The 288,358-nt window shown below is 41.1% G+C and overlaps 1 long non-coding RNA gene and 1 pseudogene across 3 annotated transcripts; one reads left to right on the top strand and one right to left on the bottom strand.

The window, feature by feature from the left end:
• Positions 1-9,491: 9,491 nt before the first annotated feature.
• LOC123840129 (U2 spliceosomal RNA) lies at positions 9,492-9,626 on the bottom strand (annotated as a pseudogene).
• Positions 9,627-69,896: 60,270 nt separating this feature from the next.
• On the top strand, positions 69,897-272,835 carry LOC123838872 (uncharacterized). Of its 3 annotated transcripts, none has more exons than XR_010409848.1 (4): positions 69,897-70,030; positions 123,559-123,821; positions 163,688-163,802; positions 272,397-272,835. It is a non-coding gene; the product is annotated as an uncharacterized LOC123838872 (long non-coding RNA). The 3 variants fall into 3 exon arrangements; XR_010409849.1 differs by lacking the exon at positions 272,397-272,835 and adding an exon at positions 216,830-217,672; XR_010409850.1 differs by lacking the exon at positions 272,397-272,835 and adding an exon at positions 202,072-202,335.
• The last annotated feature ends 15,523 nt before the right edge of the window (positions 272,836-288,358 follow it).

Raw genomic sequence — 288,358 nt, 5'->3', positions numbered from 1 at the left:
ACCGCCCTTTGGAAGAATCAGAAGATAGACGCCAGAAAGAAAGAAAGAACATACACATATTTAGTTATTAATCAAACCTATTTTGACAGCACAATGCATATTAACTGGGGAGAGGAAGTTGAGTGAAGCCCAGAGAAGCAAGCTTGGCCAAGGATCCACTTTCATGTATAAATGAGTAACATGGATCATTGACTGAACCCAAGTGCTTCTGACTGCTAGATGGGAAGATAGGGCTGTCTGGGTTGAGAATTCTCTCCATCACCACTATCATCCCCAAAATTTAAGTACTAATTTTGTACCTGCTAAGGTGGGTGAGGGGCAAAAAATCTACTTAGATACTATATGTGGTGGCCACTTGTCTGCTTCTTCAACATCAATTCTCCCTTCTATGACACCATGGTGAATTTCCTCTAGGGTACCACTCCTCCAGAAGTGCACGCAGTCTTGGTGGGCCTGTCAGTCAACTGGCAAAATGATAAATGGTTGGATCTAAATAGCAAAATCAGATTTGCTTTGAGGAATTTGAATAAATGGAGTGACAAAAAAGAAGTCCAGAATTCATCCTGACAGAGCATCCTGAAGAGACAGTTGATTTGTTCCCTAATGCTATTCTGAGCCCTGTCCTTTTCTGAGGTCTGGTAGTTCATTTTTTCCAGTGACTCACAGAACTATCCCATAGCCTTAAGAAAAATCTTACTTTATATTTAAGTTAGCCAATCATTTCTGTTGCTTGCAATCCAGGAAACTTAACAAGTATGTCAAACATCTTCCTTGTGATCTCACCAGCTGAGAGCTGATGGTGAAGAAAAAAGATAATCTATTGATAAATCATTAGAATTAGTAAGGGATTTGATGAGGTTACTATATCCAAATTCAATATACAAAAATCAATTGTATTTCTATATACTAGCAAAAAATCATTAAGAAATAAAATCAAGAAACATATACCATTTATAATAGCATAAAATATCAAATACTTGGAAATAAACCAAAGTTGCTGGAGGGGAGGTTGGTGGGAGGGAGGGATAACTGAGTAATGGGCATTAAGGAGGGCCCTTGGTGTAATGAGCACTGGGTGTTATATGCAACTGATGAATTACTAAATTCTACCTCTGAAACTAATAAAAAAAATATCAAATATTTAAAGTAAATGTAATGAGTCTATATGTATACAATCCCTATATAGACATTTATAGAATATTATTGAAACTAAAAAGGCTAAATACATAGATTTTCTTTTTAAGCTGCTAGTTTGAGAGATTTTTGAAACAGAATCTCGGAGTTGACACAATCAAGTTCATTTTTTTTTGCAGATAAGGAAAACAAAACTAGAAGGATAAAACAGCCTATTCAAGTTAGGCCAGAAAGGCCTCAAGTAGCCCAGTACTACCACTGGCTTGCTGCTCTGGGCTGCCAACTGGGCATCCCTGCAACTGGGGCTAGACCATACTCCTTGTCTCCAAGGGCCAATGCTTAATACTGGCTTTGAGTTGGCTCTACCACTTTTCTCAGGGCATTCTAGCAATGAGGTGTCTGTCTTCTTTCTTTCCATCTTTCTTGGATATTCTAGTACCCATGAAAAATCGACAGGATGGACTCACTATGAGATTGTCTGCCTGAATTAGGCGTGTAAATCCACGTTGATTTCCGGGGTTGGCAATCTGCAGTTCTTCTGACTCTTTGAAAGTAGCAGGTTGTCGCTGGGATACTCATTCATTTCATGTAGCTCAAGGGACCACAACCCAATAAGAGGCATCTTTTCATTACATTTTTCCAGTTTCTGGTCACCGACATTGTATAAACTCCCATTTCTTCTCTTCCATGTGGAATAACCAGACTTCAGTAACCAAACTCAGACCAAGAACTGCAGTTTCCTCCCAACCCCCATGCTTGACTTTCCCTCTGCTGTTTTTTCCTCTCTATTCCATGGGTTATTTTTTCCAACTTGGGAGACAAGGAGAATGTGTATCCCAGGTAAAACGAGGAGGGAAGGGAGGAGCCATGGCACAGACACATCAAAAGAGCCCTTTGTACTCAGGGCACATTATTCCTGGAATCCAATCAAGTGCCCAAAAACCCAACCAAGCTTTTCAGACAGCACAGAAACCAGTCATGCAGGCCTCTTGGGCTTTGCTTTTTAAAAGCTTTATAGGGTACACTGAATTATTTGGTTGGGTCTTTTCAACCGTGTGACATTTGGGTTTTCAATGGCACAAATGGAGTTGATCATTAATTATTTGGACGCTTTAATTAAAAAAAAAACCAACTTCAGTGTGGATTTATGAGGGTCTGCTGGGGGGCAAGGACAAGGAGGCCTTTAGTGATTCCCTCATTTGAATGAGAGTGAGGGTTGGGAAGGTCTAGAAAGGAACACTATAGAATCATCTTCCGAGAAGGTCTTAAACCTGAGTGAGGGTTTATTTGAGGGAGGAGAGGCCTACAATGAAGAAAATGGAAAGGACACAAGGGAACAGAATCCTGGGACCTGCCAAATGCATTGGGGCAGGGTGTTTAATAAAAATCAATGGTGTAGCAGGGAGCCATCGGGGGGTCCTGAATCAATACCTTTCACATAAAAACTAGAAAGTCCAATGGATTGGGGTGGGGGAAGGGCTGGTTTCTGGAACATTTGATTAACTTAACCAGAGAGGGGAATTTGTCAGTGGAATGTTGAATGTCCAGAGGGACATGGTCAGTCTCTTCTGGTTTCAGAACAGTGAGGTAATGAGGGCATCACGTTTGCTCTCTTCCTTTTGGCGGGATGTTCTGCAACCTTGCTTTCTTCTTTAAAATGGATGTGTGTCCTGCTTGAGTCTCACACACTCTCCATTTCCTGAAATCCTGAAAAGGCTCTCATATTCCCAGAGGATTCCACTCCTCGGTGCCTCTCCATGAAGGAACCTCATCTCAGTGACAATCTCGGGTGGGTTTGGAGAACAAGGGAAAGGAAATAAGCTCTTCTCCAGAGATACCAGGAACTCCCATTTCTTCAATCTCTTGTATCCAGGAGCCTCAGGAAAAAGAGACTCAGCACATTTTAAAAATGCTGATGAAAAGTGCTTATCCTTGACATCGCAGTGCACAGCCATACCATATGTGGAAAAGAAACACAATGATTTGTGTGCATCTCTTTGCTGAGTTCCCCACTTGAATTTTTAAAGCCCCTGCCTCTAGTCAAAGTAATTCTATATAAAGAAAAAAAAAATCACAAAAAACTTGGATGTCCCTGATGTCTTTCCTTCTAAAATGCACAAAATTATTTTAGGAATTGTTCCTATGGTGTCAGTATTATTTATCCCATTTTGCAAAGGAAAGAAACTGAGTCTGAAGGAACTCAAGCAACATGCCAAAAGTTATAAAATATTAGTAGGCTGGAATTTTGGCCTTTTGGAAACAAGCATTTCTCACAAAAGACGTCACAATCTTATCCACGGGATTATAGAACTAGGCTATCCAGATGGTGTTTCAGGAAGAAATCCAGAGCATTTACAAATGGGTTATTTGTTTTTCTTTACAGCTACTTCCATGCAAAGTATGCATCCATTTTAGAGAAGAGAGAAATGAAATTGATCCAAATGTTTTGTAGTAAGTCTGTCTGAGGTGTAGTGGTGGTGGTGTTTGTTCTGTCCCAAGTTAAGGTCTGGAGGGGTCATGAAAGGCTGAAGGTAAACCTGGCTGAAGTTGATATTTGAAAGTAAAATGAGAGAATGACTGACTGAGAAGTATGATATGATGGACCTGCTCAACATGAAAGCAAAGGTGAGATTTAATGCCTCCTCCCAACCTCAGAAGATCAAGTTGGAGGGGAAAGTGTCTGGGGGGAGGAGCCCAAGAGGAAAGGTTGGGCCACAGCTTTCACCCCTGCAGGTAGAGAGAGGAGTGGGCCATTGTTCCAGGAACTTGTGGGCTCCCCAGGAGTGTTATCTACCTCAATCAGTCAGGGAAAACAAAGGGACGTCACCGGTGGGTTTCAGCAAGTAAAAGTACAAAGACATGGTCTGGAGAATGTGTTTTACCTCGGTTTTCCTTACAGAGAGAGCTCTGCAGGGGCTTCACTTGGGTGTGGGGTGGTGGGGTATAGTGATTGAGAGAGGTTAAGCATTCCAGGTGACACTGCCCAGGCTCAAGACACCCACCAGTTTTCATTCCACAGTATATGGGTAAAAGCCAGTCATACTATTGTATTTGCACCTAAATTTAAGATACTATATTATGATAAAGTTTTATATTATTTCTAACTCAGGACTTATAGGTTTCAACACATTTTGGGGCTGTCTGGCGATGAAAGATAAGACCTGCTACATAAGTGGTATTTATCTGGGGACTCAAATCCTGAAACAGAACCACTGCATGTAATGTAGCTCTACCTGGAAACTTCTTTCCCCTGGTCTTTACCTAATAGACTCATCTTCTTCATTCTTGTCTCAGCTCAGTGTCACCTCCTCAGAGATGCCTTCCTTTACCCCTAGGTCTACATAAAGTCTTCATGTAAGGTCTCTCCAAGTGTTCTGTAATTTCCTTCAGAGACCTTATCACCTGAAAAAGTAGTTACAAACTGATAAGCTATTTAATCCCTTTTTCTGGTACTGGGTAGTAAGGTCCTTGAAGGCAAGGACCATGTCTGCAATGCTTGCTTGTAATGCTTCCACTGTCGAGCAATATTTGCTGAATGAAGGAATGAATGGTCGTGTCAGGAAATCTGAGATTTAGTCTGGATTCTGCCACTGTCTGCCTGAGTGGCTGTGGCCTTTCTTGGCTCAAGTGTCCTTATCTGTTAAATGATGCTGTCGGAATTGATACACTGAGGACCCTTGTAACAACACCTCTCTATGATCCATTGTAACACTCCCTGTGGTTGGGTCCTTCTTGGGCAGCTCCTTCAGCTCTTTCATTCGCCCCCAAATAATCTCAACTCCCCAACATATTACTGACAAGGAGTATTTTCCTGTTGATTCCACAGCTCTCTTGGAAGATACTACAGCTCACAACTCTTACCGCTGTACTCCCCAAGTATTTGACATTTCTTCTTGATTCGATTTTCAACTCTCCTGCTGTTTCTCCATTCCTGGGATTCTCTCCACTCTCTGAAGTCTCCCAAAGTTCTCTCTTTTACTTAGAGCAGTTGCACACTTGGTTACGCACCCTTCTCACTCAGCTGCCTCAGGGCACATGGTTGTTGCTCCTCAGATGTCTAGCAAACTGGCTGCATCTCAACTTCACTGTGTGTTTCCTTTTTTTTTTTAAATTTTATTTATTAGAGAGACAGTGAGAGAGAGAGAGAGAGCAAGCATGAGTGAAGGGAGGGAGAGGGAGAAGAAGAATGAATCCCTGCTGAGCAGGGAGCAGGACCCTGGGATCATGGCCTGAGCTGAAGGTAGACGCTTAACTGACTGAGCCACCCAGGCGCCCCATCACTGTGTGTCTGTGTGTTTCTTTCCAACTCCACATTCAGTGACGTTGTGTTGGTAGCTTAAGTTAGCCACGGTGGGAGGGCTTACTACAGAAATTGGCAAATGCTATAAATCAGGGATTTTCTCTCTTGGAGAACTCGTTACGTGGTACTGGCACGCACTCTCTGAGCTCCTCCAGCCAGGTTATCACCTAGTTCAGGAAGTTGGTTGAACCCAAAGACCCTTCGTCATTACACTTATATATAGTTTTTAATTCCTCATGGTCTAGGCAGAGTAGTAGGAGCTGAGAAAGGTTCATATAAAATGTTAACTGTATTAGTCAGGGTCCCTCCAGAAAAACATAACCTATGCCAGATAGGTTAAAAGAGGAACCTTAATATGGGAAACTAGCTACATATTAGGGTTAATAGAACTAAAAGGGCACATGGGTGAAGCAAGCCCTAGATTAGCAGGATGCCACTATTACCTCTAGGGCTGGAGTGATGGGGAGGGGAGGTGGTGTTACCAGAGTTTAGAAGCTAGAACTGTAGAGGGAGAGCGTTACTGGTGGAAGTGGGACCCCAAAGGAGACTAAGCTGCTGTTGGGATGTCTCCTAAAATATGGAATGAGGGGAGTACCTGGACTTTTTCCTTCCCCCAGGAAGGAAATTGGTCAACCTTAATCAGAAGCCAGTTGGAATGAAGTTTGGGAAATGTAGCAAGCAGGGGTCAGCCCCCTATAATGCAGAACAGGACAGAGCAGACATGGCAATGAATCTGATGATAAACAGGAAAATCATCATCCTAATAACTCATCATACTCTGGATAATAATATCCCTAAAGGGACATCTAGTACCTTCAAGGTTACAGCCAGTCACATGGCTTTCCTAGAGTCCCAAAGTCAAGACTCACTCTATGAACCCAAATAATTCCCTTGAGTCTGTCTCCCAAAACCATTCTACAGTGAAGATAGATTAAGATCCAAAAACTCATTGTAAGATACTGACAATCCTAATATAGCTTCATGATTGCAAGAACCAGGGACAATCACATTTGTGGAAAGACAGAAGTTTTCCCATCTTTTATTAGTGGAGCTGAAATAGTAATGACTAGAGACATTCTTCTACCCCCATCTTCCTTTTCTTTATTTGTTTCTTATTTTCTAAGAATCCAGGCGCTGTACCAGATACTGAGGTTACAAAGGTGTTTTAGAACTTGTCTTCAGAGAACTTACAGCATGGGTGGGAAGCAGATAATCACAGGCAGTGGCCAAAGGGCCTGGGCAACGCTGGATTCGTGGACTAATCCTAAAGAAATAAAAACTTCTGCTTCTTGGTCTGCTTTCACCTGGGCTGACAATAGGGGCAGATCATGGGTCGCTGGGGTTCTTCTTAGCAGCTTCAGTGGCTCCCTGGTGCTTGGACACTTTGGGGTTAATCCCTTTCTTCCTCATGTGAGGCTCATTTCCCCCTGAGGATATTTCTACATTTGCCTTTTAGTAAATACTCATGCTTTTCCACTTGGCTCTCTGCTCATCTTCCCATAGGGGGATAGTGTCAGCATCTTGTCTCTTGTATTGCCAGTGACTATAACTCTAGTGTGCTATCAGCTCAGTAAATGGCAGATTTCTTCCCTGCCTGCACGATGAGTTTTACTTTTGCGCCTAGATGGGGCTGGGCCCAGTGATGTGTTGAACTGTGTCTGTGTTGTGGCGTGTTCCTGCCAACACGCTCCCAGAATTGGGGCCCCTTGTCATCTCTGTCATTCCAGCTTATCAAGGGATGCCAGAGTTAGTCAGTGCTTCCCACTCAGCTTGGACCTCTAGTCTGTGCCCTCCTACAAGGTCAGACACAGAGAACAAGAAATGCAGAGGGTAAATGTGAGACTGTGAAAATGAGAGAATAGGGATAGAAAGAGAGAGAGAGAGAGAGAGGCTCTTTTCTGCTGCCATGGTGGCAGTGGCACATACTGGAGAGAGGAGGGATATGTAAAGAGGATTCAGAGGAAGTTCTCTGTGTGTTCTGAATTTCCAGCGGGAAAACACCTGTGCAGTTTCTTTAGAGAAACTCAAAGAACAGGGTGCCTGGGTGGCTCTGTCAGTTAAGTGTCTGCTTTCAACTCAGGTCATGATCTCAGGGTCCTGGGATTGAGCCCTGTGTCGGTTGTCCTTCTGCCCCTCCCCCTGCTCATGCTCGCTCTCTCTTTCAAATAAATAAATAAAATCTTAAAAAAAACAAAACAAAACAAACCCAAAGAACAACATGTATAATTCAGTTTTGTGATTTGGGGTACTTTCACTTTTGGAGATGGGATTCCAAGAAACTTAGCTATATTCAGGATACATTCCAAGGTTGTTGAATTACCTGATGTTCAAATTATGAGCAGCTCTGAGCCCCTGCAGAAGCAAAGTGCATGTGGTGATGGACAGAGGCCTGGATGCAGTGCAGGAAGATGTGTTGGCTGCTTCCTTCCCACGTGTTTGTGCTCAAGCAAGACACTCATCATCTTCTCATCAGTGTCCTCATCTGCATGAGGCTATGATGAGTATCCTGGCCAATTTACTCAGGTCTGTTGGGAGGCTTGGCCAAGTGGAAGCACTTTATAAATTGGAATGTATTATAGCCATGCAAGGGGATATTATTTAAATGACATTTCCTGGCAGGGTGCAGCTGCCTTCCACAAAGTGAGGATCAGCTTACTAAAGCCATCCTAGTAGATGAAATGGTCCCTACTCCGGTCATCTTCTATTTTTTTTTTTACTACATTAGAAACACAACCCTCAGGGCTCATAGGTGATAATTGCTAAACAGTGCATCTAACTTAGAAATGCCTACAAAAATTCCACTCAACTTGGTTTAAATTTTCTGCATTGTGGAGGAGGAAGCCATAAATGTTTCTCCAGAAAGAAGTGTGTGACCCAGGCCTGGTAGGTTAGAGCTTTGAAGGGTTGGAGGCTCTAGCAGCCGAAGTGCATCACAAGTGAGTTTCTCAAGTTTTCAAGGGCATATTCTGTAGTCCACTCACTGAGCATTTGTGTGTACGTGTGTCTTTGTGCGTGCTAGTGCATTTATTAGAGGATGTGGTGGTGGCTTAGAGCAGGTAGGTTTTCAGTGCCAACAAACTGCTTGCTTTTCACAAAGAGTAGAGTTTTCCTTGGCTCCACTGCCAGCTGCTTTATCTGTTTTCATTTTAAAGATGTGTTTCCAAAGCACCATTTCCTGAAATCTTTTGGCTGCAGGCAGGTATGAGATTCCCAGTTGCAAACCCAGGGAGAAGGTGAGCTGCCAGGGAGAAGTTTACAATAGGGTGGGTCGTCCAGAGGAGCGCCAACTGAGGTCTTGCCAGGAAGTGGAGAGGGAGCCAGAAACAAGGACCCTCCATGGGAAAAGTTCTCCCTCCAGTTCTGACTGGAAAGTCTTGTCTAAGTATTTTAGTTTGAATAATCAGACTGAGTTCTTGTAATTGAGGAGGGGATATCAAGCTTCAAGTTTAACAGAGTAAGATGAGTTGAAGTGAGTCATTTCCCATGAAGCCTTTCTGCTAACCCCCTTTATAACATCTCCCTATGTTTAGCATCCACCCTGTCTAATCTTGATCACATCTTTATGTGCTTACTGCCTCTTGGGTAAATATCTCACCTACCCAACCAGGATTTGAGCTCTGAGCTCATGTCACATTTACTTATAAACTCTTCAGTGTCTGACACAGTGCCTAGAATGCTGTTGGTGCTTAAAAAATGTCGGTCATGTAAATGGTAAATGATGCAAACCTAGAGCTTTTAATGGGTTTTGATGAAAGATTCATTTATTTCACATACATTTATGGAGCACCTAAATACACCAGTCCCTGTTGCTGGCAGTGGGAAGAGGCTGGGAACAAAGTACCCAGGAAGATAAAAGGAATGACCTGAAAGATAACTTCCTTTTTCCCTACTTTTGTATATTCCTGATTGTTGAGAAAATTTGGCTATGCTCCGGTCCTCATCTTGTTATTCCCATATTCCTGGCCCCTTGTCCCTGTCCAGGGCCTGTCTTAGGCTCTGGGACTTACTTTGTTGGTCCTCAATAGGTCTTTAAATAGCCCTAGGCTAGTTAGTAAACAAAGTATCTCTCTCAGCTCTCCTATCTGACTTAAAACACTCAAAAACAGGATTTTTTAAAAAACCAATTCCCTAGCTATTAAGCTGGTAAGAACAGATGCTACACTTGATCTTAGCCAAAAGACCAAGAAGCAATCTCAGTTCCCTAGCTATCAAAGCTCACACGCTTGCATTGTGGCTAGTTCTGGAGACCAAATCTCTATGTTTCTCTCTGACTCAGATGAAAGTTAGATGAAAATGGAAAGCTACCTTAAAGGACAATAGAAGTTGCTGAAGAACCCTAGGTGGACATATGTGGAGAGGGGAGGAGCAGAGGTAGGATCATTCTATATGGAAGAGCATTGGAGAGTCTCATGGTTTCATGGGAGGATCCTCTGCTTCTCCCACAATGGCTGGTATTCTTCAGATTTCATCATGAAAGAGTCCTGAAGAACACGGGCTTGGCAGATGGCAGTTCGAACTTTGTTTTATTTGCAGAAATGGGAGGAACTGGCACAGAGAAGGGAGTTATATTATTTTTCCCCTGTGTGACCCCACAGGACTGAGCTGGGTTCTCTGGGTCCCAGTTACAGAAAGGGAACTTCTTCCTTCGCTCAAAGGAAGCCCTTTTTGTTGTCTAACAATGAAGTACACACAGAATTGATGAGCTCCTTGCTATTGGAAGTTCTCAAGGAGAGGGTAGATGGAATGTTGGTGGGGTTTTGAGATGGCTTTTACCTCAAATGACCTCTTAGAATTTGAAATGAACCATGGTTCATGCATTCCTCTGTCTGACAATGGTTCTGGTCGTTGGGTCCCAGGGTAGCTGTTCATGCTAACGTTCTCAAAATGTCAGAGCTGCTGCACTGCTCCTTTCTGACTTCTGTCTGCTAGGTCTGAAATTGCTAAGCATAGCCTAATGGAGGGCAAGTTGGCTCAACCTCTCCACCAAAGGACCAATGATGGCAGCTCCTGGAGGTTGTATGAGAGGCAATTTGAGACATCAGGAGAACCTGTGGTCACGTAGCCAAGTTTTGCAGGACTGGCAACCTGCTAGATACATACCTGCCATTCCTGGTCATCTCTGTTCTTCCTCTCCCCCTCCACCCTGCCCCCCACATATTCTAAACAGAACCTTTTGGCTCAAATCCTTCCTCTTGCTATAGTTCCCATCAGTCCTTTTCTTATTATTTACCTTCTAATGGTTCTGAACTATGGCTCCTTCCCTCTTCTGTGAAATAGGCTTTTCTAGGACCATGTTATTCATAAAAACAGAGCACTGGGGCATGAGGGTTGAGCTAAAGGTGCCAGAAAGTCTGCTCTTCCCCTTCCCTTCTGCTGTCATCTGGACTGATGCTGAAATCCTGTGGGACCTGGTTAAAATGTAAAGACCATCCCACCCCCACCCAGGAGGCAGTCACCCAAATAACAGCTAGACTCCAACTATGTAATGCAGACTGTTTGTTCTCATTCTTTTCCTCTGAGAGTATGGGGCCCTGGGTGGGGAAGCCAAGAAGAAAGAGAGAGCTATCAGGGTCTTACCGTAGAGTAGGGAAAGGAGTCCTGAGGCCTGGGAGCTTCCAGACCTGTAAACGGTCTCATCTGGAAGGGGTCTAGTCTGACTTCCTCTTTGTGCAGATGGGGAAAACAAGGACCGTGGAGGAAAACAGATTTGACCAATGTCACGGGTGACAAAAGCACACACTCATCTTTGCCCAGTTTGCCTTTAAGAGCCCTTGAAGGTTTATGCCTGAGGGCTTTTCCAGGGTGAAAGTGAGGTTTTTCAAGTTGGAAAGTTTGGGTACATGATGGTTACTGCAGTATATTCCAGAACAACAGAAAACATCATAGGGCTATATCTCGATTTGAAGCTGTGTCAAGGCTAATCAGTTCTCCTTCTCTGGTTCACCTATGTTGGGAAAAAATGAATAGTAATTTCCTCTTTCATAGGAAGTGTAGGAAACACAAAAGAATGCCCTTGGGTTTCGAGCTCTGGATGGCAGATCTTATATTACACATCCTCTGTGGCCCTTATCTTTAACATCTTTGCCTATGGAATTCCTAGCACCAAGTAGGTATTCCCCACATGCTTTCAAAGTAGACCAAAATTCCACCTTTTCCACTTGTGGGAAGCTGTGGGGTGGGGAGAAGAGGTAGACTGAGAACCTAAAGACATTGCCTACTATTCCATTGGTTTACTATGCATCTCATAATAGGACTTCCCAGACAAACCACAGATGTTGGGACCCTTTACTGCTCATCCCAGGGGCTCAGTGGAACGGCAGCAAGATGTCCTTGCTCATCTAGGGCTCAAGCTGTCCTGTATAACCATATCACCACTGAGCAGAACAGAGGCTCAAAATGGCCTTGTAATCCCTTTCTCCTTTGGGCGAGATTGTCAGTGTGTATGTGGTTTTTTTTTTTTTTTTCCCCCAACACTTTCAAAATCGCAATTGTTTATAGTAACTAGAGATGGCAGAACCTGGCTGAAGGGGGAAGGCTGAGTTTTATCTAACCCCTAATTTAGTTCTCTTAAGTTTGTCCAAGTTCCTGAGATGTTTTTCCCCTGTAAGTTAAACCATTGTTTGTCAAGGGAAATATAAATTAAGAGCTCTATTTTCTGAGTTAAATGGAAACGAGGTCCAGGGAAGCAGATTCTTGCTATGCTCCTCAGATCTCCAATATAACATAGGAACTGGAGTCAGTGTGTGACTTAGACTTGATGAATTCTGGAGGAATCCAAAACTCAAGGAATGTGGGAATTATGCAGAGCCAGGAACCCAGCCTAGGTTCGACTCATCAGAGCTTTTAAGAATCAGTTCGGAAATTCCATGGCATTATTGAAAGGAGCAAATCTCTTTTCCGTTACACAAAATGGATTCTGAAACTATCAATATTCTCTAATTGGACCCCTGGATGGATGATATAAATGCTATGCCCAGACCAAGAACAGTGACGCCATGGTCATCCTCATGTTTATTGTAGAAAGGCAGCTAAACTTCTAGTACTACATCAACTGTCCAATTATGGATCTCTGGATTGTATGATTTGGAAGACACACAATTAAGGGGATGGCTCTGGCCAAACTTGAGTTTGTAAAACTGGTATGAAGCCAATAAGAAGTAACACAAACCTCCTTCAATTTCTCTTTGCATGGCTAGAAATCATGCTGTAGGCTCAAAGCCTTTACAGTGAAAGACAGAGATACTGGAAATCATGTGCATTCACGGACACACAGAAAAAACTATAAATCCATCTTCTGCACCTCCCCAGTCTGATGACCAAGCTAACAAGCCAGTATTTCCCATGGTTACCTTCACAGACCTCAGAAAACATTAAGAACAGATGATGAGCAAAACTATTACAAAGTATTAACGGGCTGAAAACAACAGCCTTATTTAGCTAAATTATTAAAAGCCACTGCAGATAATTCAAATAGGTCCCCCTGGGACAGTATTTTTCAAGAGTGGTCAGTAGCTGACCACCATTTAAAAAACACACTTGGGGTTAAAATGCAGATGTCAGGACTCTACTTCCAAGTCCACTGAACTTAAGTTTCTGGGGGGAGGGTGGGTCCAGGGATCTGCATTTTGAACAAAATGTTGCCATAGACTGAATAGATGGTCAGCTTTGCACATCTGTATACTATGATTTTTAAATACAGCTGATTCTATTGGGATGAACAAATACAACTCATATTCAGAGAAATGCTGAATTTACATAGCTTTGGGTCCTGTTGTACCCCTTAATCAATAGATACCAAGCATAAGACAGTGGTTTATGAAATTTCTTGGCTTTAAAAAATGATATTCACACGCTTAAAGCCTTGCTCTGCCCAGAGATACAAAATATCCATTACCTGGCTGCCGCCCTCAGCCCACATTGCCTACGGTGGCGTGCTGTCCTGCATGCTATGGCAGGAGCCCTGGGTTGTGTTGGAATTAAGGAGGTGGGAGGAGGCCTGGGGCTGGCAGAGCACTTTGCCTGAGTGATCCGAGGCCTGGAGAATTATGACTCTGGGATGAGGTGGAAATTGGCACCTCATATCTTTGTGAGGCTACTCTGACTCGTGCATTACCCTTTCAGGGTGCCAAGTTGCAAGATTAGCTCTATTGCTTTGGGACTGGACTTGGTGTTTGGAAAACTGGTGACTCCTTGGTGTCATAGGACCACCACACCCTCTTCTTGCTACTCTCCATGTTGACCACCCAGCCTGAGCACACTACCTCCTACTCCTGGGTTGGTGATGTGGCCTGACCTCCACAGCAGAGGGCTGGGAAGTCCTGTGAGCTGTCCTCCTGAGGTTACCTCTGGACACGTGTCTTTGATGCTGTCCTCTGGGGGCTTGCATGAGGAAGTCAGGGGTCCCTTCCAACTCTATTCTGACTCTAGTTTGCTGAACACATAGATGTGTCATCACTCTGCGGGGGCAATTTCAGAGAAACAAAGCATATATACCACTCGGAAGGATTACGTAATTGTTTCCTAAGAGCTAAAAATGACAATTTTCTAAAATCATTCTGTCAATGCTAGGGGTATTAAAAGTTCATCACCTCTTTTTTGAATATTTATAAACATAGCAGAAGAGTTCCAAGATATTAACTGACTTTTTCCCTCTGATATTTACTCCATCCACCTCCCTGGCACCTATGTGTGTCCATGCATGCATGCATGTGCAGATGTGCAAACATGTGCCACACACACACATACATACATGTACACACACACACATACCCTTTTCGACCTAGTGGAATGTTCTCAGGGCAAGGTAAGGCTAATGTCGTGTCAGAGAATAGAAATAAAGGCTATCTTTGGCTTTAGTTTTTTTAGTATTGAGGTATAATTGACAAATAACATTATATTAGTTTCAGATGTATGACATAATGATTCAATATTTGTACACAGCAAAATGATCACCACAGTGAGTCTACTTACCGTCCATCACCATATAGAGTTACCAAGCCCATGACCTTAAGGAAATGGAGAGGGGAAGACTCAAAGCATAGTACAAAATGCCTAGGAGAACCATCATTGGAAAACATCCCCCAGGCAGAAGTCGAGAAAGGAATGGACAGGAAAGTCATGAGGTTTTGCTTTTGATGGGTGCTGGAAGGAGAGGCCCTGCTTCTGGGGCAGGACCTCAGGTTGGGAGTCTTTGCTGTGAGTCTCAGCAGAAAATGCCATACTGATATTTTCAGGCCTCTGTATTAGCCCACAGGGAGCAGAATGGGATCTATATCTGCAAACGTCAGCACAGGGAGTCCCTGGGCCTGAACTGGAAGCTGGTAGGAGCAAGGGACAGCTCAGCAGCAGTCTGCTTGGACTGATGGCCTTTGGTGATCAGGTACGCAAAGGATATCTCTGCAGACACCCATATGGATAGATGCTCTCAGGTCCAATGGGCCTCAGTCCTCTGTGAGCCCAGAAGTTAGTCCCCGCCTTGGGGAAAGTGAAGGATTCTTGACAGGATTAAGCATAAGCACATCAGAATAGCGCCTGAAACGATAAATGTAGTTGTTAACCCCCAAAAGGGTATGTTTCCTCTATTCCCTGGTGGTGGTCTGAAAGCCATTTACCCATTGTAGAGGAAAGGCTACTGAGACTCAGCAGAGCTGGTAGTCATTCAGTCCCTGTGTCTTTATTAAATACCTATAATGCTAACTGGAGCCCATTCTAGGCTTAAGAGGAAGCTCCATGGTCACTAAGGGCCTTGAGACACCTTTTACTACAGCAAACTTCAGAGTTAGGGCCAAGTAAATGCTATGTTACAGCCTCCTAGTCAGGATATTTTCTCTTGAATCTGCATGATTTGGAAAAATGTGAGTCAGGACAGATGAAAAAGACAGAGAAATATAACATCTGAATAGTTCTAGGTTCACTCCTTCAGGCCCACAAATGAACATCTATTTTAATCCTTTTGTCTTTCATTTGATTCCTCAGATATGTTCCTTCTAAAAAGCAATTTTGAAGGTGGGGAGGGGTAATTGATTTATGCCATTGTTAAGTGGGCATCCTCCCCAGAAGTCTAGGAAATATCTTGCAGATTTCAAAGGCTTCTTAACCTTTTCTGACATTTAAAAGCAAACAGAAACTCTGCCAGATAAAAGTGAACTGAAAACAACGGTCAAGCTGATGTCCAACTGGAAGGAGCCTGGTTCCTCCAAATTCCTTCCCTTTTACACACTGTCCATTATGAAATGGCACCATAAAACATGAATGTTTCGCTCTTAAAACACACACACACATACACACGCACACATGCACACACTAAAGTTGCTTGTCGTGGCTAAAATAAGCCCAGCGCAGACTGTCAACAGAGCATGGTCCAGATAATATTTTATCCCTTTTTCTATCATTAGGGTTTTAATGGTGGGATTTCAAAACTGGGAGGATTAGAACAGAGCAGTTGAGAAATTTACAGCGGAGCATGGACTCTCTCGGACTCTCTCTCTTTCTTTCCTCTCCCTCTCCATCTCTTTAACAAGTTAGCAGCATGTGGCTTGCCCTTGTTCCAGCAGGAATTATTAAAATAAAAAACACCTTTGGCCATAAACACAAGTGAAAATTGAAACTCACTCATGAAAGTTTATTATTTTTCACTTCAATAACTTCATCCTACATGGAGGACTTTATTTGCCTTGGGAGGTCTTTGGGTTAGGTAATGAAGAAACACGGGGGGTTAGGAGATCCCAAGTCATCAGGGTTGGGAAGCAGCTGGGAGTGGCTTGCGTCTTGGCCTTGGGCCTTCAGTGCTGCTCAAGCATGGAGGCTTTCATGCGCTGGAGCCCACTTCCCTTCTCTCTGGTTGGGGCTGCCTTGCCTTGAGGGTCATGTCCAGGGAGCTGGGCACTGAGCTGGTTTGAAGCCAGTCTGTTCCTCTGCTGGCTTGCTGGCCTTGCATTCATGTCATCTGGCTGGTTCTATAGGCTTCCTGCAGATTTGCTTTGACTTAAGGCACTTCTAGCCCCTGACTAGAATCTTCCACACTCCCAAATTCAAAAGGGATCTGGGAAGGGGTGGGAGGGCAGATATTGAGTGGACAATGAAGAGACACAGGAATGAGAAGAGGCCTCCAATTAAAGAGGAGTTGTTGAACTTGGATAATTTACTTCTGAGAAAAGACTTGACTATAATACCTGGGATGATTTTTATTTCTAGAGAAAGAGAAAAAGGATTTGAAATACAAGAAGTGGACCTTGCTTTATGCGAGAGGGAAATCAACTTCTCCATTTACATTAGTTATTTTAGGTTTTTTGTCACTTGCTGCCAAACCTGGTCCTAAATATATAGTCACCTGTTACAGGGAATAGGCTGTCTGGTGTAGAGACTGAACACAAAGTTTGAGGTTAAACTTTCTAGGACCAGAGTGATAATCTTACTCCATAACATTTTTGGGGACCAAGACTCCATAGAACTCATCACTCCACCATCCTTGGAATCTGACCCTTGTCATCATGGCCCAAAGGGTGCCATCCATATTCAAGGTAGCAGATGGAGAAAAGGATGATAAAGAATAGGCCAGTGGGGCAGGCCATCTGTCTTCCAAGGAAGGTTGCAAGCGGCTGCTACGTGACACTTGAATTTATATTTCACCAGCAAGAAGTTAGCCCCTTGGCCACACTTATCACAATGGAGGCTGGAAAATTAATCTTTATTATGGGTAGCAATATGCTCAGCTAAAAATCTTATTATTAAGGAAGAAAGACAAGTTGCTGGAGAAAATGAGCAGCCTCTGCCACCGCAGTTGACAAGAGCTCAGTCCTTGCCTGTCTTTTTTTTTTTAAGATTTTATTTATTTATTTATTTGAGAGAAGGGAAAGAGCACAAGTGGGAAAGGGAGTGGCAGAGGGAGAGAGAGAAGCAGACTCCCTGCTGAGCAGGGAGACTGACGTGGGGCTTGATGCCAGGACCCTGGGATCATGACCTGGGCTGAAGGCAGGTGCTTAAATGACTGAGCCACCCAGGTGCCCCTAGTCCTTGCCTGTCTTAATGGCCTATGTTGGGCTGGTCATTTGTGTTCCTCCCATTGTTCCATGAATCTATGTGCTCATCATTTCCTCATTAATTGCATCTCTGTGACTTTGTCAGTGTTGCTCCTCTGTGCTTTCACACAGATTCCCATTCCCATTCCCAAGGAAAATCAAAATTTGTCTCATACTGTAGACTCAGAACTTAGAGCAAAGAATATGGAGAGAAAGATGTCAAGTCTATTGACCTCTTTTGTGACTTTACACAAAATGTGACTTTACACAACAACAATTTGTTGTTGTTGTTAGGATCTGGGCACAGGAATACGTGCCATTTTACATAGCTTATTTTGCACTCATCAATGTGGTATAAACCCAGCTAGCTTTTCAAAGCCTTCCTGGGAATGGATTGAGACCAGAACCTCCTCTGGATTCTATCTGGCTCAGGAACTGGTGTTTTGTTCCCTGGGGTGCTGCATGGTTTCAGCCCCTCATCCTGAGTAGCATGACTCATATCCCATCACATCTCCCTTTTGCTTGCTCGTTCTCTCCCGGCTGCCTCTCTCTTGTCCATGTGAGGCGTTTCTGGCTGACTCCCTTTCCAGCATAATTAAATCCAGTAGGCCTTCCAGTTGACCTCATGAGTGTGAGTTAAGCCCATTTATGAAATATGAAATGATCCCAAATGCTCATGATCCAACTTTCCCAGGGGGCTGTGGAGGCGGGTCATATGCTAAGAGCTTTCTGCTGGACATGCTGCAGGGAAGGCAGGTGTGGCATCCCTGGAGATAAGCAGTGCCTTCCATGGACTGATCTCTGGTCTCAAGTGGCAGCGATGATTTTCAATGTTCCCTAAGAGCTTCCATTATCTCCCCGTCTCATTTCTCTTTCCACTTGAGGGTACTTGCTCTTATTCTGAGCAAGCGAGAAAAGCCAGATAATGTCATGTCATATTGGGCTAATGCTTTGTGCTGAATTCTTCATTTTTTTTTTAAGATTTTATTTATTTGGGGCGCCTGGGTGGCTCAGTTGTTAAGCGTCTGCCTTCGGCTCAGGTCATGATCCCAGGGTCCTGGGATCAAGCCCCGCATCGGGCTCCCTGCTCTGTGGGAAGCCTGCTTCTCCCTCTCCCACTCCCCCTGCTTGTGCTCTCTCTCTCGCTGTGTCTCTCTCTGTCAAATAAATAAATAAAATCTTTAAAAAAAAAGATTTTATTTATTTATTTGACAGACAGAGACAGCTGGAGAGGGAACACAAGGAGGGGGAGCTGCAGGCAGAGGGAGAAGCAGGCTTCCTGCTGAACAAGGACCCCAATGTGGGACTCGATCCCAGGATCCTGGCATCATGACCTGAGCCAAAGGCAGACGCTTAACCGACTGAGCCACCCAGGCATCCCTAAACTCTTCATTTTAATCAGGGGCAATGGGACAGAATTAAATTAACTGATCTATATGCACTCAAAGGCATTTCTTACATGCCTTGGTGATAGGCCTGGGTATATTCTATCCAAGATTCAAGGTTACCTTGGCCTCAAAAGAGAATGGAAGAAAGTATGAACAACTCAAGGAAAATCAGCTCCACTGGGGAAACGGAGTTCAAAGACCCTTTGCACATATGGGATAGTTGGGACAGAGAAACGGTCATGAAGTATATTAGAGACAAGGCCTGGGAAAAGTAACATTACCCCTTACTTGGCTCTTTGTACTTTTGTAGAGGAAAGGGGACTTCTGCTACATCCTCCATTAGGAAATAGAATTGGAAGAACACTTCTGGCTCTTCCCTCCATAGCCCTCATCTACTGCCTGCGCCCTCTTTCTGATAAGCAAGGAGAGAGACTGACTGATTGATTAGCGAGATCATGTCTAAGGTCATTGCTTTTGGTGGCCTTCCTCTCATGCTAACTAGCTCAGAATTTAGCTCTGCCTTCTCTACCATTCCCAGATAGATCCTTGTATCTGTATTGGGGGTGGGGGTGGGGGTGGGAGAGGGTGGTAAAAAGGAAGTTTCCTATAGAACTTTCTGAACCAGAGAAGGTTTGAGTCACGTCCTCCAACACAGTAAACCAGAACCCCTCTATTTGGGGACAGGAGAATAAAGCTAATGCTTACTTTGATCCTCATCTGAGTCCTGGTTTCAATTTTGTAGGAACCTGGGGGTGGGGGAAAGAGGCATGACAATAATTGGCTGTATGCCTGGCCTACAGGCCCCACTCTGAAAAGGCCCTCCTGGCAACAAGTTCCTGTTGAGTGTTTCTCCTTCACTCCAGGATAATTCTGTCATCCTCTGTTGTACTTACGAGTAGGGGGGCGGGGGAAAGCAGTAAGGGAAGGAGTTAAGGCCAAGAAAGTTAACTTACAGTGGGAAAGTTTTGTGTGACAAAAAGTTCAAGGGTGGAAGTGCACAGAAGTGTATTGAGGAAGCTGACAATTCATCTTCTGTCAGTCCTAGACTTCAATCCTGATCTCACTTCCTTCTGGCTGTGTGGCTTCCCAAAAATTCCCTGCCTCCTCTGTGCCTCAATTCTCCAAGCTGTAAAATGGGTAAATTATAATGCCTACCCCATGGGATGGTTTTGAAGATTAAATAAGCTATATAGTGTCAGGTGCATAGAAGTGTTGGGTAACTATTGGCTGTCACCATAGTCATTCTCTCCACTATCATCACAAGTGTGGCATTCCTAGACATAGGCTTGGGTCTGACTTAACTGGTGAACAGGAGTCAGGTCTTACTTCCTCCTTGAGAGAGTTGCAGGGATAGTTGTCTGCGCAGAGAGTTGTCAAGATTCTGGGCTAAAAGTGACATGCTTGAATTCTAGTCCCTGAATGTGGCCGTTGGCAGTGATTTCCTCTCTGAGTCTCAGTTTACGTAGTTGTAAATAGAAGTTTGGTGTTCAGTGCCTCCCAGGGCTTATCTGGAGACTGGGGTTGGGCTGGCCACCCCCATCTTAGCTGGGAGCTTGTTACCAATGCAGATTTCCTACTCACCCCCATCAGGATTCTGATGAGGTGGGTCTGGGTGGCTTGGGAGCCTGAGTGCTTACCAAGTTTATGCTGTGCTCCCCATGTACTGCCCTTCCATCTGGGCATCACCATGGCCCCAGGGCATCACTGGGGCCTAAGCTCTTAAATGCCTTGGTTGTGTTGCAAGATGCATGTGAAGGGATGGAAAGAGGGGGCGATTTGAAAAACAAGTGACGGCGTAGAAGTTACTTGGCAGAAACTGAGTGAAGGATTATCCTTTACCATTTTGCCCATTCAAAAACCAAGGGTTTCAGTCCAAATGCATAACAGACCTCAATTCTGCATTTCACCAGAGCCAGTCTGACCCATTCTCCTTTGTTCTGAGACACAGAGCCAGGAACTGTTGTCACTGCCAACAGCAGGTCCCCGGAGGAAGAGGAACTGCCCCAGATAAGCATAAGGAATCCTCTTCCCAAGGCCCGTTCCCAACATCTCCCTGTCCTTTGGCCAAATGCTCATTTGATTAACCAGGATCTTTGGCGACCAGGAGCAGCAAAGAGCATCCATCTTGTCACTCCAACACGGGTGAGGCTGTTCTCAAACTATCCCATCTCTGAGATTCTTTCCTTGGCAAACAAGATGGCTTTGCTGTAATCCCACAGTGTTTTTCTCTTTAATCCAAAGAATGAAACAGAAAAACAAAAACAAAACAAAACAAAATGGTTCCTTCCACCATATAAACTGGAACCTCTTTCATCCACTGAATGACATGGTTTCTTGCTTCTTCCCTTCACCATGGGGACAGGGTGGAGCCCACATTCCCTTAAGGAACCCAAGGTCACGACATTCATGGTGAACACACTGCAGCCTCTAGAATGCATTTCCAATTAACACACACAAAGCGTTTCCTACTGTCTCTTAAATTATGGTTCTATATTTATCGCTGCCAGACCCTCCTTCCCTTCCCAGCGCCCCCCACGGTCCCCACTCTCCCTTTAATCATTTGCAGAAAGTGTTTCTTTCTTTCCATTTTCAGAAATAATTTTGTTATCAGAAGAATGTAATTGTTGCTAACATTTTGATTTCCCTGTTCAGGGATATTTACATGACGTTGAGGTTTTGTGATATAATTCCTCATTTGCTTCCAAGTTTTCTGTTGGGCGTTTAATCTGTGCAGAATTTCATTATCGTCTGATTTACTGTGGCCTCAGCATAAGGAAAGCCTTTTCAAATGTCAACTTTTTTCCTCTTTCCCTTCCCTTCTCTCTCTGTCATCCTTGTGTACACACACACACACACACACACACACACTCACGCATGCGTGTTCATGTATACTTCTCTCTCCTTCCTCTCCCTTTTTCTCTCTATCCTCCCACCTCTCTCCCTCTGTCTCTCTGTTTCTTTCTCATGTCTTCTCACCAGTTCCCCTGCCCCCAACACCACCATTTTTGAGTTTCAGGGTTCACATCTGATGGATTGACTTCTTGGCTTTGTCCACCATTCCCAATCATTTTTCAGAGAGCTCCTCTGAGCACAGGGCCTGTAGGGGTCTATTCTCCGGGAGACAAGGGAGACTCTCCTGTTAGGGGGATTACATGGGGGATCCAGACAATGGCCCCAAAAGTCCTATTGAATCCCAAGACTTAAATTATGGTTCTATATTTATCATTGGGGTCTGAACCTGAGTCTATTGGAAGATGATGATGGGCCTCAGCTTTCTAAGGGGACAGAGTCAGGAAAACTTAAAGGACATGTTTTTTGCATGATAGTTACATAATGGTAAACCTATAGTGTGTGTGTGCAGTGTGTGTGTGTGTGTGTTGTGTGTGTGTGTGTTGTGTGTAGAGAGATAGAGAGAGTAGAATTCCCATGAGTCAGCAGGACTCCTCCCCTTCTACTCGTCCCCATCTACCCATCAGGCACTTAGAAGGCAAATGTGCAAACAGGATAGGTCTGTAGATTTTCACAGAGGTAGGAGATTGAGCTCCTCAACTCCACCCAAATTTTTGTCATCCACATTCAGTTTCAGGACCTCTTCTCCTTTTAACTGTTTTCCTAATAATCATTTCCCCCACCTTTTTAGTGGCTTTTCCCCTTCATTTTAACCCACCTGCCCTTGTACTCTTTTCTTTTCTCTTTTCCTCCTCTTAGACCATTTCTATACTGTGACTTGTCTCTGCCTCCTCACTTGTCAAAATTTATCCATTCCATGTGGCTTAACTCTGAGTCCCAAGGCTTCTTTCTTTCTGGTGGTGTGACTGGGGGACTAAGAAGTTGATGTGTCACATTTTCATGTTCTAATAAAGGCAGACAGACCCTGGGAAGCATGCAGGCTGGTGGGAAATCTGGGCCCTTACAAAGCCCACCAAAAGGTATGAATAGACAGAGAGCACTTAGGTCCTCCCTAGCTGCACTTTGCCTAAAAATTCAGAGGGTGCCTTGCCTTATTAAACCAGGGAGACAAAACTCTCCAATGGCTAGCCAGAGAAGGCAAGGACCACCTATAATCTCCCATTGATTATTAAGAGACCATTTTGCTGGAGTTCTCTTTTGCTCTCTTAAGACCTTAGGATTCCTACCCCATCCTTGTTTGTTTATAGTGGGTGGGTGCCTGCTCTGCTCCTCCCTCGTGAAGCTCTCACTAGCTGCTTGATGTATTTTGATGGACTTCACTGATTTCCCAGCTTCAGGAACCTGGAACAGGAGTGAACTCATTCTTTGTTTTTAACTCTTGAGACAACTGTGTCATGAGCAACATAATCTGGGCTGAGCTGAAGCATTCAGGAATGCCAGAAGCCAGGAGAATTAAAAATGATATTCCTCCATTATGGGGTTACTGTTGGCCCAAGGAAGCTCCTACATTTTCATCTTGACTCAGGACCTACCTGGTAATTAGTTGGGAAGAACCCCCACATCAGGTCAATTGAAAACTGACTTACTGTGGTGGTTTTATACTGTGTCTGCAAATTATTTGGCATTCCTCCTATCAAAAGTTGAAGCCCAGTTTCCCTCCCTTTGAGGCTGGGCCAGGCTGTGTGACTGCAGTGAAAAATAGAATATGGCATATGTTATGCTGTGTAACTCTCGGTCCCAGGTTATATAGAGTGATTTGGCTTGTTCCTGGGTCTATCTCAAGACACTCACCTCAGGAGCCTAGACATCATACTCTGAGTAAGCCACATGAAAGGGATACATTTAGAGTTCTGGTCCCAGCCCCACCCAATGTCTAGCTGATGGCCAGCATCAACAGCTAGACATGAGAGTAAACAAGTCTTCATATGATCCCAACCTTCCAGCTGTCAGCTGATGTCCAGTAGAGTAAGAATGAGCTGTCTTCATGGTGACCTAGCCACATTTCAGATACACAAACAAAATATGTATGGTTGTTACTTTAAGCCACTAAGATTTGGGGTAGGGTGTCACACATCAGTAACTGGAAAAGCTACCTCCTCTACCTCTTCCTTCCCAATGCACGTAAGTATTGTCACATTTTCTGAAATCCCTGACTCTGTCCTAAGACACTCCTTTCCTGAGCATTCGAGTCCTAAAATGACAGACTTCCATGAATCGATCCCATGGCATGTGTCGGTATGGAAGTGAGTTCACCTGTTCTCACCAGTAATGAGCCTTGCCATTACACTGCTAGCCCTGGGAATGAGTTTCCTTAAATGTAAAATAAGGGGGTTGAACTAAATAACTGTGAAGCCTCCTTCTACTTCAGTTTTAACTCCTTCTCCATGGATCTGCTCTGTCATCAAGGGTGAACTTGCTTTATAGAAGGTCAGCTGCAACTGACTGAAGATGGCTTAGCTCACGTGACTTCTCTTTGTAAAACTCATGTGATGAGATGAGCACTGGGTGTAATATGCACCTGATAAATTATTGAACACCACATCTGAAACTAATGATGTACTGTAAGTTGGCTAATTGAATTTAAATTAAAAAAAAAACAAACCTCACTGACCATTTAAAGGCAGCCTACAGTGCCTTCCTCCAGTGGAAGGAAGGATGGGGAGCCTCAGGGAATGGCCGCTCTGTACTAGATATGGGACATTAGTTCAGATCTGACTATTGTCAGATATTTGGGACTGCATTGACTAAGCTAGCTTAGTCACTGGCTCCCTTCTTCCTTAGATGGGGCCTGAGATAGGTAATCAAAGGGTTCCCTGTCCAGCACAGAAGGCTGATGCTCCTGGGCCAGGAATGACCTATGAGGACCTGGAGGGTGGATGTTGTATCTCCACTCAGAGACAGTGTGGATCTCTGAAATGCCCCAGCATTCTGGACCTCTTCCTGGTCCCACTGAAAATGAATATTGTTTCTCCCCTTCCTGCAGAAGCAGGAGACAACTTGTCATCAGTGAGGAAACCCCATGAGAAGAATTCACGCCCAGAGAGCAGTTGGTTCTTAGTCAGTGTCTCCTGAGAAATAATGAACTGGCTCAAAGAGACAGGGAGCAGGCCAAAGTATATTGTGAAACCAAAAGCAAAAGGAGAAGAAAAAAATGCTGGAAAAATAATAAAAAGGGTTGGAACTCTATAAAAGTCCAGACCAACAGTGGTAATTCTGAAAAGTGTAGGATTTGATTACATTGCCTCATAAAGGATTTAGTTCTGAGCATGAACTGCTAACCACACCCTTTCCTCCTTGCCTTGGTTTGCCCTGGGCAGGCCATGGGTGCTGCCCGGCTGCTTCTGGTCCCACCTGGAATCTGGGGTCTTGCCTTCATGGCAAAAATGATGCCAAAGGCTCTGAATTTACTAGCCCCCAAATGCCAGATTCTTAGCTTGGGCCTGGAGACTCCCCCCCCCCCCCCCATTGAGGAGCTGGGTCTCCAGGTTTTCTTATCATGGGCACTCTTGCCAAATTCAGGCACCCCTGGCTTCCTCTGTGAAGCCTTTGCTGATACTTCAACCTGTGGAGGTGTATGGAATCCTTGAGTTCTTTGGACACTCCATTGTTCTCTGCATGTTTGCTTACCATAGGTCATTTTTTAATTATCTAGATTTTAATAGAAATAATAACTAAAGAATAAGAAAATAATAGGAAGAATAAATGCATGTCTATGGTTTTAAAAAGGTAAAAATGGATGTGTGTGTGTGTGTGTGTGTGCATGTGTGAATCCTTCCAGGGCTATTCCATAACAATATAAACATGTACACAGACAGAGAGTATGTCCAGGGTAGTGGGAGAAGTGAATGAGAATGAGCCCTCTTGTGTACAAATGGTAACCAATGATATTTATCATTTTGCACCTTAATCTATGGTTTATTCTTTCTTCATATCTCTCCCAAACCTGCAGTCCAGCATTTGTCAAATATGCCGTCCTTTTGAAATTTATTAGTTTATAGCATTACATGCTATTTTGCAACCATAAGTCTTTTCTACTTTGTCAATGGTTATATGAATACTGAAGACCAATAACCAGTATTTGCAAAACATAATTCACTCCATAATTTAGTGTATATGGACCTACAGAAAAATAAGTTGTCTGTTGCTACTTAAAAGAAAATGCTTCAAGGATCAAGATCAAACAGCTGATAAAAAGGGAGGAACATGAGTAAAGAAATTTGCATTTTCTCTAAGGTAGATGACAAGGGGAAAAGGAGTGTATAACATAGAAAAATGGCCATCCCAAAGGCTGCCCTTGTTTGCCATTCAAAGGACTATGGAAAACAGAAATGAAGACAGAGAAAGAGGGGAAGGAAGTTGCTAAGCAGGAGGTGGGATGGTGGGTGGAGATAATGATGTAAACATCTAAAGTATCTGGACATAATGGAGTTTGAGGGCAAGGAAGCATCTCCCTTGCCTCTTGGAGGGGCTTGCTTGAAAAGCACCAGCTTATGGGGTGTGCATATCAAAGTAAAATTGCTGGTGCCCCATGGTTTGGGAAAGAGAAGACTGGATTTAGTTCTCTCAAATTGCCTTGGTGCCTGTATGGTATGAGGAGGATGTGGACATCCCAGCCTACAAGTGGGAATGAAAAGTTGGTGAAAAGTTGGTGAAAGGAGCTCATTAAGGCCATGGGAGTAGATTTCTTGAACAGGGTTAAAGAACCTTGTAGCTCTGGAATAGGTTGCATGGGCCAGCACTAGAAAAGTCCCAGTTAGACCCTTGGCATGACCCATAGAACTGCGGGAGCCCTGAATGAGACAAGCCAAACAGGGAGAGCTCAGGGGCTAAAAGAGAGAGGCTGAAAGAGAGTTTGAACCATGAGTTCTGCTACCCAATGCCAGGAGATTGCTCAGGATGGAACAGTCTTCCTAAAGGGTTCTTTTCAACAGTGATGGTCAACAAGGATCCTGAGGGTGCCATGTGGATTCAAGAACCTCTTCTTTCCCCACTGCTTTGAGTACACAATAAGCTACCTTCATTCATATGCCAAGAAACCATACTGGGAAGGAAGGGGCAGGAGATTTAAGAAGTCAAATTCTGAGAACATGGGCATTTTACCTAAAAGCATTGTTCAAATTATTGCATTTGACTGAAATTACCCAATTGAATTGCATTTACTTTTTTCTTTTCTCAGCACATGTGGGCATCTGGAGAGGATCATATAAGTTATAGAGACATGAAGAAGCCACACTTTCTCTGCACATCTGGGTGTAGTATGAATCTCTGGGCTGTTATTAGATATCCTTTTTTTTTTTTTTTTGTAACCACCCAGAGTAGAAATATCTGGCAAACATCCTCTGGCCTAAGAAGTCTTGTACTGTCCTATAACAAATTTAAGATTATTCACAGTCATGGGGGACAGGGAGAGGCTGGATTACTGAAGCTTCTAACAATAATTCAAAATTCTCATTTTTGCTGAGTATTGACCATTGACCAAATTTTCCAGTTGCTTAGAGGTTGCCAAATGGACTGATTTGAACTGTATCTCTTTATTGCCTCTATCAGAAGAGTAAAGAATCTCTGATATGATTAAGCACGATCTCAACTCCCTCTGGTTGCTGGGAGTGGGTGTAGAGGTGGGGCCTGGGGCTGGGGCTGAGGTGGGTCACTCCAGGACAGCCCTAGGGGTTCTCCTAAGCTAACCATGACCTCCCTCAGACCTCTTCAATGACTTCCCAGTGCACCTAGCATAAAACTTAAGCTCCTGTCCAGGCTGCCTGCCTCTCTGAGCTCATTGTACTACTGCCTTCTGCCTCACTTACTAGGCACCAGGTGCTCTGTTTTATGTCAACATACTTTTTTATTTTTATTTTTTATACAATTAGAAAACCACAAGCTCTTTTCTGTCCCTTAACGTCATTACTCTTTTTCCTTAAAATCCTCTTCACTCATTTCTTTTTTCCTCTTTTTTTAAATTTAAATTCAATTAGCCAATATATAGTACATCATTAGTCTCTGATGCAGTGTTCAATAATTTATCAGTTGCGTATAACACCCACTGCTCATCACATCATGTGCCCTCCTTTAATGCCCATCACCCAATTACCCCATCCTCCCCTCCAGCAACCCTCAGTTTATTTTCCAGAGTCAAGAGTTTGGTCAGACCAATTTATCCCTTATATAACCTGGAAATGGCTCAGCTCCCTTTGGGGTAGACTGGAGCTCTCTTCTGGGGAAGTGAAGCAAGAGCTGGAGAAGTAGAGAGAAGAGCAAAAATGTCATCTTATGATACTATTATTTATGTGTTATTTATTGAACACTTAGTGTGTAGGAGGCATGATACACAGTCACATTTAATTCTCCCAGTCTGTTTGCACTAAGCACAGGTTGTGTGACCTGTCTATGCTGGGGGCAGGCCTGGAAGTTTGACTCTTGCCCTCCTTAATGTCCATCACCCAATTACCCCATCCCCCACCCACTTCCCCTCCAGCAACCTTCAGTTTGTTTTCCAGAGTCAAGAGTCTCTCACAGTTTTTCTCCCTCTTTGATGAATTCCCATTCTGTTTTACCTCCCTTCCCCTATGATCCTCTGTCCTGTTTCTTATATTCCACATATGAGTAAAATCATACTCTGTGCTCACCTACTGAGCTAATATGCTCTAATATTAGCTAATATGCTGCAAGAGACTCATTTTAGACCCAAAGACATGTCCAGAGTGAAAGGGAGGGGCTGGAAAACCATTTACCATGCTAATGGACACCAAAAGAAAGCTGGGGTGGCAATCCTTATATCAGACAAATTAGATTTCAAACTAAAGACTGTAATAAGAGATGAGGAAGGACATTATCTCCTATTTAAAGGGTCTATCCAACAAGAAAATCTAACAATTGTAAATATCTATGCCCCTAACATGGGAGCAGCCAATTATATAAAGCAGTTAATAACAAAAGCAAAGAAACACATCAACAACAATACAATAATCGTGGGGGACTTTAACAGCCCCCTCACTGAAATGGACAGATCTTCTAAGCAAAAGATCAACAAGGAAATAAAGACTTTAAGTGACACACTGGACCAAATGGACTTCACAGACATATTCAGAACATTCCATCCCAAAGCAACGGAATACATGTTCTTCTCTAGTGCCCATGGAACATTCTCCAGAATCGATCACATCCTAGGTCACAAATCAGGTTTCAACCGGTACCAAGAGATTGGGATCATTCCCTGCCTATTTTCAGACCACGATGCTTTGAAACTAGAACTCAATCACAAGAGGAAAGTTGGAAAGAACTCAAATACATGGAGGCTAAAGAACATCCTACTAAAGAACAACTGGGTCAACCAGGAAATTAAAGAAGAATTAAAAAAATTCATGAAAACCAATGAAAATGAAAACACAACTATTCAAAATCTTTGGGTTGCAGCAAAGGCAGTCCTAAGAGGAAAGTATATAGCAATACAAGCCTTTCTCAAGAAACAAGAAAGGTCTCAAGTACACAACCTAACCCCACACCTAAAGGAGCTGGAGAAAGAGCAGCAAATAAAGCCTAAACCCAGCAGGAGAAGAGAAATAATAAAGATCAGAGCAGAAATCAATGAAATAGAAACCAAAAGAACAGTAGAACAGATCAATGAAACCAGGAGTTGGTTCTTTGAAAGAATTAACAAGATTGATAAACCCCTGGCCAGACTTATCAAAAAGAAAAGAGAAATGACCCAAATAAATAAAATCATGAATGAAAGAGGAGAGATCACAACCAACACCAAAGAAATACAAACAATTATAAGAACATATTATGAGCAACTATATGCCAGCAAATTAGATAACCTGGAAGAAATGGATGCATTCCTAGAGATATATCAACTACCAAACTGAACCAGGAAGAAATAGAAAACCTGAACAGACCTATAACCACTAAGGAAATTGAAGCAGTCATCAAAAATCTCCCAACAAACAAAAGCCCAGGGCCAGAAGGCTTCCCAGGGGAATTCTACTAAACATTTCAAGAAGAAGTAATACCTATTCTTCTGAAACTGTTCCAAAAAAATAGAAATGGAAGGAAAACTTCCAAACTTGTTTTATGAGGCCACCATTACCTTGATCCTCAAACCAGACAAAGACCCCATCAAAAAGGAGAATTAAAGACCAATATCCTTGGTGAACATGGATGAAAAAATTCTCACCAAAATACTAGTCAATAGGATCCAACAGTACATTAAAAGGATTATTCACCACGACCAAGTGGGATTTATCCCTGGGCTGCAAGGTAGGTTCAACATCTGCAAATCAATCAACATGATACAATACATTAAAAAGAAAGAACAAGAACCATATGATCCTCTCAATAGATGCAGAAAAAACATTTGACAAAGTATAACATCCTTTCTTGATCAAAACTCTTCAGAATATAGGGATGGAGGGTACATACCTCAATATCATAAAAGCCATCTATGAAAAACCCACAGCAAATATTCTCAATGGGGAAAACTGAGAGCTTTCCCCCTAAGGTCAGGAATGCGGCAGGGATGTCCACCATCACCACTGCTTTCAACATAGTACTAGAAGTCCTAGCCACAGCAATCAGACAACGAAAAGAAATAAAAGGCATCCAAATCAGCAAAGAAGAAGTCAAACTCTCACTCTTTGCAGATGATATGATACTTTAGGTGGAAAACCCAAAAAACTCCACCCCAAAACTGCTAGAACTCATACAGGAATTCAGTAAAGTGTCAGGATATAAAATCAATGCACAGAAATCAGTGGCATTCCTATACACCAACAACAAGACAGAAGAAAGAGAAATTAAGGAGTCGATCCCATTTACAATTGCACCCAAAATCATAAGATACCTAGGAAAAAATCTAACCAAAGAGGCAAAGGATCTGTACTCAGAAAACTATAAAATACTCAGGAAAGAAATTGAGGAAGACACAAAGAAATGGAAAAACGTTCCATGCTCATGGATTGGAAGAACAAATATTGTGAAGATGTCAATGCTGCCTAGAGCAATCTACACATTCAATGCAATCCTTATCAAAATACCATCCACTTTTTTCAAAGAAAGGGAACAAATAATCCTAAAATTTGTATGGAACCAGAAAAGACCCCGAATAGCCAGAGGAATGTTGAAAAAGAAAAGCAAAGCTGGCGGCATCACAATTCCGGACTTCCAGATCTATTACAAAGCTGTCATCATCAAGACAGTATGGTACTGGCACAAAAACAGACACATAGATCAATGGAACAGAATAGAGAGCCCAGAAATGGACCCTCAACTCTATGGTCAAATAATCTTCGACAAAGCAGGAAAGAATATCCAATGGAAAAAAGACAGTCTCTTCAACAAACGGTGTTGGGAAAATTGGATAGCCACTTGCAGAAGAATGAAATTGGACCATTTCCTTACACCACACACAAAAATAGACTCAAAATGTTGAAAGACCTAAATGTGAGACCGGAACCCATCCAAATCCTAAAGGAGAACACAGGCAGCAACCTCTTTGACCTCAGCACAGTCACTTCTTCCTAGCAACATCGCCAAAGGCAAGGACATTGCCAAAGGCAAGGGAAGCAAGGGCAAAAGGAACTATTGGGACTTCATCAAGATAAAAAGCTTTTGCACAGCAAAAGAAACAGTCAACAAAACCAAAAGACAACTGACAGAATGGGAGAAGATATTTGCAAATGACATATCAGATAAAGGGCTAGTATCCAAAATCTATAAAGTACTTCTCAAACTCAACACCCAAAGAACAAATGATCCAATCAAGAAATGGGCAGAAGACATGAACAGACATTTTTCCAAAGACGACATCCAAATGGCCAACAGACACATGAAAAAGTGCTCAATATCGCTCAGCATCAGGGAAATCCAAATCAAAACCTCAATGAGATACCACCTCACACCAGTCAGAATGGCTAAAATTAACAAGTCAGGGAAGGACAGATGTTGGTGGGGATGCGGAGAAAGGGGAACCCTCTTAAACTGTTGGTGGGAATGCAAGCTGGTGCAGCCACTCTGGAAAACAGTATGGAGGTTCCTCACAAAGTTGAAAATAGAGCTACCATATGATCCAGCAATTGCACTACTGGGTATTTACCCCCAAAGTCACAAATGTAGAGATCCAAAGGGGTATGTGCACCCCGATGTTTATAGCTGCAATGTCCACAATAGCCAAACTGTGGAAAGAGCCAAGATGTCCATTGACAGATGAATGGATAAAGAAGAAGTGGTATATATATACAATGGAATATTATGCAGCCATCAAAAAGAATGAGATCTTGCCATTTGCAACGACATGGAATGAACTGGAGGGTGTTATGCTGAGTGAAATAAGTCAATCAGAGAAAGACATGTATCATATGACCTCACTGATATGAGGAATTCTTAATCTCAGGAAACAAACTGAGGGTTGCTGGAGTGGTAGGGGGTGGGTGAGACACTGGGGAGGGTATGTGCTACGGTGAGTTCTGTGAATTGTGCAAGACTGTTGAATCACAGATCTGTACCTCTGAAACAAATAATACATGATATGTTAAAAAAAAAAAAAGAAGATAGTAGAAAGGGAAAAATGAAGGGGGGGAAAATCGGAAGGGAAGATGAACCATGAGAGATGATGGACTCTGAAAAACAAACTGAGGGTTCTAGAGGGGAGGGGGGTGGGAGGATGGGTTAGCCTGGTGATGGGTTTTAAAGAGGGCACGTTCTGCATGGAGCACTGGGTGTTATATGCAAACAATGAATCATGGAACACTACATCAAAAACTAATGATGTAATGTATGGTGATTAACATAACATAATAATAATAATAATAAAAAAGTTTTGTTGACCTTTTTTGTTGCTGTGCAGAATCTTTTTATCTTGATGAAGTCCCAGTAGTTCATTTTTTCTTGTTTCCCTTGCCTTTGGAGACATGTCTAGGAAGCAATTGCTCACTCATTTCTTTCCACAGTAGTCTTCATGTCTTCCACAATATTTCAATTTAAATGTCTTCTCTACAGAATAGACTTGAATGAACTTGACTTTCTATGGCCTCCCTTGACCTTCCATGACTCTGCCCCCATTATAACCTTCCACTACATCCTAATTGTTTCCTTCTTAAGCACTTCTCACAAGTTGCAATGACTTATTTATTTATTGATTTGCTCCTTTGTATGTCCCCTGCCCTGGAATATAAGCTCCCCAAGGACCATATCTGTCCTGCAACATAGGTCTCCAGTAGCTGCATGGTGCTGGGCAGGTACTTTACTCTTGAAAGCAGACAGTTGCTGAACAATAAAGTGGGCAGACATTGTGTAATGCTCTGAGCTCAGTTCAGACTCATGGTAACCAAAGGGGGAGGAGATACAAGTCATCCCAGATAGTCTGTAAATGGGATAATGCCCCTCAAGGAGACTGAGCCTTGGTTGTCCCCAGGCAGACAGGATAAGAGTGGAGGATGGATGCAGCTGGATTCTGAGTGGCAGAGGGAGGGTTAAAACTGAGGAGAAAGGAAAAGACAAACGAAGTCTTCTGAAAGCAGAACAGATGTTTCACCTCATATCCACTTTGTTTCCATGAGGAAAAGGGGGAGCAGAGTGCTGGGGGGGAGATGATGGGTATTTGCCTGGACTTCATTTCCTCCTGAGTTGTCTAGTCACTGGAGACCTTGGGACCCTTGGCTCCCTTCTCCCCTTAACCCCTTTCTGCCTCAACAAATGACTCATGGTCAAAGCATTTGTGCAAAGCACAAGCAAGTGGCAGAGAGGAAGGGGCTGGAGAAAAATTCAGGAGCTGGCTGTTCTGACCCCAGAAGGCAGGAGTGGCTGTCTTCCAGGCCCAGGAGGGAAGCTGGGTCCCTGAGAACCTGTAGGGTCCTGGGAAAATCAGACAAATTATATGAGTAGTAAGGTGCCTGGGACACTGGGACCATGAAGATCCAGAAAGATCACCCCTAACTTCAGATGGGTAGAAACTTCACTTGAGGCAGGAGAGAGGCAAAGTATTTGGCCTTTGGCAGGATGATTGATTATTGGCAGGGAAGGATATTGTGGGGTATAATGGCTGGAGTGGCACACAAATGCTCTCTCTCACGGCTGCTCATATTAAAAAAATAGTTATTAGGCACCTACTATGTGCCAGATCTTGATCTTATCATTGAGAATCACAGTGAGCAAACAGCAAAATGTAGCCCTTACAATACTTACGTTCCAGGGGGCTAATGACTTATAAAGGCTCTTGGAATTTATATTCTCTGTCCTTCTATTTTGGGGATACTCTGATGCTGAAAGTAAACCCATTCTGTTTGGAGATCTCTAAAAATTGTGATATTGGTGGCATTCAATAGTTTCAGGGATGGGGCAGTGGCAGTTAAGATCTCAAAAAAGGGAAAGCAAAAAAGGCATTCACAGGAGAAATGACCATTTAAGCCCACTGTGACATGGCAGTCATGTTAAATGGTCCCATCGTGACATGGCAGTCATGACAAGTCATGAGGGGCAGGAGCTAAAGAGCTTCTTAGAGCCAGGATGAGACTGGTCCTTGGAGCACAAGGATGCCCTCGGCAGGAAGGAGCAGCTGGGTTTGCTTATTTGGTATCTCTGCAGACAGCGCAGCAGACTCTCACTGCTCCTCACTGCTGGTTCCCAGACCCTTTGTGATTTTGCTACCCCAACCCTGCCTCCTGAGGGGTGCTGACTTTCAGTTCCACCAGGCCCCTCTCCTTCCCAGGTCTGTCATCTGCAGGAAGGTTACCCTGCTTTCCTGGCTGGGCTCCATTTTTCTCATGGCTTCCCACCCCTTCTCTCTCAATGTTCTAGATGTGAGGAAGGCAGAAAGGGGGTGGGCAGGGCCATCAGGAGGTGGTGACTCTAGGGGCTGCTGAGAAAGGATCATTAGTTCCCTCTCCATCCTCACTGGATTTCAGCAACCCCTGTCCAGACCACACAGAGAGTGCTCTCATCTCCCAGACCCTTCCTTTTGATAGTGAAACTACTTACTCCTCACTGACCCCACCTTGTCTTCCTTGGCTCTCACTCCACTGCTGGAGCCATGTCTTGAAAGGCACTGAGTGTATCTGTTCCCCCCAGTACATTGTTTTTTTTTTTTTTTAAAGATTTTATTTATTTATTTGACAGAGACAGAGATAGCGAGAATAGGAACACAAGCAGCGGGAGGGGGAGAGGGAGAAGCAGGCTTCCCCCTGAGGAGGGAGCCAGATGTGGGACTCGATCCCAGGACCCTGGGATCATGACCTGAGCCGAAGACAGACGCTTAACAACTGAGCCACCCAGGCGCCCCCCCAGTACATTGTTGATAGCCAATCCCCTCTGACTCAACTTTACTTCTTTCCTACTCAGCAGACATCCTGTGTTATAACATTGCAGGCTTTGTTATCAGAGGAACATAAACCTCTTTTAACTTAAGCTATTGTCAGTTACATGTCTGTTACTTGCAGCCAAATATTTTCCTAACCAATGGATCTGATCTCCCTGCTCTATTTGACTGGATGTTGCTTTGATGTAGTTGTTAAGGTTCCCATGTATTTCCTCTCATTATAGACCTCCCACCAGAGCTAGGAGAGCCCTTAGAAACCAACTCCCAGTCTCCTGACCTTTGATATGGTACATTAAAATGCACCAAGAGAAAGTAACATGGAGAGTTGGTGGGACAGCCAGGACTGGAGCCGAGGAATCTTAGAAATGAATCCATTGTTTAGTGCCAGCCATCTCCCTATCTCCTTGATTTGAAACAGTAACAAAGGTCGGCGGCATGAAGAGAATCTTCACGCTCTTGGTTGTGACCACAATGGCTACATTGTGGATAGGCACTGAGCATGGCCATGTGCCCTGAGGCTCTGACCATCTTGTGGAAAGACAGGCCCTGAAAGCACGGTCAGTGATCACCACCCTGGAGAGTGGGGAGGCCCCAGGCACTGGCTCACCGTGCTTTTCTCTCTGCACCTCTAAATTGCTTTCCTGGATACATATTCAGCCTCTGCTCAGGGTCTTGGAAGTCAGTCCCCCAGAGCAGCACTCAGGCATGAGCTCAGTGACCACACTCTTGCAGGCTCCATGAGCACAAGCTAATTAACTAGGGAAGGTGAACACACAGGAAACATGCTGTTCACCGGCTGTCTGTTTCTCTTTGTCTCTCTCTCATCTGGACTTCTGTTAAGTCCCATTGAAGCATTCGATGTCTTACTCTTCATTTTTATATGTATGTCATCTTCCCTCACTCTTTGAACACTGAACACTTAGCAGTGACTCTTATCTTATTAATTTGCTTTTTATAAACCCCAACCTCAGGTTAGGTCTTTGCACTTCCTGTTCCTTCTTCCAGGAAGGCTTTGCCTTTGGTCCTTTGGTTGTCCCTAATGGCCATCTCGGCCTCGGCACAAATACTGACTCCTTGGGCAAGTCTCTGAACCCCAGTCCCCAGTCCTCTGCTGCCTGTCCCTCACTAGCATGCCACTTCCTTCCCTGCTCAGCCTAGACATTTTCTTTCCATTATAGTATTTGGCACCGATTGAAATGATCTTATTTGTATGTTTACTTGTTTTGTTTCCATTTGGCCAGTTAGAATGCAAACATCTCTCCTAGGGCAGAAGCATCCATCCTGGTGCTTCCCAGTACCAAAAACTGTCTGGCTTGACACAGACATTCAAAAGTCGCTTGGAGAACTAAAGCAGGCTGGAGAAGATGAACTTTTGAAAGAGCCCATTCCACATTATAGCTTGTCTGTGCTGTGGGTGTAGGGCAGCCATCAAATGCCAAGGACCAGCTCTCATGCCAGCTCTAGGTCTTAGGTGCCCAGTACAATGAAGGACATTCATGCAGTGATGTTCCTCTCCTGCTCTCCTTCCCAGTGTTCTTTCCTGCACACTTGAGGTATCAGATGTTACACACAGATGTTAAAACAAGCCCTTTTATATCCATCCCCACCCAAAGAGTGAGGCTTTTGTTGCTTTTCTAGGATGGGGAAGATTTCTCTTAAAAGCTTGGTTAGAGGTGCATGCCCTTACTTGCTGGCTGCTAATCCCACCTCTGCCTGACTCTGAGCTCTTATGAGAAAATATCTCTCTTTTTTCCCTTGATCTGCCTGAATTGGAAACCCTCAGGCATCAGCAGAGTCCCCGCAATTCTCCTTGAGAGACCACAACTTCTTGCATGCCTCCGCAGATATTTGGATGGATTTTCAATTTGGCTGTTTTTTTCCCTTGTATTAAATCCAATCTCTTCAATTTGAGCTTTAAGGGCTGCCTCTCACCACCTCCTCACTCCCCCAGCCCAATTTCACCATATACCCAACTTCTCATTATTTGTAGGCTCCCCTAAAATGCTTCCTGGTCCTGATCTGCATGCTTCAGCCTCCATGTTTTCCATCCTCTGCCCATGACAACCTGCAGAGAACTATCCTTGCCTCTCCTTGTTAACGACTTTCCCCTCATTCACAAATCCATACTCAAAACTTTGTCCTGTAGGAGAGCTTTCCTGATTTACTCCCTCTGGCTTGCCTTACCTGAGTAACTCCAGCTATCTCTCCAATGTATCCATCTGTCTCATCAGGGGCCTGATGTACACAGACGTGTGTAGCTATCAGATTTGGGGGCCATTTAGCCTTTTTGTTCGATGAAATTTTCTTTTAGGTAAGAAATTTGATTTTCTGGGTCTGGGATGGCAATGTGTCTACATTTTTTTTTTTTTTAAACTAACCCTCTTTTTCTTTAGTGGGCATCAGAGTAGTGTACAAATAGGAAGACTATAAATGAGTAATCATGATTCCAGGTTTTTTCCTCCTCGTCATTCCCACCACGGCTCATCTGCTCATCCTCTCCATAGTCTGTGGCTAACAAATTGTGACCCAGAGAAATGATCTTGAGTCAAACAGTAATTTCTCTTTTTCAGGCAACCCTGCACGGGCTTGACAGGAGGAGGCAAGAGAGCAAAGAGCCTCTGGCCTCAGGGGTCTTACAGTTTGTCAGAAAAGGGGAATCTTAAACCAACATAAAGGAAAACACATGGAAGGTGAGCTGAAGGGATTGGCTTGAAACCCAGAATCTTGGCTCTTGGAACTTTGTTTCACCCACCATTGACTCTCCTGGCAACTGTCTAGGAATATTTCAGAGTCACTTGGGTAGAGCCCGAGAATGAATAAAATGTCTCTTTTCATAGACCTACCAGGCTGGCCGAGAGCTGGGAAGGTCATTCTGTCCATTCCCTTGCCCCAGGCCAGACCACATCAATTCCGCCTGCCCAGTCAGGGGTATCTCCTGTTTCCAAACCTCATCCGAGACAGATCCTACCCCGCTCTCACTGTCTGCTCTTCCTGCCCTGTGGTTTTGAGCCTGGGTAGTGAATGGCTGAGACAGCTGCATTCCTTGGACTGCCTCGAAGCCATGCATATTTGTTAAGCACTCCTGGGGAGGGACCTCAGGGGATCTAGAGGCAAAGGCCTGTGTGGATCTGCCCAGCCATACTCAGCTTTTTCCACTGGGCGTCTCAACGGCATTCTGTCCATGCTCCAAGGTGGGGAGGTGGATCCCATTTGCAAAGAGATGAATACTGGCGTTTGACTTATTGCTGTATCAGGGCCCAGAAGCCCTGGCAGAGAATATGTCTCTTTAATTGGGAAAAAAAAGGACTTTGAATTCCACCTGCCTGCTCAGTCTTCAGCACCTCTTCTCCTTCCACTCTGCTTCTCTCTTCTCACCTGTCAGAGGAACAAAAGGGTAACATGGGGTGCCACCTGCCAGGATAGGACCTCCTGCTGGCCCTGTCTTTGCTTAGAGTTCCATAGTTCAGTATCCTGTAAGGCAACTGCTGTCAACTGATACTGCTAGGTGTTGCCAGCTGAGGCTCTGAAGGGAACCAGAAGTGGACTGGGGGAAGAGGTCACCTCAAGTGGACAGAGTATTGGTGGATGGCTGAGATTTAGGTACTTTTTAAGACAGGTACCTCTGTCAAGTTTTCTCTATGTCTTTGCTATGGAAACTTACCTTCCTTCCCAGTGTTCTTTCCTGCACACTTGAGGTATCAGATGTTACACACAGATGTTAAAACAAGCCCTTTTATATCCATCTCCACCCAAAGAGTGGGGCTTTTGTTGCTTTTCTAGGATGGGGAAGATTTCTCTTAAAAGCTTGGTTAGAGCTTCCAGATCACTTCAGCTTTTCCCATTCTGAAGAGTGACTTTGTGGAGTTTGGTGGCCAACTGCACTACCACAGATGATGAACAAGAAGCAACAGCCATCGCACAAGCTATTTCTTCTGCTGGGGCATGTTCTTCACCCTCACCCCTCCAACACACCTCCAGCCATTGTTGACCTCGCTCCTCAGAGCCTTCTGGTCTTCCCTGGGTGAGGCTTCTTCAGCCCAGGGAGCTGCTCCTCCTCCATGCTGCCACTGCAGTCCAAGAGAAAAATCAGGAAAAAGTGCTCTCACAGAAACCAAGAGAGGAGGGGAATGCCTCAAAGAAGTTAGTAAGAATTGAAATGTTTGGACTGGGCTTAGAGTTCAGCAGGAAATCAGTCTTCTCTTGGAGAGAGACTCCAGGGTTTGCAAAGTTGTGAATGGAAGAGAGTGAATGAGAGTAAATCACAGACAGTGCATTTAGACCACTCCTTCAAGAAATGACCCATGAAGTAGAAGAGCAAAAAGGCAGTAGCTAAAGACTGGGACAAGAAAAAGGAAGATAACTTATTTATGTATTTTTTAAGATGGAAGTGAGTTGAGAAATAAATAGTTTTGGGATATTCTCTATTTACCACATCCAGATTCATGCTTGACCTTTTCCATGTGTACCCTGAGAGACTGACCTTTCATGACTGTGGAAGAGGCCCCCTGCAGTCTGGCTTCCAGGTGGGTTTGGTCCCTGAGAAGCACCAACAGGACATTAGAGAGTGGGAGAAGAAGGAGTTTGTGGTATTTGCTCCCTTGTTTCTCTTCTTACCTGGTCAGGGCTTGGCAGTGGACAACGAGTCTCTATCAAAGGTCTTAAGTTCTACCAGGCAACCATCTCCTCTAGCTATGGCTCTGACGTTCTGCTAGGTCTGTTGACTGCTTTCTTTCTCTTTGCTTCTTTAGACCTAAGGATGGTGTTAGCTTCCTGCTCTTGCTGATCTTGAGAACTTTACTAATCCTTCATGATTTCCCTTCACTCTGACCACACCCTTGCAAGGAGTCCCTTTATTAGACTCTCCTGAATTGCCCCATTTGAGTATGCCATCTATTTCTTACTGGGGATTTGACTGGCAAAAGGAGTGGTGGTGATTAAAGATCCTGTTTTCATCAGAAGTCTCTCTCTGTGGCTCTCTGTCTGTCTGTCATCCATCTGTCTCCCTCTCTGTCTCAGCCTTTATGTTTTCATGAAGCAACACTTGGCTTTGTTCATCATCTCTTCTGATTGCTTCTATTTCATTGGAATGGGACAGAGTTGAGCTGGGTACTGGGAGAAGGCAGAAGGCAGGCAGGGAAACAAGGAGCCAGAAACAGAGCCAAGCACACCCGGGAGAGGAAGCCTATTAAGAGGTCAGATTTGGAGCCCAGGTAGACATGTATATATACAAATATCTATGATTCTGTTTTTCTATCTGGAGAACCCCAATACAATGGGAAAACAAAGCTCAGGGATACAAACAAAATATAGACAGAAAGAGAAATCATACATATAGACACACAACATGTGAATGACAGGTAAGAGATATGGGAAATGGATTGAGAGCCTCCAGCATACATCTGATTAGGAGTTCTAGGGGAAAAATGCAGAGAACAATATAAATTCTCTGAATTGAAATCTTGAATCCTTAGGTTAAAACTTCACATAAAGTGCGGACAGAATAAAAATAAACTTACATCTGTTTATGCTGTAGTGAAACTGCATAACATGAATGACAAAAAATAAATATTAAAACTTACCAGAAAGAAAAAACTGCTTAGCTACAAAGGAATAACAATTAATTGACAAAGGAATTATCTTCAGCCACATAAGACCCCCCAAATACAAATGAATTAATATCTTCAAAGCACTGAGGGAAAAAATAGTTAATCTAGAATTTCATACCCAGCTTAATTATTATGCAGTTGTGAGGGAAAAACAGGGTAAGATTCAGCTACATAAAGAATATGGGTATTTACTGCTCACAGACTCCTGTGCATAGTTCAGGAAGCAGAAAAGTGAAATTAGAGGGAAGAGTTGGAAGAAAGAAAAAATAGTTGTAAAGTATTTCAGTAAGTGCGTGAGTTATTGACAGTGGAGACATAAATTTTGTGTTGAAAAAGGAGGGAGAGCTGGAAGTTGAGATGATAAACACCAAAGAATGTTGGTGGTAGAAGGGCTGAGTAATTAAAACATACTGACATCCTTGGCTTATGTAAGAGGATGCTAGAGATAATAAATAAATGTAGATCTAGGAAAAATGTATATGAGTGTGTGTATTAAAAATCTGTGAGTGGAGCATCTGAGTGGCTCAGTCAGTTAAATGTCCTACTCTTGATTATGGCTCAGGTCATGATTTCTGCATCCTGGGATCCAGCCCTGAGTCAGCCTCCCTGATCAGTGCAGAGTCTGCTTGAGTTTCTCCCTCTCCCTCTCCCCCTGCCCCTCCTCCCCCATCCTCTCTCCCCCCCCCCCAAAAAAAAGGCGAAAACAAAACTCTGAGTAACCATTAGACTAGCAGAAATGCAACTGAACTTCTAGACCAGAAGTCACATGGGGAAAAGGTGGTGGTGGTGGTGGTGTGGAGGAGGAGGGTAAACATTTGCTACAGCTCTGTTAATACAACTAAATACAGGGAAGGAGAAAAAAATAAGGATTTAAAAAAGAAACATGAGAAGTGTAAACACAAAATGAGTGAAAATAAACACTGGTTAAAAAAAAGCAAGTTGCAGAATCTTATGTACACTATTTACCTTTAAAGTTACCATACTCACAAAATAATAGTAAATATTTTTGCATAAAAATGTAATGAAAACACAGAAATCTGTGCAGATGGGATGCACACCTTTAAAGAGGGGAGAAGGGAAGGAGAAAAGGGGGTTTCAGCTATATCTTTAATGGTTTACTTATTTAGTTTTATAAAGCCTGAACCCTATCTTCATATTAACATTTCAAAAATATCTGTGGTGGTGTGTGTTTATGTTTTGTTGTTCTGTATGATTTTCTCTATATTTAAATTATCTCATGATTTTTCAGGAGGAAACACTGAAAGATAGAACTGTACAGCCACAGAAAGAGGATGAAAACTAGTATGGGTCGATGGTAATATAGGGATTTCCTTAGGTCCAGGGACAGACTTGAGAAGGGTTCCTAAGGTCACAGCTAAGTAGAGATACCGGTTGAGTCTGTAGGTCAAGTAAACTTTTATTCCTGGAAGTTTCACCTTCATTTATTAAGAGCTAAGAAAGTGTAAGGTGTGAGTTGGAAGTAAATCAAACATAGGTTAAGTTCTAGGAGATGTGGCATGGAGGGGAAGCAGGCTTGGTCCAAGGGAGCCAGTAAGGGGCTGTTTCCTTCTCTCAACCTGCACTAGGCTGAACTGTACACACTTGAAGTGACTGTCGAATTTTTACCTAGTATTCATTGAGCACTCGTTATGCCTCATGCCACTCGGCTAAATACTTAACTTATGTTATTTTATTTAAACCTGTTCAGCTCATGGGTAGGTAAGCATTGTTTTTACTGACCTGCCATTTTTTAAAAAGATTTATTTATTTTAGAGAGGAGGAGTGCAATCATGGAGGGGGTGAGGGGCAGAGGGAGAGGGAGAGAGAGAGAATCTTAAGCAGATTCCCCACCAAGCATGGAGCCCAAAGTGGAGCTCAATCTTGCTCCATCCCACAACCCTGAGATCATGACCTGAGCTGAAATCAACAGTTGGACACTTAACTGACTGAGCCACCCAGGCATCCCTTGACTTGTCATTTCATTAAGAGGCAGGAAAAAAGAGTGGTTAGGGTCAAGGACTTTATAGAGTTAGGTCACAGCTTTGTTCCTTAGTAGCTATGTGATTATGGCAGGTCACTTAACTTCTCTGTGGCTCAGTTTCCTCATTTTATGTATTTTTTAATTTTTTAAATTTTTTAAAGTAGGCTCCACACCCAGGGTGGAGCCTTATATGGGGTTCAATCACATGACCCTGAGATCAAGACCTGAGCTGAGATCAAGAGTCAGACACTTAACCATCTGAGTCACCCAGACACCCTAAAGGTTTTCATTTTAAAATGGGAATGGTAATTTTACCTACCTCACTGCATTGTGTAGATTAAATGTATTGATATATGTGAAGGCTTAGAAGACTGGTTGGCATATAGTGATTGCTATGTAAGTAGTTACTATTACTGCTATTTTGGATGAGAAAACAAAGGTCTTGAAAGACAAAGTAACTTGCAAAATCTCACAGCTAGCTGGACATTGTGGGCAAGACTGCAGTAGCTAGTTTTGTTGACTGTTTGCTTTGCTGTGCAGAAACTTTTTATCTTGATGAAGTCCCAAAAGTTCATTTTTGCTTTGGTTTCCCTTGTCTTTAGAGATGTGTCTTGAAAGAAACTTTTGTGGCCAATGTTGAAGAGGTTACTGCCTATGTTCTCCTCTAGGATTTTGATGGGTTCCTGTCTCACATTGAGGTCTTTCATCCATTTTGAGTTTATCTTTGTGTATGGTGTAAGAGAATGGTTCAGTTTCATTCTTCTGCATATGGCTGTCCAATTTTCCCAGCACCATTTATTGAAGAGACTGTCTTTTTTTCCACTGGATATTCTTTCCTGATTTGTCAAAGAGTAGTTCACCATAGAGTTGAGGGTCCATTTCTGGGTTCTCTATTCTGTTCCATTGATCTTTGTGTCTGTTTTTGTGCCAATACCATGATGTTTTGGTAATCACAGTCTTGTAATATAGCTTGGAGTCAGGCATCGTGATGTCCCGAGTTTTGGTTTTCTTTTCCAACATTACCCTGGTGATTCGGGGTCTTTTCTGGTAACCCACAGAATGGGAGAAGATATTTGCAAGTGACATTTTAGATAAAGGTCTGATATCCAAGATCTATAAAGAACTTCTCAAACTCAACACCCAAAACACAAATAATCCAGTCAAGAAATGGGCAGAAGACATGAACAGACACTTCTCCAAAGAAGACATACAAATGGCTAATAGACACATGGAAAAATATTCAACATCACTAGCCATAAGGGAAATACAAATCAAAACCACAATGAAATACCACCTTACACCAGTTAGAATGGCAAAAATTACCAAGATAGGAGACAACAAATGTTGGCAAGGATGTGGAGAAAGGAGAATCCTCTTACACTGTTGGTGGGAATGCAAGCTTGTACAGCCACTCTGGAAAACAGTATGGAGGTTCCTCAAGATGTTAAAAATAGAGCTACCCTAAGTCCCAGCAATTGTACTACTGGGTATTTACCAGAAAGATACAGATGTAGTGAAAAGAAGGGGCACATGCACCCCAATGTTCATAGCAGTGATGTCCACAATAGCCAAAGTGTGGAAGGAGTCAAGATGTCCTTCAACAGATGAATGGATAAAGAAGATGTGGTTCATATATACAATGGAATATTACTCAGCCATCAGAAAGGATGAATATCTACCATTTGCAGTGACATGGATGAAACTGGAGGGGATTATAGCTAAGTGAAATAAGTCAAGCAGTGAAAGACAATTCTCATATGGTTTCACTCATATGTGGAACATAAGGAATAGCACAGAGGACCACAGGGGAAGGGAGGGAAAACTGAATGGGAAGAAATCAGAGAGGGAGACTAACCATGAGAGACTCTGGACTCTGGGAAACAAACTGAGGGTTACAGAAGGGAGGGGGGTGGGCAGGTGTGGTAGCAGAGTGATAGGTATTAAGGAGGGCACGTGTTGTGATGAGCCCTGGGTGTTATATGCAACAAATGAATCATTGAACCCTACACCAAATATTAATGATGTACTATATGTTGGCTAACTGAACATAAAAAAAAAAAAAGACCATAGTAGCTACCTTATAACCTGTAGTTAGCTAGCACAAGGACAAACTAACACAGTGAGGGTGGTAGACCAAAAGGATGGTAAGAACTTGGGTCTTGCTGATGTCATAGAGCTCTCTATTAGCCAGCTCTGGAACTTACCTACCCATGGACTTTTGTTCTGCAAAGTAACTTGTGTTCTTAATTGTTCAAGCCAGTTGTGATGTACAGCTTTCTGTTACTTACAGCTCAAAGCTCCCAAACCAATTCAACTGCCATAGCAAACTCTTGCTATTAGGGGAGAGAGAGAAATAGTGCCATGGGATCTTTGACCATTGAAGGGCAACTCCAGGCCTATGGTTTTGTCACTGAGAGCGGGGAGTGAGTTGTGGCAGCACTAGATGACAGTGGAACCTGTTTTCTCACATCAAACTAGAAAAGACCATTTCATGAACTAGGTCACCAGCTGTTAAAGAAGCAGAGCTCCCTCAGCCCTTTAAACTGAAGAGCTCCCCGAACAACTAAACAATCACCATCCAGAGAAGGGGGCAGAGTGATGATGCTCCTGAAGCTTCCCCCAACTCAGATTAAGATGCATGAAGGTAGTAAAAACCACCCAAAAGGAACTGTAAAAAGAGACCTCGGGAAGCCCATCCAAGAGAGTGAAAGGAAGGAGAACAGAAGGAGCCCGTGGAAAGAAAATCTTCCAGACCAAATGAGGGCCCCAAAATAATGAGACCAAAATTCAAAGAAGTAATTTAAACCAAATAAGGCAGGGAAGGCTGATCCAGTAAGGGGCGGGCTCACTCTGCAGGGAGCAGGCGGGCAGCAGAGGTGGAGTTGAGCGGAGTTCAGTTTGGGACAGTCCAGGGGTCAGGACAGAGAAAGGCAGTCATCTGCTGGCCTGGAGCTCCCACTGCCCGGGTCAGAGAAGGGGGTGGGGTTAGATGGGTACCTTCTTCCCTCTCCTGCTGCAAGGATCCCAGGAGCCTCATCTCCACCCCCCACGCCCCCTTCCCCTCCACTGGCAGGACTGCTTGCATTTGCAAAACCGACCCTATCTGGGTGGGCTTGCTGTCACTGCCAGGGAGATCCTCTGGGACAAGGAAAGTGAAAGAAACCTTACTTGCTTGGAGCCAAACTTCTTTAGGCCCTACTTTATACTTTATTTCATCAAAGAATTACAGGGATGCCAGGGATGATGGATGCTAAGCCCATTAACTGCCTTCTGAATTTTGGACTTGGGCTTTTGTTGATCCTATAGTCCAGGTAATTGCCTAGCAGCTTAGTGTCAGAGCATCCATCTGGTTCATTTGTATATTCTGCATGTGGATGTGTGTGTGCATGTATACATGAAAAAAAATTTCTGTTTACCTTTTCCACTTACTGTAGTCCCTATTCTAAACTGAAAATCCATAGCTTCCATCACAGTCTTTTAAGCCACAATACTGACTTAAAACAAAAATTAATGTTTTCACAATAATTAAGCATTTAGAAAGGTCATGGAATGAACATGGAGAATTTAAGTTCCTAGAGCGATCTAGAAAGGTCTTCCTTCCATGTGCCTCCCTTGATTATGATCTCCCATATTTATTCTCACTACTGAGGACAAAACCAAACTATATATCACATGCACCAATTGATTCACACTGCATTCAAATATACAAAGAAAATGTGGCTCACGTGGCTTTTACAATTATTCTATGACTAATCTGAGTCTCAACAGCACTGGCTGGGGGGAAAACGACCTTGCCACTTAATGATACTTCAGTCTCTTGGGTTAAATAACAGTAATCCCAAAGAGAGCTGGAGTTGTTTGGCATTCTCCTTCTCCCAGATGGCACCTGGAGCTTAAGGGGACTAGAGCAACTTCATGGTGGAAGGAAAGAAGGGGGCTCTGAGGGGCGCCTGGGTGGCTCAGATGGTTAAGCGTCTGCCTTTGGTTCAGGTCATGATCTCAGTGTCCTGGGATCGAGTCCTGCATAGGGATCCCTGCTCAGTGCAGAGCCTGCTTCTCCCTCTCCCTCTGCCATTCCGTCTGCTTGTGCTCTCTGGCTCTGTCTATCTCTCAGTCAAATAAATAAATAAAAATCTTAAAAAAAAAGAGAGAAGAGGTCTCTGAGTAAAATGGTATCCTCTGGACTCCTTCCAGTCTCCACTGTGGAGTGGATGGTCTGGTCTGGTTCCTGGCTTGGTGACCATTGGTCTCAAGTGGACTTTGGGGGGCAATGTGGCACCTTCTTCTTAACCTGGGAACCTCTCAGCACTCCTTGGCCTCTCTCTGCAGCACTTACAAACTTTTGAGTCCACTGCTCACCACCAGTGGTCTGTGTGTTGGGAGTTTGAGAAGCATTGCTGTAGGCTTGCCCAACCAGCCATTTCTCGGCTCTGCTGCTGAGCTACTGCATGGGCCACCATGACTGTGGCTTTATGTATGGTCCTGCCAACAAGCTCATGAGCTCCTCCAGGCTGTGCTTGGGGAAGAGTGCCTACCCCAAATGTTCACGGGTTCCTCTCATACCTACCTAGAAATTTCCACCATGCCTCCTTTGGCTTTGGAGTTCATCCCGGGAGGGGAAAATAAGGACACGTACATCTTTTGCCCTCCTTTTCTGTTTTTCTCTTCTACCCATACCCACCCTGGGGACACCTAGGTAGTTTTACTTCCACTCTGGTCTGCAGGGTAGAGTGGGCTTGGAATATTCCTCTACTCTCTTTCCACCTGAGATGCCATTTGCCCTCATTTTGTGAGTCATGAAGGCAAATAGGGTGCAAGGAATGAGAACTTGTTTTCACAGATAAGCATGCATTACTTTTGAAATACTTAGAAAAATATAGCAATTACATTAGCATATATAGATGGTTGAGACTGGCTGGAGCTCTGTTTAGGGAAGGAGCTTAGTAAAGGCTGTTTTCAGGCTGAGAAGAGAAAGGGAAGGAGAAGAGTTTAGACAGCATGGAGTAACATCTTTAAGGTTTCTGCAAGTTTCTTTGCCCTGTATGCCCCTACTTTCTTTTAATTTCACTACAGCACATACATCTTCATCTCTCACTATCCCTCCTGGTCCTACAGGATATTCCCAGATCGACCACCTCAAGGATTAATTTCTAGACCCACTCGAACAGGGTGGCACAAATGAAGATGCTCCCAGGAAAGACAGATCTCCATTTTTTTTTTTTTAATTCAGAAAAGTCAAGAGAATAATATGATAAGCACAGACATCTCCCTGCTCATATTTAAAATGTTTACTTGTCCCTTAGGCTTCTAATAGTTTCAAAATGTGTGTGTGTGTGTGTGTGTGTGTAAACTATCTTTACAGTTAAAGTTGAAAACAACTTTGCTCTTCTTCCTTATCCCAGGCCCCTTCTTCTCTCTCCAGAGACACCACTGTCAAGGATTTGATTTGTATCCTTCCAGCCCATGTTTTTATTAGCTTATCACAGATTTATATGTCAGAAATAGCACTCCTTTGTATGTTTACATTTTTTTCCTAAATGATATCATATTGCATGAATTGTTTTATGACCGTTTTTTCAGTCAAAAACATTTTTGAAATTTAGTTTTTTTTAGGCCCGTGAACCCAGTTCATTCATTTTAAACTACTTGCAAGTATTTAATTCCATCCCATATTAATTATTAATATGAACTCCCATTGAGAAATATTCAGATTTTTCTATCTTTTCTCCTGGTATTTTATTTTAAATAATAGGAACTATTGGCTCATCCTAATACTTTAATTTCAGGCCAGAATTGGCCAGAAGACTTGTTGCGTATAAAGCAACTTAATTGTCCATTTGACACTGAGCTACTGACAACCAGCAGATATTGGAGCATCCACATGGGCCCCACACAGTTACAGATTGTGAATCCCTGGGCCTCTCTTTGACTCAGTTTTCTTATCTGGAAAATGGGATAGTTGTTTCTATCTCCTTAAGTTGTTGTGAGGGCTTATGGATTAATATGTGAAGTATATGCCACAGTTATCAGCAGATAGTAAGTCTTCTGTTAATCATAGATGTCCTCACTAATTAATGCTAATAGAGAAGCTAGAAACCAGGCTCCAACCTGGCCAATTTCTTTCAGAGACATTCTCTGCCTGCATTACCTCCGTTGGTAAGACCCTGTCTCGAATAGTTTATGGTCTGTGAGGACGCAAGTCCAACCTACGGGAGGCCGGGGCAACAGGTAGAGGTAGTAAATGGTAATGTTAAGTGTTGGGCTAACAACCTCAATGCTATTAGGACTCACAACTGCTGTTAGCCGACAGCTGTACTCTGGATCATTCCAAGCATGTCTTCGCAGAGCCTGCTCGGGCCTGCCCTGGTTCAGCTGCCTGCAGGAGCACAGCTCAGAGCCCCTGCTATGGGCCTATTCTTTGATCAGGTCTGGCCAATCAGAGCTTTGTTGCTACGCAGCCCCTGCAGGCAGAGCCTTTCTTTTCATTTCTGGTCACAGCCAGGATAGCTGCCCACAGACATCCCTTTGCTATTTTTGTTTGGATTGATTTTTTAAAAAGCACCTGATGCACACTTTTCCTCTTATTGTTCTCTTCCTTTTCTTTACTCTATTCAATCCGTACCCAAGGCCCCACCACACACACACACACACAAATCAAACTCAGAATCATTAACAAAGAAACCTTGGTCCAAGACAGGAAACAACCTTTAAAAAGACCCTTACTCCATGCTTGTGAATGCTAGGAAAATCTGCTTTTTCTGATATTTGGGAACACTAATTATGAGGTGGCCCCACTGCCACATATTTAATTTCCCTCTTCTCTGCCTCCAGGAGCAGAGAAATCAACAAGAGAGAGATGATAAGGTTTCAAACAATCTGCTACCCACCTTCTATTACCACCTCTGCCAAAAACCCAGCCACAAGGCTAGGGTGACTAGATGAAGATCATTAGCACAGTGAGGCTCACAGACTCCCTTGCTTTTCTCCTTCTATGGCAGAACATTTGGATATTGTCTGCTCATTTTTTTTTTTTTTAAGATTTTATTTATTTATTTGACAGAGAGAGCGAGAGCGAGAGCAGGAACACAAGCAGGGGGAATGGGAGAGGGAGAAGCAGGCTTCTTGCCGAGCAGGGAGCCTGATGTGGGACTCGATCCCAGGACCCTGGGATCATGACCTGAGCCGAAGGCAGACGCTTAATGACTGAGCCACCCAGGCGCCCTTGTCTGCTCATTTTCTCCCCACCCTGCATTATCTGATAAGAGAAAGCACAAACATATCCTTGAGCGAGAGAGGATGCTGCATACAACAGAGCTTCATGACACCACCTGAGCACACTGGTGGAGAGTAATGATTGAGATGCCAAGATGGCAGGACAAAATGGCAGGAGTGAAAGGGAAAGTTCTACCCCAGCATGCAAATGTGAGGGGCCAGGGAGTTTGTGATGCTAAAGAACAGAAGATCAGGATACTAGATGCGACCTTGACCTATATTGTTGAACTTCCTGAAATGTTAAGAAAGAGATCTAAGTAATGATTGGAAGACCTGTGTAGCTGTGGTGTTTTGAATTCAGTACTGGTTTGGTACTGAAACATGTCCCACAGCTTTTTAAGCACTATACTTACTTACTCTGATACCTACTTACTCCACTTTTTAGGCAATTTTATAAGAACATTCATATATACATAAATGCCATTAAAATAAAGGTTAATTTTTTTAAGTCACATGGTATAGGGCAGATTTGGGTAGGAAAACTAATTTTCTAGAAACCTGGCTAAAGATAGTTGTTAGACCATCATTTTAAAAAGAATAGGGTAGGGGTGCCTCAGATGGTTAAGCCTCTGCCTTTGGCTCAGGTCGTGAGCCCAGGGTCATGGGATCGAGCCCCACGTTGGGCTCCCTGCTCCACGGGAAGCATGCTTCTCCCTCCCCCACTCCCCCGGCTTGTGTTCCCTCTCTCACTGTCTCTTTCTCTGTCAAATAAATAAAATCTTTAAAAAAATTAAAAATAAAAGAATAGGGTAATTAGGCAGAAAGTCACGCTAGCTTCCGTCAAATGGTTTTTCTTTAGAGAGCAGATCCTCTGAATCTCTCCCATCCCTTCCCCCTCACTGGATAGATGTGCCTGTGCAAGGAAGAGTTTTGGTGCTATTTATATAGCAAGAATAAGGCAAAAGTTTTGAAGCAGGGGTGTAAAGAATAATTCAAACACTTAGTGACTTCTGATTTTATTTCTGAAGAATATAGCTTAAAACCACATGCAAAATGAAAGCTCTGGCCTGAAAAGCCAGTGTCTAAAACAAAAAGAATTTTACAAAGTAGTGATTTCCAAATCTTAAAGCTTTGCCACTCCTCCCCACCCCAAACAAAGAGCGTTCTTCTAGGAATTAATATCTCATGTGGTCAGGAAACATTTTTCTGATATTCAACAATTACTTCAGTTTCCTAACAATCTTTTCCTTCATTTACATTCAAGCAAACTTAGTGCTTTTGATTTAAAAAAAACTAAAAAGTAGTAAGATCCCATTTTTGTCAAATTATGCACGTCTCTATACGTTGAAAACTGTCAGGAATGATTTTTACTTACTATTGGTACAGGTTATTTCAATGGTGGACATTGAGGTGATTGTTCTCTTTTACCTTTTTTGTACTTTACTTTTTGGAGTTATGTAACTTTGAAAAAAAACCTGGGTATCATTTTCTACAGATGTAAAATTTTCTTGAAAAGGAAGTGTCCTGAGCTGTAATTACAGGCCAACTCCTTTTCCAGGAAGCTTTCATGAGGTTTCTGGTGTGTGTGGAGGGGAGAGCAACAGCATCTCAGTGCATCTGTTCCCAGAAGACACTGCTGTGTCTGAGTTCAACACAGTAAGGACCCAACAAATGGGGCAGAAGTAGTGAATGAGAGGAACAACTGGGGACCAGAAAAATTAGAAATGACTCAGCAAAAACACATGAGGAAATTTTCAGAAAGATCAAGGTCTCAGAAACAAGTTACCCATCCCCCTTGCTTCTGAATAGAATGGTTTCAATTAGGTGGGTGTTCCAGCCTATGTTGAGTAAAATTTGAGAGGAGGTGGAAAAGGAGAGAGGGGGAGTGTGCCAGCATGATTATCCTCCTGCTAAAGCAGGTGAGTGGGCTCTCCGTTGTCAAAGTGCAAGCAGGGAGTGAATGTCCTTTCTGTAGCTGGATTGAACTGGAGGAGGACTGGAGGCCTCTACTTGAAGGCTGGCAATTTTCAGAAACACAGCGGAAGTCTCCCAGACAAAGCAGAAAGGCTGGCATCCTTTTCCTGGGAATCAGAAGGTGGGGAAGGAGTGAGGCATGCCTAGCCAACATACCAGGGACAATGGTGAAATCTTGAGAATCTGGGGGGTCTGACAGCCATGCTTGGGCAGCAACTCTCCATGCCCCCATACTGAGAACCTGCATGACCTTGGCTGCCAGGCCATAAAGGGAAGTCCCTGGGCTGAAGGGCCAACTGCTTCTTGTAAATTCACTTCCTGATGCCAGCTCCCAACTGTAGGGATCTATGCAGGTCTGGGCCCCTCTGCATGGGTCTTGGGACTCTTAGGGGATCCATTCTTGGGCTTATCACCCTCTGTCACCCACTCTCTGCTTTGGCTCCTCTCCTGCCTTGCTAGACACACCATTTCCCAGCCATCAATGCCTAACCACACATATCTGGTGTAAACAAGTGCTCAGACTCTTAACTGAAATCCAGCTCCCACAGAGATCCTAGATCACTAGCCCTCCTCTTTTACCCCAACTCCTCATAACCTACAAAGAAAATAACACATGCAAACAAACAAACAAAAAATCAACAAAGAATAGAAAGACTATTTCTGGGCCTGGGGTTGGAGACACAGCAGGAAGTGGTAGCCACACATCTATGTTCTGTGGACAGAGGCATGCATCACTATCCTTAGGCTGAGCAACCCGAATACAACACCAGGGTGCTGAAGTGCTGACATTTGCTCTCTTTCCCCCTGGTAGGTCAGCTCTTAGCTGTAATATAACTTTATAGGTGGAAAATTCCAGAGAGAAGTGACCTGCTCTCTGTTACACAGCCAGGCATAAGCAAAATGAGGAGAAGTGACAGGCCTAGACGCAGTTATTTGACATCCCAAGACCTTTCCTTTACAGTGTTGTAGCAGCTCGGCTGGGTGGATATCTGGCAAGTGATTAGGATGGGAGGCCAGACTGGCAGACCTCATTGTTTTCAATTCTGTCTCAGTTACATTAACTTTTCCTACCTCATTACCTGAGTTTGGGATGTAAAGTGGAAAAAAACACATTTGCTTGGAACTATGCCAAAGACAGAAAGTAGAAATCCATATTATGCTTGTGTTTCCTGGGCCTCAGGCTACTTGACCTATTCTCTTCAACTCAGGATCATTACCCCTTTCCTGTACATCAGATAACCAATCCAGACCATTTTTAGACCTTACTGATAATGTAGTGGACACTCCAGTTGACTAATTTTGATCCACAGTAAAATGAGCTTCCGGCAAAGAGAGAAGAGGAGATTATATATATAAACAGACATAAATTTACAAAAAGAAAGAGTGTGTAGAGATGATATGGTAGCATCTTCAGGATGGCAGGACTCTCCTCTGGGCCATGGCAGCTTCCACCCACAGTCCTGACAGAGAGGCCATTCATATGCTGTGAAAGCAAAGGCATTACCTTGTCTCTTGTTTACCACCTGAGTGATTCACTAATGGGTATTTGTCTTCATTACAGGTGAATTTGGCTCAGAACAAGAGGCTCCAAAAGTTTACCAAAATTCTTTATTGGTACTTCCATATTTTACTCAGTAGTGTTATATACAATTATTTAGCCAGACTCTTTCTACAGATTATGTCCCTGACCAAGGACTCAAAGTTTGGTTAGATACCACTTTTCTCTAATTCACTTTTATTTGATGTGCAGTTATGCACTGAAACACAGTGTGTCCTGTAGACATGATAACGTTGAGAAAAGGAGATACAGAAGGAATTATGTTGCACTCTTTGGGTTGAACTTGTGCAGGAATCATTTGAATGGACCAAAGTGTCCTACACTAGATGAACAAATCCACCAGTAAAACTCAGTAAAGAGCCTGTTCATAGAGGACTCTGTTGATCATGATTGACATCCATGTCAGTGGTCCTCTTTCACTACTCCTCTTTTGTTTTAACTTCACTAATCTGAGGTAAGATAGGTGGGTCTCACCCTCAATTTATCAGTGTGGAAGAATGGGCTTTAGAGGTTAGATTATAGACAAGTCCCCACGTTGGTGATGGGTAGAGGCAGAGTAGCGTCCTACTTTCCCATCCTCTTTTCCTCTTGACCCCACTGCCCTACAATGAGGTGTCCCCAGAAGCCACACTCATGTCCTGTTTATGAGACAAACATGAATCTATCTTGGCCCAGTACTGTTGAGGAGGGCAGAATATAAAAAGACATTTCCTCTGTCTCGCCAGATGGCTTCAGGATAAAATTCTTCCCCAAACCAAGTGTTAGAGTCCAGTTGACTATTTCAGGAAGGGCAAGAAGTAACAGGGAGAAGAATTTAATCCTCCTCCTCTCCTAACACATTACTACATCCAAGGTTGGTGAGAGCAGGTCCTGCCCAAACAGGCGAGATTGTTGAACTGGAATCAAGAGGATGGGTCCCTGGCAGGGCAGACCCTTTCAAGGATGAAGATTGGAATTTGGGGAAATCCACAATCTACAGATCTGAGGTTCCAGACTGGACTCAGCTCCTGGGAGCTGGCTGGGCAGGACATGGAATAAACTGAAGAATACTGAGCCCCATCCAACCCATCTGGGAGCCCACAGTGGAAAATAATGGGGGGTAATACAGTGGACAGCCCCAACTTCTTGAGATCAATGCTTACCTCTCTGCTTGTCTGCATACTTTGCTTAAATTTTCATTTTGAAAAAACTGAACAGTTAGCATTAAGAATGGCTACTCATTCTTAAAATGCTTAGGAGAAACCAGAACTTGGAGAAGCCAATGCAAAGGAGGGTGGGGATAAACAGGGAAAATAGTCTCCCAAAAGAAACATGAAGGAACTAGGTGTTTGATCTCAAACTCTGTTATACTAAGCACTTGGACATTTCGTGCTTGGTTTTTGTGATAGAGTTAGCGTTAGGACCTTCAAATGCATTCATTCATGGGACATGCATGATGCTCCTACTCAGCACCAAACATTGGCCAGGTCAGAAACAAATAAGACATGGCTCTGTACCTAAGGAATGCTAAAAATAATAAATTAGCCTCTAACAAAATGAGACTGAATTATTGAATAATCTTGGGGAACATTCAATTACTTTAAGAATAACAACAGAGACACACATACAATCAGTGGCAAATTCTCCTGGGTCTCCTTTAACCCCTTTGTCCAATGTGGCACCCACCTCTCCTAAGAATTGCCTAGTTATCTTCCATTTGCCTTACATCTAGTTAAACCTAGAAGCAGAATGTTGGAAGAGACTGGCGACCTGCAATACTAGCTTGCCCCTGTCTTCCCTTGTGTAGATGAAGGAACAGAGGCTTATAGAAGACAAGTGGCTGAGACAGCTTCCTGAACATTTTTTTCAGGCTCTGTGCCTCCCACTTCATTGGTTAGCAGCACTTAAGGTGACTTGATCTTTTAAATTTTTTAAATTTTTTTTATTCTTATGTTAATCCCCATACATTACATCATTAGTTTTAGACGTAGTGTTCCATGATTCATTGTTTGTGCATAACACCCAGTGCTCCATGCAGAATGTGCCCTCCTCAATACCCACCACCAGGCTAACCCATCCTCCCACCCCACTCCCCTCTAGAACCCTCAGTTTGTTTTTCAGAGTCCATCGTCTCTCATGGTTTGTCTACCCCTCCGATTTCCCTCGCTTCATTCTTCCCCTCCTGCTACCTTCTTCTTCTTCTTCTTTTTTTTTTCTTAACATATATTGCATTATTTGTTTCAGAGGTACAGATCTGAGATTCAACAGTCTTGCACAATTCATAGCGCTTACCATAGCACATACCCTCCCCAGTGTCTATCACTCAGTCACCCCATCCCTCCCACCCCAACCCCCACTCCAGCAACCCTCAGTTTGTTTCCTGAGATTAAGAATTCCTCATATCAGTGAGATCATATGATACATGTCTTTCTCTGTTTGACTTATTTCGCTCAACATAATACCCTCCAGTTCGATCCATGTCGTTGCAAATGGCAAGATCTCATTCCTTTTGATGGCTGCATAATATTCCATTGTATATATATACCACTTCTTCTTTATCTATTCATCTGTCGATGGACATCTTGGCTCTTTCCACAGTTTGGCTATTGTGGACACTGCTGCTATAAACATCGGGGTGCACGTGCCCTTTCGGATCCCTACTTTTGTATCTTTGGGGTAAATACCCAGTAGTGCAATTGCTGGATCATATGGTAGCTCTATTTTCAACTTTTTGAGGAACCTCCACACTGTTTTCCAGAGTGGCTGCACCAGCTTGCATTCCCACCAACAGTTTAAGAGGGTTCCCCTTTCTCCGCATCCCCGCCAACATCTGTCGTTTCCTGACTTGTTAATTTTAGCCATTCTGACTGGTGTGAGGTGGTATCTCATTGAGGTTTTGATTTGGATTTCCCTGATGCCGAGCGATATTGAGCACTTTTTCATGTGTCTGTTGGCCATTTGGATGTCTTCTTTGGAAAAATGTCTGTTCATGTCTTCTGCCCATTTCTTGATTGGTTTCTTTGTTCTTTGGGTGTTGAGTTTGATGAGTTCTTTATAGATTTTGGATACTAGCCCTTTATCTGATATGTCATTTGCAAATATCTTCTCCCATTCTGTCGGTTGTCTATTGGTTTTGTTGACTGTTTCCTTTGCTGTGCAAAAGCTTTTTATCTTGACAAAGTCCCAAAAGTTCATTTTTGCCCTTGCTTCCCTTGCCTTTGGCGATGTTTCTAGGAAAAAGTTGCTTCGGCTGAGGTCAAAGAGGTTGCTGTCTGTGTTCTCCTTTAGGATTTTGATGGACTCCTGTCTCACATTGAGGTCTTTAAACAATTTGGAGTCTATTTTTGTGTGTGGTGTAAGGAAATGGTCCAGTTTCATTCTTCTGCATGTGGCTATCCAATTTTCCCAACACCATTTGTTGAAGAGACTTTTTTCCATTGGACATTCTTTCCTCCTTTGTCAAAGATGAGTTGACCATAGAGTTGAGGGTCCATTTCTGGGCTCTCTATTCTGTTCCATTGATCTATGTGTCTGTTTTTGTGCCAGTACCATGCTGTGTTGGTGATGACAGCTTTGTAATAGATCTGGAAGTCCGGAATTGTGATGCCGCCAGCTTTGCTTTTCTTTTTCAACATTCCTCTGGCTATGCGGGGTCTTTTCTGGTTCCCTACAAATTTTAGGATTATTTGTTCCCTTTCTTTGAAAAAAGTGGATGGTATTTTGGTGGGGATTGCACTGAATGTGTAGATTGCTCTAGGTAGCATTGACATCTTCACAATATTTGTTCTTCCAATCCATGAGCATGGAACGTTTTTCCATTTCTTTGTGTCTTCCTCAATTTCTTTCATGAGTATTTTATAGTTTTCTGAGTACAGATCCTTTGCCTCTTTAGTTAGATTTTTTCCTAGGTATCTTATGGTTTTGGGTGCAATTGTAAATGGGATCGACTCCTTGATTTCTCTTTCTTCTGTCTTGTTGTTGGTGTATAGGAATGCCACTGATTTCTGTGCATTGATTTTATATCCTGCCACTTTACTGAATTCCTGTATGAGTTCTAGCAGTTTTGGGGTGGAGTCTTTTGGGTTTTCCACCTAAAGTATCATATCATCTGCAAAGAGTGAGAGTTTGACTTCTTCTTTGCTGATTTGGATGCCTTTTATTTCTTTTTGTCGTCTGATTGCTGTGGCTAGGACTTCCAATACTATGTTGAAAGCAGTGGTGGTAGTGGACATCCCTGCTGCGTTCCTGACCTTAGGGGGAAAGCTCTCAGTTTTTCCCCACTGAGAATGATATTCGCTGTAGGTTTTTCCTGTATGGCTTTTACGATATTGAGGTATGTACCCTCCATCCCTATATTCTGAAGAGTTTTGATCAAGAAAGGATGCTGTACTTTGTCAAAAGCTTTTTCTGCATCTATTGAGAAGATCATATGATTCTTGTTCTTTCTTTTGTTAATGTATTGTATCACATTGATTGATTTGTGGATGTTGAACCAACCTTGCAGCCCAGGGATAAATCCCACTTGGTCGTGGTGAATAATCCTTTTAATGTACTGTTGGATCCTATTGACTAGTATTTTGGTGAGAATTTTTGCATCCATGTTCATCAGGGATATTGGTCTGTAATTCTTTTTGATGGGGTCTTTGTCTGGTTTTGGGATCAAGGTAATGCTGGCCTCATAAAATGAGTTTGGAAGTTTTCCTTCCATTTCTATTTTTTGGAACAGTTTCAGAAGAATAGGTATTAATTCTTCTTTAAATGTTTGGTAGAATTCCCCTGGGAAGCCATCTGGCCCTGGGCTTTTGTTTTTTGGGAGATTTTTGATGACTGCTTCAATTTCCTTAGTGGTTATAGGTCTGTTCAGGTTTTCTATTTCTTCCTGGTTCAGTTTTGGTAGTTGATACATCTCTAGGAATGCCTCCATTTCTTCCAGGTTATCTAATTTGCTGGCATAGAGTTGCTCATAATATGTTCTTATAATTGTTTGTATTTCGTTGGTGTTGGTTGTGATCTCTCCTCTTTCATTCATGATTTTGTTGATTTGGGTCATTTCTCTTTTCTTTTTGATAAGTCTGGCCAGGGGTTTATCAGTCTTGTTAATTCTTTCAAAGAACCAACTCCTGGTTTCATTGATCTGTTCTACTGTTCTTTTGGTTTCTATTTCATTGATTTCTGCTCTGATCTTTATTATTTCTCTTCTCCTGCTGGGTTTAGGCTTTATTTGCTGTTCTTTCTCCAGCTCCTTTAGGTGTAGGGTTAGGTTGTGTACTTGAGACCTTTCTTGTTTCTTGAGAAAGGCTTGTATTGCTATATACTTTCCTCTTAGGACTGCCTTTGCTGCAACCCAAAGATTTTGAATAGTTGTGTTTTCATTTTCATTGGTTTCCATGTATTTTTTAAATTCTTCTTTAATTTCCTGGTTGACCCATTCATTCTTCAGTAGGATGCTCTTTAGCCTCCATGTATTTGAGTTCTTTCCAACTTTCCTCTTGTGATTGAGTTCTAGTTTCAAAGCATTGTGGTCTGAAAATAGGCAGGGAATGATCTCAATCTCTTGGTACCGGTTGAAACCTGATTTGTGACCTAGGATGTGATCGATTCTGGAGAATGTTCCATGGGCACTAGAGAAGAACATGTATTCTGTTGCTTTGGGATGGAATGTTCTGAATATGTCTGTGAAGTCCATTTGGTCTAGTGTGTCATTTAAAGTCTTTATTTCCTTGTTGATCTTTTCTTAGACGATCTGTCCATTTCAGTGAGGGGCTGTTAAAGTCCCCCATGATTATTGTATTGTTGTTGATGTGTTTCTTTGCTTTTGTTATTAATTGCCTTATATAATTGGCTGCTCCCATGTTAGGGGCATAGATATTTACAATTGTTAGATCTTCTTGTTGGATAGACCCTTTAAGTACGATATAATGTCCTTCCTCATCTCTTATTACAGTCTTTGGTTTAAAATCTAATTTGTCTGATATAAGGATTGCCACCCCAGCTTTCTTTTGGTGTCCATTAGCATGGCAAATGGTTTTCCAGCCCCTCCCTTTCACTCTGGAGGTGTCTTTGGGTCTAAAATGAGTCTCTTGCAGACAGCAGATTGATGGGTCTTGTTTTTTAATCCAGTCTGATAGCCTGTGTCTTTTGATTGGGGCATTTAGCCCATTTACATTCAGGGTAACTATTGAAAGATAGGAATTTAGTGCCATTGTATTGCCTGTAAGGTGACTGTTACCGTATATTGTCTGTGTTCCTTTCTGGTCTATGTTGCTTTTAGGCTCTCTCTTTGCTTAGAGGACCCCTTTCAATATTTCTTGTAGGGCTGGTTTTGTGTTTGCAAATTCCTTTAGTGTTTGTTTGTCCTGGAAGCTTTTTATCTCTCCTTCAATTTTCAATGACAGCCTAGCTGGATATAGTATTCTTGGCTGAATATTTTTTTCATTTAGTGCTCTGAATATATCCTGCCAGTCCTTTCTGGCCTGCCAGGTTTCTGTGGATAGGTTTGTTGCCAATCTAATGTTTCTACCATTGTAGTTTACATATCTCTTCTCCCGAGCTGCTTTCAGGATTTTCTCTTTGTCTATGAGACTCGTAAGTTTTACTATTAGATGTCGGGGTGTTGACCTATTTTTATTGATTTTGAGAGGGGTTCTCTGTGCTTCCTGGATTTTGATGCCTGTTTCCTTCCCCAAATTAGGGAAGTTCTCTGCTATAATTTGCTCCATTATACCTTCTGCCCCTCTCTCTCTTCTTCTTCTGGGATCCCAGTTTTCTAATGTTGTTTCGTCTTATGGTATCGCTTATCTCTTGAATTCTGCCCTCGTGATCCAGTAGTTGTTTATCTCTCTTTTTCTCAGCTTCTTTATTTTCCATCATTTGGTCTTCTATATTACTGATTCTCTCTTCTGCCTCATTTATCCTAGCAGTTAGCGCCCCCATTTTTGATTGCACCTCATTAATAGCCTTTTTTATTTCTACTTGGTTAGATTTTAGTTCTTTTACTTCTCCAGAAAGGGTTTCTCTAATAACTTCCATATTTTTTTCAAGCCCAGCTAGTATCTTTAAAGTGATGATTCTGAACTCTAGATCTGACATCATACTAATGTCCGTATTGAGTAGGTCACTGGCAGTCGGTACTACCTCTTGTTCTTTTTGTTGAGGTGATTTTTTCCATCTTGTCATTTTGTGCAGAGAAGAATAGATCAATGAGAGAACAAAATGCTAGCAGTGTAACAACGACCCCAGAAAATATACTCTAAACAAGTCAGAAAAGACCTGAAGCAGTGGAAAAAGAAATGGAAAGAGAGAAAAAAGAAAAAGAAAAAAAAAGAAAAAGAAAAAGAAAAAGATACAAACAAAAACAAACAAAACAAAACAACAACAACAACCAAAAACAGAATGTGATCAAATATGATCAGCCTGGTATATAGATCAGTGCCACACACTAGACTTGGGGTGTATTTTGGTCTGTTAGAAGAAAGTGCCTCCCAAAATTTTAAAGAAAGAAAAACTTATATATGTACAAAAATAAGGGTTGATATGATGAAGGGATGGAATATGACTGTAAAGATGGAAATTATAAAAAATTTTATAAAAGGAATTGATAAGAAGTTGTTTGAAAAAAGAAAGAAGAGGATTTAAAAAAAGAAAAAAGAAAAAAAAGGGAGAGAATGTGATCAGGCAGGGGAGTAGAAAAAACCATATACTAGAGATTTAGGGTATATTTTAATCTGTTAGAAGAAACTATCTCAAAATTTTAAAGAGAGAACTACTTATATATATATGTGCCAAAAATATGGGTAACTACTATGAAGGGATAGAATATGACTCCAAAAATGAAAAATAAAAATGTTTTTTAAAAAACGGGATTGATAAGATGTTGGTTGAAAAAGGGAAAAAGAAAAATTAAAAAAAAAAAAAAGACAGTTAAAAAAAAATTAACTTTGAAAGACTAAAGAATCATGGTAAAAAAGCCATGAATTCTATGTGCAGTATTCCCCTAGCGCTGGAGTTCTGCTGTTCTCAATGATCGGTAAACTTGGTCTTGGCTGGCTGTTCTCGCTGATCTTCTGGGGAGGGGCCTGTTGCCGTGGTTTCCAAATGTCTTTGCCGGAGGCAGAATTGCCCTGCCCTTGCCCCCTCCCGGCTAAGTAATCTGCTCGGGTTTGCACTCCGGAGCTTTTGTTCTCTGCGAGCTTTCCGTACAGCTTTGGAGGCGGAGAGTGAAAATGGAGGCCTCCCAATCTCTGCCCGGAGAAGCCAAGAACTCGGGGCCCCGCTCCTCAGTGAGCCCCCAGAGAAAAGCCGTCAGTCACTCCCGTCTCCCCGGTCTCCGGCCGCACTCCGTGCTCACCCGGCCTGTGACCGCGCGTCTCTATCTCTGGCACCCGACCCCGGGTGGAGTCTCCAAACCCAGCAGATCCCTGCAGTGGCTCCCGCGCTGCTCCCCCCGGGGGAGGAAGGTGAGTCTCCCCGGATCTGCTGCTTGTTGGGTCCCTGCTGGAGGAGCAGGGGCCCGACTGTGCCGCGGATCACGGTCTATGGCCACCCCGAGCTGAGAGCCCGCGCCTGGGCTCCGCCTCTGCAGCCGGCTTCCCTGCTCCATTACCTGGGAGCTCTGCTGCCCTCAGGCACCCCTGGTCTTTCTGTGACCCCGAGGGTCCTGAGACCACACTGTCCCGGAGGGTTCCACCCCCCGCTTAGCCACCAGAGTGACGTCCCTCAGCGGAGCAGACTTTTAAAAGTTCCGATTTTGTGCTCTGGCTCTATCACTTGCCAGAAGTGGCTGACGGAGGCCCCCTCCCCCGCCCTCTTTCCACCCGAATATCACCTGGGATTCACTTCTCCGCACGTCCTACCTTCCAGAAAGTGGTCGCTTTTCTGATGAGAGAGTTGTTGCTCTTCTTTTCTTCGATCTCCTGTTGAGTTTGTAGGTGTTCAGAATGGTTTGATCCCTATCCAGCTGAATTCCTGAGAGGAGACGAAATCCAGGTCTCCTACTCCTCCGCCATCTTGCTCCGCCCCCAAGGTGACTTGATCTTAATGAGACAAAACTTGAGTTGTAATCTCATAAATAACAGAAAACCTTCAGGGGTTCCCCCACTCTAAGCTGATCAAGCATGATTTGCACAGGTCCATTCCATGCCTCCAGCCTTATCAGCCCCATCCCTCCTCCATGTACCCATCCTTTAGTGAAAATGGATGCTAGGGCTCTCTAACAGGTCTTTATCCTTTCTCTGCTCCTGAAATTGCTGTTACATAACACATTTTATGGTAACTGCATACTGTGAAAATCATGTTCATCTTTCAAAACTTACTTTCCTTTCCCAGGATTCAAACCCTTTCTTCCTATTTTAATTCTCAACAGTACTGTGTTCTTGCTTTGTCATCAAGGAGCCTCTTCTCAGTAGGGATGATGTCTTATGTGTAACTGTTGGTTGTAGGGCATAGAACCTTGACTGTCTACTTGCTGGGGAGACATTTCTTGAAGAGAGATACCCCGTAGACCCCCAACTCACTGCTGGCAGGACCAAATATAGAACTTAAGTCCCATAACTCTTACCCTTGTGCTCTTTCTCTTACACCCTCTGACTCCTAGTTCACTGATTTGTGGGGCTCATTTGAGGTCCTGATTCACACCATTGTCGTAGAAACTCGTTGCCTATTTACTAATGACACTTTGCTGAATTCAAAAAGAAATTGAGTTTTTGAAAGCATAGATTTCCATTTATATGTTGGCTTTCACTGATTTTTCCTTGCTCTTCCTTTCCCCCTCTTCCTTACTGTTTCTCTTCTCCCCCTTTCCTCTCACCTTTTCTGCAATGCCCCATCTAAGTCAGATAACAGGAGACAGTCCAGGTGGTTGTAATTTTGTAAATACTGGTGCAAAAAGAGGATGCTCCCTTTCTTAGAAAGGAATAGTTGAACAGAGACCAGAATGAAAAGGGAAAATGAGCCAGGTTAAGATACATACAAAGCTTGAAGCAGAAAGCATAGAACTGGAAAAGGCCTTTTGGTAGGGACATGCTGGAGATTTTCAAAGGCATGTCATAGAAAAACAGTACAGGATTTGGAAATGGGCAAGATATTATCCTTTCAGAGGGCAGCTGGGCATCACTGAGGGTCTTTTCTGGGGTTTACCTGATTATGTTGAGATATTCCTCTTTGACTTAATTTTGATTGCCTAAGTTACTTTACAATTACATTGAGGTGGAATTCAATTTGTAGAAAACTGATAGGCATGCAAATGATTCTTTTCTAAAGCAATATAATTAATTCTGCCCAATAGAGATATAATTGAATTCTACCCTGTAGGAAAGATGGCCCCCAACAATACATTTTAAGCAGCTTTATTGAGTTAAAATTTTTTACCTTGCAATTCACCCATTTAAATCAATATTTTCTCAGTATATTCACAAGATTATGCAAATATCACCACAATTTTTGTCCACCTTGTAAAGAAAATCTCATATTTGTTAGTAGGATCCCTTCCATCAACCCCTCCATCATCCTTCTCCCCCATACCAGCCCCAGATAATCACTAATCTATTGTCTGTCATTATAGATTTGCCTATTCTAGAAATTTCATATAAAGGTAATCATACACTATGTGGTCTTTTGGGATGGGCTTCTTTCCCTTAACATAATTTGCAGGGTTATAGCATGTATTAATACTTCATTCTTTATTACCAGATATTATTCAATTACATAGAAATATCACATTTTGTCTTTCTATTTATTAGTTGATGGACATTTAGATTATTTCTAATTTTGGGATAGTGTGACTAATGTTTCTATGAACAGTCAAGCCCAGTTTTTGTGTGAATGCATGTTTTAATTTCTTTGGGGGTATCTACCTAGGAGTGGAATTGCTGGGTCCTATGACAGGCCCATGGTTAGTATTTTCAGGAACTGTCAAACTATTTTCCAAAGTGGCTGCACCATTTTACATTCCCTCTAGCAGTGTGAGGATTCCAATTTCTCCACATCCTTGCCAACACTTATTATCATCCATCATTTTGATTATAACCATTTTAGTGGGTAAGAGGTGATTTCTTGTGGTTTCAATTTGCATTCCCTAATGACTAATGATGTTGAACATCATTTCATGCACTTTTTGGCCATTTTTATATTTTTCTTGGAGCAATGTCTATTTAAAGCTTTTGCCAATTTTTAAACTTGTCTTTTACTGTTGAGTTTTAAGAATTCTTTATATATTCTGGGAAGAAGTCTTTTATCAAATATATGACTTGCAATTATTTTCTCCCACTATAAGGGTTGTCTTCACTTTCTTGGTGGTATTATTGGCAGAAGAAAAGTTTTAAATTTTAAGTTATATTTATCTGGTTTTTCTTTTTTTGTTTGTGCTTTTGATATTGTATCAAAGAAATGATTGCCTGACCCAAGACCATGATTTGCTTTTATGTTTTCTTCTAAGAGTTCTATTGTTTAAGCTCTTACATTTAGGTATATTATTCATTTTGAGTTAATTTTGTGTATGTTATGTGGTAAAGGTCTATGTTAATTCTTTTTTTTTCCAAGTTTTTATTTAAATTCCATTTAGGTAACATATAGTGTAATATTAGTTTCAGGATTTAGTGATTCATCACTTACATACAACACCCAGTGCTCATCACAAGTGCCCTCCTTAATACCCATCACCTATTTAACCCCTCCCCCCACCCCTATCCTCTCTGGTAACCATCAGATTGTTCTCTATAGTTAAGTCTGTTTCCTGGTTTGCCTCCCTGTTTTTCCCCCCATGTTCATCTGTTTTGTTTCTTATCCAGTTGTCCCTGCACCATTTTTTAGAGATGATTCTTTCCCCATTGAATTACCTTTGCATCCTTGTTGAACATCAATTTATGTGTGTTTTTATTTATGGTTGTTTTAACTCTTCTGAATCCCTTGAATTTCTATAGGAGTTTTAAGATTTGCTTGTCAATTTCTGAAAAAAAAAAAAAAGGCAGCTGGTATCTCGATAGGGATAGTTTTATATCTGGGGAGTAAAATCATCTTAATAATTAAGATGATCATTTGATCCATGAGCATGAAATATCTGTCCACTTATTTAGATGTTCCTTCATTTCTTTCAATGACAATTTGTAATCTTCAGTGTATGTCTTGTACTTCTTATGTGGGCTAATTGAATTCAAATAAAAAAATGTTAACTGAACATAATAAAAAATAAAGTGTATTCTTAAGTATTTTACTATTATAAATAGAATTAAAATATTAATTTAATTTTCTAAGTTTTCACTACTAGTATGTAGAAGTACAAGTGATATTTTTATATTGATCTTGTATTTTGCAACTTTGCTGAACTCATTTACCAGTTTTCATAGTGTTTTAGTGGATTCCTTAGGAGTTTCTATATACAAAATCATGCCATATGCAAGTAGATAATTTTGCTTTTTCCTTTCTCATCTGGATGACTTTTATTTCTTTTTCTTGCCTAATTGCCCTGGCTAGACCCCCTAACAATGTTAAAGAAGTTGTAAGAATGTATGATCTTTTTTGATCCTGATCTTACTGTGAAAGCATTCAGCCTTTCACTATTTTTTTTTTTAATATTTCAAGTTTTTATTTAAATTCTAGTTAACATGTAGTGTAATATTAGTTTCAGGAGTAGAATTTAGCAATTCATCACTTACATATAACACCCAGTGCTCATCACAAAAAGTGCCCTCCTTAACACCCATCACCCATTTAGCCCATCCCTCTGCCCACCTCTTCTCCAACAACTCTCAGTTTGTTCTCTACAGTTAAGAGTCTCCTTTATGATTTGCCTCCTTCTCTTTTTTTTTCCTTCCCCTATGTTCATCTCTTTTGTTTCTTAAATTCCACATATGAGTGAAATCATATGGCATTTGTCTTTCTCTGAATTTTTTCACTTAGTCTAATACACTCTAGCTCCATGTCATTGCAAATGGCAAGACTTCATTCTTTTTGATGACTGAGTAATATTCTGTTGTATATATATACCACATCTTCTTTATTCATTCATCAGTCATCGGACATTTGAGCTCTTTCCATAATTGGCTATTGTGGGTTTTTTTTAAAGATTTTATTTGAGAGAGAGAGAGAGAGAGAGGGAGAGTGAGCATGGGGGGGAGGGAGGGGTAGAGGGAGGGGGTAGCAGACACCCCACTGAGCAGGGAGCCCAACTCGAGACTCAATCTCAGGACCCTGAGATCATGATCTAAGCCGAAGGCAGATGCTTAACCAATTAAGCCACTCAGATGCCCCTTATAATTTGGCTATTGTTGATAATGCTGCTATAAACAACAGGGTGCATGTGCCCCTTTGAATCAGTATGTTTTATCCTTTGGGTAAATACCTAAGTATTGGTAATGCAATTATTGAGTTGTAGGGTAGTTCTATTTTTAGCTTTTTGAGGAACTTCCATACTGTTTTCCAAAGTGGCTGCACCAGTTTGCATTCCCACCAACAGTGTAAGAGGGTTCTCCTTTCTCTGCATCCTCACCAACATCTGTTGTTTCCTGTGTTGTGAATTTTAGCCATTCTGACAGGTCTGAGGTGGAATCTCATCACGGTTTTGATTTGTATTTCCCTGATGATGAGTGATGTTGAGCATCTTTTCATATGTCTATTAGTCATCTGTATGTCCTCTTTTTTTGTTGTTGTTGTTTTTCTATGTCCTCTTTGGAAAAATGTCTATTCATGTCTTATGCCCATTTCTTAACTGGATTATTTAGTTTTGGGGTGTTGAGTTTGATAAATTCTTTATAGATTTTGGATACTAACCCTTTATCAGATATATCATTTGCAAATATCTTTTCCCATTCTAAGGGATGCCTTTAGTTTTGTTGATTGTTTCCTTTCCTATGCAGAAGTTTTTATTTTGATGAAATCCCAATACTTCATTTTTGCTTTTGTTTTTCTTGCCTCTGGTGACATGTCTAGCAAGAAGTGGCTATGGCCGAGGTCATCTTCAATTTCTTTTTAAGTGTTCTATAGTTCTCAGAGTACAGATCTTTTACCTCTTTGGTTAGGTTTATCCCTAGGTGTCTTATGGTTTTTGATGCAATTGTAAATGAGATCAGTTCATTAATTTTTCTTTTTGCTGTTTCATTATTCGTGTATAGAAATGCAACAGATTTACTAAATTTGTGTATCAGTCCCAGCAATTTTTTGGTGGAGTCTTTTGGGTTTTCTACATAGAATATCATGTTGTTTGCAAACAGTGAAAGTTTGACTCCTTTGCCTATTTGGATGCCTTCTATTTCTTTTTGTTGCCTCCCACTATTAAGTATGATAGCTGTGGGTTTCCATATATGGTCTTTATCACACAGAAAGAAGTCCTTTCTTTCTGATTTGCTAAGTGCTTTTTTATCATGAAAAATTTGGGATTTTTGTCAGTTATTTTTTCTATTTCTACTGAGATAACCATATTGCTCTGTACTTTTTTTTTTTAAAGATTTTATTTATTTATTTATTTGAGAGAGAGAGAATGAGAAAGAGAGCACATGAGAGGGGAGAGGGTCAGAGGGAGAAGCAGACTCCCTGCTGAGCAGAGAGCCCGATGTGGGACTCGATCCAGGGACTCCAGGATCATGACCTGAGCCAAAGGCAGTCGCTTAACCAACAGAGCCACCCAGGTGCCCTGCTCTGTCCTTTATTCTACTAATATGGTGTATTACCTTAAGTGATTTTCAGATGTTAAACTAACCTTGCATTTCTGGGATAAGTCACACTTGGTTTTGGTGTATAATCCTTTTTATATGTTGCTTGATTCAGTTTGCCAGTGCTTTATTGAGTATTTTTGGTGTCTATATTTATAGACATATGGAAGATTAGTCTGTTCCAATATTATTTTCTTGTGATGTCTCTGTGTGTGAGGACCAAGTAATACTGGTCTCACATAAGAAGTTAAGTAGTCTCCACTGCATTTTTTTGGAAGGGTTTTGAGGATTGCTATTCATTTTTCTTGAATGTTAAGTTTAAAATAACTGATGCAATTATTTTACTTGTTATAGATCTATTCCTATTTTTATAACTCTTGATTAAATTTCTATTATTTGCCTCTTTCTAGGAATTTATCCATTTCATGTAAGTTATCTAATTTGTTTGCATACAGTTGTTCACAGTATTCCCATAGTATATTTTTATTTATGTAAGATTGGTTATGATGCTTCTTCTTTCATTCTTGATTTTCATAATTTGAGTCCTCTCTCTTTTTCTCTTGATCAGCCTAACCAAATATGTATCAGTTGCATTGATACAAATGTTGTATTTCATGGTCTCATATGATATTAACCAGTTTTGCATCTATTAGCAAATTTACTTCAACATTTCTGACAGCCTATGTATACATATATGTCTGTTCTTCAAATTCTCTTCTGAACAAATCTTAACAGGTTCTCTCACTAATTAATGACTTGAGTAAAACATTTGACATGTGTTGGTTACATATTTTTATGAAAATAATGTTTTAAACTTTTGAAAGTTATACTTTAGCAGAAAGTAGAAAAATCAATGAAGAGTCAGAGAGTGGTGGAAAATGAGGTCAGAGAGAAAGACACAGAATAGATCATCTATGTCCTTGTATGCCATGCTAAAGAGGTTGGTTTTTACTCTAGGTGAGAGGAAAACTATTAGCATCACCTCAGACAAGTTCCTTCCTTAACTGGGACTTCAAATATGTATAATACGTCTCTATGCCACTTCACAGGATGGCTGTGAGGATGGAATGAGATTATGGAGTTGAAAATGGCATTGTTACTGTTAGTACCCAGTCTGGTCACTTGTGAGGTCAGTTTTCAGGCACTCATGCCTTGGTCCAAATTTTGTTTTCAAATCCTTACCTATTGTCAGGTTCTTGAGGAAGGAAGATTTAGGGAATTCTAGAAGGCTGGACCCTGAATCCTGAGAAAGGCAGTCTTGTCCATGAAGATGCTGGGAATTTCACACATAAAATAGGGGCTAGTATGGTCATTAGAACCCACAAAGAAGAGGAGATGGGGCTAAGGTGATTTGAGGCTCAAATGGTGGGTATGGCTTGTCTCATTATCTCTGGCTGGGGCTGGTCCTGGTTGATTTGAGGGCCAAGGTGGTGGAGAGGCAAGACTGAGGAGTAGGCAGGTGAAGAGAGAGAAGTTGGGGTGTGTTAAATAAGGTTGACAGAAGGCATCTGAATTCAAAGTTCAGAAGTTTGAGCTTGAAGAGGAAAGCAAAGTGCTGGCAAGTGACTAAGCCACAAAACAGGTTTAGGATGTGAGTGTATTATGGTGCTTGGGGCTGGGAGATACAAAGGCCAGGAAGAGGGATGACACTGAACCAGAGAGAAAACGCCCTTCAGACAGCTTGCCTTCACAAATGACCAAGCGTCCTCTCTCTAGCCTGAACCTCAGAGTATTCATAGATGGGAAAATGAATCAAATAAGTATCTCTCTCATTCATTCTTCTTTATCTTTATTTTATTCTGCCCCTTGGCTTGATCTAAATCTTAAGCTATTCATGGAGATTTTAAAATATATTCCAGCACTGAGCATTCACTCTGGCCAACTTTTGCTGGTTGTGTAATTTAAATTCCTCTTGTTTATGCTAACTCCTATTTTCTCTTGTCTTTTCCTCAATAGTTCTACAATCTGCCTTTCCCAGGGTTCAGCTCAAGTCCTGAGGAGCAGTGGTAAACCCCAGACAACCTTCAAGGCAAGTCTAATGGGCTGGAATGGGTGGGCCTTCAGGGAAGGAGAACACTTTCAGGAAATGGTCTGACCACATAACCCTGGTTGCTTGAGGTAATAGAAACCTAAATTGCTCTGCTCGCAAGCCTAGTTTATCAGCATGACCTGAGTACAGGGAGCTATAAAGTGTGTTCTTTGAGGATTTTCTTTTCTCTCTCCATCTTTCTTTGCAATTAAGAGTAGAAGTCCCCAGGAAAAGAATCATATAAACATAAGGGTAGAATTAAGATAAATGCATTCCTTTTGCTTAGGAAATTTTCCATGATGAATGAATAGCTCTCTAGCCCTTATTCAGCAAGGTCAAGTGCTGGCTCTTTAAGGAAGATTCACTTTTCTAGAGCTGAGGCTGGATATTGGGGCTGGGGGGCTTGAGAGAGAAAACAGTTTTCTAGAAAAAGAGAACTAATGGTCAATGCTGGTCTCTCCCAAGAGGGTTGCTGCTTCTTGGTGGTTTCAGAGCTGATGGTGGATTCTGTGATTGCTTTGGAGTCTCTCTTCTAGTCAGCCCCTGGAGCTAACTTGACTCTTCACAGCTGATGCCCGTGAGAGCTGAGAACACTTTCAATACAGGGTACCATGCTCATCCTAGGTGGAAACAAAACTTCTTCTCATTTACACCCAAGATTGAACAAACATCAAGATAATATGATTGGAAATGCTTCATGGAAGAAAGGTATCAGAAAACCTAGGACCCAGACCTGGCTTTGTCACTAACATAGCTCAGAGAATGCAAATGGTGTGTCCACTCCCTGACCAATGCCACAGCTGGTGAGATTGGCAGAAGTTGGGCTATAATTCCTAAGTTCCTTCCAAACTCTGACATTCAGTGTCTGAATGTTATAGAGACCCCTGAACATTCTTGAAGGTCCACCTGCTTTTTCTAATTGCCCTTTTATATCTCTATCTCTGTAGTGACTTTTTAGAGGGCTTGGTGTAACAAAGAAAGCCGCTGAACAGACAAACATTAACTGAGGAATCTTGCTTGGTTTTACATACTCTTAGTTTTGAAAGCAAGTAAGGATGAAGAGACCTAGAACATAGGGTGTTCGATATTTAGGAATGTCAGACCCAAAGGCCATACTAGAGTGAAATCTTACACATTAGGAAAAAAATCATGTTCCTGGAGGTGAAATAACTAGAGGAAAACAGATGAAGTCCATCTTTATAGATGTGCTTATTGCACGTTAATGCAGAGGTTCTGCTTATTTAGGGAAGAGAGATACAAGTGGAGGAATAGATGGACAAGGAGAAAATGAGGTGGGTACACAGGTGGTGCATTACTTTGTCACTTTGTATGAGTTTTCAGGACCTTTGGCTTTCACCTTAAGAAGTGAACCTCCATTTTGGCTACACTGTCATCAAGAAGTGAATAGAATCCTGGACTCATGATTGAGATTTCTTGGCCACTTCTCTCTGGAAGGTTAATGGAATGGATTGCCATGCCATACACATTACTAAGATGAAAATTAAAAAGAGGAATAAAAAGGAAAAAAAAAGAGAGAAGGAGAATAGTTCTATCAAAACAGTCTAGTCTTCCAGCAGTACTTCAGATACTTAATCTCTTTGTTTCATCTTTAAAAATAAAGACTTTTATACCCCTTGGCATTTTTCTCCCTAATTCTTAAATACTGCTTAATCACTCTTGAATATAGCTGAGGTCTTAGGACCAGATTTGTTTAAAATATTCCTTTCCACTCACACTGAACCCTTTTCTTGGAGTCCAACTTCTCAGAAACTTGTCTATTTCCCTGAAACCTTTGACCATATTTCCACACACAAAAAAAATCTCTCAGAAATATTCAAATATTTGGCAGTGGTAACCCAGAAGGAGTCCAGTGATGGGCAAAGCTGGAAAGGCATGACTAAACTTTCTCAGAACTCTTGGTTTTCAACTAAACAGTGCAAGAAGGCATTAAAAGAAGAAGAGAAGGAGAAGGAGAAGAAGAAGAAGAGGAGAAGGAGAAAGGGAAGAAGAAGGAGAAGGAGAAGGAGGAGAAGAAGAAGAAAAGAAGAAGAAGAAGAAGAAGAAGAAGAAGAAGAAGAAGAAGAAGAAGAAGAAGGAGAAAAGAAGAAGAAGAAGAAGAAAAGAAGAAGAAGAAGAAGAAGAAGAAGAAGAAGAAGAAGAAGAAGAAGAAGAAGAAGAAGAAGAAGAAGAAGAAAAAGGAGGAGGAGGAGGAGGAGGAGGAGGGGGAGGAGGAAAGCCAGCATCCTGCATTCTCTCACTACTTCCTCTCTTCTTTTTCTTTTCTTCACCCCTTTCTAATCACTACCTTCTTCAGTAAGAAGGTGGCAGTAACACAAACTGCCAAGTTTGCATTATGGAGATATTGTAGGACTATCTAGTGTTTCTGGTTCCAGGGATTAGTTAACTCTCTCTGAGGTCCTAGCAGGCTGTATTCATGCCCTTCTCCCACTCACTCAGGCATATGCCTCCTGGTCCAGAAATTTCTACTCTCACCTTCCCACTCACAGTTTAGCACAGGCAGTGATGCCAGTGAGTTGAATTGGAGGAAGGCGGTAGGGATTGGAGATGGCCTGGGGGACAGATGACATGCCAGTGATGTCGCTTTTAGGAATGTGTAACTCTACATGCAGCTACTTGGTCTGGAAGAGGTAGAAAGAATTCCTGTGAGTACAATGGTTCTGGGAATTCTCGTAATACCAGAGGATGTGCAACTACTGCAGCTCAGGAAAACCAGAGAGTGAGTGTGTATAGTGACTAGGGAGACTCAGGCCTGCTGCTGGGTTGCTGGGTCATCCTCAGAAGGATGGGACGGATAGGATGGGAGATGGTGACTATAGAGGCAAACCACAGAAGAGATTCCCTTGGGATGAATTTAGCTGGGGGTTTTAACAAGAAAACCAGTCATGGATTTTTTGAGTTAAGTGGGAGATTGAAAAATATAATTAGAAATCAAAGCTGGTTTTAGAGGCTATTAAGAAAGGAACCCACTGATCAAAATGGAGGCAGAAGAAAGAAGCATAAAGTAGAGACCCAGACACAAAGGAGGTGAACCCATGCTTCACCCGTGTTGCAGAGTGAGTTTGTACTCACTCTGGGCAAGAGCAGCTCTCCATGCTTCACATCCTCAGCAAAAGGGAGACTTGAATGAGTCAGGTTATAGGCCCAGGCTATGTTTCTGGAGAATCTGATTTTAGAGGTTTCTGGCAGGAATATTCTAAGTACTGGGAGGGATTTTGTCTATTTTATATCTAAAGATGGCCACATTTTCCCCATTTCCAGCTAGAAGCATGAAAGTTGCAACTGAAGGGTTGTATCATGGAATGCCTGAGCTGCCCAAGGCATGAGTCTAACAGCTTCCAGGTTCTGAGTCACAGCTCTGGAAACTACTTTGTGGTAGTGGCAGTAGTAGGGGGAGGGTGGGTAGATGTCCAAAGAAATGTCAGTTGCTTGAGAAATGATCCCAAAATGCAGACCAGAGAATAAACTAGTGTCTGAAGGCACAATCACATGGTATGGATTCTGACATCTTCCGAATGTTTCATACCATGGGTATCACCGACAAAAAAACATCATTTCTGAATCCCATTGGCTGGTGGGGGAAGACACCGGATATTCTACCTGGTTGTTGCATCTTTTGTGGGAAGGAATTATGGGTTCTTTCACTCAGTGTAATTATTTTGAGATTCATTTATATGTCGATTATATCAGCCCCTAATTCCTTTTTGTTAACCTCATTTGTGCAGTATATATCACATCTTGTTTAACCATTCACCTGTGGAAGGACATCTGGGCCATTTCCAGTTTGGAGAAATTATGAATCAAGCTGCTATAAACACCCATGTATAAATTTTTTGTGTATGAAGATAGTTTTTATTTCAGCTTGCAGTGGGATTGTGGGTCTTATGATAAGCGTGTGTTTAACTTTTTAAGAACTGTGTTTCAAAGTGTCTACACCATTTTGCTTTCCTACCAGTAATGTATGAGAGTTACAATTGCTCCACATCCTTGCCAACACTTGGTATGAACCAGTGTATTAAATACTCATGATTCCAACAAATCTGTAGTGATATCTCATTGTCCTTTAATTTGCATTTCCCTAATAACTAAAGATGTTAAGCATCTTTTGATGCACTTATTTGCCAAATATACTTTCTTTTTTTTTTTAAATTTATTATGTTATGTTACTCACCATACAGTACATCATTAGTTTTTGATGCAGTGTTCCATGATTCATTGTTTGTGTATAACATCCAGTGCTCCATGCAATATGTGCCCTCCTTAATACCCATCACCAGGTTAACCCACCCCCCCACCCCCTTCCCCTCTAAAACCCTCAGTTTGTTTCTCAGAGTCCATAGTCTCTCATGGTTCATTTCCCCCTCCGATTTTCCCCCCTTCATTTTTCCCTTCCTTCTCCTAATGTCCTCCATGCTATTCCTTATGTTCCACAAATAAGTGAAACCATATGATAATTGACTTTCTCTGCTTGACTTATTTCACTTAGCATAATCTCCTCCAGTCCCATCCATGTTGATGTAAAAGTTGGGTATTCATCCTTTCTGATGGCTGAGTAATATTCCATTGTACGTATGGACCACATCTTCATCCATTCACGTGTTGAAGGGCATCTTGGCTCTTTCCACAGTTTGGCTATTGTGGACATTGCTGCTGTGAGCACCAGGGAGCATATGGCCCTTCTTTTCACTACATCTGTATCTTTGGGGTAAATACCCAGTAGTGCAATTGCTGGGTCATAGGGTAGCTCTATTTTTAATTTTTTTTGAGGAACCTCCATACTGTTTTCCAGAGTGGCTGCACCAGCTTGCATTCCCACCAACAGTGTAAGAGGGTTCCCCTTTCTCCACAACCTCTCCAACATTTGTTGTTTCTTGGCTTGTCAGTGGCTAACAGACACATGAAAAAATATTCATCATCATTAACTATCAGGGAAATTAAAATCAAAACCACATTGAGATACCACCTTACACCAGTTAGAATGGCCAAATACACTTTCTTGAGTGAGTGTCTGTTTGAATCTTTTGCCCATATGTTTTGCTTTCTTATTAATTGAATTTTGGGAGTTCCTTACAAATTCTGGGTATAACTTATTTATCAGATATATTATTTGCAAATATTTCCTCCTAGGCTATCCTTTGTCTTTTAATTATCTTCACAGGGACATTTAGGAGCATAACTTTTAAATTTTGATAAAGTTCAATGTACAAATTTTTCCCTTTTATGGATTGTGCTTTAGATGTAGTGCCAGAGAAATCTTTGCCTAATCCAAATTCACAAAGGTTTTCCCCTATGTTGTCATCTAGGAGCTTTATAGAATAGGTTTCAAGGCATAGGGCTTTCATATCTTTTGTCAGAATTATCTATAAGTATTTCATATTTGTATTATTATTATAAAAATACTGCTTTTAATATCAGTTTCCAGTGGTCCATTGCTAAGATATAGAAATCCAATTGATTTTTTTTATTCCATCTGATTTTCTACCTAGCAATCATGTAGTCTGTAAATAAAGCAAGTCTTGCTTCTTCCTTTTCAATCTGTATGTTTTTACCTTTTGTTCTTGCCTGACTGTCCTGATTAGAACCTATAATACAATGTTTAATGGAAACAGTGAGAGCAATCATCTTTTTCCTGTACCTGAACTTAGAGGGAACGTATTTATTCTTTCACCATTAAATATGTTTGAGGCAGTTCCCTTCCATTCCTAGTTGGCTGAAAGGTGTGTGTGTGTGTGTGTGTGCGCGCATGTGTGTGTGTGTATGTGCGTGTTCTTAATTTTAATTTTTTGGTCAAGAATGGATATTGGATTTTGTCAAATGCTTTATTGCATCTATTAGGATGATCTATGTTTTAGTTTGCTAAGATAGTGAATTACATTGATTTATTGTCAAATGTTGATCTAACTTTGACTTCTACTTTATCATGTGTCATTTTCTTTATACATATAGTGGACTTGATTTACTAACATCTAAGTTTTGCACCTATGTTCATGATGGCTGTTAGTTTGTAATTTTCTTTTCCTATGATGTCTTTGTATGGTTTTTGTATCTGGGTAATGCTGGCTTTATAGATAGAGTTGGAAAATATTGTCCCTTTTAAATTTTTATTTATTTTTATTTTTAAAAAGATTTTATTCATTTATTTGAGAGAAAGAGAGAGCCTAAATGGGGGGAGAAATTGAGAGACAGGCTCCTCGCCGAGCAGGGATCATGACTTGAGCCTAAGGCGGATATTTAACGGATTGAGCCACCCAGGAGCCCTGATATTCTCCTTTTTTTTTTTTAAACTTTCTGGGATTGTTTATATAGTTATTTCTGCCTAAAATATAATTCACTAGTGAAGGCTAAACCTGGAGTTTTCTTTTGGGAAGATTTTAACTACAAATTCAATTTCTTTATTTCTTTCTTAGATACTGGGCTACTCACGTTAATGTGATCTACTTCTTCTTGAGTAAGCTCTGGTAGTTTGTATCTTTTAAGAAATGTATCCATGTCATTTAGGTTCTCAAATTATTGGCATAGAGTTGTATATAATATTCTCCCACTATTCTCTTCATATCTGTAGAATCTATAGGATTGTCTCTCATTCCTGATGTTGGTCATTTGTGTCCTTGCTTTCTCTCTCTCTGATTTTTCTGGATCAGTCTGATTATAGGTTGATTGATTTTATTGATGTTCTAAAAGAACTATCATTTCATTGGCTTATTTATTTTCCCATTATTTTACTCTTTCTGTTTCATCAATTTCTGCTTTGATCTTTATAATTTCCTTTTGAAAATTTACTTTGGGTCTAGTTTGTTCTTCTCCTATCTTTTTTTAAGGTGGAGACAGCAGTAACTAATTTGAGATTTTATTTTATTTTTCTTTCTTTTTTAAAAATTTTATTTTATTTAAATAAAGTGTATAAACATATAGTGTATTGTTAGTTTCAGGGGTAGAGTTCAGTGATTCATCAGTTGTATATAACACCCAGTGCTCATTACATCAAGTGCATTAAGGAGGGCATTTTATTTTTCTATTACAGATATTTGGTACTATATATTTCCTCCTAAGTACTACTTTAGTGACATACCACAAATTTTGATTTTAATTTAGTTAAAAATACTTTTTAATTTCCGTTTTGAGTTCCTCTTTGATAACCTGATAATTATAAAAATGTGACAATTTGATAATTATTACAATGCAAACAGAGCAATGGAATAAAAAATAATAGGGGATTTTCTTTACTTTAGATGAGACCATAAGGGAAGACTTTTTAGAGGAGGTGGCATTCCATCCAAGACCAGAAGAGTGAGAAGGAATCAAGCAGGTAGAGTTGAAGCAAGAGTATTCTAGACATAGGGTGAGCAAGTACAAAATCCCTGAAGCAAGAAAGAGGAGGAAAGAATCTGAAAAGAGGCAAAAGGTGAAAGAAAATTTGTCCTAAGTTCTATCATGAAGCAAGCTGCTTCCGGATGCTACAAAGTACAGGAATAGGTAATAGCCATAAGAACGGAGGACTTCCATATTTGGCCTGACTATAGCTCTTCTTAGAGTCAGGGTAATGGGTAGAATTGCCCCTGGAGAAGGTGTGCCACCCCAGGAATTCTATCCATATTAAGTTGTTGAGGTATGATTCCATTCTGAAAATGTGCTGCTCTACATCCTTAGTAAATAAAATTCTTGATCCTTGAACTTTGCCATGAGTGATCACTGGATTATTATTCTTTCTTTCTAATTTTTTTTAATATACTCTAAAAAAACTATCCAGATTGACCTCAAATAACTCATTGATAGCAGATATATTTACTTGCCTCTTCCTTTGCTCTAGCCTCCCTGAATGGGGCTCTTTGATTCTTGGTGACAAGACTAAAATGATAAGTCATGGATACAATCTGGTGCCATCCATTTTCAACTTTATTCTTTTTCACCACAAGGGATCTGTGATGGAAAACGTTCTTCAGTCAGCCACAGCTGGCTCCTGGACCACAGTGAGTTAGTGCACATCTGTTAAAGACAGGATGAAGGCATGCCTTCCTTAAATTGTTTTCTCTAAGCTGGCTCACTGAAGAATTGTTCTCTCTATCTCTGGAAATCTTTTCTTGTGCTATTTCTCCCTCTTACTTCCCCTGAGCTTTTCATCAGTTGTCCTGAAATGAATGATTCACAGCTTGTATATTTCTCCATGTCAGGCTTGGGAAAGTCTAGAGAGCATTCTATCTTTTCAGTGTTGAAAACTCTGCTCTTGGGCTCTGTGTAACAGGGTTCCCTTAGACCATCACTTCACTTTCCAGTAGAACAGAGAGAACTTGGGTTTTACAAGCAGGGACATTATTTTTTGCCCATTCCTCAGGACCAACCAGGCAGATGCAGGGTGGGATCGGTCAGAGATATCTCACCATGAATGCAGTTCCCAGGATGGAACTATTTCAAGAGGGAGAATGACGAATTCTGTGCCACTTGGGATGTCTCTCTCCTCAAGAGCAGAATGGCTGGGTTCTGTCCTGGTCTTTAAACTTTCTAAGGGAAGCTCTTCCTAAAGTTTTTTTCAGATTATGTTTTTGTTTTTTCAGTTCCCCTACGTCAAGAAGTCCTTCCTGATAGCTGGAAGAAGGGACAATTATACTCTTCTCTTGACATTTGTTCTTTGGCTTGCAGAGAAGGAATACAATGCTTCCAATCTTATCCCTCCAACTGCTTGTTTTCTCCTCCCCAAGGGAGGAGGATTAACTAAGCTGACTGGTGAGGGCCTGAGCTTCACTGAACGACATTTAATAGTGGGTGGAGTGACAGTGTTAAATATTATACAGAGTTGACACTTCATATTGTTTCTGTGTTCTCTCAGAGGAATTGTAAGCTCATAGATTTGGGTCTTCTCCTTGTGGTAAACTCCATGTGGTGAATTCCCCTAAGCAAGTTCTCCCAGTATGGAGGGGAAAGGAAGGATATCCATTCTTTCTCTGTATTCTAGCTGTGCTGGAGCATGGAGGCAGGCCTGTGGTCCTTGCAGTAAGCTAGACAGGCAAATTCAGATCCAACTCCATAGATCAGCTGTCCAAACAAGTGGGTCTTAAGTCCAGGATTTGGGTGGGTGGAATAGAAAGCCTCATTAAGCTTAAGGTTATATCCAACAGTTTTCTCTGAGTCTTACTTTTACAGAGTGATTGGGTACATTCTTCTTCAAATAAATAGTCTGGACCTTGTATCTTTTCTCTCAATGGGATGGAGCCTAGGAGTGGAGACTATAACTCCCTTTCCGGACCTCATCTAAAGTGTTTATGCCAAATGTAGTCTTTTAAAATGAAAGTGATTTTTAAAACTATGCCGGTTGATTGTCTCCCAGAGTTCCAAAGATTCTTGTTATGTATGTATGTCTTACCTACATTAGTACTCATGTCTGAAAAATTCAGAAGCATCAAATCCATGCATCCTGAGAAATGGAGACCCAGAGAGTTCAGCTGCCTTATTTAGAGTCAGAGATGCATTGTCAAGCCCTTCCTCTTCACATCTTTCCTTTGGTATTCAAATTGAAAAAGCATATTCACATCATGTCTCCTTAATTCTGGGAAATGAAGATGCCATGCTAAAGAGGCAAAAATCACATCAATTCCTTCTTTATGCTTATGAATCACCCTCTTGACTCTATCAGAGTTCTCTATCTAAAATCTTGGACAATAGTCCTGGGAACAAAATAAGTCCACTAAGCCCTTGGAGAGACTGGATTAAATCATCAGGTACATCATCAGCCAGTGTTGATGACCCATTTTTTTTTTTCTCTATCTGTGGTTATCACCAGTGATGTATACTCTGAAGATGGAAAGGTGATTCCAATCACATGGAAAGAGCTTTGGATGTGTTTAATTTCCTGCTATACTCTGTGACAAAGAGCTAATTTCGTGTCTTGTGATCAAATAACTGTAATTTTGCAAGAGCAAAATTTTTGGAATAAGGATACTCAGGGTCCTTGTGTGGCTTGGGATGTTGCCAGGGCAGCTATGGGGTCTGAGTGAGTGTTTTCATTTTACTCTTGCTTTATTGCCCCTGCCTAATTCTCCCATTTCAAAATGTTGTGGAGTAGGCTGGTGTCATTTGTTTTCATAAATTAATGTCGGTTGCAATTTACAGCCAGATGGGCCCTGAAGAATAAGAGGCTTGTCTGTCTCTTGGAAGTTCTAAAGAAAAGCAGTGGGCATGCTTGGGGTGAACTTTTGCACTTCAATGCTTCCTTCTGCAGAGAGAGTAAATACTTGTGAAAAATCCTGTTTTATAACAGCTGGGACAAAGGACTCCTTATTAGGATTATTTTTTGCCACTGCTTCTAATTCCTCTAGCAAGTAGAAAAAAATGTAAATATTGTAATTCTTCCTACTGGGAAGCCATGTGTGTGTTGGGGAACAACTTGGGATCAGAGATCTAGAGTCTGAATCCCCTAGATATCTCCACAGCCAACTAGTAGGACTAAGGGGGTGGGAAGGTGCCTATTGGATCAAGGCATGTAAAAGCTCTGACTCAATATATATGTATCTTTTTGCTACTCCTTCATGGGCCAGGGAGAAAAACTAGGTCAGTGAGAAGCACAGAGACAAGAAAAAAAAAAAGAACTGGGAAATTTGATGAGTCTATGATTTAAGAAATAATGGCTTGTGGGAAGCTGGAATCCAAAGCCAAAGAGGAGGCTGCTTGGCCTCTGTAAGCATTCAGAGACCACGTGCAGCTAGATAATGCTTCCTTCCACAAGGGCACATGCTTCAGGGTATGTGAGGGACAGGACTAGAAGACCATTTTTCCTAGCCCTCTTGGTATATCACTATGTGGCAAGTCACATAGATTCTCAGCTGATTGCCTTTCTGGATGAAACAAAGTATCTAGACAGGACAATTTCCAGGGTCCCTTCCATCTCTAACACCCTTCTGATGATAATCTTTGTTTTATGAAATTATGTTAGGATCAGCGTATTATTTTATTCTCCTATTCAAGTAATTGGCATTTAAATTTTTCTTAATAAACATAAAGTTGTCTAATGATCTTTACCCAACCAATGTCCTGGTCATATTTACAACTTAAAAAATCATGTTCATATATAAAGGCTCTGTGAGGGAGATAATACAGGAACTATGATTTGACCTCACAACTGGACTGAGACTTAAACTTAGTTTCTTAGAGATGTCACAAAAATTGCCCAAGTATTTTTTGAGCACGTACTAGATGCAAAGTACTTTGTTGAGAAAAAAAAAAGCATCGGTGAATAGGACACATGTGATCCATGTTCTCAGGTTGTTCATATTTTGTAGAGCAAAACAACACTTAACGATAATGGAGTGTGGTGTGTGTGATGGAAAAGGATGGGGACATCCAGTAGGAGAATTTATCCCAGAGGAGAGGTAAGTAAAGATCTTCCTGGAAATGTGACATTTAATTCTTCTCAAGAATGGAATTGCTTTAGTTAGGACAAAGGAAGTTAGGGAAGAATGTTCCAGGAAGCAGGAACAACATGGACTTTGTATTAAGATGACATTTCTCTAATACCATGTGTGTGGGTTGGAGGAAAGAATATAAAGAGAAGGAAAAGAGGGGCCCATGGCAAACAATGGATACCTTGGAGGTTATTTTCCACTGTGTCTACATATAGAATAACCTTTGAGATTGATGTCCTTCCTGAATAATTATACTGCCTTGTATAAAAACTGGTACATTTTGGTTAAGTTAGTAAAATATCAAATCAGTGTGTATACTGGACAGTCCATGAAATTGTGAATGTCCATCATATCCATAGCCCTTTCTGTGGAAAGAATCTGCAACAGATATTGCCTTCCTTAGATGTCAACAAGGCTTATACCATGTGACCCTCAGCATCCTGGAGACATCTGATTGGACCAGGGATGTGCACCAGACTGAGTCATGACTAAAGGACCATCAGCGTGTTTGAAGATGAAATAGAAAGACAAAGAAGCCAAGAAGACACACTATTGCTTCAGAAAATGATAGAAACCAAGAGTAAGAAGAAACCACAATAAGAGTGTGGAAGATGAGGAAAAAAACTGAGGATGGGTTAGCTGCTGTGCAGGGCTGAGTGGGCAATAAAGGCAGAGGCCACAACAGAAAGAAACAGAATGCTGGAAATAGAGAATGACCAAAAAGCCATGGATTCACTTAGAAAGCTGCAGAATGCCAATGGTTTGGAGTGGTTTTATGCACTGCTGTTGGGAGTTTTGCCAGGAGCAGCCTTTCTACAGAGCAATCTGATACAACTTAGTCAAACTAAAATGAACCTATGTATATTTCCCAAGAGTATCTCACACAGGCCCATAAGGGGATGTGCTTGAGGATGTTCATTATAGCGATGTTTGTGGTGACAGGAAGTTGGCAGCAATCTGGAAATCCATCAGTGGAGATTAGATAGACAACACATGGTGAGTATATATCATGGAGAACTAGGAAACACAGAGAATGAACAGCCTGCATGAACGTTTAATAACATGGATGAACTCATAGACAGTGAAGGGTCAAAAAGGAAAGATATATGACCAAGTACCCTGTTTTAAAATAGAAAATACACACACTTTTAAAATGTATTTGTTACACAAGAACAGATACAAGCCAAAAGATCTACATTAGATACAAATGAGAGTGGTTGCCTAAAGTGTGGGGGTGGAGAAGAACAGGATGGAGTGGGGATAAAAGTGAATAAAAAGAGGACAGAGAATAAGCAATGGCCTGAAAAGTAGAATTTGCTCAACCTGCTGCAACTGACAGAGGAAGGAAATGTGAAAATGAGAAAAAATGAGGAACAGGGGGTTCTTCCTTTGGAGACAAGCAGACCAACACTGTTTGGTCATACGACAAGTTATGGCTGCAATAGCCTGAGTGGGAAGAATAATTTTCTGTATCTCAGAGGCCTGGCCATGCAGCTTGGAGCTTCCTGGACTTTCATGCCACATGTTTTTATAAGAAACCCTAGTCCTCTGAGGTCATCTGAACAGGTCTCCATCCTTTGAAATCTTATTTTTTTTTAAGTTCAGTTAGCCAATATATAGTACAGCATTAGTTTTTGATGTAGTGTTCAATGATTCACTAGTTGTGTATAACACCCAGTGCTCATCACCACGTACCCTCCTTAATGCCCATCACCCCAGTTACCCCACCCCCACCCCCTCCCTTCTGCAATCCTCAATTTCTTTCCCGGAGTCCAGAGTCTCTCATGGTTTGTCTCCCTCTCTGATTTCTTCCCATTCAGTTTTCCCTCCCTTCCCCTGTGGTCCTCTGCGCTATTCCTTATATTCCACATATGAGTGAAACCATATGATAATTGTCTTTCTCTGCTTGACTTATTTCACTTAGCATAATACCCTCCAGTTCCAACCGTGTCGCTGCAAATGGTAGGTATTCATCCTTTCTGATGACTGAGTAATATTCCATTGTATATATGAACCACATCTTTATCCATTCATTTATTGAAGGACATCAGAGCTCCTTCCACAGTTTGGCTATTGTGGACATTGCTGCTGTGAACATTGGGGTGCATGTGCCCCTTCTTTTCACTGCATCTGTATCTTTGAGGTAAATACCCAGTAGTGCAATTGCTAGGTCTTAGGGTAGCTCTACTTTTAACGTCTTGAGGAACCTCCATACTGTTTTCCAGAGTGGCTGTACCAGCTTGCATTCCCACCAACAGTGTAAGAGGGTTCCCCTTTCTCCACATCCTCACCATTTGTTGTTCCGTCTTGTTAATTTTTTAAAAAATTTTATTATGTTATGTTAGTCACCATACAGTACCATCATTAGTTTTTGATGTAGTGTTCCATGATTCATTGTTTGCATATAACACCCAGTGCTCCATTGCAATATGTGCCCTCCTTAATACCCATCACCGGGCTAACCTATCTCCCCACCCCCCTCCCCTCTAAAACCCTCAGTTTGTTTCTCAGGGTCCATAGTCTCTCATAGTTCCTCTCCCCCTCCGATTTCCCCCCGCTTCATTTTTTCCTTCTTTCTCCTAATGTCCTCCATGCTATTCCTATGTTCCACAAATAAGTGAAACCATATGATGATTGACTTTCTCTGCTCGACTTATTAATTTTTGCCATTCTAACTGGTGTAAGGTGGTATCTCATTGTGGTTTTGATTTGTATTTCCCTGATGGTTAGTGATGTTGAACATTTTTTCATGTGTCTGTTAGCCATTTGTATGTCTTCTTCAGAGAAGTGTCTTTTCATATCTTCTGCCCATTTTTTGACTTGATTATTTGTTTTTTGGGTGTTGAGTTTGAGAAGTTCTTTATAGATCTTGGATATCAGCCCTTTATCTGTTATATCATTTGCAAACATCTTCTCCCATTCTGTAGGTTGCCTTTTAATTTTGTTGACTGTTTCCTTTGCTGTGCAGAGGCTTTTTATCTTGATGAAGTCCTAATAGTTCATTTTTGCCTTTGTTTCCCTTGCCTTCAGAGACGTGTCTTGGCAGAACTTGCTATGGCCAAGGTCGAAGAGGTTACTGCCCATGTTCTCCTGCATCCTTTGAAATCTAGTGGCACCTAACTAAAAGTTGTAAAATGGGATATAAATGACAAATCAAACTAATCTTCTCATACAATTATTATGTACCAGGGCCTAGTGTACATTTTAAAAATATATGGAATGTTTAATCCTAACAATAATTGCATTATTATCTTTATTTACAAACAAAGAAACTGAGGCACAGAAAGTTTAAGTCATGTACCCAGGGTCACACAGCCAGTAGGTAGTAAGCTGGGATTAAAACCCAGGCAGTTTGGTTCCAGAGCCTGTCCTTATAACCACAAAGCTGTATTGGAAGATGCTCTTAAGTAAACTCCATTTGAGGGACTAGTTTTGCCCAATGTCAGGCTTGACTAACTTCTCAAAAGTCTTGGATCATTTCCCTCAATCACCCTAGTAAAGGCAGTTAATAACACTTAGACTGATTGCAAAGTACTCAGATTTGGAAAGAGTAATTTTTATTGCTGTGCCATCACGCATTCATTTCTAAAACCACCATCTCCCTGTCCCATTACTGAAATTTGATACTGAGGACACTGGGTCTAGAGTCAATGGCTCTGCCTCACCCAGGCCATGTGACCCTGGGTGAGTCATCAAGCTTTCTTAGTGTCAGTTTCCTCATTTGAAAAATTGGGGCTAATAACAGCTCTCCTATCTATTGTTATTGGGATCAAATGAGATGACACAACCTAAAGAACTTTGAACATGGCATAGCCTATCCTTGGTGACTGGGACACACTATTTGAGATCCTCATTCAAGCTTTTATCCTCCCACCCTGTGCCTTTCATTGCATCTCAATACCATCCAGAACAGCCTTGGCATTTTGTTGCCATGGGCACCTTGCATGAACTTCAACCTGGGAGGGAGTTTGTGGTAGCCACAGCGTCCATGGCACTACTCTGCCTGGTAATACATGTACATGATGATTGAGCTTGGCCTTAGTATTGTCTGTTTTCTCATCCTGCATGGGGCAATGTGGCCCTGCTGGGTCTGTTTTCAATTTTCTTGGCAATTTGAGCATCACGGAACAAATTTCCCCACCCTCACTCCCTCAGTTCTGCCACATTCTTGCTTGTTGATAATTGTGTCCATCCCACATGACAACATTTCTTGACCAGGCTATCCTGGGGTCTCTTCCAACACCAGAATCTGATGTCTCCTTTCTTGGAAGTCCTTTAAAACTAAGTTTGTCTTTTTCTCATCAAGTGCCCAATCACAACTTTTGTTCCAGTGATGAATATGCTTGTCTTTTCTATGCCCTGTTGAGAGTGGGATTCTTGAGTGGGTGCTTGCATGTTTTACCTTTGTGCCCTCCCCAGCTTTTAGTCTGGTGTCTGCCATGTAGACATACATAAAAGATGCCTTGTGAACCAAAGGGCACAAGTGTGTGCTCAACCTGAGCTGGCAAGATCACTCGGGTCCTCCAGGCTGCCCATCCATCCTTCGGGTCACCCACACTGCATGAAGTGGGCTGCCCTTGATGAGTTGCTGGTCCCAGGGTACCATCAGTGGCATCTGACATCAGCTTTCAAGCTCATCAGCTTTCAAGCTCATCAGCTTTCAAGCTCCCCATCCTTTTTTTCTAGAATGGCCATAAACTTAAAATAAATTTAGTGCTGTTTTACCGTACTGGTTCTAAGACACAGAACTTTCAATTATGACTATTCATTGTTTATGAATCCATTCAGGAAACATTTATGAAGTGCTTACTTGTATCTGACTGGAGGTGTGGGAATAAGAATACTAAAACATGACTCTTGCCCAGGCCATGGTCTGATGGGAAACATAAGTAGAGGCAAAAAATTAAAACATAATAATGAAAAGACATGACAATAGGGATGACAGCAAATGGGAGTGAGTGGAATCAGACTTCCTCAATTCAAACCAGGTCCCAATGTCTATTAGGCTGCAGGACCTGACTCTCCAACTGTCAGTCAGTTTCTTCATCTGTTATAACACTTACCTTGTAGGGTTGCTGTAAGGATTAAAGGAGATAATTTATGGAAAGGCTTTGGCATTGTGCATGGCCCACAAGAAGCACCAAGTAACTGTTGTCTGTAGTCCTTGTTCTCTGTGCTTCTGTTTTTCTCACCTGTAATATCAGGGTGGTCATTGCACTCCACCTCATAGGATTACTACCAGAATCAGATCATGAAATGCATGGAAACTGCTGGACACAATGCCTGGCAGAGGAAGCACTCAGTAACTGGTAGCTACAATTATTAATTTGTATAAAGTAAAAAAGAAGGGGACATAGAAAAGTTTATAGGCATAATGTAGTAATGTCTACAGCTGACTGTGGAGGACATCAAAAAATCAGATAGATCAGGTAAACAGATAGAGGTCTGGAAAGATGGAAACAGATATAGCACAGTCTTAATTGTAGAATCTAGATGGTGGGTATGAACAGGGGGATCTCTGTCCCATTTTTTCAACTTTGCTGTATGTTTGATATTTTTCATAATAAAATGTTGGGAGAAAAAAGGGACTGACTGAATGTTTGGATGATCCTTAATGTAGAGTCTGAGTAAGGAAATCGTGTGGAAGGAAAAAAACCCTGGAATGATCTGCTCTTTGCTTGCCCTTCTCTGCCTTGAGAAGAGCAAATGCCAAGGCTCAGAAACAGGAGGGAGAAGATATCCTTTGGGGTACTTCCGAGCTGAGATGAAGTTGCTTGAATGAGGGGCAGAGGTTGTAGTGCCTAAGAGCATAGACATCCTAGGTTCAAAACTCAGCTCTGCACTCACTAGCTTTGTAACCTGCCAGAAGTTGCTTACGTTCTTTGTGCTCTGATTCTTTATCAATAGAGATAACTATCTACTTTATAAGATTGCTTTGGATAATAGATGAGTTAATATCATCATCATTTTCTTAGGAAAGCTTGTTGTCTCAGAACTCTTCAAGGCTTGTAGTCTTTTCCATGGCTCCACCTTATCCCCTGTTGAATGAGATGCTTCTAGAGAGACTACTCTGTTGGAGGAAGGAAGGGAGGGTAGCAGGAAAGGTAATAGTAGGTGAAGTTAGGGGAAGAGTTGAATGAGAATCTGGGGTCTAAGAAAGACAGATGCTCAGGCACCAGTCAGATAGATGAACTCAAGAGGCCCAGGCTGATTGCTTGCTCAGAGTCATGCACTTGGCTTCTAATGATATATTTAAAATGCTGGTGAAATTATAATCTTGTTGTAGTTCCTTTGGAGGCTCGTTCATCAACCTGGGCAGTGTGTGTGGCTGGCAGGTGGCCAGCATCATCCCCTGACTCCCGCCTCCATATGACTCAGCACAAATCAGACACTTTAATAGCTCTTGATTCCAAGTTTGAACTTGCTTCCAAATGAAAGCCTCCCTCCCCCTCACCATTCTTCCCCAACCTTCACAACCCACTCCCCACTCCCAATTTATCAGCTAGTAAATTCTGAGTTGAGCTTGGAGCCAGAGTTTCATTTAGTTTTGGCAAAGGATCAACTTCTTCCAAGAAAAGAAAAAAGAAAAAAAAAAAATGAAGGCAGTGTGGGGGGGAAGGTTTAAAAAAAAGCCCAGCTAAACAAAAAACACTCATGGAAACAGCCCTGTAACATTAAGTAACTCAGCATGGAGAGAGCCCTGCTTTTTGATACATTAAGTGTCAGTGAATATAAAGGTGTTTGAAATGCTCTGAACATGCAGCTGGCATTACCAACCAAGCCCAGATGGGCTCCTGCTTTGGAAAGGTTATGGGGTCACCAGTCATTAGCTAGTGACTTCAGAACTGGAAAGAAGTTTTGGAGATGACCATGGCACCCACACTCATTTTCATTCTGGATTATGTGGCCCCGGTCCCTTTGCTTGTGGATGACAGAAGACCTGTTGACCTAACACTCTGCCCTGCTGGATCTAACAACCCCCCCAAAGAGCCAGGGACATTTCCAATAATGTATATAGCATCCTGAGTTACAGGAAAAGATATGAATAACTCATCCCTACTCAAAATGGAAAAATGCAAGCCAAATAATCAGACTTGAAAACATTCGATACTTTCCATTAGCTTGGGGAAAAAATGTTTTTAAAGTTCAGTAGCATCTACTGCTGGAAATAGTATGGAAAAAAGGCCACTCTCTTACATTGTCGGTAGGAACACAAATGATAATACCTTGTGGAAGAAAATCTGACAATATTTTTCTCCACCTCCTGCCTCCTCCGCCCTTGATTGATTCATTCATTCATTCCCTTTCTCTCTGTGGTGAGCTTCTACCATGTTTTACCTAACAATACCTCAGTTCTGGAGTCCCCACTTGCTTCCAACTCCTCACCTTGGCCAAAATAGAAAAAAAAGCTGCAATGAATATGTACATGAATATATCCCTTTATGGGCATATATGAGGACTTCTCTGATATAACTTTCTCTTCTCTATCTCTTTCTGTCATCTCTATATCCTTATCTCTACATATATATCCACATCTATATCAAGGTAAAATTACTGAGTCATAGTATGAATGTATTTAATTTGATTAAATAATGCAAAAATTTGACAATATCACCTCAAATTAAAAATTATACATACTCTTTGACTTGGCACTGCTAAGAATGTACCCTGTAGATATAATTCCATGTGTTTACCAAGACTGAGATATAAGGATATTAATAGAAACACCATTCATATTAGCAAAACCCTGGAAAGTACTGGAGTGCCAGGGGAATATACATTTAGTTGTGTCCCTTTACTCTGTAGAGTGTGAGAGAGCACAGTCTCTGGGGAACCAATTCATGCATTGAATCCAGATCCTAGCATTTACTGGCTGTGTACCTTGCACAGGTACTTACCTTCTTTTGCCTCAGTTCTCTCAGTAGTACAATGGGGACAAGGGCACATGTTTGTATCAGAGTCCCAGCAAGAAACAAGCTGGATATTCAATTGAGTAGTTTAAAGAGAGTTTAATAGAAAGGACTATTTTCAAAAGTATAGAGAGGGTAAAGGAAGCTGTAAGGGACAACGCAGGGTTGGCCAAAGTGGAGAGTCACTGATACTCCAAAACCCTGAATTAGTGAGAGAAGGGGGCAGCTTCTGACATGCACAGAGAGCTCTGTGGCGAAAGCCAACTGACAGGTGCTATGGCTTGTACTCCAAGAATGGAGCACAAGGTGATCATTAGGGGAGACCAACTACTAGGTGACTAAATATATGACTTCTGTCTTCACTGTTCTTCTTATTCCTTCTGGTGCCACCTAGTAGCTGAATTCAACTAGAAGCCAGAAGCAAAGGAACTCCTGATGCTCTACCTATAGATCAGCCCTTTGGTGTACCCATCAGAGTATAGAGAGGATTGGGGAGGGGGTTGGGCAAATGGAAGATACTCAACAAAACACTTCATATGGTTTTGGGGAGAATTAAATGAATAAACACATAGAAAGTGTTTAGAACAGTAAGTGGCACATCATAAATGCTTAATAAATATGAGTTGTTCTTATCATTGATTTATTAATATTAGTATTAATTCCCCATTAAAACCATTGGGTCAGATCTAAATGTGTTGCAGTGGGCCTAGGTTTCCAATATATACACCAATGAAAAAGGAAGATGTAGCTTAGTGTAAGAAGTAGGTACCCCTTTGTGTAAAAGATTTTTTAAAAATTGGTTAATGCTATTTGGAATCTTTTGTGGTTCCATAGAATTTTTAATATTATTTGTTCTAGTTCTGTGAAAAATGTTGTTGGTATTTTGATAGAGATTGCATTGAATCTGTAGATTGCTTTGGGTAGTATGGACATTTTAACAATACTAATTCTTCTAATCCATGAGTGTGGTATATTTTTCCATTTGTTTATGTTGTCTTCAATTTTTTTCATGAGTGTTTTATAGTTTTCAGAGTACAGGTCTTTCGACTGTGGTTAAGTTTTTTCCTAGGTATTTTATTCTTTTTGGTGCAACTGTAAATGGAATTGTTTTCTTAATTTCTTTTTCTGCTGCTTCATTATTAGCATCTATACACTACTAATTTCTGGGTATTAATTTTGCATCTTGCAACTTTACTGAATTCATTTATTACCTCTAATAGTTTTTTTTTTGGGGGGGTGTATTTTCTATGTATAGTATTATGCCATATGCAAATAGCATATAAACAAATAATTTTTTAAAAGAATTGGCTAATGACCATTGTCTTTGCAGAGAGGGTCTAAAGATTACATGGGAGTGGGAAAGGGCTTTCACTTTTCATTTTCTACCTTCTGTCATAATGTTTATACTTTTAAACCATGCACATGCATTATTTTTATTTTTGAAAATGTCAAAGGTATTTCTGGGTGATGTGTTTATGGTACATGCTTTCTTTTTTTATTATTCTCTTACATTTTTAAAGTATTTGTAAATTTAAGAATAAAGTACTGAGAAGCACACTGTGCTAGAATATTCTAAGTATCAAAATTGGCCTAAAATAGTATTTTTGAGAATGCGAAGGCATCTGATGTGCTCATTATTTATTACTTAAAGGTCACCTTGGCCTCATATACCTTCCTCTTCTTAGTTCTAGAATCTATGCTTGGAATGAATGACTTCCAACAGTCGTAAGCAATAAGAAGGGGTCTTCATTCCACAAAGCAAGTTCTTGCTGAACAGGAAGATTATATATATCATACAAGATTTATATATGTATATATATACACAATTTATATATAAATACATTATTATTTCTCTGTGATTTTAAGGATGTGTATATGTGGATTTTACAGATATGTTCAAATACATACATATATGTGTATGTATGTGTGTGTATATAGATATGTGTATATATATGGTTTTTTTTTCAACATGGCACAAGTGTGCTATTAAGTGTAAGCAACTTGGCTTCGAAGTTACACTGCCTAGATGATAATGCTGGCTCCACACTTACCAGGTAGTAATTGTGGGAAAGTTACTTAGCTCCTTTAAACGTTGGTTTTCTCACTGGAATGACAATTGCCATCTTCTTCACAGAAACTTCAGAGGTTTAAATGAGATGAGCATGTTTGGCATTTTAGTAATCACTCAATATGTGGTGGTAGTTATTGTTAACAGTAGCAGTCCAAATCAGTTTTGCCTAGTGAAGAACTTTGTGTTATTCCAACCCAGTTCCTCTAACTCATCTACCAGAAGTTTCCCTGACTGGGAAAGGGATAGGTGTGGGTGGAAGTGTGTATTTTCAGACATGCAGCCCTACAGAATTCTGATATCTTTGAGCTCAAGTACCCTTCTAACTTTGGCCTTTTCATTTATGCCAATGAGGAATACAGTGTCCATGGAAATTCACTGATCCATCCAAGCTCATAAAGCTGGGACTTCAAAACCAGATGTCCTGACTTCCAGCAAAGTACCCTTGAAGTATTTAGGACCCCATTATGCATGGCCACCAATGGCTATTTGTTAAGGATGGGAAGAATAGTACCCACAATGAATCCTCTGGGTAGAAGAGTTATAAAAGGTCATCTGATCCATTGTCTTGCCTTGCCCTTCCTGTTAAACAATGGCACTCACTCATGGGCTAGTGGTCAAGGAGCAGAGGCAGCTTCCAGCATGCAGGATGAACTGACTTGAGCAGGCCATGACTATGACCTAAGTGCCACCTTACTTGCTACTTGCAAATAAAGTTATGTTTCTCTTTGTGGAAGCATTCCAGCTTTTCAACTCAGATGCTTTATGGATTCTTTGAAATTGGGATCACTACTCATTGCCACCCTTTTTAGATCTTACTGTCCAAAAGACTGAGCATTTTTAGTGTCCTCTGAGTTGGACACCAAGTCCCACCACCCTGAAGGGAGTTCTGCTGTGGTGTGATCTCCAGGAGAAAGGAAGTGTCATCTGAACCAATGTTACCATTGTAATTGTCACAGAGACTTTGGCAGGCCAAAAGCCCTGGGCATCAGTTCAAACTAAATGACTTAAAAAAAAAAAAAAAAAAAGCCCTGCCTTCTAGAACCTGGCATGTTTTTGGTTCAGTTTTAAGGAATTTCTCATCATTAGAGCTGTCTGAAATGAAATAGCAAGTTTCTCATCTTTGAAAATGTTTAATCAGAGACTGGCAAGCCACTTGACATAAATATTGTAGAGGAGTTAGATGATCCCAAAGTTCTTCAGTCTAGGGCAAGATGTTATCTTTTCCCTTAACCACCAAAGAGGTGATGACATAAATGAAGGGAACCCTATATAGAGTAAGAGGAAATTTCATTAGATTTCCCATACTAAAAATTGTTTCCGTGAAGGAAAACCAATGTAGTGAATAGGATTAAACCTTGGTCTTGGTATTAAGACATATGGCCAGGATCTCTCAACCAGCCGAGTAGCTTTTGTGCTAGGTGATTCTGCTCTCTGGGTCCCTGTTTCCTCACCTGTCTCATGAAAGGATGGAGTCAGAGAATTGCTAAATTTCCTTGTGTTGAGAACTTTGGGAGTTCATAATTGGTCAAAAAATAAAATTCAAACATCTGTATGAGGTGAACATATAACAGGTCTATGGTGAAAGAATAAGAGCTTTCAGTGGCATTCATGTTATTATTCACTTATGTTCCTGGCTGAGAGAAGTGCAAATTGGGGAATGAAATAGAAGAGGAGATCTTGAAACTTTCTTCACCAATACTGCACAACTTAGTCATGGAGGCCTGTTCACCAAATAAAGGCTTTAGTGTATGCAGCTTGTGCTTCAGACCAGAATAAAGAGAGTGTCCATGTTTTAAATTCCCAGGACCCTTGGCTTCTGTAGACTAGGAAGATACTTCCAGTTCCATCTATGCTATGGCTGCCAAAACAAAAGTGCCACAGACTGAGTGGTTTAAACAACAGAAATTGTTTGTCTCACAGTTCTGTAGGCCAGAATTCCAAGATCAAGGTGTCTGCAGGATTGATTTCTTCTGAGGGCCATGAGGGCAAAATCTGCTCCAAGCCTCTATCCTTAGCTTGTAGATGGCATCTTCTTTCCCTGCCTCTTCACATTGTCGTCCCTCTATATGTGCTTCTATGTCCAACTTTCCTCTTTTTATTAGGGCACCAGCCATATTGGATTAGGGTCCACCCCAATGACCTCACTTTAACTTGATTTCCTCTATAAAGACCCTATCTACAAATGAGATCATCTACTGAGGTATTAAAGGTCAGGACTTCTACACATGAAATTGGGGGGCAGGCACAATTCTACCCATAACACAATCCATACAATTGCACTCACTCCACTACACCTCTGAGGTTATGTCACAGTTGGCAGGAGGGGCCATTGGTAGTGAGTCAGGAAAATGGCCACATTCTCCTTTAGGCTCCTCCATCTCATTTAGCCTCAGTCCTCCCTCCTCCCCCAGTTCTTTAAGCTAGTATTTGTTTCTTATATTAACATCCCCTTTGATTTGGTGAGAGGTATGTACTTGTGTGCATGTGTTTGTGTGGGGGAGAGAGAAACATTAGCGTGTAGTTCCTCCTCTCAGTGCTCCTGCTCTGTAGAGAAGTGGAATATTTACCTGTAGGCTGTATACGTATTTAATTCCAAATACCTAACTAGCTTTGGGCTCTTATCTCAGGGTTTCCCTGGCAGCAATCTTGATATGTGAACAGTAAAGCTCTGACTTCCTGGGGTGAAGCAGTAACTTCACATCCACACCTACAGGAAAACAGTCTCAGGGTAAATCAAGTCTCTTCTCAGTAATTATCTCACCACACATTTATGTTGGATTGGGTCCAATACCCTACCAGAATAATCGTCATCGCCATTCTGGACTCAAATGACCCACTCTGCAGTTGAGTTCATCTTGGAATCCCATCAGGAGGATGGGAGGAAGAAGGGCCCTGAGGGAAGTCTGCTGCTTTGTGCTCTGGGTCCTCAAAAGCTGGGGGCCACTGGACTTGGTGGTGTTTAGAATGGAGAGACTGCCTGATCAATGCCCAACTGTCCAGGGATATTAGCAGCAATTGACTTCCAAACCTGTGCTCCCAGTACATTCTTGACCTTCTTTTGGGTTAACTACCAAAGTTAATCCATGATCTTGTTCACACTGTGAATGGCTAAGTATTTAAACTGACTGGGAGTAAGTATCTTAAGCTCATACCCCCGAAAACTGTTCCAACTTCATGTACTGGATCTTTATGAAGTATGTGAATGAAGCAGAAGCAGGTGATTTTTGAAGAGGCAAGAACTCATGCAGGGAAGGCTAACAGCCTCATTCTAATCTTCATTGGCTCAGTACATGAAGATGAAGACTTTAACTCCTAGTTCCCAGTTGAGAGCCCATTCCAGCAGACAAACCCACTGTCTAATGTGATTCAACTCTATAAAGCTGCTGGATGAACATTCCAAAGCTAATAGACCAATATTCCATTATCCACTTCTCAGATCTGTCAGTTGTGATAACAATGGACCTTCCCAATTTCCACGGTTGGAGAGAGCTTTCTCATTCTTATACAGCACACGTCTTACTAGGGAATGCTGGCGAATAACAGAATTTTTACCTATCATCTGGAAACAAGCAAACAACATAAGCAAATATGAGATGGATGCAGTGAAGGGTAAGGAAGTGGTCAAGAAACTCTGGATTCTCCATCCTCTGAAGATCATTGAGAGTTGGAAAGAAATGGACCACACTGCCTTCCGCTTTCAGTGTTAACAGTAATAATAGGTGATATTTATGAAGCATATATTATGTGCCAGGCTTTATGCTAGGTGCTTGGGCATTTTCCCATTGAATCCTAACAAAAATCTTTGGGGGGGGGTGCGCCTGGGCGGCTCAATCGGTTAAGCATCTGCTTTAGGCTCAGATCATGATCCTAAAGTCCCAAGATCGAACCCTGCATTGGGATTCCTGCTCAGCGGGGATTCTGCTTCTCCCTCTGACCCTCCCCTCTCTTGTGCTCTCTCTCACTCTCTCTCAAATAAATAAATAAATCTTTAAAAAAATATCTTTGGTAGGAACCATTTCTAAGAGTGGTGAAGATCAAATGTTCTAATGTGTGTAAAATCGCTTAGAAATGATGAAGTGTTATCAAACCACAAAGATTCAATGCATGCTGTTATTTTATTAAATGACCCCTGAAATTCCTCTTAGTCTAAGACTTATATAGTGAAATAATAGTTGCTTAAAAGATATGTGATACAACCCTATCATATACCACAAAGCGTCACCCAAAGAAGTGACATCAGCTTGTTAGAGAAGGAGAGAAATGCTGTGCGACCTACTCAGGGAACCACAATAATGTAGAATCTTCCTTCTAAAACCATAAGGTCACTCAGGTCAAATAGGTTGGTGACCCACCGAGACAAACATGTTGTCACCCCCCAGTCCTGGTGGAAAAGAAGTCAGATTTTGCACTGTCTTTTGCATTCTGATTAGTGGCTCTGATCAGGAATATAGAATTCCCAAGATTTGAACTCTGCTGGATTCAGTTTTCATATCAGTGGAATGAGGCTATTATTTCAGAGTTATACTAACGCATTAAGTGAGCTGTTGTATTTGAAAACATCTATCAAAGTGCTGACATATCACTTCTCGGCCTTTTGACTAAGATCAAGTGCAAAGTGCTGACATACAGGAAGTAATAAAAATAATAATTAAACACCCACTGTTCTAGCCTGGTTGGGAAATGAAGACTCAGAACTGGTGAGACTTATGCAGGCTGACACATTCTATAAAATGGATGGTGTTTAAAGGAAGTGAGTCTAGATGCATTGGAGCTAGTGGAGTCTAAATGTCCTTTGGGCAAAAGTTTTGTTTGTTCTGACTCATACAATGCCACCCACCTTATCATTTGGTCATTCACTCGTGGTTGGCAATTGGTTTTTCTGGAGTGTGGAGGCCTATGAAGGAGTTTGTGTGGGAACACTGAAGAGTTGTCTTTAATCCCATTAAGAAATATTTAGTGAGGGGGCACCTGGGTGGCTCAGTTGGTTAAGCATCTGCCTTGGGTTCAGGTCATTATCCTGGGGTCCTGGGATTGAGACTTGAGTCGGGCTCTCTGCTCAGTGGGGAGTCTGCTTCTCCTCCTGACCCTCCCCCCACTTGTGTTTTCTATCTCTCTCTCAAATAAATAAATAAAATCTTTAAAAAAAAAGAAAAAAAGAAAGAAATATTTAGTGAGAGAGGCCAGAACTAAAGCTGAGAAGATTCAATCAGCTATACGAGTGAACACCTCAAGTATATAGGTTGGAGATGGGTTGCTGCAACGTTAAAACAGGGTCTTAAGAATTTGACAGACCTGTGTGTTTGTGGGCAAATTCCTGAACTTCTCTGAACTTCAGGTTCAATAATTAGCTACGGCAATTCATGGAAAGCATTTGACCCATGCATAATAGATGTTCCATATTATTATTTTCAAGGCACTCTTATATACATCATTCTAAATTATTTCATTTGGAAGTGAGGTGAACAGGGTAGGAACTAGAGACAGAGATTCCCTGTTGAAAGGGCTTCTTAATACCTCCAGCTCTGTGCTCTAGTTCTGGCTCTGAAAACAACCCAGTCAAGCAGCTGTTGGTCTACTCTCTGCTCTCTGGTGAAATGACACTAAATCCTCTTCACGTGGTATCGTTCAAGTGACTGTACAATCACATGTGTTCCAGAAGTGCAGGACAAACTCTGTCCATATTTAGAAGTTGAGGTATGAGGGCAGAAAGAGTGGAGAGGTGAAGACCCAATCACATGGTTACCATTCAGTCACAGGTTCTTTTGAAGGATTGGCTGGTGAATTCTGGAAGGCCCTAGCACTTGGGCTTCAGAGTTGTGGAGGCAGACTCCCAGATGAAGGAACTCTTGGCTCTTTCCAGTGGCCTGACTACCCCACACAAGGTTGGAGTGTTGGGGTTGGGGGAGGCCTGTCTACAGCGAGATGAAGGGAACAGATGGAGAGATGGAGAGATGGAGCTTGGCAGATCTGGTAACTTGGTGACTGACTTCTTGTGGGCTTCAGCTTATCACAGCTAAGACCCCAGATATCCACAGGCTGGCTGTGGTCTGAGACCCCTAGAAGTTCCCTCATGCACAGTTTCCCCCATGTAAACTTAGTGGGAAGGGAGTCTGATCCACCATGCCACTGCACTCTGAGGGCTTCTGGTCCCAGCCCAAAGCCTGTCTCAGCAATTCGACCATGGATCAGAGAGAGTGGGCAGGTCACACAGTTATGGGAGGTGACATCAGGAGGAGCACCTGGGAGAAACTTGTCAGCTGATTGGATCAAGCCTTCCCATTACGCACATTCTTGGGTATGCTGCTTTTCTTGTCCTCTATGCACTTAGTGTCAAAACTCTGAAGCCAAAAGTAGCCACTGGAGATGACAGATCACAGTGTCCCAGGGTAGGAAAGGCAACGTGGTCTTCTGACAACCCAGCATCTTCCCTCCCAGAGGGGCTAGCAGTCGCAGAAAGTTGGTGCTGCCTTCTGTGCATTCTCCACGCTCAACACCCAATACACTGGCCCATTACATGATATTTATTGTATGTGTATGCAGTGTATGTATTCTGTGTCTGTTGGATTACTTCTTTAAGAGACTGCTATACCTCAAGTAACACTCTTCTAACAGCAAGGACCCTGTCCTTCAGAGTTATTCTCTAAAGCTTAGAGTTGTTCCATAGGTAAACAGCCTGCTCTGCCTATTTGCTGGGTTATTATATATATATATATATATATATATTTTTTTTTTTTGGCAGGGGAGGGGGCAGAGAGAACTTGGATAGAGTGACAAAACCTAATTTCAGGGACTCTTAAAAACCTTTGTTCTTTGTCAAAATGGTCTGAGATTTTGTCCTAGAAATGGCAACCTGTAGAAATTCTTTTCTTAAGCTTAAGGCTTTGTTCCCAGGCAACATGCTAGGAAAGCTCTGTGCAAGAGGACACATATTACTCCCACCTTGCAGTTACACTCAAATAAGGATGAGTATCAACTTTTACAGAAAATTAATTTTGCCAGGGGAGAGAGGAGGGTTGTTTGACTGGGTTGGTAGGAAGGGGATGGAAGGAGGATGGGAGGGCTGGGAAGCAGGGCTCCCTTTAAGAGGACAGAGGCACAGAAATAACTCTGTAATGATGCAGACGCAAAGTTTTTTTTTATCATAATTTTGAAGAAAACCTGCCCTGACAGTGAGGATCTGGGAACACTAAGGTGCACTGTATTCTGGGCTTCTCTTCAGCCATGCCATTGCTAAAGGGTAAAGCCACAGCTCTTAGACATTATAAAAATGAACACACATCAACAATTTTCTGTAATTCAATAATTAATGAGGGAACCAGCAAGATGTTACTACTGGTTTGAAGGAGAAGTCAAAGAACTACACAAGTACAGACCATGCAGGATGTCAAAATCAACAATAAATGGTAACATTTCCTGAACTTGCCCCAACTTGAATGAGACACTCTATCAACAAAAGCCTTCGTTGCCCTCTTCATTGATTGCAGGGGTTCAGCATCATCTCCAGCAGCACAGCTTCTAGTCTTTCAGTTAATTGTAGAGAATTGCTATGAAGAGGGTTTCCCAGTGTTGACTTGCAAGCCCCCCAGCTGCTTTCTGCAGAGGGGAAGGCCCTGCCCTGGAAGTGATGACAGAGATGCAGAGAGCTTTCTTCTTCGTCGCTGATGTCCTGTGTGTTCTAAGGAGAGCCACATCTCAGTTTTCTGTGAGATCCCGCAAAAAGGGATGAGGATACCAGCTTTGACTTAGTTTTCCAAAAGGCTTTGCAGGAAAGCCAGGAAAATGATTGTCAAGTGAATTTAAATGACCACCGGCCCCGTCTCCCAACACACAGAAGTTGCTGAATTAAGCTCTGGCTAATGCACCCAAGTAAGCAAGAGGAAGATCTTCCATGGCCCTGCCCAACCTGATTGGTGGAATCCTCCTCAACTCACGAACACCCTTTTCATTTCTCCTGGCAGCCTTCTCCATGCTGTTTGTTTGCAGGGACATGACACACTGGCGCCTGGAGACAGGGCAGGGCGGGGAAGGCTTTGGAATCTGTGCAAGCCATTGCCCTCCCCACCCCCGCAAAGCTTTGTCCTCAAGCTCTGTCTCTGGGGCCCTTGGATCAGATTGCTTGCTTCCAGGTGCCAGAGAGACATTGTTCTGTTTGCTCTCCCACCCAGGCTGCCCTCGGTTTGTCCTTCCCCTAGGTGGGGGTGGCAAGTGACAGAGGCTGTTTAGAAAGGAGTTTTTCTTCTTTCTCCCCTTCCTTTCTTCCCCCTACCCCCTCAAATTGCAAGAGCATTTTGGCTTCTTTCCATCACTTGGGGCTTGTGCTGGAGATTTGAATCTGCTCTTATTTCCTATAAATAGCCTGGGAGTTCAAGTAGAAGTGCAGTCTTTACAGGTGAGCTGTTTGGGGAGCATAGGCAGGCATGCATGGAGCTGGCTGCATTACTGACAGAGGGTTTCTTTTGAGCCTGGCCCAGTGCAGCCTATGGTCTACCTAATATTTCCAGCCTAGTCTATGTAGCTTTGTCCCTGGCTTATTTGCCACTCCCCCCAGGCATAAATTATTACCAAATTTGAGCACCTTTCATGCCCCAAACAGCAGACAAAGATTTCTTGTCCTGCTGTTAAACTTTCTGGCCTATGGCATATGCCTCTTTCTTAAGGGAATTTTTTTTTTTTTTGAAGAGGGGAATTGTTGGTCATTGAAATGGCAGAACTTCTACAATAGGGAGGAAATTTTATGTTACAAGTGGATAGAAACCCAGCTCAAACTAGTTAAAGCAAAAACAGGAAGGTAATTCTTCACAGAGCTGAGAAGTCCAGGGATGTAGATGAATGCAGAGATCCAAAAGCTGTCACCAAGACCAGGCTTCCTGCTGCTTGGGTTGCCATATTTAGCAAAGAAAAACACAGAACGCTCAGGGAAATTGAATTTCAGAGAAATAACAAACAATTATTTTTTTAGTACAGGTATGTCCCATATTCCTTCCTATATTTTATCTGGCTACATCTACCTGGCACACCATGTCAGCTTTCTCCTCCTGCTCAGGTTGGGATCACTCTGAGGCAGGCTCTAGCCATGAGGCAACAGAATGGCTATTGGCAGCTCCACACTCCCATTTCAGAGCTTAGGAACCATGGAAATAGGGCCCCCTTTGCCCCAAGAGTTCTAGCAAAAAAACCCAGATTTCATCTCCTTGTTCTGGCTTGGGTCTTGTGGCCATCTTAGAAGTGAACACTCTGTCCAAGGGAATAAAACACTGGCTAGGTCTGGGTCATGTGTCTACTTCTACTACTGGGGTGTAGATTTAGCCATGTATGAACCACTTGGATTAAGAGTTGGTAGGAGAGTTCCCAAAGGGAAACCAGAGTGCTGTTACTAGAAGAAAGATAAATTCTAGCCAGCCATCAACTCTGTGGTCCAGTGGTAGGCATGCTCTTGGGCAAGTTTCCTCAGAACTCCTCACATCACACATTAGCTTCTTAGAGTCTGAGACAGATCATGGAGGTCTTTTCTCCTGCAGAATGAGTTTGGAGGATGGGTGACAATCTAGGTAGCCCCTGAACCAATAGCAATGATAGTACAAAACATTTCTTTAGTACCTTCTCTGTGTGGCCTGTGGTACCCAGAATGAATCCTACATAAAGGTTAAAAGGAAGGCATTGCTGTTGTCCATGAACTTACCTTCGAGAGATATCATCATGTTGTACTTTGTTCTAGAGTCTCATAATACTTTCATTGTTTCTCTATACAAGTAATTCTGAGTATGTAAGGAGGAGATGAATTAATTCCAGATAAAGCTCGCTGAAGGAGATGCATTTGAGCTGGATCTTAAAAGGTAGGTAGAGTTTAGACAGGCAGCTATAGAAGAAAGAAAGAGAAAAATTCCAAACAGAGGAACTAGAAGAAGCGAACTTGTTGACTTCATGTTGCTGCTGGTCTGCATGAGATGGCATGGCCTTTCAGACAGATGCATTTTGACTTCACTCAGGGCCACACAGACATTTAGGAATCCCAGGAAAATGAATGCTTACGTACTCTGGCATTCCTTCAAATCCTTGTTCATAGTTAATGCGAAAGAGAAGACTGATTGATGGGGGGTGGGAGGGAGAATATTTGAGGAAGAGGGACCCCAGTTGGGGACACTCAGCTCCTTTTCTATTGTTCTTGGTAATTCCACTCTGTCCCCAAACTAGCATAGTCCACTCAACAAAGGAAAGATCTGCAGGTAAGTGGAATTATCTTCCTTATTTAGCAGATATTAGGGTTACTTAGGCCTAACTTTGGGAGGAAAGCGGGTCTTACCTTCTTGTTCTTAGGTCCCTTAATATACCCTCTTCCTGAGGGAATATAAAGTTCTGATCAATTTTATTTATTTTATCACATTGCCAGGATATTTTAGTTCCCTGGTGATGTTTAGTGTGATGGCTTGCCTCTTCCTCCTAATCTTACACTACTTCGAAGCATTGAATATTGAGCAACGTTTTGCCCCTCCAGTCCATGGCTGCCTGAGTGTGCCGCTCAGAGAGATCTGCATGTATGCTGCTGGTTCCCCGAGGCAAGGACCACACAGAGTGTGAGGTTTTCTCCTGGGTGGGGTTGGGGGTATCAAAACCTGCAGTAGAGGCTGGGAGCAGGGACAGTGTACCAGTCAGGTGAGATTCCTGGATCCTCCATTTGCCCTGCACTGACTGACCCTGGAAATTTCAAATAAGAATTGAGATGCTATTGTTCACCTGATGATGCTTCTCTGAGGACTCCCATCTTCAAGGATGTATATCCCTTTGATGTTAGGGCAGGTATCCAGTCCTTGAGCCCGCAGATCTTCCTACTTACCGGCTGCACTAATCCCCAGCCCAGAGGTCTTCTTCATTCATGCCTCCTATTGATATTGACCTGATCAGGATTCTTACACAAAAAAATTCTGAATTAAATTTTGCTCAAAAAATGTTCTCGATTCAGGTTTGTGGCTTTGGGATTTTTTTTTTTTAAAGATAGATTCCTTGATGTACTATATGTTGGCTAATTGAATTTAAATTAAAAAAATAAAGACTCATTCCCTTGTGTTATAGTGAGGATCCCCTAAAGAAATGAGCTGGAATATGTGGCTCTAAAAAAAGATAGCAATGAACAAAAAAAGTGTCCAGAAAAATAATCAGTTTGATCCATTGTAGAGTCAAGTTATACTTTTGAAACAATGATTGGTAATTGAATTAAACTAGACAAGAACAAAAGAACATAATTGAATAATATGGAATGGAATGAAATGAAATAACAGATCTAAATGATGTTGTATAATATTCCTGTCCCCAAAAGAAATCGTGTCTATCCTCCTGTGGGAACATTGAATTGTGTTCTCTACTAGGGAGGAAATGGACCAAACTTCACTTCATTTTAGGGCTCAGCCATCAAGTTAGATTTGCGGACAAACTCAAGGTCCCCTTGGCCCCCAGCCCTACCCTCCCATGGTGTGTGTGTTTATTTGTGCCTCTGCCCTTCACCACATGTGCGCGTTACTCCTTTTATCTTGGGATTTCCTCCTCCAGAGTGACTTTGTCCTTTGTGCCTCAGCTACTGGATGCCAAAAACAATAGTTCAGCCTAAAATTTGTCTTTTATCTGTTCTCATTCTCCTCATCTCTCTTGAAAGGCACACTTTTTTAAATGTTTTAAAAAGGAGTCCTCCTCAAGGAGCCTTAAATGCACATGGTTAAGTGAAAGAAGGCAAGCTGAAAAGGCTGCTTATCATATGATTCCGACTATACAGTGTTCTGAAAAAGGCAAAACTACAGAGACAGTAAAAAGTTCAATGGTCTGGGGGTATGGGGAATTTTTAGGACAGTGAAAATATTCTGTATGCTATTGTAACGGTGGATGTACAACATTATGCATTTGTCAAAACCTATAGAATGTACAATATGAAGAGTAAGCCCTAATATAAACTATGGTCTTTAGTTAATAATAATGTAATCCTACCGTTAGATATACCACATTAATGCAAAAATAGGGGAAACTGTGTATGGTAGGGAGGGAATATATGGGAACTCTCAGTACTTTCTGTTCAGTTTTTTAATAAACTTAAAACTACTCTTTAAAAAAGTCCATTAATTTAAAAAAGAAGAGTCCTTTTACCCTGTGTATTTTTTCCCTAGCTCTCCTATCTCTGAGTCTCCCCTCAGGAATGTTTGAGTTGAAAGTACTTAGATTTATTGAGCGTCAAATTTAGATCTCCAAATACTCCTGCATCCTCAGCACTTCAAATTATTTCATTAAAACAAAATACAAATTTATGTTTCTGTGCTAATCATAAATAATTGGCACATGTTCACTCAAAACATGAAGCTGAGTCTTGGGCAAACTTCAAGTTAACAAGATGTTCTTGCTCCCTTTAATTCTGTTCTGTCAGATCATAACATCTTGGTCCTTTTTTCCCTGTGCCTTCTCACTGACATAAACACTGTCCATAAGAAATTAATGCAAGGTGCTTGGCAGCAGGGATCTTGCCTGTAACTTTACAAGGGTCCTTTACTCTTGGCTTGGTTGGGAAGAACTTTATCACCACCCTGTTGACCCCTCCTGACCATCCTTACATGCCTCCTAAAAGCCGACTGGGGAATCCACTGAGTTTGACTTAAGAGTGTGGTTCATTATCTTAAAAACCTTGGTCACACATATCTGGGATGATCCCTGAAGACTCTCCAGATATTTATTTAATGAGAGCAGCAAACCCAAACAGAGAGCTGTGTGGTTACAAAAAGAATTTTAAACAAAGTCCTTGAGTAGTGTTTGACCCCTCTCTTCTATAAACAGGCCTTCTTTGTCATCACGCTGGCTATTCCACAGGGGCCAGAGTTATCTGTCTTGAGACACTGAAATCATGGGGTACTGTGCTTCCTTAAGACAGAGAAAACAGCCCCAGACCTCAGGGATGGAAGCCACAGGCAGATCCTTTAGCAGGGCTGTCTTAAAAGACAGAATATTGCCATTTCCCCATGTTCAGTCCCAAAGGTAGGGTTCCAGGCTGAGAAGTAGAGAAGGAAGTCTCTTCTTGGGCCCTACAATGTGTCAGGCAACATGTTAGGGAAGTAGCCAGTCTACTTAGCTCTTGGACATGGGTATTAGGATTCCTCAGTTTATAGATGAGGAGAATGATGGGCGGGGAAAGAAAGGAACACATCCAAGGTGAAAAGTCAGGATCATCCCTCTAGGGCAACACTGTCCAATGGTAATGTAACACAAGACACAAATATATGATTTTAAATTTTCCAGTAGCCATGTTTTCTTAAGCATTAAAATAAACAGTCAGGTGAAATTAATTTTAATAATATATTTTATTTAACCCAATACATCCAAAATATCATTTAATGTCATATAATAATTGTTAATGAGATTATTTTCCCTTTTTTGGTAATATAAAGGCTTCAGAATCTGGTGTGTATTTCAGGCTTATAGCTATCTCAATTCTGACCAGTCACATTTCAAGTCACATGGGGATCAGAGCCCCCATATTAGACAGTGCATTCTAGATCTTTTGCCTTTATCCTTGGGTAGAGCAGCATCACGCAAGGTCTGTTTTGCCCTGGCCCTTCACCGAATTGTGTTTTTAACATGATGCCCCTGACTTTCAGTGAGGAACTCAGCCATATGGAGTGTCAAAGCCTCTACTGTGGGAGAGTTACTGACTATGGATTATTCACTGCTCCCTGCAGCCTCACGCTATATAAGGGAAGTGTTTTATTGTTGCTCTCCCAAAATGGTACACCTCTTTCTTTCCATAATGGGTATTTTATAGCTGATCCTGTGTTTTGTTTTACATTGGCTACCAGGAGGCTCGGGGCCAAATTGGACACAATTTTCAGTATGGATATATTAGTGATTTAGTGGGGCAATACAATAGCATATAAATATTTTGAACTTTGTGAATATGCATAATATGCTCACAGTAAAGTTTTCTTTTTGGTAATGGGCTGTATCTGTTTTCCTGCCCAGGCAAAATGTACTATATATAACTTAATATGTGAATAGCCCTGGGGAATCTGCTGTTAAGTTATGAGAAAATAGCGTGAATAGTTTTTTTATTTTAATTTACTTTTGAGGCTTTTAGTAGGCTTTTATTTCTTGAAAACTCTTACTGTGCTTCCAAAATTATGTAAACCATAGAGTACTATTTTTGCTTTCCTTTGTGTGATATTAAGAAATACAGAAAAGAGAGAATAATATTTTTCTGAATGATAGCAAGAAGAAGACTTTCCTACTTCTGTGGAAATGATACATAGCTAAAGATCTCTTTCTGCTTCTCTCCGACTTCTGCTAAACTTACAGAGGTCTGGTGCTATTCACTTTATTTCATGAAGCCATGCCAGAGAGGTCCTCACAGCTGGTGTTGCTGCATTGCTGGGTCTCTCAAAGGCATTTGCAAATCACTGTAGAAGATAAGTTGGATCTGAAGGGAGCCTTTCAAGTCTTTGGGGTCATCCAGTATAACCCCCTTGTTTTACAGATGAGGAAACCTTAGTCACATCTACCCACAAGGATAGTAACATTTGCAATGGTGTCATCTATCAGATTTGCAAATAGTGAGCTCATTAATGGACCCTTCAAGAGGAAAGGAAGGCCATCTCAGAGACATGGGAATCCATGGGATTCATCTTCTTATCCAGACTCTAAACTTGATCACTTGAGCTCATGTGATTTTAAATCCCTTAATGGTGTCACCCTGCCAAATGAAGCCCAAGCCCTCACCACTTAAAGTTTGTTTCTGTCTAAAATGCCTTATGTTGTTGGTTTATCCCATCTTTGATGGTTGGGGGTCACCATGTGGAATTGGAGTGCTTATATATAAATGTGTATGTACTGGGCACCCACCAAGGCCATGCTGCTGGACAGACAGATAAATAAGATAAGCTCATGTTCCTTGCATTTAAGTAAGAAATGGAACTCTTCTTCTACTTCCTTTTTCTGTTCCACCACCAAGTCTTTTTTCTCTCTTAGTCTCCTCTATCTTACTAAAATCTGCCATACCACAACCAGGAACATTGCCCCAAACCAGAGGGTCATCCTTGATTCCAAACTCTCCCTTTCCACCAACTCACACTCTCATCCAGTCATCATTCCTGTGTTTCCAACTCCAAACTATGGCTCATCCTTTCCATTCCTCTCCACCTGCACTGCCATCAGGCTGGATTGACGCCATCACCTCCATGTGAGCTCCTAGACTTTCCTGGCTCCACTCGCCCTCCTCTATAATCTGTTTTTCACAAAGCAGCTGGCAAGAACGCTTAAAGACCAAATCAGATTATGTTACCTCCCTGCTGAAAGCCCTTCAATGCAGTTTGGGTTACATGCAAACTCTCTAAGATGACCTGTGGTGTCTAGCCTCTTCCCACTTCAGCAACCTCATCTCCCTCTGCTCCTCTCTTCACTAGCAAAAACCTGGTCATGCTGGGCACCTCTCATCCCCTTGTTTGCATTGTCTGTAATTAACCTCACTGCATTTCTGTAGAAGCAGTGTGATGTACTTGTTAACTGAGTGTGCCAGTTGGCTTCCATCTGTGCCCCAGGGGGAAGTTAGATAATATTGAGATCACCCTAATAAAGAATCCACGCTCCAGAAATGGCCTCAGCAAGTGCTTTAATTATCAATTTCTAAATCTGTGTTAGAAGGCATATTAATTAACATAAATAATGTTAAAAATAATTTTTCATTGATGAAATAAGCAGTGTTCAAGATATATGATGGGCTGGAAGGTTGTATAACACCTCCATCTTTGCATAAATAAAATGTGAGAAACTGGCAGATCCAATATCTCAGAACTTTCTGAGTGACGTCCTTGGTCTAGACCTCCCTTTGGCCTTGGGTGCCTCTACTTACTGGAATGCCCTGACAACATATCCTACTGTCAGAATATTGTTACCTCTACCTCAGGGTTCATACTTCAGACAAGGTACTTGTGGGGTGCCCTGAAGACCGGAGTAGGTTTTATGGCTGTCTTTCTATGCGCTTACTAATAAACATTTGAACATCTGGTGGAATTTGGTCTGAGGCTTGCTTCTATTGCAGTGTGCCACCTGGCACATGGTTGTGGAAGGGCCATGTGGCTAACCTCCTACTCTGATTATATAAAGAATGTGATAGTCAGGAACAGCCAGATTGGCTTTGGATGAGGCCCTGCCACCCCCCAAAAGGCAGGGCTCTGTAACACCTTAGGAACTTCCATTCCCTTTGCCAGGAATGCTCTCCTTCTATGTTTCCCTTGATGGTCATCTCATTTGGCTAGTTTAAACTTAAATTTCAATTTTTCAGAGTGGCCGTACTTGACCACTCTTTCTGAGTGGGTTCTCATGTGTCAGTCACCCACCTGATTGCTCCCTGCTCATTTACATTCTACTCTGAATCACGGAGAATGGGATCTGGCTAGATTTGGCCAATGGGAGGCACTAGTAGCATACTGGAAGGTGGGGAGAAGCCAGGGTATTTTTCTCTCTCTTGCTTTATCTCATTTGGCATCTCCAGTAAATTGGCCCTCACTTCCAGTTCTTACTTCCATGGAGCAACAACCCTTCTATGATTTTAGCTTCCAGGCAGTACCAGTTTCTGGGCTTTGCTAGTATCACCTCTTTCCACTGCCCTCCAGCCCTGGGGGTGGCAGAGGACTTCTTGTGTTCCTAATCTCTGACTGCTCTCATAGCCCTCTGTTCTTTCTATTGTGTGTACAACATTCTTCTTGTATTGAATTCCCTCTGGTTATGATACCTAGATGGCTCTGCTTCCTGAGTGGGCCCTATTCTATTATACCCTGTAATAGCAGAGTATGTCACCCTGCTTTGTTTTTTCTCCATAGCTTCTTTCACAAGTTATAATTATTTATTTGTTTATTTGCTTACTAACATCTCATCTATTTCCCACATCAGACTGCTATCTCTGTGAGAACGGATTCTAGGATGTGGTCACAGCACAGCCTCAAAGTCTTCAGAGTCCTAGGTGCTCAATAATAATTTATTAAGAGAATAAATAAATTTTAAAATCTTGGATCCATGAGCCACTCAGTGCATCCATGGATGAGTTTTAGGAAATAAAGATGACATTGAATGCAAATGTTTGTATGAATTTGTGTGTTTACCCCTCATTGGCAAGAGTTCATAACTTTCATTAGAGGTTCAGCATAGTAAGACTTGAAAGTTAAAAGACAGAGCATCTGGTGGGACAGATACACACATGTACCATTGTTACTAGAGTTTTATAATATTGATATTAACAAAAGTACATGGGGGCTCAGAAGAGGATTGAGAGTCCCTCTTTCCAGTTTTTGATCACTTAGGAGTGATCCTTGACATCTCATTTTCCCTTATTCTTCACATCCAATCCATCAGCAATTATATCAGTTGGCTCTACCTTCAAAACACATCCAGAATTCGACCTCCACCATCATCACTCTGGTCCAAGCCACCATTATCTCTCTTCTGGACAGATGAGAAACAACTACTCTCTGGTGCTGCAGTTATTCCCCTTAAATAGTCTATTATCAACGCAGCACCTCAGTCTGACAGAAGGCAGATCATGTTAGAGTTTGCTCCAAATTCTCTAATGGCTCCTATCTGACACAGAGTTAAAACCAAAAGCCTCCTAAAGCCCTCCATCATGCAGCTTCTTGCTCTATCTCATTCTCTCTTTCTCTCTCATTTCCTACCTAACTCCTTCATGGTCCAAACAATGTGCCTAGTTGATCTTTCTTCTCCTACCACACGACTTTGGCTCTGTTCTGCTGAAATGCTCTTCTCCCATATAGCTTCTTTTTTGTAGCTTCATCTCTTTCAGGCCTCTGACCACACAAGAACTAATACCCATATACCCCGATTTCTCTGGTCTGCTCACCGTGCTTTACTTTTATTCATAGCATGAATACATACATTCATAGCCATCAAACACAGCAAAGATCACCACCTAACACAGTATGGATCACAACTTACACAACAAAGGTCACCCTCTAACACAACAGGACCACAATCTAACACAGCAGGGATCCCCATCTAACACAGCAAGGATCCTCATCTAACAGGGATCCCCTGATAACACAACAGGGATCACCATCTAACATAACAGGGATCACCTGCTAACACAACAGGAATCAGGATCTAGCATAGCAGGGATCCCCATCTAACAAGTATAGATCACCATCTAACACATGAGGGATCCCTATCTAACATAACAGGGATCACCTGCTAACACAACAGGGACCACTATCTAACACAGCAGGGATGACCACCTAGCTCAGCATGGATCACCATCTAGCACAGCAGGGATCACTATCTAACATAGTATACATCACCATCTAACACAGCAAGGATCATCATCTAATAACACAACAGGAATCATCATCTAATGCAGCAGTGATGCAGTGATCACCATCTTACACAGCAGGAATCACCATGTAACACAGCACAGATCACCATGTAACACAACACAGATCACCACCTAATACAGCATGGATAACCATCTATTTATTTACTTATTTATTTATTGTCTAACTTTTCCAGTAAGGTATAAGCTCAAACAAGGCAAAGGCTTTGTTCAATTCAAGCCTGAAACAGTGCTTGGCACATGGTTAAGTTCTCCATCCATATTTGTTGAATGATTGTGATGGTGGTGACAGTCATAGAATCCTAAAAGATGAGTCTGATTTGGAGTGGCAAAGAAGGTCGGGTGACCAGGAGGGAGAAAGGTAAGTGACAAGCATCTGTCAAGGCTGGGCTGGAATAGAGTTCTCTCTTCCTGAGTATGTTTCAGTTTCAGAATTTTTCATTCACCTATCACCCATTTCCCCTCCCCAAAAGTCTGTCATGGATCAGTGAGGTCCTGCCTCAACTGTAGAATTGGCTCCATCTTTTTTTCTTTTTCTTTTTTTGCTTAGTCCTTGTATATAAGTCTCAGAGGTCAACTACTGGCTTAAAGGAAGTCAGGCTAGAGAGTTTAGTTAGCTATTGTTGTTTCAGGGTGGGTTCTTGATGTACCTGACAAATTGATGAATAATGCAGCAGGTGATTGGGTTGGGGAGCAGGAATTGATGGTGGCAATTGAGTAAAGTTAAAAGGACATACATGTATCTTCATATATATATATATATAATATATATATATATATATATATATATATATATATATATATATATTATCAGAGAGGCTGAAGCAAAATAAGACCTTCCTGATAAGTGGAGGAATTTCAGGTCATCCAGTAACTCTTGTCCAACCTCTACATCTGTCATCCCAAAATGCTGGTGAGATTAACTTCAAGGAACACAGTCAACTTTTGTTTTTGGAGACTGCAGGGTAAATATTACAGATCTGGAACTGCTGGCTCACAACTTCAAAGCCTTGACTAAAGCTGCTGGACGATTTGGAAGCCACCTGGCAGGAAATTTAACTTTTGCAGTTTTGGGTATTTTTTTTCCTTCCTATTCTTTAATTCCTACCTGCCTTCCCCCTCCTCCCCAACTCCAAATTAGTTATTTGGATGCCATAGATGTAGTTTATACCTGGGTACTAGCCAAGGTCAGGAGGCTCAGTGTATAAGAAATGAATGCCAGCTGTATTTCAGACAGAATCTTCAAGACCAGAGAGGCAGGGGGAGGGGGATCTGGGCTTCCTGATCTTGGATTTTCTTCTCTCTTCTGTGCACACACACACATGCACACACTCTATCCCTTTCTACTTTTAATTTCCTGCTTTTAGAAAGAATGGCTTGGTAACTTTCTGTCCATCTTCTAACTGCATTCAGTCCTCCTCTCTTGGCCCTCTTTCCATGGATGCACTAGCTTTATACTCAAAAGGGTAAAAATAAAGAATAGTCAGTAGGGAATCAAAGAAACACAAATAATAAAGGGACCGGAGCTTAAGAAGGGCTTTTGAAACCTAACTTCACACTCTAGAAGGGAGTAAGAAGCATAATAAACTGTGAGAACTCAATTCAAACAAATATGTGATTATAATTATCGGGAATCATATAAATATGGCTCCAATTCATGGAGTTTGCTAATTATTGTCACTGGTGTCAATGTTGAAACTAAGTTCAAGACTTTCCTCTGGACTATTATATATAACAATAAGCTATATCTATGTATGTACCCATCTATAGCTATATAAATAAATATAGATATGGTATATTTCTTTTTTTTTAAAATTTTATTATGTTATGTTAGTCACCATACATTACATCATTAGTTTTTGATGTAGAGATCCACGATCCATTGTTTTCGTATAACACCCAGTGCTCCATGCAGTACGTGCCCTCCTTAATACCCATCACTGGGCTAACCAATCCCCCCTTCCTCCTCCCCTCTAAAACCCTGTTTGTTTCTCAGGTCCATAGTCTCTCATGGTTCATCTCTCCCTCCAATTCCACCCCCCCCCCCGCCATTTTTCCCTCCCTTCTCCTAATATCCTCCATGCTATTCTTTATGTTCCACAAATAAGTGAAACCATATGATAATTGACTTTCTCTGCTTGACTTATTTCACTTAGCATATCTCCTCCAGTCCCATCCATGTTGATGTAAAAGTTGGGTATTCATCTTTTCTGATGGCTGAGTAATATTCCATTGTATATATGGACCACATCTTCTTTATCCATTCATCTGTTGAAGGGCATCTCGGCTCTTTCCACAGTTTGGCTATTGTGGACATTGCTGCTATGAACATTGAGGTGCATATGGCCCTTCTTTTCACTACATCTGTGTCTTTGGGGTAAATACCCAGTAGTGCAATTGCTGGGTCACAGGGTAGCTCTATTTTTAAATTTTTGAGGCACCTCCACACTGTTTTCCAAAGTGGCTGTACCAACTTGCATTCCCACCAACAGTGTAAGAGGGTTCCCCTTTCTCCACAACCTCTCCAACATTTGTTGTTTCTTTCCCTGTCCATTTTTGCCATTCTAACTGGTGTAAGGTGGTATCTCAGTGTGGTTTTGATTTGAATTTCCCTGATGGCTAATGATGAACATTTTTCATGTGTCTGTTAGCCATTTGTATGTCTTCTTCAGAGAAGTGTCTTTTCATATCTTCTGCCCACTTTTTGACTTGATTATTTGTTTTTTGGGTGTTGAGTTTGAGAAGTTCTTTATAGATCTTGGATACCGCCCTTTATATGTAGTGTCATTTGCAAATATCTTCTCCCATTCTGTGGGTTGCCTCTTTGTTTTGTTGACTGTTTCCTTTGCTGTGCAGAAGCTTTTTATCTTGATGAAGTCCCAAAAGTTCATTTTTGCTTTTGTTTCACTAGCTTTTGGAGATGTATCTTGAAAGAAGTTGCTGTGTCCAATATCAAAGAGATTACTGCCTATGTTCTCCTCTAGGATTTTGATGGATTCCTGTCTCACATTGAGGTCTTTCATCCATTTTGAGTTTATCTTTGTGTAGGGTGTTAGAGAATGGTCGAACTTCATTCTTCTGCATGTGGCTGTCCAGTTTTCCCAGCACGATTTATTGAAGAGACTGTCTTTTTTCCATTGCATGTTTTTTCCTGCTTTGTCAAAGATTATTTGACCATAGAGTTGAGGGTCCATATCTGGGTTCTCTATTCTGTTCCATTGGTCTGTATGTCTGTTTTTGTGCCAGTACCATGCTGTCTTGGTGATCACTGCTTTGTAATATAGCTTGAAATCAGGCAACGTGATGCCCCCAGCTTTGTTTTTCTTTTTCAACATCTCCTTGGCAATTCGGGGTCTTTTCTGATTCCATACAAATTTTAGGATTGTTTGTTCCAGCACTTTGAAAAATGTCATTGGAATTTTGATCGGGATGGCATTGAAGGTATAGATTGCTCTGGGTAGCATAGACATTTTAACAATGTTTATTCTTCTGATCCATGAGCATGGAATATTTTTGCATCTTTTTGTGTCTTCTTCAATTTCTTTCATGAGTGTTTTGTAGTTCCTAGAGTATAGATTCTTTGCCTCTTTGGTTAGGTTTATTCCGAGGTATCTTACGGTTTTTGGTGCTATTGTAAATGGAATCGTTTCTTTAATTTCTCTTTCTATAGTTGTGTTGTTAGTGTATAAGAAAGCAACTGATTTCTGTGCATTGATTTTGTATCCTGCCACATTACTGAATTGCTGGATGAGTTCTAGTAATTTGGGGGTGGAGTCTTTTGGGTTTTCCACATAAAGTATCATGTCGTCTGCGAAAAGAGAGAGTTTTACTTCTTCTTTGCCAATTTGAATACCTTTTATTTCTTTTTGTTGTCTGTTTGCTGTTGCTAGGACTTCTAGTACTATGTTGAACAATAGTGGTGAGAGTGGCACCCTTGATGTGTTCCTGATCTTAAGGGAAAGGCTCTCAGCTTTTCCCATTGAGGATGATATTCACTGTGGGTTTTTCATAGATGGATTTTATGAGCTTGAGGAATGTTCCCTCTATCCCTATACTCTGGAGAGTTTTAATCAGGAAAGGATGTTGTATTTTGTCAAATGCTTTTTCTGCATCAATTGAGAGGACCATATGGTTCTTCTCTCTCCTCTTATTAATGTGTTCTATCACATTGATTGATTTGTGAATGTTGAACCACTCTTGCATCCCAGGGATAAATCCCACTTGGTCGTGGTGGATGATCCTTTTAATGTATTGTTGGATCCTATTAGCTAGGATTTTGTTGAGGATTTTGGAATACATATTCATCAGGGATATCAGTCTGAAATTCTTCTTTTTGATGGGGTCTTTCCCTGGTTTGGGGATTAAGGTAATGCTGGCCTCATAGAATGAGTTTGGAAGTTTTCCTTCTGTTTCTATTTTTTGAAAGCTTCAGTAGAATAGGTATTATTTCTTCTTTGAATGTTTGGTAGAATTCCCCAGGGAATCCATCAGGCCCTGGTCTCTTGTTTTTTGGGAGGTTTTTGATCACTGCTTCAATCTCGTTACTGGTTATTGGCCTATTCAGGTTGTCAATTTCTTCCTATTTCAGTCTTGGCAGCTTATAGGTTTCCAGGAGGGCCTCCATTTCATCCAGATTGCTCAGTTTATTGGCATATAGTTGTTGATAATAATTTCTAATAATTGTTTCTATTTCCTTGGTATTAGTGGTGATCTCTCCCCTTTCATTCATAATTTTATTAATTTGGGTCCTTTCTCTCTTCTTTTGGATAAGTCTGGACAGTGGTTTATCAATCTTATTAATTCTTTCAAAGAACCAACTTCTAGTTTCATTGATCTGATCTATTGTGTTTCTGGTTTTTAATTCATTGATTTCTGCTCTAATTTTAATTATTTCTCTTCTAATGCATGGCTTAGGCATCATTTGTTGCTTTTTCTCTAGTTCTTTAAGGTGTAGAGTTAGTTGGTGAATTCAGGATTTTTCTATTTTTTTGAGTGAGGCTTGGATGGCTATGTATTTCCCCCTTAGGACCGCCTTTGCAGTATCCCATAGATTTTGGACCGATGTGTTTTTGTTCTCATTGATTTCCATGAATTGTTTAAGTTCTTCTTTGATTTCTTGGTTGACCCAAACATTCTTGAGCAGAGTGGTCTTTAGCTTCCAAGTGTTTGAATTTCTGCCAAATTTTTTTCTTGTGATTGAGTTCCAGTTTTAGAGCATTGTGGTCTGAGAATATGCAGGGAATAATCTCAATCTTTTGGTATTGGTTGAGACCTGATTTGTGACCCAGTGTATGGTCTATTCTGGAGAAAGTTCCATGTGCGCTCGAGAAGAATGAGTATTCTGTTGTTTTAGGGTGGAATGTTCTGTAAATATCTATGACGTCCATCTGGTCCAATGTATCATTCAAAGCTCTTGTTTCCTTGTTGATTTTCTGCTTAGATGATCTGTCCATTGCTGAGAGTGGAGTATTGAGGTCTCCTACAATTAATGTATTGTTATCAATATGACTCTTTATTTTGGTTAACAGTTGGCTTATGTATATGGCTGCTCCCATGTTGGGGCATAGATATTTATAATTGTTAGATCTTCTTGTTGGATAGACCCTTTAAGAATGATATAGTGTCCTTCTGTGTCTCTTATTACAGACTTTAGTTTAAAATCTAATTTGTCTGATATAAGAATTGCTACCCCAGCTTTCTTTTGAGGTCCGCTGGCATGGAAGATAGATCTCCATCCCTTCACTTTCAGTCTGGATGTATCTTTAGGTTCAAAATGAGTCTCTTGTAGACAGCATATGGATGGGTCCTGTCTTTTTATCCAATCTGCCACCCTGTGCTGTTTTATGGGAGCGTTTAGGCCATTCATGTTGAGAGTGATTATTAAAAGATATGAATTAATTGTCATCATGTTGCCTGTGAAGACGTTGTTTTTATAGATTGTCCCTGTACATTTCTGTTGTAGATCACTCTTGGGGTTTTTCTCCTTTTATAGAACCCCCCTCAATATTTCTTGCAGGGCCGGCTTTTGGTTTCTATTTCATTGATTTCTGCTCTGATCTTTATTATTTCTCTTCTCCTGCTGGGTTTAGGCTTTATATGCTGTTCTTTCTCCAGCTCCTTTAGGTGTAGGGTTAGGTTGTGTATTTGAGACCTTTCTTGTTTCTTGAGAAAGGCTTGTATTGCTATATACTTTCCTTGTAGGACTGCCTTTGCTGCATCCCAAAGATTTTGAACAGTTGTGTTTTCATTTTCATTGGTTTCCATGAAATTTTTTAATTCTTCTTTAATTTCCTTGTTGACCCACTCATTCTTTAGTAGGATGCTCTTTAGCCTCCATGTATTTGAGTTCTTTCCAACTTTCCTCTTGTGATTGAGTTCTAGTTTCAAAGCATTGTGGTCTGAAAATAGGCAGGGAATGATCCCAATCTTTTGGTACTGGTTGAGACCTGATTTGTGACCTAGGATGTGATCTATTCTGGAGAATGTTCCATGGGCACTAGAGAAGAACATGTATTCTGTTGCTTTGGGATGGAATGTTCTGAATATGTCTGTGAAGTCCATTTGGTCCAGTGTGTCATTTAAAGTCTTTATTTCCTTGTTGATCTTTTGCTTAGATGATCTGTCCATTTCAGTGAGGGGGTGTTAAAGTCCCCCACTATTATTGTATTATTGTCAATGTGTTTCTTTGCTTTTGTTATTAATTGGCTCATATAATTGGCTGCTCCCATGTTAGGGGCATAGATATTTACAATTGTTAGATCTTCTTGTTGGATAAACCCTTTAAGTATGATATTGTGTCCTCCCTCATCTCTTATTATAGTCTTCGGTTTAAAATCTAATTTGTCTTATATAAGGATTCCCATCCCAGTTTTCTTTTGGTGTCCATTAGCATTGTAAATGATTTTCCACCCCCTCCCTTTCAATCTGGAGGTGTCTTTGGGTCTAAAATGAGTCTCTTGCAGACAGCATATTGATGGGTCTTTTTTTTTTTTTTATCCAATCTGATACCCTATGTCTTTTATTGGGGAATTTAGCCCATTTACATTCAGGGTAACTATTGAAACATATGAATTTAGTGCCATTGTATTGCCTGTAAGGTGATTGTTACTGTATATTGTCTGTGTTCCTTTCTGGTCTATGTTACTTTTAGGCTCTCTCTTTGCTTAGAGCACCCTTTCAATATTTCTTGTAGGGCTGGTTTCGTGTTTGCAAATTCCTTTAGTTTTTGTTTGTCCTGGAAGTTTTTTTATCTCTCCTTCTTTTTCAATGGCAGCCTAGCTGGATATAGTATTCTTGGCTGAATATTTTTCTCATTTAGTGCTCTGAAGATATCATGCCAGTCCTTTCTGGCCTGCCAGGTCTCTGTGGATAGGTCTGTTGCCAATCTAATGTTTCTACCATTGTAGTTTACATATGTCTTCTCCCGGGCCGCTTTCAGGATTTTCTCTTTGTCTCTGAGACTCGTAAGTTTTACTATTAGATGCTGGGGTGTTGACCTATTTTTATTGATTTGAGGGGGGTTCTCTGTGTCTCCTGGATTTTGATGCCTGTTTCCTTCCCCAAATTAGGGAAGTTCTCTGCTATAATTTGCTCCAGTATACCTTCTGCCCCCCTCTCTCTTTCTTCTTCTTCTGGGATCCCAATTATTCTAATGTTGTTTTGTCTTATGGTATCACTTATCTCTCGAATTCTGCCAGTAGTTGTGTAACTCTCTCTTTCTCAGCTTCTTTATTTTCCATCATCTGGTCTTCTATATCACTAATTCTCTCTTCTGCCTCTTTTATCCTAGCAGTTAGAATGTCCATTTTTGATTGCACCTCATTAATAGCCTTTTTGATTTTGACTTGGTTAGATTTTAGTTCTTTTATTTCTCCAAAAAGAGTTTCTCTAATAACTTCCATGCTTTTTTCAAGCCCAGCTAGTATCTTTAAAATCATCATTCTGAACTCTAGTTCTGACATCTTACTAGTGTCTGTATTGATTAGGTCCCTGGCAGTTAGTACTGCCTCTTGTTCTTTTTTTTGAGGTGATTTTTTCTGTCTTGTCATTTTGTCCAGAGGAGAATAGATGAATGAGAGAACAAAATGCTAACAGGGTAACAATGACCCCAGAAAAATATACACTAAACACATCAGAAGAGACCTGAAACTGTGGGAAAAGAAAGGGAAAGAAAGAAAAAAGAAAAAAGAAGAAGAAAAAGAAAACGATAAAAACAAACAAACAAACAAAGAACAGAATATGATCAAATATGATCAGGCTGGTGAATAGATCAGTGCCGCACACTAGATTTTGGGCGTATTTTTGGTCTGTTAGAAAAAAGTGCCTCCCGGGGCGCCTGGGTGGCTCAGTTGGTTAAGCTACTACCTTCAGCTCAGGTCATGATCCTGGAGTCCCGGGATCGAGTCCCACATTGGGCTCCCTGCTCGGCAGGGGGTCTGCTTCTCCCTCTGATCCTCTTCCCTCTCGTGCTCTCTGTCTCTCATTCTCTCTCTCTCAAATAAATAAATAAAATCTTAAAAAAAAAAAAGAAAAAAGAAAAAAGTGCCTCCCAAAATTTTTAAAAAAAGAAAAACTTATATATCTACAAAAATAAGGGTAAGTATGATGAAGGGATGGAATATGACTGTAAAGATGAAAATTATAAAAGATTTTATAAAAGGAATTGATAAGATACAAGTTGGTTAAAAAAGAAAGAGGATTTAAAAAAAAGGGAGAGAATGTGATCAGGCAGGAGACTAGAACAAAGCCATACACTAGAGATTTAGGGTATATTTTGGTCTGTTAGAAGAAACTGTATCCCAAATCTTTAAAGAGAGAACAACTTATATATGTATACCAAAAATAAGGTTAACTACAATAAAGGGATGGAATATGACTCTAAAAATGAAAAATAAAAATGTTTTTTAAAAAAGGGATTGATAAGATGTTGGTTGAAAAAGGGAAAAAGAAAAATTCAAAAAAAAAAAAAAGTTAAAAAAAATTAACTTTGAAAGACTAAAGAATCATGGGAAAAAAGCCATGAATTCTATGTGCAGTATTCCCTTAGCGCTGGAGTTCTGCCATTCTCATTGATCGGTAAACTTGGTCTTGGCTGGCTGTTTTTGCTGATCTTCTGGGGGAGGGGCCTTTGCCGTGGTTCTCAGATGTCTTTGCCGGAGGCAAAATTACCCTGCCCTTGCCAGGTCCAGATTAAGTAATCTGCTTGGTTTTGCTCTGGGGAGCTTTTGTTCCCTGCAAGCTTTCCGTACATCTTTGGAGGACAAGAGTGAATTGGTGGCCTCCCAATCTCCACCCCAGAGGAGCTGAGAACTCAGACCCCACTCCTCAGTGAGCCCCCAGAGAAAAGCAGTCAATCACTCCCATCTCCTCAGTCTCCGGCCACACTCTGTGCTCACTGGCCTGTGACCGAGCATTTCTATCTCTGGCACACTACCCCACACCCAGCAGATCCCTGTGGTGTGCTTCCGCGTCACTCCTCCTGGGGGAGGAAGGGGAGTCTCTCCAGATCTGCCGCTTATTGGGTCCCTGCTGGAAGAGCAGTGGCCCAACTGTGCCACAGATCATGGTTTATGGCAACCGGAGCTGAGAGCCCACTCCTTGGCTCCCTCTCTGCAGCCGGCTTCCCTGCTCTGATACCTGGGAGCTCTGCTGCACTCAGGCACCCCCCATCTTCTGTGACCCCGAGGGTCCTGAGACCATAGTGTCCCAGCGAGGGTTCCACCCCCCACTTAGCCACTGAGTGATGTACCCTCAGCGGAGCAGACTTCTAAAAAATCCAATTTTGTGCTCTGCTGTTCTATCACTTGCCAGTTTGGCTGACGGAGGCCCCCTCCCCCGCCTTCTATCTTCCCGAATATCCCCTTGCATTCACTTCTCTGCATGCATATCCTACCTTCCACGAGCTTTGAGCTGGTCTGCCGACCTGCCACAAGACTGAGACAAGCCTGCACAATCAGGCCTTTGTACTCACAGAGAAATCGCAGGGCGCCTCAGAGCCTAAACCTGACACATTTTAAAGTGGGCTTTTCACCTCCGGGGATCCTGGTGAGAATGAAGTGTGAGCATGCGTGTGCATGCATGTGAGTGTGCATGTGTGTGAGTGTGTTTTTCTGTTCAGAGAGTTGCTGCTATTCTTTTCTTCGATCTCCTGTTGAATTAATTGGTGTTCAGAATGGTTTGATCTCTACCTAGCTGAATTCCTGGGACCAGATGAAATTTAGATCTCTACTCCTCTGCCATCTTGCTCATCCCCCCTTGGTTGGTAAACTTTTAAGGATCGGCAGGTTTTTAAAACTCTTGGCAATGTAATGCTAAGAGATGGTGGTCTTCAGGGACTCAAAGACAAGCCCTAGAATGGAGGTTCATCTTGGTTTCTGACCCTCATTGGTGCTATTAGATGGAAGAAAAGGAAGCTATCTTTCTGGCATGACCTCCATGAGGGACTGCATGTCCAGGCGGGGGATGGAGAATCTAGTTTGGATCTAGTCTGGAGGCTTGGCTTGGGGTTGAGTGGAGACCTCTGGAGCTGAAGGGTGGAATCCCAGCTCCTCTACTTACTCCTCAAGAGTCTTCTGTGTCTCTGTCTCCCATCTGTAAAATAAGGATACTTACCAGAGTCTACCACTTGGGGCTATGTGAGAGTTAAATATGCTAGAACGTGTTCAACACTTAGATCCATGCCTGTGGGGTGAGGGTATGAAGGAAAGAATACGGTCCAGGAGGCAGGGGCCCACATGACCTATTGGTGATCCACTCACACTGAACTGTGGCTCTCTACACAGAGCCAGGGACCTGTTCTTGGTGTGCGAGTCTTTGGATGTTACTCTGCTGAGCCCCATGCCCTGAACAAAGCAAAACTTTGCCTCTGGGAAAATTGCATCTTTGCCATGCCTGGAAGAGTGCTCTGTGCCACCCTGTTCGCCATTGGCTTTGGATTTTCTTCTTCACGCCAAATGCATTTGCACTGTTCTCTAAGTCTGACTGAGGCTTGAGGGGATTCCATGTAATCCCTGGACTGGTTTCCTCTGGTTCAAAACACACACTCACACACATGCACACTCACATGCATGCACATGCATGCTCGCACTTCATTCTCATCAGGGTCCCTGGGGTGAAAAGCCCACTTTAAAATGTGTTAGGTTTAGGCTCTGAAGTGCCCTGCGATTTCTCTGTGAGTACAATGGCCTGATTGTGCAGGCTTGTCTCAGTCCTGTGGCAGGTCGGCAGGCCAACTCAAAGCTCATCTTAAACAACTGCCTCTGACCTTAAACCCAAACACCACGGCTATACTCCTGGAACCAGGTCTGTTTTCCTAGCATATCTGGTTACAGCATTTTAAAAATGAGCAACCTCATTATCAATAGTGTTTCTGAGAACCCAGCATTCTTTTAGAAAATGTTAGCTCTCCAGGGCTGGCAAGAGCTGCAAAGTAGACACATTCTCTCGCTTGCCACCCCTCCCTCAGGTGACACCCAGCCAAACCCAACAGCCCAGCTTAGCAAAAATGAACACCAGGACTCCATTTTGACTAAGGAGATGGGATCCTGAGTGTCAAAGGGAGGAAGTGGGGTCTCCTTTCCCAGAAGTCTTAAAGAATAGGAGAGACTTTACTTGTGCTGAGTCAGCATCATGTTACAGTTGAGAACATTGGGTTAGAACCTGGATTTTATTTCCCAGCTATAGCATGTAGTGTTGTGTAATATCCCACAAAGCATTGTAATTTTCCAAGCCTCCTTTCTTCACCTGGGAAATAGTGATTATTGTGAGGACCAAATGACATAATGTAGGTAAAAGTGCCTTCCAAATTAGAACGTCTTCAACATGTAAAATTACCCTATTCCTCTTTTTTTTTTTAAAGATTTTATTTATTTATTTGAGAGAGAATGAGAGAGAGAGAGCATGAGAGGGGGGAGGGTCAGAGGGAGAAGCAGACTCCCTGCCAAGCAGGGAGCCCGATGCAGGACTCGATCCTGGGACTCCAGGATCATGACCTGAGCCGAAAGCAGTCGCTTAACCAACTGAGCCACCCAGGCGCCCCTACCCTATTCCTCTTAATATAATCTTTCCTTGTTTCATACATACATGTGTATGCATGTGAACACATGGAATTTTCTTATCCCCTTCAGCTAGGTCACAAATTCTTAAGAGTTTTGAAGGACAAAAATTAATTTGAAATAAGTTTAGTATAAAAACACTGCTCTTGACATGATGCAGGGCAGAGAGTAGGCATCAAATAAATGTATGAAGGAATGATTAAATTATGCTGTTCATCATCTCCTATTTAAGAAATAGGGATCTATGCAGTGAGTTCTTTTTAAATTCTAAATCTATCTATCTATCTATCATCTATCTATCTATCTATCTATCTATCTATCTATCTATCTATCATCTATCTATCTATCTATCTATCTATCTATATCTATCCTCTATCATCTATCATCTATGTATTTATCTATGTATCTATCTATCATCTATCATGTCTGTCTATTGTGTGTGTGTGTTTCTTTAGCTTCAAAATATTGGTATCTCCTTCCAGAAGACCAGCTCCCAAGGGTTTCTTATGTTTGAGGGAGCTTAGTGGCTTGCATTGAGCATGGAATCTTCACTCAGAGATACCATTCAAAAGTCCTGCCCTTTGCTAGCTGTGACTTTAGTCATGTTACTTAACCTCTCTGAGCTTCAGATATGATGTCAGTAAATTGGGTCAATGTCTACCTTACCAAGTTGTGGTGAGGATGGAATGAGATAGTATATGCAAAGCATCTATTGTCATGCCTGGTCCTTATTACCTATTCAATCCAAGTCTGACATTCTACCAACATGGTGAATGGGGAAGGAGGAGGGAAGGGAGTGGCAGACATGTGATAGGGATGATGCATGCAACAGGAGTCCAAGGGTGAGAGGGAATGCACTTTGAAGGTCTTTCTAAGAATAGAGCCAAGTCCTATGCTGACACAAGCCTAAGGGTAAAAAGAGGATGAAATAAGAGTTTTGAGACTGAGTATATACTCCCACTCCAAGGAAAAAGACATGGTCACTCAAGACTGACCTCTCAGGAGATCCACTCGAGAGATATCAATGGGCTTGTCCAAGGAAACAGTTGAAGTTCTGACTCTAGGTAGGTGAAGAACTGAGATGAGAAATGGGGAATATGTCTGAACATCCTCTCTTTCTCCATTCTCTCCCGAGATCTTACCACCCAGTCTCAAAGCTTTAGACGTTGCCTATGTGCTGATGACTGCCAAATTTGTACTTCCACTCTGGACATGTCTCCCAAACTTGAGGCTTAAAAAATTATTTGTCTACCTTATATTTCTCCTTGTATATCTATTTATAGATAAAAATACAGATATCAGCTTAAAAAGTACAAAACTCAGTTTCCGGTCTTCCTTCCTCTCTTTCTGAATAATTATCTCCTAATATCCCTTAGATCTCGTGATTAGGCCCATGTATTATTGTGTAATTTAAAAAAGGCATTAATTGAGCAATATACATGAGGTTCCAGGGACTGTGTTCAGTCCTGAAAATGGAATAAAATAAAGGATGGTCCCTGCCCTCAAAATGCTCCCTAAGTAGTAGGATTAGACAGTACATTGTCCTAAAAGTATTTTGTATTAAGTCTCCACATTTCTATATATGCTGTAGACAGAAAGGGCAGAGAGACATCCCCACAGAGTGATACTGAGATGACTCTTGAGCTGCTTCTTGAAGGATGATGAAGAGGTTGCTGTTTGTGGGTATCATAGTGTTCCTGTTCTCAATTAGTTACTCTTCAATTTTTTTTTCAGGTGGTTACTCTGGACCTATTTGAGAAGACTGCACATACCCACCCCATAGATGAACTTTGGCTGTGGGACTTGCATTTGGCAAATGGAATGTGAGCAGAATTGTTGCAGGCTATGTCTGAGCAGAAGCCTTCAAAGAAATCACCCAGTTGTGTTGCTCCTTTCCTTCTTTTGCAAGAATAATATGTTCCAGGGAGGGGCTTCTCCTTCAGCCTGGATCTCAGAATGAAGAAGATCCATGGTAAAGAACTGCAGCCAGTGAGAAGGTCAGTGAGATATAAAACTTTGTTTTGTGTAAGCCACCAAGATTTTTGAGTAGTTTATTGCTACAGCATAAATGACTAAAGCTCACTAATAAAAATATTGGTACCAGAACTGGACTATAATAGAAAATCCACGATGTGTGCCATTGGCTTTCAGGTTAAGCATTCCCACAGCAAGGAAACTTCTGTTTGTTTTTTTTTAATTTATTTTTTAAAAAAATTCAATTTAATTAACATATACTGTATTATTAGTTTCAGAGGTAGAATTTAGTGATTCATCAGTTGCATACAACACCCAGTGCTCAAGTGCCCCCCTTAATGCCTGTCACCCAATTACCCCATCCTCCCTCCACCTCCCCTCCAACAACCTTCGGTTTGTTCTCTATAGTTAAGAGTCTCTTATGGTTTGCCTCCCTCTCTGTTTTCATCTTATTTTAATTTTCTTTCCCTTCTATGTTCATCTGTTTTGTTTCTTAAAATTCTTGATGTCTCCCATTATTCCGTGGAGAAACATTTGGTAAACCTGTTGCTTGCAGTATCTTGGAAGGTGGATTATGTACCTGTATAAGAGCTAAGTCTACATAAAAATCCATGTGACAAACCACCCAAGGCTCAAGGTACACAGAAGTAAGCATTTGGTTTTTATTCATGTACCTACAAGTTGTCTAGATTCAGCTGATCTAAAACTGGGTCTGGCTGAGCTTACTGCCAGTGGCATATTGAGCTCATCTACCTTATGTGCTTCTCCAAGTCTTTGGAGCAGTGGATAACTGAAGCATGTGTTTCTTGGGATGAAAGGTAGGAGCAGGGAGATAGACCCTTCCCATGGAGTGGGTCAGAGAGGCAGTGGATATTTGCTAAATCATGACCTGATCTCCCATAGTATCTAATGAACTTGTGGCTTTAAGTGAGTAAGTGGGAAAGAGCACAGCGATTGTAGTCATGTGTGTTGTTTTATTTGTGGTCCAACCATAAGTAGATGCTTGCCTTGGGCAAGCCACAATTTCTCTAAGTCTCATTTAAAAACAGTGAAAAGCAAACCAGTAGTTTTTGCAAGGAATGGAAATTCTAGCTAGCTCAAATAAAGGTAGTGATCGGGTAATGGTGTTTCTCATCAGAAACATTTTGTGGAGTCCAAGGGAAACAACTCTAACTGGGACTTAGGACAGAGGAATCAGCATCCCAGGGGATCCTCTGTGCCCTCGAGATCTTCAGTTGATTGTTCGGCAATTAATTTGCCTTAGCTGAACCCCATGTGTCTGTTTCTGTTCTAGTAAACTTTAGTTACATGTGTGTTTGTGTATAGACACACATGTCTTGCAATCTTATACACACACAACACTCCCAAATCTTTTTTATGACATAGGAATAGAATTCGTTTTGCTCCTTGGATATAAAAGGGGAGTGTTTGGCACACATTCCATTTGCCAAACTCTTTTTTTATATAAAGAGAGCTGTTCAACATGCAAGTCTTCAGTAGAATTAACTAAAAATATGATGTTTGGTGCAAGAATAGTTTTTCCTAAAAATTTGTCAAGTGGTGGCATTTCAAGTTTGGGTTGGTGTGAGGCAAAACAGAAATTGTTTTCAGCTGGAGATTAGGGGACCATGAATATACAAACCCTGAGAAATTACAGATTTATGCAGGAAGCTTTGGGTTTGCAGGGGGAGTTTAAATTAAGTTTGCCTAAATCTGATTAGCTCTATTCCAGATCCAGCTGACCAAGGTCCATATTCTGGGCCCTCTACTTCAGAGGGCCCCCTTCTGACTCTCCTCCAGCTGGGACCTTCCCTTTGGTGTAAGGAGTTTACAGAGTCAGTGATATGCACATCTGGGACACGTGTCCTTCATGGGATTCTGGAATCCCCTGTCCAAATGGTTTCAAGCTGGTTTCCTAGGCCTGCACAGGTCTCTTGCCTAAGACCCTCTGAAGAGTGGATCACCCCACTACTGTGTATACTTCCAGGCCAAAGGAGTAGCTAAGGAGATTTGGTAACAGGGATGTGGATATAAGTTGAGTGTCGGACTCTAAGATTACTCATTCATACATGTGAGCCCTCCTGGTGTTGGAAGGAGCCCGGGGTGGGAAGAGAAAGGGTGTAGACAGAAGCTTCCATTGGTACTCTTACCCCAGACTCTGCAAATCTGAGACGAAGGCTTATATCTGAAGGAGGCCCCAGCTGACATCTCACATAATATAATTTGAGGAGCATTGCAAAACCCTGCCTATAACAAAGGGAGTGTTTAGGCAAGCCTGCCCTGAGAATTAACCACAAACCTCCTTCCTAACTAGTATAGTAATGAGGCAGTAAGAAAAATCCAGCTACAATTTTAATTTTCAAAAGCCCATTATGCATTATGATCTTGTAAGAAAAATATTCCATATGCGGCCATCTGTAAAGTGAAATAGGCAAGACTGGGTTTTCACACAAGGCAGTAATTTCTCCATTTGGAATGCTAGCAATGTTCTCTCCTTGGAAAGTTTATAGAGCTTATATCCTGCTTGTATGCCTTTAATAAAGAAATGTTAAATATTTTAAAATAAACTTTCTTTAATAGGCTAGAAATACATATCCTCCAGGTCTTTTGCTTCTTTAAACATCCCAAGGGCTATAAAATCTCCTGGGTTGGACTGAGTGCCATGTCAGGGTGTGCCCACCTCACTTAGTTTTTGGTGTTCTCTCTGGTTTATGGGGCTGCAGCTGGGGCAGGGAGAAGATTCTGGGCATCACTGCTCATTTGTTTGTGCCTATCATCTATCTACATTCTTCCTGCTGCTTGATGGAGTGAACTGAATGCTTTCCAGCTTCTGTGCTTACTTTTCTCTGCCCAAAGAGGCTTAAACTCCTCATTGTGTGTCCACCATCCACACAGGACTCTTCCTGTACAAAGCAGTGTTTAACTTCTCATCCCCACTATCCCTCATTATTCTCCAGGACTCCTCTCCTGACTGTAGAGAGGAAAGGGCACTGGGCTTGGAGCCAGATGGCCAAGGTTGCAAATCCAAGGCCCTTCATTGACTAACTGGGTAATGTTGGGCAAGTCAGTCAAAACACTCCTATTAGAAAGAAGCCAGACATTCATTTATTCCTTCAAAAAATACTTACCTGGGACTACTACGTGTTAGCAGGAGAGGCACCAGGAAAACAAAGATGAAACACCCAGTAAATGGAGAGTGAGCAATTTACCTTGCAACTTCTTAAAGAGATTAGTAACACCTACCTTGTCTTTCTCCCAGGTGAGTGGTGAGGGTCAAATGTGGGACTGTTCCAACTGGTCTGCAGATACAGGTGATCAATTGTGGTGGAATAGGAGAGTGCCAAAAAAAAATTATTTCAGAGTTCTGCACATAGTTGGTGTGCAATAACTGACTGAGCCAAGTAAATCTACCTTTCCAATATTTGTAACTGTTTATTTTTTTGTAATCTCACCCACAACTTCCTTTAAAAATATACATGGGAGTACAAGAAGGTTGAAGTGAAATATAATAAAGTTTGTTTTGATGATTTGAAAGTGGATTCCCCTGGGATATTTCAAAACCAGGCTCAGGACCTCAGTCTTGGAATAAGTGGATGGTCTTTCACATTCAGAGGGGAGGAAAACAGCGGGGGATCTCCAGTCTAACAACAGAGATCATTGTGCATGGATGGGGCAATGGGGTCAAGGCTTAAAATCAGAATAATTGAATACAAATCATGACATAGAAAAAGGAAATTTTCCACCTCTACAAACTCTATGAGCTATTGATTGGAGTTACAGATAGGCTGTTCTCTCAGCAGAGATGTATTAAGACCATATGTGAAGATAAATATTCTGTTTGGAGCAAGATAGGAAAACAAAAAGCCAAGAGCTCGTCAGTGGGATACCTCATGGACTGCTGTGTTTCCACCCACACTAAAGAATACTCAGAACCACAGGAGGTTTAGATCCTGTTCGCCCTTTCATTTGCTCATTTATTCAGCAAATATTTATTGAGTGCCTGCTGTGGGCTGGGAATTCAGAAGGAAGCAAAATCTGGCGTGGTCCTTGTTTTCATGTGTGTTAGTAAAGGACACTGACATTAGTCAAATAATCACACAAACTGTCTTTAGTTGTGGTGGTGATAGTTGCTGGGAAGGTGAAGCTCAGGATACAGAAGGAGGCCATACAGAAGAGATTTGACCTCAAGAGGGAAGACAGTAGACTCTGTTGAGGATGCAAGCCTTGACCTCTGTTCCCATTATCACATCTCTTTCTCTGTACCTTCTGCCCTTCCCTTCCATCTTTTAGGGACCCTTGTGACTACATTGGGCCCATTTGGATAACCCAGGATAATCGTCCCATTTCAAGGTCCCTAACCAAATCACATCCACAAAGTCCTCTTTGATACGTAAGGTAACATAGTCACAGGTTTGGGGGATTAGGATGTGGACGGACTAGCTTTGGGGAGTCATGATTCTGCACACAACACCAGAGCATCTGTATGTAAACCTGAGGAGGAATGGGAGGTAAGTGATATATGAAAAGCTATTTTCAGCTTTAAGTGACTGGAGATCATAGCCTGACTGCATTAGGCTCAGTTGAAGAAAATTGTAGGGAAGGTAGGCTCTCAGCAGGAGCAGTGCTAAGTAAATGAGATGCAGAGCCCAGAACTTAATGCCTGAATGAAATGTTTATGGTGTATAAGGCTGGTCCACTCTAAAGGCAAATAAAACTCTTGATAATCCAAGGGATTTGCAAATTGATTTGAAAGTACATGGATTCTGGCACTATGCCTTGCCATGTATAACACAGAGCTGCCTGTGACAATCCCAGGGTGTTATTTCTCTAAATGCATCACCCCTGCCCTTGGAAGGAGTCTGGTTTCCTGCTCCTTTGAAGATTCCAAGTGTGTGCTGTTCATTAGCATCACAATCTACCCCTCACACATACCTGTTCTCAGAAGAATCTCTGGTTTAATCATATTGTATGTTTCCCTAGTAGGATTTTTCCAGTTCTAGCTTTCCTAGTTTGCTTTTATGGTAATATTTTTTGCCTTCCCTCCTCACCTTCTCAGGCATAAAACATGACTGCCCCCATTCAGCCCCCCACACCTGATGGAAAACTCAAGGGCCTTTAGGAGCAGAAATCAAGGGAGAGTAGAGAAGAGATTCCACACTGCACCTCCTGTGCCTGATAGGCTCAGTGGCAGCTGCTGTTGGCAGTGCTTTGCTGATGTTGACCCAAGGCTTCTTCCCTTTGCCACCTGTTTGCAGGGTATGAGGGAGAGACCCCTCAAATTCTCCTGACCTGCAAGGGGCAGATAATCACATCCTATTTCAGGAGAGATGATGTGTGAAAATGTATGCAAAACATTTATTACAGGCCTGGAATCCAATAAGCTTTTAATAAATGTTCACCAAGGGGCAGGATGATGATGATCATCACCATCATGATTCCTCAATTGATTTAACCCTCTCTTCTGGTTGGATCCTTGAGCTTTAAAGAGGTGGGAGACACTTACAAAAAAACCTTCCTAATCCTTTTTCCTAACTTTGCTGTACTGATAAATAAAATTCTAGTAACTTACCCTGCCCCTTACTTATCGGCCTACACATAACATTTTTCTCAAATTTAGCTTCAGTTCTTTTTTACTCATGTCTTGGTTGGTTTCCATCAGCTATCATCTCTAAGTGACTGGCTGCTGAGTGACATTGCTTGTCGATTATGATCCTCTGGGGTGTAACTCTAGAGAGAGAATTCTATAGCTTCCAGTTCTTTAGATTGCATTCTTCCCAAAGCACTTCTTTCAAAATGTGAACTGTGAAACATGTTGAACAGTTCTGGCTTAAATCATCAGGTTACACATTTCCCTTCTCCTCATAAGTTGGACAGTTCAAAGAGGGTTGTGAAGACGACCTGCTAAATGTTCTGCTGCCCCCCAAATAACCAAGTTGATTAGAGACAGACCAGTGTCCCAGATTTTCCTCAAGACCCCTTTATGACCCTTCTGTTCTTTCATGCCTTGCCCCCAAGGAGCCCTTTCCCATCTCCCTCAGAGGGTCTAAATGCTTATTTACAAGACTCACAGAGGGAAGGAAGAAAAAGAACACCAAGATGATGGTTCATTGTTCAATGCAGCCCCTGACAACAGATCACCCTGGCTTCTTCTCTTTGCAGCCCATAAACTGCTCTGTAAAAATTAAAAAGTGTGAATTTACAGGGCCCAAGAAGAGTAGGAGGTAAAGACCCATCTCCAACCAATGAGTCAGGCATACTGATGAAGCAGGAATATGAGGCCTTGCCAATTTCTGGCCAATAAAATATCTTCCTTGCCTTCCCAGATCCTTGACCTTCTCTTTCCCACACAAAACTAAGTAGGGACACAAATGAAGGGGAAAGGTCAACAAAAAAAGCAGCAAAACAAAGCAAAATACCCAGTATTCCCTGGCCTTGTAGGGAAATAGTTGGATCACAGTGGCCTCCCTCCTGGGCCTTTTATTCCTCTGGATTCATGGCCATTCTGCCTGCTTAAGCACCTCCTGATTTTCCATTTCAGGAAAGCCTGGGTTGGTGACTAACAAAGATTGTTGCCAAAAGACTTCCCACTAGAAATAGAAGCCTAAGGTCCTGTGGAAATAGGGGAGACTGAGTGATAGAAGAGACACAGGAAGAGGTTTGAGAGACATGGCTGGGCTCTGCCAGCTTTGTGATTGGCAGGCCACTTTAAATATCTTTAAGTCTCAGCTTCCTAATCCCTGAAAGGATGGCAGCAGGGCTGGAATGGATCTTGAGATTTCTTCATCTGATATCCTCTAGTTCTGAAGCAGGTCTGGGACCCAGGGCAGAAGGGGTAGCAGGAATTTGCAGGGTGAACAAATGGGACAATATGGGACTGAAGTTCTGAGACTTTGGCTTAACATTCTGTATGACCACCATTACCTGCATGTTGCCCATTTATCTAACTCTGGCCAAGATTACACTGACTTGTGTTCACGTGGCTGGAATGCTTCCAGTTCTCTGAGTTTGAGACAGAGAATGAGAGCAAGAGTGAGAGAGGAGGATGAGACTGAGGATGGACAAACCTAGATTTGGTAAGAGGAATAACTCTTATGGAGGTACCAAATACTGGGACAGACAGAGTTATGATAACATTCCTTGGTTTCTCCTTTGACAGTAAGAAGTATCTTCTCTGTAACTTAAGGATGCAACCAGTTACCCACCCCACACAAACTTCCCAAGGAGGCTATGAATTTGAATTACCACCAATCACCTTGTGGCATGTTGTACACATGGAACTTAGTGGTGGAGGAAGTTCAGATGAGTTACTGTTTGGGTAGTGAGTTGCTGCAGAAGTATCTACCAAAACTTGAATTTGATAAAAACAGATATGCCATCCCCTTGACTAGAACCATTAGAACACAGAGAAGGAATCAGTTAGGCCATTGGATGTTCTCGGGCTAAAACTGAGGGCTAAATGTTCAACGTTTGTCCAGACCAAGATGTAGATGTAGAACAGGGATGGTTCCAAATGGACTTTTCAAGGAAAGGGAAGGTCAGGACAGCCTTCCAGAGATGCTGGGTACAGTGAGAGAAATACCTGAACTAGAAGATAGGCTCTAGTTACCTCCATTGAACTAGATAATCTCTGAGGTTCAGAAAATAGAAGTAGTTTATTTAAAACCATGTAACTGGTTAATTGATGGGCTGAAATTCATACCCAAGTTCATTCACTCTTTTGCCAATAGGTATCATGTGTGTCTGTTCTGGGCTGGATGCTATGTGCTTCTGTCTCCCGACACCTGCACAGTTCTCTTCCCAATGGATCAAGATAACTTGATTCCTACTGAATGCACAAAATTGGCAAAACTGCACATTTCTTTCTTTGCCAAACCTTTCTTCCTTTTGTTAAAATAATGGGATAGAGAAAAAAAGCATAGATGATAGATGTTTTCCCTTTGGAATGAGAGTAGTGATCATGACTTAGGGATGAGGTCTCTATAAGTATTCTATAAACACTTCCAAAGTAGCCTGAGATGCTTCACCTAAGCCCTTTTACCAACAAAGCAGTCTAGGGAGATTTGCAGGAAGTTGGGGTATGTCTCAGAGCCAAGAGGACATATTCAGAGGGGATGTGCAAGTCTGAGCCTTGGAGAAGTAACTCAGAAGAGCAAATCTTTGCTAATGCCCAGTAAGTCAAAGCTGTTCTATAAATAGTATTTATTGACTCTGTGGTACAGTCTTGAGTTTCGTGGTTATATATATATTTTTCTTGCTCAGTTTCTTCCTTGGTCATACATAACTTCTGCATCCAAAATGGGCTTTGGAGCTTCCAATATATACATCTGTGTGTATGTGTGTGTGAGTCTGTCAAAAGGAGGGTGTCCTAGCCTTGTTATTTAGGGTAGATGGGGCTTGATGAGGTTAGCCAGGTTTTGGAGAGTTCAGGTGAAGACTCCCACTGGCAGAGAGCAGTCACATCCTCCAATCTTACTAGCCAAGTACACGCTCTCCTGAAAGTCACTGAGCTGAAGATAAACATAGAGCCTGTAATAGCTTTTTCACATGATGTCCTTTATTACATGTTCCACACTTTAAATTCCTTTGCTTCACTCCTATATTCTTCTGGATCTTTCAGAACAAACATTGAAGTAGGGGAAAAAAAACAAGCAAACTGCTCTCTCCCCTCCACTCTTCCCATCCTTTCTGAGTGAGTCATTTCAACTGGAATAATTAATCTTAATCAAGATGGTATGACAGTAGAACGAAGACATCCACAACAAAGCCCCTGGGTGCCAGACACTTGGTGAAGCAACCAACTCCTTCCTCTGGGCTGCAGTGGGGCAGCCTGGAACTATTCGGTTGTTTTAAAAATAGCATTTTGCAGAATTAGAGCTGCTCATATCTGCACGATGGGCAGCAGGTCAGGGGTTGTGAAATGCCTGTGCTCATCACCAAGTGTGAGCAGGCACTTTTAATAGTGTTGGCTTGAAGGTGATACAGGCCACTGGTCCCAAATAATCAACTCCACCTTCTCTGGGGGAGACTGAGGACAAATCATTCCTAGTGTTTGCACTCGTGTTTTTCTCTGAAGAACTCAGCTTCCGTGTGTCTAGCCTTAACCATTATCCTCATTTTCTGACAGGTACAATTACTCATCTCCTCTTCCCTTCTCCTGTTTTGTTTTTCTCTGCATGGGTCACACTTTCCAACAAGCTAGGGCTACACCTGGTACTCTAGAAAGCCTGGGGTGAAGAGAGTGTACTTCTTACAGACAGTTTAGCAAGTCCTGGGATGACCAGGAGGAACCACTTCATGACCTTAAGAATGTGGTCACCTCTTGTAATTTGCAATTACCTGGTTGACTCTTCATTAATGGGAAGACTACTATTCCTCTCTTGAGGTCCAAGAACTCCAGGGACATAGTCCAAAGTGCACAATCTTGTTTCCAGATACAGGGCTGAGAGAAAACGAGTGTACTGTCTGCCCAATTCTAGATGTGTTTTTTAGCTCTGTCTACAGTTGCCTTTCTTAAAAGCTCCCCTGGTACAGACTGATTCTCTGCACTCTGTGCCCTTGGGGACCCAGATATGAGGCCACACATGGGCACCAAGGTTCCAGCCAAAATGACTCATGATGTGGGAAAGGTTGTATTAGAGGTGACGATGTGGTGGTGGTAGTGGTCTTGGGGTAAAGGTTGGTAGAAGGGGCTTCCAGTTCATTCAGGTGAATTCTGTTCTTAGAGACTGTGATATCCTTCTCTTCTAGCAGATCTCAGCTGGGACCATCCCAGTCCTCCTGATGTTCTGTCTTAGTCTAGTCAAGCCACTGTAACAGAATATTACAGACTGGGTGGCTCAAACAACAGACATTTCTTTCTTGAAGTTTTGGAGGCTAAGAAATTCAAATCAAGATGCTAGTAGACCCAGTATCCAATGAGAGCTTTCTTCTTGGATTGCAGATGGCCTCTTCTCATTGTGTCCCAGCATGGGGGAGAGCTGAGAGAGAGGAATCTTCTTGTGTCTTGTCTTATAAAGTTACTCAGATGATTCATGAGAACTCTACCCTCATAACCTGATTACCTCCCAAAGGCCCCACTTCCTAATACTATCATGGTGGAGGTTAGGATCTCAACATATGAATTTTGGGGGAACACAAACAACCAGTTCATAATATGTTCCAATAAGGTCCCTCCCCCAGGGGGCCCTTCAGCCCCTTTCCCCTCTGCATACTTTGTGAAAGGTATCAGGCCACTAGGGTTTCTTTATACCCTTTCCCTAAAGCAGTGGGGGAAATATGCCTGCTGACCGTAAATTCACAAAACTAAGAAAAGTCCACTTATCTTCCCTATGATCTGCTATCTGGTGTCTTGCTACCTTCTCTTCCAGAAAGAGTTTGACCTAATGATTTTCTATATTCTGCCTTATCATACACACTGTTGTACTGGGAAGAGAAAGAAAATATCCTTTGGTTGGATTGTTCTTCAGTGCATCCCACAGCTTGTGGTTGTATTAACAATCACTGGGTGTTATATGCAACTGATGAATTACTGAACTCTAATCTGAAACTAATGATGTACTATATGTTGGCTAATTGAATTTAAATTAAAAAATAAACAAACAAACAAACCAAGTCATTGGCTGGAGAACAGAAGTCATGATGTAAGATCAAACTCCCCTGCCATCCCTTCATATTGGGTGTGTCAGTTCAGGTGCCTATTGGCACAGCATTTTCTAAAGTCTATTTTCATTCATAACACAGATATTGCTTGAGCACCGACACTTTGCCAGGCACTCATTGGGGATATTGTAGTACAGAGACAGAAAACATTGAAGGTACCTGCAATAATTATGTAGTCTAGTAAGGTGGGTTTATGGGCATGATATATAGTGATATAAAGTAAAAAGTGACAGGTTTGAGTACCCTTGAAAACAGAGCGAGATGCAAAAATTATTGTGCTACTTCTTTAATGGGGAGTGCAAACTGATGTAAGGAGGAATGAGGAGAAAAATGTGTGAAGAAGGAAAGGAGAACAATTATAAGAGGGTGTTTACCCAACAGAGCAGGACACCACTTGGTAACAAGTGTAACCAATGGCTCAGTGGCATAGGACTGTCTTCCCAGAAGCCTCTGAACTACTGGGGCTCCAGAAAGTACATGATGTGTTGGGAAAGGAGAATTGAGAAGTTATTCATTGGTCCCTGTCTCCCATTGGCCAGAGCTTCCCTGCAGGAGGCATAAGTCCCTGCCTTTATTGGTTTGTGAGTGCATATGTCTCACGTATCCCTCATTGGTTTAATGCCTCAGTTACAACTGGGATATACCAAAATGGAAGGTGAGGGGTTAAAAACAAGGACATGGAAGTCACCATTGGGTTGTGCTCATATGAAGTTAGTCAGAGGCCACACAGGACTACTTGCCTTGGTGGCAACTGAGGCAACAAGGGCCCCCTGAAGCACATGAGAACTGGAGAAATCTGAGGTGATGCATGATGGGAACTTGATCCGGTAATATAAATAAGGTCTAGATAAAGTGCTTTGGGGACTTAGAGAAGGAATAGTTTCTTAGAAGGGAACTGGGAGTTGAGGGAAGATTTTGGAAAAGGTGGACCCTGAGTGGTTGCAGATGGTGGGGTTGGGGAGGTATAGTTATGTGGGGTGGGGCTGGGTGGAGGCATCCTGAAAAGGGAACATGATTGCAAAGATAAAGAAGGATAGTACTGAGGATGAGTGAAGAACAGGACTCTGCTTGGCCGGAGGATGGGAAATGTGAAGGGATGTTGAAGGATAAGGCTGAAAATATAGTTGGAGCCAGCTGGTAGAGTTGGGGTAAGGAGTTCTGATTGGAATCTTCTGACCATGGGGACCATTTGGTGCTATTGCAATAAAAGTTTTAATTCAGGAATGTGAGTTCCTCTTCTTCACTAATTCTGTTTTGTATAGTCAGCCACTTGGGCACATAATGGCATTTTGAACAAGAATATTATGGACAAGATTTTTGGAATACCAGATGTCTATGGAATATACTTAAAAGTTCAGTATATTGTCTTTTCCTTTTGTCAAAAGAATACATTGAGACTGGCAACACATCATAGTTGAGATTCTTACTTTTATTGATTCTTGTATTTAGAGTACAGGGGATAGATCTGGCTCAAGTATGGGCTGAAGCTGAGCTCAGATGATGTGGTCAGGACTCTACACACTCTACTTCTTAACCATCCACTCTCCTGTCCTGTCTTCAGTCTCAAACAAGTGCCCCTCTGATGGTGACAAGGGTCATCAGTAGCTCCAGGTTTGGCAAGTTCTAAAATTGACAATGATTGGAAGAATAGAATGTCCCATTTAAAAAAAAAAAAAAAAAAGGAGAGATTCTGGCTAGAAGATGTGGAAATGAAAGACAATGGATGCCCACCCACAAGATCAGAAATGTATTGGCTTTATTGGAATTAGAACTTAGTTCTCAACTGAGCTGTCTCTTGGATTTGGTGATGGAGAGCACAGGGGTGGGAAATAGCCATTACTACTTGTTTTTTGTTTTTTTTTTTTTAAAGTTCCCTGGACAAGACAGCTTCAAGTCTGGACTCACTGAAAGAAGTCCTATTCAATGTTTTTTTGTTGTTGTTTAAAAAAAAAAAAAGGGAGATCATAGCCTTACCCTACATGCAGTGTTGCTTATTTCAGCCTTTCTTCTCCTGGGGATTGCAGTGGGAAGTTTTCCCTCTGCCTATTCCATGAGGGGGAACTGGGACTGGAATGTGGCCTTCATTACCCAGCATTCTGGAAGGGGCTAAGGCCCTTGCATCAGAGAAGTAGACTTAAAAATATAATTCTCTTAGAGAATGAAAGATGGCATGTCACCATTTTGGGTTTTTGTTTCTTTCTTTCTCTCCCCTACTTGAATTAACATGAAGTCAAAACCAGATCTTAGAGCAGAACTGGCTGCCACATAATTTAGACATGCTTGCATAACATTCTGAAAATAATTCAATAAGAATAGGTTTTTCTTGGAATTTATCACTGCCTGGCAAATTAGAGCTCAAACACAACAACTTTGTGCTAGAAAGGCAGGAGACCCAGCAAATGGAAATGACAGTGGCAGAGTGAAAGGAAACCCAACAGCCAGTCAACTTTCATTATCCGTGATGGTGTGAAGCAGAAATAAAAACACAAGGCAGGGACAGGCACAGCCTGAATTTCAGGCTCCTCATTATATCCCAGGCTCAGCAGCAGCTGACAGGCCAAGGTGGCAAGAGAAGGGCATCTTAGGTCTCCCAGAAATGGTTCTGAGAAATTCCTCTTGCTGTATTTCTCTGCGTCTTCAGCTGAATATTTTTTTTTCTTTTGGGTTCTGATGGAGAGGATCCCCAGGTTTAGAAAATAATAAACTAACATAAACATATAGAAGCAATAAATAGTAATTTCTGAAGACAGGGATAGAACAGTAAACCTAAATCAGAAGATCTGGAATGATTTCAGTCTCTTCTATTCTCACTGGGACAAGCAATGTCTCCCCTTTTAAAATGGGAGAGGATGATAGGTAGCTCTGATCACAGTGAGAATCATTATTAGTATAGTACTTCATAGCCGCAGGGCATTTTAAAATCCACATTATGTATACAGGAGACCTCAGGTGTAACTCTGGTGGCCCTTTCATAGATGGGGTGGGGGGTGTTCCTTAGGCACCATTGCTGATAGGCCACAAGCTAAAGGGAGGTCTCTGCTCCCTTAATGTTGGTGTCCCCAAGCCTCTTCTTTTCACACTCTTCCCCATTTCCCTAGTCACCTCATATATGCCATGTGGTACATTCCACCAGATGTACTGCCTGGAATCCATAGCTTTAGCCCAGCCTTCTCTTCTGACCCCTGTTGTCTACTCAACCATGTGGACATCTGGCAGCACCTCATCTGCACTTGCTCTGATCTGAAACTGGGTTGTTCTATCTCTTCTTCTCTGTCACAGTGTCTAAGTGAGTTCAGGTCACTATAACAGAATACCATAGACTGGGTGGCTTAAACAACAGACACTTATTTCTCATAGTTCTGGAGCCTGGAAGTCTATGATGATCAAGGTGTTGGCAAATGTGGTGAGGGACTTCTTCCTGGCTTTCAGGGGGCCACCTTGTTGTTGTGTCCTCACATGGTGGTGAGAGGAAGCTCTGGTGCCTCCTCCCCTTCTTATGAGGGCACTAATTCCATCATGGAGACTCCATCATCATGACCTCATCCAAACCTAATTGCTCTCCAAGGCCCCACTCCCTAACACCATCACACTGCTGGTCAAGGAATCAACATATGGATTTTGGGGGAACACAAACATTCACTCCATAACACATTGTGAATGATTCCATTATTGCTTTAGGTGCTCAAGCCAGGCACCCAGAAGGTAGACTTGCCTTCTCTCTCTCCTTCACCATCTATTTAAAATATATCAAGGTCATTCTGGCTTTGATCATCCCTCAAATGTGTCTAATTTTCTGTATTATTGCTACCACCATGCTAGTTCAGGTTCCTATTCTCTTGTTCTGGACTATGGTCATAGCCATTGGATTGGTCTTACTGTCTTCAGTCTGTTACTTTCTAATTCTTTCTCCATGCTGTAGCCAAAATGATCTTTCTAAAAGGTAAATCCCAATGTGTCTTTCTTCTACTTCACACTCTACACTGGCTTCCCCTTGACCTCAGGATAAACTCTAAATTCTTTAACATTACTACACTTGATCTTACTTACAAGCCTTGCCTCCTCAGCTTGTCCCACCCTTGCCCTCAGCCCTATTTATTGCCTTATATGCCCTGAGGTCTCTGTGCTTCAGAGATCCCAATCTTCATACAGGATGAACAATCTCTTCTGTGCCTTTGCCAAGCACTTGCCCACCTTCCAGTTAACTTTTACTTCCTACAGGAAGCCTGCCTGGATCCTCAGTCTTATTTAAATGCAGAGAAAGAGGAAATTCCTAGGTCCAAAGTAGAACTAATATCAGGTTCTTTTCCTTTACCTAAGTGTCTTTTCTACAAAGGGGGCAGACTCATCAGGTCTGAACAAAACAAAAGTATGCTCTATTGTCATCTCTCACCTCTAGTGGGCCCAGTGAAGGGGAGTGGGAGTCCCTAGCCCATGGGAAAGGAGATTTAGACCTCTGGGCAGAATGCAATCACTCAAGGGTAAGGGCATATGGCATCTCAGCACTTGTAGGTCACCATATGGTTTTGGGTCCAACTTGCCTGGCTGGGGGGTGGGGGAGTTTGGCAGGTTCACCAGTAGGTTCTATCAGCTGTAGTAGCAATGACATAAACAATGAGTTCACATCCTCCATGACAGGAGCAGAAGCCCCTCTCAGATACTGAACTCTTCCAGAGCAGCTGGGATTCTGCTAAATCACCAATTACAAATAATCACAAACATTCTTAAATATTATATTGCTAAATCCAATCACATTCTAATAAATGTATGTTGGCTACTACACTTTAAGAGAGATACATCATATTGTCTATAACTGAAGGCTATATATATTTTAAAAAAGATTTTATTTATTTATTTGACAGAGAGAGAGACAGTGAGAGAAGGAACACAAGCAGGGGGAGTGGGAGAGGGAGACGCAGGCTTCCCACAGAGCAGGGAGCCCGATGGCGGGGCTTGATCCCAGCACCCTGGGATCATGACCTGAGCTGAAGGCAGACGCTTAATGACTGAGCCACCCAGGCCCCCTGAAGGCTATATTTTTAATTGATTTAGAGAACATTCTGGGGACCAGAAGGAGTCTCATTACAAGATGGCATTTTCCTGAGGTGACATTTTCCTGAGACAAAGGTCCTGAAAGGGGGGATTTTTCTAGGGACTCCTATGAAGTCACCTTCTTGGGTGGAGTTAAATGCACCTTTCTGTTCTGGGGTACCATGTATCTGTATACTTTTCCAATAATATCTCTTGACTTTGCCAAGGTGGTTTATGTAATACTTCTCATTCCCATCAGAGCCTAAACTCTGTAAGCGTAGGGACCTCGAGTGATTTTTTTTTTCAATGCTATGTCTCTAGTCCTTGAGATGAACTATGTGCTCAGTAAATTATGGTTGAAGAAATGCATTTTCTTCTGCTGCTTCTCAGGACACTGGTGAGAATGGGGAATAAGGCCTCTGCAAGTACACTGGCTTCCTTCTGAATCAGACTGAACAGCACTTTTATTTCAAGACAGAGTATTCTACCGGGAAATCTACCCTGTCCTTGGGTTAAGAGCAACAAATAGAAAGAAGCTTGTCATTGTACCAACCATAAAACGAGGTGGCGGGAAACAGAGAGAGGGGACATTAGAAGCCCATAAAGCAAGGAGAACCTCATGTGTGGGGTCAGAGGGGCTGCAAGTAGGGCCACAGACACTTGATCAGTTTCTCTCATGTCACCTCAGTTTCACCAGCAATTAGACTGACGGAATATGTTCCAAATCCAAACACCTCATGTCCCTGAGGCCCTGGTGGTCTTGATGAATAACCTCCATTGTGAGGCAGGCTAAAGGCACTGCGTTATCTGAATATAAATCATGCCATCTCTCCCTTCACCCATTCTACCCATCTCACCCCCAATCCCAACCCTTTTACTCCCTTTTGCACCACAAACTATTAGGAAGACATTAAGTAAATCATCCCAGCAGGAGTAGGACTATAGGAGAAACAATTCATTCATAACCACCTCACCACTCCCTTTGCAAAAAGCAGGGTGAAATGAAGACTCCAGTGTCCTTTGGAAAAATTCAGCATCTGGGAAACATGTGCTGGGAAAGGCTATGTTTCTTCATCTCCCAATCTTTGGCAATATGGATGACCACACTGTGAAAAGGCAAGGGTGCAAGGATGGGGAAACTGTACATTGCTGCTCTCACTTGGCACCACTGAATACCCCCAAGATGGACCATGGTGTTTGGGAGGAAAAGGAATCACAGTGAACTAAGGCACACCTTAAGATCCTACCTATGGATACAGATCCAGACTACCAAAGTTTGAATTTGCACCATAGCTATATGGTCCTGAGCAAGTTTCTCAACTCCTATAAGCCTCAGTTTTTTTTTTTTTTCCTGTAAAATGAGGATAATAATTACACCTAAGTGAGGGGTAATATGGCATACTGAATAAGCTGATGTAAGAAGAGGACTTAGAAGGAATAACACCTAAAAAGTCCTCAGTCAATATAGACTTATTAATATTGATTCTTTGTGGGCGCCTGGGTGGCTCAGATGGTTAAGCGTCTGCCTTCGGCTCAGGTCATGATCTCAGGGTCCTGGGATCGAGTCCCGCATCAGGCTCCCTGCTCCTTGGGAGCCTGCTTCTCCCTCTGCCTTTATCTCTCGCTCTGTCTCTCATGAATAAAAAAAAAAAAAAAAAAAAATCTTAAAAAAATATGGATTCTTTGTAAAGCATTTAAAGTGTCATAATTAAATGAAATTAATATGAAGACATTCACAGATATATTAAAAGAAAATATGACTTCAAGGAAATTTCCTGATTGTAGCAGGATACCTGAGGTAGGTTATACTCAGGATACACAATTTGCTTATCCTTGCTATTTAGGGGCTTAACTGGAAATTTTTTGAAGCCCTGAGTCAAATCCCCTCCCCATTCTATTTGTCTGTCTCTTTTTATCTATCCATCCATCTATCTTCTATCTATCTATATCTTTTTGTAGTTATTTAGATAATAAAATTGAAGATCTAAGAGAATGCTGTAAGCTGTGAAACCAGAATCAAAACCCAGAACCCAGAGTTTTTGTTCTTTTATCCATTGCTGTTTATGCTGATATTCACAATTCCTAGTGCACTTTTGAGGCGCACAGGGAGGGCTTTCTACATGCCATTTTTACTCCTCACCCTGAAAAGTGGGCATGATTATTTCCATTCTGCAACTGAGAAAATAGAAGTTCAGATAAGTAAAATGAGCTGAATTGAAGGTCATGGTGGCATGAATCTTTCACCAATTGAGCCTGGATGTATCAGATGCCTAAGAAAGTACAAGTAACCTTGCATTATAGCAAGAGAGGGGAGGGTGAAAGCAACAAGAGGGGAGGGATCTTTGAAGGTCTGTCCACGGATATATCCTGAACATCTAAGAACAAGGCCAGACACTTAACAGATGGTCCATAAATACTTGCTGGAAAATGCTAAGTGAATAAACAAATATTAAACATAGTAAAAAGCCATTTGAAAAAAATTTTTTATTTTAAAACTCATAAAAGGCATTTACATTACCTGTTTGCCTCCATTAGCCAGTTATGCTAGTCACCTTCTCTTTTTAAAGGTAATCTTTATTGCTTTTATTATTTATAGAAGCAACAAAAATCAGTAAAACCCAAAAGGTATAGAAATATTACAATCTATACCTCAATGATAATAATACATTCACCTTTTCAATCTAGAAAATCTCTCCTCCCCTAGATTTCTTTTTTTTTTAATTTTATTATGTTATGTTAGTCACCATACAATACATCATTAGTTTTTGATGTGGTGATCCACGATCCATTGTTTTCATATAACACCCAGTGCTCCACGCAGTACATGCCCTCCTTAATATCCATCACTGGGCTAACCCATCCCCCCTTCCCCCTCCCCTCTAAAACCCTGTTTGTTTCTCAGAGTCCATAGTCTCTCATGGTTCATCTCTCCCTCCGATCTCCCCCCCTTCATTTTCCCCTTCCTTCTCCTAATATCCTCCATGCTATTCCTTATGTTTCACAAATAAGTGAAACCATATGATAATTGACTTTCTCTGCTTGACTTATTTCACTTAGCATAATCTCTTCCAGTCCCATCCATGTTGATGTAAAAGTTGGGTATTCATCTTTTCTGATGGCTGAGTAATATTCCATGGTATATAGATACCACATCTTCTTTATCCATTCATCTGTTGAAGGGCATCTCGGCTCTTTCCACAGTTTGGCTATCATGGATATTGTTGCTATGATTATTGGGGTGCATATGGCCCTTTTTTTCACTACATCTGTGTCTTTGGGGTAACTGCCCAGGAGTGCAATTGCTGGGTCATAGGGTAGCTCTATTTTTAAATTTCTGAGGCACCTCCACACTGTTTTCCAAAGTGGCTGTACCAACTTGCATTCCCACCAACAGTGTAAAAGGGTTCCTCTTTCTCCACAACCTTTCCAACATTTGTTGTTTCTTTCCCTGTCCATTTTTGCCATTCTAACTTGTGTAAGGTGGTATCTCAATGTAGTTTTGATTTGAATTTCCCTGATGGCTAATGATGATGGACATTTTTTCATGTGTCTATTAGCCATTTGTATGTCTTCTTCAGAGAAGTGTCTTTTCATATCTTCTGCCCATTTTTTGACTTGATTATTTGTTTTTTGGGTGTTGAGTTTGAGAAGTTCTTTATAGATCTTGGATACCAGCCCTTTATCTGTAGTGTCATTTGAAAATATCTTCTCCCATTCTGTGGGTCTCCTCCCCTAGATTTCTGTGTTATCAACACTCACTTGCTTCTGAAATAAAATCATCCCTAAATTTTTGATGTCCACTGTCATCTTCTTCTGTATTCTTTCCATTGATAGATTCATTCATTGTCACAATTTCCACTACACCCTTAAATCTCTGGTTTTAGTCCCACCCTTTTCCCCAAGCTCTAGTTCATCATTTTGATGCTTGACATGTCAGCCTCAATGTCTTTCTTGCTGATCATAAACGGAAGAAATTCTCTTCTCTTCTTTCTCTTCTCTTCTCTTCTCTTCTCTTCTCTTCTCTTCTCTTCTCTTCTTCTCCTCTCCTCTTCTCTTCTCTTCTCTTTTCTCTTCTTTCTCTTCTCTTCTCTTCTTCTCTCTCTTCTCTTCTCTTTTCTCTTCTCTTCTCCTGGCATGCTCATTTCAGTCAAAGACCTCACCATCTTCTCGGGCACTCCATCCAGAAACTTCTGTCATTAGTGACCTTTTCTCTCCTTGACTCAGCACATCCAATTAGTCACCATATCCTGGGAATTATACCTCCTCATTTCAGTCCTTTTCTGTCCCTTTCTGAGACTAGTGCAAACTTATATACTGTTGTTTGATTAATCATCTTGAAATTCAGCTCATTTCACCTCTCTCCACTGTCCATGGTTTCACACATTGAAAAATAGTTGGAGCACCTCAAAACTCTCATTACCTGACCTGAACTAATTTTTTACTAATTTCCTCCAACTTACCTTTATACTATAGTACCAGCATTTCCAAGTTTTCAAGACATGCCTAACTCTTCTCTGCCTATGTGTTTTGCTCATGCTGTTCCCTCAGCCAAAATGCTACTTTTTTGCTCTTCTTCCTCCTGCAATTTCTGAGCTGGGATAGAAAAGGTGGGTACCATATGCAAATATTGCCTCCATGTCTGCCCAAATACCTAGAACAGCAATTACTGTCTATCCTCTGAGCCTTACAAAACACTGTATTTTCATTGCTTCTTATTGCATCCAAAGATGTATCACCATTTTAGATGAAAATATCGTATCCAGCTTACTAGCTGTTAGTCCTTTAACATCCACACTGGTAAATGTTGTGGAGGAACCAAAGACAGACATAATACCTCACACCTGTGGCAGAATGTTGGTTTTTGTTTTTGTTTTTTCCCTGCCTCCTCTTTTCCCTCCACTTTCTTCTTTTCTGAAGGTGGTCTTTGGCAAGATTTAGTAGATATCAACATAGTAATTCATCAAAATTATCCTATGAGAGGCAGTTTATCAGCACAAGGACTAGTTTGAATAGTGCAGCACTGCAGAGGGGGGCATGAATATGGAGCTCAAGAGAAAATGGAAATCAAGAGGTTCTAAGGGAAACAAGGACACTTCAGGCGAGGTTCATTGACAGTGATGTCAATATAATTTTTTTTTTTTAAGATTTTATTTATTTATTCATGAGAGACAGAGAGAGAGAGGCAGAGGGAAAAGCAGGCTCCCAAGGAGCAGAGAGCCCGATGTGGGACTCGATCCCAGGACCCTGGGATCATGACCTGAGCCGAAGGCAGACGCTTAATCATCTGAGCCACCCAGGCGCCCAATGTCAATATAATTTTTAATGGTATGCACTGATGGGTGTTTCCCCCAAGAATGGGAGAAGTCACCTACTGATGGGGTATTTCTCTTAATTCTCATGAGCTGTACCTTGGGCAACTGTCACAGACTGACTTGCGTGTTGGTAAAGCTGGAACTGGGATTTTTTCTTTCTCTGAACTACTTAGAAGTGTGTTTACCTAAAAAGTCACAGAAATCCTATGAGGTATAAAGATGTAATGATTTCCTTTTCTCACACAGCAAGAAATCCAGAAATAGGCTCACCAGAAGTAGGAGTAGCAAGAAATGCAGAAATGGGCATAGTATGGATCTGAGATCTATGAGGAACCCAGGCTCTTTCTCCTCTTTCTGTCTCAGAGTATATAACTTTTGCCTTCCTAGTCACAGGGTGTCTGCTGCATCTCCCAAATCCACATCTGTGTTTTAGGCTTGAAGAAGGCTGAGTGCCAAAAGGTTTTACTTGAGGCTTTAACTATTTATTCAGACATTATTTATACCATGTTGGCTGGATTTGTGTCACATGGATAATCCAGGCTGGACGATGACTAAGAATATCAAGTAGTTAGCTATCTAGTCTCTTTTACAGAGGAAAGCAAGAGAGAAGTTAGTTAGAAATGATTTTTAAGTGAGCCAAACTATTTTGGTTACCATACCCTTTGACCCTCCTCTACCACTATTATGGTGTTTGGAAACAGTAACATGTATCTAGATTGCATGTTAAAACTGCGTAGTAAAAACAGGATTCTGGGACATGTATGTATGTCAGTATGTATTTGCATCCCTGATCTAGTGCTAGGAGTTTTGCTTATGAATCCACTGGTATATGTTAAGATAATTCTATCAACTTCTCTTACACATAAAAATAGGGATATAAGAACTTGGCTTTAATTAATCCAACTCTGGAGACCCTAAAGGAATCACCCCCATTCTAGTGAGAGGCTGTAGACACTGAAGGAACACTGTTAAGGAATTGGAGGGCACTGCCATGTGAGACTAAGCACCACTTTTTTTTTTTTAAACAAATGGAGAAGATTATTAAACTTTAATTTCTAAAGTCTTTAATTTAAGAATATTGTCCTTTTTAAAAAAATTTGATCTTAGGGGCACCTGTGTGGCTCAGTCATTAAGCGTCTGCCTTCAGCTTGGGTCATGATCCCAGGGTCCTGGGATCGAGCCCCATATCAGAGTCCCTGCTCTGCAGGAAGCCTGCTTCTCCTTCTCCCACTCCCCCTGCTTGTGTTCCCTCTCTCGCTGTGTCTCTCTCTGTCAAATAAATAAAATCTTTGAAAAAAATTTTATTTTATTATATTATGTTAGTCACCATACAATACATCATTAGTTTTTGATGTAGTGATCCATGATTCATTGTTTTTATAAAACACCCAGTGCTCCATGCAGTACATGCCCTCCTTAATACCCATCACTGGGCTAACCCATCCCCCACCCCCTTCCCCACTAAAACCCTCAGTTTGTTTCTCAGAGTCCATAGTCTCTCATGGTTCATCTCTCCCTCTGATCTCCCCCGCCTTTCATTTTTCCCTTCCTTCTCCTAATGTCCTCCATGCTATTCCTTATGTTCCACAAATAAGTGAAACCATATGATAATTGACTTTCTCTGCTTGACTTATTTCACTTAGCATAATCTCCACCAGTCCCATCCATGTTGTTGTAAAAGTTGGGTATTCATCCTTTCTGATGGCTGAGTAATCTTCCATTGTATATATGGACAACATCTTCTTTATCCATTCATCTGTTGAAGGGCATCTCAGCTTTTTCCACAGTTTGGCTATTGTGGACATTGCAGCTATGAACATTGGGGTGCATATGGCCCTTCTTTTCACTACATCTGTGTCTTTGGTGTAAATACTCAGGAGTGCAATTGCTGGGTCATAGGGTAGATCTATTTTTAAATTTCTGAGGCACCTCCACACTGTTTTCCAAAGTGGCTGTATCAACTTGCATTCCCACCAACAGTGTAAAAGGGTTCCCCTTTCTCCACAACCTCTCCAACATTTGTTGTTCCTTGCCTTGTCAATTTTTGCCATTCTAACTGGTATAAGGTGGTATCTCAATGTAGTTTTGATTTGATTTTTCCTGATGGCTAATGATGATGAACATTTTTCATGTGTCTGTTAGCCATTTGTATGTCTTCTTCAGAGAAGTGTCTGTTCATGTCTTCTGCCCATTTTTTGACTTGATTATTTGTTTTATGGGTGTTGAGTTTGAGAAGTTCTTTATAGATCATGGATACCAGCCCTTTATCTGTAGTGTCATTTGCAAATATCTTCTCCCATTCTGTGGGTTGCCTCTTTGTTTTGTTGACTGAATCAGAAAAGACCCTGAATCACCAAGGAAATGTTGAAAAAGAAAAACAAAGCTGAGGTCATCACGTTGCCCAATTTCAAGCTATATTACAAAGCAGTGATCACCAAGACAGCATGGTACTGGCACAAAAACAGACATATAGAAAATGGAACAGAATAGAGAGCCCAGATATGGACCCTCAACTCTATGGTCAAATAATCTTCAACAAAGCAGGAAAAAATATGCAAGGAAAAAAGATGGTCTCTTCAATAAATCGTGTGGGGAAAATTGGATAGCCACATGCAGAAGAATGAAACTCGACCATTCTCTAACACCCTACACAAAGATAAACTCAAAATGGATGAAAGACCTCAATGTGAGACAGGAATCCATCAGAATCCTAGAGGAGAACATAGGCAGTAACCTCTTTGACATCGGCCACAGCAACTTCTTTCAAGATACATCTCCAAAGGCTAGTGAAACAAAAGCAAAAATGAACTTTTGGGACTTCATCAAGATAAAAAGCTTCTGCACAGCAAAGAGTATTTTCCTTTAAAAAAATAATGTTGCCCTTCAATTTCTTTGGGTTATAATGTAAAGGGCGATTTGAATTTTGGACTTCAATCGCTCCCTGGGAGTTCAATACTGGGAGGCAGTTGAAATTCAAGTTAAGTCACTCTTATTCAGCTGACACTGTATTTAAGATTGTATTTCTGTTAACTTTTGATGAATTGTATTGGGCATTTTGGCCAGTTACAACTTGAGATGGTATATAGACAGGGAAATGGATTTCAAGCCTGGGGTATTTAATTAATGTACCATTCATACCCATTTGAGAGCCTTCCAGAACAAAGGTGAAACAGTCTTCTATGATCCAGGGAGTCTACACAATGGAGGGGAAGTCAAAATGGGGAGAGACCTCAGAAACCAGGGAGTAGAACTGCCCTGAGAGAACCTAAGGGGACAGCCTAAACCCTGATAGTCTAACCCACAAATTCCATTAGAACCAATGGTTTACAAGAACAAAATCTTGAGAGTATTGGAGGAAATATGCTCCATTCCTCATGTTTTCAAAAAGGAAAGAACATTTCCACCTCATTACTCAGAAAGGAAAAGTAAGGAAGAACTCTCCTCTCCTTCTCCACCTTTGTCTTAAGTGATGTGTGATTCGGTTTTAGGACTTAGAAGCCTGTGATTCAGTCCCTTCTGAGTTTTCTTTTTCATGAGCCTTTGCCCTTTCTTTCCTATTGAGCTCATGAGGGTTAGAGGCCAGGAGTGACTAATTACTAAAAGTTGTCCAGAGGACAGACTTGCTCTTGACTGTTGGGGCCTAGTGACTGTGAGAGAGTGAATGGGGGGAAGGGACTCTTCTCAGCAGACCCTCACACTCCATTGATAATAAGTCCTAAAGTCTAGGTCTGAGAATTAAGAAGTATTGAGAAGGTCAGTTGTGGCCATGGATCCAGGCCATAGTCTCCAAAGTAGTTATATTAGCCATCAGGCTGATGTTTTTCTCTCCCCATTATCTGAGTCTTGTGTCTAAGTTTCAGTTGGTACCAAAGTGAGGTGGAAGAGATGACATTAACTATCATCTCTAAATCGCCAACAAATATTAGCAAGATAAATGTTTGTTGATTCAGTAGAAGGTTCTCCCTGAAGGATCTGACCAGCCACACTTTCAGGGTGAAGCCTGGGTGAATTCTGTAGGGGATGGACAGAGTTGCACAAAGACTGACTGGATCCTTAGGGAAAGGAAGAAGGAGGGATGCCCGAGAAAGATGGGGTTTCAGGTTGTCTCCTGGGGGAAGACTCTGTATAGACTGATAAGTAACTCAGTGAAAAAGCAGAGAAAGGTTTTGTACCAGGGTCTGGAGCTACCTGCTATTTGTGGATGACTCATAATAACACTTTCCTTCTGGTAATATATCAGACCTTCATAGCTTTCTAAATATCACAGGAATTGCTAAAAGGATGTATACATCTGAGACATTTAAGAAATATCTATTGAATACATTAAATGAAGATAAGGATTTCTATTTCATAGAGTTAAGAAATCCAGCACGCAAAAAGGATGCATCAAGAAAAAAGCAAAAGAAGACGAAACAAAATCTGTTCCAAAGATTATAGATAGGACTCACATAAACACTTAGAAGTAATAAGCAGGGGTCATAAGGTTTCACTCACATGTGGAATATAAGAAATAGAATAAAGGATCATAGAGGAAGGGAGGAAAAACTGATTGGAAATAAATCAGGGAGGGAGCCAAGCCATGAGAGACTCTTGACTCTGGGAAACAAACTTAGGGTTGTGGAAAGGGAGGTGCGGGGGGATGGGGTAACTGGGTGATGGGCATTAAGGAGGACACGTGATGTGATGAGCACAGGGTGTTATACACAACTAATGAATCATTGAACACTACAAAATTAATGATGTACTATATGTGGGCTAATCGAATTTAAATTTAAAAAAAAAGGAATAAGCAGGGGTGGAAGGAGGTACCACTAATAGAAGATGATTGGAAAGAAAGAGAAAGGAAGGAAGGAAGGAAGGAAAAAGAAAGGAAAGAAAGAAGAAAGGAAATGAAAGGAAAAAGAAAGAAAGAAAGATCTTCGATCTCCTGTTGACTCTGAGAAACAGATTGAGGGTTCTAGAGGGGACGGGGTGGGGGGATAGGTTAGTCTGGTGATGGGTATTAAAGAGGGCACGTTCTGCATGGAGCACTGGGTGTTATATGCAAACAATGAATCATGGAAAACTACATCAAAATGATGTACTGTATGGTGATTAACATAACATAATAATAAAAAAAAGAAAGAAAGAAAAAAGCAAGCAGGGAGGGAGGGAAGGAAGGAAGGAAGAAAAGGAAAGGAAAAGGAAGAAAAGGAAAGGAAAGGAAAGGGAAGAAAAGAAAAGAAAAGAAAAATGATACATCTATGTATGGTATTTAGTGGCTATATTACACTATCAAGCTGACCTGACACCTTTATATTAAATGATACTTTCCTATTAAAGTCTTTCTTGCAAATTGTTTTATTGTTACTTTAAGCCTGAGGACAATACCCTAGAATGACCCTAGGTGAGACTGCAAATAAAGGAACATTCAAAGTATTTCCTTTGTGTTAAATGGAAAATTGTTAGGGTCACAGATGCCAGGATGAAGGATGGAAAAGAGAAACAAATCTAATCAGGAAATGCGAAAGCTAAGATTTTAGCGAATTAACTCACCCTGATGACTCATCCCAGATGTATTAAGTTTTCACATTTTACAGTCTCTTCATTGAAAATACTAAATACCATCTGTCTCCAGCAGATGAGTTAATGTTAGTCTTAAAGCCTTAAAGTTCACATTTCCTAATTCTTTTGTTTGGAAATAAATAACCTTTATGTTGCATGGTCTTAGAAACGTAGTTTCTTTGTCCAGTTGGGCGGAAGAAATACAAAAATTACCAAACTGAGATCTCAGGTTGTGAAATGTTTTGTGGGTCAAAGGTTGGCTCTGGGTACAAGCTGCCTCCACTGGATCCGTCCCTGGGATTTCTTTTAAGATGATGTTCCTTGCCTTTTTAGCCAAATCTCAATTCTTCGCTAAAGTAGAGCCCACTTGCAACACAGGAAACGGGAAATACCTGTCCAGTCCAATCATGATCTTTGGAAAGTGCTTTCAAAGGACAAACAATGGCCTTCCACTCATCCTTACCCCTGTCCTCAACAACACTTTTTTTTCTTTTTTAAGTAGAAGAAATCCTACTTGGTTTGTACAAAAATATTTGGCTTTGCACATTTTGGGCACTTCAAGTAATGGGGAAAGTTATAAAGAAAATTCACCAAAAATCTATTTCATCCCAGTATAAGAAGGATGATAAAGAATAATTAAAGGGAGAAAAGGCTGGCTGTGCTCTTGGGATTCCAGGGACCCAACTACAAACACAAAGTTATACCATGAATTTAATGGAGATAATGACCAGATTTCATTCTAAGATTAGATTCTGGTTCCAGGCTGGTCACTAACTTGCCAGTGACCATGTACAGGTAACCTCCTGCCCTGGGCCCTGGGTTTCCCTTCTTCAAGTTGGGGTAGGACTGAGATGGTTTAAGGCAATCTATAGATCACACTGAAGTAAAATGCTTGAGTTTGAAGGGAATGAATTTATGTACAGACAAATGGTTTTTGGTAAACTGGGTCGGCAGCCCCAGGACAAATGCTCTGAGAACATTTAGTATTTTGCTTTGTCCCAGGCTCTTTGCACTTAAATTCTGGCATTCCAGGCTCCAACTTTCCTTTCCAATATCTGTTGCTACTTCTTTCCTGTTCATGGGTGTTTTCTGCAAATTAACCACTATGTTCCTTTCCTTGCTGTTTATGCTACCTCTCCCCTTTGCTCACCCAAATCCCACTTTATTCCCTAATTACAAACACTTTTTTCAGTATGTCCTTCTTGACACCCCCTTGCTTAACCTTTTCTAGCAATTTGATACAACTTATCTTCCTGTAATCCAGGGTTTCTGAACCTCAGCACTATTGATATTTTGGACCAGTACTATTTTGTTGTAGGATACTGTCCTGCTCATTGTAGGGTATCAGTAGCATTCCTGGGCTCTACCCACTAGAGTAGCACCCTTTCACCCTACCCCCAAGTTATGATAAGTGAAGATGTCTCCAGAGATTGCCAAATATCTCCTGGGGGTGCAAAATCACCTTTAGCTGAGAATCACCACTTTAACCCTTCATCCTCCTCATGGTATTAATGGGTTCAAAACCACATAGACCTGAATTTGAATCCTGGCTCTATCGCTTCTTACTCTATGACCTTGGAGAAGTTACTTAACCTCTCTGGACTTTAGTTTTCTTCTATACAATGTGAGTATAACAGTTTCAGGCTGGCAGAATTGGGAGGATTATATGAGTTTTAGGAGTAATTCAGACATGTTTGGGATTATCTGGCAATCTTTGGGAACAGCCAACCAGAAGCTGGTTTGTAGTGGGCCTCAGGAGCCTTCTAAGAAAGAATGCTTCTCAAGGAGGCACTTGGACTCTTAGTAACCACAACAAGAAAATACCTCTGTAGGGACCACTGTGCAACTATCCATGGTCTACACACATTGTATACATTATATAAATTAAAGTAATCCATAGCAGAACTTAATAGATGGATGGAGAGTGAGGAGTGATCCTGAGAACACCTTGGTGACTCCCATGTAACTGACATTGGGTACTGGCTCTGACATCCATGCCTGAGTTGCTGATATCGTGGACACTGTTACTAAATGCTAACATGAATGCTTAACTAAACACCATGTTATTTGTCACACAAGATTCACTCATGTGGGATCCTTCTCCTACTCCTCCTCCCTGCCCACCCCTCCCGCATGAAGAGAAGGGAGTTCATTCTCTACCTGACCAAAACTCTCAGTATATGTTGGCACAAGGAGGGCTCCAGTAGCAAGGGAGCGGCTGAGGAGCAGTAGCACTCAGGAAGAGCCATGACTGTGGCTGAGTTCCTGGGGTGAGCTCTCATGCTCCATGGAGCCCCAGGGCAGACTGAAGACATGCACAGGTGGAGGGCAGTATCACCATGGCAGGTGTAGAGCTGCCTTGCCTGGGCCGGCACTGTGGCCTCCTGAGAGAAGGTGCTGTACCCACTGGAACAGTATAACTGCAGGTTAAGTCCTCATGGAAGTACCATGGAGACTCTGAGAATACTTCAGGGGACTTGGTCAGCCGTGGAGGTCCTGCATCAGCTGAAGGGTGCAACAACCCTGGGAGATTGGAGTTACCACAATTACTATAGCCACAGATATTATGCATTTATCTACCACTTTTGGACTCTAGAAAATTTGTCTGACACCCAGTATGGTTAGTTTTCTACCCTTTGCCCTTGAGATAGGTGGTTTTCTCTTGGTGCAGTTGAAATCACCTACCATCTTAGCTTGCCATACGGCTGGCCTGGCTTGGGAGGGTTTTATTCATTGTTTCCACTGTGTGGAAATAACTCTAGCAATCAGTTTGCTCGTCAAGCAGACAGCAAAAACCATATTTACAAAATTTTCATTAAGGGCCATTTCACGCTGAGCTTTTGTTTGGTGCAAAATGCCAAGATGATGTCAACAATGACATCTGTAACTCATGTACACTCCTGGACTTAAGAAGACCCCCTGTGACCTCTGGTTTTCCATGTGGATGATTGTCTTTGGGAAATGTTAATGCAGACTCAGCCACAGGCATTGCCAAATCTTTTACTCAAGTAGACTGGTTCAATTTTATTCAAATACAAGCATGTGTCATTTGATTATCATTAGCACAATTGACCAGACACTTCAGGCTCTCTGCCTCCTGGGTGGATAGTAGGATCACACTTCCTGGTGCTCTGCTGATTGGGGCGGAGCCATGTGACTAGTACAGACCAATGAGTTGTGAGTATAAGTGATGGGTGTCATTTCTATGCTAAAGCATTTGATTGCTGGTAGGAAACCATTCAAGCTCTCTTTCCCTTTGCCACAGTGACGAGCAGTGCTCCAGATGGCAGTTGCTTCATGGGGCTGGATCCTATGGTGAGGATGGTATGGGACAGAACATACAGCCAAGCACAAGGGATGTGTAGCATGAATGATAAATAGATATTTGTTTTTTTTAAGCCACTGATATGAGGGGGGTGGATTGTATCACAGCACAACTTGGCCTGTATTGAATGAAGCATACCATGTAGCTATAGGTCTAATATTGCTTGAGCACCTTCTATGTGCCATGTACTATGTTAAACTGTCAGAGAAAGATATGGAGTTATCAAACTCAGAACCTAACTACCTAGCCATCTCTCACATTCCCATGAAAGCCCCAAAACAACTCCAAATTCTGTAAAGCTTAATTCAAAATCTTTTATTTTTACTCTCCCATTTACTTCTAATTTCCACTGACCACACTGTAGTTGCCTAGGTATTATAAGATATCTAATCTTATATTAGATATAAGACCTTCTATTCTCAGTGTACATCTACCCTAATGTATCCACAAGCAAGAGAGCATGTGTTTAAAGATGACAGACCCTGGAGTACATCCAGATCGTTGGTGTCAGGAACCTCACATTATACCTCTGTTTGCATAATGATACCTTACTAGGACACAGTGACTTTTGTTTACTTCAAGGTGCTGTCACATAAATTATCTCACTCAATGGGCTGGTAGTTTTAATCTGACTGGCTTAGTGTTCATTACAAAGGGAAAGTTCACACAACTAGCTGGTAGTAAAGAGCTAGAATCTTTCCAGATCTTTTTTATTTTCACTCAACATGGTTCTAAGCCCATGCTATAATGCAGGGTGCTGGGCAAAGTTGCCAGCTACCATAACACAGGGCAAATGGAAAATGTGGAAAACATGTTCAGCTTTCATGCTCTGACTCTTACCACTTACCTCTCAACAGATCATCCTGCTTGATTTTAACAAAATAAAGGGTCTTTGAGTAGAGAAAAAAAAAAAAAGGAAAAAATAAAAGTGAGGATCATCGGGGTGCCTGGGTGGCTCAGTTGGTTAAGCGACTGCCTTTGGCTCAGGTCATGATCCTGGAGTCCCTGGATCGAGTCCCGCATCAGGCTCCCTGCTTGGCAGGGAGTCTGCTTCTCCCTCTGACCCTCCTCCCTCTCATGCTCTCTGTCTCTCATTCTCTCTCTCGCAAAAAAAAAAAAAAAAAAGTGAGGATCATCGTGTCTGAGTATTTAGAGATCACTCATCCTGAAGCTGATCTTTAACCCCCTTCTTCTAACCAGATTGATAGCCCAATCTGAGCTCTTATAAAATTCATGACCAATGTCCATGCTTTTGTCATGAAACTGAAGAGCTCACTTAAGATTTTTATAATACTAGAATTTGGACTTATTCTGGTTCAATATTTTAAAATACTGGCCCATGTGTTGCAAAAACAATTTCTTCTTCCTTCTTGCAATCTTTCTTGCTTCCCTACTCAGTCTTTCTGTTCCTGCTCATCTGTTTCCTTTCCTGCTTCTCCCCTCCTCTTCATTCCTGTCATCCTTACGAAGGCATATAAATAGTCTTCTGGGCCACAGCAGGATTTGGGTTCAGAAAGGTGAGCTGAGCCAATCTCTCACTTAGCAACAGGGTCCCTTTCACAGAATTCTTGACAAAAGTATTTGGCCTCTGTTTAAAGTGTTCAGTGCTCCTTCATTCCCCAAAGAGCTCATTCTAATGATTGATTGTTTTCGTAATTACATAGTTTTCCAGTTTTTAATATTAGTGAGATAGGAAAAAGCGTACAGGCTGTTTTGTGTGAGACTCTCAGCTGCCTGGTAACTTCGTTATGTTATTTTCCAGGAGTCCATGGGAGAGTGAATAGCTCATGCATCTCCCCCTCCTAGGCAATGATTCTCTGATTTTTAGAAACCACAAAGGCTCAGTGTTTGAGACCACTCTTAAGAGCTTTAGTACGCATTTTGAGTTTCAATAAACTAAAGTGAGGTGGGCCCCAAATTGAGTGTAGTATGCAGAGAGGGCAAGTTTCAAAGCCTTAAGAGAAGGACAGTTGGCAGCTCTTCTCTGAGATTCTCTGCTTCACCCAAGAGAGTGCTTTTCAATGACCTCTGACCTCCACGCACTTCTGCTTACTGGCCTGAGAATACGCCTGGCCTCCTCCCACATTAGTGCTTCTGCTCATGCTGGTCCCTTTGCTTACAACTTTCCAAAGCTTCTCCCAAATTCCCAACCTGGGCTTTCCTCCTTATATTTGAATAATTGATATTCTTGCCTCCACTTCCTACCAATCTTATAGTAATATGAAATTCTTGTCAACACGAGGGCAAGCACTAGATATGACTTATGTTTTTATTTATTTTTTATTTATTTATTTTTTTATTAAAGATTTTTTTTTTTTTTAAGATTTTATTTATTTATTTGACAGAGAGAGACAGTGAGAGAGGGAACACAAGCAGGGGGAGTGGGAGAGGGAGAAGCAGGCTCCTGGCTGAGCAGGGAGCCCGATGCGGGACTCGATCCCAGGACCCTGGGATCATGACCTGAGCCGAAGGCAGACGCTTAACCGACTGAGCCACCCAGGCGCCCTGACTTATGTTTTTAAATCCTTACCCAGCACCTAGCACAGTGCCTTGGGCTCAGAATGGGTCTGCAGTACCCAAAAAGAGAGTCTGTGCCATGTATGGCCTCATTTTTTCAAGGTAAGGTCACTCCGATAGGAATTTCACTCAAAGGAAATTAAGTCCAGCCCATCACTCACGTGACAAAACCACAGCTCATGAATCAGCCCAGGCATTTGTCCTTCCAAAGCAAAAATGTTTAGGCAGAGGACAAGCTGCCTGACCGAGAAGAAGTAGGGGTGCTACTGAGGAGTGGCAGTGTGGAAGCTATTGCATGAGCTTCCCTGAATCTCTTATGTCACTGACTTGCCAATAAATTGGCTTAAAAGCCAAACAAACAAAAATTAACATGCCTAGGCCTCAATCTGAACCCTCCCCGGACAGACAGGCACACAGGCTGCAAACCATGCCCACACTGAGCCCTCTGGTGCAACCTTGGAGGGCAGGGCCAGGAACAAAATCCTGGTTTAGGGGGGAAACAGAGCTGTGTAAACCGTCCCCCTCCATTCGCCAGTGACACCGACATAATTTAAGGGTGACGTTTACCTTTTTCTCCCTACTCTGGCCATAGCCAGGGAGAAAAGCAGGACAGGACAGACAGGAGTGAAGGTTAGCATGTTGTTAGTGTGCAGAAGGTTCTGGGGGTGGGTTGGGGTGGGTGCAGTTGTCAGGACAGTTGCCCTGCTAGTCTCTGAGAGAATTCTGCACAGCCACGTGCAAAGGTGAAGTAGGCCAGAAGCTGTCAGTAACCCTGCATAATATCATCTTGCCACTGAAGGAGCTTTTGGTTTTGTTTTGGTTCTTAAATGACACTGTCTGGTTAAATAGGGAAAAGAAGGCTGAGGAGGGATGTGGAGCCTCAGAACTCTCACCTGACCCCGCAGCGGGAGGGCCATTTGTGAGCAAGGCCCCCGCTCCCAGCACACGGCTCCCGGTTTGGCTTCATCACCCCTCATTCTCCTTTGCAGAAAGTTCTAAACCCACAAATAGCACATGATGATATGTTACCTTATTGTAGAACTGTCCGTAATTACATAATTCACATAATAGCTTCATCGTTTAGTAGTTCATGATAAGCCTTTTTCTCCCTGAATTGTTGTCAGTGTCTAGAAGGCTTTCTGGTGTTCCCTGGTTCTTTTGTGCCCCATCAGGGTTGACATAATTCTGGGCACTACCCAGTGGCTATTTGGGAATGCGCTCATTAAACAGCTTTATTATTTGACGTTGATAGAATTGTCTAATTTTCATTACACCGTGACATGAGAATGTCTCCTAAGGGCTGATAGCCCAAAATGAGAAAGAGCATGGACACAAGCCCTTATCCCTCTAACTCTCTCTATATGTGTAAATGGGCAGACAAAGTCATGCTGTTAAAAGGGATGCATGTGAGTGGCTCAGGGCACTGCATTTGTCCAACCCCCATGTAGGTGGCCTACGCTTAATGGAAGCACGATATTAATAAGAACTCACACTTATTGGGCGCTTAGTATGTGCCAGACGTGTCCTAAGCTCTTTTCATGTTTTCACGCATTTGATCCTCACAACAAACCCTGTAATTATCCCTGTGTCAGAGATAGAAAGTCTGAAGGAAGTTAAGCAGCTGGCTTCCTTGGAGTGGCAGGTCTGTCTCTGAATGCAGGGAGCCTGGATTCCAAAACCACACTTTTAATCACTGAGCTGTACAAGAAAAATACATTCGCTCACATTTATACCCTATCTCTTGATCTGTTTTAAAATAGACCTGGAAAAAATTGTTTTTATTTCATTGCAATGTGGGGTGGTTTTCTTATATTTTGCTTTCTCAACTGTAATGTTAGGCCAAGCATAGGGCTGTTGTTGGCCATCAATTTGGCATATAGAGCTATTGATTGGCAGTTTGGATCCATGCATGCAGAGAACAGCCTGGGAAGGGATATACTGATTAAAGATGAAATGAGGCTATTGTACTACTCTTGGGAAAAGATTACATGTGCTCACAATGAACGAGTAGACATGACCATAATTAATGAAGTAATAATCACTTTTGGGCTTAAGTAAGACCTGATGCTTTGATTACAAGTGTTCCCATTTGAAGAGAGCTGGAAGGACCCTTTGGCCTGTGGTACATAATCCGTAACACTGTTTCATCTTCGGGTTGCAGTTATGCTTGATCAATTTATCTGTCATTTCCAAAGAGCTTCTGAGGCTTTCTTCTTCCTGTCTTTGTGCTTTCAGTTGGTTTTAATCAGAGGTAAGGTGCTGATTCAGCTTCTAGGCTGAATTTATTCAGCTGGTGCAAAGAGTCAGTGGCAGGCTTACATTTGCATTTTTATCACTATCTCTCAAGCCTGAATAATTTACCAGGTTCTTCCTAGCCCCTTCTCTCCCCTCATTTTACAGAACCAGAGTGAAGTTCTTGCTTTTGCAATCAAACTTCTTTTGGGGGTAGGGGGCGCCTGGGTGGCTCAGATGTTGAAGTGTCTGCCTTCGGCTCAGGTCATGATCCCAGGACCCTGGGATCGAGCCCCACATTGGGCTCCCTGCTCAGCGGGGAGCCTGCTTCTCCCTCTCCCTCTGCCTCTCCCCCTGCTCATGCTCTCTCTCTCTCTCTGTATCTCTCTGTCTCAAATGAATAAATAAAATCTTAAAAAAAACCCCACAAAACTTCTTTTGGATATGCCTGCCATTTCTCATTGACTTCGGACACCCTCTCTTTTCCATCAGGGCAAAGTTGGGGGAATCACTTCTAGGCCTTTTGGCGAAGATCAAATGTAGGGCAAAGTTTGAGAGAAAACTTTTTTTTTTCTTCCTACTGACTGATTCATGTTAGAGTTGTCAAGATTTCTTTATATGGGTTCCCTTTCAAAGTGTGCGAATTCTGCAACAAATTAACTGGTTACTAAGTGAAAGATTGCTGGCTAGGAATCTGATATGTTCCTTATAAATGTATTCTTTTTTAATGAAGAGATCAAAAAATGACAGTAAACTCCAGGGACATAATCTTATAGATTTCTACATAGGGGCTTCTTTCTTGGATAATTTCATTGTACAAAAGTGGAGATTATAGTCCTGATTTAATCAACAAATTATGTTCATGGAAAGAAATGCTCCCCACTGTGCCAATAACTGAGACATTATGGCTTATGTATACACAGACATGCTCAGGCACACACTGCTATGTTAGACCTGAATGAAATGATCACATCCTTTTGTTAGTTAGGAAACAAGGATGAATAACACACACACACAGCTCAAGCCAAGACATTTAGTGTATGACATTAGAAATGCATGAATGCATCCTCAAACTAAAAAAAAAAAAAAAAAAATCACTACTTAATTTATTATTTTCTGAAAAAATTCACCTTAGGATTTTAAAAAGGAAGCTCTTCTATATACTTAAAATGGCTGTTGAATTACTAAAACTTTAAGAATTCCTTGATCTCTTTCAGGGACCTACTTTAGGGTGAGAGCTCATCAGGATTTATGACTGTAAGGGTGTACTAAAATATTCAGCTGAATTTAACTGGTGTGTTCCCCCCCCCCCCCCCCCCCCAAGCACAGCTTCCCCAGAGGCACTGAAGCCTGGAGCACATGTGGCAACAGAGATTCTCACTTGCCACCTCTAACAGGTTTCTGGGTGTGAAATTATAGTCCTTTCTGGGGGAGATTAATAAATGACCAACAGTGGTACAATGGTTAATTTCACATGTCAGCTTGGCTAGCTGTGGTACCTAGCTGTTTGGTCAGACACCAGTTTAGATGTGGATGGGTGTGATTAACATTTAAACCAGTAGACTTTGAATAAAGCGGATGACCCTCCATAACATGGGTGGGCCTCATCCAATCAGTTGAAAGTCTTAAGAGCAAAGATGAGGTTTCCCAAAGAGGAAGTAGTTCTTCCTCAAGACTGCAGAGTAGAAGCTCTGCCTGAGTTTCCCCACCTGCTGACCTGTCCTGAGGAATTCAGACTCAAGATGGCATTATCAGCTTTCACCTGAACCTCCAGCCTGCCAGCACCCACTTCAGATTCTGTATTTGTCGACCACCATGATTATGTGAGAAATTCCTTAAAATCTCTTTCTTCCTTCTTCCCTCCCTCACTTCCTCTCTCTCCCTCTTTCTCTCCCTCTCCTCTATCTTCTATTGGTTCTGTTTCTTTGGAGGACCTTGACCAATACAAATGGCAATCAGTCCTCCTACTCACTCCCCAGGGAGGGGACATCCCAGTCCAACATACTCTGCATTCCTTTTAACAAAAAATTTTAGTGCACTTTTTAGTGGTCAGATCCAAACTGCAATGTGTAGCAGTTGATCTGTAATGGTAAACTGTGAGATTTCTGTCATTCCCTATGACCAATCTCAACTCCTGGCATCCTTGGACTCAGTTCACAGATCACCTATTCCATGAAGCCTACCCTGAGGAACTGTTCCCCTCCCAACTTGTGCTAGGTTCCCTTCTTTTATATTCCCATGGCCCCCTCTGCATATATACTCCTTCACCATGTTTAGCACGCTGCACTGGAATTTTTAAATATATTTTTTCTCTCACTAATCTGAGCTCTGTAAACCTGGGGTTAGAGTTTATTTATCTTTGTATCCCTGGTGGATAGCATAGCATCTTCACAGTGTAGGTGTACATATATTTTGCTCTATAAATGAATAAAAGGACAGTTTTATTCCCTGTCATCTCTAGAAGGTTCTCTCTATACCCCTAGGATGCACAGAAAGAGTACAGACATTGATTCAGACACTTCTGTCATCCATTCCAATTCCCTCACCTTCTAGTCTTAGGCAAGTCTTTCAGTGTCTTTGGCATCTTTCCTAATCTGTGAAACAGAAATGAAAACTATACCTCCTTTATTGTATTATCATGGGGACTAAATGAGATAAGGGGTGTCTTTTCTCTCCCATATCACCAAGCATTTGTTCCAACACACTTATCAAAGTTCTCTGAAGTTGTATTTTCAGAATACATAGTGGTCTCTGTCTATCCCCTCAGTTCCCTTATCCCCTTTCCCTTGCTGAGAAGAGGGTATGAGCACACTGGGCCCTGACTCAGCTCTGGTTCAGGATAATCTCTCACTCTAACTAAAGATACCTCCCTGGGGTCTCTTGCTCAGTCTAACCAACTCAGGGCAGGCAGTGTCTAATTTTGGAGGCAGAGGAATTATTTTATATCTGCTCTCTGAAATCCCCCTCAATTAGTGATTCCTATCTAGCAGTGATTTTGGCTAGCAGGGGATATTGGCAATGTCTAGAGATACTTTGATTGCCCCAACTGGGGTGGGTGGAATGATATTGGCATCTAGTAGGTAGAGGCCAGAGATGCTGGTCAACATCCTACAATGCAAAGGACATCCCTAGACAACAAAGAATTATCTGGTCCTAAATGCCAATTGTGCTGGAGTTGAGAAACCAATGGACATTTCCCTGTTCAATACATAAAGGAAGACACAAGTCACAACCATATGTCAGAAGGTTGTCCTGCATTTTAATGCTAATAAATTTCCCCATCATTCTTCCCACTGCATTTCCAGACTAGACTACTATTTATTTATTCTCACTCTACACTAACATTATCTTCTTAAAGTGTATATTAATATAAATATGAGTTTCAGGTGGAAGCTGGACCACAGCAGAAATTTATTAACATCAGGTGGTCATATAGGATAGGAAATGAAGTGAGATGCATCAGCACACTCACCACACCTTCTAGCTTTATTGGTGGATGGAGACATTCAGCAACATAGAATCTCTCCACTCAGGCTACCCTGATGTCCTTCCCTGCTCTTCGACGTACAAACTGTGTGATATTGCACAAGTTACCTAACCTCTCTGTGCTTTGGTTTCTTCACTTCACAATGGGAAGACCACCTGCCTCATAGAGTTGTAAAGATAAGTGATATGAAACAAGGAAGCAGCTGTCCTTACCTTGGCTCTGCAACTTTCAGGTTATGTGATTCTGGACAAGTAATTTACCCTTTTCAGGCCTGAAGCACCTCACCTATAAGAAGCAAATACTAATAGTACCTATTTCATAAGGATGTTGTAAGCACAGAATGGGGTAACATATGGAAAATGCTTTTGTACATAGTGAGCCCTCCATAAACTGTAATAGTTTCACTTCCTTGAACAGCTGGTGCATGAAATCAGCTGGATAAAGTATGATAATCACACACTGGGTGAAAGGTATGGATTGATCAAGGGGGCCCAGTGATCATCCATGAATGTCACCGTCTGGACTTGCTCTCATTCCATCTGGGTCTAACACAGTGAAGAAGAAGCATCTGTAGAAAATGGTATGTAGTCAAGTGAGAGTAACTTCAGTCCCAGACTTTCTTGAAGTACTTAAAGTACTTCCTTAAAGCTGAGGAGAAGCACAGGCTATAGAGAAAAGAATCTCTTCTTGGGTTCCCATCACCAGCAACACATCTACACTTCCTTATTCCCATGATATTCTGCAAGTCCAGCTTGGGAGACTGGTTTAGTAATACAGTCAACATGATGGTAATTTGGGGCAAACTTTCTTTTTCAATTGGCAATAATCACTTCTAAGCTAAACCTGATCCTGTCACTGAGTGGGGCCAAGTGATGTTGGCCTTGGACTTCTGGGTGAGATCTGAATTGCAGCATAGGGCAGTAATGTGGATTGTGCCTAATTGGTTGGGGGAAAGAGCAGGGGGCCATCAATGTGTCTTTGGGGTTAGGCTTGCCCAAGGGCAATTATGGGCAAATTAGAGACCAATTCTGTAGATAAATGACATCAGGAGAATATTCTACTTGCCTGGTAACTTTTGGCAACAAGACCTACTCTGTATCAGGGAAGAAGATGGATGGTATGAGCTCCAGAATTTTATTTTTATTAAGGGATTATTATTAGTGCTAATAATTCACAGAGAGTCATGCCTTACATTATGTTTGGGATATGTGAAATCTGTGGGGTGGTGAAAATTAGTCAGAAAGCATCTAAGGCACTAGAAAGAAAAGGAGATATTATAAGTAGGTCCCATTTCAGAGCCAAATTACACCCTCCATATCCCACGCAAAAGCCCAGTTTACTTTATTGGACCTTGCAAACAAAAGAGACAAAAAAGATGACCAGGCAGATTTGAAAAAGATACAGATAAGACATGAAAATTAAGAATAATGTTGCCGAAATTAAATGTTCAGTGTGTGGGAAAATAACATATTAGGTACAAACAAAGAGATTATTATTGAACTGGAAGAATGTGTGAATAAAGTACCCAGATTGCGACCCACGGAGACAAGGAAAGCAGGGGACAGTGAAGAGAGAAGGAGGCAGAATGAGGATGTGGTGGGAGAGTGGAGGAGAAAAACAGAAGTATAAAACAAGTGGAGGAAAAAGTAGTAAAAAGGAGATGGTAGAAACAAATGCAATTATTCCAGTAATCTCAATAATCTGACTGGACTAGACCCAACATTTAAAAGGCAGAGACTCTGGTTATTGGGATGAAAGAAGTATCCAATGATATACTCTTTACAGGAAACATAAGAAGATGGAATGCCTGAAAGTGAAAGTATAAAAAAAATGAAAGAATGAGAAAAGACATGGTGGAAAAATACCAAAAGAAAACTCTGGTAACCATTGAAAGCAAAAGGTATTGTAACTGTTCGAGAAATAATCATTTAAATTTTTTAAATTGTTGAATTTGTCAATCTATATTTTTGTGTGTCTTTTTGTAGCAACTTTACTGAGATGTCTTTAACATATAAAAAGTGTATATACTGAAGGTATGCAACTATATATAGAGAGAAAAAATTACCACAATCAAGCTAAATAACTTGCCCATCACATCTACATAGTTGCTACTGTGTGTATGTGTGTGTGTGTGTGTGTGTGTGTTGAGAAGATTTAAGATCTATCCTCTTAGCAAACTTCAAGTATACAACTCAGTGTTGCTAACTGTTGTCACTATGCTATACATTTGATCTCCAGAAGATACTGTTAAAAAAAGAAGACTAGTCCCAGACTTGGTGAAAATGATTTGCCACCCATATAATAACCTCTTTAGAATGAATGGGTATTTTCAGCTTGGCAGACACAGTCCACTGGAACAATAGGAAAAATCTTATTTTAATATCTTTCTCCATAATATCCATAAACATATCTGCATGTTTTAAAATTTATATAAATGACACCATATTTATTATTCTGCAAATAAAAGAGACATTACTAGTAACAGAGTTAAAGGATTAATTCCATAAGAATTGTTTAATACCAATTATAAACTTGTAAATAATTAACTATGCTTGAAATAAAAGAAATTAGATGTAGAGGAAGAAAAATACAAATCTACTGTCTTCATGTGAGATTTCAACACACACTTCTCAATTATTGATAGGTCAAGAAGTAAAATAATATTAATAGTGATAATGATTGGGGCGCCTGGGTGGCTCGGTTGTTAAGCATCTGCCTTCAGCTCAGGTCATGATCCCAGCGTCCTGGGATCGAGTCCCGCATCGGGCTCCCTGCTCCGCGGGAAGCCTGCTTCTCCCTCTCCCACTCCCCCTGCTTGTGTTCTCTCTCTCGCTGTGTCTCTCTCTGTCAAATAAATAAATAAAATCTTAAAAAAAAAACAGTGATAATGATTAGCATATTAATAAGTGAATATTGAAATCACAAGCTTGACTTAATAACATATAGAGAAGTCATATCCAAAAAAGCAATCCCATACATCCATTTGAAGCCCATGTGGAACGTTTATAAAGCCCAACTATATTCTAGGCTCTGTAAGTCTTCACAGATGTCCAACATATAGATATTTACAGGGCATGTTCTCTGACAAAGTGAAATTAAAATAGAAATCATTAACAAAAAGATGCATTAAAATACATCCATTTTTGTTTTATTTAAAAAAGTCTAAATATCTAATGGGTTAAAAAGTAATGATAACATTTTTAAAAATCCTTACAACTAAATGAAAATGAAAATATTATATACATAACTTTTAAAGATCCAGTGAAAATAGTACTAAGAAGAAAAGTTGGAGCCTTGTCTAATTATATTTGACAATAAGATGAAAAATCACTCTTTAGTAACTGTAGTAACTGAAAAGTAATGAACTAACAATCCAAATTAAGACATTAAAAAAGAAAACAAAATAAATCCCAGCAAGTAGAAGAAAGGAAATAATAAAGATAAGAAGAGAAAGTAATAAGATGGAAAGCTAATGAAATGAACAAATGAAATAGACCACCAAAGCAAAACTTATTTTTCGTTAACATTTTCAGAGAAATATCTGCCAAGATTGATTGAGAAAGAGATGGCACAAATAAAAATATGGGACATGAAAAAGGAACATAACTATAGACGTAACAGAGGTATAAAAACAACAAGAAAACAGCATAAAAATTTTGGGTCGCAATACATTTGGAAACCTAGATGGAATAACAAATTCCTCCTCCAAAAAAAAAAAGACATCAAAATTGACTCAATAAAAAATAGAAAGCCTGGGGCGTTCTATAAAAATTAATGAAATTCAATCTGTAGTTAACAGTAACCCTGTGAAGGAAACAATAAGCCCAAATTATTTTACAGGCTAGTGTTTTGCAAGACGTAACTTAAAATCATTAACAATGAGTATAGTGTGTGTCCTAAACAATCATATTCAATGCTGGTCATGAACAGTCAGCACAGGTATGCTGCTACACACTTAACTGAAGGTCAGCACAGAACTTTCAAGAAAATGATCGTTCCAATGTTACAATAGAACTCTTTTGAGATTAGAGAGAAGGAAACTTCCTTAAGTCATTCTATGAGGTCAATGTAATTTTGATTCAAAATCATGCAAAGACAGAAAGAAAAAAAAAAAACACAGGTCAATCTCACTCAAAAACATAGATGTAAAATCGTTAAATAAAACATTAGCAAAATAAAATGAATAGTGTATAAAACTATGATACACCATAATAAAATTCAGTACATTCCACAAAGCAATAGCAGTTTCACACTAGAAATCTATGAATGTAATTTACCACATGAACTGAACATAGAAAAATATATATATAATCATCTCAATAGATGCCAAAAAAGCATTTGATGAAATCCAACACATATTTTATAGATTTAAATATACATTGATACAAGTACATTTTATAAATACTTATTGTGTGTATATATATATATATATATAATTATAGGTAATATGAATATCCTTATATAATTTTATAAGTATATTCTTAAAATTATATATAATGCATATATGATCTATACTTATATAAATGTATAATTAAATATAAATAGTATATATGTATATAAGAATATAAATGTAAATATTTATATACATATACACTTATATATGAATAAAGGTATAGATGCATATCATTATATCAGTATTACATCAGTATATGAGTATACACATAGATGTATGGTAGGATTAAGTTCAATTGTATGCTTTTATTTTGGGAGTGACTTGGCTATTCCAAGCTCTTTTTTCTTCTATCTAAATTTTAGAATAAAGTTGCTAAGTTTCTAAAGAATCATTTAGGACTATTTTAATGGGAATTACACTGAATGTATAAATCATTAAAGATGGAAATAATTATATTTTTATGATACTTAGCCTCTCCTTTTGTGTAGATATTTTCAGTTAAAAAACTGAAAATATAAAGGAAAATAATTTTATTTTCCCTATCCTTGAGATAGGAAGAGATTTCTTAAATAGAACACAGTAAGGCTAACCGCAAAGAAATGATTGAGAAATCTATAATAAAAATTAAAATTTCTCTTTATTAGAAGATATTAAAAAGAAAGTGAAAAACAAGCTATATATTATGAGAAGATGTTTTATTGACCCAAGAATTAACAATGCTCCTGCATATATGAGGAACTTCTGCAGATCAGCAAGAAAAAATATAAACAATGGAAAAACAGGAAAATCATTTAAACTGGCATTTCATAGATGAAAATGTAAATGGCAAATACAAATATAAAATATTGGTCTTATTAATATGCAAGAGAACAAACTAAGATCAAAACGAAAACCCTTTAAAGCTCTTCAATTGGCAATATCAAGAAGTCTTACAATGCCAAGTGTTGGTGAGGAAGTAGGTTAAAGAGAACTCATAAGTTGAGTTTATATTAATACAACTATTGTGTAAAACAATTTGTCATTCCTTGTAAAATTGAATCTCTGCATCCCTTCAGACCCAGTGATTTTACATTTAGGTGTATACTCCAGAAAAATCCTTGCATATGTGTACTAGGAGACATGTAAGAATGTTTATGGCAGCATCATTGAGAGTAAAAACAGGAAAGAACTTAAGTGTACACTGATAAGAAATGAATATTTATTTGTGGCATTTTGCACAATAGAAGAGTTTGAGTGGAAATGATTGATTTACAGCTACATGAAGAAGCAGTGATCAATTTCAAAAACAGATGTTGTGTGGAAAAAGCCAGATGTGGGAAATTCTGTGGTATGTCTTGCCATTTTTATACAGTTTTGAATTTAACAAAAGGACTATATTGGGGGGGGGCAGTTAAATACAAAAAAGGCAAAGACATGATCATTACTGAATTTAAGAGAATGATTAAAATAGGTGGTATGGAATAGGAAGTACACAGGGAGATAGAATGGAGTGCGTAGTGGTCTAGGTTTGAAATTGGAATACAGGTGCATGAGTTCCTATTATTATTGGGGCTCAACACGTACAAATATTCTTTTGAATGCATCAGACAGACATATGTAGATAGATCTATATATACATAGTATAAGCTATGTTCCTGACAGTTGGAATTGTGAGAAGTCCTAACTCCTACTAAATGGGAGCACTGATCTTCTTTGGTTAAATTAAACAAATTAGGTTTTTTAAATTTTTTATTGTTATGTTAATCACCATACATTACATCATTAGTTTTTGATGTAGTGTTCCATGATTCATTGTTTGTGCATAACACCCAGTGCTCCATGCAGAATGTACCCTCTTTAATACCCATCACCAGGCTAACCCATCCTCCCACCCTGCTCCCCTCTAGAACCCTCAGTTTGTTTTTCAGAGTCCATCATCTCTCATGGTTCATCTCCCCCTCCGATTTTCCCCCCCTTCATTCTTCCCCTCCTGCTATCTTCTTCTTCTTCTTCTTCTTTTTTTTCTTAACATATATTGCATTATTTGTTTCAGAGGTACAGATCTGTGATTCAACAGTCTTGTACAATTCACAGCGCTTACCATAGCATATACACTCCCCAGTGTCTATCATCCAGCCACCGCATCCCTCCCACCCCACCCCCCACTCCAGCAACCCTCAGTTTGTTTCCTGAGATTAAGAATTCCTCATATCAGTGAGGTCATATGATACATGTCTTTCTCTGATTGACTTATTTCGCTCAGCATAACACCCTCCAGTTCATTCTGTGTCGTTGCAAATGACAAGATCTCATTCCTTTTGATGGCTGCATAATATTCCATTGTATATATACACCACATCTTCTTTATCCACTCATCTGTCGAAGGACATCTTGGCTCTTTCCACAGTTTGGCTATTGTGGACATTGCTGCTCTAAACATCGGGGTGCACGTACCCTTTCAGATCCCTACATTTGTATCTTTGGGGTAAATACCCAGTAGTGCAATTGCTAGATCATATGGTAGCTCTATTTTCAACTTTTTGAGGAACCTCCACACTGTTTTCCAGAGTGGTTGCACCAGCTTGCATTCCCACCAACACTGTAGGAGGGTTCCCCTTTCTCTGCATCCCTGCCAACATCTGTCGTTTCCTGACTTGTTAATTTTAGCCATTCTGACTGGTGTGAGGTGGTATCTCACTGAGGTTTTGATTTGGATTTCCCTGATGCCGAGCGATGTTGGGCACTTTTTCATGTATCTGTTGGCCATTTGGATGTCTTCTTTGGAAAAATGTCTGTTCATGTCTTCTGCCCATTTCTTGATTGGATTCTTTATTCTTTGGGTGTTGAGTTTGATAAGTTCTTTATAGATTTTGGATACTAGCCCTTTATCTGATATGTCGTTTGCAAATATCTTCTCCCATTCTGTCAGTTGTCTTTTGGTTTTGTTGACTGATTCCTTTGCTGTGCAAAAGATTTTTATCTTGATGAAGTCCCAATAGTTCATTTTTGCCCTTGCTTCCCTTGCCTTTGATGATGTGTCTGAAAGAAGTTGCTGTGGCTGAGGTTGAAGAGGTTGCTGCGTGTGTTCTCCTTTAGGATTTTGACGGACTCCTGTCTCACATTTAGGTCTTTCAACCATTTGGAGTCTATTTTTGTGTGTGGTGTAAAGAAATGGTTCAGTTTCATTCTTCTGCATGTGGCTGTCCAATTTTCCCAACACCATTTGTTGAAGAGACTGTCTTTTTTCCATTGGACATTCTTTCCTGCTTTGTCGAAGATTAGTTGACCATAGAGTTGAGGGTTCATTTATGGGCTCTCTAATCTGTTCCATTGATCTATGTGTCTGTTTTGGTGCCAGTACCATACTGTCTTGATGATGACAGCTTTGTAATAGAGCTTGAAGTCTGGAATTGTGATGCCGCCAGCTTTGCTTTTCTTTTTCAACATTCCTCTGGCTATTCGGGGTCTTTTCTGGTTCCATACAAATTTTAGGATTATTTGTTCCATTTCTTTGAAAAAAGTGGATGGTATTTTGATGGGGATTGCATTGAATGTGTAGATTGCTCTAGGTAGCATTGAGATCTTCACAATATTTGTTCTTCCAATCCATGAGCATGGAACGTTTTTCCATTTCTTTGTGTCTTCCTCAATTTCTTTCATGAGTATTTTATAGTTTTCTGAGTACAGATTCTTTACCTCTTTGGTTAGATTTTTTCCTAGGTATCTTATGGTTTTGGGTGCAATTGTAAATGGGATCGACTCCTTAATTTCTCTTTCTTCTGTCTTGTTGTTGGTGTATAGGAATGCCACTGATTTCTGTGCATTGATTTTATATCCTGCCACTTTACTGACTTCCTGTATGAGTTCTAGCAGTTTTGGGTTTTCCACCTAAAGTATCATATCATCTGCAAAGAGTGAGAGTTTGACTTCTTCTTTGCCAGTTTGGATGCCTTATATTTCTTTTTGTTCTCTGATTGCTGTGGCTAGGACTTCTAATACTATGTTGAAAGCAGTGGTGATGGTAGACATCCCTGCCATGTTCCTGACCTTAGGGGGGAAGCTCTCAGTTTTTCCCCATTGAGAATGATATTCGCTGTAGGTTTTTCATAGATGGCTTTTATGATATTGAGGTATGTACCCTCTATGTCTATACTCTGAAGAGTTTTGATCAAGAAAGGATGCTGTACTTTGTCAAATGCTTTTTCTGCATCTATTGAGAGGATCATATGATTCTTGTTCTTTCTTTTGTTAATGTATCACGTTGATTGATTTGCGGATATTGAACCAACCTTGCAGCCCAGGGATAAATCCCACTTGGTCGTGGTGAATAATCCTTTTAATGTACTGTTGGATCGTATTGGCTAGTATTTTGGTGAGAATTTTTGCATCCATGTTCATCAAGGACATTGGTCTGTAATTCCCCTTTTTGATGGGGTCTTTGTCTGGTTTGGGGATCAAGGTAATGGTGGCCTCATAAAACGAGTTTGGAAGTTTTCCTTCCATTTCTATTTTTTGGAACAGTTTCAGAAGAATAGGTATTAATACTTCTTTAAATGTTTGGTAGAATTCCCCTGGGAAGCCATCTGGCCCTGGGTTTTTGTTTGTTGGGAGATTTTTGATGACTGCTTCAATTTCCTTAGTGGTTATAGGCCTGTTCAGGTTTTCTATTTCTTCCTGGTTTTGGTAGTTGATACATCTCTAGGAATGCATCCATTTCTTCCAGGTTATCTAATTTGCTGGCATAGAGTTGCTCATAATATGTTCTTATAATTGTTTGTATTTCTTTGGTGTTGGTTGTGATCTGTCCTCTTTCATTCACGATTTCTTTGATTTGGGTCATTTCTCTTTTCTTTTTGATAAGTCTGGCCAGGGGTTTATCAATCTTTTTAATTCTTTCAAAGAACCAGCTCCTAGTTTCGTTGATCTGTTCTACTGTTCTTTTAGTTTCTATTTCATTGATATCTGCTCTGATCTTTATTATTTCTCTTCTCCTGCTGGGTTTAGGCTTTATTTGCTGTTCTTTCTCCAGCTCCTTTAGGTGTAGGGTTAAGTTGTGTATTTGAGACCTTTCTTGTATCTTGAGAGAGGCTTGTATTGCTATATACTTGCCTCTTAGGACTGCTTTTGCTGCATCCCAAAGATTTTGAACAGTTGTGTTTTCATTTTCATTGGTTTCCATGAATTTTTTTAATTCTTCTTTAATTTCCTGGTTGACCCATTCATTCTTTAGTAGGATGCTCTTTAGCTTCCATGTATTTGAAAGGGTCTATCCAACAAGAAGATCTAACAATTGTAAATATCTATGCCCCTAACATGGGAGCAGCCAGTTATATAAGCCAATTAAGTGTCCTTCCTCATCTCTTATTACAGCCTTTGGTTTAAAATCTAATTTGTCTGATATAAGGATTGCCACCCCAGCTTTCTTTTGGTGTCCATTAGCATGGTAAATGGTTTTCCACCACCTCACTTTCAATCTGGGGGTGTCTTTGGGTCTAAAATGAGTGTCTTGCAGACAGTATATCGATGGGTCTTGTTTTTTAATCCAATCTGATAGCCTGTGTCTTTTGATTGGGGCATTTAGCCCATTTGCATTCAGGGTAACTATTGAAAGATAGGAATTTAGTGCCATTGTATTGCCTGTAAGGTGACTGTTACCATATATTGTCTGTGTTCCTTTCTGGTCTATGTTGCTTTTAGGCTCTCCCTTTGCTTAGAGGACCCCTTTCAATATTTCTTGTAGGGCTGGTTTTGTGTTTGCAAATTCCTTTAGTGTTTGTTTGTCCTGGAAGCTTTTTATCTCTCCTTCAATTTTCAATGACAGCCTAGCTGGATATAGTATTCTTGGCTGAATATTTTTCTCATTTAGTGCTCTGAATATATCCTGCCAGTCCTTTCTGGCCTGCTAGGTCTCTGTGGATAGGTCTGTTGCCAATCTAATGTTTCTACCATTGTAGTTTACATATCTCTTCTCCCGAGCTGCTTTCAGGATTTTCCCTTTGTCTCTGAGATTCGTAAGTTTTACTATTAGATGTCGGGGTGTTGACCTATTTTTATTGATTTTGAGAGGGGTTCTCTGTGCTTCCTGGATTTTGATGCCTGTTTCCTCCCCCAAATTAGGGAAGTTCTCTTCTATAATTTGCTCCAATATACCTTCTGCCCCTCTCTCTTTTTCTTTTTCTTCTGGGACCCCAATTATTCTAATATTGTTTCATCTTATGGTTTCGCTTATCTCTCGAATTCTGCCCTCGTGATCCAGTAGTTGTTTATCTCTTTTTCTCAGCTTCTTTATTTTCCATCATTTGGTCTTCTATATCACTGATTCTCTCTTCTGCCTCATTTATCCTAGCAGTTAGCATCCCCATTTTTGATTGCACCTCATTAATAGCCTTTTTGATTTTGACTTGGTTAGATTTTAGTTCTTTTATTTCTCCAGAAAGGGTTTTTCTAATAACTTCCATGCTTTTTTCAAGCCCAGCTAGTGTCTTTAAAATCATCATTCTGAACTCTAGATCCGACATCGTACTTACGTCCGTATTGAATAGTTCCTTGGCAGTCGGTACTACCTCTTGTTCTTTTTGTTGAGGTGATTTTTTTCTGTCTTGTCATTTTGTCCAGAGGAGAATAGATGAATGATAGAACAAAATGCTAACAGAGTAACAATGTGCCCAGAAAATATACTCTAAACAAATCAGAAAAGACCTGATGCCATGGGAAAAGAAAGGGAAAGAAAGAAAAAAGAAAAAGAAAAAAAAAAAAAGAAAAAGAAAAAGTTAAAAACAAACAAAAACAGGACAAAACAAAAAAACAGAATATGATCAAATATGATCAGGCTGGTGCATAGGTCAGTTCCACACACTACATTTTGGGTGTATTTTGGTCTGTTAGAAGAAAGTGCCTCCCAAAATTTTAAAGAAAGAAAAACTTATATATGCACAAAAATAAGGGTTGATATGATGAAGGGATGGAATATGACTGTAAAGATGAAAATTATAAAAAATTTTATAAAAGGAATTTGAAAGTTGTTTGAAAAAAGAAAGAAGAGGATTAAAAAAAGAAAAAAAAAGGGAGAGAATGTGATCAGGCAGGAGACTAGAACAAAGGCATACACTAGAGATTTAGGGTATATTTTGATCTGTTAGAAGAAACTATGTCAAAATTTTAAAGAGAGAACAACTTATATATATATGCCAAAAATAAGGGTAACTACTATGAAGGGATAGAATATGACTCTAAAAATGAAAAATAAAAATGTTTTTTAAAAAAGGGACTGATAAGATGTTGGTTGAAAAAGGGAAAAAGAAAAAAAAAAAAAAAGACAGTTAAAAAAATTAACTTTGAAAGACTAAAGAATCATGGTAAAAAAGCCATGGATTCTATGTGCAGTATTCCCCAAGCGCTGGAGTTCTACCTTTCTCATTGATCGGTAAACTTGGTCTTGGCTGGCTGTTCTTGCTGATCTTCTGAGGGAGGGGCCTGTTGCCATGGTTCCCAAATGTCTTTGCCAGCGGCAGAATTGCTGCGCCCTTGCCCAGTCCGGGCTAAGTAATCTGCTCGGGTTTGCTCTCCAGAGCTTTTGTTCCCTGAAGGCTTTCCCTACAGCTTTGGAGGCTGAGAGTGAAAATGGCGGCCTCCCAATGTCTGTCCCAGAGGAGCCAAGAACTCTGGGCCCTGCTTCTCAGTGAGCCCCCAGAGAAAAGCAGTCAGTCACTCCCATCTCCCTGGTCTCCGGCCGCACCCCACGCTCACCCAGCCTGTGACCAAGCATTTCTATCTCTCTTTTTTTTTTTTTAAGATTTTATTTATTTTTTTGAGACAGAGAGAATGAGAAACAGAGCATGAGAGGGAGGAGGGTCAGAGGGAGAAGCAGACTCCCCGCCGAGCAGGGAGCCCGATGCGAGACTCGATCCTGGGACTCCAGGATCATGACCTGAGCCGAAGGCAGTCGCTTAACCAACTGAGCCACCTAGGCACCCCAGCATTTCTATCTCTTGCACCTGACTCTGTGTGGAGTCTCCAAACCCAGCAGATCCCTGTGGTGCACTCCTGCGCCACTCCTCCCGGGGGATGAAGGTGAGTCTCCCCAGATCTGCCGCTTGTTGGGTCCCTGCTGGAGGAGCAGTGGCCCGACTGTGCCGCAGATCACAGTTTATGGCAACCCTGAGCTGAGAGCCCGCGCCTCGGCTCCGTCTCTGCAGCCGGCTTCCCCGCTTTGATACCTGGGAGCTCTGCCACATTCAGGCACTCCTGGTCTTTCTGTGACCCCAAGGGTCCTGAGACCACACTGTCCCACGAGGGTTCCACCCTCCCACTTAGCCACTGGACCGACGTCCCTCAGCAGAGCAGACTTCTAAAAGTTGCAGTTTTGTGCTCTGATGCTCTATCACTTGCCAGAAGTGGCTGACGGAGGCCCCCTCCCCCGCCCTCTTTCCGCCCGAATATCACCTGGGATTCACTTCTCCGCACGTCCTACCTTCCAGAAAGTGGTCGCTTTTCTGTTCAGAGAGTTGTTGCTACTCTTTTCTTCAATCTCCTGTTGAGTTTGTAGGTGTTCAGAATGGTTTGATCCCTATCCAGCTGAATTCCTGAGACCAGACGAAATCCAGGTCTCCTACAGCTCCACCATCTTGCTCCGACCAACCAATTAGGTTTTAATATAATACAGACAGAAGAATTTTCCAAATATTTAGAATGAGAGCAGATTCCAGTAATTTGAAACAAATTATTGAAATAAGAGCTCCTAGAAGTTTCAAAGTGGATGGTAGGTGGAGGATGCATCCTAAGGTGGACCCCCAGTGACCTATGGATAATCCCTTTGAGGGTGGTCAGGGCTTCTAACCAAGAGTATAGCAAAGGTGATGGGATATCAGTCCCATGAACAGGTTACATTATAAGGTAAATGTGCTGGAATGTCACTCCTTCCATTATGTTTTGTTATATAAGACTTCATCTTAGAAAATGATAGAGAGAGGGGCACCTGGGCAGCACAGTCGGTTGAGCCCCTGACTCTTGGTTTCAGCTGAAGTCATGATCTCCCCATTTTGGGATCGAGCCCTGTGTTGGGCTCTACACTCAGTGTGGAGTCTGCTTGAGATTCTCTCTCTCCCTCTCCTTCTGCCCCTCCCCACTCACTCTCTCTAAAATGAATGAATAAAATTAAAAAAAAAAAAAGAAAGAAAATGACAGAGAGAACTTCTCCTTCTGTCCTTGAAGAAGCAAACAACTGCACTATAAACTGCCTACTGAGAATGTCACATCCCAGAAAACTGTGCACAGTCTCTAGGATCCCAAGGCTGAGAGGTAGTAAGGAGCTGGGGCTCTCACCCATACAAAGGAAATGAAGCCTTCTAACAGTCTGCTTGAGCTTGAAGTGGATTCTTCTCTAGCCTAGTCTTTGGATGAGAAATTGATTGGGTCAATACCTTACATGCAGCCCTGTGACAACCTGAGCAGAGGACCCGAATATGCTGTGCTGGAACTCAGGACCCCAGAAACATGAAGTAGTATGTGCGTGTTGTTTCAAACTGCTAAATTAGTGAGAGTTTGCTATGCAGCAATAGAAAATGAGTACATGGATGTATCCACTTGTCTTTGTATTCCTACAACACAGCACAGTGCTTAACTCAGAGAGAGCAGAGTGTCAGTGGTTGTGTGTGTGTGTGTGTGTGTGTGTGTGTGTGTGTGGACAGAGGATGAATGGAAGAGGTAAAATAAGCAACCCCCTTCCAAACCCATCCACCAGGATGCTGAGAAAATGTTCCTGGCAACAGAGGAAGGCTTCCATCTTGGGAGGTGGGTGGCAATGAAGCCAGATCCATGAATTGGTAGGCAGGGAGAAGGGAGTGTCTGGTCCCAGACTGTTTTCTCAAGCTCCTGACACCTGGAGAAACATTCTCACAGCAAGGACAACTTTAGCAAGAAGCTGAAGAACGTAAGCTTCAGGGCCTCTCCCTAATACCAGCTGGGAGAGTACCTAGCAATTTTGTTTTTGTAATTCTGTAATCATTTCATTTAAGAGGGCCTCATAGACTACATACACTGAAGGCTCCACAAAACCTGGATCCACCCCCAATAAAACAGTAGGGAAGAGGTAGCCTAAGGGTTCACCTTTGAAGGTGCAGAATATCAAATATGATGTTTGCAAATAGAGGTGTTAGATAAGTAGTTCAACAGAATTGCTAATTCCCAGAGGAAAAATTTCTTTCATTCATTTGTTCATTCATTCATTTATTCTTAAGACTGGAGTTATTGGTTGCTTATGGTTGTTTATAAATTGTTACAGTGTATAATTGTTACTCTTTGATTTGTATACTTTTGTCCATGTGGTTAAGCCCCCTACATCAAATGAGCTATGTGAAATGTTCCTGGTTTCCTGTTTGACTTCTGCCTCTAGGTTTCCTTGAGCTTGGTATTTTCCTTAGTGATGTGGTCAGGAGGCAGGGACTTAGACCAAATCATCCAGTAAGGTCCTGTCCAGGTTCAGGATCTGATTATCTGATCTATCTAATATTTCTCAGTGAATAAATTGCTTTGTGGAAGAACAGTATCTGTTTTAGGTCATGTTGGTATCACTTGAGGACCTCATACATGTTCATATGAAAGCCAGAGTAGAAATCTGAGTCATGAAAACCAGATAGAAGTATTATTCTACAGTTGCATTGTTAGTATAAGAAAGCAACTGATTTCTGTGCATTGATTTTGTATCCTGCCACATTACTGAATTGCTGGATGAGTTCTAGTAATTTGGGGGTGGAGTCTTTTGGATTTTCCACATAAAGTATCATGTCATCTTCAAAGAGAGAGTTTGACTTCTTCTTTCCCAATTTGAATACCTTTTATTTTTTTTGTTGTCTGATTGCTGTTGCTAGGACTTCTAGTACTATGTTGAACGATAGTGGCGAGAGTGGGCATCGTTGTTGTGTTACTGATCTTAAGGGAAAGGCTCTCAGCTTTTCCCCATTGAGGATGATATTCGCTGTGGGTTTTTCATAGATGGATTTTATGAACTTGAGGAATGTTCTGTCTATTCATATACTCTGAAGAGTTTTAATAGGAAAGGATGCTGTATTTTGTCAAATGCTTTTTCTGCATCAATTGAGAGGACCATATGGTTCTTCTCTCTCCTCTTATTAATGTGTTCTATCACATTGATTGATTTGTGAATGTTGAACCACCCTTGCATCATGGGGATAAATCCCACTTGGTCATGGTGGATGATCCTTTTAATGTATTGTTGGATCCTATTAGCCAGGATTTTGTTGAGAATTTTGGAATCCATATTCATCAGGGATATCAGCCTGAAATTCTTTTTGATGGGGTCTTTGCCTGGTTTGGGGATTAAGGTAATGCTGGCCTCATAGAATGAGTCTGGAAGCTTTCCTTCTGTTTCTGTTTTTTGAAACAGCTTCAGGAGAATAGGTATTATTTCTTCTTTGAATGTTTGGTAGAATTCCCCAGGGAATCCATCAGGCCCTGGACTCTTGTTTTTTGGGAGGTTTTTGATCACTGCTTCAATCTCGTTACTGGTTATTGGCCTATTCAGGTTGTCAGTTTCTTCCTGTTTTAGTCTTGGGAGTTTATACATTTCCAGGAAGGCATCCATTTCTTCCAGGTTGCTCAATTTATTGGCATATAGTTGTTGATAATAATTTCTAATAATTGTTTCTATTTCCTTGGTGTTTGTCGTGATCTCTCCCCTTTCACTCATAACTTTATTAATTCTGGTCCTTTCTCTTCTTTTGGGTAAGTCTGACCAGTGGTTTATTGATCATATTAATTCTTTCAAAGAACCAGCTTCTAGTTTTGTTGATCTGATCTACTGTGTTTCTGGTTTCTAATTCATTGATCTCTGCTCTAATCTTAATTATTTCTCTTCTAATGCATGGTTTAGGCATCATTTGTTGCTTTTTCTCTAGTTCTTTAAGGTGTAAAGTTAGTTGGTGAATTCAGGATTTTTCTATTTTTTTGAGTGAGGCTTGGGTGGCTATGTATTTCCCCCTTAGGACTGCCTTTGCAGTATCCCATAGGTTTTGGACCAATGTGTTTTCATTCTCATTGGTTTCCATGAATTGTTTAAGTTCTTCTTTGATTTCCTGGTTGACCCAAACATTCTTGAGCAGAGTGGTCTTTAGCTTCCAAGTGTTTGAATTTCTGCCAAATTTTTTCTTGTAATTGAGTTCCAGTTTTAAAGCGTATGGTCTGAGAATATGCAGGGAATAATCTCAATCTTTTGGTATCAGTTGAGACCTGATTTCTGAAACAATTAGAGAAACAACTCCATTTACAATAGCACCAAAACCAGAAGATCCCTCAGAATAAACTTAACCAAAGAGGTAAAGGATCTATACTCTAGGAACTACAGAACACTCATGAAAGAAATTGAAGAAGATACAAAAAGATGGGAAAACATTCCATGCTCATGGATCAGAAAAATAAACATTGTTAAATGTCTATGCTACCCAGAGCAATTTATACCTTCAACACCATCCCAAACAAAATTCCAATGACATTTTTCAAAGTGCTGGAACAAACAATTCTAAAATTTATATGGAATCAGAAAAGACCCCGAATCACCAAGGAAATGCTGAAAAAGAAAAACAAAGCTGGGGTCATCACGTTGCCTGATTTCAAGGTATATTACAAAGCAGTGATCACCAAGACAGCATGGTACTGGCACAAAAACAGACATATAGACCAATGGAACAGAATAGAGAGCCCAGATATGGACCCTCAACTCTATGGTCAAATAATCTTTGACAAAGCAGGAAAAAATATGCGATGGAAAAAAGACTGTCTCTTCAATAAATGGTGCTGGGAAAATTGGACAGCCACATTCAGAAGAATGAAACTCGACCATTCTCTTACACCATACACAAAGATAAACTCAAAATGGATGAAAGACCTCAATGTGAGACAGGAATCCATTAAAATCCTAGAGGAGAACATAGGCAGTAACCTCTTTGACATTGGCCACAGCAACTTGTTTCGAGATACATCTCCAAAGGCTAGTGAAACAAAAGCAAAAATGAACTTTTGGGACTTCATCAAGATAAAAAGCTTCTGCACAGCAAAGGAAACAGTCAACAAAACTAAGAGGCAACCCGCAGAATGGGAGAAGATATTTGCAAATGACACTACAGATAAAGGGCTGGTATCCAAGATCATAAAGAACATCTTAAATTGAACCCTCCCCCAAAAAACAATCAAGTCAAAAAATGGGCAGAAGACATGAACAGACATGTCTCCAAAGAAGACATACAAATGGCTAACAGACACATGAAAAAATGTTCATCGTCATTAGCCATCAGGGAAATTCAAATCAAAACCACACTGAGATACCACCTTACACCAGTTAGAATGGCAAAAATTGACAAGGCAAGAAACAACAAATGTTGGAGAGGTTGTGGAGAAAGGGGAACCCTCTTACACTGTTGGTGGGAATGCAAGTTGGTACAGCCACTTTGGAAAACAGTGTGGTGGTTCCTCAGAAAATTAAAAATAGAGCTACCCTATGACCCAGCAATTGCACTACTGGGTAATTACCCCAAAGACACAGCTGTAGTGAAAAGAAGGGCCATTTGCACCCTAGTGTTCATAGCAGCAATGTCTGCAATAGCCAAACTGTGGAAAAAGCTGAGATGCCCTTCAACAGATGAATGGATAAAGAAGATGTGGTCTATATATACAATGGAATATTACTCAGCCATCAGAAAATACCCAACTTTTGCATCAATATGGATGGGACTGGAAGAGATTATGCTAAGTGAAATAAGTCAAGCAGAGAAAGTCAATTATCATATGGTTTCACTTATTTGTGGAACATGAGTAGCATGGAGGACATTAGGAGAAGGAAGGGAAAAATGAAGGGGGGAAAATCAGAGGGAGAGATGAACCATGAGAGACTATGGACTCTGAGAAACAAACTGAGCGTTTTAGAGGCAGGGGGGTGGAGTGAATGGGTTAGCCCAGTTATGGGTATTAAGGAGGACCTGTACTGTATGGAGCACTTGGTGTTATACGAAAACAATGAATCGTGGATCACTACATCAAAAACTAATGATGTACTGTATGGTGACTAACATAACATACTAAAATAAAATTTTTAAAAAAGTATTATTAATACTGTACTTCATCCCTGTTTTTATCAGTGGATTTCTTCCTTTCCTTTCTTTGATTTATTAGTTATTGGATGTCTACTATTTTGCCAGGGTTTGGGGTCCTACTGTGTAGATGAAAAAGATTCTTTTGGAAGTCTTTATAACTCTCTCTCCTCTCAGAAGTGATAGACAATTAAAACTATGAATCCCCAATAATCTGATGAAAGCATTCGAGTAATGTTGTTCCATAAAAAACATCCAGCAGTCATCCCTTCCACCTTCTCCTTCAATCTGTCATGACTGGGAAAAAGACAGACTTTCTTAATTTCTGGAATGTTCTATCCTCCTTTGCTCACCACATTCTTCCCGCACTCCTATGTTTAGAAGTATCACTAAAAGTTAGCATCTGGGAAGTGAGTCTATGTAAATGCTCCATTTTCTTCCATATCTCCCAGAGCATCTGACTCCCTCCACCCCCACCCCCAGCCCTGCCACTCCTTTGAGCTTCCTGATTGCTGATTGCTGCACAGACTGCTTAATGCCTTGCAGGCTTAGCTATTACCTGCCAGACACAAGGCAAACCCAAGCTCCATATTTGTGGAAACCACTCAAGGCCCTATATTCTTCTGCATAAGTCTTAGGCACCTTGTATTAGTTCCCAGGACCTCAGGACTTCTCTTTCTCTTCTATGGACTCTTTTGCTACCACTCACGTTCTGCAAAGCAAATTGATTATAACATTGACATATGGGGGAATGGTGTCAGTTTAACATGGTCAATGGGAGTACAGAGGAAAAGCCCCCAGAGCTGCTGCTGCATAGCCTTGAGGAACTTTTCAGCTGTGTTTTAGGAAAATTAGAATTTTTTTCATTATAGTCAGGGCTTCCTCCCCAGGACCTCACCCCAGAAGCCTGTAGCAAGTTGCAGGAGTTCTTTGGCCACCTTAAGAGTGACACCAGCCGCTCAGAGCTCTGTAGCAGTCAGTCCTGCCCAGCACCCATTGGACCTGCTCTAAATAAAGTAGGCCACCCACAGATCATTTTTAATGTCCAATGACACTGTGGTTCTGATGATTTTTGTTCATTCTCTGGTCACTAGGCAGGTTTGGGGTAGTGTGCCCATCCCACTCTTCCATCAGCTCCATTGTTTGTACAATACAAGGGTTTCGAAATGCCTATCTCACATTGGGGCAGAAATGCACTTCGTCAGAGCAGCTCTGCCCCTCCAGCAGTGTGCAGTAATGCTCCTAGGATCTTGGAGACCTCACCTGGGTGTCCCAACAGCCTTTAGCTTGCCTGTATCACAATTATAGTGTTTATCACTTTCCATATCGTAGCTTCATTCTGGCCACACTTGTTCCCATCATCCGAGCCCAATGAGCAGAGAACTGCTTTCTCTTAATTTCATCAGCTTCTCACCTATTGCAGGCTTTCTCCCAACCTCTTGGCCAATGGGGTCATCGCTGTCTTTCTAGAAATCACATTGTGCCTGAGTGTCTGGGGATCGAGGCTATGTTTGCTTTGCAGGGGGAGGCTGAAAAGCCCAGTGCGACTATTTAGTTTGACACTGCCAATTTCCCCCTAAATCTGTTAATGCACCCTGGAGCTGAAAGTCATAGGCCACACACAACTGCTCCACACTGAATGGATAAACAAACCATAAATAACTCCAGGGGCATGTCATAAAACATGAGGCCAACCTGCCTTTTCCAGCCCATCAGTCTCTAAAGGCTAAAGGGGTAATGCAAGTGAAGGGGCCTCCTTCCCAGAGGCTTTAAGCAACGTGAAGCCATCAAAACTTAAACCAGGAGTTCCTCCACTGGGAGGGGAGCAGCTGGCCTACACCTTTGCTAAAGCCAGACTGAGAGGAAGGAGGTTGCTGTAATTGAAGGAGGGAGAAAGTATAGAGCAGAGGAAGAAGCAAAAGAATGGAGACTTAGTTCTAAGAGGGATGGAGGGTCTTTCTCTGGAAAATAATTAAAAATAAATCTTCTTGTCAATGCACACTCATGAACATATGTACTTCCGTGTGACTAGAAGACACTTTCATCTTCACCTGTAAAAAGAAAAAGAGAAAATTGTAACCAGGGTTGAAATTAGGCCAAAAACAGGTTGAAACTGGTCTGCATGTGTGTTCTCTTTAGTTCACAGAAGTTTATAAATATTTGTATGAAATGCCTTTAGAAAGTATATGCATTCTACAACTTGCCATAGTCTCCACCACTCCCTAATGTCACACCAGACACTCTTCACTGTGTCTGTTACCTCCCTGGCCCCTAGAACAGCGTTTCTCAACTTTGATACTATAGTTCTTTGCAGTGGGGGCTGTTCTGTCCATTATGGTGTTCTCAGCAGCATCCTTGACCTCTGGGGAGGGCCACTAGAAGCCACTAGCTCTCCACCACCCCACACCAACCTTTTGTGACAACTAAAACTTTCCACTTGTCTCTTGGAGAACAGAATTTCCCCCAGTTGAGAATACCACTCAAGAAATATGTGATGTTACCATCCATAGGCTGAAGGTTTTCTGAGGCTGCTGGCACTAGCTACTTAGTGCCAGTTCCAGGGCTGGTTCTGTGAGTTCATACTCCTATCACATGCTCCCTCTCCCACAGTGTGGACAATGAATCTCCAAATTCCTTATTTTCCTATTGTATTCCCTGAATCTGATGAACAGCATTTATCAGAGGTAGTATACTTGCTGGTTTCAAAATACAGTTTGGGGTAAAATGGCCAGTTGTATAACTTCGTGGTGACTCCATCATGTCTGAACTCAGTTTCCTCACCTGTTCAAGGGAGCCATGGTGGTCCCTGATTTCAAGCCATTCTGTACTAGTATGGCCAGAGTGGTGGTTGAGGTGGGCATTTTCTGATTGGCTAGTGCTTATGATATATTTGTTGTTAAATATTTCAGATATCTTCCTATTTATCAGACTGCTGTGAGGATTAAGTAAGATGATATAGTGATGGTCATATTCTAAACTCATGACACTGTTCCCTATTATTTTTATTGCCCAAAGTCACAATCAGGTAAAAAGAGGAAGCCATCTACCACTTTGACCTTATGTCCTGCCTCAGCCACAGAGGAGAAGTCTTGTGCTTTCTCTACTTTGGGCTCATTCATGCCTCAGGGCCTTTGCACTTCCTGTACTTGCCTCTTACTGGTCAGTGATTTGTGAAATATGACATTATAATGACATTATAATATTAATAATTTGATTATATAAAGTGTCCTTGGTGAAGTATATATAGCATGTGATATGTCTGGTTCAAATTAGGGCTGAAAATATTTAAATATGAGCACATTTAAACATTTATTTATATTCATTTGTATGTTAACTTACTAATTGCTTACTTTGTTCCAAAACTGCTTTATGATGAGAGATCTAATTTGGATTTGGTTCTTGAGATAAAGGCCTATGAGTTTATTTAACCCACAAATTCAATGTGATCCAAAAGTAATAACCTCTTGGTGACTACACTGGGTAGAGCCTGTCTGGAGGAAAGGATTCATCCCAGCATACAGCACCTTAGGAGGGCAGACAGATGGAACAGGGAGCAGGGTGTATAGGATGGTATAGGACTTAGAATCTTCATCATATGAGGAATTCTCGAAGAACTTGGAGATATGATATTAGTCTTGAGAAGAAAAGAATGAGTCTGTGTCTGAGAAATGCCTTCAACTATCAAGGACTTTCAAATAGAGCAGGCGGTGCTGTTTTCTAAGGCTGAACCAGGATGGATACCCCAAAGCTACAGTGATGCAGATTCTCATGCAATAAAAGGGATGTTTTTTTTTAATTTTATTTTATTTTATTATATTGTGTTAGTCACCATACAGTACATCATTAGTTTTTTTTAATTTTATTATGTTAATCACCATACATTACATCATTAGTGTTTGATATAGTGTTCCATGATTCATTGTTTGCATATAACACCCAGTGCTCCATGCAATACATGCCCTCCTTTATACCCATCACTGGGCTAACCCATCCCCCCACCCCCTTCCCTCTAAAACCCTCAGTTTGTTTCTCGGAGTCCGTAGCCTCTCATGGTTCGTCTCCCCCTCTGATTTCCCCACCTTCCTTTTTCCCTTCCTTCTCCTAATGTCCTCCATGCTATTCCTTATGTTCCACAAATAAGTGAAACCATATGATAATTGACTTTCTCTGCTTGACTTATTTCACTTAGCATAATCTCCTCCAGTCCCATCCATGTTGATGCAAAAGTTGGGTATTCATCCTTTCTGATGACTGTATAATATTCCATTGTATATATGGACCACATCTTCTTTATCCATTCATCTGTTGAAGGGCATCTTGGCTCTTTCCACAGTTTGGCTATTGTGGACATTGCTGCTATGAACACTGGGGTGCATATGGCCCTTCTTTTCACTACATCTGTGTCTTTGGGGTAAATACCCAGGAGTGCAATTGCTGGGTCATAGGGTAGCTCTATTTTTAATTTTCTGAGGAACCACCACACTGTTTTCCAAAGTGGCTGTACCAACTTGCATTCCCACCAACAGTGTAAGAGGGTTCCCCTTTCTCCACAACCTCTCCAACATTTGTTGTTTCTTACCTTGTCAATTTTTGCCATTCTAACTGGTGTAAGGTGGTATCTCAATGTGGTTTTGATTTGAATTTCCCTGACGGCTAATGATGATGAACATTTTTTCATATGTCTGTTAGTCATTTGTATGTCTTCTTTGGAGACGGGTCTGTTCATGTCTTCTGCCCATTTTTTGACTTGATTATTTGTTTTTTGGGAACAATTTCTAAGCAAAGATTTCTAACAGAATACACACTGTCTTGTGAGGTCCCATGTTTCCCTTCACCAGTGAGGCTCAGATAGAGGCTCAGTGGACACCTGCAATGATACCATATGGAGAGTTTGTCCTCTCTAGTCCTCTAGGACATGGGTCAGGGAGAAGGTGTGGCCGGGATGCTGAGTCAGCCCAAGTGGCACCTGTTACTAAGACAGTAGCCCTAAGAGGTCCTATGCCAATGAAAGGGAGTCAGGTGGTATACTCAGGAGTGACATAGAAGGATGGAGAGCCAGGTGTGTCATGAATAAGTCACCAAACATGACAGGCAGAACAATCAGGAAGCACGATAAAAACAGTAGGGGTGGGGCACCTGGGTGGCTCAGATGGTTAAGTGTCTGCCTTCGGCTCAGGTCATGATCCCAGGGTCCTGGGATCGAGTCCCACATTGGGCTCCCGGCTCAGCGGGGAGCCTGCTTCTCCCTCTGACCCTCTCCCCTCTCATGCTGTTTCTCTCTCGCTTGCTCTCTAAAAAATAAATAAAATCTTAAAAAAAAAAAAAAAAACCCAGTAGGGGTGGGTGGAGACAAGTAGGATCTGATTTCATGAACTCAGTCCATTGGTAGTAGCATGTTGGAATAGGTGTAAGTAATAGGTGATTCATGGCTGAGGCTTGACAAGGTCTTCAGGGAACTGGTCACCACAGCCATAGGGGAATCAGAGTGAAATAGACAGGATGTGTAGTAATACACAAGAGTGGTCCAGTATATATGTGTAACCCATGTTTCTCTAGATTTCATCCTTCAGGGTATGCAAATAGAGTGATCCCAAATTCACTGCCTCTCACTGCTTCTCCAAAACTGTAGCTCCCAGCTAATAATTTCACACGTGCTCTTGAACAAGTCTGATCAACTCCCCAGAGGATCCACTAAGCACTCCTCCTGCTTCTCTGGGGGACCACTAGTCCCTTTGGGTGCTCCCACCTCTGCTGGGCATCACTTTTACTCCTGCTAAGTATCACCAGCTCTGCCCCTAGATGCCATGCTGCACTTAAAATCTTTTCTCCCCTGCAACTAACCTCAGGGCTTGGTTATTTGGCCAGACTTCTTATTCCCAACTCATTCATTTTGATGTATCCTTTCCCAAGAGATTTTTCAGGCCCTCAAGGAAATAGATTCTGAAAAGTGGGTCTAAACTGAGAGTGGGTGTAACCTTACTTAATTACTAGTTCGAACACTTACTGTAGACATAAAACAAATGTCATTTATGTGATCTATTCAAAGGAGTTCAAAACAGTAGAAGCTAGGAGTGGAGGATAAAGAGAGATGATGGGGGTGGGTGGGTGGGGGGAGAGAGAGAGAGTTCATGCTCAGCTGGAAAGCAAAAGAAGTAAGGGGTGCCTGGTGGCTCAGTTGGTTAAGTGTCTGCCTTAGGCTTAGGTCATGAGCTCAGTGTCCTGGGATGGAGCCCCATGTCAGTATCTCTTCTCAGTGGAGAGTCTGCTTCTCCCTATCTCTCCTTCTGTTCTTCCCCCCTACTTGTGCTCTTTCTCTCACTCTTCTCTCAGATAAATAAATAAAATCATAAAAAAAAAAAAGAAGTGAGCATTCCAAGCCCCCTATATTTTCCCTGTGCTATATGACAACTTCATGTCACTTGATGCATGAAAAGTGATTAATGGTCTTGGAACAAATGCTATTCTTGTATAGATTCTTAAAATCATGTCCTTCATGTTCTGGAGTTTCTAAGAATTTCCAGAAAAGATATTTCAGTAACTTGCATTAGCTCTCTAATGCTATTAAACTGTGCTCACAGAGATGTCCATGGACAGATGAATGGACAAAGAAGATGTGGTATATATATACAATGGAATATTACTCAGCCATCAGAAAGGATGAATACTTACCCTTTACATCAACATGGATGGAACTGGAGGATATTATGCTGAGTGAAATAAGTCAGTCAGAGAAAGACAATTATCATATGGTTTCACTCATATGTGGAATATAGGAAACAGCACAAAGGATCATAGGAGAAGGGAGGGAAAACTAAATGGGAAGTCATCAGAGAGGGAGACAAACCATGAGAGACTCTTAACTATAGGAAACAAACTGAGGGTTGCTGGAGAGGAGGGGGCTGTGGGGATAGGGTAAATGGGTGATGGGCATTAAGGAGGGCATGTGATGTGATGAGCACTGGGTGTTAGTTGCAACTGATAAATTGTTGAAAAGTACATTTGAGACTAATGATGTACTATGTGTTGGCTAATTGAATTTAAATACAAAATAATAAAAAAAATAAACTGTGCCTACTATCTAGAATTGCTTGCAAATGACTCTAAAGCCCATGTCATATCCTGAGCCCATTTCTGAATCAAAACCCAATGGAGATGGAGAATAACTGCTATATTCTCCATGCCCTGTGGAGTTTATGAATATGCTTTGACTGATTAAACTAGGTGGTTACTCTATCCTGCATCTCAATTTCTCATATTTTTTGATAGCTAGGGATGAGTCGTTACTTAGTCATTTGAGTGAAGCTAATTTTGGTTCCAACAGAAAACACAAGGAAAAGCCATCAACCAGTCTTTTAACGTGCAAAGTCTTCTCCTTTGGGTGACCCCTGTTCTCACTGGGTGTCCTCGGGGTGGTGGGGCTGGGTCTCTTTTCAAAGTCGCCTAAATCCTGGTGAGGACTGAGCTAGCTTATCTTCTTATACTCCTTGTTGGAGGGCGTGAGTGAGAACAGGGCAAAGGCAGAGAGCTAGGAAGAGGCATCTTTAGGGTCAGCAAGAAACTGTCAGGAAGGGGTAATAGGATACAAAATATTGGAGGGTGAGACAAATTTTTTTGTTTTGTTTTGTTTTTTTTTGAGAGAGAGAGGGCAAGGGGGGTGGCAGAGAGAGAGAATCTCAGGGAGGCTCCACATTCAGCATAGAGCCCAACACAGGCCTCGATCCCACAACCCTGAGATCATGACCTGAACTCAAATCAAGAGTCAGGTGCTTAATCGACTGAACCACCCAGGTGCCCCTTGGGGGTAGAGACAAGTTTTCTATATAAACTCTTTTCCTGTTTCTTTATAAAAGCACTGAGCTCAGCTCAGCCATTTTTGTCTGTTGATCATGGTTGCTGAGCTAGTAGACACTGACAGATAGAAATGGACCCATTATCCCATTTTATATAAGAGAAAATAAAACTAAGGATCAGTTTTCCCAGAATCTCCCAGAATCACACAGCTATTAAGTGGGAGGGTTAGGCTTGCAACTTAGGATTTAAACTAGTTTGTTTTCTTTTTTAAGATTTTATTTATTTATTTTGAGAGAGAGAGAGCATGTGAGCAGGAGGAGGGGCAGAGGGAGAGGGAGATAGAGGATCTCAAGCAAACTCCATGCTGAGCACAGAGCCCATGGACTCCATCTCATTACCCTGAGATCATGCCCTGAGCCTAAATCAAGAGTCAAATGCTTAACTGACTGAGCCACCCAGGCACCCCAAACTAGTTTTAAAACTGTTTTAAATCTGGCTTTATACAGGCCTGTCTGACCCCAACAGCCCAGCTCTTAGCTACCAACTGAACTGACCTGGCATATATAATTTTTCTTGTTTGCTTTGAATTGTAGCAGATACCACTCTGGCCTTTTAAGGCACAGAGGTAAATAGGCAGATTCTTTCGGTTTTCTGAGAAGAAAAGATAACAAAATCAATCATTGTAGCATGAGGGAAGGGGACTACGGATTCAGATAAACCACTATTGAAATAGAACGAATGAACAACCATATAAAGCACTTTAAGCATTGTGGAAAGAAAGGATTTAATTAAGAATTAGTCCACTGCTTGAGATTTATGGAAAGGACTCTGGGCTCCTCATCAGTTCTCGTTTGCCAGAAGGATCCTTGATTTATGCCCTTTGGGGTTGTGAATCCTTCCTTGGCAGTTCTGTCCCTCCTGGGGACCACAGCCTGATTTTTGCATAACTAGCTGTTGGTGGAAGTGTCACCAGAAATGGGCTATGGCCACCTAGCCAGACCACCACATGCTTCCTCTCCTGGGTGTCCATGGCACTGCTTACATGTTCCATTCATATTTGCTTCCCATACAGCTGGTTCAGTGTGCACCCCCTGCTGGTTTGGGCATAAAAACTGGGAAAATGCAGAAATCTGCTCCCCTGCAACATACAAAGGAAGCCTGGGATCATTGCCTGTTTCCATTGAGGCACTCAGCGTCTTTATGAGAATGAATAGAATTGTTACTTCAAATAATGCTCAAATCATTTAGTATTGGGGGATCTGAGTGGTAGAGGAGGGAAATTAAAGTGTGTGATTAAAATTAACAATTAAAATGAAAACCAGATGGTTTTCAGAAAATATACATAAGTGAGCGGATGGATTAGTGAACGTGGTCAGATGTTGAAGGAACCCTCTGACACGGTGGCCACAGGAGAAGCTAAGCTCCACGACTAAATGAGATTCTGTCCATTGTTGTCCTCACAGCCCATGTGCCATTCCATAGAGATGCTCAGTAGCAAGGCTGGCTCAGTGAAGGACTCAACTGAGTGAGGCTCAGATCTTATGAACTAAGCAAAATTAAAAGTCAGTAGAGAGAACAGACTTGGCACTGAGTAGGTCCGGGTCTGAGTGCTCTTCACAAAATATTTCAGCCCTGTCGGAATAATGTAGGGCAACACTGGCACTGGACGAGAGCCTCACATCCTGATTCCCAGGCCTGGGCCAATTCAGTATGACCACAGGAGTTCCACTTCTACTCTTCTCTTATCCTGTTTCCCCTGTCAGTCAAATAAGATTGGATTAGGTGGTCCCTAACAACCCTTGGAGGTGTGTGATTAGATGGAGTTGGGAAAACTCAGAAAAAGCCAGGATCCATGTGAGAAGGAGGTGGGAAGTATCCAGAGTAAAAAGGAGGGTGTGGCACCTTTGAAAGGCCCCCATCTTTTGTCTCCATCTTGCCCCACCTTCTTACTCTCCTCTCCACTCTCCAGGATGTGGGCACAGGCTCTTTGTTTAGTCTCTACTCTGCCTGGTGCTTATGTTTCTTGGCATCAGGTTGGCAGGCACCCATTGGAGCAGCACAGAAGGGGCATCTCTGAGCAGAGCAGGTGAGGACAGAGGGCACAGACCTTGACGTGGTGCCGGGCTGTGCCAGGCCAGAGTCACAGGGCAATCTGTGTCCTGGCCAGAGCCAGGAAGTGGCAGAGGCAAGCCAAATGAACACCCTAGGTCCCTCTGGACTCCAACCAGCAGTGGAAATTTTCACGAATGCTAAAACCTCTTGCCACTTTACAGGAAAACTGACCCTTGAGCCATCTTTCCTTTAGCAGTCCCAGTTTGTTTTTCCAGTGACCTTCTGCCTTCCCCATCACTGCAATCTGCCCTTGGGCATATGGGGCTAAAGTGACGATGTTGTTGAATACCCAGACACACTCACATAGAGACAGGAGTGAAATCACATGACCACAAACACCCACGCTCTCCCATAGACCAAAACACATTTGCGTGCTTCCTGGCCTCACCCCCAAAATAAATTTCTGATCATTGAAATTTAAAAAGAATCAAGAAAATTCCAAAAGCAGAGTTTCTTGCCACATGAATACCTACATTCAAGACCATCCTCATTCTAATTCATCATCACCATCATTATTTTGTAGAGTAAACTCATAACAGCAACTCATAAACTTATCTTGGCATTTCAGATTTTATTTTCTAAGAATTTCCATGGAATCCATCTGTTTCTGTGATCCAATGAAATCATCTGGCAGAGACTGGAAAGATGTGTACAAGTATGTACCACTTTCTGGATCATCATTACTGCTATTTATGGTTATCAATAATGACAAACATGAGGATTGTGCTCGAACACAAGAAGTGGTAGTAAGAACACCAGGCTTGGATTCAGAAGCCTTGCTTCAAGTCCCTATTTGCAGCTATATGGTTTTAAACAGATAGCGTAATCCCTTGGAACTTCAGTTCCCTCCTTGGGAAAACTGGAATGACAAAGTCTACCTAAAAGGTTTAAAATGAGGTTTAAGAGAAACAATATAGGTGAGAGTACCTGGCACAAAAAGATATCCAGTCACATGTGCATTAACTGTGATTCAACCACAGTCATGCAGAGTTAATAAATCTGAAGGTTTTGAAATCCTAACTAACCATATTTTCCCACTTGGTCCTGTTGATAACTATTGTTCAAGATGACATCTGTGAAGCATTGCAGGATTTTGGTGTGTTCCACGAGTAACCAAATCAAGATGAAACCATATGGTTTTTATATTGCAGGGATTACTGATTTTCAAGAAATTAGCAGGCAATAAAATAATTTGTGTATGAGGCAATGTTGACATTTCAGATAACAAATGCAGCCAATTAACCAGAATAATTCAGTCTTACTGACACAATCATTTCCATGTAAAGAGCCACACCTGCCAAACTCAGAAAAACAGATCCTTTGTGATTTTTTTCCTGGATCTCTAGTATTGAAGAGCTGCCACAGGGAAAGGAAATGCTCTTTTCAGTTCTCTTTAATTCCTTTGACCCACATTCATCAAGATACTGAACATTTTCAGAATGGCTGGACTTCCTTCCTCATTCTCTACCGTAGTCACTCTGCTACCTAGAGGCTATTGAATGGGACATGACAAAGTTCACTTTTCTCTCAGACGCCAACTGGGCTTTCCTTTGAATTTTATTCCCAAAAATGTTTGTAGCCTTAATACTTCAGTCTTCCATTTAAAGTCATAATTCAAAGAATTTTTTGAGAAGATTTCAATCTGGTTGCAGAAGCTTCTGACAAGATAGCATGAGAGGCACTTATGTGACCTGTATGGTCAGTCCCTGCAGGTGGGCTCCTAGTGGGACTGGGCCGTGGCTGGACAGGAACCAAGTTGACTGGAGAAATATGTGGGTGACTTCTTCGTCATCGTCGGGGCAGCTCACACCTAGAAAATTGGGGTTGCTATACCCTTCTGGATCAGCAAGAGGTGTTAAGCCCCCTCTCAACTCCCTTTCTGCCTCTTGGCTCCTTTTGAAAGACCATCCAGTTATTATCCCTTGACAGAGCTGGATCTGATCAGGAAATAATTTTTAAAAGTGACAGATGAAGTGCTGTGAGAGACAGAGACATCCCCTTCAAGGAAACTCTTCAGTCTTCCTAGATGCAAAGGGAGACAGGAAATTCTTTTCTCCATTTATTTATTTTTTTTTTTTGAGTTGGCATGGACATACCTTTCTTTAATAAACATGCATGTAGTTTAATTTTCCAGAAAATAGCATAGTTTACCTGAAATTTTTGATTTTTGAATCAGTTCTGTGTACAAAACATAAATACAAACAACTAGATATAGTCAGGCATCTCAGAAATTTTAAACATTTACTAAACCTCATTGTTCAGATAGATATCATTTTTGGGGACTTGAGTAGATATATTTCACCTCCCAACTTTGTAATGCTAGATCAACTACCTCAAATATGATAGAACCTAGACCCTCTAATGTTGGGATCCAATAACACTTTCATTTGTGGTTCTTGTAGTTAACACAAAACAAGCAAACATAAAACCAACTTGAGAATCCACATTGGGTTATCTAGCCTGACAATCTGTGTCCTTTATTTGGAGAATATAGCTTATATTTAATGTAATTACTGATATAATTGAGTTTATATTTGCCTTTCTATTATTTGTTTGCTATGTGGTTCATCTGTTTTCTCTTCTTTTGTATTTTACCCTTTCTTGCCTTATCCTGGATTAAAAATATATTATTATTATTCCATTTTTTCTTCTGTGAACATATTTTTTTTACTATTTTTTAGTAATTATCCTAGAGATTACAACATGTAGTCTTGATTTATTATGGTCAACACATTATTATTTTAACCACTACCTCAACACTGCTAGAACCTTCTGATTTTATCACTTCCTTTTGCTAAGCATTATTTTTGTCATTAATTTTAGTTTTATGTATATTTTTAAATGTATAAAATATTGCAATTATTGTTTTGAAGAATAATGTTAATTTAGTTTTACCCACATATTTACCTTTTCCAGCCTTCTTTACTTTTCCTGCAGTTGCAGTTTTTATCTGGGATGATCTTTCTTTTGTTTGAATAACTTTTGTTGTTGTTGTTGTTATTTCCTGTAGTGCAAACCTGGTAATGCAAACTCTGGTGTGTTTGTTTCTGAAAAAATATTTTTATTTCAGTTTACAGTGTATTTTCACTGGTTATAGAGTTCTATTAGATATTTATGTTCTTTCAGTACTTAGAACTATGTCTCCTATCCCCTCATTGTCTCCTGGCTTTCATTGTTTCTTTTGAGAAGTCAGCTGTCAGTCTTATAGATGCTCTTTTGAAGGTACATGTCTTTTTTCCTCTGGGTATTATTAAGATTTTCTCTCTGCTTTTGGTTTTCAGCAGTTTGGCTGTTTTGTGCTGAACATGTTTTGTTTTGTATTTATCTTGCTTGGGTTTCAGTTAGCTTTTTGAATCTATGTGTCCTTTATTAATTTTTGAAAATTCTCAGCCATTATTTCTTCCAATATTGCTTCTGAGCCGTTTTCTTCTTTTACTCCTATGTTAATCTTTGACATGTTCCATGTGCCTCCTACAGTCTTTGCATTCTTTTTTTTTCCCTCCCTCAACCTCAGTTTAGACATAGCAAAACATTTGGATCAAAAACATCTTACCTGTTATTGAGCCCATTTATTAAATTCTTAATTTCAGACATTTGCACTTTTAAATGTCTACTTGATGCCTTTAAGAAAATATAGATTCAAATTGCCTGTGAGATTTCTGCATACATCCATCTCTTCTGTCCATCTTTTCCCCTATTTTCTTTTTTTTTCAATTTTAATTGATTTTATTTAAAAACACAAGAGGGATAGTAAGGAATCTACACAAAATACACTTTTGTATTTTCAAAGGGGAAAAATACTGAACTTTCAGTAGAATCACAGTAAATGTGTGCTTCCTTTTTCCCCTATTTTCTTAAAAATATTAATTGTATTTATAAGCATACCTCATCTTACTGCTCTTTCTTTTATTGTGCTTTGTAGATATTGTGTTTTTTACAAACTGAAGATTGATGGTAACCTTGCATCAAGTGAATCTATTGGCACCATTTTTCCAACAGCATTTGTTCATTTCATGTTTCTGTATCACATTTTGGTAATTCTCACAGTATTTCATTTTTTTTCATCATTATTATACTGGTTATGGTAATCTTTGATCCATGATTACAACTCACTGCAAGCTCAGATGATGGGTAGCATTTTTTAGCAATAAAGTGTTTTTTTTTTTTTTTATTAAGGTAGGTACTTTTTTTAGACACAATGCTATTGCACACTTAATAGACTACAGTATAAAGTAAACTTAAGTTTTATATGCACTGGGAAACCAAAAAATTCATTTGACTGTTTTATTGTGATAGTTGCTTTATTGCCATGGTCTGGAACTAAGCCCACAGTATCTTTGAGGTATGCTTGTATTTCAAAGCCCTTAACAGCTAACTCCAATATCTGAATTGTCTCTGGATCTATTTCTATTATAGAATGTAGATTGTGTATAAAATAACCACAGATGCTCTGGATGAAATTAATTTCTACCCAAGAAAGACCCACCTTTCCTCTGTTAGGTAGAAAAGACAAGTCACCGACCTCAGGAATTGAGCTTGGTCCAGGTTGGGTTGCAGTTGTAAAACACAATTTACTTCTGATTTTCTTTGGTTTGTCAGTTGTGGGTCCAGGCTTTTGATTGAGAGCCTTAATCCTGGAAAACTGTGGAGATTCAGTTCTGACCTTCACAGATTTTCAGCATACTCTTTAGCCCTGTCCCTACATAACTTCACAGTTTGGCAAATATCTTGAGATAGGCCTCCTCCCTTATGGTCTTTGTTTCCTCTGCACCATGTGTGAAATTTCACTTGCCCTATTCAAAGCTTTCTGCCCAGTTCTCTAGGCTTCCCTATAGACTCACAATTTAGTAAATGTTCCATGCAGCCATGCCTTTGAAGCCTTCTAAATTTTCTAATGCGTAACTTCTGGTCCATATGACTGTCAAAATCTTTTTTTTTTTTTTAATTCTTTTCTCTTCCCTTCTGTAGATACTCTCTATCTTGGAAAAAGCAATTCTCATCCCACCACTAAATTTGTCAAATGCCCCCTTTGGAAAAAAAAAAAAAAATGACTGATGCTCATTGGATCATCTTGAAATGACATCTTCAATTTGGAATTTTAGTTGATCCAGTACACATTGCTTCCACAGATCTTTTATCCTTTAAAATTGTGATTTTTCTTTTTTGGTAATTTTTGTGGCTTTCCCTGTCTGTGGCAATGGGAGCAATGACCTGCTGTGACCTATTACATTCTTCCCAGAAAACAAAATCATAATTTTCTGAACTGTGTTCTGATTGGTTGACTCTAATCACTGTCAATCTCTTTTATTATAATGAAATATGGGTACAATGGTGTATGAATAAACTTGAGATAGAATCTGCCCATTTTTTTTAAGTCCCCCAATCTCTCAAAATTATAGATCTATTATTTTGGTAGACACCCAATCAAAATTTAATGCCAGTTTTCTTTCTAACAAACTAAACATCTATTCAATAGCTAATATAAAGTACAAGATAAATTTGGGGTTTTAATACTTAACAACTGAATACGTTGCTTCTAACAGCTTTACAAGAAAATCTCTCTAGAATAATATGACTATCAGCAACTCTTTTGGACTTTTTATCTGTATTTGACCTATAACAGACACCATTAATAGGGAAAACTACATAATATAGACCCTTCTATGATGTTTTTAATATTAAACCTATATCCTTGCATCTTAACATGACTAAAAAATTAAGTGTTAACTATCTGACAGATTATAGAATACTTTTGAGGGCTCTAAACTAGATTGTGTTCTGGTTTCACTTATTTTTAGCCTACTGTTTGACTAAAGGAAATCATCTTCAGATGAACAAGATGCATGTCCTGATGCAATAAAGAGTAGAAAGTAAATTATGATTTTATACACTGATAATATGGTTTCATTGTCACAAATCTGAGATGATCCTGACAGTTGGATCTAGCCCTTAGTACAGAAAGTCAAGTTCAACATCAAGATTATCTTATTGGTCATACTTTTTCAACTTTCAATTGGTTTTTATCAACTTACTCCAAATTGAAGACTAAATTATTTAATTTAGGGAGATGTATTTAGCAGTTATTTCAACCTGGTAGATTCTCTAGGAGTCAGGACACCCCAAATCGGTCATTCTAAAAGAACATTATTAAGGCTTTAATTTTCTTTTTTTAAAACAGACAAGTTGGAATGTTTTTCAGTGGTAATTAATCTTGGCAAAAGTTTCAAATTGAGGCACTTTGAGAAATCAATTGAGCTCTTTGTGTGCTGGAATCTTATCCAAAGTGCCTTTGAGGAGCTGGCAGATGGCAGGCAAAAGGCCTGGGGAGGCTACTCAACCTTCCCATCAAGATCTAGAGTATGTGCATCTGCTCTCAGACACTTCCACAAACACTAACTCTTCAGTCCTCATTGAGTGTAACCTTGAACTGTCTGCTATCTGACATCGAATGAAAGCTTGGCTGAAAAGAGAGATTTTAAAATCTGTTTGGCTCAAGCTTGCTTATCTGAAAGAATGGGCATTCTGGGGCTTTTTAAAAAAATGTTTAATTAATAAGGATTATGTCACTTATACTTTGTGATGCCAAAAAAAAAACAAAACAAAAAACAACCTCAGAAGCAAATATGAACTCTTTTGCTATATTTATGCTAGCATTTATTATGGTCTATATATCTGTTTTCTTCCTTGTGGTCTGATTTTCTACTTCTCTAATTTTTTTGTTCTTATTTAGTCTTTACTTCATTGAGTACATTTGTGCTGTAAGCTACCTCAAGTCTTTTTGAGCATGAGGTGGCATATAAATACATATATAAACTGAATGTAAATTTCCTTAAATCTGTGGTACCTTCACATCTCTGTGATTCTTATCAGTTTTGACTGATGTTCAAATGGTACAAGTATCTGTTCACTCTAATCTTTACTCTAGTGGGAACTCTCTGGATAAATTCTCCCTTCGAATGATCAAGAAGAGGTTATACATTTTTCTGAGCTTCTAGTTCTCCCAATGCTTCTTTACTTCTGTCAGGGTTTGTTGTTATGGGCACTATGGTTTTGGGGTTGCCTAGCCCTATTTAATACAGTCACCAAATCTATCATCTATCATCTATCTATCATCTATCTATCTATCATCTATCTATCTATCTATCTATCTATCTATCTATCTATCTATCTATCTATCTATCTAGTCTATCATCTATCATATCAAATCTGGAACCAGGATAAACTTGGTGAACCAGGAAGCAGAGACTTGGGGCTAGTCATGTCCTCAGGACTTTATTTTCACTAAGGCCTTTCAAAATGACACTGGAAGGGGAATGTAAAATAATGGTAAGACTCTAGAACAATTAGATGCTAATCCCCTGAGCATCTATGAGATGAATGCTGACCCAGATGCAGAAAGAAGGTGCCAGTAGGAACAGAAGGTGCTGTTTTGGTTGAGCCGTCTTCCATGCTGAAATCTGGGCTGACCAAATTGATCCTTGAAAACCAGATGTTAAAATTCACCCCAGAATTAAACGTGAGGCCAAACGTGTGCAAGGCCCACGACACAGTGAAGGAGGGAGCACCACAGTGGCCTAGCGGGGGACCAGGGGAGCAGCATTTTCACCAGGGCACCCACAGTAGCAGAAGTGGGGAAGCACTTCCCTTGAAAGACCTGTGGGTATCACTTTGCCATGAGGAGACCAGAACAGAAAGGAATTTAAACACAGGTCAAAGAACAAGTGAACAGGAAATTACTGGTTTCTGAGAGCATAGGAGATTCTCCTGATGCCTCACAGAAACTGTTAGGGGAGGCTTCAAGAAGAGCAGGTATGAGAAGTCAGTGCAATGCTAAGGTCCTTGGTGAGAGTTAGAACAAAGGTATCTGGTGTCCTCTCTGTCTGGGGTTTTGGCCAATCAAACATTAACACTGAGACTTGAGTCAAATGGGATCAAAACAACAGCTTTGTTTTCCAGATGACAAGGCTTCCGGGAAACTGTTTTGGGGATGCAGATGAAGTAGGAGGCCAAAACCGGGATTTCTTTCTCTCGCTCTTTCTTTTTTTTTTTTTTTTAAGATTTTATTTATTTATTTGACAGAGAGAATGAGAGAGAGGGAGTACAAGGAGGGGGAGTGGCAGGGAGAGGGAGAAGCAGGCTCCCACTGAGTGGAGAGCCTGACCTGGGGCTTGATCCTGGGATCATGACCTGAGCCGAAGGCAGATGCTTAACCAAGAGAGCCACCCAGGCACCCCTAAAACTGGGATTCCTATTCTCACCTTTTGAATTGAACTAATTGTCTTCCACTATGACACATCCTCCCCCCCACTTTCTCACCCAGGCATTGATAGAGGGAAGATAGAAGCAAGAAAAGAGAGAACAAAGATCTCATCCCTTACCTACTTAATGTACAGATGAGTGCAAAGCAGGTCCACCACAGATGACGAAAGTGTGCAAGAGAGGGAGTTTCTTGGTTTTGAAGCAAAGTCACCTTACCTAGTAGCTCAGGCAGTGTGGTCCACTGGTAATCAGACCCTCACCAGTTAGATAATGACTCCTCTTCTATAAGAGGAGAGCTAGTAAGGGGTGGGAAGAAAGCCTTAAGAGGTGACAAGATTTCCTTTCTCTATGGGTCAAGGCAATCATTTGATTAGAAAAAGAGAAGGCTTCCTTCCTGTATGAATGCTACCTCACTGAGCCCATTGGCTGGTGGGACCTGGCAACCTCTGGGTTATATGCAAACAAAGGCAGGCCTTTGTCACAAAGTATCTATAGGCATGTCTATGGGGACTGTGGTTACAATGTATGTACAAGATCAAGAAGGCAATGGCTGGCCTAACTGTGAACAAATTGTCCAGTGGTACTGGAGATCTGTCTGCTATAACCAAGGCCAAGGTAGCCAGCGTTGGAAGGTGTGACCTACGCTTTTTACCTGTTGCTCCCTCTCTTTGAGCTGTAGCCTTTCGGGTTCTGAGTCAATCTTTGTGTTGAAATTCTCTGAGTTGTCAATATAGCTAATTCACAGAAGCAGTTCTTCAAAGTCATTTTATGGGGATGGTAATGGAGAAAAACCTTCTGAGGACACCCCATACAGGCAAAGGCACAGAAGCATATACAATGAGTGTGGGGATGTTGGAGCTATGCGTACAGCACCATACATTCTGGGTGTTTGTGATAACATGCATTCCTTGAAAAATTCTCCAGTCTAAGTCAATGTGCTTATAACCCATCCCTCTTGTAACAAAGCCCTACTGAGAAGCATGCACTTCGGATTCAGTTTGAATCACGTAAACTGACCCTGTGATACTGGGGCAAAAGACAGAGCTTGATAGTGATTCAGATTCCTGCCCCAGAAACATTAGGGATTACCCTGTGTTCTTCAGGGTCACTGGCAAATGGACACAACCAGGGACTGTAGGTCTGCAAGTGACAGGAGTTGTTGGAGATGAGAGATGAGTCCTGGAAGATGGGACAGTGCAGGAGGTCAGCACAAAAGCGGGCAGGGAGGACAGACATCAATCCACTCTCTTTCCAGAGGAAGACCTTATCCTGAGACAACGTGGGGTCAGGAGAGACCCCAAAGCAGAGCCCTACCAGGATTGGGTAGATCACCCTGTGAGCTGTGTGAGGTGCGCTCTGAGCCTGGCAAGGGGGAGGATGCATACAATCAAGGCAAAATGTTTTAAGTATTTTAATGATACCAAATTATATATTCCATAATACTTCTTTCCTTTAAATTACTTACTGTTATCGTGTAGACTATTTGCACAACACTATTCACTTGCTAAAATTTGAACAATTGGATATGGTGCTAAGTGTTGTTTTGCCTACTTGAAACCAAAAGTAAATCTGGTGAATATTGCCTCAAAATGGCCCCGGTCTTTATTTGGTTGGTGCCATCATCCATTATTTGGTTTGGTTTTTCTGTTTACATTTGTTTCTCACTTGGTTAGATTTGGCTTAGTTGTATTTGATGTGATGCTGGCATTCAAGTCTGCAAAGCCGTTTCTGGGCAGTCCACTCTTCACATGGAATCCATCCAGCTGAGGCCTTTCCCCAGCAGCCAGTGCAGACCCCTGAGTCCTGTCTTCTGGATCTCACAGTATCTGTCTTCTCTCCAGAGAATTAAGTGTTAACATTGTCCGGATGCATTGGCCTTTCAGGAAGATTAATGGAGTTCAGTGTGCAGCAGATAAGCTCATCTGGGAGGGGCAGGCCAGAACTAAGCTGTGTCAACACAGCCTAAGGGCAGAGGAATACCAAATTGATTAGCAGGTTATCTTCACCCTCCCCTTCCCTCCCCTTGCCATTTTCAATTCTAATACAATGTGATGTCTGTATAAAAGTAGAGAGAGGGGCACCTGGGTGACTCAACCAGTTAAGCATCTACCTTTGGCTCAGGTCATGTTGTCAGGGTCCTGGGATCAAGCCCTGCATTGGGCTCCGTGGTCATGCTCAGCGGGGAGTCTGCTTCTCCCTCTCCCTCTGCCTCTCCCCCCTGCTTATGTGTGCACCAGCTCTTTCTCTCAAATAAATAAATAAAATCTTAAAAAAAAGTGGAGAGAGAGCAAGCTTATGAAGGACTGCTTTAAGTGCTAGCCCTTAGGAGATGCTAACATGTACTGAGAAATCCAGCAAAATGGACACACTTGGGTTTCCCAGGGAGAATACCCTGAGGAGTTGTCAAGGATGGGAGGAGGGGATGCAGGTACAAACAAATGATGTAAGACTTCCCCCCATGGGGCCTGCTTGAGGGTTCTTTCCCTTGATCCCTCTCCAAGGAAGGTGAATCTGTTGAGGAGGTGATACATTTTCCTAAGAGAAGATTATGCAAATTGCTTTGCAAGAAGAGAGGCAGAGGGCCTCTCCCGGGGTCATCCTTCTCTGTCCTTTCCTCAGTCAGCAATGACTATCACTTCAAATAAATTATAAAATAAATATTCAAAGGAAGGCACACAAAGTATTGTGCTGCTGGGGACATCTGTGTTGAATTGCATCTCCAGCATCTTTTCTGCTTGGGGACCTTCTTCTGGCTTCTGAAGTGGATGGGGGCAGCTTTCAAACACATCTGCTCGTACCTTGCATCTAATTAACGGCCTCTGCAAGGTGATCGTGGCTTTAAAACTTCTCCGTCCCTAAGATGCCCCTAGTTGCTAACAGTTGGAAAGTTCTTTTCAACATTTCCCCTGGGACTTTCTCCTCTCTCTTTTAAGGGTCTCTCTGTTTAAATGACACGGCGGTAGGGTAGCCGACTTCAGGGAGGTTTCTGGCTCTCCCTGATTTAATAAAAGTGGGAAGAGCCATTTGCTAGCTGTGACACTTGAAACCAGCCACTTCTTGGGCCTCCATGTTCTCTTTACAAATGCATTATTATCTCAGGCTTTCAAATTTAGTTCCCTCAATCACCCAGTCTTGAAGGATTGTCATATAAGATACATAATGCTGACCTATTAAATAAACATTAGCTGTTGTTAACACTACTGTCACTGCTAATAGCAATAATAATGAGAATAATAGTGGTCATTTTGCCAGCATTATGGAAGTTATAAAATACTCTTGGCCAATGACTTAGTAGTCCAAGATACGTATCCATCAGAAAATGGTGCTATCTGACCCCCCTTTACACCTCCTTTCAACATAGCATTTTATGAATGGTTGCTATGGATTAAATGTTTGCGCCCTTCCCAAAATTCATATGTTGAAACCCTAATCCCCAGTGCAAAGGTGTTTGGAGATGGGGCATTCAGGAGGAAATTGGGGCATGGGTGCCCTTATAAAAGACACGAGTTGAATTTGCTTCCCTCTCTGCTTTCCAACAGGTGAGGACAAAAGGGGAAGATGGTTATCTGCAAACCAGACAAAGTGTCTGCACCAGACACCAGATCTCCACTGGCACTTTGATCTTGGACTTCCCAGCCTCCAGAACAATGAGAAATAAATGTCTGTTGTCTAAGCTTTCCAGTCTATGGTAATAAGCCAAACTGACCAAAATGATGGTTATATGCTATAGAATGCCATGTAGTAAGACATTCTGGCCCATCTTAGGGGCTGCAGCACAGATGCCACTGGCAGTCCCTCTCCCCAACTCCTCCTTCCTTACCCTCTGCTATAGATGAATTTTCTTTTGTGTTTCTGTGCTCCTGGCAGGTGGATATGGGTGACCCCTTCCCCTTGTGTCCATGCAGCCATGGAGATACAAAGGGAGGGGTTCCTGATTGTTGTCCCACCCCATGTCTGCTGGATTGGGGTGTCACCAGCTGAGAACAAATCACAGGACAAGAGAATGAGACTCCTGAGAAAGAACTTGTTCTAAGGGACAAGGCAGTCTGAACTTAAAAACTAGACTCAGCACCAAGGTCTAAATCATGAGAAGGAAGTAGGGAAAATAGGCACAGTATGCTGCCTGAATTGGAACTTCCAGATCCAAATGGGCAGGTGTGTCTTGTGAACACAGGCCAGGTGCATGATACAGTTATTTCAATATAAACACTGCCACACTTTGATGCTCAAGCAGCAAAATGAAACACAGAGGGGCATTTTCCTTCTCACTGCACCAGGTCCATAAGGAGGACCTCTGGCTTTGCTGTCTCAGGTTCATCATCATTTGATATGGCAGATCTCCTGAGTAACTGTCCTTCAGGCCTCTAGTTTCAGAGTCTTGTCTTGAAGGGAGCCCCTGTGCTCCTTGTTTAGAGGTGATTGGCTAGGATTGATTTGCAGTCATGGGGTATTCTCTGGGATAGTAGGCCAGAGGAATCCTGGAATGAGCTAGAAATTCTAACTAGGAAAGAAGATATGGTTTCCAAGCATGTTAGCTCAGGCATAAAAATGTGTGAGATCTAATTAGTACTTGTTATTTGAAGAATTCTATAGCACAAGGTGACAAGTTCCCTAGTTTGCCCAGGACTGAGGAACTGAGGGTTTCCCAGGATGTAAAATGGATATATATAGATAGATAGATATATCTCTATATATCTCCATGTACATAGATATAGACATAACATAAAAATGACTAGACTATATGTGATACTGTACAATACTCAGTGTGGGAAGTTTCATTCTCTTCTTCCCTTTCACTTGTCATGTCTTGGACTTTACTTATATTAAGGAAACGCCCACCCAGATTCTCAGGTGGGTTAGTCCAGAGAGCTAACCTGCAGAAGAAGGTGGACTATTTGAGAATTGAGCTGGAGAAAAGACGGATTCCCAACAACAAAGAATAGGAGTCGTTGTGTAAAGTCTCCAACACCTGGAGTTGCCCCCCCACCGCCCCACCTTCTGCATGGTACAACCTTCCTTCCTCTTGCCAGGATATGGCAGAATGGATTCTTTCCAAAAAGGAGAAACCAGAGCCTCCAACAGAAACAGATCTCCTTTCAGGGAAAGGAATGCTTTCTAAAATTTTGTATATCGCCCCATTCGGAAACCTTCCAAGAGGCAGGCTGATTTTCTCCCTTGCAGAAACCATTACAATGAGGGTTTAATATAAGACCCTAAAAAACTCCCATTTCCAAATTGAACAGTTTATCTTGTAGGTGGGATTTTGTTTTCTTTTCATGCTGGACCTAAATTTGGCATCCTATGGAAGTTTTATTGCACAGCATTACTTGAGATCTCAGCCAAATCTCCCAATTCAAGAATGGCAGCTGGGAAAAGTTGAATGAATGGGCTATTTTTTTCTTTCTTTCTTTCCTTCCCTTAACTCCATATGTTTCTCAATTTCTGGCTCATAAATTTAATTAAATAAATATTTTTAAATACGGAAGATGGAGAATGTGAGAACTTGGTAAATATGAAACAAGCTTCTAAATCGATGGGTGTCCATTTGGGAGTCAATGCTATGTGTTTCGGGGGACAGGTATTGCAAAGCCTCCATAGGGAAGATGAATTGGGATCTTCCTGAAAGAGAAGAAAGATTTTGGTATTGAAACATAGATAGAGAAGCCATGGGAATATGAAGAGCCTTAGGAGGTAACCCTCTTATTATAAACTTGCAAGTATGTTTGTGGGAAAAGAGATATTTCTATAATCTATTTGTTGGATTAACTTCAGGAGAGGGCGTGTAAACAAACATGCATTGCATGTTTACTTAGTGTTTCCTGGAGACATGTGTTGACTCCAGCAGCAGTACCAGAGCCCCAGGAAAAGACTTACTTAAAGCTTATTTTGGAGATAACTGAAACAAGGCTTCAGGGTAATGTCTCAAAGGGATACCCAGAAAAGGAAGTAAGTCTGGTGCTCTAAACTTATGCTAAAGGGAGAACTAATTTAATTATTCTTTGACTGTATGTGTTCAGGTCAAACAATGAAAGAAGTCTAAACCATTGTTGTGCTTATAGAGTGAGATTTCCTTTTCACAGAGGCATGGATTAGCAAATCTGAATCTAGTCTGTGTGAATTTTAGTAATGATAAAATAAGTAAATATAATAAAAATAATGGGATCCAGTGTCCTCGTTTCCAGGACAGGAAGTAACATGGTAAGAACAGATGAATGAATCCAGTGGTGTTGGATTGGAACTGGAGCTCTCAGTGGGAATTCATGGCATTTATTACAGAAAGAGACGGAGACACAGAGAGAGAGAGATGGATATGGATATAAATATAAAGATATATGTGGGTATAGATGTGTGTGTGTGTGTATACATGCATCTATTTCCTAGCTCTGTCCTTTTAAGGGGCATAAAGCCAATAAATCCCTGTAGTAATAAGCACACCTGGCTTCCAGATCTTGGTTTCTAAATATCATTCTCTACTAAAAGGAATAAGGCTCTTTGAAGAAATGGCTGATTCCATGGCTAGAAGGAAGGTAAAAGATGAGTCTAGAATATCTTGTGTTTCATAAAGTAAGAACGTGCCCAATGAATGAAGAAGAAAAGTCAAAAAGAATACAGAATCCAGCTTATAAGAGCTTCCATTGGAAGCTCTGGGACAGTTTGGACATCAAAATAAGTTATGATATTGAAGAATTATAGCCTGTTGAATAAAACAAGAGTTCACTGACTGAACTAAATGATCAGAAGGGAAAGCTCTTCCTTACATTAAAAAGTCAACTAATAAATATAGAAGGGATGATGAAAATAGAAATCACCATTTGGCAACTATGGCTGGCAGAATGGGGAGCATGTCTGTAGACAGTAATCCCTTTCAAACTTGTTTATAGGATCTCACTGAGCTTGCTGACTGACCTTTGAGAGGCAAAGTATTTGAATTTTGCAGCACTGATTATATAAACCTAGACAGAGACATGTCTCACTATTTAATAAGACTGTGTTAAAAGTCTACCATTCTGGATGATGTGTTGGGTGTGGAATCAGGTCCCTCCCTTGCCAGGGACACTGGTGATTTCACCCCATGTTCAGACTGGTCTCAAGTTGAAGATGAGTGCAAAAGGCCCTCCATAGCCTAGCCAAGCCCATTGGGTTGGAGGGACAATGTTCCACTTAGAGGGAGCAAAATACATCTTTGTATCTCCTACAGGGCTTTGAGCAGTATGGTGCACAGGGAGAGACTTAATAAATGTTTGGTGAGTGAATGAATGAACACATAAATAAAACAATGGGTAAAGTCAGAGTTAAGTCTTAAATTAGTCACTGATGAACCTTAAAAAGAAAGGAGTTTTAATTTAATTTTATGCCAATAGTACAATTTTCCCTTTTGGAGACTGAAGACATTCACAATCTTTGTATCCTCGTTCTTTAATTCTAACTCCCCTTGCATTTGTGAATGACAGAGAGCATGCTGTGTGAAATACAGCCTTTGTTAATTCTTCCTGAATTTGAACATTATGTTGCTTTTTGATTCCTTCCACTTGGGATTCCAAATGAGCCCAAGTGGATTTTCTGGGGCCCTTGAATAGCTGGAGAAGCAAGGCGATCAGGCACACATACACTGTACACAAGCACACGTAGGCCAACAACATAAACAGACACCTAACTAGAAACAGCTGTGCCGAGTTATTTAGTGAAACACTGAGTAGCTGGAACGAGTAGGATTGGGTGGGAATGAGTTCAAACTCCCCCATGAGGTCTTCCTAAGGCTTTGCAGGAGGGCAAGAACAAGGTCTGGGAAGTGGGGAAATGGAATGGCTCATCCTGTCCTCAGTGTCTCAGTCCCTGCTGACTTCCTAGTTCTGCTCATCCTTGCGATATTACACACTTTTATTTATGTAACATTCAGGCAGAAACAGCTTGAAGCACTCTGGGGGTATTAACCAAGGGGAAATACAAATCAGATTTGACCAAAAGAAAAAGAAGCCTCAGACATCTGAATGGTAAATAAGAAGGGTATCGTATATAACTTTACCTGGCCTCTTTCTGGGTCAGGAAAATCGGGGGATAAATGGTAAAATTTACAGTGCATGGAAGGTTGAGAGGCAAGACTTTCAGCATTTAAGTCTGAGTTCCTCGCATGAGTATAATGTTTACACTCTCCTCAAATCCCTGTTTCCAAAGGAATCTGGTCCATTATTAAATAACATCGCCTTAGTCTCCTCCATGTTCTGAAGTGGGGTAGTAGCAAAATCATGTCTTTATTTCGAAGGTGAGAAATTTACATTATTTTTAGTTAAAATGGTGTCTTCTGAGGAAAAATATACAGTAGAATCACAGATTTCAAAAATTGGAAGGATCTTGGAAACCATACAGTCTAAGCTTATTATCCCAGAGGAGATAACTGAAAATGGAAAAAGGAGGGAATTTTCCCAAAGTTTCAGAAAGACTAAGCATACTGGGCATTGTGAACAAGAGCTAAAATCCCAATTCCAGCTCTAAAAAGATTAGGTGGCACACATCACCTTCCATCTCTGAACTGAATCTTCTTTCTCTCTCATCTTCTTCAGCTGTCATCCAAAAATATCCAGCTTGATTACTCATCTTAGTCATCTGTTGCTTCAGAGCCAAATAAAATTCCTGTTTAGCAGCTACAGGAAGCAATTCCTATTCTGTCCAATTGGCTCAGGGTTGTCAAGACTCTGGATTTGACATGAGATTCCAGTAAAGTTTTGAACAATGGTGGCATTGCTGGGGGAGACATGTTATTCCCCAAATGCATGAGTTGTAATTGCATGTTATGGTGGTTTAAGTTTGGAGTTTGAATATTGGCTCTGCCATGTTATAGCAGGGTGAATTTAGACAAGCTTTGTACTGCCTTCCTCAGAGGATTAAAGGAGATAATGTATATAAAGCACTTAGTACATTTCCTAATATATTAAAATAGCCATCATTTATTTAAAATGTGGTAATACTCCTTTATCACTTATGTTTCTAAAATAAATCTAAGTCAATATTTTGGTAACTTTTAGACACCAATATGCATGGGGGCTTGTCTTCTGGCATCAAAGCCACGTGAAGAAACCCAGGCTGGCCTGCTGGAGGACAAGAGACATGCAGTGCCATGGCCCCCATTGCCCTGATGGGCAGCTCAGCAGCTATCAGATCATATGAACAGGGTCATCCTCAATCATTAGCCCCCAGCTGACCCTCCAGCTGATTACAGATGCAAAAGCAAACTCAAGCAAAGTTAACTGACTAGGCCTAGACCAGAAGAACTGCTCAGCTGACCCAGAGAATTGTGAGTCAAATAATTGGTTATTGATTTAAACTAGTAGTTTTTGAGACAGTTTGTTATGCGGCCCAAGCTAGCTGATACAGTGCCTCAATGTGATCATGCCCCCAAATGAATGAGAGATGATCTATGTAAAGAAGATGTCAAGAAGTCTCCATCAGGAGAATTCTTTTTTCATCAGACAGGGTGGTTTTGCATGGAGTTATTCCTACACTCTTTCTCTCTTGGCCCCTCCTTTTCTGGTGAGGAGTGTAGTCTGTGATCCCAGAATGGAGACTGCTGGACGGGTATGGTGGGGGACCAGGGTATGACCTGGCCTCGTTAACACCATGCTCTAACCAGCTGAGCCAATCTGCCCGTCCCTGTCCTCCTGGAAACTTTTACCATCCACTGTCTTCCAGACTAGAGCACTCCACCGTTTAGTCTTCCCTGAGAAACAAAGATGCATGCAAGCATGTAGTGGAAATGCCAGGCAATGAAACTTGGCAGATGCTTGTTTCCCAGTACTCTGTGTTGGGGTTCCATGAGGGCAGATTTGCCACATTGGAGTCACAGGTGCCAGGAAGGCTTTGCTCCTGGCTACAACAGTCTCCTGTGGGGGTGTCTCTAGAAAGAGAAATTCACTTACTCAATAAACTCATTCTTAACTTCCCAGTCTTTTTCAGGAAAAAGGTTCTTACTCATGTTGTTATTTTAATCTATTTTCTTTATCTCAATCCCAAGGCATCTCAGGTTCCAATTTTATTAACATTTAATATTTCAAAGGAAAAAATGTGTCAGTCAAACCCTAAGATCCTCTTCTTCTTAACACATCTCATTAGATGCTCCACACTCAGCAGGAAAGGCTCCCCACCTGGCTAGTTCTTCTATCAGCTAGACCAACTGCACTCCACCAGGTCTTCAACCTAATGGGTTTTAGTTCTCTGCCAGTCCACAAAAGTATTTAAACAAACCAATTGCATCTTCCTATATGAACCAGGGGGGCCCTGCCCTCTTGTTACTAATAAACCTGCCATACATAGCTCTTGCTTGTTCACCCTATCTCCAAGTGCAACTCTCATGTGGTCCTGTAAGACATGTCTGTCCTCCTCTGGGGTGTGGAGTGTATGTGACTAATACACTGCTGTGAATCTTATCTCCCCAGTGTTGGGTGTTATGTGTTCAGTCATCTCAGACTATTTTGTGTGGGTTTTTTTTTTTTGGCGGGGGTGGATCTCTCCCTCATGAGTGGGTGAATAAGATGTGATTAGAACAAGGTGTCACTCTGGATCCTCGGGACAGTGAGTATTTACCAACCAGTAAAGAAGTATTTCAATTTTAACAACCATTTCAGCTGTATTTGAACAACTGGTAGGGTTGTAATGTATTTGGATCCCTGCTACTCCCCTTCTTTAGATTCTCTTACTGGACAATGTCACTCTCTAATTAAGGAGATTGTGAACTGATCCTATTATTTTAGAGGTGACTGGCCAGAATGGATTAGAGAGGCTACAACATTGTGTTCAAAAGTGTACTTTTATAGACATCTCATTTCTGCAAGGAAGAAACTCTTAGGCTCCCAACCTATTGGGAGTACAATTTTTGTGTTATTTGGCATTGGAGAAAATAAGGTAGAAATGGTGAGCAGGGTCATCATGGAATCTCAGGACCAGAAGGAAACTCACAGTCATCCAGTGCAGTCCCTTCATTATACAAATCAGGATACTGAAGCCCAGGGAAGGGAAGTGATCTGCACAAAGTAACCCTGGGAAAAGAGGCTAGGAGAGGAACAGCAAGGAGAAAACAGGAAGGGAGAGGGCAGGTATGAAGAAACAAGATGGGAATAATGTACGTAATTTATGGTTGCCCAAGAATAGGGAAGTGAGATTAGAGCCCCTCAAAGAGAAACTTGTCAACTGCTTGCCTTCTAGCACCACCCAGGAGCAATTGTTTCAGTAAAGACAAATAGAAATTGCAATAAAACATTGCTAGCATTGCCATTATTAGTCAAATTTCAGGCATACTTATGTTAACTTACTTGACATTGTTACCTACACTGTGAGAGAGGCAAGATACAACTTTGATTTTTGTCAGCATCATACACGAATTCCAACATCATACATCCTGTGACTTTATCCCAAGTCACACAGTTGGGAGATTCTGACTCCAGGTCTCCCATGAAGGCAATTCCCTATTTTAGGCAAGGGAAACTTAATCCTCAATGGATGGGTCTCACTCTTTTAGATTAATTGGCTGCCCCGTTGTAGTGAAATCCAGAGGCTTTTACTGAAAGAAGGTGCTAGATTCTAAGTGAAAGCAGGCATCACGAAGAGCTCTCTCAACAAAGAACTGGAAGAGGTGGATTCTGGCCAAGGCTTTGGCACTGACCAGCTGTATGATCTTGGACACATCATGCCTGTTACCAAAAACAAGGAATCTGGACCAGGTGATGTCTGAGATGTCATCCAGCCCCACAATCCTGAGGTTGTGATGGTCAGATGGATTTTACTTCCCAGTTAGCTGGTGAATGTACCTGATCCCACAGGAAGGCACTCATAGGAAGGCTCCAGGTGGAGCTCTCTTGTGAAGGTACTTCAGAACCCAGAAGAATCTCACTTCCTCTTAGAAATTTCATTGAGTGACCAAGGTGAGCCCTGGGGTATTTTTCTCTAGGGTCATCCAAACAACAGACCTTTAAGACCTGTGAAAAATCATAACATTTAATTATATACGATATGGGCAAACCTGGAGGGAAAACAGGCATTTCCCATCTGTTACTTATGGAAATGTCCACTGGTGCCACCTCATTGAAGGACACTTCATAGTGTCCTTCATAGTATCTAAGGCAATATCCATCAAAAAGACAAACATACATCTTTCTGACCCAGCAATTCATCATCCAGGAATTTATCTGACAATATACTAATATCTGTACCATGTTACCCATCACTGTATTGCTTCTAGTACAAATGACTGAACTAAATATCCATTAATAAAAGACTGGTTAGTTAAATGACTGTTGAGTAGCATTCTCCATAACTAAGTTAAATGAGAAAGATTTGAATAGAGGGCGATTTCTAAAATAGATTATTAGATAAAGAAAGCAAGGAAGGAAGTGCTCAAAAGACCCCACGATGGTAAGATTGTATCAAAGGAACACAGGTGTCAACAGAAAGAGTGCTCAGTGGCCTCAACTGGAATAATTTGAGGAACAAAATAAATAAAGTAGTATTAGATTATGCTATGGCCTGAACTGTGTCACCCCTCAATTCATAATTTGGAGCTCTAACTCTCAGTGTAACTGTATTTGGAAATAGGGTCTTTCAGAAGCAATTAAGGTTAAATGAGGTCATATAGGCAGGGGCCCTGATCTGATAGGATTTGTGTCCTTATAAGAACCTTGAGGAAGCTTGCTCTGTCTCTACTATGAGGATACAATGAGAAGGTGGATGTCTGCTAGCCAGGAAGTGAGCTCTCACCAGAAATCAAACCAGCCAACACCTTGACTTTGGGCCTCCCAGCCTTCAGAACTGTGAGAAAATAAATTTCTATTGTTTAAGCCACCTAGTCTGTGGTATTTTGTTATGGCAGCCTGAGCTGACTAATACAGATTACAATACAAACTATAAAATAAATATCCATGGGTCCTTACTGCCATAAATAAATGACTGCTTAAATAAATAAATGCAGGAGAAGAGACAAATCTGCACAGAATTCCAAATAATTTATTCAGATACTTTGTCCTCAAGGAGGAGGTATAGAGTAACTTTTTCCAAATAGCACAGTACAGAAAGGGAGGAAAATGAATAAATTTGTGGTGGAGAAATCTGCCAGGTGATCGTCATCAGCCAAATGATCAAGGTTAAAATCAAGAGTGCTAAGTCATATTGATGGCGTGTACTTTTCATATGAAAATGGCACTTGATTTCTGTGGTCTGATTTCTGTGGCCTTCCTTCCAAATCCATAACCCCAGCCTAAACATGAGAAAATCATCAGAAAAATCCCAGCTGAGGGACATTCTACAAAATACCTGACCAGCACCCCTCTAAACGGTCAAGGTCATCAAAAACGGAATGTTTGAGAAACTGGTACAGCCAAGAGGAGCCTGACAACTAAATGTAACGTGGCATCCTGGATGGGATCTTACAATAGAAAAAAAATACATTAGGTGAAAACTAAGGAAGTCTGAATAAGGTATGGACTTTTATTAAAGATAATGTATCAATGTTGGTTCAAAAATGGTGACAAATGTACCTTACTAATGTTAAGATGTTAATGGTAGAAGACATTGTGTGTGGGGCTTGTGAGAATTCTCCATACTACTTTTGCAACTTTTCTATAAATTTAAAACCATTCTATAATTAAAATTATTTTTTAAAAATGCAGAACAATACTTTTCTATGTTTCTGTTTGTGTGTGTGCGCATGTGTGTGTGTGTGTGTGTGTGTGTTTGTTTAAAGGGCAACTAGGAGGTAGAAGATTAGAAAGAAGAAAAAAAGGAAAAACAAATGTCTCTGGAAGAAAATACACAAAACTAGAGAGAAGCTCAGTAGATGAGACTTTTTACTGTGTTCTCCTTTGCACATTTTGATTATTACTTTTATGAGAATATTTTTACCTATTTTTTAAAAGTATTAAATATTTAATGTAATTGAAAATCTTAAATATTTAATATTAAATATCATTAAAATAATAGAAGTCTCAACAGGAATTACCCTCCATAGTGGCACAAGAAGAGAGGGGTCAATCTTGGGAGTTCCCTACCAACTTGGGATTGGGAAGCTAACTACAAGGCAGATGTGTTCATATGGCAGGTGCTTCATGAGAAAGAAAAACAACACATGGAGCAAGATGCCATAAAGGTGATTGAGCAGCAGAGACTTAATGAGCTCAAGACATAAAGGCCTCAGCATCTGGAGAAGGTTGTTGAGGGACCATAGGGGCAGAAGCTAGGTTAGTGCAGCTGCCCATATGGTTCTCACTTGATTTTAGGCTTCTGCACGTTCCTTGTCCTCAGGAAGTGATGTGACAGGAGTGCTAACTGGAAATAAGGACTTGGATGCAGGAAAAGAAAATGCCTGAAACTTTTGCCCAGCTCTTGACCCCAGGGCTCTGGGTGGTGCTAAGAGTATTCCATGAACTTCTTTTGTTTATTGCTTTAGATATACATAAATATTTTTGTTCTTTTTGCATTATTATTCCTGTAGTTGAACTAGTGTCGCAACATTTTCTAGGCTGCAGCCTGGAAACCTTAGTTTGGAGAATTCTATGAACAAAGTCATATTTCTTTCATCATCTGCACCATATATTTGGGCCCTGGTTAATTAAGCACTCAACACCATCTGTGCACTTCCCTGTATTGTTCTCCAGAGAAAGCAAAGTGTAAGTCTTTTGTCCTATGCATAATCTGCAAACTCCTTGGAGGAATCATGTCTTGTATATCTTATATATCCTGCAGGCAACTCAGGGTTGGACCAACTATTTCATGCTTCTAGACCAACCTGTTACTGTTCTATTCCCCAACTTGTGTTAGTGTTGTCTTTCTTAGTTGAGGGGACTATGTCATTCACTGTTCCAAACCAAGACAATTTTGAGGGTGAAAGTGTGGTGGTATTAATAACACTGAGGGATATCAGTCATAAACTGGAACTGTCCCAGGGCAAACTGCAAACTGGGACATAAGGGTAGGCCCACTCATAGGATTTACCATGTCAGCGGGGAGGGTACAAATGGAGGCCCACATATCACATCTAAATATTTAAAAGCTATGCATGAAGCTAAGAAAGCATTAAATAAACTATCCTCCTGTCTCAAAAAATAGGCCTTTGTAATGACAATACTCATTTTCACACCCTCTCCTCCTTTCCAAATAATTGAGAAATCCATAGGAAAATACCTTTATTCTGTGTGTGTGTGTTTATATATGGGGGAGGGGGAGCAGGGGACTCTTTTATCCCCTACTAGAGGCTTCACTGACCCCTTCCCTATTGCCCCTCTCCAATTTCCACCATCCAGATGCCTCCAGGCTGCGGTCTCAAGCTTTCTATTTACCCTACCCAAGTCCAAGCTTTGCAAACTCTGTCTACAAGGTATCCTAACCCACCAGCTCCACCAGCACAGACCTTTCCAGACCTCCAAAGAACACTGAGGCTGGAAGGCCTCGTGCAGGTAGAACCCTCAGACTCCTCAGAATACCTTGCCACAATATGGTGGCTTGTGGCAAGCTGCCCTCAGCCCCAGACCCTGGGCCTGGGCTCCTGAATTACCCATTTTCTATTTCCTTCCCAGACTCCTTCGCATACCAGGTATGGACACCCCATCTCAACAGTTCCAAGTTGTGTTTCTGTTCCCCACCAATAGCTGCCCGTTGGCCACTGCCTGAGTGAGAGGCATGGCCTTCCCTTGGGAAGGAAATTCTGAGGTCCCATGTCCCCAGAACGTGGTCTGGAAGGTGGAGCATCAGCTCTAGGTGGGCATGATCCCATGACCTTGCAGATTTCTCCTGCTCTGAGGAGGGGCTAAACCAGAGGAGGCTATACAGGATCGCCCTCTAAAGTGTGGGACTCCAGGGCAAGACTCCTCTTGTCTGAATTGTGTTGTGGACTGCATTGTATCCCCCCAAAATTCATTAAAAAAAGGTTGAAGTTCTCATTCTCGGCGTGACTGCATTTGGGGATAGGTCGTTTAAGGAGGTAATTAAGCTTAAATGAGGTTGTGAGGGTGGGGCCCTAATCCAATAGGACTGGTGTTCTTATAATAAGAGGGTATTAAGGAGGGCACGTACTGCATGGAGCACTGGGTGTTATACGAAAACAATGAAGTATGGATCACTACATCAAAAACTAATGATGTATTGTATGGTGACTAACATAACATAATAAAATAAGATTTAAAAAAATAATAAGAGGGAGAGACACCAGATATATCTCTGTCTCTGTCTCTCTTTCTGTGCTCACGCAGAAAAGGCTGTATGAAGACACAGTGAATGGTGGCTATCTACAAGCCTAGGAGAGAGGTGTCACCAGAACCCAAGACCATGTGAACCTTTATTTTTGACTTTCAGCCTCCAGAACTATGAGGCAACTAATTCTGTTCTTTAAGCCATTCAGCCCATGGTATTTTGTTATGGTGGCCCAATTAGACCAATACTCCTGGGAATGAGGGCAATCCTGTGCAGAGCAACCCCCCCTCCAGTCTTAGACATGCTCTCTGCATTCCAAGTATAATGAGGAGGGAGGCTGAGTTTAAGAAAATAGGAGTGGGAAATGGAAGAAAGAAAGCTGATGGATGCAGAGCATGAGCATTACCAGGAAGATTGCACCACAAGGGGCATTATTCCTCTATTCCCATGTTCAGTTGACAAGTACCAAATTTCCACTTGTGCCAGGCATGGGCTAGGCAGTGGAAATGCAGTTTGAACAAGATAGAGAAGGTCCCAGTTCTCGATGTGCCTACTTTCTAGTAGGATCACTGGGTGGTAGTATTAGGATGGTCTCTTAAATCATAAAGAGATGGATGAACAGTATCCTTTTGGAAACTCTCAACCTCATTCTCCATATGTTCCTCATCTGAAAGGATGACCCAGGAGGTAGAGGTGGGGCGTCCCTCTGTTGCCTTGGTCATCATCTCTTCCCTGACACCTCCAGCAATTGGAGGAGGTTGGGTGTGATAAACCCTTCCAGCATCTGAGCATAGCTGGGATCCAGATGTGGCTCTGGGGAAGCTGGGTTAGATGGGGAGGTTGCTGAGAGGTGAGCTCAAACAGGTGGTCCAATTCCTGGCTCTGTATGAAGAGGTTTGGTCAGTGCAATGACTTCAGAGTTCCAATCCCCTACCTGTCAAATAGTCATTGGACTAGAAATTTCCTGGACTCCTGGCTACTTAATCCACCTGGGATTAGCCTCAGTTTTCACCATCCCAAGAGGGGTGTCTCAACATTATTTTATTTTATTTTATTTTATTTTATTTTGTTAAAGGAAACAGGAAAATGAGGGTTCCTTCCTCCTCTTCCCTACACCTGTTCCCTTCCCCAAGCAGAATACGGCCCTGACTTCTCAGACTCTGCTCAGCATTCCTCAAAAGGCATCATCACTCTGAGCCAGATAATTTGTGATTCTCCAGGCCTTGAAATAAACTTGATCTGATTAGTATTGATCACCTAAATAAAAAAAAAATAATAATAATAACAATAATAAAAGGGACTTGTTTATTTTCCCAGGGAAGAATTTTATTTCCCCATCTCATCTCTTTACTGTCAGCTCTTTTCAAAGCTATAAAAGCACCTTGGCTCCATACCAGGTCATGCCTGTGGGATTTCACTGTTGTAGAACAGGGGGTGGGGGTGAGGGGAAGAACCTAAACTTTGTCAGCTGCAATTTCCCAGTGAGGGAATGAAAGAATACCAGGTTCCACTCATACCTTGACCATGAGACTAGCCTTCAAAAGTTTCTGAATACTGCTTTGAACTTCTCCAGTCGTCTTTCCAGACACTTTAAGCAAGCAAATCTTCACATTAAAATGATTTGGGGGGGGGGGACCCTCTAAAATGCCAAAAGAAGCATGAAATACTAAAAGGATTTTTAGTACTTTCAGTACTAAAAGGATCTGTGTAAAAGTATTATGCAAACAGGGAAATTCTGCTTCTGAAATGGAGGAAGAGACTGGAAGGAGTTAATTTACAAATTTGCTGGAAAGATCTCTTCTGCTTTTCCCAGATGTTCACACACCTGTGCCTATCACCACTGCCCCTAGTTATTCCTGTCTCATGGGACCTATAAAGTCTCCCACTCATATGTTCCTGGAGCATCTTAGACCCCAGCATTTAGCTTTGAATCTTCAGAGGCCCCCATTCCAGATCCCCACCCTCACATCTCATCTCCACCCAGTCTCTGGATCTAAAATTAGCCCATTTCCCAGAGTGCTCAGTCTCATCTTCTTGGTTCTTCACTCTTTCACTGGGTTGGGTTCCTGGCTTGCAATACAAGAATGGGGGAGAAAAAGCCATCACTTTAAACAGAATTCCATTCTTCTCCAGGTCCCCAAGGAGGCCATGGCATAGCACAAGTATCCAGTGACCAGGAGCTGCTGTTACCAATTTGTCACTGTATCCTGACTTGGCTGGGGGGTCCTGGCCCCGTGCCCCCTTTCCAGCCCTTCAACAACTCCTGAGATTTCTCCTTACCCACAGTGCCCTCCCAGGAGAACCAATGGGAAAATGAGAGTGTGGGGCCTTTGCTAGTTAAATGTGCTCACCCTCAAAATACACAGCGTGGGTCATTGTGGGTTATCTACTCAATTGGCAAGACTGAACATGTGCTATATGTGAAATAGCCAGAAATGTGAAATAGCTAAATGTGAAATAGCCAGAAAATAAGAAAGTTCATCTTTGATGAACTTTTGAAGAATTTTGCAATCAAAAATATCTAAGGGAAAAACTATTTTTATTTCAGTAAATCTTTAAGTCTTGTCTTCTTAAATTTGGTGTTATTTATTTTGAAAGTTGCATTAATTATTTTCATGCCTAGCATCTCTTAGTGTGTTCTCTGACCCCACATATCACAGAAACAGCACACAGTCAGGAGTCATTGTAGAGGAATGACTAGCACCTAGGTGTCCTAGCTGGTTGTACGAACTTGTTCAAATTGTGTAACTTCATACTCTGGTTTCTCTTCAGATCGCATAAATCTTTTGCCTTTTACAAATTGTGTGTAACTTCTTTGGACTGTCGTTTCTTAATGTGTCAAATAAAAATTGATCTCAATGTTTAAAATCACTTTCAGTTCTAAAAGTCCATGATGCTACAACTTTACAGTAATTTAAATTCCTATACATGAAGCAGCCGAGGTTTAAAAATTATAATTAACTTATTACTGTCATCTTGGCTGGAAGCCTTGGAAGCCATAGTTGCCCATAGGGCACAGATGAAACTTTAGCATGTGCTTTTGAATGGCTCCTCCCTCGGGATATGGCACATGACTCTGTGGCTTGAAGTGGGATGGAGAATGCAGCCTCCCTGAAACAAAGGACTCTTTAGGGTCGGGATGTCCAATACAAACTGTAAACTGGAAGAGACCACCATGTTCCAGTGAAAGAGTCTGATGAAAAACAGATCCTGGGCCCATGGTTGCAGAGTTCCTGGGGACTGCTCAGCTCCTGCTCAGCATACCGCTCTGCCCTGTCAGTAATTGAGAAAATGGAAATGACCTTCCCTGGCCCCATAGCCAGACCCAAGCCATCCACCCCCAGGGGGAACCTTGATCAGAGTCTCCCTGGGCAGTGACCTCTTGGGGAATGTAGTAAATCCTATCCAGTAGGTAATCTTTAAGGAGCCTTCAGGCTTTGGTGCCTTGTGACTCAAAACCTGGGGTCTTAGGGATAGGAGGTTGATTTCTAGGGAATTAGCCAAAGCTAATTCTGCAACCCCAATGTTCTCTCGGTCATTGGCTCTGCCTCAGGTGAGGAAGGCGAGCCACCCAAAGTCGAAGTGAGCAACAGTAAAATAACAGAAACTTCAGAGCACTGACATTTTGTGTGTGGTTTGGAAGGAGGTATGTGCAGTTTCTGCCCAGAGAATCCAAGAAGGCTTCGTAGAGGAGGTGGGAGCCTGAGAGTGTTTTAACGAGGGAGGAGGAAGGCACATTAATAGATATGAGGTTAAAAAGAGGCTTTCCACAGGCAAACCCAAGCTGATTAGGTGCCTGAATGCTAGAGGCTGTGAACCCTGGGTACCCACTCAGTGGGTGGTCTGTGCTATTGTGTGAATTACCCATGGACCCCCAGAAAGCTGTGGCCTGTGCTGCCCGGGGTTGGACTGCTGTTACTTCTCCCTTTAGCCTGGGGCAGAAGGCAGCCATAAGCCTCAGCCTGACAAGGACACAAAGCAGAGGTGAAGGGGAAGAAGTGATGGACACAGAGGACGGTGGAAGGCCAGTTGTCCGGAGCTTCACCGCCCACCCAGCTGCCCTTCTTTTCACCCTCCCCTTCCAAGGCCTCCAGAACAAGCGCTTTTCCCGCCAGATGTTTTGAATCTCCTTTCCCATCCTAATTAAAGACAGCTTTTCTTTCTGCTTGGGAAGGAAGGGGAGGAATATGCCTTGCAGCCCTTTCCCTTCACTCCTCCCTCCTTCCTCTGGGGTGAGATGCTCTCCATTTCCAAGCAAAAGGTGGGGTCAGATGGTTCACCCAGCCCCTTCCCAGCAGAAAGCCAGTCTCAGGACTCTAGCTCCTTTTCCCAGTAGGGGGGATGTGGCCCTCACTGCATCTCCCCCATCCTCTCCCCTACAGCACTCACCTCAGTAAGATAGCTGCAAACCCCACTTCCCCAGAGAAGCTGCACTTTTCAGCTATCAGTGGGGGAACAATGCCTCTGCCTCAGAGCAGACGTCTTTCCCAGGAGAGAGCTGTGGCCAGTTAGAGGAATTGTTCACTTTTCTCGCCAAGTACCACTGGAACCACTCAATTAGGGATAACTGCAGTTCAGCACCAGTTCCCAAGGGTAGCCATGTAGCATCAGAAATCCTGTCCAGATGCACCCGTGGGCCTGCACAGTCTTCAGCCAGCCCCAGTGCTTCTGTCAGTCCAGCTTGATATTCTGTAATTCTGAGGATTGTAAGGCAAAGGTGAAAGGACCCCTATAGAGCACTGTGGAGAAGCACCCTTTCATTGGCTCAGTAACCTACATTTTTCAGACCACCCAAGCCTGAGGATGAAAATAGGATCCCAAGAGCAAATACAGAACTTCTCCAGGAAACTACACTTGTGTTCTGTAGAACTTCCAGCTCCCTCTCAAATTTCTTTCAAGCAGCCCTGAGTTTCTGTCTCCCTTGGTGTCTCATCAGTAGCCTCAGAGCAGAGAGTGTCCATTATGGGCTCTGCAAGGCAGTCCTTGGGGCTACCGTGTGACATCTGGTGCTTTTATCTTTTCCCACTCTAGCTTATTTGGGGTAATGACTCCCATTGCTGCTGAAACTCTGTCACTGATGCCTGCTGGAGACATTTAATTCTTGCCAGTATCCAATGTCAAAGTCATTGCCGTCTATGGTGGGGCATCCTCACCAGTTACAACTGAAGATGTTGGCACCAATACTGCAGATGCCCTGCATGCTAATATCCCAGCACTTTTGTTTTCACTTTGCTCTTCTACTAGTTCCACAAAATCACAGTGGCTGGCATGAAGGAAAGGGAATCTGGGGTGAGATGCCCTTTCCCCTAGAACTAGTGAGCCTGTGTCCTGAAAGCAAACACATGTGCCCTGACACTAACTCCATTCCATGGTTCCTTGTATAAATACCTGGCAGACTTACCCCATCAGCCCTCCACATATGGCATGTTTCCTAAATCCCAGCACTCAGATAGTTCTAATTCACACTGAGACAGATTCAGAATTACTATGACTGTGGTAGTTAAGAGCTTGGGTTTGAATCCTGGTTCTACCACTTACTAGCTCTGACCCTAGTTTCCTCATCTGTAAAATATGGAAGATAAGAATTCTTATGTCACAAAAGTTGTGTTAAAGGCAATGCATGCCACTTAACCTATTGTTTAAAATGTGGTCGATATTGACTATTATAGTTTTTATTAATTTTTTCTTAATGAAGAAGGAGTTGAGACTGAGATGGGTGAGGTGACTTATCTACTACATAGCCAGTGAGTAGCAAAGGCAAGTCAATGTACCTCCAAGCATCTGGCTTAAAGTTCAGTCTTCTTGGATAGCATCATCTTTCCATAGCTCCACAGGTGAACTTCTACCAGAACTGTATTTGCTTAGCAGTTTTTTCCCATTTAATGTCTCTGAGGAACCCATGCTGAAAAAACTGAGTATGCAAACAGAGTCAAGGGAAGGCAGGAAGGAGATGAAGAGAAAGCAGACTATAAATTCTGATAAAGTAGAGGGAATCATCCATGAGTCATCTGATGGTGGCCAGCCTCTTCAGCTCCTTGTTTTATGGAGGAATTCAGAAGACACTTGTCTTTCACCTTCAAAGGAAAATCATGAGGCTTGGAGACTAGTCAAGCTGTGCTCAACTCCTGGCACACTGACCACCTGTTAGTTGGGGTCTTTTGATAATGCATTGACTAACCTATATAAGGGAACAAGAAAGGACTTGGATAATTGTTGCCTTATTGAAAAAACTCAAACTTGAGAATTACAAAGGGAAAAAAACTTTGCCAAGGTGACACATCCAAGATCTGGGCAGATCTGGAACAAAAGCGCAGGTCTCATGAATGTTTTAATGTGATCTGAATCTAAGATGTTTTCCCAAAGTCTCCAGAGTGAGGACACATGTCCCCACATGTCAGTAACATGCAGGGTCGCTCTGGTAGAACAACCAGGCTTATGAGGCTGCAGACCAAACACAGGTAGCCAGTGGGGTGCCAGGAAGCCCTTACTCTTGTACTCTTCTTGCTGTTGAATCTCAATTACTCAGACTTTGGTAGAAAGAATGTTCTCCAACAGGCTAGTTTTACCCTTTAATAAAATAGGTAGCTGTTTTCATGATGGTAATTTAAGGGAGGCAGGTTAGGGCTCTGTACTTCCTATCTATTGTATAACAAATTAAACTTAGTGGCTTCAAAGAAGATAAACTTTTATCAAAATTTCTGTGTGTCAGGAATTTGAGAGAGTGGGTGGTTCTGGCTTGAGATCCCTTATGAAGTTGCAGTCAAGATGTCAACTGGGGCTGTAGTCTTTTGAAGGCTTGCCTGGAGCTGGAGGATCTGCTTCCAAGATGGCACACTCACACAGCTATGGACTGGAGGCCTCAGCTCCTCATCACATGGAGGTAAAGGGCCAGCCCTGGCAGCTGACACCCCCCAGAGGGAGTGATCAAGAGAGAGACCAAGGAGGATGCTGCCTCATTTATGATTGAGTCTCAGCACTGTTATCTCTGCCATATTCTAGTCTTTAGGAATGAGTTACTAAATCCAGTTCACACTAATAGAAGGGGGAGTATTAAGAATTTGTGGAGCATTTTTTCATGTGTCTGTTGGCCATTTGCATGTCTTCTTTGGAGAAAAGTCTGTTCATGTCTTCTGCCCATTTCTTGACTGGATTATTTGTTTTTTGGGTGTTGAGTGTGATAAGTTCTTTATAAATCTTGGATACTAGCCCTTTATCTGAAATGTCATTTGCAAATATCTTCTCCCATTCTGTAGGTTGCCTTTTAGTTTTGTTGACTGTTTCCTTTGCTGTGCAGAAGCTCCACATCACTTGGCATCAGGGAAATACAAATCAAATACAAATCAAAACCACAATGAGATTCCAATCAGAATGGCTAAAATTAACAAGTAAGGAAAGAACAAATGTTGGTGAGGATGTGGAGAAAGGGGAACCCTCTTACACTGTTGGTGGGAATGCAAGCTGGTGCAGCCACTTTGGAAAACAGTATGGAGGTTCCTCAAGATGTTCAAAATAGAGCTACTTTATGACCTAGCAATTACACTACTAGATATTTACCCCAAAGATACAAATATATTGATCTGAAGGGGACCTGTACCCCAATGTTCATAGCAGCAATGTCCACAATAGCCAAACTGTGGAAAGGGCCCAGATGTCCATCGACAGATGAATGGATAAAGAAGATGTGATATATATATGTACACACACACACACACACACTGGAATATTACTCAGCCATCAGAAAGAATGAATAACTAGCATTTACATCAACATGGATGGAACTGGAGAGTATTACGCTGAGTGAAATAAGTCAATCAGAGAAAGACAATTATCATATGGTTTCACTCATATATGGAATATAAGAAAAAAGGCAGAGGATCATAGGAAAAGGGAGGGAAAACTGAATGGGAAGTCATCGAGGGAGAAAAACCATGAGAGACTCTTAACTATAAGAAACAAACTGAGGGTTGCTGGAGGGGAGGTGGGTGGGGGGGATGGGGTAATTGGGTGATGGGCATTAAGGAGGTCATATGATGTGATGAGCACTGGGTGTTATATGCAACTGATGAATTATTGAACTCTACATCTGAAACTAGTGATGTACTATATGTTGGCTAATTGAATTTAAATTAAAAAAAGAAAAAATAAGAATCTGTGGACATATTTTAAAATCATCACATGCTCTATTAGCCTGAGCATTATCCATTTGTTGGAAATTTTACCTTAGTGAATTCAAGAGAAATTTAAAAAAAAAGGCAAAATTCATTTTCAAGTCCAACAATTTAAATTTATGTCAATTGTGAGTGTTTGGAATAGCACTGGCCAAGAGTTGGAGGTTCAGGTTCTATTTTATACTCTGCCTCTGGCATGCCAGAGGCCTTGGACATATCACTTCTTCTGGGCCTCAGTTTCTTTCTTTGTAAAATAAGGTGCATGGACTAGATTTTTACAGAGTCCCCTTTGACTTTGATATTCTCTCTCCCAGTACTATCTATTATGTTTTAAGATCCATTTATGACAATATCTCCTGTGTATGCTATCTAACCATACATATATGCATGTATATATGAACACATATGTATATATTTAACATGTTTTTATATGTGTCTCTATGTCAAAAATCTATTTAAATAAATTTTTATGGCCCTTTAAGTTTTAGAAGTAAGGTGAGGTTGTTTATGTTACAAGAACATATTTTATTTGCCCACAGCAGCCAAAGCACAGCATGCTATTTCTATAAATGGGGCATGATGATGTTTTGTTATGAAATGCCTTTTGATGTAGGACAGCCACAGTCCAATGACTTCCAAATATACTTCAGCCTACTGTAAAGAATAAAATGATAGATCTTCTCTTGGCCACAGGGTCTCTGCACACATTTCCAGGAACTTGAGACCATTTACTAAATCCAAACAGAGAAACATTGTTTTAATGGTTATAGATGTGTCCACTCAGCTTTGAACAAGCCCTCCCGCCTACTCCTAGCCCCTCATGTTTGAAGCCCAGCATGAATCAGTCAGCCTGGGTCACAAAAGAAGCAACATACCTGAGTGTCTTTTCGAGACAAAACACCAGCCTTCCAAGTTGTTCCACAGACCACATGTGACTCTTCCTTGACCCACCATTCTGCAGGTAAAATATCCTAGTCAGGGGGTCTCTTTATTTTCCCCAAGGACTATCCTCCTTGGGGGATTGTCCTATGTATTGTTCTATGGGTTTCTCTAGTCTCTGGGTCTTCCCTAGAAGTCCTACTGTGCATATACATCCCAGGGAACTATTCATACAGGTGCAGAAGAGGGTCTTGCTCAAGATATTCACAGTGGTGATGTTTGTAGTCATGGGAGTTAGATTCAGTTAGGTGTCCATCTTCAGGGAATGGACACGTACATGTGGTAGAAGCATAGTGTGGATACTGATCAAGGACTAGAAGTGTATAAGTTATCTATTGCTGTGTAACAAATTACTCAATTTAGGATCTTAAAGCAACAAACATTTATTATCTTGCAGACTCTATGGCTCAGGAGCCAGCATAGCCCAAGTTGTGTCCTTTGGCTCAGGACCTGTCATAATAGGGCAATCAAGTATTATCCAGAGCTTTAGTCATCCCAAGGCTCAACTGGATTGAGGGAATGTTTACTTCCAAAGTCACTCATAGGCTGTTGGCAGGATTCAGTTTTTTTTTTTGTGCTATTGAACTGTGGGCCTCAATTCCTTGCTGGCTGTTGGCTGGAGACCTCTCTTCAGCCCCTGCCATTGGGCCTCTGTAAGAGGCAGCTCTCAACATTTCAGCTTGTTTCCATCAGAGTGAACAAAATAAGAAAGCAAGAGAGGAAGATGGAAGTTTTTCGTAACTGAATCTCATAAGTGACATCCATCACTTTTGCCACATTCTGTTCATTAGGAGCAGGTTACTAGGTCCGGCTCACATGCAAGAGGAGGTGATTGCTCAGGGCATGAACACAACAGTCTGGAGCCACTTTAGGAGCCACCCACCACAGGAAGTGACAAATTAAAGAACCACACAGAATTAAATACAGTACTTCACAGAAAAGGGTAAGAGCTGGGATGAAGTCTGCAGTTTAATTTACAACCCATGTAAAATAAAATACAGAGGAAGCAGTGGTAGATGTTTTACAAGGACACAACAGACTCAAGGGCATATACCAGTTTCATGGCAATGTTTGCCTGCTGGCAATGGAGAGCGGAGGAAAAGTGAGAAATAACTACACAAATCCAGAGTGGGGCCTTGCAGACACAGGAGAAAATGGCGGACTGGGAACTCAGGACCAAGTTCAACTTTCTGCATCTGAGGTTCAAAAGAAAGGGAAAGTAATGAAACAAACCCTGTATGTCTCCTAATACTCATGCCCTAACAGAAGGTTCTCACCAAGATCCCACACCCCAATATCACACTGGATTAAAGCCACCTCAAGGGCTCAGAGCTCAGAGACTTCTAATGGGTAAAAGTGGCATCTGTGTCATTGTGGCTTACTTTGGAGTTGGTAAGAAGCTCTAAAAATTCAGTGTGCAAAAGATGGGCCCACAGGGTGACCAACTGTCCCAGGACCAAAGGAGTTTCTAAACATGGGATTGTGAACACTAAAATCAAGACAGTCCTGGGAAAACTGGGATGAGTTGGTCACCTTAACAACGTGGGGAGCTTGTGAAAAATGCAAATTGCAGCACCTTCACAGGAGACTGGGATTCAGTGTGCCTGAGCTAGACCAGAAATCTGCATTTTAAGCAGCATCAGAAGCCCTTCAAATATAGTTGGCCCATGGGGCACCCTCTGAGAAACATTACCATGGAAGGATACTTTTGAAAGGTACTGCTGGTAGCATGAAAGCTCTAGCAATTCTCAAGTTTGTGATCACAAATCCTATGCAGACTTCTGAGAGTAATTCTTCATTACCTGTTGATAATCTGAGGGCTCTAGTTCACAGTTCACTGATTTCTAGAATTTGTCTTCCATATAACACAGACCCAGATCTAGGAGGCAAAGTTCAGGACGGGGTCAAGACAGAAGTTTAGGGAAGAAGATTTCCCTGACTGGCTGTTATAAGAAACCACACCCCATGGCTGGATTAGTCAGCTACAGAAAAGTCTCCTGAAAGTCACCCACCCCACAGTGCTATCTGAGGAATGTGCTAATAAGATTAGAATGAGAACCTATAGGTCTTCAGGAAGGAGCCTGCCTAAAATGTAATCTCTGTACAATATTTTCCATATTTGGAAAATAAAAAGGTTACATAAGTGTATTGAGAGGAGAAAATGTGATGAAGTAATGATGGTCCAATGGAATCTAGCTGAAGGAGGGTGGGGAGTCCTGACATCATGGGGGTGCAGATCATGAGTGGCAGCAGGTGTACTTAGGTAGAACCATCCTTATGAGGAAGAGTGTGTCAGACCACAAGTTTGTCAAATACTTCTAGGGATCAATTGATTGTTCTAGCTCTATTTTTAATGTCACTAAATAGCCTTTTAATCTCCCTTTATTCTTTGTTCTTCAAATGTAGACTGAATAACTTCTGTGTGAAGGGTACATAAGGGCTTAGAGTTGTTTGCATCCTACTTAATTTTTTAATTGGATTTTAGGTCTAATGAAAGTAAATTCTAATTACCAGAAGACCAATGCAAAGAAAGTTTATTGGTGGGTTCATAAGTCATCTCTAATGGTAAGAGCTTGTCATGGTTTTAGATTCCCCCTAGAGTGGACCCTGAAATAAGAATTCAAATATCCTTGGTTTATTTGGGAGGGGTTCCCAGGAAACACATGTGGAACAGTAGAGAGTAAGACAAGGAAGGAAACTGTTAAAAGGTATATATCAAGCCAGTTACCATTAAGGGCAACTTGCATTACAGGTTGGTTGGGAACTCTGAGACAAAATAGACACTATACTGTCCATATATAGAATACACTTCAGAGTTACTCTAAACAAGGGGTATTCATCCACTAATTCTCCATCTGTCATCAGTTGAGAGTTGCTTTTCAGGGGATTAAGTCTCAGATACTTCTGTTCTGTCCTATGTGAGGGCTGAGCATGTTCTCATGACTACTCAGAGTCACAGATGTTTTCCATAAACAGCCTTGAGACTGTAGGGATGAATACCAGGGGGATATGGGTGGGCTATCAACAGCACCTGCTATAATAGCTCAAATTTGCTGCATGCTTATAGGATTCCATGTGCCAGATTAAATATGTATCATCTCATTTAATATCTGATTAATATTTCCCATTTCCCAGATCAGGAAACAGATGTAGAGTGCAAAGTGACTTGCTTGTGGTCACACAGTCAGTTAATAGCATAGCTGGGATTTCAACCATACAGTTCATCTTTAGAAATCAAGCTTTTGGCCACTTCATTCTACTGGATCCTAGAAAAGTTTATATCTAGCTCAGGGAATAGAAATAGATTTCAAGATATGAGTGTAAAAACCACCTGTTTCATGAAGTGTGGATTGGATTTCAGTTTGGGATTCAGCACTAGTCACAAGTATGGACATGTGGATGAAGTTCAAGAATCATCAAGGGTCCTATTTGGCTGGAATATAAATCACAAAATAGTTGAGAGTAAGCGATTTTAGGGAGGATTTTGAATGCCGAGGGAAGGAGTTTACATACAGAGGTTGGACGATGAGGAACTCTTGAGGCTTTTTGAGCAACGGCATGACAGGAGGTGGGCTTGAGTAACATTAAAGAGTGTTGATAATATAAAACATTGTTAATCAAGTAACACTGAGCAGAAAACAGTGAATTGACTGGGTTGACTAAAGGAGAGGGGAAGGTGGAAAACCAGGTAGGAACCATGGCAATAATTCAGAAATTTGAGGATACTTCTTTTAGAGGCCCAGAGTCAATGTGAATGGGCATGGTAGAAGAGATGCAAAGAACAGTTCTGATAAAGATTTCTAGACCAGATCATGGACCCTGAATGTTAAAGGACTCTAATCGCAGACATCAGGGTCATTGGTGGAGCACACTGGAGAGAGGGACCAGACTAACTAGCTTTCACTTGGGCATGGCTGGACTTTCTAGCTCCACTTCAGCATCTGGTTCTAAGTTTTCCTATTTAGAGACAGTTTAATATTTTCACAGTGGGTTGACCAGATTCCATGTAAATTGATGTGATTCATTTCACTGAAGAGAAAATTGATAAATCAATTCACCATGACATTCGTAATAGCTCCTGAAATATTCAGGTGATAGGCTAGTTGATGCATTGTCTTTCAAGAAAGGGACTCTTTTCTCTCTCCTTTTGATAGCTATGGAATGAAAAGTGACCAGAACCCTAAATGCACACCTAGTCTGAGATTCTATATTCACCTTTTGTCTGGATATTTTATTTTATTTATTTTTATTTTTTTATTTTCTGCAATTTTATTTATTTTATTAAAAAAAAGAATTTATTTTTTTAAATTTATTTTTTATTATTATGTTCAATTGTCTGGACATTTTAATTCAAACTCTCAGCTATGCCTTTTTGCTGATTACTTTTAAATTCACATTTCCAAAACTCATCTTTTCCCTTGAATATAATTTCCAGCTGCCAGTTGGGTGTCCCCACCAGGACATTCAGCTAACACCTCAAACTCAACATCATCAAAAATCAAGCTTGTCACACTCTTCTACAAACAGATTTGTCTTTCTGACTTCCTAATTTATAGTAATGATCCTATAATTCCCCAACTTGCCAAGACTCAACCCTGGAATTGTCTTTCAGTCCTTTTCAACCATCCATTCCATCTAATGGATGTCAAAACCTGTTGATTCTACAACTACAATATTTGTTAAAATTGGTGGACTCATCTCTTCACAGTAGTATAGTATAGTATAGCATAGTAATAGTAATAGTATATTAATTAATATAGTATAGTAACAGTATAGTACAATAATAGTATAGTAATTAGTATAGTATAGTAATTAGTGTAGTAATAATAGTATAATAATTAACATAGTATAGTAATAGTAGAGAGTAGTAATAGTATAGTAATTAGTATGGTAACAGTAATAGTATAGTTCAGATTTTCTTTACCTATTACTTAGCTTCATACCTGGAATATATCCCCATTCCTTATACTGTCATCTGTCAAAATAAATGGGGGCTCATTTTCATAGTATTTTTCTGTATTTTGTCAATTATCATTGATAATTAATGATTATCAGCCACATTTCAGATGAGAATACAGTGCTACAGAGAGGTTAAGTGACTTTCTCAAGATAACCTCATCAGTGAGGACATGAATTTGAATCTTGATCTTTGTCTTTCCTGTGAACAAAGGGCTGCGTTGAACATCCTGGCTTCTTTTCTAAATTTTGAGCTCCTCAAAGTGGGAGTTGTTTTGTATAACCATGTGATTCTTGCACAATGTGTTACTAATAGTGTCTACTGCTTGATTTTTTTTTTTTTTTTTTTTTTTAATGAATGAAGATTCTGCTTGATGGTAGCATTCAGGGGAACATGAAGCTGGAAGTCGTTTGGTCCTGATGTTCTATAGAAGGGAGATTGTACCTAATCCAGTCTGATGACAGGCTTTAACCATACCAGATTGTTTAAGTAATATCTGGCGAGGGTAGAAGGGACCCAAGAGAAATCAGGTATGTATACCTGGAAATTCACACTCTTCTTAACCTAACAAAAGAAGAATTAGAATTGGAGACTTGAAAGCACAGAGTGCATGTAAGAGAGTGTTTGCAAATGTAGGTGGGGCAGCAGCTCTCTGGGAGACCCAGTAAAATTACTTTCTGGCTGAATGAGCTTGCAAATCCTTTCTTAAGGCTGAGCAGTGCTACTTCATGCCTCTACCGCAGGCATTTCTCTCTGAAAAACCAACGACCCAAGAAAGCAGTTGGTGGTGGGAGGAGGGGGAGTCCCTGAGCTAATCCTTGAGGTTGAGACAGAAACACTGCTGCTTTGGATTCAGCCTGGGGAGATCAAGGGAAAGCATGACTGCTCTGTTTGGAGAGGCCCGTCTTCAGCTGGCACCATTCTGAGCACTCAAGTTCTCTGTCAATAAGCACTTTACAGGGGAGATAAATGGATTTGAAGCTGAGGATGGGAGGAGGGTATCTGGGAAAGAATAAACACATTATCTGAGCCCTTCCACCAAGCCCCTTCACTGACATGCTCAAGGACTCCGACCATGTGGTTAGCAGAGGCTGGGTGGGAGAGAGGGACACTCTACCCCTGTGGGTAAGGCAATTTACAGAGGTCTGGTCCAGTCATAATAGACAATATTTGAGACCAGGCTCTGTACTTTGCTTCACCCACAGGGGTGCCAGGTACTCCTAAATCCCCTAGAAGAGCCTTGTCCTTTTAGTAACATCACTAGTACATCTTTATCAAATAGAAGCAGTTTCCTAGTTCTAGTACATTCCTTGTCCCACCACATTTGCTGATATGGTACATGCACACCCTATTTTGTTGCCCTTCATCCTATGTCACCCTACTTCTACATGCTTTGCAATCTGGTGGCTACCTATAGCTCTGGTTTTAATATATGTTACCTCCTCTAGCACCCCAGGGTCAAGAATTTCTTCCCTTTCCTTCACATTATTTCCTGTCTTTCTCTGCTCTCTTTCCTAGTTCTTGTTCCCATCATCTCTGAGCTGGACTATGGCTATAACATGCTTCTATCTATCTTTTTACATTACCTTTAGAAGATACTATGAAACAGGAACTTTCCCTGTCATCTCACTACGAGCCCACTTACCACCAATACCCCAACACCCCTTCCTTTCCCTTGCCTGACCCCAGATCCATATAAGTAGAAGACAGGGGAAGAGTTGAGGGAGGAATCATCATTTCAGTGACTTATAGCCTGCGTGGGGACTGTTATATATCCCTCTTTCCTAAGCCAAGTGAGGGAGCCACCAAGAGAATCACTCTTTGAGACTCTGGATGCTCCAAGAGATAAAGACTAGGATTCCAATCTCTAATTAGAGGTTTCTTGAGTAGCAGAGTTGATGAACTTGACAACCTTTCTTGCATGCATCTTTCCCCAACCCCCACCTTCACCCCCAGCAGGGAAAAAGAAGACTGGATGGAGAAGAAGAGAATATACCCTCCCTCGTTTTGTGTTGTTACAGAAACATGAGATTTCTCTGGGTCAAATGCCCACCACAGAATGGAGCTGTGTTCATTCTGTTTGGCTGTCTTTTCTGTTCTCTTCCACCTGGGGAGGGTTGCCAATGTGCCCTGGTTCCCAGCAGCAACAGGTGGTGACACCAAGCAGGTAGGGGAAAGTGCTGTTGGAAATCATAAGCTGGAGACCAATCTCTCTAAAACAGGCAACTGATACAAATCTCCTTCCTCCAAAGGACTCAAGAGGAAGCACTTGTGTGTCTGCTGACAGAAGGCATCTATCAGCCACATTAGTGAGAAAGGCAGAAACGGCCATGGGAACAACTACAACAGAGACTACTACCTAAGCAAGATGTGCTTATTTTTCCTCCCACATCTGGCATGGGCTAGAGCCTTGAACAGGACAAGGGATATGTTGGCCTGGTGCAGACCGTTCCTCCACCACAAACCCTAGGCTGAAGAGTAGGAAATAAGAGAATGAGTAGGCACCCCTCTCCTGGCCTCTTTAATCATAAACAGTGAAGAGGAAACCCTTAAATGGAATATAAGATTATAGCTTTAAATTGGAGCATGTCTAATAACCGAAAATGACCCCAAACTGGCCACCAGGAAGTTATGTTTCAGATGTCATTACAAGGCCAGAAAGGCATGGCTGAAGGCTTGGGGGAAACTCATCCAAACTACTTCCTGTTTGTGGCTACTAAGCAGACAACATAAAATAAATGAGTTCTCATCATGACACACGAGTCTCATCATGTCACCCTGCTGATGAGGAGTCTCCTGCAACGAGGAGATTGGTCTCCAGCTTATGATTTCCAACAGCACTTTCCCCTACCTGCTTGGTGTCACCACCTGTTGCTGCTGTATTCTTTCCCCTACAGGATAAAAATGTGCTCTTTGTATGACTCACAAGGCCATTGGTGATCAAGCACCTTTTGCCTCCATGGTGTTATTTACCTCTTAATTCCAGGTTTGACATTTAAACAGTTATCCTAGCATATCAGGTTCTCCCACCCCTCTGTGTCTTTGCACACAGTGTCCTCTACCAGGAGAGCCCCTTTCCCAGGAAAATTCCATCAAGTCCTGGTTTAAGCATGATCTCTTCTGTTAAGCCTTTCCTAATGTTTGGAGGCAGCATTCCTTAGTTCTTCTGCCATTTCCCTTTGTACATAGAGCTCAATTATTTTATTGAGCTACTCCTCATAGCAGTATTTGTGTGTCTGTTTTCTCACTCTAAGAACTCTAAGTTCTTTGAAGGCATCAGCTGTGTGTTCTCCCTTATAACCCCATGTGTGGGTGGGGAGGGGGTAGTTTGAAGAATAAATCTGGAGCCTGTGCCAAGAACATGAAATTTGCTTCAAAGAGACTGCCCTAAGTCTGTGATGATATGGCCTTTGGGCTGAAGAGAAAAAAACAAAACAAAACTGATTTTATCTATCAGGGTTCTTTCTATTTGATATATGTTCACTTTCAGAGTCTCTCGATTTGATGATATATCATGTCATTTCTAGTCATCTCTCCCTGGGTGGAAATCCAGTTTCATTTAGATTATGAAATTCTAGAAGGCAGGCCTTATCTTGCCATGCATTTCACATGGCAGAGACATGTTTAATTCTATAAAAGATTTCCTAAAGTTTTACCTGTGCCAGACACCATTGCCAGAGTAGCAGATATCCAATGAAAGAGTCATGGCTTCTGCTCTTCAGGCCTCCAGAGGCTGGTCCATCTCTGTCTTGAAAGGTTGTCCTCTTTGACCTTGAGGGAGGTTCCTGAGAGGGTCTATCAAGCATTGAGGATGGAGAGGGGTGCCAAAGCAGCTGGGCCAGGCTCTCCGGGGATTCACCCTACAAACACTGAGATGACAAAAGTCTCATCCAAATTATCCTCACAATCTTTCTTGGTTCTAGCCCTAGAGACCTTTTCATCTGTCATACTCAGTGTTGACTGCATAGTAACTGTGAACTAGTGGAAAGAGATGGGTCTTAGAATCAGACATGATTGAATTCAAATTCAATTTAGCCAACCCAGACTGAGCTGGTTAGATTTGTCACTTATTTGTCCCATTAAATCTTAGCTAGGTTGACCTACCTTTTGTAGCCCTAATATAAATATAGGAGGGTTGTTGGGATTGAGGCATAATGTTCCAGATCATTTCCGTGCCTTTCCCCATTCCTTCATTGGCTACTGCTGCATTACAAGTGTGCCCAACACATACACACACACACACACACACACACTCACTCCTGATGGGCCCTTTCTCTCACTTCTCAACTAACCCCTCTCATTTTCCCTGAGATTATTCCTCTACTATCACCATCTCTCAAAAATCTTCTAAATTGCAACAATAATTTTTATTCTGTTCCTGTAAATGAGGTATTTCATGCCTTTGAGGCTTTTCACCTCAGTATTAACATATGTTTCTGAAATTCTAACTCTACTTAAGTCTGCCTTTACATTTCTTTGGTCTTAGAAATAGACGTGGATCCATCCAGTCTATATAGAGTGAGACTGGGTATGTGTGTGTGTATCATACATGTATGGATGTAATAAGCAGACACATAATACATGTAATAAATGTAAAGTAGAAGTATACTTTCTACTTCAAGCCCTTCACTCCCTCTCTAGTCTTATCTTGAGGACAAAAGCTTTGCCTCCCCCCAAACCCCCAGCTCCGCTCCCCCTTCATTCTTTAAACCTAGTTTTAACTGGGTCCTCTCAAGGAATCACACTGCAATACTGCGAGTGCAGAGGCCCAGCCTCCAGGCTAAACTCTGGTGTGTCTTTTAGTCACTAAGGACATAAATCTTACCCTTAGCTCTCTCACAGGCATTATTTAAATTGGTCAGATAGAGAATCCATCCATTTCTTTCAAGCCCAACCCATGAAAAGCTGTTAACACAGCGTAAGAGTTTAAGGCATTAAGCATGTACCTGCCTGCACTTTCCAGTTCTTCCTTTCCTTCCCTCTGGGCATGCTTTCCAGTAGACAGGGGGAGAGGGGAGAGAGCAGAGCCTAAATAAGCTGATTTCTCTGGAAAAGCATTCCTCTCCATCTTTGCCATTTTAATAAAGCTTAGCTTGGGGAGAGATTTGGAGTCCTTCAAGAGCAGGCCCGTTAAAACAATCGAGGAGTGTGTAAAACACAGCTCAGGCCCTGCCTGCCGGTCTTCAAACTGACGTCACCTCATAAATCCACAGGCTCTGTTCCCGGCCCCAATCTGCAAGGCACAGCCTGGACCCATCAGTGAGCTGCTTTTTCTAGAGATTAATTATATGTTCAGACAGAGGTCAGGTGGAGAGTCTTTAAAAGATTGCTTCAGTGTTTTGCCCCACCCCCTCTCGTTTGGGTAAAAAAAAAAAAAAAAAAGAAGGCTTCCCTGGCAGCCAAGCTGCAGAAAGGAACACCGTGTGCCTAGAGACCAATCCACCCAATGAGAAGGGATGCAGGCATCATTTGACCCACACAGACCCAGCAGCAGCAATGGAGGGCCTGAGAGCCAGGGTAGTGAAGGGGCTGTCCCTTTGGTTCTTCTTACCTTGTTGCCCCAAGGTCCTGGGTTTCTGATCTGTCCCCAGGGCAGTCTGTGGTCAGATCAGGAATGCAAGAAATCGAGAAAGGCACAGGGTTTAGGAGCAGCCAGCTGACAGAGGGACATCTTCGGGGAATGTCGGCATCCAAGGGGCCATGGATGCTGTTGGAGGCCTCGGAGCTTTCTTGCCAGGATGAGCTGGGGTTTACACATCATCCACCCGGATGTGTCTCTGGGGAATCACACACACACACACACACACACACCCCATACACACACTCGAAGAAAGGACAGAAATCATTTAGTGGAAAACAGAAAAGAGGAGAAAAGGTGAGGTGTAGCAGTTAAATGTAGGAGTGTTTCCAGAAGGAATATAGTCCACGCTGTGTGCTCTGAGGGCAGGATATTGGGGAATGGATTTTTTTTTTTTTTTTCCTGAGAAAGTGAAGAGATTGATTAAGCTGCAGGGGATCAAAAACATTCTTCAGTTGGGTTCACAAAGTTTAGGAGGGTGGCAAACAGTGATCTGTTGATAAATGTTTAACAGTTGTCTCTCCAGGGGACAGAAGTCCTGGTTTCTGTAGTGTAAACGCTCCCATCTACGCCGCGGACTTTAAGTCCCAGTGTGAAGCCTCTGAATGTGGAGCTGGGAAGTGTGTGCACAGTAAGCTCTTCCAAGCTGGTGGGAGCTGGCTCTGGCCCAGGCTGGTGGTAATAGCCACACGAAGAAGTTACTAAGCTACGTTGTCCATTCTTGTGGCAAAAGAGGCGTCATGGTGCTGCTGGAAAAGTCGGAGCCCAGAGTGAGGGTCCATTCTGACCTGCCACCCACTCCTAGTTGTGCGTTTATTCTTTGTCCACTTCTCTGTGTGTGTTATACTTCAATAAAAAGTTGAAACACTAAACAGCATAAAATGGAGTAGCCTTCCCATCCCTTGCAACTGTAAACACGTAGGAGTTGGTGCCACCATTTCTCATTGCTCTGATGGTTCTTGTCTTTGACAAGGCATGGGCTTGGGTTACGTTGTCAGTGCGTGAAAATACTTTCAGTCTGCAGCTAGTGTGTGGTCCCCTTTTTGAGGAATTGGAAAGAGAAAGCCTAGCTTCCTTCCAGGTAAAGGGCCTGACTGACACAGCCTGATGGGAATCATCGAGAGTTCTGGAATGCAGCTCCATTCACAGCCCTTGGCTCCTGTGCATGCCCCAAATAAACACAGACTGTTGATAGTGGTTTCAGATGAATCCCCCTGCAAGTATTGGCATAACTGTGCAGCCATGGGGCTTTACCCTCCAGGGAGGGCGCCCTGAGCACGGCTGCTACACAGGGGATAGTGTTGGAGGTGGTGGGGGAGAGGGGCGCTCCCTGAAAGCCAATCACGGCGTCCTGTGGTTTGGCAGTTGGCCTGGGAGCCCTGGGGCGTTCTGGGGAAAAGCCAGGAAGAGAGGACAGGGTGAGGCAGAGAGGGAGAGGGAGGGGGAAACCTTGCTTTCACAAGGCAGGGCAGGCAGTGTGTGCCTGTCAGGGTCAGAATTGCTGGCTAGTTCCTAGAGTGACTTTCTAGAAGGGAGGAAAGGAAACCAATGTGCAGCGGCACGTTCACCATCTCTTTTCAACCTCGCAACAACCCTGCAAGGCAGATTTCATCACCATTTCTCAATGGGAAAACCGAGGCACAGAGTAAAAGGCCTGGCCCTGTGCCCCACAAATATTAAACGCTAATGGTGAGATTCGATCCCACCCCCACCTGTGCCCAGGGCCCTGCTCTCCTTCGTCTTATGCATCTTTCTGGCATCTCTCGATCAAACCTTTGGCTTCACCAGCCAATCTAATCCGCACCTCTGCTTTTCCTTTGTTTTGCTCTCTCTCTTGCAAACAACACTTTGGTTGCTGCAGTGACTGACCGGGCTGATTGCGGTGGCTTCTGGTGACGACAGGAAAGGGGCGCTTAACCTGCAGCTTCTCTGTAGGTTCAATGCGCTCTGGGCATCTGCATGCGAGAATCTTAACCAGCTTGGCACTGTGAGGCCCCCAGTGCAGCCTCCCTCCAGAAGATTATTGACACCAGTGATTTCTTCAGCTTCTGGCTTCGGAGTCCAGCAACCTGTGTTGAATCGACTCTGTGTCCTTCACCAAAGTGTTGACGGTTGTCAGCAGCTCACTCATGATCCAGGCATGGCTATCTCTCTGTCCACTGGCCCTTGTGGCCACGTTCTGCCCTCCAAACTCCCTGCACAAGTATGAAACTCACGGTGGACTCCTCTCAAGGACACTCAACCCTTGGCACTCATTCAGAATAAACAGGCAAGTGTCTGGACCCTACAACCCTGCCCCAAAGTGAAACAAAGCCTGCATGCCCACTGGCCACCTCTCCTCCTGTACCCACCCCATCTTCTGTGTCCCTTCGGTGCCCCACTGCCATTCTGTACTTACTCCTTCACAAAAAGGCAAACACTAAAATCCTGAATTGCTTTCTTTGAAGAACTTTTGTTGAGTTTTCATGGTTTAGATGTTCATTTTTCCCTGTTGATAAAGGTGGTAGTTTTGCTGGCTGTGTGTAGCAGTAAGGGATTTTACGGTGGTCTGAGCAGGTCTCATTTTTGCTTTGCAAATAGGAATACATATAATAGAGCTTCGTAGATGCCAGTAATAATAGCGCCCAGCAACAGGTGGGCACAGTAGCTACCATTTATTGAGCATGTATTATGTGCTGGGCCATCTCTTAAGTGCTTATGAAGATTATGTCTTTAATCTTCACAACAGCTCCACGAAGTGGAACCTATTACTATTTATATTTTCATATGAAGAAAATGAGGCTCAGGTGAGGTAAGTTAAAATTTACTTAAGTTTTCAAAACTGGTTAAAAAAAGATAAGTCTGGCACGAGAATCTGTGTCCTTAACAAATGTTCTATGTTGGGACAAACCCCAGAATATGTGTGCGCATCAAGAATATTAAGCTTAACTGTATAAAATGGCCATTTTGTAGGTCAGAAACTAACATAGGCAACCTTATTAGGTTCAATCTAAGACAGCAAACCCAGAATCCCCTGCATGTGGTCATCAGACTCCATTTTCTTTGTATTTTGGTGCCTTCCACAGAACAAGCCCTCAATCTGTAAATGTTTTCCAAGCATTAAGAGTGAGGGATTGAATGCGTATGTGAGTGGGAAAGAGATATACGAATTACCAGAAGCAAAGGCAGGCTTCAATTTCAGGGAGAAGGAGCCTGGGGACAGGGCAAGGGGTGTGTGTGCACGTGCACATGGACCTGAGCCACTGATGGGTGGGGGTGGGCATCCACGTCCCTTAAGAAAGCTCCATCCTGTCTCTACCTTCTTTGTGCAACTGCCTGACTACCCATGTTTCCATCCCATATTTCTCACTGACCCCATGGAGGTCTTTTTATCCGAGTGTCAACCTAGTAACTCCAAAAGAAAGGACTGAACAGATATTCTTTTGAAAAAGGACTCCCAAAACTCCTTTCTAGCACCAATAGTCTGAGTTGAGAAAGTACTGTTTTCAGTTGGATGGGAACTGACTCAAGAGAGAATCCTCCTCCCATGGTCCAAGCCCCAGGATCAATCCATCTTCTCATTCACTTTTGCTTTCTCTCTCTTCTCATCACCTCTAGGATCAAAGTGATGTAACGCCAGTTCTTTGTAACCTTCAAAGCCCCAGGAGGACCTCATAGGGAGGGATTCTGAGGAGGTTCTGGAGGAGAGGCTGCGGGAGATCCATGTGCCTTGGGGTGGGAACTAGACCACCAGAGAAGAGGTGGGAAAGGTCAGAGGCAGCTCAACCTTGCTAGAGGGAAGGGTACTGGGAGAAACAGAAGTCCTAGGGAACGCATTCCTTCAGTCACCACTGAGAATGATAGAATAAGTATGCTAATCTGCCATTGTCCACAGGGTGAGCTGTAATGTTCCAGTTCCTTTAACTAGCCAGCCTTCATGTACGCATATCTATTTCAGAGTAATGTGATCCCATTCAAAGAGAATTGCACATAAGTACATAAATGTATGAGTGTAGTAAAGATGTGTGCAAATATACAATAAACAGTGAATATTGGTCACTCTGGGGAGAGGATATTGAAGAACAGTGGGGAGTAGATTATTAAGATTTTCTTTATATGTGTATATACAGTTTGAATTGCCAAAATGCAGATTTCTTTTAAAATAATTTTAAATAACAACAATTTTTTTACAAGGACATGTATTTTATTGAGTATACAGTCTTAATTCTTATAAAATAATATATCTTCCATCATCAAGACCTGGACTTGCCCATAGAGTCACTGTGTTCCTCTTAATGAAGGAGATCTTTTTTTTTTGGAGGGAAGGTCAGAAGAGGAATATTGATTTAGGATTGCCAGATAAAATATAGGACCTCCAGTTAAATTTGAATTTCAGATAAACAATGATTAATTTTTTAGCATAAGCAGGTCCCATGAAATATTTCCTTGGAATGATCCAGGGAGAACCTCAATGTTTACATGGGGTATACATATTTATACTAAAACATTATTCACTGTTTACCTGAAATTTAAATTTAACTAGTTGTCCTATATTTACATTTACCAAACCTAGTAAGCCTATTTGGGCTGCCATTATCATAAATGAGCAGCAGAGGTCTTAAGGAGCTGCTTTGATCTGCACCTGGGGGAAAGTGCTGTTTCCCAGGGGATTATTCCCATCAGTGGCTCCCAGCTGGGATGCAGCAGGGAAGTGCTTCTAATTCGTCCTGCCATGATACAACAATTATGAAAGTAAATTCATCTCCCAGTGTCTCATCCTCTTGCCCTATTTTTCCTCCAGATAAGAGCATAAGTTTCCTAAATTTGAATTCCTCTTATAGAGGTATTTTTAGAAACTTGACTGGAGAGAGATATTACAATTCTTTAATGTCCCAAATAAGCACATTACTAACCATAGAAGGCAAAGAAACTTGTTTTAGGCTTGGCCCTCAAAGAATTGATAGTATTTTATGAAGAAACTACTCCACTGTTTTTATTATGTATCTATATGCTGCACAGTGCGGGACAATGGCAAACCCTGTGTGTGCATGCACGTGCATGTGCACATAAGCGCAGGTCTGTGTGTCTGTGTGTCTATGTGTCTGTCTGTGTGTCTGTGTGTCTGCGTGTATGCACGCACATGTATAATCAGAAATCCTCTCCTTTTATACACGGCCTTTCCACTGCTTGTCACTAATTGCTGGTGTTCAGATGGACATTATTTACATTGGGCTTGCAGAAAACCAAAGCACATGAAATTTCACACAGCTCTATTCATCAAGTTCAGGTTTTAGATTCCCCAAAAAAGGTTTTGTTCTTTTCTGTGGATGATCCAGGGATAATTTCAGCCTCAAACCATTTTTGTAGATCTACCCCCAAAATGCAAATGCAAATCTTTGAGAAATTAGCCTAGGCACCTGCCTCAGGAAGCTATAGTACTCTTCCCGGGGTGGGGTGGGGGGGTTAATGATGCAGAATCCTTTGATCCAGAACTTTCTAATGTCTAATCCATTAGCAAAATTGCTTTTGCCATCACATCCCTCTTCCCCAGACTCAATTAGTTCTGTCTATAGAGTTCATACCACAGATAGAAAGACAGATGCTTACCCTAGTTTTCAAGTACTCCTGTGTGCGTCTTGAATGTAAGCCAGGCTAGTGTGACAGTCACATTGGCTCTCCTGAATTCATGCCTTCATCCTACATTGTCCCTAGCCTCTCGAGTGCACAATAACTCTGGGCCAGAGGACTTGAATGAGTAAAATTTCTAGAGATATGTCACATGAGGAGGAAATACTAATTTGAAGCCTGGAATGGTCCTGCAAAGTCATGTTGTTTATCCTACTGTTCCCGGAAAACAGCAGCAATCATTATAAAGACAAATTCTTGGATAAAAGTAAACATACTAAGAGTCTGAGTGAGGGCGCCTGGGTGGCTCAGTTGGTTAAGCGACTGCCTTCGGCTCAAGTCATGATCCTGGAGTCCCAGGATCGAGTCCCGCGTCGGGCTCCTTGCTCAGCGAGGAGTCTGCTTCTCCCTCTGACCCTCCCCCCCTCATGCTCTCTCTCTCTCTCATTCTCTCTCTCTCAAATAAATAAATAAAATCTTTTAAAAAAAAAAGAGTCTGAGTGAGAGTCTACAAAAACTGAAATTGTTATAAATAAGGTTAATACATTGAAAAGGGCAAGAAAAACAACATACGCACTTCTTGAGAATCTTGGAAAGAAAAGAATGCTGCTAGTTTGAATAATTAGGATTAAATGAGTCTAACTGCAAATGAGAGACCCTCTCAGTTTCCAGGTCATGAGGAATATCGTCCCCATCTCCACCCAGGCTTTTCTCTCCTTGTCCTGCACCCTTTCTTTTTTTCCCTCCACTCAACTTCTTATACTAACTCTTTTCCTTTTCTTGTCTCTTATCTTGTCTCGTCTCATCTTGTCTTGTCTTGTGTTGTCTTGTCTTGTCTTTGGAATGATTTATCTGTTGTTCTAGAGAAAAGGAGCTGGGGAACTGGGCCCGTTGAGAACTCTGCTTGTCCTATAGACCTGGATTCCAGAACACCATGAAGGCTAAAGTTTTGCTGTGAACTCATCTGGCAGAAAGGTTTCCATTTGCACACAGAACATTTTCAGTAAAGACAAATGTATCTTCCTACAAACAGAAATGATATCTGAGTTCTTTAAAATATTGACCATGTTGATAATGCATCTGAACCAACATAACACCCCTTCTCATGAAATTTTCTATATCTAGGAAGGATTTGCTAGAAGTCTTTTTTTATCCCCCCCCTTAATTTCTCTAAGAGATCAGACAGCAACTAAGTCATCTTTTATGAATATATGCAAGACAGTAAGCTAAACTCAGTTGATGATATACCTCAGTAAGGAGCTGTTGAATGATGAAAAAACGAATGATGGGCGCCTGGGTGGCTCAGTTGGTTAAGCGACTGCCTTCGGCTCAGGTCATGATCCTGGAATCCCAGGATCGAGTCCCACATCGGGCTTCCTGCTCAGCAGGGAGTCTGCTTGTCCCTCTGACCCTCCCCCGTCTCATGTGCTCTCTCTCTCTCATTCTCTCTCTCAAATAAATAAATAAAATATTTTAAAAAAAAAGAAAGAACGAATGATGGATTTTCATATACTTTGTGTTCTGCTAGAAGGAGATTAAGTCCAGGTTACAGAATAAGGTGGTGGCAGAGAGAGACTTAGAACATTCTAATACATCACAGGATTTGCCTCATATACATCCTATATTCATACTGTGAAAATTTTATGCAAGCTACTTCAGATCTCTGAATCTCAATTCCCATGGCTATCAATAGGGATAATAACATCTCTTTTGCTACCTCCACAGTGATTATAATCAATGACACCATAAAGACCTCCACAAATATGAGACTAATATTACTAATTACAGTGAAAAAGGTTACAAACCCAAATTTGAAGAACAGCCATGAATATATAATTCAGAGAAAAAGAAATACAAAGTATTATTAAATATGGAAGAGTCCGGGGCGCCTGGGTGGCTCAGTTGGTTAAGCGACTGCCTTCCGCTCGGGTCATGATCCTGGAGTCCCAGGATCGAGTCCCGCATCGGGCTCCCTGCTCGGCAGGGAGTCTGCTTCTCCCTCTGGCCCTCCCCCCTCTCATGTGCTCTCTCTCATTCTCTCTCTCTCAAATAAATAAATAAAATCTTTAAAAAAAAAAAAGAATTAAAAAAAAAAACATGGAAGAGTCCAACCTCAGCAGTACTCAAGAAATAAGAATTAAATTGAAATAATATATTTTATGGATGCATACATTTGGCTCCAGCCTTGGTATTCTCAACAACATCAGCCCTTCAGCTTCAGCTTCTTTCTTCTTCAATATGAATTCTGCCATCTCTCAACTTTTATGTAATTAAAATAATGTGATCTCACAGGTTCCTATCAGAAGTAGTCAACATAAAAACACTAGTAATATGAACTACGCATATTCATATGCAAAATCAGGTAAGCATCATATGTGTAAACTTCAGTGATGAGTTCCCTGTGTGCTAAGTGTTGAAATTCTTCATTATTTGAAGTAGGCATGTATATAACTTATTGAAAGAGTACAATGGTGGAATAATTAAAATGATTATGAAAGTTGTTAATTTCATGAACGTAAAACAATTGCTAAGAATTTCCAATTAGCAAAATAAATAGGAAAATGCATTCCAGTTAAAATTAATATTAAGAGACTCCTAACATTAAAAGAATATTTTAGCTCGATAAATTTAGAAAGAGCATGCTTTTGGAGGTAATATGCTTATAAACATTTCAATAATAATGAGTCAGAATAATAAAATATCTTCCTGGATAGGCATATAATAGATCATAATTTTGATCTTTGTAAATTTTTTGGTATATTTGCATTTATAAAACAAAATTAACATGAAGCAAAATACAAAATAGCCTTTAAGCACTATATTTAATTTTTAGTTATTACATTAGATTCAGGTCACGAATCGCTCAAGAAAATACAAAATTTACTAACTTTCTAAATATAAAAGCAGAATGTTTACTTTGTCATCTCAAAATTTATTAAGGAAAAAAGATCAACATCCTTGATACATTCCATATTGACATAATAAAGAATATTGGAGTGCCTGGATGGCTCAATCGGTTGCGTCAGACTCTTGGTTTAGGCTCAGGTCATGGATCATGGGATCAAGCCCTGTGTGGGGGCTCTGGACTCAGCAAGGAGTCTACTTGAAGGTTCTCTCTCTCTGCCCCCCTCCCACCCCGCTATCTCTCTCTTTCTCTAAAGTGAATGGACAAATCTTAAAAAAAAAAAAAAAAAGAATATCACATGTGAAGAAAGAAAATGTTAGAGAAGAACTCAGTACCCCCAAAAACCTTACTTCACCACCAATCACAAATGAAAGAGATCCTTTTTAATATTACACTCAGTTCAGTAATGAGTGAATGAGCAATGTAACACCTGACTGTTCTGAGAAGATACTATTCTTGCATTATAGTTCAAAGTTTAAAAACTAACTTAAATATTTCATAATAAAATTTATCATTATAATTAAATTTTTAAGCAAAATTTCAGAATATTTTTTGTATCCCCATGTTTTATTATATGATAATGATAATATTTGTCTTCACCTTTTATTTCAGACAAATATGATTTTAACATTCTCCCATTTTTTATTTGGCCAAAATGTTTATTCAGTGTATGCCTAATTATACTTTTTTAAAAGATTAAAATCAAATCCTTCCACTGGCAGAGTATAGTGAGACAGGTGCTCACATATACTGTTGGGAGAATATGGAACAATTTTTCTGGAAATTTATTTGCCAACATATATGAAAAAGGAAAAAATAACCCTCTGAAATATTTAATAGATGGGAGCTTAGGTAATGGCTGCCTACATACATTTAGTTCCCATTATACCCCCCAAAATACCCAAGGGAAAAAATAAACTATACAAAACACATTCATTGACATAACTCCATTGCTGGTAGGAATGTCACATGGTACAGCCTTATGAGAGAAATTTGGCAATATTGAATAAAATCATGTACATGTGTACCATTAGGCCTGGCAGTATCACTTTTAGAAACTTCCTTGAGGGTTATACATTGCAGCAGTATTTACAATTGCAAACTATGGGAAATGGCTTATATACCCAGACATAGAAAAGTTGTTTCATAAACTATGTTACAACTACCCAGTGAAGTACTCTTTGCAGGAAAAAACACGGAAGAAAGAATTCTCTGGAGTAAGGTTGAGTGATTTTCTGGATATATTAAGTGAAAAAAAAGCAAACTACAAAAGAGTATAAATAGTATGCTACCTTTTGTTTAAGAGAGAAGGCAATAAACATGTATCTGCTCATAAAAATAATAATACCATAAGGATAAACTAGAAACTAATGAGACTGGTGGCTATGTTACTATTACAGCAGTGGCTGAAAACAAAACCCATCTATTAACTCACTGTTCTGTGGGTCAGAAGCCTGAGTGGGCTTGACTGGGATTTTGCTGAGAGTCTCATGCAAATGAAGGTGTCAGCCAGTCTGAGTTCTTATCTGGAGACTCTGGGAAAAAACCCACTTCCAAGTGTATGCAGGTTGCTGGCAGAATTCAGTTTCTTGCAGTTGTAGGACCCAGGGTCCATGTGTCCCTTGCTGGCTCTCAGCTGGAGGCTGCTCAGCTTCTTGGCTCTGCTTGTACTCCTTGCCACATGATCCTCTCTATCTTCAAGACAGCAATGATGGGTCAGATCTTTTGAATTGCTCTGACTTCTGATAGCAGCCTGAGAAATCTCTGCTTTCAAAGAACTCATGTGATTAGACAAATCTCCCTTATGCCTTATAGCATAACATAATCATAAGAGGGATAACTCATCATATGTACAGGTTCCATGCACACTTGAAGGGGTGGGCATTTATAATGGCCAAAGTCTCTGATGGTCATTTTAGAATTTTGTTCACCACAGTTGCTTATAAAGGGTGAGTGAGAAGGAGGTTGAAAGAATAGATGGAATTGGGAGAATCCCATCTTTGACACATATCTATTGTATACTTCAGTCTTGGGGAATCATGTTAACATTTCACATAGTTAAAAAAAAAGTCAACATGGAGAGGAAAAAAAAATCTTAAAATATAATTCAAACAAAAGCAAGTGAACCAAGCCAAAAATGAAACAAATAATATAACCATACTAAAGTGGGAAAGAAAATCTAACCAGAATAACTTCTGAACATAATATTAAACTGTATGCCCTAAGGCTCAAGGGAAAAAACCAGCAATTTTTAAAAATTTTATTATGTTATGTTAATCACCATACATTACATCATTAACTTTTGAGGTAGTGTTCCATGATTCATTGTTTGCGTATAACACCCAGTGCTCCATTCAATTAGTGTCCTCTTTAATACCCATCACCAGGCTAACCCATCCTCCCACCCCCCTCCCCTCTAGAACCCTCAGTTTGTTTCTCAGAGTCCATAATCTCTCATGGTTCGTCTCCCCCTCCGATTTCCCCCCCGTCATTTTACCCTTCCTACTATCTTCTTTTTTTTAACATATAATGTATTATTTGTTTCAGAGGTACAGGCTGTGATTCAACAGTCTTACACAATTCACAGTGCTCACCATAGCACATACCCTCCCCAATGTCTATCACCCAGCTACACCATCCCTCCCACCCCCCACTACTCCAGCAAACCTGTTTGTTCACTGAGATTAAGAATTCCTCATATCAGTGAGATCATATGATACATGTCTTTCTCTGATTGACTTATTTTGCTCAGCATAATACCCTCCAGTTCCATCCACATCATTGCAAATGGCAAGATTTCATTCCTTCTGATGGCTGCATAATATTCCATTGTATATATATGCCACATCTTCTTTATCCATTCATCTGTCAATGGACATCTTGGCTCTTTCCACAGTTTGGCTATTGTGGACATTGCTGCTATAAACATCAGGGTGCACGTACCCCTTCGGATCCCTACATTTGTATCTTTGGGGTAAATACCCAGTAGTCCAATTGCTGGGTCATATGGTAGCTCTATGTTCAACTTTTTGAGGAACCTCCATACTGTTTTCCAGAGTGGCTGTACCAGCTTGCATTCCCACCAACAGTGTAGAAGGGTTCCCCTTTCTCTGCATCCCCGCCAACATCTGTCATTTCCTGACTTGTTAATTTTAGCCATTCTGACTGGTGTGAGGTGGTATCTCACTGAGGTTTTGATTTGGATTCCCCTGATGCCGAGCGATGTTGAGCACTTTTTCATGTGCTGTTGGCCATTTGGATATCTTCTTTGGAAAAATGTCTGTTCATGTCTTCTTCCCATTTCTTGATTGGATCATTTGTTCCTTGGGTGTTGACTTTAAGATGTTCTTTATAGATTTTGGATACTAGCCCTTTATCTGATATGTCATTTGCAAATATCTTCTCCCATTCTGTCGGTTGTCTTTTCGTTTTGTTGACTGTTTCCTTTGCTGTGCAAAAGATTTTTATCTGGATGAAGTCCCAATACTTCATTTTTGCCCTTGCTTCCCTTGCCTTTGGTGATGTTTCTAAGAAGAAGTTGCTGCAGCTGAGGTAGAAGAGGTTGCGGCATGTGTTCTCCTTTAGGATTTTGATGGACTCCTGTCTCACACCGAGGTCTTTCATCCATTTTGACTCTATTTTTGTGTGGGGTGTAAGGAAATGGTCCAGTTTCATTCTTCTGCATGTGGCTCTCCAATTTTCTCAACACCATTTGTTGAAGAGACTGTCTTTTTTCCATTGGACATTCTTTCCTGCCTTGTCGAAGATTACTTGACCATAGAGCTGAGGGTCCATTTCTGGGCTCTCTAGTCTGATCCATTGATCTATGTGTCTGTTTTTGTGCCAGTATCATACTGTCTTGATGATGACAGCTTTGTAATAGTGCTGGAAGTCTGGAATTGTGATGCCGCCAGCTTTGCTTTTCTTTTTCAACATTCCTCTGGCTATTCGGGGTCTTTTCTGGTTCCATACAAATTTTAGGATTATTTGTTCCATAATTTTTGAAAAGAGTTGATGGTATTTTGATAGGGATTGCATTGAATGTGTGGATTGCTCTAGGTAGCATTGACATCTTCACAATATTTGTTCTTCCAATCCATGAGCATGGCATGTTTTTCCATTTCTTTGTGTCTTCCTCAATTTCCTTCATGAGTATTTTATAGTTTTCTGAGTACAGATCCTTTGCCTCTTTGGTTAGATTTATTCCTAGGTATCTTATGGTTTTGGGTGCAATTGTAAATGGGATCGACTCCTTAATTTCTCTTTCTTCTGTCTTGTTGTTGGTGTATAGGAATGCCACTGATTTCTGTGCATTGATTTTATATCCTGCCACTTTACTGAATTCCTATATGAGTTCTAGCAGTTTTGGGGTGGAGTCTTTTGGGTTTTCCACCTAAAGTATCATATCATCTGCAAAGAGTGAGAGTTAGACTTCTTCTTTGCTGATTCAGATGCCTTTTATTTCTTTTTGTTATCTGATTGCTGAAGCTAGGACTTCTAGTACTATGTTGAACAGCAGTGGTGATAGTGGACATCCCTGCCGTGTTCCTGACCTTAGAGGGAAAGCTCTCAGTTTTTCCCCATTGAGAATGATATTCACTGTGGGTTTTTCATAGATGGCTTTTATGATATTGAGGTATGTACCCTCTATCCCTGTACTCTGAAGAGTTTTGATCAAGAAAGGATGCTATACTTTGTCAAATGCTTTTTCTGCATCTATTGAGAGGATCATATGGTTCATCTTCTTTCTTTTATTAATGTATTGTATCACATTGATTGATTTGTGGATGTTGAACCAAACTTGCAGCCCAGTAATAAATCCCACTGGTTGTGGTGAATAATCCTTTATTTTTGGAACAGTTTCAGAAGAATAGGTATTAATTCTTCTTTATATGTTTGGTAGAATTCCTCTGGGAAGCCATCTGGCCCTGGGTTCTTGTTTGTTGGGAGATTTTTGATGACTGCTTCAATTTCTTTAGTGGTATAGGTCTGTTCACGTTTTCTATTTCTTCCTGGTTCAGTTTTGGTAGTTGATACATCTCTAGGAATGCATCCATTTCTTCCAGATTATCTAATTTGCTGGCATAGAGTTGCTCATAATATGTTCTTATAATTGTTTGTATTTCTTTGGTGTTGGTTGTGATCTCTCCTCTTTCATTCACGATTTTTTTGATTTGGGTCATTTCTCTTTTCTTTTTGATAAGTCTGGCCAGGGGTTTATCAATCTTCTTAATTCTTTTAAAGAACCAGCTCCTAGTTTCATTGATCTGTTCTACTGTTCTTTTGGTTTCTATTTCATTGATATCTGCTCTGATCTTGATTATTTCTCTTCTCCTGCTGGGTTTAGGCTTTATTTGCTGTTCTTTCTCTAGCTCCTTTAGGTGTAGGGTTAGGTTGTGTATTTGAGACCTTTCTTGTTTCTTGAGAAAGGCTTGTATTGCTATATACTTTCCTCTTAGGACCGCCTTTGCTGTATCCCAAAGATTTTGAACAGTTGTGTTTTCATTTTCATTGGTTTCCATGAATTTTTTTAATTCTTTAATTTCCTGGTTGACCCCCTCATTCTTTAGTAGGATGCTCTTTAGCCTCCATGTATTTGAGTTCTTTCTGACTTTTCTCTTGTGATTGAGTTCTAGTTTCAAAGCATTGTGGTCCGAAAATAGGCAGGGAATGATCCCAACCTTCTGGTACCGGTTGAGACCTGATTTGTGACCTAGGATGTGATCTATTCTGGAGAATGTTCCATGGGCACTAGAGAAGAATGTGTATTCTGTTGCTTTGGGATGGAATGTTCTGAATATATATCTGTGAAGTCCATCTGGTCCAGTGTGGCATTTAAAGTCTTTATTTCCTTGTTGATCTTTTGCTTAGATGCTCTGTCCATTTCAGTGAGGGGGGTGTTAAAGTCCCCTACTATTATTGTTTCAATGTGTTTCTTTGCTTTTGTTTTTAATTGCCTTATATAATTGGCTGCTCCCATGTTAGGGGCATAGATATTTACAATTGTTAGATCTTCTTGTTGGATAGACCCTTTAAGTAGGTTATGGTGTCCTTCCTCATCACTTATTATAGTCTTTGGTTTAAAATCTAATTTGTCTGTTATAAGGATTGTCACCCCAGCTTTCCTTTGGTGTCCATTAGCATGGTAAATGGTTTTTCACTCCCTCACTTTCAATCTGGATATGTCTTTGGGTCTAAAACGAGTCTCTTGAAGACAGCATATTGATGGGTCTTGTTTTTTTATCCAACCTGATAACCTGTCTCTTTTGATTGGGGCATTTTGCCCATTTACATTCAGGGTAACTATTGAAAGATGAATTTAGTGCCATTGTATTGCCTGTAAGGTGACTATTACTGTACATTGTCTTGTTCCTTTCTGGTCTATGTTACTTTTAGGCTTTCTCTTTGCTTAGAGGACCCCTTTCAATATTTCTTGTAGGGCTGGTTTCGTGTTTGCAAATTCCTTTAGTTTTTGTTTGTCCTGGAAGCTTTTTATCTCTCCTTCTATTTTCAGTGACAGCCTAGCTGGATATAGTATTCTTGGCTGCATATTTTTCTCATTTAGCTCTCTGAATATATCATGCCAATCGTTTCTGGCCTGCCAGGTCTCTGTGGATAGGTTTGTTGCCAATCTAATGTTTCTACCATTGTAGGTTACAGATCTCTTGTCCCGAGCTGCTTTCAGGATTTTCTCTTTGTCTCTGAGACTTGTAAATTTCACTATTAGATGTTGGGGTGTTGATGTATTTTTATTGATTTTGAGGGGGGGTTCTCTGTGCCTCTTGGATTTTGATGCCTGTTTCCTTCCCCAAATTAGGGAAGTTCCCTGCTATAATTTGCTCCAATATACCTTCTGTCCCTCTCTCTCTTTCTTCTTCTGGGATCCCAATTATTCTAATATTGTTTCGTCTTATGGTATCACTTATCTCTCGAATTCTGCCCTCATGATCCAGTAGTTGTTTATCTCTTTTTCTCAGCTTTTTTATATTCCATCATTTGGTCTTCTATATCACTAATTCTCTCTTCTGCCTCATTTATCCTAGCATTTAGAGCCTCCATTTTTTTTTTAACAATCCATATTTTTTTAATCACAAGCCACTAATAAGGTGTGTAGCATCTGTGAAATTTATTTAAACAGTTGCTAGGAAGAGTTTGTTTTCCCTGTAAACACAGCAAACCTTGTATATGATTTTCTTGATTGACTATTTGACTAAATGTGTTAACATTAACATATAAGACCATTTATCTCCTGCCTGATCACATTCTCATGGACCCATTAATTCTTGAATGTTATCACATTTATGCATTTAAAAACTTCATAATCTTGTTTCTGCTACTTTCTGAGAGTAAGACTTTTTTTTTTTAATTTTATTATGTTATGTTAGTCACCATACAATACATCATTAGTTTTTGATGTGGTGATCCACGATCCATTGTTTTCGTATAATACCCAGTGCTCCATGCAGTACATGCCCTCCTTAATACCCGTCACCAGGCTAACCAATCCCCTCTTCCCCCTCCCCTCTAAAACCCTGTTTGTTTCTCAGGTCTATAGTCTCTCATGGTTCATCTCTCCCTCCAAATCTCTCCCCCCTCATTTTTCACTTCCTTCTCCTAATGTCCTCCTTGCTATTCCTTATGTTCCACAAATAAGTGAAACCATATGATAATTGACTTTCTCTGCTTGACTTATTTCACTTAGCATAATCTCTTCCAGTCCCATCCATGTTGATGTAAAAGTTGGGTATTCATCCTTTCTGATGACTGAGTAATATTCCATTGTATATATGGACCACATCTTCTTTATCCATTCATCTGTTGAAGGGCATCTCGTAGAGCCTCCATTTTTGATTGCGTCTCATTAATAGCCTTTTTGATTTCAACTTGGTTAGGTTTTAGTTCTTTTTTTCTCCAGAAAGGGTTTCTCTAATATCTTCCATGCTCTTTTCAAGCCTAGCTAGTATCTTTATAATCATCATTCTGAACTCTAGTTCCAACATCTTACTAATGTCTGTATTGATTAGGCCCCTGGCAGTCCATACTGCCTCTTGTTCTTTTTTTTGAGGTGATTTTTCCCAGCTTGTCATTTTGCCTAGAGGTGAGTAGATGAATGAGAGAACAAAATGCTAACAGGGTAATGACCCCAGAAAAATATACACTAAATAAATCAGAAGAGACCTGAAATGGGGGGGAAAGAAAGAAAAGAAAAGAAAAAAGAAAAAGAAAAATATTTTTAAAAAAAGAATATGATCAAATATGATCAAGCTGGTGAATAGATCAGTGCCGCACACTAGATTTTGGGCATATTTTGGTCTGTTAGAAGAAACTGCCTCCCAAAATTTTAAAGAAAGAAAAGCTTATATATGTACAAAAATAAGGGTAAATACAATGAAGGGATGGAATATGACTGTAAAGATGAAAATTATAAAGATTTTATAAAAGGAATTGATAAGAAGTTGGTTGAAAAAAGAAAGAAGAGAAATTTTTAAAAAAAGGGAGAGAATGTGATCAGGCAGGAAACTAGAATAAAGCCATACACTAGAGATTTAGGGTATATTTTAGTCTCTTAGAAGAAACTGTATCCCAAAATTTTAAAGAGAAAACAACTTATATATATATACCAAAAATAAGGTTAACTACTATGAAGGGATAGAATATGACTCTAAAAATGAAAAATAAAGAAGATTTTTTAAAAAAAGGAATTGATAAGATGTTGGTTGAAAAAGAGAAAAAATATAAAAAAACAAAAGACAGTTTAAAAAAATTAACTTTGTAAGAGTAAAGAATCATGGTAAAAAAGCCATGAATTCTATGTACAGTATTCCCCTAGCGCTGGAGTTCTGCTGTTCTCATTGATCGGTAAACTTGGTCTTGGCTGGCTGTTCTTGTTGATCTTCTGGGGGAGGGGCCTGTTGCCGTGGTTCCCAAATGTCTTTGCTGGAGGCAGAATTGCCCCTCCCTTGCTGAGTCCGCTCTAAGTAATCTGCTCAGGTTTGCTCTCGGGGGCTTTTGTTCCCTGCAATCTTTCCATACAGCTTTGGAGGATGAGAGTGAAAATGGCAGCCTCCCAATCTCCACTCTGGAGGAGGTGAGAACTCAGGGTCCCACTCCTCAGTGAGCCCCCAGAGGAAAGCAGTCAGTCACTCCCATCTCCCTGGTCTCTGGCCGCACTCCGTGCTCACCCGGCCTGTGACCAAGCATTTCTATCTCCGGCACCCGACCTCATTTGGAGTCTCCAAACCCAGCAGATTCCTGCAGTGCGCTCCCACGCTGCTCCTCCTGGGGGAGGAAGGGGAATCTCCCCAGATCTGCTGTTTGTTGGGTCCCTGCTGGAAGAACAGTGGCCCGACTATACCCCGGATCATGGTTTATGACAACCCTGAGCTGCGAGCCCACTCCTCAGCTCCATCTCTGTGGCCAGCTTCTCCCACTCCTATACCTGGGAGGTCTGCCACACTCAGGCATCCCTGGTCTTTCTGTGACCCCAGGGTTCTGAGACCACACTGTCCCCATGAGGATTCCACCTCCTGCTTAGCCACTGGAGCGACGCCCCTCAGTGGAGCAGACTTTTAAAAGTTCCGATTTTGTGCTCTGCGGCAGCTCTATCACTTGCCAGTAGCAGCTGACGGAGGCTCCCTCCCCCCGCCGTCTATCGTCCTGAATGTCGCCTCAGATTCACTTTTCCACACGTCCTACCTTCCAGAAAGTGGTGGCTTTTCTGTTCAGAGAGTTGCTGCTATTTTTTTCTTCGATCTCCTGTTGAGTTCATAGGTGTTCAGAATGGTTTGATCCCTATCTAGCTGAATTCCTGGGACCAGATGAAATTTAGGTCTCCTACTCCTCCCAAAACCAACAATTTTTAAACTAACATTGAACTTTAGTTCTTTTATTCAAAGAAGCATGGGTTAGCAATTTTGAAAATACTTTTTATGTGTTGAGCAAATAAGTGCATATATTGTGGAAAATGGATGCCATATTTCTCACTGTTAGATAAGGAAGCTCCAGCAATGGATAGGGGGAAGAATGGAATAAATCCTGTGCCACTGAATTGGAATGGAGGTATCCCTGGAAACTCATAGTTTCTAGTATATAGATATTGATATAGATATTATATTTGCATACACATGAACTTGTATGTATGAATATATATGCATGCATACATCTGTTTTCTGTATTTGCTGATAGGACCTAGTAACAATCATCCCCAAAGCATGGATCTAAATGCCATTTGCCTCTAAAAAGAACCAAGACTCTTTTGTGAAATGGCTGCTTCTGGGGATGGAGCAGGGAAAAATACAAAACGAGATGAACATATCCTTTTCTGCCAAAAAGTAAGAAAGTACACAAAGAATGATGCAGATATGTCAGATGAACATAGGAGCCAGTCTGAAAGAGCTTGGACTGGCAAAATCTGGCACAATCTGAGCATCCAAATAATCAGAATAAAGGAATACAATCCACTGAAGAGAATAAAATCCATTAGTCAACACTGATATAAATGAATGAATTAATTAATAAACAAATAAAGTAGATAAGAAGGGAATGTTTTTCTCATAGTAGAAAACTGACCAATAATCATAGAAAGAATGATGGAATTAGAACATTACTTTTCAGTAATCATCATAATAATAATCGATTTAAACAAAATCTCCAATGGATGTTAAAACTAAAGTGTGAAAATTTGAGAAGTACCAGGATACTTCTATAATCTCAATTTAGGTCCCCACCCCAAGATACTTGCTGATTACAAGCAAGAAAATGAATTTTTAGTGGAGAAACTGGGCAGACACTTTCTTAACCAAATGATCAAGATTACCATGTCCCAGGGCACCTGTGGCTCAGTCAGTTAAGCATCTGACGTTCTGTTCAAGTCATGATCTCAGGGTTCTGGGATCAAGCCCTGTGTTGGGCTCCCTGATCAGCGGGGTGTCTTCTTCTCCCTCTTCCTCTCTCCGTCCCCCTGTTCATGCACATGCTCTCTCTCTCTACTAAATAAATAAATAAAATCTTAAAAAAAAAAAAAAAGATTACCACGTCCAGATATGAGACACATAGATGCCAGGCGCCTCCTCATCTTATGTATTGAGAAGAATACAGCATCATGTCTGTGGTATTGTTGCCAAAGTCATGTAACCTAAATCTAATAGAGAGGAAACATCAGGCAAACCCAGTTGGAGGGACCTTCTACCAAATAACTGAGGCTTGCATTCTTCTCCATTGCCAATTTCATGAATGGCAAAGACTGAGGGACTTCTAAATTAAAGCAGCTTCAAGGAACATGGCAATCAAAATCCAAGCATGATCCAGAATTTTCTTGTTATTAAAAACATCACTGGAACACTTGGCAAAATATAAATAAGGCCTGTAGGTAAGATCATATCTACACTGCATCAATATTAATTTCCTGGTTTTGATCATTGTTTTGTGTTTATATAAGAGAATGTCATCATTTTCAGGAAGTACACGCTATGGTATCATAGTGTTTAGGGATAAAGTAGCATGTCTGCAACTGACTTTCAAATGAATCAGAAAAAAATTATATATATATATATGTGTGTATGAATATTTATGTTTGTAATATTTTATGTATGTGTATATATATGTATGTGTGTGTGTATATATATATATACACTTATGTTGATATAACAGCCCCAAATATAATTCCTCAACATCCATCTCTAGAAATAGTTGGAATGGAGGAGGCGAAACATGTGTCCAGAGTGGGACTTCCAGTCCTTTCCTATTAAATAAAGACATCTAATCTACACAGCAGGGTCAACTGGAGGCAGAGAAAGTGGAAAATAGCATGTTCCTCACTTCAGGAGGCAATGTCCTGGGGAGTTACTATATGAAGTTCAAGTACATTATCAAAAACAATAAGCCCACTCCATCTGATCCCTTGGGGAAGGGGATAAAGGAGGCAAGAGCCTGTGCTATGACTGTGATATTCAAAGCATTAGCACTAACCAACCAAGAAATATAGTCCCTACAATTCCAGACTCCCACAAATACTCAGGTTATGTCTTACCTCCTGCAATTGATGGAGAGAATCAGAATTTCCCTTTTCATTGTATTGGGAGAAAGTTCTACCTCTCTGGACTGAGATGGACAAAGTGTAAAAGGTTCTTCCCTACACCCTGAGAAGCCTGACACTTCTTCAGTCCCTGCCACAGAGCAGGACGGAGAACAGACTGCTTGTCAATGCTTAACCATCAAAAATTTTTTACTCTCAAGACCTGCCCAGGACTACCCAAACCTCAAAGATGATGACAATGCTTGCAATGAGCAGTTCTGGCAGCAGTCCTGTCCTGTCTGGATACAACTGGAAGTTGCAAAGAAATGAAGCTTCTTTAGGACTCTTGGGGAGACAAAAAAACAAAAAACAAAAAACAAAAACCCAAAAAGCAAAAAACCAAAAAAACCCTCCTCTAACCCCTTGAATGGAAATAACCATTCCCTTCAATATCAGATACATGCTGTCCCAGCTGCCTTTTCCCAGTTGAGTCCCTATGTTTGTTAAACCTGGTGATTTGTTAAACCTGGTGATTATTGTCAATACTGCTGAAACTAACAGATACACTAGCTACTTAAAAACAACTGGGCCCCATGGCTGCTAAAGCCAGCCCCTACAACCTACCCTGTCAATTCTAGCTGTCCCCTAAATAAATCTCCTTCTCTGTGATCTAACTCTATCCTCAGCCATAATACTATTTGCCTCTCCTTGCCTAGGGGCACCAGCCCCCTCTAGACCAGCAACTCAGACCAATTGCTAAATACAGTGATGCAGGCTTCCATGTGGTTCTGTGTTTTTTAATATTAAACTTTACTCAGCGATGATTTCTGGTCCTATATTAGGTACCTGTATGTTGCTGGTCCTATCCTAGGTAGGTCTCTGCTTCTTTCATTGCTAGCTAACCTTCAACATCAGGATAAAGTCTTAGTTAGCATTCGTGCTGTAAGGAAAGTCCAGTTGAAGCATACTCAAAAGTGACAAGAGAAAAATAGTGTTGTAAACAATGAGGAAAACAACATTTTTTCCTTAGGGTCTGAAATAGCTGAGGCCATTTGGCCTGTGGTTGAACAGACTCTTGTGTAAGAGAAGAGAAGTAGAGAGAAGTCTGGACTTTCTTCCTTTTTAGAAGACGGTAACTTCACTGACTGGTAAAGCATGGCCTTCCCAAATGCCAGACTGACCAACTGTCTTGGTTTTGGTCCACTGCCCCCATCCAGGCCCCCCAAGGGTGATTGTAGGGGAGCTAGTGCAAAGAAATTGGTGGAGTGAGGCAAGGATGGAGGAAGGGGTCTGAGCTGCTGAAGCTTAACACTATTGGAGTCTGTTGAGGAATTGTGTAAAATGTGCCTCAGCTTGGTCCGCCAGATGACAGTGAAGCTTGAAGAAGGCACAAGGAATACAGCCTAGGGCACATATATCATCCAATCAGATTAGCAATTCTTCTCCCTCTGGTGAGTGTATAGGGGTAGTGGTGGGTGCCTAGTCATCATCCTCCAACAATCAAGAGCAGGAAATAAGCCCTGGTCTTATTAAAGGGTATCTAAAAGAAATGACACCTATAGAGTATCTTCTGCTTCTTCTCCCCAGTATGTACCTTACAAGTAGAGGCTTGTCTCTTGTCCATTTTCAGATCTCCTGAGATTTCTAACATGGCCAGAAAAACTCCTGGAAATAGCTTTGATTCTTTGAATTGTACTAAGAATATAGTTCTACTTGAAAACAGTGGTATGTTAGTTATCTATTGCTGTATAGCTAATTATCCCAAAACACAGAGGCTTAAAACCAAAAAATTTATAATCTCAAAGTTTCTGTGGGTTGGGGATTCAAGAGAAGCTTAGCTGGGTGACTTTGGCTTTGGGTCTTTCATGAGATCGTATTTAAAATGTTAGCCAAGATTGCAATCACATGAAGGCCTTGACCAGGCCTGAAGGATCTGCCTCTAAGATGGCACACTCACATGGCTATTGGCAAGAAGCTTTAGTTCTTCATTGACCATTGGCAGGTGGCTTCAGTTGCTGTGCATGTGGGGCTCTCCATAGGGCTTTGTCCTCATGTTATGGCAGCTGGCCTCCCCCAGAGCAAGTGATCGAAGAGAGAAAGGAAAACTGGAGGTGCAGTGTCTTTCATTTACTCTTGGAAGTCATACTCCATCATTTTGCCCCATTATATTTATTACAAGTAAGTCACTAAGTACAGTGCTCATGTAAGAGGAGTAAATAATTTGTGGGCATATTTTAAACTACTGACTGCATGGGAGGAATAAAGTGAAGGGTCCACAGTTATAATTCCTTGAATTCAGCTGGAGTCCATTTATCACAGTGGAATAGAGTGAGATTTGTGCTCAAACAGATTCAAGTCCAAGTCTTGGTCAAAGCTGGCTTTATGGGCATTCAGCTAATGCTGTCCCCCAGAGCCTTGTCCTGACAAGGGCCCCATGCTAGGTTTAATGCACTGCCATTGCCATGGCAAAAAACCTTAGTAATTGTATCTTTGTACTTGTGTTTTGTAAGTGAAATTCAATGGGACCATGGAGCATGAGAGAGCCACAGAACAAGTGTTCACTGCTGTTTCTTGGCACTCTATTTGCATATAATGTTCATGAAATCCTGTGAGCACAGGATTCTGGTGGATCCACAATGCACTGGAGTTTAGAGAGACTCAAAGCAAGTATCAGGTGAGCAAGTGGTGTCTGTGACAGAGTGAATGGGGCTTCCAGCAGCCCAGAGAAGCCATATTTTCCATTTGAATGCTTTGCATGCAACTTGCTTTGAAGGCAATGGCATTCTAAGAACCAACAGTGAGTAAGGAATCTTATCATGCCCTTTATTACTCATGTTACTTCCCTGTTAGTCAACCACTTACATGGAAAAAGATGACAGAAAGAAAAAGAAAGTTTGGACAACTCACTGTTCCTTTCCTTCTCAGCCTTCTGTACTAACCAGCAATTCAAGATAAAGAATGTTTCTATATTAAGAAGTGAAGTAAAATTATTTGAACTAGTTTTGTGCAGTTTTTACACTGTTCTGGTAAGAACGAAATGTGTGCATGTATGAGATACAAAATATGAATTGTGTAATTTCAGGGATTCCTCATAAGAGTGAAATGCCCTTATATTTGCATTTGAAAGTGTTATTGCACAATATAAGGGTGAACAGTAAAATCTATGCTAATAATATATAATTTTAATTTTTCTTTACTTACAACATTAAATAGCAAATTATAAAAATACCATGACAAGTTAAAAGACTTTGTGAAAGAATGGAAATAGCTTTATATTTTACTACCTTTAATGAAAAATTTTCCTGTTTTTTTTTTTTATTTTATTATGTTATGTTAGTCACCATACAATACATTTCCTGTTTTTTGAACAAAGGATCCCACATTCCATTTTGCATATTTTGCAGAGCCTGAAAATGAGGTAGCCATAGTGGCCCTGGCTTGCTCTGCTATTTACCTGTTCCACAATGATTCCTAAATGACTTGTTTCTCCAAACTTCAGTTTCCTCTACTATAAAATGGGGATCTCAGTAGTATATTTCTTATGAGATTGCTAGAAGGTTAAAATGACAAGAGGCTTGAAAAATATTTAGCATAATAATTAACAAAGTTGTATCACATCCACTGACGTAAGCCATCAACTGAAAAGAGATGCTATCTCATTGCTAAGTCCTTGGGATTGTCTATTTCCAGTTTTGCAGTCATTGATGTCAGTCAATGACATCCTGTACTTGATTGGACTGGAGGGGAATTTCCTTCTACCCATGAGCATCTTTGTCTTCCTCAAGATGCCACTCCCAGCTCTTCCAGGGACATCTTGCCTGCCTCTCTTACCCTCAGATAGTTCTGCCTCTTACACTTTCCAAATTATGGCAAGAAAAAAATGCAAAATAAATAACGAAAAGGTTTAATGACAGTCTCTTCTGCTACAATGCGTTAATTGCCTTCTTAAGAAATCCAATATTACCAAAAATCATGTTCTCAAAACCACCATTACTCTGGGAAAATGCAAGTTATTGACAAAGGAAGTGTAGGTTAAGAAGGGTAATTTTTTTCCCCCTGGAGAAATGTAAAATGAATGAATGAATGAATGGATGGATGAATAAATAAATAAATAAATAAGTTGATTTTAATAGTTTTAAGTTATTTTGTTATGGCTGAAGTAAGCAAAATATAGCAACTTGATTACAAGTGACCAAAATAAATTTAAATACCTCTGAGAAAAATTTTCAAGAGGGAAACAATGTTCCAAACTAGCAAGTGTCTGGGTAAATTTTAGACCAGTTCCCAGTTATCAATGTCAAACAAAAATGCAAGCTGCCAAGTGAATAGCCAGATACTCAGACAAAGCAGCTGTAGATTCCTATAATGTCTTTGAAAAGTTTTTTTCCCCCTAATGTATGCCCATGTGCTATACTAGTCACCAATTACAGAAGCATTTTAACCAGTAGTAGAGGGCATGAAGCGAGGGTCATGGAATGAGGTTATGTAACTGTGAGTAGCAATAAAAATGACTGAAATACAAAGGGATAATCTCTAAGGAGTTGAGTGTAAAAACTAAAAATTAGCATCCTCATATTTATGTTGCTTGTAAAATGGATGTGATACAGCTTTAAAGGAGATATATTCACAGGAGCAAAATATGGTTCAAGCTAAGGGGAGAAGGTGGTACTCATCAGCCAGATTAGGAGGAATGGTAAGATCCAAGGACAGAGAGATTCTGACTTCAAGAAGAAGAGAGCTGAACAGGAAGAGAAGGAGGAACTGAGAAGCTGAGAAGCAGACACATATGGCAGGCCGAATGCAGTGGATCTGGAGTGCAGAGACTGGGGGTGAAGTCAAAGGGAGAAAGGGGCAGGAAAAGAGACAATTAAATATCTCAGTTTAGACACATGTTCCTGAGGATAGAGCCAGGACACTGGTAGAATGTCCAAGTGATGTGGCCATGATCTTCAGCTCAAAGAATGCTAGAGTGGGAGGGACCCTAGAACTCATCTAATTTAAACCATTCATTACCAGGAGAGTACAAAAGAGGGCCACGACTTACCCAAAGTTATGGAACTGGATGTTTCAGCTTTAATTCAATGCTTTTTCTGCTACATCACAAAGCCAGTTATAGATCTGATGGGAATATTTAGGACCTATCTCAGAAGGTATCTTTCTTCTCTAGAAATAGAAGGTAGAAAGGCAATCAGTTCCACTTGGAAATAGCAAGTGTGGTGAAAGAACTAGTCTTAAATCCCTGCCCAAATTAATATCCTCCAGTACTTACCAAGTTCAAGGAATGTGCTAGGCATTAGGCAGAAGCCACAGGCTCACAGATTGTTTCACTGCTAGGCTGTAAGCCCATCAGGGTCAGGGACCAAATTTCTTTTACCTTTCCATCTCCAACATCTTGGCAATAGTCATCTCTTAATAAGTATTTGTATCTTTCAACCAGCAATGACTTTATCCCTAGGTTTCCTTGTATCCCTATTCCTCTAATATTACATAAAGATTCACTGAGATCAGAGAAGTCAAGAGAAAAATCTACAGTCACAGAGTGAATTAAGAGCAGAACTCAAGTCTGTCTTTCCCTTTGTCCTCACCATTGCTTTTGCTACTTTTTCAAGAGGTCTAGGACACAGATAAGGGCTGAAACAAAAATGAATCATAATATGGTGGTTGAATAATCTGAAAGGCATAGTCTAGATGAAAGATCTATAAACTGGTAAATGAAAACCCAGTAAGAATTTCTTTAGAGTCTAAGGCTGGGACTGTTCATAACAATCTTGGTATTTACAGCATCCAACACAGGGCTTGGCAGATAGCCCCACATTGCTACTAAGGGAAGCAGCTCCAATTTTAAAGTAATAAACAGTATATCCTATAGTTAAACTGCTCCCAACTTCTGTTGAGTGCCAGCTTAGTGCTTCACACTTGAATTAAGTTGACAGAAGCCTTCAGAACAATATTGTGTGAGACAAACACAATGGTTGTAGTGTGTGGCCTGAAATTCTTTTCCTATGGGAAAGCCAGTTTCAATGATGATTTGAAGGTCAAATGAGGTCAACATCAAAACAACACAGCATGTACTGGACTGTAGGCAGTTAGCAAGGGGAAAGAACAAGTGTTTTGGATCACTAGACATTGGGCAAAAGTCATGCTCCTTGATAGTGTTATCCAAATATGGCAGCAGTAAGTGAAATTCAATAATCAGACTATGAAAGAACACAATTTGAGCTATGGGTAGAGGACAGAGAGGGAGAGCCATAATCTAGGGACTCTGGAGGGTTTCTCAATTCTTTAAATAATCTCAAAGAAGGGATACCCCACAGACTTTCCAGGACCATCGTTCCAGGTTATTATACCACAGTGCTAATGGTATGATTAATGACATTTTACCAGAATAAGACAGCAATTCATAAGGGTTGGATTTTGTTTTTTAATTACTAGGGAAAAAACAAACTATAGTTATTTTTTGACCAGCAGAGCAGTCTTTACAGAAAAGGGGATAAAGCAATGTTGATGAAGAGCAAACACAATTGTCTTGGTGAAGGAACATCAGATCAGAATGTAATTCCCTTGTTCATGTTTTTCTTAGAAAGCATTTCCATTCTGCCTGGTTCTGGGAACAAAGCCAAAGCCTGCTTTAGAGGAACAGAGATTTCCAGGAAGTTGGGTGGGTGAGGGTGGCTGGGTGTGTGGGACCCTGAGGAAGCTTTGTTGTGGGGGACAGTTCTGGCATCTATGTGCAAGCCTGGGAAGGATGAGGTGCCCAGTCTGCCTCTTATTCTGTAACTGACAGGGACTCTGAGAAATGTTTAAGGGCCAAGGAGGGTTAAGATTGAACCAGAAGACAGAGCCTGGACACCTCCCATTCCCTTGCCTCAAGTAATTAACAAACCACAAAATCAGGGTGGGAAGGGAGGCAGGCAGTGAAGCTGAGGTGGAGATGGGCACCATTCCCTGCTCTTTCTGCTGGTTACACCTACCAATGTCATGCTAGAGATGGGTTTCACAACAGCATCAGTTTTGTCCTCCAAAGCCTGTCTTAGAAGCAGCCTCTAGAGATCAAGAGCCACCTGCTCTCCACATCACTCCATTTCATCTATGTTTCCACCATGGTGAATGATAACAGAGCAGAGGTCCAGGATCCAGAAAGGAAATGAGGATATAGACTAAGGCTTCAGAACACAGAATTGAACAAGATATTTTGTTCTGTATTTCATCTACCTGCCTCATTCACAGGATCTTCACAATACAGAAAACTTGGGCTTCCATCCTGGTTCTTACACTAAAGGGCTGAGTGACTGTGGATTTGTCATGCAACTTTGGTCTCCTTACTAAGAAATGCACCATGTGTGTAGAATGGAGATATGGTATTTTTCTGGCAAGCCCCGAGAGCTGATGTAAAAATCAAATGAGATCATATACAAGGAAGCCTTGGTGAGCTGTTAAGTACTGGAACCCATAGAAGGGATTACCATTAGTTAATAAACTGCTCTCAGAGATCCCCCTGCCCGAGAGATGGATGTTTCCTCCATGAATCTCAAATGTGTATTCTTACCCTAATCCCAAGTCACTAGGAAACTGGCTTCAAAGACCTAACCAAATCTTTGGCACCAGCCAGCATACCAAACCTCTCTTGCTGCTACTGCTTTCATTTGCCATGTAGCTTCTGAAGTGAGAAACTAAATCTCAGGTTCCAGTAATAATGAAATAGGGGGCTCAAAAGCCTCACATCCTCACCTTGAGGTGGACAGAGAAGGAAGAAACATCAGTGTGTGGTGAGAGAGGGTGCCAGTGCAGAGGGAAGGTGGGCGCTGAGCAACAGGAGGGAGCACATTGCTTTGATGGTAGCAGGAGCTGAAAGGATGACGCCTTCTGGGAGGCATTGTTTTCATGGATGATCTGAGACAAAACAAGAGCCTAGAGGAGGAAATTAAAGAGGGAGACCGTGGGAAACTGGCAAGGAGAAATTTGTAAAGGAGGGAGAACACAGAATGTGCTAAATGCCTGCTATGAAGCTATGCCACCCACTTCCACATACATCTATCATTTCATGTCCTCCAGCCCACCTCCCACCTCACTTGCTCCTAATGTGTGACATCACTGGATAGCAGACATCTCCGGGTGGGAATATTCTAGTAACACAAACTCTTTAGGAATCTAGACAGTACCCACCCACTGACTGCTGGAATTAAAAGACTGGGTTGGGAGGAGAACTGGTGGAGAGAAAGGCAGAGAGGAACTTGAGGTTATGCTGATGGTAGAGGCATATCTAGCTTTATTTTTTTTTATATTTTTTTATTTATTCATTTGACAGGGAGAGAGAGAGAGAGAGCGCACAAGCAAGGGGAGCGGCAGGCAAAGGAAGAGGGAGAAGCAGGCTCCCCGCTGAGCAGGGAACCCAATGTGGGGCTCGATCCCAGGACCCCAGGATCAGGACCTGAGCTGAAGGCAGATGCTTAACAGACTGAGCCACCCAGTCGCCCCCATATCTGGCTTTATTAGGGAAAATTCCCAAACAGCAAGTCAGACTCCTTCACAATCAAAGCACAGTTGAAGTTCAGTGAGCCTTCCTTTTTTCCCTCCCCAGCTGTTGCCTCTACTGAGCATCTGCCAGCCCTGGGCTCAACCTCTAGACTTCCATCACCATTATTAAAAGCTGAGATACATTTGTATTCCAATCCCAGTTCCTCCACTCATGAGCTGTGTGGCCCTGCTTTGTCAGGTCCAACTCAGCTCAGCTCTTCTATCAGGGTTAATAATCCCTGTTAGGTATTTGGAAAAACTGAGATATGTATGGAAGTCTTGAACCCAATGCCTAGTTCCATAACTGGAGTGCTTACTATTACTTTATTATTAATCATCCTTCTGTTGCCTCCTAGCTCTCTCTAATTTCTCGAGGACAAGCATACTCACTATGTGCCAGGCTTTTGTACAAGCCACTGAGACTGTAAAGATAAAACAGAAGATCCCTGACCTCAAAGAGCAAACAATCCAATGTCAACAAATAATGAGAACTTCAGATCACAAGGAGACATACTGGCCATGGTCCTGCATTTGACAGAGAGTCACATGGATGGAGGGGTCAGCCTGTTAGGGGCTCCAGAGAACTCTATTGGGGGGTGGCGAAGGGTGTCAGGGTAAATTCCCCTGAGTGGAACTGTGTCACCCTTCATCAGGTTCCTGCAAAGGAGCCCCTGTCGTGACTTGTTCTGGGCCTACGGCCTTCAAACTCTGTTCCAGCCTGATTAAACTAGGGCTTTGAGGAGACGTTTCAGAGCCATTCGGCAGAGGGGAGCAGAAAGAGCTAGACCTCTTTTTGGGCCTCATCAGAGCAGTTTTGATTGTATCTGTTTTATAAATTGCTAATCTGAGTTAGGTTTGAAGAAAAGGTCAAGCTGATAAACATGTTAAGAAACCCTCAGGCTAAATGATTTCTGAGATCCTTTCCAAAGATGGGGTGCTAACATTCTCTCCAGGCTGTCCAAGTGCAGAGGTGCCTGGGGGCTGGCACATGTTGGTTTCCTGTTCATCCATTCTCAGGGCCTGAAGTCTTTGTGAACAGCAGTGGTTCTCTGTCCAGGGTTCTTTCATTCCACCGTTTTGTTCACAACATATTTCCTAGCACCTCCTTATCATTCCAATCCTTCCCCACTTCCCCCATCAACACAGCTCATTCTCACCAATTCAGAAATCAGAGAAGAGGTCAATTGATCCAAAGAGAGGTTTAATCTGTTGAGAATTACTAGAAAAGCAAGTTTTCTGTTTGCGGAAGGACCCAGTGAAAACATAACAATAGGTCAGACAACTGTTGACTTAATTTGAACTCTATTTCATCGGCCAAAGTCTTGACCTTCAGGTCAAAAGTCAGGCTGTCAGAAATATGCAAAAACAAGCTCTCCAGGGAAATAGGAGGCTAACTGTCCAACTAAGGAGGCTCTCTGAAGCTCCAGAGAGGCTGGAAGGGGACTCTCAGGCTGACAACAAGGCCTGGTATGAATTTTCTCATTACGTGGGGACTGCTCTTAGATTGAGTTGAGTTCTTTTTTTTTTTTTTTTAAGATTTTATTTGTTTATTTGAGAGAGAATGAGATAGAGAGCATGAGAGGGGGGAGGGTCAGAGGGAGAAGCAGACTCCCCGCCAAGCAGGGAGCCCGATGCGGGACTCGATCCCGGGACTCCAGGATCATGACCTAGCCGAAGGCAGTCGCTTAACCAACTGAGCCACCCAGGTGCCCCAGATTGAGTTGAGTTCTACATTCCAGTACAACTTGGAGGTGAACAGTAATTCAAGGTCATTGTTGACTGCTTTATCACTTTATGATAAAGAGTAAAGTCCTTGTTTAAAAAAGAAAGGAGAGAAAAAGAAAAGAGAGGGAAGGAAGGGAGAGAGGGAAAGAGGGAGGGAGGGAAAATGGAAGTAAGGAAGAAGAATCTTTGGAAAATAAAAATCACATTCAGTAAGTGAATTCCAATGTGCTTCTTAAGAATAATAGTCTGTGGTACAATCAAGTATCTTAAGTTTTAAGATTCTAAATATTTTTTAATGGGGTTATAAACTTGAAACAGAACATAAAGCTGTCAAGACCTATTTTCTACCTGATGTTAAGAGCAGCCAACCAGGCAATTCAGCCACTGTATACAAACATTCAGTATACACTTTATATATAAACATCTTCAGGTTCCTAGTAGTTCCATCCCAAATCAGCTGACTGTGTCATGTGTCACATGGTAAAGGAAATGCCCATCTTTCTGTGAAGGTAGCAGCAGTATCCATGTGAAATAATTATACTGCAAACCTTTGCGATTTTGATAATCTTTCTTGTTAAGCAAATGTCAAAATCTAATTTTATACATTAACTCATCCATGTCTTTGAGTAAAATGGGCTGAAATTAAAATTTTGTGATGCTCCACATGTTTATAAGTAAGGATCTTAATACAAGTTTTAAAGTTTCATTCTTCTGTTTGGAAATTTATCTCATATGCACCATGGATATTTTGTCCATAATTCCAGGAACTCTGTCTGGATAGAAAGCTGTTTTGCCTAGGACAGCTCATCTGCTCCAAAGGGTGGGGAAGAGTACATGGCACTGTGTAAATCAGCTGGCATGGAGCACTGTTTTATGCACACAGAAGGAAGTTAGGTGAAGATCCATCAGAGCATCCCTTTTACTCTTGAGTTATCTACTGCCTTAGTCCTATGCAAACCTTCAGAGAGAAGCCGTCTCAAATATAATTGTCGTGTGCATTGCTAGAGCAGTATTTTAGTGAACTTCTCCAGCATTTATTAAAGTATGTGTTCTCAGCACCATAAAGTGTCAGGTGAGTGGTTCAAGACTTCATTTCTTACAGCCAAGAATGTATGCTGAAGACCACTGGGGTGTCTTGCATATCAAAATATCCTGTGTTGAAGTTTTAGGCAGATAATATTCACACCCTTCTCTTTCAGAGTTCTGAACTAGTCGAGACTTAGACCCAAGAATTGACTAGAGATCATGGGATTAAATGCTTGCAGAATTAAACTTTGAATATGAAGTCAAACAGGCTGCCTTATATTTGCCCTTGTGATGACCTTGGGACCCAAGGCCATAGAAATCTGTGTTGCACAGCTGATGTTTATTCAGTCAGCCACAAGGAAAATGGAAACTTCCCCATGAAACAGGAAGTCTTGGGGGGATGGAAGTGTATGGATGGTAAGCTCTGGTGTGTTTCTGACATTTAACTTGCTGACTTGCAAATCGGCAGGAACATGGATCAATGAATTGTGGTCTTCCTCTCTTTCATCAATCATATAAATCTCCTCCTCGCCTCAGGGAGAAGTCAGCTGGGTCTAGAAGGAGGTTCAGGGGAGTTCTCAGTAGTGATTTTGTCAGGATAGAACTTACTCTTCTTTCAGCCAACAGAGTGTGAGGAGAGGGAAACACTCTGTGTTTATGCCCTTGTCACAGACAACATCAAGATAGGGGGAAATGGGGAACAGGGACAGCATGGATTTTGGACCCTGGCTGCCTTTGTAAGCCTTGCTTCTGTCACTGGTTGGGTGACTTTGGAAAGCTTCTTTTAGCCTCTTTAAGCTTCAGTTTCTTAAAAAGTAAAATGAGGATAATGAGTATTTTTTTCATATTGTTATTGTGAAGGCTTAAGGAAATAAAAATTAAAGACCTTGCCACAATGCATGGGCAGCAAGGAATGCTAAAAATATACGGATTCACTATTGTTAGTTATTTGAGCCCATTGAGCAGGGACTTCTTTTCTTAATTTTCCTTCCATGCTTGAATTTCCTTCCTCATACCCATGCTTCTATGCTCCAGTGATGGCACAAGAATAAAAGAAGTCAAATCTGTTGAAATGGGATGATGCAAGCAAAGATGAGCAACTGTCTGCCATAAACTCAATTTTCTAAAACTTGAGTGCCTATTTTGTGTAGAGGAAATTGGGAGAGTCACATAATCTTATGTGCCTAGCGAATGCCCCTTTACCTGTGATGGGCCCACATTAGTCTATATAACTGAGGAAGACACTCATTTCAAAGGAAAGCTTTGCTGGTGTATTACTCTTATCTGAGGCTGTCCCTACTGGTAAGTCAGAGCTAGACCAAAAAAAGTTAGTTAAACTCATTTCCTTTGTAAGCCACTTCCTTCAGTGACCCTCTGGTAGTCAGACCATGGGGCTGGTTTGAAATGGTGGAACTGAGCTGAAGAGGAAGACCAGAGTTCCCTGGGTTTATCTGAAGGAGAGATAGAACTTTAATGAGTTGTGACTATAAGAATAATAACTAGGGTAGTTGATATCCAACATTTTAGTAGATTTCCAAATTGTGTATGCTAGATTGGTTTTGTTCAAAGAATTAGCTCTAGTATTCAATTTTATTGGATTTGCATGTTGGTTTTCCAGTTCATTGATTTCTGTACTTGCTATATAACATGCTTCCTGTTTTTGCTTTATTTTTTCAAATAATTAAGGTAAATATTTGATCCAGTTATTTTTATTCTGTCTTGCTAATAAAAGAAGTTAAGAAAATGAATTTGTTCTCTCAGTAGGGCTTTGGCTATGTCCCATATATTTAGTAATATATGTTTTGTCATAGTTTAGTAGTTCATTAATGCCATTATTTTCTAATGAATACTAATTGCAATTTTGATCTTACATCCAATATTCATACAGAAGAGGGTTTCTTTTTAATTATAGTAGTTGTTTGCTTTATACATTTTTTTAAATTTTATTTTTTAACCAACTGAGCCACCCAGGTGCCCCTAAATTTTATTTTTTAAAAGAATTATTTATTTGATAGAGAGAGAAAGAGCAAGTGAGAGCAAAAGCAGGAGGGAGGGTCAGAGGGAGAGGGAAAAGCAGACTACTCGCTGAGCAGGGAGCCCAATGTGGGGCTCAGTCCCAGGACCCCAGGATCATGGACTGAACCAAAATCAGACACTTAATTGCCTGAGCCATCCAGGGTCCCCTACATTTTTGAAATTTTAATGTCATTATTAATTGATGGATGAACTATGCATTAGCAAGAAAATGTTGCTATTATTAAGATTTTCTTTCTGGTAAAGTATATTATCAGGGGGCACCTGGGTGGCTCAGTCGTTAAGCGTCTGGCTTCAGCTCAGGTCATGATCCCAGGGTGCTGGGATCGAGCCCCGCATCGGGCTCCCTGCTCGGCGGGAAGCCTGCTTCTCCCTCTCCCACTCCCCCTGCTTGTGTTCCCTCTCTCGCTGTGTCTCTCTGTCAAATAAATAAATAAAATCTTTAAAAAAAAAAAAAAAAAAAAAAAGTATATTATCAGTATTTGAGTGTATAGTATGGACAAATGAAAAAGAAGTGTGAGATATGTTTATCAAATTTAAATATATATATAAATAACAGATATATCACATATATATCCATATATACACATATATATCAGATACACATATATATGTACACAGGGTCATGTACATATGTATTAATATATCATTAATTTTATTGTTTACATGCTCACTGAATTTATTTTTGATCTACTTCATCAGTGGCAAACTGAGTGTGTTAGAGTCTCTCATAATAACCGTGTGTTCATTTCCCTTACCTTTTTCCCTGAAATTGTATTTCTAGCTATTTTTTGTTTTTATTTTGGCTTTTATAGTTTGCTGTGAAATTTTCAGTCTATAAAGATACCATTATCATGGATTATATCATTTATCAACATATTTTTCAAATCATGTTAATGTTTTTGCCTTTAATTTTACATTTTGTTTGAAATTTATATTGGGACCTCTGCTTTTGATTTTTGTTCTTTCTTTGCCTGATAAATATACTGTATGTGCATTTTTCATGCTATCTTTAAGGCATTTCTCTTAAAAACAACATACCATATTTTGTATTATAATAAAAATTATATTATAATTTATATATAAATAATATATAATATACAAATAATATAATATATATAATATATATAATATAACATATAATATAATAATATAAATATATAATATATAAGTATATTATATTATATAAATATAAATATACAAATAAAAATATATAATATAAATTTATAATATAATATATTTATATATTATAATATATAAATATAAATATATATAAATTTATAATAATTAAAATCAAAATTTATATATATGATATATTTATATATTTATAAAAATTTATATATATAATTTATATATAATATAAAATATATATTATAAATAATGTATATATAAATATATATAAATTTATAATAATTAAAATGTATATATAAATATATAATATATATATAAATTTATAATAATTAAAATCAAATTTGATTTTGATTTTAAACTGGGGAATTCACAGTGGATATATCTCGTCTCCCTCATCCCACCCTGCTGTATGGATGTGGGATGGTGCAGTGACTGGAAATAAGTCTGTGGGTCAAATAAGCCTGGGTTGAACTCTTGAATCTGCCTCTTACATCTGGGACACCTTGGGAAAGTGGTTTATCCTCCGCCAGTCCCTGTTGACTCATCTGTGACATTGAAACAATAATATTACTAAGGTTACTAAATAATATTACTAAGGTTGCTAAAAATAGTCAATAGAAAAGAACTTATCAAACTCAACACCCAAAGAATAATCCAATCAAGAAAGGGGCAGAAGACATGAAAGACATGTTTCCAAAGAAGACATCCAAATGGCAAGAGAAATATATTGATAAATATAAATATTATGCCATTCTATACATAGATCCCATTATTTTAAGTTTTGTATTTGTCATTCCTTTTATTCCTTATTTTCTATCTTTTGATAGGTGGACTAGGTTTGTTTGCTTTTATCTTCACTAAATGATCTAAAAGGCAAACATTTGTTTTTAATTGACAAGTGTCCATCTTTATATTTTCTAAAGGCATTATTTGAATCTTTTTTCTGTGATTATCACAACAAAAAATCACTTCCCCTTATGTAATACATAGAGTTTAAATGTCTTTACTTCCCACCTTCCTTTGACTCCCTGATCTTTATTAATATAACCTGTGGTTTCCATTGATATTCTTTGTTTGTTTTTAAATTTTATTTTATTATCTTATGTTAGTCACCATACAATACATCATTAGTTTTTGATGTAGTGATCCATGATTCATTGTTTTCTATACACCCAGTGCTCCATGCAGTACGTGCCCTCCTTTATACCCATCACCAAGTTAACCCATCCTCCCACTCCCCTCCCCTCTAAAACCCTCAGTTTGTTTCTCAGGTCCATAGTCTCTCATGGTTCATCTCTCCCTCCGATTTCCCCCCCTTCTTTTTTCCCTTCCTTCTCCTAATGTCCTCCATGCTATTCCTTATGTTCCACAAATAAGTGAAACCATATGATAATTGACTTTCTCTGCTTGACTTATTTCACTTAGCATAATCTCTTCCAGTCTCATCCATGTTGATGTAAAAGTTGGGTATTCATCCTTTCTGATGACTGAGTAATATTCCATTGTATATATGGACCACATCTTCTTTATCCATTCATCTGTTGAAGGGCATCTTGGCTCTTTCCACAGTTTGGCTATTGTGGACATTGCTGCTATGAATATTGGGGTGCATATGGCCCTTCTTTTCACTACATCTGTGTCTTTGGGGTAAATACCCAAGACTGCAATTGCTGGGTCATAGGGTAGCTCTATTTTTAATTTGCTGAGGCACCTCCACACTGTTTTCCAAAGTGGCTGTACCAACTTGCATTCCCACCAACAGTGTAAGAGGGTTCCACTTTCTCCACAACCTCTCCAACATTTGTTGTTTCTTGCCTTGTCAATTTTTGCCATTCTAACTGGTGTAAGGTGGTATCTCAGTGTGGTTTTGATTTGAATTTCCCTGATGGCTAATGATGATGAACATTTTTACATGTGTCTGTTAGCCATTTGTATGTCTTCTTTGGAGACGTGTCTGTTCATGTCTTCTGCCCATTTTTTGACTTGATTATTTGTTTTGTGGGCGTTGAGTTTGAGAAGTTCTTTATAGATCTTGGATACCAGCCCTTTATCTGTAGTGTCATTTGCAAATATCTTCTCCCATTCTGTGGGTTGCCTCTTAGTTTTGTTGACTGTTTCCTTTGCTGTGCAGAAGCTTTTTATCTTGATGAAGTCCCAAAAGTTCATTTTTGCTTTTGTTTCACTAGCCTTTGGAGATGTATCTCAAAAAAAGTTGCTGTGGCCGATGTCAAAGAGGTTACTGCCTATGTTCTCCTCTAGGATTTTAATGGATTCCTGTCTCACATTGAGGTCTTTCATCCATTTTGTGTTTATCTTTGTGTATGGTGTAAGAGAATGGTCGAGTTTCATTCTTCTGCATGTTGCTGTCCAATTTTCCCAGCACCATTTATTGAAGAGACTGTCTTTTTTCCATTGCATATTTTTTCCTGCTTTGTCAAAGATTATTTGACCATAGAGTTGAGGGTCCATATCTGGGCTCTCTATTCTGTTCCATTTGTCTATATGTCTGTTTTTGTGCCAGTACCATGCTGTCTTGGTGATCACTGCTTTGTAATATAGCTTGAAATCAGGCAACGTGATGCCCCCAGCTTTGTTTTTCTTTTTCAACATTTCAACATGGTGATTAGGGGTCTTTTATGATTCCATACAAATTTTAGGATTGTTTGTTTCAGCACTTTGAAAAATGTCATTAGAATTTTGATCAGGATGGCTTTGAAGGTATAGATTGCTCTGGGTGGCATAGACATTTTACAATGTTTATTATTCCAATCCATGAGCATGGAATGTTTTCCCATCTTTTTGTTTCCTCTTCAATTTCTTTCATGAGTGTTTTGTAGTTCCTAGAATATAGATCCTTTACCTCTTTGGTTAAGTTTATTCTGAGGTATCTTATGGTTTTTGGTTCCATTTCCATTAATAATTCCTTTATAGTAAGTTGGTATTTGTCTAATGTATATTTTCTTCATAAAACATTTGCTTTGTTTTATAACCATATTTTTAATTACTTAGAGACTACTCTGTGTGTAACAGGTTTAATGCCAACCATCAGTCCGAATATACCATTATGTCCCAGTTTTTCACTTTATCTTTTTCACTTATTTTTCAGTTTCCTGGAGTATATCATCAAGAAAAATCTTCAAGGTGAAAATGTAAAGTACATCTATTTTTTTAATCCTTGATATATCTGCTTTTACACCAAAGACAAGTGACCAAGTATAGTGTCCTTACACCACAACCTTTTGTCCAAAACTCTGAGGACCTTGCCCTAGTTGGGTCTGGCTTTGAAGTACTGAAGATTATTCTGCAGCAGACATAAGTTCTGGCCCTGTGTTTTGTTTTGTTTGTTTATGAGTGTGGGTCAGATGCCTCCCTGCCCTCTTCTGTCACACCAAGATGGAAGTGAGGGGTGGGAACCCACTAGAAGGACTAAGGTTGTTGCTGTTTTTGTTCTTTTATCATCCTAGCAAAAGTTGGTTTTGATATAGAATCTCAGTTAAAATTTTACTTTTTAACTACATCAAAACTAATGATGTAATGTATGGTGATTAACATAACAATAAAAAATTTAAAAAAGTTTACTTTTTATAACTCACTGTATTTCACCTGGGTTTATATGGAGATATTCAGAGTTGCTAGAGAGACCACATAGACACAGCTTTAGGGGAGAATGTGGAATCTTTTCCTGCAGCTGGAAGAAGGATCACAGGAGGAATGTAGGAGTCAGCCCCATGCAGAGGAAACTGAAGCCCCATGAAGAAGTTCCAGTTTGAATCTTTTTCCATGCTTAGTCTAATGTCCTCAAATAGGAGGGTCCAAAGTGTGTGGGTTTTATTTTCTTGAGTTAACTTAGTAATTCACATGTTACTTGGGCAGCAAAAATAAACCATACACCCTGTCCTCAGGTTGCTTACACTAAGCCAAAAGGGAAGAGAATTGCATAAAAATTGTAATATATATATAAACATAAATAACCATCAAACATAAAAAGTATTTTAAAGAGTTCAGGTGGCCTCTTGACCAGCAGTTGGGGTTGAAGTGGGCTGTTCAGGAACACATTCTCATCAAGGTCTCCGGATCTGGAAATCCCTTTGGATGACCATTAATGTGGACAATGTGTGTAAAGGGATGGACCACCAATCTCAAAGGACCTTCCCAATTCTGAGATTCCTTGAGAATGAAGGGTATTTAAATAACAGTGTCTTGGAATACCCCTAACTTATTTCCCTCTCCTCAAAATGTCTGTGTCTTATTTAGCATTCCTGTGCAGTCCCCAAATCTCCAGTACATCCACAGCCTGCCCTACAGTGGTCCTATCATGGCAGCCACTCCTAAAGCTCTTACTATAATTATTACTCTATAGATGAGATTTTTTCCTCTAAGAAGAGTAAGTTCCCCCCAAAACAGGGATAAATCCTAAAGTTCTAGATAATAGAAAGATATGAAAGGATACCTGTCACTCTCTTAATATTGGTTTCCTCAAGAGGATGGAACTTGTTGTTGTCTCAAGAATATAAAGTTTTGCTTTTGTTATTAAGAAAGTCAGTGAAGGAAAAGGAAAGAAAGGTCAAGAGAAATCAAAGAAAAAAGAAAAGAATAATGAGGAAAGGAAAGTTCTAGTTATTGTGCCATCATGCCTGCCCAGGCAGAAACCCTGATGATTTATTGAACAAATCCATTCCCAACTTGCCAATCTTACCTTCCACTCTGGGCTCACCTTTGGGATCCTCTCTCCAGGCCACCGATTTCACCAAGATAAGGCATCACTACAACTTGACTTTGTTCTGCTTACTCTGGCCCCACCAGACCAAGGATACTCCCAAACCCACAGAAGATTATTATTATTATTTCCTCTCCATTTCCAAAAGGGGGAAAGAACTAAAACCACAGATAACAGAGGAGAGTTTCCTTTCAGTCTGAAGGCCCCTGAAGGGAAGAAAAAGCAGGGCCTCAGATCCTGCCTGCCAGCTCTTGGCCTAGTGTGGAACAGACCCTCATGGTGGTTTGAGGATTAGGAATGAGCTTTCTTCAGCTTGGGATCTTAAAGAGCTTTCCAGATGCCCAAATCCCCAATTTCCTCCACCACACCCAGATGCAGCTGAGTCAGGACCAGGCCAGGCATCATGATGAAGGGGTTGTGTTTGTTTTTGGTTCCAGCCCTACCTCCCTTTGCAAACCCTCTGGTCCTCTCCTAAAGGACCCTGGGCACTTCATCTGCCTTGCTGTGCCTCTTCTTCTCTGCCCAGCAATCCAGAGATCGTTCCTTTTCCACTCCTATTAAAACTTGCTGAGAAAAGTGGGATGTAGGACCATACCCCTGCAGGCAGACAGCCCATGAGGTATGCGAATTTGCACAAGTCACTTTCCTGGATGCTCTGGGGATCATCAGGGACCATCGGAGTGAGTTCTAGCACATCCTGGACATGCCATGGTCTCTTGTCCACTTGTAAAATGAGCGTAAGAATTACTGCTCACAGGGGGGAGTGGAGAGGTAATGAATCAGTGTATGGCCCACTGCTGATGCTCCGTATCAGCTCTTCTCACTATTTCATTTCCAACAGGGCTTGCTGTCTGATAATTCCTTCATATCCTTTTGCTCATGCCTCAAGCTCAACCTGAGGCATGGCTTCATAGGAGAGTTGGGTGACAGCTGTGCTTTCTTGTGGTGATGGGCTTCTGAGACATGACTTGTGCTTTTGTTCACTAACTTATTAGAGGCCATAATGGAGAGAAAGAGGCACATACTTGTGGATTTGTGGAGACTGCCAGTCACAAGACATTTGATACAGGGGCGTCTCTAACTCTACTTATAGAGGGATCTCTCATCACCTCCCTGCAGTCTGATCTTTGTCTCTTGTCCCCATAATGAGCGATATCTTACCTAGCTCTTTCACCAAGTCCATTAACAGACAGATGGATCTTAAAATCTATCCCCCTGAGCAGAGGCATTCTCCAGTCACACATCACTTAAGCCAGTGTCTGGCAAGCTACATTCTTCTTGTGAAGAAATGAACTAAAGTGAGAGAAAAATAAACTAGGGACAAGGGAGAAAGCCCTTGGGGAAGTTCAAATCTAGCAAAATACAAGGGGTGTGAGTGGGGGTGGGGTACACCAAGGTGCTTAATAAATGCTGAATAAGCCAACTGAGTCGTTACTTTTCACCTCACATCTGAAGTTCCCAGGTTGAAGGCTCTGTCCACTCTTTCTCCTGGGAGAAGCCTCCACCATCTCAACAACCCATAAATGGGGCATTTGGTGGGATGAGGATAAATGGCAGGAAGAGTAACCTATAGTCAGCAACCCGTGTTCTGGGACTTTCTCTTGAATCTGGGTTTCATACAAATTATCTCTACTGAGTGCCTGTTATCTGTTAGATGTTTGGATCCTTAGAGATGAAAACTCACCCAGTCTTTGTAGCAAGCCCATGAGAAAGGTGCTGTGGTGGCCCCCACAGTAGAGGTGAGGACTGTGGGGATCGACCAGGCTATGGAATGAACCCCTAGACACACAGCCGAGTCAGGCAGGGGTGTGTCGTTCACAGGAGTCAGGCCATGTTCTAACCATTTTACCACACTGCTTCCTCTGCTCTCATTTCAATGTGACCCTGGACCACCAACTTCCTGGCTCTGCGTCTCACCTTCCTTGTCTACTGCATGAAGCGGTGAGTGACATAGTCTCTATGTTTCCTTCTACTGTTATCTCTTCATAGCTCTTTCATTCCTCCAATACAAAGGGAGATTAAATAAAGCCCACTTTTCAATTCTCAGGAAAGCTAGCAAGATTCCACATTCATTAGCATCCCCAGACCATCACAAAATCAGAACTTTTCCTATAGGTTGTCACTCCAACCCCCTCATCCATTGCTCACTGACCTTGCCCTTTGGTAAAGACCAGAGTTGTTTAAGGTTACCAGTGGGAAAAAAGGGATCTCCAAAATGCTTTCCTGGGGTACTCCTTTTCATATACCCCCTAGCAGCCCCCTATTCCTGATGCCCACAGACAGGTTTGGGCAAGACGACACCGAGTCATATTTATAAAAATAATATTCATTTCCCTCCTTGCATCCAAAGTGAAAGAGGAAGGAGCTAACTTCATTTCAGCATGGAAAACAAAACTGCACACAGCATATGCCAGCTCCAAACCCAAACCAGTCCCTCACATTAGGTTGTGGTTGCACAGAGTTGAGGGAAAGGGGGAAAAGTGCTATTTTCAGTTTCTGTAAAGCATTGAGGAAATGCGTAGAAATACATCCAGACTCCCAAGTTTGTGCAGAAGATACCCAGTTCCTTCATTCAGTGGAATAGCAGGCTAATATTAGAATCTCAGCCTTAATAAGCAGCTATTTAAAAAAGAAAAAAAGAGAAAAAGCTACCTTATTATAGGGTGGGAAATTCCCAGGAAGAATATGGGAAGGAATCTGCAGCCAATATACACAGCCTTAAATGTTACTTTAAATTCAATTTTAAAAGAGAGATTTAGCAGCTGTGATTAAAGTCTCTTGTCTCTGAATCTGCAAACAGAAATATGCTGCTGAGGAATTTAGACATTTATCATGGGCTTTAGATAGCTGCTAACCTTTCAGCTGCCTTTGGATATTTTAAACATGTACATATCTGCTTTTCTCTCCCTAAATATGAGGCATTACATTTATCTAGTGGACAATGAACATATTCTGATAGCGGAAAGTTCTTGTGTAGAGAGAAATGGAGGGAATGGAATAAGAACATAAAATTCTTAGGGCTTCTCGTTTCTTACCTTTTTACTCAGTTAAGATCATAAGTAGAAAACATAACTCTAAATGGCTTGAAAATGTTAATTTATCAAGTTTCCTTCTCATTGAACAAGAAGTTAATTAGTGTGATTTCAAAGTAGGCTCATTCAGTGGCTCAAAGATATCATTATTCATCCAGGGTTTTGTTTTGTTGTTTTTGTTTTTTCTTTATTTCTGCTTTGTCATAATCAACCTATCAGTTCTGTCCTCAGGCTCCTCCTCCTCATGATCACAAGATGGCTGCTGAAGTTCCAGACATCAAATGCAGATGTTAAAACTTCAAGCAGAAGCAGCTTTCTCTTCCTGTGTAACTATTTTGGAAAGAAAGGAAACTTTTTCCAGAAGTCTCCACATACTTCCTCCATGATTTATAAGACAGAGTTTCATCATATTTTTATTACATGGCCAGTATCATGAAACCACCATGACAGTCTTAGACTAATTGTGACCCTCCTGAAACATATGGCCTTGTGGTGAAGGGTAGATTTAAAAAGTAGCCAAGTCTCTAGGAACTTGGAAATTAGAAAGAAAAGAATGGATGCTTTCAAGACAAGCAATTGTGTCTGATGTATTCCATAATGGAACACTCCTAATAGTCTGCATTACTGCACACATTCAGAAAGCTCCAGAGGGAATATTTAGGAAGTATGGAGAAATATATTTTCTATATCTATTGCAACTATTTTTCCAAAATTGCAGATCAGGTTAATATAAGTGTCTTTAGGGGAAATAGCTGATGGAAAACAATTTAAAAACTGAGACTTCTGGGTCTAAAAAATCCAGGATATACGGGCACTCTACATTTCATGGTTAGAATAGAATAGAGGTTAAGTGCACAGACTCTAAAGCCACAGTACTAGGGTTCATGTGATGCCTCTACCACTTACTAGCTGCTAAATTTGGGCAAATAATTTAACCTCATCATGTGGATGATAGCGGCATTTAGCTGTCAGGAGGACAAAAGGAGTTAAGACTGGTACAGGGTTTAGAACAGTGCCTGCCACACAGTAATTGTCATACAAGTATTAGTTGAAATTATTATCTGATAAATATCTTATCTCTTCATATACAAACAAATCTTTTGAAATCTCTCTCCTTGGGTCCAATGTGTGTTCAAGAATATTTGCTGAACAAAGGAATGAATAGACAATTACTCCCTCTCAATCATTTCCTACACTGTATCTTGGCCGAAAACGAATTTAAAACTTCTTCTCTTGTTAATTTTTTTAAAACCACAATCCAACTAAAGCTTAAGCAGATAGACTCTGAATTTCTCCTAGAATGAAGGCTCCCTGGGCAGGGGCCATGTGTGTTTCCTGCACTACTCTGTCTCCTGCTACTAGATGCATGTCTGCCACACCTAAGAGCTCAGTATATGTCGTGTTTTTTCTTTCCATAAATGAATGAGCAAATAGACATAACCATTTCTGTCTCCCTCTTAAGTCCACCACCATAGGCATGGTCCCCACCACAGACCTAAGGGAAAATTGGGTAAGTGGAAATACTTTCCTCTGGAGGATCTCAATCTTTTTCCCTTAAGTTCTTCCTTTGGCCCAAACTTTACCAGCTCCTGTCTCCATCCTCCATCCTCCATCCTTTCATAATCCATTCCCTCTTACCCACTGAACTTGAAAGTATCTAAAGAAAGTATGTAAAGATGAAGAAATTCATAGCAAAATGACACAGGCAAAAAAGACTCAAGGCTATCTTCTGTTTCTAGCCATGACAGAATAAGTAGCACTAGACTTACCCTCTGTTATGGATTTAATTGTGTCCCCTAAAAAGATGCTGTATTCCTAACCCCTGGTACCTGTGAATGTGACCTTATTTGGAAAGAGAGTCCTTACAGTTCATCAAGTTAAGGGGAGATCAGTGGGGTGGACCTTAATCCAATATGGCTCTGTTCTTCTTATAAGGAAGGCACTTGATGTAATGAGTGCTAGGTGTTATATGCAACTGATGAATCACTAAAATTTACCTCTGAAACTAATAAAAAAGGGGGGGGCAGAATTGGAACCAGAGGCACTCACAGAAGGAAGAACATGTGCAGACACAGGAAGTACTTCATCTGCAAGGCAAGGAATGCCTAAGGCTACCAGCAGCTAGGAGAGAGGCGTGGAAAAGAATTTCCCTCAGAGCCTCCAGAAGGAACCAACCTTGCTAACAATTTAGTTTTGGACTTCCAGCCTCCAAAATTATAAAGCAATAAATTTGTTTCTTAAGCCACCTAGTTTGTGGTACTTTGGCAGTCCTAGGACGCTCCTACTGAAAACAACTATAAAACTGGACAGAATTTATGAGGGAACTGTTTGTAGACATATGGACAACAGGCAGTGCAGGCTTGTGATCCTTGAGAGAAGACAAACACATGAGATAAATAAAAGTGGAAAGAATTCATCACCAGCAGATCTGCAATACAAGAAATGTTGAAGAAGGTTCTTCTGGCTTAAGGGAAGAGACATCAGATGAAAACACTCTACAGGAAGGATAAAGAGTACTAGAAATAAAAATACGTGGGTAAATACAAAGAATACTTTTTTCTTCTTCTCTTAACTTCTGTAAAAAACAACAGACTATTTAAATAAAAGTGATAACATGAAGTTATAGGGCTGGCTACATAAGTAGATGTATAATAGAAGTCAAAAGTCACAGAAAAAGTGGGGGTAGTGTACATGGAATTTCACAGCGATAAGACTTTCACGTTTTATGTGAAGTGACGTGGTACAGTATCAACTCTAGGTACTCTGTGATAAGTTAACATTTTATGCTGTAATTCTTGGAGGAACCACTGAATAAAAGTACAGAGAAGTATAGCTAAAAAGCCAATAGGGGACATAAAGAGAATACTAGAAATATTCAATTAACTCAAAAGAAGGAAGGAAAAGAGGAATGGAGGAACAGAAAAAAAATGATGGGAGAAATAGTAAAGTAATAACAAGATGATAGAATTACACTTACATGAAATTATATTAAATTGTAAATGAACTAAATACTCAAAAGGCAAGATTGTCAGAACTAGATAAAAAAGTAAGAGATGCACTTTAAATATAAAGGCACAGATAAGCTGAAAGTAAAATAGTGGGGAAAAAGTTATCATGTAAAGAGTAAGCACAAAGAGATGGTGCAGTTGTATTTGTGCTAGAGAAAAGTATACTTTAACACAAGATTGACAAAGATAAAGGGAGATGTTTCAATAAGATAAAAGAGTCAGTTATCCAGAAAGATATAACAATCCTAAATGCACATGTACCTAATAACAGAGCTTTAAAATACAAGAAGCAGGGCGCCTGGGTGGCTCAGTTGGTTAAGCGACTGCCTTCGGCTCAGGTCATGATCCTGGAGTCCCGGGATCGAGTCCCACATCGGGCTCCCTGCTCGGCAGGGAGTCTGCTTCTCCCTCTGACCCGCCTCCCTCTCATGCTCTCTGTCTCTCATTCTCTCTGTCTCAAATAAATAAATAAAAAATCTTAAAAAAAAAATACAAGAAGCAAAAAGTGACAGAATTAAAGGGAGAAGCAGATAAATCAATAACTTGAGTTTGAGATTTTAACACTCTCCTCTCATTAATTGATAGATCAACTTGACATAAAGGCAGCATGGATATAGCAGATCTAAATCACACCATCAACAAACATGACCTTAACTGAAGTTTATAAAACTTTTTTGCCCAACAAAAATAGAACACATATTCTTTTCAAGTGCATAAGGAATATTTACCAAGATGGGCCAAACACTGGGCAATAATGTAAGTCTCAATAAATTTAGGAGGTTTAAAGTCTTGTGGAGCATGTTCTCTGGGCACAGTATAATTAAATTAGAAATCATATGATGCCAAAAAATCCCAAAATATTATGGAAATAAAAAAACAAATTTCTAAATAATCCATGAATAAAAAAATCACAAGGGGTAATTAAGTATAAATACATATGTAGATCTGAATAGATAATAAGTCCATGAAAAGATGCTTAATATAATTAGTCTTCAGGGAAATGCAGATCAAAATCCTACCAAGAGATACTACTTCATACACATTAGAATGGACGTGAAAACACCAACTGCTGGCAAGTACTTGGAGCCATTGGAACTTTCATATATATATGAAATATATATATTTCATATATTGTGCACTCTCCCTTTGGAAAGCTTTCTGACACTTTTTTATAAAGTTAAACATAAACATACTCCATGACTCATCAATTCTGCTTCTAGGGATTTACCAGAGACATGAAAACATGATCATGAAAATACTAACACAAGATTGTCTGTAGGAGCATTTTAAAAAGTGGGAACAAACTTCTAGTCATAAGATAAATGAGTTCTGAGGATCTGAGTTACAGCATCGTAACTACAGTTGAGAATATGGTATTATATGCTTGAAACTTGCTGAGGGTAGATCTTACGTATTCTTACCACACACACACAAGTTAACTATGTGAGGTGATAGATAGATAGGTGTTAATTAATTTGATTTTGGTTCTCATTTCACAGTGTATATGTATATTAAATCATCGTGTTGTATACTTTAAATATGTACAATTTTATTTGTCAATTATGCCTCAGTTAAGGTGGAAAGAAAGAAATAAAAAGTAATAGTCCAAAACAGAAAGCAAACAAATGTCCTTCAAAAAAGAAATGAGATAAAATACAGTTTAATACAGTTGTAAGTCTCTATCGGTTTCCCTATAGTTGGTCTAATTATGTACATATCCTAACCCATCCTAAAAACTAAATTGGCCCCATCTCCCAGACTGGATGGAGAGTCCTCGTTGAAGTTGGCCCTCCTCCAGTCAGGCCAGTAACTGGGGCCATCATCCAGGGACCCATTCCTCCTTCCAGCATTATTCTTACTTCACATTCTCTGTAATTTTCCTCTGTAGACATTTTTGTCCTACTCTCTGACTTCCAGAAGCAACAAATGATGTTTCACTGATTTCATTCATTCATTCTTAAAACTCTTCCTAAATGGCAGCTTTGTTTTTGGATGGCTCTATGAGGCCATGTGTAGCTGGCTAATACAAACCCTTTGAAGATGGTGTTAATGACTCCAAGCAACCAGAAGCACAGCAGCAAATAATGAAATACTCATCCTTCAGCAGATGACTCTGGAACAGAACCTAAACCTTGTTTCCCTCCTGTGAGGTCTGACCCCTTGCAAACAAATCTCCCATTTAGACTCCACCAGTCCTGGGATAGATAACATCCTTCCCTTATTAAGGGATTTGTTGCTGAGTATTATTTGGTATTTAATTTTATTTTGGGTCAAAGGCTTCAAAGCCTCACCTTTTTTTTTTTTTTTTTGGTCTGTGAAACTCCTATTATCTCTCCCTATAGATCTGTCATTGATATGGGTCTATAAATACACACGGCTTTGTTTATAAAGACATACAATATGCACACCCAATTGCTATCTGTGCACCAGGCTTATATTTGGAGAATCCTTTTCAAAGCCAAATTTGATACAGTGTAGAGGCAGCTGGTGGGTTAGAGGGGCCAGGAGGGAGAATCACTGGTTATCAGTATAGAAAGCCTGGGTGAGGCATGGATGTTCTGAATGACAAGCACCAAGTATTCACTGGGGACAGGGAGACTGAGGATACAGGAAAGAAAATAGGGAGAAACAGGCAGGCACACAACCATTCAGCCCCTCATTTGTTTAGCGTTGTCTACCTGTAGGGACATGCTCAAAATCAAAAGTCTTAGTGAAGGGACCTCACAGCCCAGCTCTGCCAGACAATCGTCTCCTGGCACCTTCAAACTTAGCTGCATGAATGAGAGAGCCACTTGCTCCTAAGCAAAGCCCGAGGACTCAGAGTGAAGAGGAGAATAATTAAAATAAATTAGAGGGTGAATGGGGGATGGGACATCATGCCTGGTCCTGCTGCTCAGCCTGCAGCTCCAAGGCTTGAAAGGGGCAGGACTAGGTAGGATTATTTCCAGGAGATGGTCTTCTCCAAACCATGTCCTCATTACAATGATACACACTTCTCCTCTCAGAGTGATGTTACTGTCCATTCAGCCTATGGCTCTAGGATCTGGTAGCTTTGAGGGTAAGTAGCAACAACTGCCAGGTTGTACATATTTAAAACAGTTCCACACATTTTTCTCAGTCTTTCTTGTTTTACAAGGTTTTTTGTTTTTTTTTTTTTTAAGTACATCAACGGTTTTCAACCAAAGGTGATTTTGCTCCCAAGAAACATTTGACAATGTTTGGAGACATTTTTCTTTGTTGCAATTGGGGGTATGAGTGGGTGTGGGTTGCTGGCACCTACTGTGGAGTTGACAGATAAAATACAGGACACCCAGTTACGTTTAAAGTTGAGATAAACAAAGAACTCTGTGGGTTTTGGGGGTTTTTGTTGTTGTTGCTTAGTATAGAATGTCCCAAATATTGTACACACCATACTTACTCTTAAAAAAAAAGTTATTTCATTGCTTATCTGAAATTCAGTTTTAAGTGGCCTTCCTGAATGTTTATTTGCCAGATGCTGCTAGACATCCTAAATGCACAGAATAGTGTCCTCCCTCCCCATGATTCAGCCCAAACATCCATAGTGCTGAGGTTGAGAAACCTGGTGGTAGATGGTAGCAGAAACATGATTCAGATACTAGAGAACAGATGATTCTGAATTTGGAACAGATATACCAAATATGACACATGTCAAATGAATACACAGCCCTTACAGGGTTGTTATTATTCATTTATGTATACGACTTGTTCCACCTCTAACTTGAACCCTTTGAGAAAGGGCATTATCAGCCTGTGCTCCCTCATCTTTCTGCAGAAGTGTTTGTGGTCAGCTGAGTAAAGGTCCCTAAAGATTATCAGGGCCTAATCCCTCGTCAATGTTACCTCCTTAGGAAAAGGGGTCTTCACAGATAGGATTACATTAAGGAGATTATTTTGGATTATCTATTGGGCCCCAAATGGCATCACAAGTATCCTCTGTAGGAGAGAGATTTGGCACCCTCAAAGGAGAAGGCAATGTGGTGGAAGCAGAGCGAGCAGTGAGGGTGTTGGCCCCTATGTTGGAACAATGCAACCACAGCCAGCAGCCACCACAAACTGGGAAAGGCCAGAAACCCACTGGCCAGGGAGCCTCCGCAGGGAGTACAGCCTTCCCACACCTTCATTTCAGCTCAATGAAATTCATTTTGGAATTCTGGTCTCCAGAACTATGAAAGAATACACTTCTGCTGTTTCAGCCACCAAGTTTGTGATAATTTGTTACAGCAGCCCCAGGAAATTAATACAGTGTTCTCCTGAGGATCAAAGCCAGAGTCTTCTCCTTCCAGGAGGGTGTGTACCAGGGTTAGAACAAACATAACCTACTAGATCCAAGACAGGGAACCAGAGGCAATGTGGCCTTTGTTGATATTCATCTTTCTGTCACAATGCAGGATATTTCTGGTGATGGATTTTGATCTCCATAATGATCTGTAGTGGAAAAATAGGCAACTCCTCAGATCACCCTACAATTTTAATAGGGAGCATGTGTGTATGTGTAGGCACTGTGATGCCTAGAACTTGGGAAAAAAGTTGCCTAAATGGAGGCCTAGTTATGCCTGCCTCCTAGCAATTGTGAGTCAACTCAACTGTGGCTGGTGAGTTGGCTCTTGGGGGACAGGAGACTTCATGCCACGTGGTCCCATCTAGAGCTGAGGTCATAGGATTGGGGAAAATAAGCTTTTTATTTGGAGGAGGAAATACTGTATTTTGTGTGGCATGTGTGTGTTTTCTGGAAGGTCTGTCATTTGGGGTCCTTTGGAAATATCTTGTGAAGAGATTGAGTCCCAAGGGATGGCTGCACATTTCTTTGAAAGCCTTTGGACATTTGGCTGTGCTCTGGGGAATGGGTGACCAACATCAGGAAAATGCATGCTTCCAAATGAAAAATAGGAAAACATGTGTAGGTGCCAAGAGTGATAAGAAGTTCTTATCTGTTGAGTAACAAGAAAACATCCCATGGTTATTACAGGGGAACAAACAAGCAGAGACTCTGTGGTCTGCCCTGGGTCTGCACCTCTGGCTGGAATCCCTTCCTCTTCTCCTGCCTGTATTAGTTGAACCTGGGACTCAAGTGTTTTTAAAATAACCCACGGAAGAACCATGGGTTTTGCCAATTTGGTACTGGGAGATCAGCAGTCATCTCTTTGTTGTAGTAATTTCTGGAAAGAGATGCCAAGTTACTCACTTTACTAGAATGCTATGGAGGGATTGGTGGTGGTTGTGTGGGGGAAACAGGGTGTGTAGCCCTGAAGTGGCTGCAGCTTAGACAGCTGGATCCTGCTGGGCCTGAATATTCCTCGAACAACATGAAGATGGCCAGAGTTCAATGATCAGTCGGCCTTACCTCCAAGGGGCAGACGCTCCAGATGGCCTCTTGAAATCACTCATTGCTGTTGACCAGAAAAGCACGCTCTTGGGGCCAAACTTCATTCCTGGATTGAAATCTAGACTCTGCATTCTCCAACCTTTTAACTTTGGACAAATTACTATTAACCTCTCCAAGCCTCAGTGTTCTTACACGTAAAATTGGAAGAAAGATACCTGTTTTACAGGATCATAATGATCGTGTGAGAAAACATATATAGAGTGCTTAGCACAGGGCCTGGTATATGGCAAGTACTTAATAAATATTATTAGATGCTTCATTAAGGCACTGGGAGTCATCAGGGAGGAGGCAGGTAGGAATCACTACACTTTACCTTGTGCAAAGAGACTTTTCATACATATTATACCAGTCTTCATAATAGATACTCTTGAGTTTTTCCAAATTGGTCTGACAATATGGAACACATTATCATGCTAAGCAGCTGTCATTGTCTTCATTTATAGGACCCCACCTGTCACAAAGAATGCAAAACATGTTCCCCAAATACCTAGGATCATGCCATCTGTGTGTGTGTGTGTGTATGTGGGTGTGTTGAAAATATCTCAACTCTACCATTTTATGTCAAAGTCAGCTCACACTTTAATCCAGAACCTTTTAATTTATATGCCAGTAGTTCAAAGACAACAAAATAGTGAGATACACGAATGCACAGATGAAAATAGTTATTTTACTACATTTGCTTTTCAGTGTTCCATCCCTCACTAGCAGAGGAAGGGTAATGCCTAAAAACTCCTACTGTGGCATTTTTATTCTGCATCACAAAACAAGATGTGGGAGAGGGTTTTTCTCATAGCTCATCTTTTCTCAATCAAGCTGCACAAATTTTTTCTCACCTAGGCTCTTTCCAATACACCCTGACCATCTCTCTGTGTCTGGAGGGAAAGTTCTAAAACATAACTCCAATCTTGGTGCTCTCAGTGATTCCAGCTGCTTTGGAGCAGGGTTCCCCCCCCCCCGGCATTATTGACATTTTGGGCCCCATAACTCTGCACCATAGCACCGTCCTATGCATTGTGGGATGTTCAGCAGCATCCCTGGCCTCTACCCATGAGATGCTAGTAGCACCTCTTTAGTGTGACAACCGAAACTGTCGGAAGAGACATTGTCAATTTCCTCTGGTTAAAAGCCACTGCTCTAGGGCACTTTCATCTTCTTACCTGGCTTACAAGGTCCTGCCCACTTCGATCCCACCTTTTTCTGTGGGCTTCTCTCTCAACACTGCCTCTCTGCTCTGTGAGCCAGCCACATGGAAATTATTTCAGGTCCTTGACCAGGGCTCCTTCACCTCTGCTCCATCCAACTCTGAATTAGGTGCCTTGATCAGTCTCCTGCCATAGCACTAACTCACTTCATGATAACTGCCTATATATTTTTCTGTGACATGTTCCCTTTCCAATGCCGTCCCATGGCTGGTCAGCTCAATGAGGGCAGAGGCCTCACTGCTGTTATCCCTGAAGCCATCATGGTGCCTGTCATAACATAGATGCTCAATAAATGTTTATTTAATGTGCTCCTTAAAAAATTACTCTCTGGAAGAAAGGAATATTTTCTTTGAAGCCCTTTAATTTGTGGAGACCATAAGTAGGTCTTGCTGACCTGTTTGTCCATATATTAGTGGATCTTAATTATAGGATAGATGTTCTGGATTTTGAGGCTGATTTCATCAATCCCCCTGACTCGATGCAAGTTTATGCTTGAGCATTCTGGGCAGATAATTGTCATTAGCTCTTAACACATGATCATCAAAACATTTTTAAAGGGAAGAAGGGGGCCTGGAGCCAGCAAGTCCCAGGTCTGGCCCCTGAGCTCCTAACAGGGGCAAAAGCCAGCACAGCATGTGGTAGGATGAAAATCCAGCTCAGTACAAACATAGTTAATAAGGGAGCCCAGAATATGAAAAGCTGCTGACAAAAATCAAGACTATTTAGTCTAGAGGAGAAGATTGAGAAGCAATCTGATAGTGGCACTTTCAACTACCTGTAGCCTGGGGCCGTTGCAAACAATTCAGATGGATAGTCTGTTTGAGGTGACTGGACAGGCCCAAACTTGTGTCTACTGAGAGGGGATTGCTTGTTAAAGGAATTTAAGTAGGCACTTTCTAGGGTGTAATTTCAACTGAGATTTTGGAGCAAGTCTGAGAGTAAAAAGCAAAACAAACTTTGCTTAGGGACTGTCCCAAAATTTCCCACTAATAGGCTATTTACCATGGATTTAAGTTTGGAACTTAAATGAGAATTGCAGGCCATCTGGTTTTTCCCACTGGCTCCAGACAGGACAGTAGTCAAATGAAGGCATATGTTGGTTGTTCCTTAAAACACACACACACACACACACACACACACACACACACACACCCCTACTTTTGCACACAAGCACACACTAGTTCTTGCTGTTTCCCATGATACATATTGTCCCTTTTCTTCCCAGGTCCATTTCACAACAGTTTCCTTGACTGTTACCTATATATTGGGTTACCTTTACCTTCCTATAGAGGAATTACAGAATTTGAGAAGAGAATTTTCAAGCTCCTCACTATATAGAAGAGGAAGCTGAGGCACAGCAATGATGAAGAACTTTTCCAAAGCTCAGAGGGACTTAGAATATTTGGGTCTAGTGCCAGTTCTTAGGTCAACTCTCAACAACATCCTCTACTTACGTATAATAAAGAGGCAGCATAGAGAATCAGAGGACCATAGAAAGTTAGATCGGAAAACAATTGGTGGAATATTTAGTATTCCTCAGGTTCATAGCAACCTATGCAAACATTAAGCCCTACCCAAAGTGATGTAGTTAACTCTTTTCTCAATTCTCCCAGAGTTGGCACATATCTGGTACCATTCTAGAAGAGAAGTCAATCAATCACATACAATACATGTGTTAGGGTATTAGGAATTCGTATTCTAGTGT

This window comes from Mirounga angustirostris, unplaced genomic scaffold, assembly GCF_029215605.1.
Source record: "Mirounga angustirostris isolate CCGP_5_RB_7025 unplaced genomic scaffold, mMirAng1.0.hap1 SCAF_3, whole genome shotgun sequence".
NCBI lineage: Eukaryota > Metazoa > Chordata > Mammalia > Carnivora > Phocidae > Mirounga > Mirounga angustirostris.
Note: the sequence above shows the minus strand (reverse complement) of the source record. Positions and strands in the feature narration are given on the sequence as shown.